This window comes from Rhinoraja longicauda, chromosome 29, assembly GCF_053455715.1.
Source record: "Rhinoraja longicauda isolate Sanriku21f chromosome 29, sRhiLon1.1, whole genome shotgun sequence".
NCBI lineage: Eukaryota > Metazoa > Chordata > Chondrichthyes > Rajiformes > Arhynchobatidae > Rhinoraja > Rhinoraja longicauda.
In genome coordinates this window covers 14729598-14993602 of record NC_135981.1, presented here as the reverse complement: position 1 = coordinate 14993602, position 264005 = coordinate 14729598, and the positions used below count along the sequence as shown (strand labels likewise).

General features: G+C 43.2%; 8 protein-coding genes and 1 pseudogene across 10 annotated transcripts; 3 read left to right on the top strand and 6 right to left on the bottom strand.

The window, feature by feature from the left end:
* The first annotated feature begins 4453 nt into the window (after window positions 1–4453).
* On the top strand, window positions 4454–13121 carry LOC144607592 (glucose-6-phosphatase catalytic subunit 1-like). Its single transcript, XM_078424511.1, has 5 exons — window positions 4454–4732; window positions 5404–5513; window positions 5622–5727; window positions 7450–7565; window positions 10322–13121. The coding sequence occupies exons 1-5, from the start codon at window positions 4500–4502 to the stop codon at window positions 10831–10833; spliced, it is 1077 nt and encodes a 358-aa protein (XP_078280637.1). The 5' UTR covers window positions 4454–4499; the 3' UTR covers window positions 10834–13121.
* A 16704-nt stretch (window positions 13122–29825) lies between these two features.
* aoc2 (amine oxidase copper containing 2) lies at window positions 29826–45258 on the bottom strand. Its single transcript, XM_078424592.1, has 4 exons — window positions 43620–45258; window positions 37518–37806; window positions 34073–34202; window positions 29826–33513 (listed from the first exon to the last, which is right to left on the bottom strand). The coding sequence occupies exons 1-4, from the start codon at window positions 45181–45183 to the stop codon at window positions 33244–33246; spliced, it is 2253 nt and encodes a 750-aa protein (XP_078280718.1). The 5' UTR covers window positions 45184–45258; the 3' UTR covers window positions 29826–33243.
* Window positions 45259–49086: 3828 nt separating this feature from the next.
* Window positions 49087–50764, bottom strand: LOC144607556 (diamine oxidase [copper-containing] pseudogene; annotated as a pseudogene).
* A 17012-nt stretch (window positions 50765–67776) lies between these two features.
* Window positions 67777–91781, bottom strand: psme3 (proteasome activator subunit 3). The gene is made up of 11 exons (XM_078424688.1): window positions 91693–91781; window positions 89006–89038; window positions 88037–88099; window positions 86431–86538; window positions 82619–82667; window positions 74669–74781; window positions 73517–73585; window positions 73109–73176; window positions 72720–72774; window positions 71732–71818; window positions 67777–69212 (listed from the first exon to the last, which is right to left on the bottom strand). The coding sequence occupies exons 1-11, from the start codon at window positions 91732–91734 to the stop codon at window positions 69132–69134; spliced, it is 768 nt and encodes a 255-aa protein (XP_078280814.1). The 5' UTR covers window positions 91735–91781; the 3' UTR covers window positions 67777–69131.
* Window positions 91782–91881: 100 nt separating this feature from the next.
* becn1 (beclin 1, autophagy related) lies at window positions 91882–108485 on the top strand. 2 transcript variants are annotated; one of them, XM_078424369.1, is made up of 12 exons: window positions 91882–92166; window positions 95159–95287; window positions 96222–96289; window positions 98009–98067; window positions 98652–98742; window positions 99264–99400; window positions 99925–100119; window positions 100942–101088; window positions 103551–103700; window positions 104449–104509; window positions 105034–105176; window positions 105994–108485. In XM_078424369.1, the coding sequence occupies exons 2-12, from the start codon at window positions 95161–95163 to the stop codon at window positions 106160–106162; spliced, it is 1347 nt and encodes a 448-aa protein (XP_078280495.1). In that variant the 5' UTR covers window positions 91882–92166; window positions 95159–95160; the 3' UTR covers window positions 106163–108485. The 2 variants fall into 2 exon arrangements, with proteins under 2 accessions (XP_078280495.1, XP_078280496.1); XM_078424370.1 differs by having other exon boundaries at window positions 91882–92065; window positions 105994–108483.
* A 2393-nt stretch (window positions 108486–110878) lies between these two features.
* On the bottom strand, window positions 110879–118744 carry cntd1 (cyclin N-terminal domain containing 1). The gene is made up of 7 exons (XM_078424450.1): window positions 118453–118744; window positions 117305–117380; window positions 115090–115258; window positions 114813–114975; window positions 114138–114282; window positions 111120–111216; window positions 110879–110986 (listed from the first exon to the last, which is right to left on the bottom strand). The coding sequence occupies exons 1-7, from the start codon at window positions 118658–118660 to the stop codon at window positions 110879–110881; spliced, it is 966 nt and encodes a 321-aa protein (XP_078280576.1). The 5' UTR covers window positions 118661–118744.
* A 5114-nt stretch (window positions 118745–123858) lies between these two features.
* coa3a (cytochrome C oxidase assembly factor 3a) lies at window positions 123859–130948 on the top strand. Its single transcript, XM_078424912.1, has 2 exons — window positions 123859–124084; window positions 129366–130948. The coding sequence occupies exons 1-2, from the start codon at window positions 123892–123894 to the stop codon at window positions 129470–129472; spliced, it is 300 nt and encodes a 99-aa protein (XP_078281038.1). The 5' UTR covers window positions 123859–123891; the 3' UTR covers window positions 129473–130948.
* A 320-nt stretch (window positions 130949–131268) lies between these two features.
* Window positions 131269–192500, bottom strand: wnk4a (WNK lysine deficient protein kinase 4a). Of its 2 annotated transcripts, none has more exons than XM_078424910.1 (19): window positions 191843–192500; window positions 169900–170072; window positions 167905–168125; window positions 165194–165351; window positions 160140–160228; window positions 155819–156041; window positions 149209–149560; window positions 147605–147720; window positions 145360–145430; window positions 142904–143045; window positions 141479–141595; window positions 140238–140393; window positions 139790–139847; window positions 139257–139328; window positions 137394–138373; window positions 136826–136922; window positions 135385–135907; window positions 132868–133070; window positions 131269–131827 (listed from the first exon to the last, which is right to left on the bottom strand). In XM_078424910.1, exons 1-19 carry the CDS (start codon window positions 192380–192382, stop codon window positions 131736–131738), a joined length of 4383 nt encoding a protein of 1460 aa, XP_078281036.1. In that variant the 5' UTR covers window positions 192383–192500; the 3' UTR covers window positions 131269–131735. The 2 variants fall into 2 exon arrangements, with proteins under 2 accessions (XP_078281036.1, XP_078281037.1); XM_078424911.1 differs by having other exon boundaries at window positions 155819–156038.
* Window positions 192501–208600: 16100 nt separating this feature from the next.
* Window positions 208601–231860, bottom strand: vps25 (vacuolar protein sorting 25 homolog). Its single transcript, XM_078424731.1, has 6 exons — window positions 231753–231860; window positions 216505–216650; window positions 215192–215245; window positions 214532–214620; window positions 212540–212615; window positions 208601–210483 (listed from the first exon to the last, which is right to left on the bottom strand). Exons 1-6 carry the CDS (start codon window positions 231836–231838, stop codon window positions 210371–210373), a joined length of 564 nt encoding a protein of 187 aa, XP_078280857.1. The 5' UTR covers window positions 231839–231860; the 3' UTR covers window positions 208601–210370.
* Window positions 231861–264005: the final 32145 nt, after the last annotated feature.

The window sequence follows — 264005 nt, the reverse complement described above, 5'->3', positions numbered from 1 at the left end:
TTTATTGTACGTGGGTGGTTTTTATCATAGAGGTCGAGAAATCTGTTTGGTGCTTCAGCAGAACTATTAGCAAAATTCTGCAGTTGCTGGAAATCTGAAATGAAAATCGGAAATGATGGCAACGCTCAGTAGCTGGGGGAATAACTGTGGAGACAGTGAGAGTTATCGCCTCAGGATGATGAAGGATCTCTCCTTGTTGCTGGATTAAAAATCTGACGCCATTTTGTTCTTTGAATAATTTGTTTGTACCATTTTATTGTAATAAATATTTTGAAAGGAACGATGCTGATTTTTGTTTGTTTATTTTGTGATTAAATTGTCTTTCTGTAAAATTCCTGGTTCCGTGTTCATGCCCAGCTCCGAGTAAAGGAGTTTCTAGGAGTTTGCTAATCCATTTTTGCAGTTGTAGTCATAGTCATAGAGTCACACAGCACGGAAACAGGCCCTTCAGCCCAACTCATCCATGCCAACCCAGAGACCAAAACCGCTGGGAGATAATTGCTGGGAAGTCAATGAGAGCCGATGAGGGGAGCCATTTTTCGTGGAATTGTTTTGATATTCCCGTAATAATAATAATAATACACTTAATTTATATAGCGCTTTTCAGGAAACTCAAAGACGCTTTACAAAGCAAACAAGACATAAAAACAAACAAACAAACAAAAGATTTGTCCTGACGGAGCAGCGGCGAACAAACAGCGCCAGCGTCCTCTCACGTCAGGGTCCGACAGTAAACAATAAAGAACACAAGACACACAATTATAATTTAACACAGACAACCATCACAGTGATTCCTCCAGGCACACCCTCACTGTGATGGAAGGCAAAGAAAAGTCTTATCTCCTCCTCATTCTTCTCCCGTGGTCAGGCAGTCAAACTGCTGCCTCGAGGCGATCGAGGCTCCCGACTTTTGAAACCCCCGCCGGGCGATGGAAGGCCCCAGGGCCGAGCCGAGCAGGCCGATGAAGGTCCTAAGCCCCCACCGGGTGATGGAAAGTGTCGCGGCCGAGCCACGCAGGCCGATGAAGGTCCTGCGAGCGGGTCGATCGAGCCTCGCGGATCCCAGCGGATCAGTTGGGAGGTGTTGCGACAGAGTGCCAACAATAATTTTGTTCATTGACAAATTCCACCAGCTCCCGGGATGAAGGGAAGAAGAGTCATAGAGCCTCCAGCGCAATAACAGGCCTTTTGGCCCGCCTGGTCCATGCTAACTACCAAGCACCCATTTACTATAATCACACACTAACCCCGTATTATTTGACCCTTATTCCCATTGACTGCCCCCAGGGTTCATCTCTCACCTTTACCCTGGGTGCAATTTCTTGTCGCCAGTCAGAGTTTACTTTAAATGTAGAACTAATGCAATGAGTCACAGTACTTCTGTTCAGATTGGAGATGTTCATCAGGGGTCTCCAGGGGGCGGTAAGAGCGTGCTGGAGGCTGTGAGGAGGTTCAGGGCCGAAGAAGGTAAGTGCCTGGGAGATGGGAAGGGTCCTTTAGAAAGGGGGGCTCAGCGGCAGTAGTAGCGAGCCAGTGGGGGCACAGCTGACGTATTGGGCCTCCATTTAAGACCTTGAGGCTTCGCTATAGTGGAGGCTCAGTCTATTCAAATAGTCGGGGGTGGAGAACAATTAGTGAAAGAACTTCATTTTCTTGGGGAATTAGGATTTGGGGCTGAATCTCGGGGGCTCTCGTAACAACTTGATTTATGTGTCGTTATATGGGATGGGGTAAAAGGATGAGGGGGAGAGGATAATGGGACGTAGCATCGCTGAAGATGGATAACACTCTAGTCGCAGGTGAAGTTTGGTCCTCCTGTTGTGCCAGGTGTATTTTATGATTCCATTGTACCCCGCGATCACACAACACCACAGGAAAGAGATGGCCAGCAGTAGTTGGCATCGTGAACTCTGGGCTATATTCAACTTTCCGTGAAATGATATAATGAGTAAATGAGATATGAAGTTCTGATCCATTGCCCCTATGCAAACCCACTGCCTGCAATGACAAACATGTCACTAGTGCATATTTAACAACACAAGAAAGAAAATACTTGCTGCACAAGAGAGCTGAACTAAAGCTCTATAACACCTTTCTAGTAGCGATGAATTTGCCTACTGTGCATGTTATCCCTTAGGCAACAATCTTCCATAGACTGGGGAGAATAAGCCATCTACTGTACAATGTTAACATTTTACCGAAAATCCATTTCCCGAATAATGTGGATTCCCTTCAGTTCCTCCCTCCCACTAGATCCTCGGTGAAGGCTTCATTTCTCTCATTTTTTCCAGACTCGTACAACTTCCAGCTTACAGTTAGTTGAACCCAAACTAAATTCTGCAACAGAACCCCATCTCCACTGGGCACAGGAACACGGGTCCCTAAGCCAGACCACGGATTGCATTTCTCCCTCTCTCCATTCCTTTGCCTTGCTTTCCAATTAATGTACGATAGGTTTAGAGGCTTACAGGCCAAACGCAGGCAGGTGGGTCTCGTGTAGATGGGACATGTTAGTCATCATGGGCAGGTTGGGCTGAATGGCCTGCTTCCACTCTGTATGACTCGGCGACTATCTATGCCTCTAAAAATACCAGGTGAGGAAACAGAGATTTTATCAGGGATCGGAGATGCTGGCTTCAGTTTTTATATTTAAATATTCTTTTTTTTTAGGAATGAACGTATAAATAAATATAAAAATATAGAATGTTTATATGTGTGCCTGGGGAGTGAAGTCATGATCATCACCTACTGAGTGGCTTACTAGCCCATTTCAGAAGCCATTCAAAGATTAAACACATAAGGCAGGTCTGGAATCAGGGGTGGGCCAGGGTAAAGGAATGTAATTACCCCCCTGAGGGACATTAGTAAATAAGAAATGTTCTTACAACAATCTGGACTTTTCTCTGGTTATCACAACTACCAATAGTTGTTTTCCACGTTCCAGATTATTGATAATTTATCCTTCAGTTGCCTGGGTGGAATTTGACCTGGTGCTTGTAGGTTGTTGGCTCAGGCCTCTGGATTAAAACTTACTAACATTTAGTTTGAGTAAATCTCAGCTTTTATATCTTTATTTATATGTGGAATCCTGACCTCTGGTGCATCCTGTGTGGAGTTTGCACGTTCTCACTGTGGCCGCGTGGGTCTCCTCCAGGCGCTCCGGTTTCCTCCCACATCCCAAAGCAGTGCGGGTTTGTAGGGTAATTGGCTTCTGTAAATTGCCCCGAATGTGTAGGGAGTAGACGTGAAAGTGGGGTAACATAGAACTAGTGTGAACGGGGGGATTGATGGTCGGTGTGCACTCAGTGAGCCGAGGGGCCCGTTTCTACGCTGCATCTCCAAACTAAACTAAACTAAACTAAAATTTGCTAGTTGTGGATGCTGTTGTACGTTCCTTATTACTAATGAACTGCCTGGAACTACATACAGACCCCTAGAGTAAAGATGGCAGATATGTTTTCGTTGAGGGCATCAGTTTTAACAGTAAACTCTTATTTCCGTGGTTACTGCTTTTGAGATCAGCTTAAATTCTATATTTTTATTTAATGAAGTGAATTTCATTTCCTCTCCATTATGGTGGGATTTCAACTCTTCTCTCTGGATCAGTGGTCGGATGTAGGGAGCCAGGGAAGAAGCATGATAGCTTGACAATATTTTGAGGGGTCGTGAGAGGTCATGGGGAGGTCGAGCTGGACAGAAAGCTGACAAGAGTAGACGATGGACACAAAATGCTGGAGTAACTCAGAGAGACAGGCAGCATCTCTGGAGAGAGGGAATGGGTGACGTTTTGGGTTGAGACCATTCCTTCCCTCCAGAGATGCTGCCTGTCTCGCTGAGTTACTCCAGCATTTTGTGTCTATCTGCAGTTCCTTCCTACACAAGGGTGGGTGGAAAATGATTGAGTTTCGGGATTTCGAGTGCTACTGTCAACAAGGTACAATGAAGCTTTGTTCCTGCAAAACCTGCCGAAATGAAAGAGCCACTTGCCTCATTAGTTTATCTGGATTGAGACTGTACTGCAACAATGGAGATGTAGTAGACAATGGAGATCAAAAAAGTGGTCACTAACATAGTTACCAAGTGTAAATGGTGCAGGCCTTTCATATTTGTAATTAATATTAAAATCAGCCTTCAGTCATTGAAAGTCTGCCAGTGAAGAAAATAGAGCTATGATTGAACAATTGCACTGGATTGAGTGCACTATAGAAGCCTAACCAACAGTTATTGTCCAATTTCAAGGCTTGTTTGATGAATCAATAAACCAGATACCGTAGGCATTTTCAATGCGAATGTTTTTAATCCATTTGCGTCAGTTTGAAATGATGCTACGTTGATTGTTGACTTTGGATCAAATTTGCCAGTCCAAAGATTGCTCATTGTACACGAGTTGTTTTGATGGCGGTTGTATATAACAGGCCCACTGAGTTTGGGACAACAGATTGACTGGCGGTGAACACCAGGGAGAGACTGGCCACTAGTTTGACAGCAACTGAGCCGTGATGATGGACGCTGGCATGGACCTGCTCCACAGCTCTGGGGTGGAACTGGTGCAGTTTCTACAGCTGAACTACAGGGACTCCCAGAGCTGGTTCACCTTTATCTCCATCGCCGCCGACCTGAGAAACACTTTCTTTGTTTTCTTCCCCATCTGGTTCCACCTGTGTGAGGCGGTGGGCGTCAAACTCATCTGGGTGGCCGTCATTGGGGACTGGCTCAACCTCATCTTTAAATGGTAAGTGTTGCACTAAATTATCCTGGGACACCTTCAGGTGAATTCTGGGCATTGCCTGCCAAACAGCACCGAATGAAAGGTCTAGAGGGCTATTGACCAAATGCAGACAAGTGGGACTAGCCCAATATGCCAACTTGGCTGGCATGGATAAGGGGACCTATTTCCATTATACACCAATTTCTTTTGCAATCTCTCCTGAATCACGTATGCCTACCTTTAAGCCTCAATTTAATCCACATCACGGCTATTCAGTTGAGCCAAATAAACCCTCCCCATGGGGTCCAACTGTGGTGCAGTTGGTAGAGCCACTGCCTCACGGAGCCAGCGACCTGAGTCCTGACCTCAGGAGCTGACTGCGTGGAGTTTGCACATTCTCCCTGTGACTGTGTGGATTTACTCCGGGTGCTCCGGTTTCTGCCCGCACGCCAAAGACATGTGGATTGCTAGTTGAATTGGCCGTTGTAAATTGCCCCTAGTGTGTAGGGAGTAGTAGGACATGCGGGGCAATTGATAACTATGGAGAGAATAAAAATAGATTAGATCAGTGTGGGATTAGTGCAAATGGGTGGTGATGATCAGTGTAGACTCAGTGGGCCACCGGGCCTGTTTCCATACTGTATCTCTATGACTTTATCACACCTCTGAAGTGTTATCCCTTTTCTCTTCTGCAGGATATTATTTGGCCAGAGACCTTACTGGTGGGTTCACGAAACTTCCTATTATGGCAACTCATCTGCCCCTGTACTCGAACAGTATCCCATCACCTGCGAAACTGGCCCAGGTATTGAGAGATCTTTGCAGCTGCCAATCATTACATCCTCGTAACTCAGCTCCAGTTCCGTGTGTTCCGCCTGCAGAACATTGACCCCCAAGTCTTGTGTTGTTCCAGGAAGCCCCTCTGGCCACGCCATGGGATCGGCTGGAGTTTGGTACGTGATGGTGTCAGCCTTTTTGGCCTCTGTGCTTCGAAGTAAGCAGCAGGATTCCCGGCAAGGGTAAGTCTCACACTCATGGCTTGTTGACACTTGAGATCAGTTGCAATCCCAGGCACTTCAAAACCACCGGCTGGTTTAGCAAAATGATCATTGTTGTGTTAAATGTGTAAGAAAGTGTAAGAAAATAACTGCAGATGCTGGTACAAATCGAAGGTATTTATTCACAAAATGCTGCAATTACTCCAGCATTTTGTGAATAAATACCTTCGATTTGTACCAGCATCTGCAGTTATTTTCTTACACTTTCTTACACATTTAACACAACAGTGATCATTCTTACACATTTAACACAACAGTGAGAAGGAAGTCTTCTCTCCTGTGATGCTGCCTGACCCGCTGAGTTACTCCAGCATTTTGTGAATAAATACCTACTGTTGTGTTAAAGTTCGATTCTACTAGACAGACAACAGTACCATAAAGTGGTAAAACATTAGAGTCTTTATCATGCCAGCGGGGGTGGGAGAGCTGCAACTAGTATTTTTTTTTAATATCAAAAAAAACTTTATTCCAGTAATAAATATTTACAAAACATTTTTCTTTTCAAAAACTCCATCCGACATTCCCGGAGGTTATACATTCAATACAGATGTTCATTGCCAGATTTACACAGAATCCCTTCCCTTATTTGGAGGGGTGTCTCCACCACACCCTGGCCCCCATGTCCAGCAGTGTATACTTGCATACTAGCAGTCACTCGAGGACCCCACTCACCCACAGAGTGTTTCAGCAGCATTTTTATATAATAGGTTTTTAGAAGTGATAACAGAACCAGACACCCCACACGGGTGGTCTTGCAAGAGGATAGGAATTCAATGAATCATCACCCACTATCACTGGCCATTGTCTGAGGTCATTAATTCAGTCTATTAACATAAACACATCTTCCTGGTGCTCAACGTTATGGTGATTGTAAAGAGGCTCAGTCTATTAACATAAACACAGCTTCCTGGTGCTCAACTTTATGGTGATTGTTAAGAGGCTCATTCTACTCTGTGCTCTTCCTTTGTATCCTTTTCCTGTTCTTTGTAGTTTTACAACACCCCTTTTATAATCTCAAGCCGGCATCTACACAGAGATAGACTTGCAGGCGTTGAGGTGTGCAATCTAATTTAGTAACAGTTCATCTTCATGTAGCATTTATTCACAAAATGACTTGTGGAGACATCCAATGGGCGGCACGGTAGCGCAGCGGTAGAGTTGCTGCTTTACAGCGAATGCAGCGCCGGAGACTCAGGTTCGATCCTGACTACGGGTGCTGTACTGTAAGGAGTTTGTACGTTCTCCCCGTGACCTGCATGGGTTTTCTCCGAGATCTTCGGTTTCCTCCCACTCCAAAGACGTACAGGTATGTAGGTTAATTGGCTGGGTAAATGTAAAAATTGTCCCTAGTGTGTGTAGGATAGTGTTAATAGTGTTAGTGTGCGGGGATCGCTGGGCGGCGCGGACTTGGTGGGCCGAAAAGGCCTGTTTCCGCGCTGTATATATATGATGATATGATATGATGATATGAATGCAGCGGCAACAGTACACAGGCTGAGTGTTGGGTTTGAGGTTAGGCCCAGCTTGAGAGTGCAACATTGAGAGATAAATGGGAGGGAGAGTGGCGCTAGGTTCTAAACTGACCTGCCCCAAGCTGCTCTGGGGTTAAAATAGGACCAAAGCAATAGATTAAGTAAAGCCACTCTGGATTTTGTTGCCCTAAATGATTCCTTTGTGTTACAGATGGGTTCGTGCTGGACTATGGACAATATTCTGGGCGATTCAGTTCTGTGTCTGCTTATCTAGAATATTTATCGCCACACATTTCCCCCATCAAGTCTTCCTCGGAGTGCTGTCAGGTCAGTAGCTCACCGATCACAAAGCTCAATGAAAGATATAATGGTTCTTAAAATTTGAATAAGCAAAAGAATTGGGATCTTTATTTTGATCAACTGGATGCACTAGATCGTGAGTTATATACCGGGACAGGCAGCACCTCTGGAGAGAAGGAATGGGTGACATTTCACATTGAGATCCTTCTTCAGACCCAAAACGTCACCCATTCCTTCTCTCCAGAGATGCTGCCTGTCCTGCTGAGTTACTCCAGCATTTTGTGTCCATCTTCGGTGGACACAATCATCATCATTGGTCCAAAAACGCTCACCAAATCCACCCAAAACTTCATCCTCAACATTGATGGTCTCCCAGTATCCACCTCACCTCACATCCGGAATCTTGGAATCATCCTTGATCAAACCCTCTCCTTCGACAAACACATCAAACACATCACAAAGACAGCCTTCTTCCACCTCAAAAACATTGCCCGTCTCCGTCCATCCCTCTCCTCCACAGCTGCAGAAACCCTCATCCACGCCTTCATCACCTCCCGTCTGGACTACTGCAACAGCCTCCTCTATGGCGCACCCTCAAAAATCATCAATAAACTTCAATACATTCAAAACTCCGCTGCCCGTCTACTCACACACACCTCGATCCGTGACCATATCACCCCCGTCCTTTATAAACTCCACTGGCTCCCCATCCCCCAGAGAATCCAGTACAAAGTCCTCCTCATAACCTACAAAGCCCTCCATAACCTGGCCCCATCCTACCTGACCGACCTCCTCCACAGGCACACTCCCACCTGCACCCTCCGCTCTGCCGCTGCCAATCTCCTATCCCCCCACATCCGGACTAAACTCAGACAGGGCTTTCTCCATCGCTGCTCCCACCCTATGGAACTCACTACCCCAAACCGTTAGAGACTCCCCCACACTCACCACATTCAAAACATCGCTGAAGTCTCACCTGTTCAGTACTGCCTTCAACCACTGAAGGTCACCTCACCTACTGTCTCCTTTCTCTGTTCATTTATTTATTTACTTATTTATCTATTTATTAATTTCTCCTATGTTCTCAAAATCTCTGTAAAGCGTCTTTGAGTATATGAAAAGCGCTATATAAATAAAATGTATTATTATTATTATTATTCGGTGTAAACCAGCATCTGCAGTTCCTTCCTACACATGAATAATATATATATATTACTGTGCCATGCTTGTGCTGATGCTGTTGTTTTAAGTTCACATTGTGTCTTGTGCAGAGTAGAATTATTGGTTGTTGGTGGTGATTAGACATTTTTGATTTTAATTAATGATGGATGCAACTCTCTTGTGTTGTGGCTCAGCTAACTCTGGTCACTAAAACAGCCCCACAAAATGCACTTGTCCAAAGGCATTCAAGGTTTACTCAATCCTATCCCTACACTCCCTATCCCACTCAGCACTACCAATGCCAGCAGACCCTAACAGATGCAACTTTCCTGATATCCTGACTTCTCCAGTCGGTGAGCTGCACTGATTTAGCCTTTCTTAGTTCACCAGCGGGAATTGAGACAAAGTTTGTGGAGGGTATTACTCTGGTCATTTTACAGCCACTTAATATCATAAAAAACAATGGAAATACCATACACAAACACGGTGGATTTGACTCATTCAAACACTGACATTCAAGAAACAATAATGTATCAGAACTTGATTTCCTTTCTTAGCTTAAACAGGAATAGCTAAATATATTTCAAAACCAACAAAGGCAGTTTCTTTAAAAAAAAATTCAAAAGGTGTTCTGATTTATGCCATGCCAAAACAAAACCCTTTTGGGTGAATTAGAGTCATGAAGCCGTACAGCACAGGCACAGGCCCTTCGGCTCAACGTGCCCATGCCAGCAAAGCTGCCCCATCTATACTAGTCGCACCGGTGGTCAGCACGGTGGCGCAGCGGTAGAGTTGCTGCCTCACAGCGAATGCAGCGCCGGAGACCCAGGTTCGATCCCGACAATGGGTGATGTCTGTACGGAGTTTGTACGTTCTCCTGGGGCCTGCGTGGGTTTTCTCCGAGATCTTCGGTTTCCTCCCGCACTCCAAAGACGTACAGGTTTGTAGGTTAATTGGCTTGGCAAATGTAAAAATTGTCCCTAGTGTGTGTATGATAGTGTTAATATGCGGGGATCGCTGGTCGGCGCGGATCCGGTGGGCTGAAGGGCCTGTTTCCATGCTATATCTTTAAACTAAACTAAACTAAACCTGCTTGTGTTTGGTCCATATCCTTCCAAACATTTCCTCCCTATGACCCTGTCTACATGTCTTTTAAATGTTGTTATAGTATCCACCTCAACTATCTCCTCTGGCAGCTGGTTCCATGTACCCTCCACCCTCTGTGCGAAAAAGTTGCCTCTCAGATTCTTATTAAATCATTCCCCTCTCATTTTCAACCTATGTCCCCTGGTTCTTGATTCCCCTTCTCTGGGGAAAAGACTCTGCACATTCACCCTATCTATTCCCCTCATGATCTTATACACCTCTGTAAGATCACCCTTCCTCTCCCGGTGACCCAAGGAATAAAGTCCCAGCCTGCCCAACCGCTCCAATGTAGCTCAGGCCCCCAAGTCCCAGCAACATCCTCATAAATCTTCTCTGCGCTCTTTCCAACGTAACAGCGTCTCTCCTGTAGCAGGGTGACCCTGCCACTTATGAAGGAGACTGTGTTTGCTCTTTGTGTTCATTTGCCGATCTTCGCATATCGGTCTGTGACAGCTTTTGACTTACTTTGTGCACAGGAATGGTTGTGGCGGAGGTGTTTGGCCGGATTAATGCAATCTACAACGCCAGCTTCACCAGGTATCTACAGGTCACCCTCTTCCTCTTCTCCTTCGCTCTGGGCTTCTACCTGCTGCTGAAAGTGCTGGGCGTCGACCTGCTGTGGTCGCTGGAGAAAGCCCAGAGATGGTGCGCCCAGCCTGAGTGGGTCCACATTGACACCACCCCCTTCGCCGGGCTGGTCAGGAACATAGGAGCCTTGTTCGGACTGGGATTGGCTCTGAACTCACCCATTTATGCGGAGAGCTGCAAAGGAAAGAGAGGCCAGCAGTTCAGCTTCAGAATAAGTTGCATTGTGGCCTCCTTGATCGTCCTGCACCTGTTCGACTCGGTGAAGCCCCCGACGCAGAGGGAACTCCTGTTTTATTTCTTGTCCTTCTGCAAAAGTGCCACCGTGCCTCTGGCAGCTGCAGCTTTTGTTCCATTCTGCGTGTCACAGCTTTTGAACAGACAGGACAAGAAGCTTCTGTAGATTTCTGTGGTGAGACACAGTCACTGGTGATAAGGGGACCTTGAGGGATCAGCACACTGTTAACAACTTTGTGTGGAATACACCAGAAATGTGTCAGTTTTCTATTCAAAGCTCACTTTCATAATTTTTTTTTTACTGAGGTAGTCCAAGGAAAAGAATATGAATTGAAGCATGACTGAAGTTTGCAAGGAAATGATTCATGTGTGTTTTTACCTGGAGGTGATAGTTGTTGAACGTGAAGGGGACAAAGGGTTAATCCTTTCTCTCCATTACTGTCTCAGAGACAATGCAGTATTTAGTCTGAAGAAGGGTCTTGACCCGAAACGTCACCCATTCCTTCGCTCCTGAGAAGCTGCTTGACCTGCTGAGTTACTCCAGCATTTTGTGAATAAATCCCTTCGATTTGTACCAGCATCTGCAGTTATTTTCTTACAGTATTTAAAATAATACTTTAACATCTCTCTTGAGCTATCTGACAGACAAATGCTCTGAATATGTTCTGAAATTATTATTGTTTTAAACTGTAAAATGGAAAGTATTTGGATCTTTTTAACCCTCTCTCTGGATTTGAGAGCAAACTACACAGTTTTGTTTCCACACAGTTTATATTAAAGCACTAATTCACCAGTTGTCTCAACCACACATTACTGGGCATCTGATGAAATTATTTTAATGAACCATTTCTTGGCTGGAGACTAGCATGGATTGGGGACGTTGGCATGAGGGGATTGAGGTGTTTGTAGGTTTGTAAGGTTCCCTCTTAACCTTATTACCCTCTATCTTATCCGGACGGAATTCAGGCACAGTCCTTAGCTAATGAACAAAGTTCTCAAACTGATGGTGTTTTTGGATCACACGCTGTATTTTACTTCTCTTCCAGCTTTCTTCCTCCTTTCCCATCACAATCAATGTGAAGAAGGGTCCAGATCCATGTTCTCCAGAGATGCTCCCTAACCCACTGAATTACTCCAGCACTTTGTGTCTTTTTTTTTTGGGACCAGCACCTGCAGTTCTTTGTGCCTCCCCACTTTAACTGCAGGTCCAACCATGGTGTCATACTCAGTGGGAAATGGAGTCCCTGGGCAACAAAGGCCTATTCACTGGAAATAAATAATGTTCTGCATTTCTCGTGACGAGGGGCAGGACTGGTATTTTCTTGGCATCGCCTCCACTGAACCTCCATAGCCCTTCCACTCTCTCTGAGGGTTTTTGTCAGCCAGCACCCCCCCCCCCCCCCCAACCTGCAAAGTTCATGTTCATAAGTGATAGGATAGGGCGGCACGGTAGCGCAGCGGTAGAGTTGCTGCTTTACAGCGAATGCAGCGCTGGAGACTCAGGTTCGATCCTGACTACGGGTGCTGCATTGTAAGGAGTTTGTACGTTCTCCCCGTGACCTGCGTGGGTTTTCTCCGAGATCTTCGGTTTCCTCACACACTCCAAAGACGTACAGGTATGTAGGTTAATTGGCTGGGTAAATGTAAAAATTGTCCCTAGTGGGTGTAGGATAGTGTTAATGTACGGGGATCGCTGGGCGGCACGGACTTGGTGGGCCGAAAAGGCCTATTTCCGGCTGTATATATATGATATATGATATGATAAGTCTACTCCACCATTCAATTATGGCTGATCTATCTTTCCCTCTTGAGCCCTATTCTCCTGGCTTCACCCCATAAACCCTGACACCCTTACTAATCAACAATCTATCTATCTCTGCCTTAAAAATATCCATTGACTTGGCCTCCACAAGCTTCCGTGGCAAAGAATTCCTGTGGCAAAGTTTGACTCCAATCCATGATGGCTGACGTCTGCCTCAATGGGGCCACCGATGGACGTGTGAGTCTCTACTCCAGCAAGCCCTGGCCATAGATTGAATCACAACTCGCATGCCCCACAATGTGGTAGCTGTGCGCCCATTGACACGCACTGCTGATGTGAAAAGTTGAAGATATAGTGTTGTGGCCTTGTCTCTCGGGCGAAGGTAGTTGGCAGGTGAGCAGCACTGTTTTGAAGGACACAACAGAAAATGGTTCCTAACCTTTCCCCAATGACCAGCCCACCACGCGAAATTAGAGAGTGATCTGCATTTTTAAAGGGTAGGAATTCAGACCAACGATCTCTGAGGGTCATTTTCCATGGGAAAAGCATATGGACTGTTATTTACTTATTTTTCTGATTTTGTTTTTATTATGGGACAGGTATGAAATTAATAAAATGTGTTTGAAAGATATTGGTGGTGATTTAGTTCCTTGCTATTGAAAGTTGTACCATTTGGTTATGTTGTTTTACTATGAAAGTTTTCCAATAAAAGATTTAACACTTAAACTTCTGTGGTGGAGTTTGCTTTATTGGTCAATAAAAATCGGGAACACTATTGTGCAATACAAATTAAGTGCATAACTCTTTATCCTGTATCTGTACACTGCTGGCGGCTTGATTGTAATCATGTATAGTCTTTTCTTTGACTGAGTAGCATGCAACAGAAAGCTTTTTACTGTACCTCAGTGCACATGACATGAAAATGTTGTTCCTATTGACATAGTCACAGGTGATAGCGGAGATAGCAAAATGATAAAACATTTTTTTCAAGCGAAATTGCCTTTGTTGTTGACCTGGGACTCACAATTGAACGTGAAAGGTAAGAATGCAGCGTTGTGCCCAAAGATACTAGAGGAGCAAGATGAACCACTACGTCGAAACTGCCTATACTGAAGTGTAGTACGCAAAGGAGCGTAACGTCCGCCATTTTAGTAAGCAAACCCCGCCGTTCGCTATGCCTCTCGTAGTGTAATCAGTGTTTTGGGGAAACAGTATGTGTGATGATACCATGAAAATGCAGAATATATCTCATCTATCAATTCACAGATTTTTGTTATTTTTCTTTTAAAATGTTTCTGCAAGTTTCTGCCTATTAAAATGGCACCATGAGATACTACGGTTTTTAGGGTCGAGTGGTCTATCTTGCTCTGCTCTATTATCTTTGGTTGTGCCCTAGTCCCTCAGGGGAAGGTAGTTGAGAGGGAAAGATAGATCACCCATGATTGAATGTCAGAGTAGACTTGGTGGGCTGAATTCTTCTCCAATAATCTTCTCCAATAATCTTCTCCTATAATCTCCTCTAATTCTTCTCCTATAACTTATGAAGTTATGTACTTATAAATAAACAGAAGTGATGTACTGAGACTCCATTTATACTTTAGTTCAGTGCTTTTTTTGACAGTATGCACTGCAACGGTGAAGCGGCTCCTCTAAAATGTTGAAGGTTAGTTTGAAGTGCTGCAGTTGATAGCGTTGTGTGAGTGTTATACGCGTGTGGGCACATTTTTGCCAACAAATAAAGCACTGCTTTGGTTACAGAATCATTGCAGAGAAAGGATCCATGTCCTGTGCAACATGATTGCTTTGGTCAAGTCTCCAAACCCCAACTAATTGCTTATAGGAAAGAGTTCAATAAAACATTAACCACAAGCTCCGAGATGATGAAAAAGAAATGACTATCTTTTTTAAAAAAAGATGCTTTACCTGTTGGAAAGTTAGACATTTTAATGCCTCCTTTGAAGTGTCACGGACAATAGGTATAAGGGACGTATAAAGTATTTCTGTCCTGCACAGCTCTCCTGTAAGAGAATTATCCTATTATAACTGGACACCCTCCATCACCCCCCCCCCCCCCAGACCATGCCTCGGCCACCGTCCACTCACCTGCCCCACTCTGGCACCAGCCCACACCCTTGTCGTGTCTTCATCATCCCCCACTTTCCCATATGGAACAGTCTGTCCTCAACAGAGGCCTCACCTTTGTTTCCCTCCGCCCCCACCTCAATGAGTTCCGGGTCCGTCACGACGTAGAGCCTTTCCTTGATTCTCATCCCTTTGATTCCTGCTTGGAATTTAGAAGGATGAGAGGGGATTTTATAGAAACACACAACATTCTTAAGGGATTGGACAGGCTAGATGCAGGAAAAATGTTCCCCATGCTGGGACAGCCCAGAACCAGGGGGTCACAGTTTAAGAATAAGGGGTCGGCCATTTAGGACTGAGATGAGGCAAAACTTTTTCAGCCAGAGAATTGTGAATCTGTGGAATTCTCTGCCACAGAAAGCAGTGGAGGCCAATTCACTGGATGGATTCAAGAGAGAGTTAGAAATAACTCTTAGGGCTAACGGAATCAAGGGATATGGGGAGAAAGCAGGAACAGGGTACTGATTCTGGATTGTCAGCCATGATCATATTGAATGGCGGTGCTGCCTCGAAGGGCCAAATGGCCTACTTCTGCACCTATTTTCTATGTTTCTATGTTTTTATGTTTGATGTCTCGTTTTCACACTTTACACTTCTGTGTCTCCCTCTCCCCTGACTCTCAGACTGAAGAAGGGTTTTGACCCGAAACATCACCTATTCCTCCTATCCAGAGATGCTGCCTGTTCCGCTGAGTTACTTCAGCATTTTGTGTCTATCTTCGGTGTAATCCAGCATCTGCAGTTCCTTCCTACACAAACATTTACAATGCTTTCTATCATTCTCTAAACTGCAACATATTAATGCTCCATCATCAGTTGAATACATTGGGGTGGGAGCTGCTTTATGTCCTCATTGTCCAACCCTGGGTAGTTCTACAGAACTGGCAAAATTTGCAGCAAAGCGTCAACTACGGTTCTCTGAAGCACCAATTGCCACTTTTGATTGTTGTAGTTGACATACGAAAGAAAGAAGTTTAATACATTGATTCTCATGGTACTTTATTTAGAATTGTGTCCGTACATCAAACTGTTGAATTCTGGATAAAGGTTTGAGTTGGATTTGAACAAAATGAGCATTCACATTTCTAGATGGTTTCTCATATGGGTCTCTTTAAATTTGGATTAACTTTAGTTGAAGGTTTGTATATTTTGGCTGTGGTTCAGACTGCCTGTGAACAGGAGGTCACCTGTTCTGTAACCTGGGTGTCTTAAAAACTCCCTGTCTGATTGGGTAATATAGATCCTGTGCAGCCAACCTTTTTGTGAATGTTTTGTCGGAGTTTAAAAGTCAGTACTGGTTTCTTTGAATTTTGCAAACAAAAAACTGAAAAGAGCTCATTTCAAGAAGGGTCATTGATTCACCTTCATGAATTGTAGCATTAGTACTATGTTCAGAATATTTGAAAATCAGGAACCAGTTTAAATTGTTAAGTTTGGGACACCAAGTGTCAGCCTTTTACAACCATTGCAGTTGCAGCGGCTCGATGTCCTCCCGGTCAGTGCTCGTGTTTTTTTGTGTATGTGTGCGTGTTGTTTTGTGCCCTGTGTACTTACTGTCGGGCGAACAACGTCTACGGCCGGCAGGATCTTCTTAGGATTGGAGCCGGTCGCGAATGGGGGGTTACCGCCGAGTTTGTCCGCTCATACAAGATCCCGGCGGACATAGCGAGGAGCCCCGACTCTCCGTGGATCACCATCCCCGCGGGGAGGAGGCGAAGGCGGCGCAGAGAGAGAAGGCAAAAGCGAGGCGGCAGGGCCGGCGCTCTGGTCAGGCTACGGAGGCAGCCACTGAAACCACCGCTTCCCAGCCTGTTTCTAACGAACGCCAGATCCCTCGCTAACAAGATGGATGAACTTAGGCTGCAGACTGCAGCTAACAACGCCGTGAAGGACAGCTGTATCCTGTTGATCACGGAGACCTGGCTTCATTCTTTCATTCCGGACTCTGCTATCGAGCTAGCAGGCTACACAGCACAGCGTCATGACAGGACAAGAGACTCTGGTAAGAGCAGAGGTGGAGGGCTCTGTGTGTACGTGAACAACACCTGGTGTACAAACACAGTGATTGTAGACAGTCACTGCTCCCCGGACCTGGAGTATGTGACTGTTAAATGCAGGCCCATTTATCTCCCTAGAGAGTTTACTGTTGTCATGATAACTGCTGTGTACATACCACCGGATGCTAATGCTAACTCGGCTATCGGATATTTGTATGGTAGCACTAGCAGTCAACAGAGCATATATCCTGACGGTGTTCACATCATAGCAGGGGACTTTAACCACGCGGACTTGAAGAAAATGCTCCCCAAATTCTATCAGCATGTTAAATGTGCTACAAGAGGAGCTAACACACTGGACAAGGTCTACTCCAACATCAAGCTGGGCTACAGGGCTAGACAACTACCACACCTGGGTCAGTCGGACCATATGTCCCTGTTTTTAATTCCTGCATATGCCCCCCTCAGGAAAACCGCTCCTACCATCACAAAGACCATCACAACTTGGCCTGATGGTGCATCTCAGCAGCTGCAGGACTGCTTCGACAGGACCAACTGGGATGTGTTTGAACACCGGGACCTGGAGGTGTTCACAGACAGTGTACTATGTTACATTAAAAACTGCATGGACACTGTCACAGTGGACAAACGCATCCGGGTCTACCCCAACCAGAAGCCCTGGATGACCCGGGAGGTCCAGCGGCTGTTAAAAGAGAGGAACACTGCTTTTAGGTCTGGCGATAGGGCTTTATACAGCATGGCCCGAGCTAACCTGAAGAGAGGCATCAGAGAGGCCAAATTAGACTACAGGAGGAAGATAGAGGACCACCTGGACAGTAACAACAGCAGGCAGGTGTGGCAGGGGATCCAGTATCTAACCAACTATAAGACCAACCTTGGAGCTGCTGAAGGTGACGCCTCGTTGGCAGAGGAGCTGAACCTCTTCTTTGCTCGCTTTGAAGTGGAGCCACCCGAGACAGCCATATCACACCACATGGTCCACAGCAGCCTAACCCTCAAGATAGAGGAGCATGAGGTGAGGCGCACGCTGCGGGCCATCAATCCAAGGAAGGCTACTGGACCCGACGGCGTCTCTGGACGCGTGCTGAAGGACTGCGCTGACCAGCTGGCTGGAGTCTGTACGAGGATTTTCAACCAGTCTCTGGCCCAGTCCACTGTTCCATCCTGTCTGAAGTCCGCAATCATAGTCCCCTTGCCCAAAAAACCCCACATTTCCAGCCTCAACGACTACCGGCCAGTCGCACTCACACCAGTGGTGATGAAGTGTTTTGAAAAACTGGTCCGGGGTCATATCACATCACTCCTGCCCCGAAGCTTTGACCCCCACCAGTTTGCGTACAGAGCGAATAGATCCACAGAGGACGCTATAGCCACAGCCCTCCATGCTGCACTGTTCCACCTGGAGCAGCCGGGGAGCTACGTGCGGATGCTCTTTGTGGACTACAGCTCTGCCTTTAATACCATCCTTCCCCATAAACTGGTGGACAAACTGGGGGACTTGGGACTTCCACACTCCACCTGCATGTGGATAAATAGCTTCCTGTCAGCTCGCAGCCAGAGAGTCAGAGTGGGCCATCACACATCTACGGCCCTCAGCCTCAGTACCGGCTCTCCACAGGGCTGCGTGCTGAGCCCCCTGCTCTACACCATCTATACACATGACTGCACCCCCGCCCACCACAGCAACACCATTGTCAAATTTGCGGATGACACTACGGTGGTGGGACTCATCACCGGGGGGGACGAGTACGCCTACCGGGATGAGGCGGAGCAGCTGACAGTGTGGTGTGGAGAAAATAACCTGCTCCTCAACACCTTAAAGACAAAGGAAATAATAATAGACTTCAGAAAGAATAAAACGGACATGGTACCATTAACTATCAGAGGGGACTGTGTGGAGAGGGTGGCGGATTTCCGCTTCCTGGGAATCCATATTGAGGAGGACCTGACGTGGAGCGTGAACACCTCTGCGCTGCTGAAAAAGGTCCAGCAGAGACTGCACTTCCTGAGGGTGCTCAGGAAGAATAACATCACTCAGAGACTGCTGTTGTCCTTTTATCGGTGCTACATTGAGAGCATCCTAACATACTGTGTATGCGTATGGTACACCAGCTGCACAGCGGCTCAGAGGAAAGCGCTCCAGAGGGCCATTGACAACGCCCAGAGGATTGTCGGCTGCCCTCTACTTACCTTGGAGGACTTACACAGTTCCCGCTGCATCAAAAAATCCCAGAGTATTATAAAGGACATTTCCCACCCCGGACACTCCCTGTTTGAACTGTTACCGTCAGGCAGACGGTACAGATCTACAAGGACAAGGACAAACAGACTTAAAAATAGTTTTTACCCCACTGCTATAAAGGCACTAAATGTAGCCGCCAAGGAACGCAGGGGCGATACATAATAAGAGACTGTGAAATCGACAGAAGGATGTAGGGTTGGGTGTTTATGCGTGCTATTTTCATGATATTTATTTTAGTTGTTTATCTTTTTTAAAATATTTTACCTTGTATGTATCGTTAGCTTTTAGAAATGTTTGAATGGTGCACTGACTGGCTGACATTTTACAATTTCGTTGTACATGGCTCATGTTACAATGACAATAAAGGAACTATTCTATTCTATTCTATTCCTGATCTCTTGTTGAATTGCTGATCTTCCAAACTGCCTTATTGTGGCCCTCGCACTTCTTTTCACCTGCACTTTCTTTGTAGCTGTGACACTAAATTCTGCACTCTGTCTCATTCCTCTTTTGCACTACCTGACACACTCATGTGCGGTGAGATTTACAAGATAGCTCATGAAACTCCATTTTTCACTCTATCTCAGATTAGGTAACAAAAATAAAACAATATCAATACCACTCCTTTGAATACTAAGTAAATGCATTGAAAACTTCAGTGAAAATTCCCCTGGCATTCCACCAGACCAGAAATTTGGAATTAACTAGATCCAGGGCAAAAAAATGTCCAAATATTTAGGCTTAGGAAATTGGATATATATCAGCCATTCATAAATAATGACTTGGGAGAATACAGTATTTGTCCTTATTCGTCTGCAGACAGCAACAACTCAGGACTTGTATTAAATGGAATAGGGTGGAAATGTGGATAACAGTTGACCAGTTTGTAACATAATCTCTCTCTCTCTCCCTCTCTCCCTTTTCATATAAATCAAAAGGAATTTACGGGTTCCCACTCAATCGGTCACACACACACACACACACACACAACTTTATTTGCAAAGAGAGGTTAATATTTCAGATCTGAGACCCTTTGTCTGAACTGAAAAGGAGATCTAATGAAAGGTTGTTTTAAGTTGCAGTGATGGTGGCGGGAGGAATGGTCAGGAAAAAGGACGGAACAATCCTTTTGTCCCATCAATTCTTCCCAGTGTCTTTTCAGTAACCTTAATTACCTTTCATTTATCTCTGTTTCCCAGTTCTAATGCAGGATCTCCGACCAGAAATGCCAACTTTGTTTGAGACGGAGTTTCTTCCCACAGGCCATCAGGACTGTCAACTTTTATAACTCCAGAGACTAAATTTTTGTCTACACTATAGTAACTTATTAACTTTATTTATATGCTGTGACTGTAATTCTTTTTTGTGCACAATCCGCAGGCATTGCCACTTTCATTTCACTGCACATCGTGTATGTGTGTGTGACAAATTGACTTGACTTGACTTAGATGCTGCCTGACATGCTGAGTGTTTCTAGCATTTTCTGTTTTAGTTTCAGAATTCCAGCATCTGCAGTTGTTTCAATTTTCACAAATTACTACAGTGGGTGGTCGTAAGGCCATAGGTCATAAGCGATAGGAGCAGAATTAGGCCATTCGGCCCACCAAGTCCACTCCGCCATTCAATCATGGTTGATCTATTTTTCCTGCCTTCTCCCCATAACCCCTGACACCCGTAATAATCTAGAATGCAATATTTTAAAATCCACTGCAAATCTGTTTACAAAATAACTTACTCTCAAGGATTAAATGGACAAATAACTTAAAACATTATTATAAAGATTTACGGAGGCTTTTGAACTTTAGTGCGTTAAACCACAGGAATGATGCAAGTTCTTAATCATGCGTAAACAAACACGCAAACATTTGCGCATCAACCAACAGATTCCAAGCTTCCATTCTCACCGCCGGACAGATATTGCCTCAGTTTAGTTTAGTTTAGTTTAGTTTAGTTTAGTTTACTGCGGTAGTCACACTTCGGCAATTCAAACTGTGATTCACCACTCTCCTGGGGATCATCTCATCCTGGTCATCATCCCAAGATATGTGCATGCGGGCAATAGGTATCTTGATAGTGGCTTGAATAATTGAGGTTCTGAATAATCAAAATACTGGATGTCTCCTTGGAAATGCCCACAATATTTCATGTGTATTCAATGGGCCTTTAATAAATTAGCAATCCAGGATCAGATGGCAGTATTTGCCAGTCTCGCTGCGATACCAGCTGGCAACAATGCGTCAGTCTCAGCATTGAATACAGGAATTGTTGTTAGGGCCACCAGTTCCTTAGAGATCCAGAAGCAAAGGTCTGCTACCTGTTGAAATAAGGAACTGCAGATGCTGGTTTATGCAAAAATACACAAAGTCCTGGAGTAACTCAGCAGGTCACGCAGCATCTCTGGAGACCATGGATAGGGAACATTTTGGGTCGAGATGCTTTCTCAAACTGCTTTGGATTTGAAGAAGGGTCTCGACCCAAAACGTTACCTGTCTATGTTCTCCCGAAATGCTGCCTGACCTGCTGAGTTACTCCAGCACATTGTGTCCTTTAAGGATTTCTGATCTTCAGCTAAAGCAATAAATTTTACATTTTTGGAAAATGTTAGCGAATGGGTAGTGAAGAACAGGGTTAATCTGACAGCCTGAAGATCTATTAATTGGTCTTTTTACTGAGTAGCTGAATTAATCTTGCAACTGAGTCCACGCTGACCATCGGCCATCCATTCACACACTAGCTCTATGCACTAAGGGGAATATACAGACCTACAAACCCGCACATCTTTGGGATGTGGGAGGAAACCGGAGCACCTGGAGGAAACTCACGTGGTCACAAGGAGAAAGCCTCCACACAGGCAAAGTCCACACAGATAGCACCCGAGGTCTGGATTGAACCAGGGTCTCTGGCACTGTGAGGCAGCAGCTCCACAATCTGCACCACTGTGCCACCTACAGTTTGGTTTAGAGACACAGCCCGGAAACAAGCCCTTCGGCCACTGAGTCTGTGCTGACCAGCAATCATGGATGGTGCCCTTCACCTGCACATTTCCAATGATCAGAATAGAAGCGCTAAACAACGTAAGGTTGCAATAAAATTGTAGAAGTGGCCGTCTTGTAAAACCTTAAGTCTTAAATAGACAATGGCACAACAGTAAAGTTGGAAACAGGGAAATCATGCTTGACCAATCTTCTGGAATTTTTTGAGGATGTAACTAGGAAAATTGACAGGGGAGAGCCGGTGGATGTGGTGTACCTTGACTTTCAGAAAGCCTTCGACAAGGTCCCACATAGGAGATTAGTGGGCAAAATTAGAGCACATGGTATTGGGGGTAGGGGACTGACATGGATAGAAAATTGGTTGGCAGACAGAAAGCAAAGAGTGGGGATAAATGGGTCCCTTTCAGAATGGCAAGCAGTGACTAGTGGGGTACCGCAAGGCTCGGTGCTGGGACCGCAGCTATTTACAATACACATTAATGATTTGGATGAAGGGATTAAAAGTACCATTAGCAAATTTGCAGATGTACAAAGGTGGATGGCAGTGTGAACTGTGAGGAAGATGCTATGAGGTTGCAGGGTGACTTGGACAGGTTGTGTGAGTGGGTGGATGCATGGTAGATGCAGTTTAATGTGGATAAGTGTGAGGTTATCCACTTTGGTGGTAAGAATAGGAAGGCAGGTTATTATCTGAATGGTGTCAAGTTAGGAAAAGAGGACGTACAACGAGATCTGGGTGTCCTAGTGCATCGGTCACTGAAAGGAAGCATGCAGGTACAGCAGGCAGTGAAGAAAGCCAATGGAATGTTGGCCTTCATAACGAGGAGTTGAGTATAGAGATCCTTCTGCAGTTGTACAGCAAAGAGGTCCTTCTGCAGTTGTACAGGGCCCTAGTGAGACCGCACCTGGAGTACTATGTGCAGTTTTGGTCTCCAAATTTGAGGAAGGATATTCTTGCTTTTGAGGGCATGCGGCGTAGGTTTACTAGGTTAATTCCTGGAATGGCGGGACTGTCATATGTTGACTAGGCTTGTATACACTGGAATTTAGAAGGATGAGATGGGATCTTATCGAAACATATAAGATTATTAAGGGGTTGGACACGTTAGAGGCAGGAAACATGTTCCCAATGTTAGGGGAGTCCAGAACTAGGGGCTACAGTTTAAGAATAAGGGGTAGGCCATTTAGAATGGAGATGAGGAAAATCTTTTTCAGTCAGAGAGTTGTAAATCTGTGGAATTCTCTGCCTCAGAAGGCAGTGGAGGCCAATTCTCTGAATGCATTCAAGAGAGAGCTAGATAGAGCCCTTAAGGATAGCGGAGTCAGGGGGTATGGGGAGAAGGCAGGAACGGGGTACTGATTGAGAATGATCAGCCATGATCACATTGAATGGTGGTGCTGGCTTGAAGGGCCGAATGGCCTATTCCTACACCTATTGTCTATTGTCTATTGTCACCCATACACTAGTTCTATCCTACATACCAAGGACAATTTACAGAAGCTAATTATCCTGCAAATCTGCATGTCTTTGGAATGTGGGAGGAACAGCTGGAGAAACCCCTACAGTCACAGGGAGATTGGACGTACTCCGTACAGACAGCACCCTTGGTCAGGATCGAACCCGTGTCTCTGGCGCTGTATAGCAGCAACTTTACTGTTGTGCCATTGTCCATTTACGACTTAAGGTTTTACAAGACGGCCACTTCTACAATTTTATTGCAACCTTACGTTGTTTAGCGCTTCTATTCTGAACATTGGAAATGTGCAGGTGAAGGGCACCATCTGAACTGAACAAGAGGGGCTTTGTTTTCATGGTAAACACTCAGATAGTCTGTACCCAACACTGGATCACTGACCTTTACAACATGAACCCTTGACAAACTCTGAACCTCTCAGAGTTTTCATGTTTTGCACTTTTAGTCAGGGCTGGCTGTGTGGTGTGGCAATTGAATTGCTGACAAGGCAAGGCATATATTGCAGAGAAGGAATATTTGCTTTCAATTAAGAGAGGTAATTTGGAAAAGAACATCAGTGCTCTGCTTTCTGCGGGATGAAATTACTTAAATGATTTAAAGGTTTTTAAATACTTTTCAATTGTTCTATTAAACTATGTCCTTGGAGCACTAAATCTTAGCACTGTATAAAGTTTTGTTATCAACACATGTTACATTGCGCTGAAGATAGACTCAAAATGCTGGAGTAACTCAGTGGGTCAAGCAGCATCTATGGAGAAAAGGAATAGGTGACGTTTCAGGCCAAGACAACTTCTTCAGACCCGAGACATCACCATTTCTTTTCTGCAGGGATGCTGCCTGACCCACTGAGTTACTCCAGCATTTTGTGTCTACCTTCGGTGTAAATCAGCATCTGCAGTTCCTTCCTGTACATACTTACTGCACCACTCTGCTCGGCCATCCTGATGTGTTACTATAAGCCTTATATTGTGGTCGGCATGGGCACGTTGGGCCAAAAGGCCTGTTTCCATACTGTGTGACTCTACGATTAAGTTAGGTTTAGTATAAGGATGTGCCTATGCTGCTAGTTTTTCTAAAGCCCACCAAAGGGGTCCTTAGCCCAAGGAGGGGGGCCTCCTTTTAATTCTCCCCATTGAAAATTGATGAGATATTTTTCAGATCTATTAAGGAGGTGCTCAAATTTTGTGCTGATCTCACCCACACACATCTGGGACATCTGAACTATCAAACAAACTGAGGATACTAGGTTTCTGTGGGAGACCAGTCATGATTTCAACCAGTTGGATGAATATATCTGAGAGAAAGCACCAAGTTTAGTGAGATACAATAGAAGTGCCTTGAATACTGTGACGCGGGCTGGTTATGCTTCTGGTGTAACGGGATAATCTTATTGCTCTATTTTTGGCTGAAATTCAAAGACAAAACATGATTGTCCTGGCATTATTGGGCATTGCTTCAACACTTCTGACAGGAGACAACTGCACTAAATTCCTTTACGTTGGAACAATGTGGACTTCAACATGTAACATTGGTCAGGGAATTGCAAAGGGAAACATTCTAAAAGACTGTTAACCAATTGCCTGGGGTGGGGGTGAGTACGAACAAGTTAGAAGAGGTGTTGCAGGATCTGAAACACAACAATAAGTCACCGGGAGATGTTGGTAATTTCACAAGCAGATGAATTCAAAGCATCATATATTTGGGGATATATTCACCAAAAGCACTTGAAACATAATATCAGAGTGGATTTGACACGTGATTCGTCTGCACGTTTGCCTCATATTTATTCTAATCAGGGAAAAGGGTAATTAAACACCAAATCTCAACTTTAGAGATCATTGAGCTGAATTCTGCCGGTGGTGTCTGTGCGAGACTCTGTCTTCATTCACTGTATCACTCACTGCAAACAGGTGAGGCACAGAATTGTTAGAGAACAGTGCCACCTCCTGAAGAGATTAATCGCTGCTGTGACAGTGAATGAGATTGTAGCCAAGGTGCTACTCAAGGTGTCAAATTGAACTGGCTTTTTGAACCACATCCCAGCCCCCTCTCTTCCCCCCCCCCACACACACTTCCTTGGGCCCCATCTGGACTACATTCCATCCCTTTGGCTCCGAATTGACAACTCTTCTATCCTTTTCTCAGACATTTTGTATTTTTATCTCTGGCATTTGTACAGCTATCTTCCTGTCAACCCCCCCCCCCCCCCCTTACCTGTATCCACCTATCACTTGCAAGACTTTGTGCTGTCCCTCCTCTCTTCTGGATTCATTTCCTCCTCACTCATCACAATCAGTCTGATGAAACGTCATGACTAGAAACATCACCTATCCATATTCTCCAGAGATGCCGCCTAGACCGCGAAGTTACTCCAGCGCTTTGTGCCTTTCTTTGTAAACCAGCATCTGCAGTTCCCTTGTGTGTGCTCTGGCGTTTACAATTATTATATGTGTGAACAGTTTATCCCCGTTGTAGCTAATTTAATAGGTGGTAGAACAAAGCAGTCTCACCTTCAAGGACCCAATCTTCATACTTAGCAAACGGCTTCTCAAGCACAAGTCCCAGTATTCTTACTGAATAGTAACCAAAGAACTAGTTTCCTGATATACTTTCTGCAGTCCGAAGAAGGGTCTCTACCCATTCCTTCTATCCAGAGATGCTGCCTTTCTCGCTGAGTTACTCCAGCATTTTGTGTCTATCTTCGGTGTAAATCAGCATCTGCAGTTCCTTCCTACACATACTTCCTGCACTGCTGTGCTCGGTCAATCTGACCTGTTATTACAAGCCTTTCATTGTGATGTGGGCCTTCTTCAGCTGTAACCATAAGCTACAAATACAATGGGTGCTGTTGTGTGGAATTTGCATCTTCTCCTGTTGCATATTTCACTGCACCTCAGAACACGTGACTATAAACTAAACTGAACATCCCAAAGGTTTGTTGGTGAATTGGCCTCTGTAAATCTGCCCCCCAAAGTGGGATAACATAGAACTATTGTGGTGGCTGATCGATGGGCGGTGTGGATCCAGTGGGCCATGCTGGGTCTTTCATCAATCAAAAAGGCAGTTATAGTGAGAATTAAAACATACACAAAAGAACATTCTGGAATAGCAAGAATGCAGAACACCGCAGTTGTTGTGAATCTAAAAGAAAAGAAAAACCTGGAACTGGTTCGAAGAATCTGGATTCTTCTCTTCATGGATGCTGCCTGATCTCCTGGAAATGCCCAGGAGATCAGGCAGCATCTGCGAAGAGAAGAATCTCGATCAGAACTGGTCATTCCAATCTGAACTAGAAAAGCGAAACTGTGACACAACAGTAGAGTTGCTGCCTTACAACGCCAGAGACCCAGGTTCGATCCTGACTAGGGGTACTGGCTGTATGGAGTTTGTACCTTCTCCCTGTGACCACGTGGGTTTTCTCCGGATGCTCCGGTTTCCTCCCACACTCCAAAGACGTACAGGTTTGTAGGTTAATTGGCTTCTGTAAATTGTAAATTGTCCCTAGTGCGTAGGATAGTGCTAGTGGACGGGTGATCACTGGGCAGCATGGACTCGGTGGGCTGAAGGGCCTGTTTCCATGCAGTATCTTTAAAATGTAAACTCTAAAGCGGGTCATCTGGAACTTTTCACGTTGAGACCAGAGGGCCACATCGTATTGTTCCTCAAACCTCACCTGGCCTTGAGTCACTTACTGGGCAGAAAGTGTGAGGATAGGAGGTTTCCTTCTCCAAAATGACATGAATGAACCAGAGGGGTTCTTACAATATCTGGTAGCTTTATGGTGACCAGCTTTTCATTTCTATGTAATTAACTGAAGCTGCCATCGGCGGTCATCATCATCATCATCATATCATCATATATATACAGCCGGAAACAGGCCTTTTCGGCCCTCCAAGTCCGTGCCGCCCAGTGATCCCCGTACATTAACACTATCCTACACCCACTAGGGACAATTTTTTAAAATTTTATTTTTACATTTACCCAGCCAATTAACCTACATACCTGTACGTCTTTGGAGTGTGGGAGGAAACCGAAGATCTCGGAGAAAACCCACGCAGGTCACGGGGAGAACGTACAAACTCCTTACAGTGCAGCACCCGTAGTCAGGATCGAACCTGAGTCTCCGGCGCTGCATTCGCTGTAAAGCAGCAACTCTACCGCTGCGCCACCGTGCCGCCCCTGGTCACTGGTTTGCGTTAGCAAACATTGATAGTATTGTGATCCTTGTTCTATATATATTTGTTTGATGTGTTGTGTTTGAACTCCCAAGCATAGTATCAGGCCGGATCCACAGGTAGACATAATGTGCATACCTCCAAAGGTTTCAGTCACATCAGCATGAAGAATGGGCACCGGAGTCTGAAGAAGGATCTCGACCCGAAATGTCACCCATTCCCTCTCTCCAGAGAGGCTGCCTGTTCCGCCGAGTTACTCCAGCATTTTGTGTCTATCTTCGGTGTAAACCAGCATCTGCAGTTCCTTCCTACACACCCAATCTGAAAATGGTGAATTCATGAATCGCTGTCATCCTCGGTTCCTGTACAATGATAAGGCGGTTTGTGGTGAGCATGTGATCACGCTGCACTGATGCTGCAGTGGTACCACTGGGCATTGGTCTGCAGATTTGAATAGTCTGCACGGTGGCGCAGCGGTAGAGTTGCTGCCTTACAGCGAATGCAGCGCCGGAGACTCAGGTTCGATCCTGACTACGGGCGCCGTCTGTACGGAGTTTGTACGTTCTCCCCGTGACCTGCGTGGGTTTTCTCCGAGATCTTCGGTTTCCTCCCACACTCCAAAGACGTAAAGGTTTGTAGGTTAATTGGCTGGGCAAATGTAAAAAATTGTCCCTAGTGGGTGTAGGATAGTGTTAATGTGCGGGGATCGCTGGGCGGCACGGACCCGGTGGGCCGAAGGGCCTGTTTCTGCGCTGTATCTCTAAATCTAAAAACAAATCTAAAACATACCTTGCTTACATATCTGTGGTGCTGCTGCAAGTTTCATTGTTCCATTTCGGGGCATATGACAATAAAACACTTTTGGTTTTTCAGTTCTGTCTCATTTTTATTAGTTGGCCCATAACAGGTTTAACATCCCGCTGATTTTTTTCCCCTGGACATTGTACTTGTAAACCATTGGAATGGAAAATATGTCATATGACGTTACACCAACATTAATGACAATGACAATGTTCCCATGTTCCTATTTGCTTTGGCATTCTAGGCTGCAAGGCTTGTGCTTTTGGGGACCGCAGGGTCTTGGAAAACTTTGCATGAAATTTGGGCAGCACAGTGGCGCAGGTGGTAGAGCTGCTGCCTCACAGCGCCAGAGACCCAGGTTCGATCCCAACCTCAGGTGCTGCCTGTGTGGAATTTTCCATGTTCTCCATGTGTCTGTGTGGGTTTCTCTGGGTTCCTCTCTAATCCCAGGATGTGCAGGTTTGTAGGTTAATTGTCCCTGGAGAGGAAGGAGTGGATGAGAAAGTGGGGTGACAGAGAACTACTTGAGCAGGTGAGCGATGGTCAGCATGGACTCAGGGGGCTGAAGGGTCGGTTTCCAAGCTGCATTTCTGAACTAAACAAAACCGGTATGTCATTGCTTCCTAATACGACCAAACCAGGGACTTCATGACCGGCTGTTAGAATCAATCTAATGTCCACAGCAAGAAACAACCTGGCATTTCTCAGATTCCCTTCTCATACCACACCTAGGGGGCATGGGTTTAAGGTGAGAGGAGAAAGATTTAATAGGAACCTGAGGGTTAACTTTTTCATTTGGAAGGTGGTGGGTATAAGGAACAAGCTGCCAGAGGAAGTAGTTAACACAAGTATGATACGAACATTTAAAAGACATTTGGACAGATGCATGGACAGGAAAGGTTTAGAAGGATAAGGGCCAAATGTAGGCAAATGGGACTAACTTAGATGGGGCATTTTGGGCAGCATAATGGGCTGTGAGGCCTGTTTCCACGCTAGATGACTCTATGACCACATGGGTGAGAAGCAGTTTCCACGCACAGAAAAGAGAAATTACTTCTCCTGCACTTTTTTGTTTGAAACAAAAGAAAAATGCAGCCTATCTAGTTTTGTTCCTGTTTTTACTCTCATTGGGACAAGTCCTCTCTTTAGGTAAATCACAAGCAGCATAACAGAAAACTGGTTTGGAGAAAGATGGTGTTGCTGTTTCTTTAAGCTGTGTTTCAATTTCCCAAACCGTGTTAACAACAACAAAGACAGTCCGTGAGCGCTGGTCTGTGGAAAGGATCATGTTTTATTGCAGACGCAAGGTCAGTGTATGATGTTACCTCATCGGTGGATATCAATCCCGTCCACAGGGTATTGTTACATAGATTATCTTTCCTGCAGAAAATGGCTGGTATTTATTGTAGTCCTGGCTGAGGCAAGCGCAGGTCCAGGTGAAGACCTGGGTCTCACTACTCAGAAAGCATGGACTTCCGTACACATCGAAGGTAATCACAAAATGCTGGAGTAACTCAGCGGGTCTGGCACAGATGATGTCTGGGCCCGCTGAGTTACTCCAGCATTTTGTGATACCTTCGATTTGCACCAGCATCTGCAGTTATTTTCCTACAAGACTTTCGTACACAGATGCCATTACTGTTAGGATTAACTTCCCTGCTGCAGTAACAGCGGAGGTAACAAACATACTTTGCAACAATGGTCACCGCCCCCACGAGGGACCGTGTCAGTCTCCGACTCTGGAAACGTTCCATCTGCATCACTTAACCTTAGATGCTGAGGGTCATAAGTACATTGTCCAACATGGAAATAAAATATTCAACATCCATATGTACCAAAGTTATCCATTTTTTGTTAAACATACACATTTTAAGGATTACATATATTTCCCCTCCGTTTATATTAACAAATAATCATAATTTTTTAAAGTATTTTTCATGTTGGCGTGCAAGCAATATAAAATATAAAAATATATTTTGAAGTGAAGTTATAAAAAATGTCTTGTAAGTGGAGAGTTAAACCAGTAGTGAGATTGCCCAGAGTCTGGACAAGTAGACGTGGCCACTTCAGAAGTAACAAAAAAAAACGGTAAAATCAGGACAATCTTGCTTTCAGAAATTGTTAGTTTTGTTTCCTCCCTTTGAAGAACATTAAACCCAGGCTTCACAGACCATGGGGTCTTTGTTGGACAGCACTGAGCGTGACATGACCTATGGGACATGGCCCAGTGACATGAGAGATCTCTCCACAGCATCTGCAGCCTGGACCATGAAGTGGCACTGACAGAAAATACATGGGTGTAGATGAGGGTCAAGTAGGCAGTGGGAAGATGGTAGCCGCTTGGTTCTCCCCCTCTACGTATGTCACCCTGCCATTCTAGGTGGTCCCTGGTCTCTGTATTCCGTGCCAACATCTGGCTACAGACCTAGTGGTCTATTTGCTGCAATTACAAGCCCTTTGAATCCATGATCTTAAGAGATAAGAACAGAATTAAGCCATTCAGCCCATCGAGTCTGCTCCACCATTCAGTCAGAGAGTTGTAAATCTGTTGTAAATCTGTGGAATTCTCTGCCTCAGAAGGCAGTGGAGGCCAATTCTCTGAATGCATTCAAGAGAGAGCTAGATAGAGCTCTTAAGGATAGCGGAGTCAGGGGGTATGGGGAGAAGGCAGGAACGGGGTACTGATTGAGAATGATCAGCCATGATCACATTGAATGGCGGTGCTGGCTCAAAGGGCCGAATGGCCTCCTCCTGCACCTATTGTCTGTCTATCATGCTGATCTATTTTTCCCTCTCAACCCCATTCTCCTGCCTACTCCCTGTAACCATAGAGGCCCTTACTAATCAAGAGCCTATCAATGTCCACTTAAAAAATACACAATGACTTGGCCTCCACAATTGTCAGTGACAAAGAATCCCACCAACTCACCACTCTCTGGCTAAAGAACATCCTCCTTGCCTTTCTTACATGCCTTTCCTATCATTTAATATAATTTCTACCCTACATTCTGGCTCCTATTTGGAGGCCTGTATATATCCCCACCAGGGTCTTTGAACCCTTGCAGTTTCCTAACTCCACCCTTAAGGATTCCCCACATCTCTGATCCTATGTTGTGTCTCGCTAAGGATTAGTTTTCATTCCTTACCAACAGAGCAACCCTACCCCCTCTGCCCACCTGCCTGCCTTGTCTATAGATTGTGTATCCTCAGATGTTCAGCTTCCAGCTCCGATCCTCTTTTAGCTACGACAATATCATTCGTGCCAATTTCTAACCATACTATAAGCTCATCCACCTTATTTCACATACCGCATGCATTCAAATATATCACCTTCAGTTCTGTTTTCATTGCTCCTCTTCTCATATTGGTCCTCATGTTGCCTAACATTAGACTCATCCCTTTCTAAACTTTCTGTCCCATTTCTTATTCTGGAGACTTCAGTAACCTCTCCTGTGCTCTCTTTCCCTTTAGCTTCATTCATACTTTTCCAATCTGTTTAACGCACTCCCCCACACCCACCCCTCCCACAGCCCCGCTGTTTACTTTAGACTCCTATCTACCACCCAAGTTATACGACTTGCCAGGACCTTAGTCCCAGCAGGGTTCAGGTGGAGTCTTTAGTCAGAGGGTGGTGAATCTGTAGGATTCTTTGCCACAGAAGGCTATGGAGGCCAAGTCAGTGGATATATTTAAGGCAGAGATAGATAGATTCTTGATTTGTACGTTGCAGAGGTTATGGGGAGAAGGCAGGAGAATGGGGTTAGGAGGGAGAGATAGATCAGCCATGATTGAATGGCGGGGTGGACTTGATGGGCCGAATGGCCTAATTCTATTCCTATTCCTTAGGAAATTGTGAGTCCATGCCATCGAAACAGCTCTTTTACGTAAGGAGTGCTGGCACTTTTTGCTTTCACATAAAAATTTCAGGAGATACTTTTTACAAACAAAATCGATGCTTGGCGGTGGAGATGGATGGATATCATGTTTGGAAAAAGAATGCAAAATGGTCCTGATGCTTTGCAGATAATTTCTATCGTGAAACTTAATGCATACATCTCTTCTGAAGAAAAGTAAATGAACCAAACCATATAATTCAATCTCAAAAACACCAGTAAAATTCTTGGAAAGATTCAAAAATCTCATGCATCAAAAACATAAACTGTTGTTAAAAACCATTGGCCCAGTGAGTTTAGTAAGGCACATCTCAAGGACTGTACCCAACTACCATCTGGGGTGAGAATAAATGTTTAATACAATTTCCTTCAGTGGCAACCTCTCATTTCAACAATTTGTTCGATCAGGCTGGAATAAGTCCTAGTCACAAGTGAATCAGGACACATGAAGCTGTTTTCAACAGGTAGATTTTAAATATATACATTGGTCCTGTAGTCCTAGGAGGATTCCTAGGCAATTAAAATTAAAAATCTTCTGAAGCAACTGGAATTTGTAAAAACTACCCTTTCACTTCCCCTGTCCTTTCATAATGACATGTTCAGATTAATCACTAGCATAAAAACTAAATAACGACAGAGGTTGAGTGGTGACCCGTATAGTAGAGGTATATAAAATCATAGATAAGGTGAATGGTTACAATCTTTTCCCTGGGAATGAGAGTCTAACACTAGAGGCCATACGTTTAAGGAGAGAGGGGAAAGGTTTAGAAGGGCACTGAGGTGCAACGCTTACATAAAAAGGAAGGTGAGTATACGAAGCAGGAGGAAGCTTTAGAGATGGGTGCACTTACAATGCGTAAAAGATATTTAGACAAGTACATGAATAGTAAAGGTTTGGATGATTATGGGCTCTGACGCTATAACTCTATAAATGAGATGTGATATTTATTCTGCCTGGAAAAATTCCACACAGGCCATTAGATCTAATAATAATTATTTTAGAATGCTTAGTTGAAAGTAGCGGTCAGTGATAGGTTGGGACTCACTGCAATGGAGTCATATTGAACGCAATTCAGTTAATGGTCATTGTTTTCCCCGTAGGTAAATTCTGGGAGGTTTGGACTACAGGATGCCACATCAGACATACACGCTATGGGATTATCCTCACATCCTGGATTGGCTGGATCGATGAAAACAGCATCTTGAGAGTAAACGGAGGGGTCGTTGTTAAAATAGTTGAGTGGTTTCAGAATGAAGCCTATTCCATTTCCAGATGTGGCAGTGTTTGGAACATCTTCTGCGTGGGGAATGTGGAGGAACCCAGCTGTTACCCAGGCCACCAGGTCCTGTGTGAAAATAATAGGCATGGCGTTATTGATCGTCTTAAACTTCAATGAAATAAAATCCCATTAGTATTGCTTTTCTTTAGCAAAGTGGAATGATTCCACATGTATGGGAGTATTAAACAAGAAGGGCATTGTGTCCTAATCCAATTGATGGGCATGTTTCAGTGGAGTTCTGCACCACAGCGTGCACAGTCCTGGCTTCCAGCCCTGTCTGTGGGGAATCTGACATTTCCCTCTGTGTTGGCGTGGCTATGCCCCTGGGTGCTCCGGCTTCCTCCCAAGCCTAAAAGAAATGTCCTCTTTAGCCAAAGGCTGGTTGCGACAATTATAACACCGCAGTAGCTACTCTGGCTGACATCAGCCTGTTCAACACAGAGGCCTCTAATCTGTCAGGTGTACCCTGACATGCAACCTTACATGACCCACCTGATTGATGCCTGTCGTTTACACGCCCACCTCTTCTCACTCTCACTGTGGGGAAGCTCGGTTCTAATTCATGTTCCCCAGGCCAAGGACAAATGGGTCTGACAAGCCGTTATATTAAAACGTATGAACAAACCTCATTCTTAATGCTTTCATTGTTAATGAAGTCAGCAAAGTAAACGGGTGGTTTCCACATGCTGTTCTGATTGTAGATGCTGCTGCTCTTTAGCTCGTTCTCTTTGCGCTTTGTCACTGCCAACTGGTACCTATAATAAATGAAACAACATTATTAACCTGCGCTGTTGCTAGAATGTGCTCAAATCTAAGGGCTTTGACTTATTTTTCACCTTATAACTCTCGGTTCGGCAATATATTATATATATACATATAAACATATATACATATATACATATGAACATATATATATATATATATATATACGCGCGCACACACACACACATATATATATATATGTGTGTGTGTGTGTGTGCGCGCGTATATATATATATATATATGTTCATATGTATATATGTTTATATGTATATATATAATATATTTGTTTTTATAAAGATCTATATAGAAATACTGTATATACTGCACTTTTTTGTTGTTTATTTATAGTGTTTACAGAGTACTATGTTTACATATCTGCTGCAAGTAAGAATTTCATTCTTGCGTTTCAGGACATTTGACAACAAAACACTCTTGACTCTCGACTCTTGTCAATAGACAATAGGTGCAGGAGTAGGCCATTTGGCCCTTCGAGCCAGCACCACTCAATTGATCATGGCTGTTCATTCTCAATCAGTACCCCGTTCCTGCCTTCTCCCCATACCCCCTGACTCCGCTATCCTTAAGAGCTCTATCTAGCTCTCTCTTGAAAGCATTCAGAGAACTCGCCTCCACTGCATTCTGAGGCAGAGAATTCCACAGATTTACAACTCTCTGTTCCAAATGGCCTATCCCTTATTCTTAAACAGTGGCCCCTGGTTCTGGACTCCCCCAACATTGGGAACATGTTTCCTGCCTCTAACGTGTCCAAATCCTTAATAATCTTATATGTTTCAATAAGATCCCCTCTCGTCCTTCTAAATTCCAGTGTATATAAGCCTAGTCGCTCCAGTCTTTCAACATGCGACAGTCCCGCCATTCCGGGAATTAACCTAGTAAACCTACGCTGCACGCCCTCAATAGCAAGAATATCCTTCCTCAAATTTGGAGATCAAAACTGCACACAGTACTCCAGGAGCGGTCTCACTAGGGCCCTGTACAACTGTAGATGGACCTCTTTGCTCCTATACTCAACTCCTCTTATTATGAAGGCCAACATTCCATTGGCTTTCTTCACTGCCTGCTGTACCTGCATGCTTCCTTTCAGTGACTGATGCACTAGGACACCCAGATCTCGTTGTACGTCCCCTTTTCCTAACTTAACACCATTCGGATAATAATCTGCCTTCCTATTCTTACCACCAAAGTGGATAACCTCACACTTATCCACATTAAACTGCATCCGCCACGCATCCGCCCACTCACACAGCCTGTCCAAGACACTCTGCAACCTCATAGCATCTTCCTCACAGTTCACACTGCCCCCCAGCTTTGTGTCATCTGCAAATTTGCTAATGTCACTTTTAATTCCTTCATCCAAGTCATTAATGTATACATGCTAGTGGCTCTGACGAAAATGTCACAGCGGGCAGGTATATGCAAAGATAGAACCATCGATCCTCTTCTACTGGATGAGAGGTTATGGAGCTGGGAAACAGAACATTTCCCCACATTCCACTTAAATATCTCCACATCTGCTTTGACAAAGACCAGATGCAAGACTCATTTTTCTCTGGGTTCCTAACACAACTCTAATCCTAGAAGTGGAAATGGAATGGGTCACATCCCTGCCCTTCACCCTCTTTTCAGTTATTGGTTTGTGTGGAGATGCTTGCTTCTCTGTTTATGCAAACCACAGTCATTGAGTGAGAAACTTTGCTTTGCATGCTAACCAGGTACAAATAAAGTAGAAACAAGGAACTGCAGATGCCACTTTACAAAAAAAAAAAGCCACAAAGTGCTGGAGAAACTCAGCAGGCCAGGCAGCATCTCTGCAGAACATGGATAGTGATGTTTTGGACCCTTCTACAGACTGTTGAAAAAAAATCCTTACTTAATGAAAATTAAATACATTAGACGAGTAGAATGTACAAAAAGTAGTGCAGAGGGAAAATAAACAGAATGTAGGTCTGGTCACACTGTTATTGCTACAAAGAAAGTGCAGATAGAAAAAAGTGTAAGGTCCACAAGGGGGCAGATTAGAGGATTGAAGTACCCTTACCTTGTGAGAAGTCCATTCAAGAGTCCGATAACAGCAGGATAGAAGCTATTCTTAATCGGATGGTACATGATTATAAACGTTTCTATTGTCTGCCAACAGGGTGGAGAGAAGAAGGAATGATCGAGATGTGGTTGGTCCTTGGTTATTTTAGGTACTTTCCCAAGGCAGTGTAAAGTGTAGATGGAGTCAATGGGTGGGAGGCTGGTTTACATGATGGACAGGGCTGCGTCCGCAAATCTCTGCTAATTTCTTGCTGCCTTGGGCCTAGCAGTTGCCAAATTAGGCTGTGAGGCATCCAGATAGGATGCTTTCTAAGGTGCATCTGTAGAAATTGGGAAGAGTCATTTGAGACATGTCATATTGCCTTAGTCTTCTGAGGAAGTAAAGGTGTTGATCGTTTTTTTTTGGCTGAAGCATCAATGGATCTATCCCTTGACCAAGTATTACTATGAGTTTTCCATCTGTAAGGCTGCTGTCAGAGGTGGAGATAGTGGTCTCTCCACTGCCCAACACACAACATCAAGGTGATGGGAAAACATTACAACTGCCTGTTACCAGGGAAAAATGTGATAACATCTGAAACTGTCCCAACATCAGGCACAAGGAAAGGTTGGACTGAGCAGGAAAGAGGATAATGATGCAGAGAAATACCTGTTCCCTTTGGAAAGATGCATAAAGATCATTGATGAAATCTACAGAAAAAGTGAAAGAAAATGTGGAGGGAAAATAAGACAAGGTGCAGTGAGAAGAGGAGAAAAGCCAAATCACAACTCACCCAGAGCGGTGGCAGAGCGATGGAAGCAGGTGATAGACGGAGAGGGAGAAAGGGAGGAGAATAAAGATGGGAATCCAAATAAAAGTGAGATTGAAAGTGACAGAGTGGTGGACAAGCGGAGAGATGTAGAAGTCCAAAAATTAACATTTTTCATAATCCCGATGACATAATATTTTCTTTTTTATGTCATGCATGTTCTAATAAACCTTAGATCAAATGGCGATTTGATTTGTAAAATGTCTGCCAATGTGGACGTTTGCATCAGCGCTGCGGTACAAATTGATCACACGTTCTCATATTAAGGCATCTCCAATGTGTGAAGTCTTATCATTATAGATCCAATGAAAATTATGTACAAGATATCAAAACTATAACCAACCCCTGGTAGAGTCTACTATTTAATGACCAGTTGGCATTATCCTTGTAATCTGGCAGGGGATGGAGACATGATGAGCAAGAGGTAAAGATTTGTACCTTTGCCAGGAGATGCCTTTTTCATCCGGGCTATCTTCAGGCACACTGTCAGGGTTGAAGCTCACCACCTGAAGCCTGTAACCTCGATAATGGCCCCACTTATTTTTCTGAGCCAAATTTACAAAGTTCAAGTATTTGGGCAATTTTGTTCCCGTCCTGAAGGCTGCTTCATTCTCCGTCTCCAAGATTCTGCTTTTCACAGTGGGCACATACACCTTCTGGTCGGGTTGCCACGGGACTGATTTAAGTTGATATTCCACATCTTTAGTTTCAAAAGAGTTAGATGTACCTAAAACAGAGAAAGGCAATTTTTAAATGAACAGTTATGCAGAGTGTGGAAGAACGATAATGTACCAGAGGAAAGACACAAAATGCTGGAGTAACTCACCGGACCTACGTTTTCCAGATATTCTAAGCTAAAGCTCGGAATATGCACTCATAATGTCCAGGATGCTATGAATCATTAGTTGCTTTTATATTCAAACCAGTGCAAAGTTGAAATGCAGACTAGTTGCAGTCAGGAGAGAGGGGTAAAGTTTAAAGAAGATGGGCAGGGCACGGCAGGGTTTTTTTTACAGAGTGGTGGATGCCTGGAACACATGTGAACATACCACCAGTTTCTTGCTGAATAGATTTCTTAAGTTCAACACATTTTAAACATGGGATCTGCCTTGGCCAACATTGTTGTCAAACATGTTCATAATAAAGTATTGTTAATTTTCTATTAATTACACATAATAATTGTAAAATCTCTTAAGCCTGTCATTTTTTAATGCAATCTATATAACTCTCGTTTGTTTGTTTGTTTGTTCCTGAACTGCAGCCAAAACGGTACACGATAGCGCGATAATTTTAGGCCCACCTTACTCACCGTCGTCCCTTTGGTGCTAATGGAAGAAGTTTCATTGAAATTGGTGTTATATTTTTAAAGTTATTCACATTTTTAAGTTTAAATCTATCTCCTAGGGAGGGAGGGGGATGGAAGGGGGGGGGGGGGGGAGGGAGGGAGGGGGAGTGGGAAGGGGGCGAGGAGGGAGGGATGGGGAGGGGGAGGGGGGGGGCGAGGGGAGGAGAGGGTGCTGCACCAATGCAGGAGAGGTTTGGGCCCAACGGGTCCACTTGATCTAGTTAGTTTATAAATGACAATTCTTTGCTCAAACCTCATTCACCAGTCAAGAACAATGAAGAACCATTTGACGGCAGTTCATCCCGATAAGGATCGTAATTTTTGCATCGTATCACTTTTCAATGCTCAGAAATCATTCTTTCATGGCAGGCACGCCAGAAAGTGTCTGTAGTGGGATTTATTGCTGTGACCTGCGGGTAATTATCCACAACTAGCTCGCACCAGTTAAATTGTCGAATAGCGAACATCATTTCAACCATAAAAATGAATTGAGTACAAAGAAGTCATTGTATTAATTCTTAAAATGCAGGTATCATCTTACTTCGAACAACTCAAATTCATGCTCTAGAACTCTGGAATCCTTTCCCTAATGCTTAAAAGTACTTTTAGACAATAGACAATGGACAATAGGTGCAGGAGGAGGCCATTCGGCCCTTCGAGCCAGCACCGCCATTCAATGTGATCATGGCTGATCATTCTCAATCAGTACCCCGTTCCTGCCTTCTCCCCATACCCCCTGACTCCGTTATCCTTAAGAGCTCTATCCAGCTCTCTTTTGAATGCATTCAGAGAATTGGCCTCCACTGCCTTCTGAGGCAGAGAATTCCACAGATTCACGACTCTCTGACTAAAAAGGTTTTTCCTCATCTCAGATCTAAATGTCCTACCCCTTATTCTTAAACTGTGGCCCCTTGTTCTGGACTCCCCCAACATTGGGAACATGTTTCCTGCCTCTCACGTGTCCAACCCCTTAATAATCTTATACGTTTCGATAAGATCTAATCTTTCTGAGATTTTCTTTCTGAGATTACTTTGTGTATATCGCCGAGATTATTTTCAGCTCTAATCATTTCCTTTTATTTAACATCGTAGAATATGCCGTAATACTTTGTGGAATGGACTCTCTTGTTTTCATTTGTAGCTCCAAAAATAAACCTGGAGAACATCCTGAGTCACTATAGTGTGGGATTGACGTGTGCCACTGAGGCAAGCTGACCAGTGCTACCTGCTCAATTCCTTTCTCTGCATTCTCCAAAAGGAATATTAGGGTATTCTCAGTGGAAATCGTATTTTGCTTCTCATACACAGGATAAAGATGGACAGCAGTTTCATTGGTTTAGAGTGAAGCATGCGAAAGCATGCTCGATTCATTCCCAGGAAATGGAATGCAAATAAAATTGATATTCAAGGGGTAAAGGCTATTAAAAGGGCTCATAATACTGTCGCATCTATAGCAAAGTGGACTGCTTGTTCTGCTGTATTGGGAACGAGGCAAACCCTTGTACCTCTCAACAGGCCTCCCCCCCCCCCCCCCCCCCCTCCCCCCCATCACCCCCTGTTGCTGCAAGATGCTGTGACCTGCTGCTAAGTCAGTGAATCTATGGTTGCCTTAGTAATTCACTCATTTGGGGGAATGGTGCATGCCTTAACTCACCCCATTGGGACTTGGGAGTGCAGGTGCAGGATTCCCGAAAAGCCAATCTTCAAGTCGAATCGGTAGTAAAGAAAGCAAACTCAATGCTAGCATTTATTTCAAGAGGGCTGGTATACAAAAACAGGTATGTAATGGTGAGGCTCTATAAGGCCACATTTGGAATATTGTGAGCAATTTTGGGCACTATATCTGAGGAAGGACGTGCTGGCTCAGGAGAGAGTCCAGAGGAGGTTTACAAGAATGATCCCAGGAATGAGTAGGTTAACCTTTGATGAGCGTTTGTCGGCACTGGGCCTGTACTCGCTGGAGTTTAGAAGAATGAGGGGGGACCTCATTGAAACATGCAGAATAGTGAAAGGCTTGGACAGAATGTATGTGGAGAGGATGGTTCCACTAGTGGGAGGACTAGAGGACACAGCCACAGAATTAAAGGACGTTCTTTTAGGAAGGAAGTGAAGAGAAATTTCTTTAGTTTAGAGGGTTGTGAATCTGTGGAATTCTTTGCCACAGAAGGCTGTGGAGGCCGTCAGTGGATATTTTTTAGGCAGAGATAGATAGATTCTTGATTAGTGCAGGTGTCAGAGGTTATGGGGAGAAGGCAGGAGAATGGGGTTAGGAGGGAGAGATAGATCAGCCATGATTGACTGGCGGAGTAGACTTGATGGGCCGAATGGCCTAATTCTACTCCTATTCCTTATGACCTTATGATCTTATTGGTTAATAAGGAAAGGCAGCTGAGGATGGCTGGTGTTGGGTGGTCTGAGTGGAGTGGCCTATCTATTGGACTAAAGACAGCACTATGCATGTCCATTGTAGGGGATTAGCCAGATCATTGTAGGGGCTTTTAGTTCAAACTAGACCAAGTGGACCCAAACCTCTCCTACATTGGTGCAGCACCCTCTCCTCCCCCTCCCCCTCCCCCCTCCCCCCTCCCCCTCCCCTTCTCCCCCTCCCTCCCCCTCTCCCCCCTTCCTCCCTCCCTCCCCTCCCCCCTCCCTCTCCCCTCCCTCTCTCCACCCTCCCCCTTCCCCTCTCCTCCCACTCCATCCCCCCTCCCCCTTCCCTCCCCCTCCCTCTCTCCCTCCCTCCCCCCTCCCTCCCGAGGAGATAGATTTAAACTTTAAAATGTGAATAACTTTTAAAATATAACACCGATTTCAATGAAACTTCTTCCATTAGCACCAAAGGGACGACGGTGAGTAAGGTGGGCCTAAAATTGTCACGCTCTCGTGTACCGTTTTGGCTGTATTTCCGGAACAAACAAACGAGAGTTTTAGTATATAGATATCCAGGAAGTGCATTTTTTTTAAAAATCGCTAGAATAGTACAATGTTTTAGATTTAATTTCCCACATGAAGATAAAAATTTGGGAATTTTAGGAAGTTAAACCGGGGCATAACCTTAAAAGTGAATGCCAGGCCCAAGGGGAGAGTTGGAGAACAGAGAGACCTAGGGGTACAGTTACATCGGCTCCTGAGAGTGGCGACACAGGCAGACAAGATAGTGAAGAAGGTGTATGACATGTTGGGCTTTTTCAGATGGGGGCATTGAGTACAAGAGTCGGGACATCATGTTAAAGGCATTGGTGGGATTGGGATTGCTACACAAGGCATTGGTGGAATTGTATCTGGAATATTGTGTGCAATTATGGTCACCATACTAGAGGAAATATATGTGTAGGAGCCATTTTGCATTTATTAGTTATTTTTGCATATTATTATATCACTTTGTATCCTGCAGTATTTTTGGACACTAGGAGGTTAACATCATGCTTACGTATGGACTGGGAGGAGCCAGGTGGGCCAGATCCTTAGTATAACTTGCTTAACATTTACATAACGCTTTAGTGTGTGACAACGAAGAAGCAAGCTGACAATAAGGTCAGCTTACAAATCAAACCTGTTGATAGAAGGTCAGCCAGACGTCATAAGTTATGTAGGAACGACGATTTGGGATTAGATTTTTACCACACAAGTACTACAAGCTAACAACGAGTCATAATACGTGAATGACAAGAGATATGTCAATATGTTATATTGCAACTTCAACTAAACGTCTAACTACTACGTCGTGGAGATCTCTGTTGTTATGTGCATTAGAAAGGTATCGGCTCCTGTTTCTACTTTATATGGTAAGCTGCTTTTATGGATCTTGAAAAGGAAGACGAGAAGCTACCTGCTACAATGTGATTGAGCAAGAGAGGGTGCAGAAAAGATTCACAACGATGTTTTCGGGACTGGAGGGCTTGATTTATTGGTGGAGGCTGGATAGGCTGCAAATGATTTCCTTGGAAGGAAGGAATCTAAGATGTGACATTTTCGAGGCTTGTAAAACCATGATGGGCCTAGCTAGGTCAGGTAGATAGTCACAGTCTTTTCCGTCGGGTAGGGGAGTCAATAGCTAAAGGATTAGTTAGCGATCTTGCTGTGCAAAGCCCCTTGGGCATGTGACCATAATATGGTGGAATTCTGCATTGGGATGGAGAGTGACACGGTTAATTCAGAGACTAGGGTCCTGAACTTAAAGAAAGGAGACTTTGAAGGTATGAGATGGGAATTGGCTAGGATAGACTGGCAAATTATACTTAAAAGGGTTGACGGAGGAGATGCAATGGCAAAGATTTAAAGACCGCATGGATGAACTCCAAAAATTGTTCATCCCTGTCTGACGAAAAAATAAAACAGGGAAGGCGGCTCAACCATGGCTAACGAGGGAAATCAAGGATCGTGATAAATCCAAGGAAGAGGCATAGAAATTGGCCAGAGGAAGCAGCAAACCGGAGAACGGGGAGAAATTTAGAACTCAACAGAGGAGGACAAAGGGGTTATTTAAGAGGGGAGAAAAAGGGCATGAAAGAAAGCTTACGGGGAATATAAAAACAGACTTCTTTAGATATGTAAAATGGAAAAGATTAGTGAAGACAAATGTAGGTCCCTTATAGTCAGAGACAGGTGAATTTATAATGGAGAAACAAGGAAACGGCAGAACAGTTAAACTAGTACTTTGGTTCTGTCATCACGAAGGAAGATACAAACAATCTCCCAGAAATACTAGGGACCGAGGATCTAGTGGGAGGGAGGAACTGAAGGAGATCCACATTAGTCAGGATATGGTGTTAGGTAAACTGTTGGGATTGAAGGCAGATAAATCCCCAGGGCCTGGTGGTCTGCCACCCAGAGTACTCAAGGAGGAGGCCCAAGAAATCGTGGATGCATTAGTGATCATTTTCCAATGTCCTCTCGACTCTGGATCAGGATCAGAGTCCTGAAACTTAATTTCATGGAGGGTGGTGGGTATACGGAACGAGCTGCCAGATGAAGTAGTGGATGGAGGTATAATGACACTGGTTAAAAGATATTTAGAAAGGTACAGGGATAAGAAAGGTTTCGAGGGATGTTGGCCAAACGCTGGCAAATACAACTCGCTCAGCAACATTAGTTCCTATGGAGGAGTTAGGCGGAGGGGCGCGTTTGCGTGCTGTCTGACTCTATGACTCATAAAAATGTCAACACGCTAACGTTTGAAATGCATTGGCACCTACCCAATATATCCAGGTCAGCCTTGAAGTGCAAGAAGTGAGTGTGAATGTTGCCCAAAACGTTCTCCTCCAGTTTTGCTCCGTACTGAGGTGCCCCTTCGGAAGTAAATGAGGTTAGAGGGTAGCCCGTGGGAGACACCTTGGTCTCAACCACGCCATTGTTGTGGAACACGAAATCAAAGATGTAATCATAGTTGCCCACAGTCGCCACTGATCGCAGGACCAGCACGTTGTCGAGTAACGCGCCGTAAGATGGGGGCGCGAACCAGCTGGAGAAGTGGCGTCTCAGAGGAATCTCCCGGTTTTGCTCAAAGACACAAATGGAGTTCCTGATCGTCTGCGGCTGGTCGCTGTCCATGAGATGGAGAGTGTGCAGGAAAGTGGCGCTGTAAGGGCAGTCCACGCCTTTCACCAGCTCGTTGGAACTTTTCCCAATTCCATAATGACTGTCTAAGAACTTGGTCCTCATCAGACCTGGCGCCTCTCCGCCGTAAACGGAGTTCACCTCCTGGACGCTCAGCTCGTAGACCACCCGCTCCTTCCTGAAGCGGACATCAAACAGCTGTAAGCCGCTGGCGGCACTGTGGCGGAACGCGAACTCCCAGTCAAAGTAGCGAACGTGGTTGTTTACAACGTGGTACCTTGGTCCCTGTGGCTCGGACTGGAGGGGCCCGTAGGTTTGAAACCTCTGGCGAGGTCTGAGCGAGGCGTAGTTGGGATCCGAAACCTTCCCCTGGATCTTCCGCACAGTCCCCTTGTTGTACTGGCTCACCAGCTCATCAATGGTGTCAAAGTATTGGCCGTTGTAAAGTACTTTCCTCACCTTCCACTCCGAGATGTTGGTGCTGCTGTGGTCCACCAGCACCTCCAGCCCCAGCGGGTGCATAACGGGACCTGGCAGGTTCTTTAAGAACGGAAGCCAAGTTTCTCTATCTCCCAATTTAAACCCGCGAGGGGATGAGTCGAAATGTCTCGGGGGCATCCCGGCCGAGCCGTGACTTTCCTTCAGAAGTTTCGAAAGTTTTTCCAAATCTATTGTTGTCATGATGGTTTTATATTCAGTGAAGGTGACGGGCCTGGAGTTGAAGTGGAGGCTCGTGTAGGTGCGAGAGGTGACGTCCACATGGTAGGTCGGGTCAGGGAGAGGTCCCACCGTGTACTCGGTTATATTGGGCCGAGTCTGAGCCCCAAAGACCACCACCGCCCTGGCCTCTCTCCTTGGCGGCTCGCCCCCCTGGTCCAAGAACCTCAGGGCGTCGGCTTTGCGGGGGAGTTGTAGCTCGACCATGAAGATGGAGTTGTGGGACGGCAGTGCGTGACTGCAGTTGACCAGGGCCACGGCCAGGGTCTGCTCCAGGTAGCGCACCACCTGCCTCAGCTCCAGGGAACTCAGGTCCGCAAACATCTCCCTCTGCCGCCGCTGCTCCATCATCTCACTGAGCTGCTCGTCGGGGTCTGGGCCCTGACACGCGGCCGACCTCGACATCCCCACCAGCAGGATCCAGTTGAGAGCGATGATCGCTACCAGAGCCACGGCCAAGACGGCGAACAGGACCTTCATGTTCATGGTGGTGGCGGGGCGCCGGCAGCGAGTGGAGCGCTCGCCTGCTTCCTCACCGCGTCTCTGTGGCTCTCTGGAGTAATTCCCCCCTCCCCTCCCTCACCTCCAATTGCGCGGATTCTGGCGACAGCAATACTTTGTGCTTGGAATGTACGTCCCAGAATGCTCAAGGATGGGGGGGGGGGGGGGGTCGTTTGGGAGAATTTAACTGTTTCCAGACATCGGGGCTGGAGTTGAAACGCACACATTTGCAACACAACTTTCGTCAGTGGGATGAAGCTGAACCAGAGCTCGGGCTGGACTGGTCTGAGTAAAGACCGAGTGTGGGCAGCAGGGTGGGGAAGTATTAAAACCCAGACCAGTCCAGTTGTCTGACTCCTCCCCTCCTCTCTCTCCTGTCCTTCGCAGTGCACCGCGTTTCAATTCTCCTTTCAAGGGCCCCACGTCTGGGAACAGCGGAGTGTTAAGAGACACAGAGCCATAGAGCTGTACAGCGCAGGGACAGGCCCTTCGGCCCATCCTGTCTATACCGAGTGAGTTGACACACTGAGCTAGTCCCATTTGCCTGTGTTTGGCCAATCGCTTATTGTGACTGAATAGAAGAAGTGCTTATTTCAGCTGTCTGTCGCGGATATTGACTCGCTATTTCACTCTGTCTCTATCGTGCAGCCTGACCTGACCTGTCCCAAAACATTGTGGTGACCGTTACATAACACAGAGAGCCTTGAACTGCCCCCAATAACTCACCTACACCTGTCGCTCTCTCACACAGACGCTCATTCTGTCCCTCTCCCGGCCTACACTGCAACTTGAGTTTACCTGTAAATGTATTGCCAATTCCAAATTGCTCGCCAATCTCAATTTTCCCGGACCTTGTTAAATTCTTTTTACATCTGTGCTGCTGTTTAAGAAACTACGTTGAACCGAAAACTGAAGACCAAAGTTTCATTTGCATGTTTAGGCTTTTCGTTTGAACAGAAGAATTCTCGGAGGCGGGGATACATTATAGAAGACAAGACATTGAATTGAAGCTTAAAACCGTTTCAATTTGACAATTAAGAAATAGCTTTTGTTCCAAGCAGACGAAATTAAAATAAGACTTATTGTTCAGGATTAATTCTTCCATTCAGTTAAGTGCAATTTATTTCAAGTACCACAACCCAGAACTAGACTTCTGGATTAATCATTTTCCCCACCCACACCGAAGTTTTGTAAAATAAAACAAAAATCAACACAACAGTCAAACAAGCGCTACAAGTTGTAGAATTCCTTCCATCTTATAAGAACGGATACAAAGGGCCTTGACAGCAAAATGTCACCTATTCCTTTTCCCCAGACATGCTGCCTGACACCACTTGGAATAGTGACCAAGCTTTTGTTAACCTATTGTAGAAAAGTGTGGAAGCATTTTTAATGTGACAATTATAGACAATAGACAATAGGTGCAGGAGGAGGCCATTCGGCCCTTCGAGCCAGCACCGCCATTCAATGTGATCATGGCTGATCATTCTCAATCCGTACCCCATTCCTGCCTTCTCCCCATACCCCCTGACTCCTGCTATCCTTAAGAGCTCTATCCAGCTCTCTCTTGAATGCATTCAGAGAATTGGCCTCCACTGCCTTCTGAGGCAGAGAATTCCACAGATTCACAACTCTCTGACTGAAAAAGTGTTTCCTCATCTCAGTTCTAAATGGCCTACCCCTTATTCTTAAACTGTGGCCCCTTGTTCTGGACTCCCCCAAATTCACGTCAGTTGTATTTTAGTTTGTTTTCAGGTACTCGACGAAACCCAAAGACACCTGGAGGCCAGCGTGGTGAAATTTATTTGTGTAAAAATGAAAAAAACCCACTGATGGCGCTGCAAATCGGAACTGACAGCAGCTAATGCTGGAGATACTCATCAGGTCGGGCAGCAACCGGGGGAGGAGAAACCGCGATGACGGTCCAGGTCGAAGCTCTGATCAAAGTTCTGACGAAGCGACGTCGACCTGAAACATTGGGTCGGTTTCCCTTCCCACAGATGCCGACTGACCTACGAAGCATTTCTTAAATTTTCGTTTTTTCGTTGCAACTTACCGGATTTATTTACAGCACATAAAATGCGTTTTTAAATGCTTAATTACGCTTCCAAATTCAATGTAACTTTCAACATTTTATGAATTTGACAGTGATAATTCTATTTTCAGATTAAAAATGTCATTTATAGATCAGCAGTGGAATTCAGGAAATTGTTCAAGATGTAGACTCTCAAACATCGGCGAGACCAAACGCAGACTGGGTGATCGTTTCGCGGAAGACGCAACAACGCCTGTCGCTATATCTCCACCGACTCTGTCCAGGGACCTCGACAGTCCTTTCAGGTTAGGCAGAAGTCCACTTGCACCTCCCCCAAACTCATCCACTGTATCCGTTGTTCAAGATGTGGACTCTTATACATCGGCGAGACCAACGGTGCTGGCTCGGAGGGCCGAATGGCCTCCTCCTGCACCTATTTTCTGTTTCTAAACGCAGCCCGCGTGAACCAACCTGATCTCCCAGTTGCTGGACACTTTAATTCTCCTTCCCTTTCCCACACAGACCTTTCTGCCCTCGGTCTCCATTGTCAGAGTGAGGCTAAACTCAAATTGGAGGAACAGCATTTCATATTTCGCTTGGGCAGCTTACAGCCCAGTGGTATGAATATTGATTTATCTCACTTCAGGTAGCCCCGGCATTCCCTCTCTCTCTATCCTTCCCCCACCCGAGTCGCACCAGCTTCTCATTTTCACCCGACAAACAGCTTACCCGATTCCTTTATCATCGTTACCTTTTTTTTGCATATCTTTCATTCATTGTTCTTTATCTCTCCACATCACCGTCCACATCTCTCATTTCCCTTATCCCTAACCCCAGACCGAAGAAGGGTCTCCACCCGAAACGTCACCCATTCCTGCTCTCCAGAGATGCTGCCTGTCCCGCTGAGTTACTCCAGCTTTTTGTGTCTATGTTCAGGAAAGGTAGACACAAAAAAAGACACAAAGTGCAGGAGTAACTGCAGTGACTGAGTCTGATGAAGGGTCACGTCACCTGTCCGTGTTCTCCAGAGATGTTGCCCGACCCACCGAGTTACTCCAACACTTTGTGCCACTGTTTCCCAAGGGTTAGCTGTTTTTAATCACAAGCTTAGCTTTAACTTTCTGTCATTAACAGACCACCAGAGGGAGTGGGTAGCAAAAAAAACAACAAGATCTCTCGAAAGAATCTCTGCGGATAAGGATTTCCACAGATGGCGAATCATTCTTGTTGGGTGGGGGGGGGGGGGGGGGGGGGTTACGCGAGGTTAGAGATTGAGAACACGTCGGCATCATGTGCAGTTAAACACCCGGTCAAACATGCAAAGTATTTGGGGATAGGGAACGGGGTGAAGGTGACTGGAGAAATAACCGGGTGAGTAGATGTTTAGAAATGTTTCGGAAATGTTTTGTGATGTTGAACAAAATTGCCATTCTTCAGTGGGCGAGCATGAGTATTTCACAACACATTTGCAAGACGGCTGTGATTGGGACATTGTTGTCATCGTTGACTGGGTCGGGAAGCAACGATATTGCTGAGTAGTGAATTGGGTGATACTATTGAAGATATTCGCCACTATTAGCAGGTGCCTTGTTAGATAACACAGATGTTTCTGTGAAGAAGCAATTCCCCAAAGAACCAAGACTCAAGGCGGCCGGTCATTTGGAAATCTGTCCCCAGAACCCCTCAGTTTGTTGAACAAAGACACCAATGTTCTGAGATCAAAGGACCTCGCAGGCTTTAAAAAAAATCACAAACGAAGAAAGATCGGTGCCATTACTGAATATGTACCATTTGTGTCCGTAGACATAATACTTTGCAACGGACGCAAGGTTAATCTATATTTGAAACATACTTCAACGTAGAACGTTTGAAATGCATTGGCACCTACCCAATATATCCAGGTCAGCCTTGAAGTGCAAGAAGTGAGTGTGAATGTTGCCCAAAACGTTCTCCTCCAGTTTTGCTCCGTACTGAGGTGCCCCTTCGGAAGTAAATGAGGTTAGAGGGTAGCCCGTGGGAGACACCTTGGTCTCAACCACGCCATTGTTGTGGAACACGAAATCAAAGATGTAATCATAGTTGCCCACAGTCGCCACTGATCGCAGGACCAGCACGTTGTCGAGTAACGCGCCGTAAGATGGGGGCGCGAACCAGCTGGAGAAGTGGCGTCTCAGAGGAACCTCCCGGTTTTGCTCAAAGACACAAATGGAGTTCCTGATCGTCTGCGGCTGGTCGCTGTCCATGAGATGGAGAGTGTGCAGGAAAGTGGCGCTGTAAGGGCAGTCCACGCCTTTCACCAGCTCGTTGGAACTTTTCCCAATTCCATAATGACTGTCTAAGAACTTGGTCCTCATCAGACCTGGCGCCTCTCCGCCGTAAACGGAGTTCACCTCCTGGACGCTCAGCTCGTAGACCACCCGCTCCTTCCTGAAGCGGACATCAAACAGCTGTAAACCGCTGGCGGCACTGTGGCGGAACGCGAACTCCCAGTCAAAGTAGCGAACGTGGTTGTTTACAACGTGGTACCTTGGTCCCTGTGGCTCGGACTGGAGGGGCCCGTAGGTTTGAAACCTCTGGCGAGGTCTGAGCGAGGCGTAGTTGGGATCCGAAACCTTCCCCTGGATCTTCCGCACAGTCCCCTTGTTGTACTGGCTCACCAGCTCATCAATGGTGTCAAAGTATTGGCCGTTGTAAAGTACTTTCCTCACCTTCCACTCCGAGATGTTGGTGCTGCTGTGGTCCACCAGCACCTCCAGCCCCAGCGGGTGCATAAAGTAATCGCTGTGGTTCCTCAACGAGGAAAACCACGTTTCCCTGTCGCCCAACTTAAACCCGCGAGGGGATGAGTCCAAGTATCTCGGAGGCATCCCTTCCGAGCCGTAACTTTCCGTCAGTAGTTCCAAAACCCTCTCCAAGCCCACAGTTGTCATGATGGTTTTATATTCAGTGAAGGTGACGGGCCTGGAGTTGAAGTGGAGGCTCGTGTAGGTGCGAGAGGTGACGTCCACATGGTAGGTCGGGTCTGGGAGAGGTCCCACCGTGTACTCGGTTATATTGGGCCGAGTCTGAGCCCCAAAGACCACCACCGCCCTGGCCTCTCTCCTTGGCGGCTCGCCCCCCTGGTCCAAGAACCTCAGGGCGTCGGCTTTGCGGGGGAGTTGTAGCTCGACCATGAAGATGGAGTTGTGGGACGGCAGTGCGTGACTGCAGTTGACCAGGGCCACGGCCAGGGTCTGCTCCAGGTAGCGCACCACCTGCCTCAGCTCCAGGGAACTCAGGTCCGCAAACATCTCCCTCTGCCGCCGCTGCTCCATCATCTCATTGAGCTGCTCGTCAGGGTCTGGGCCCTGACACGCGGCCGACCTCGACATCCCCACCAGCAGGATCCAGGTGACAGCGATGAGAGCCAAGCCAAGAGCCACGGCCAAGACGGCGAACAGGACCTTCAGGTTCATGGTGGTGGCGGGGCGCCGGCAGCGAGTGGAGCGCTCGCCTGCTTCCTCACCGCGTCTCTGTGGCTCTCTGGAGTAATTCCCCCCTCCCCTCCAATAGCGCGGATTCTGGCGACAGCAATACTTTGTGCTTGGAATGTACGTCCCAGAATGCTCAAGGATGGGGGGGTCGTTTGGGAGAATTTAACTGTTTCCAGACATCGGGGCTGGAGTTGAAACGCACACATTTGCAACACAACTTTCGTCAGTGGGATGAAGCCGAACCAGAGCTCGGGCTGGGCTGGTCTGAGTAAAGACCGAGTGTGGGCAGCAGGGTGGGAAAGTATTAAAACCCAGACCAGTCCAGTTGTCTGACTCCTCCCCTCCTCTCTCTCCTGTCCTTCGCAGTGCACAGCGTTTCAATTCTCCTTTCAAGGGCCCCACGTCTGGGAACAGCGGAGTGTTAAGAGACACAGAGCCATAGAGCTGTACAGCGCAGGGACAGGCCCTTCGGCCCATCCTGTCTATACCGAGTGAGTTGACACACTGAGCTAGTCCCATTTGCCTGTGTTTGGCCAATCGCTTATTGTGACTGAATAGAATAAGTGCTTATTTCAGCTGTCTGTCGCGGATATTGACTCGCTATTTCACTCTGTCTCTATCGTGCAGCCTGACCTGACCTGTCCCAAAACATTGTGGTGACCGTTACATAACACAGAGAGCCTTGAACTGCCCCCAATAACTCACCTACACCTGTCGCTCTCTCACACAGACGCTCATTCTGTCCCTCTCCCGGCCTACACTGCAACTTGAGTTTACCTGTAAATGTATTGCCAATTCCAAATTGCTCGCCAATCTCAATTTTCCCGGACCTTGTTAAATTCTTTTTACATCTGTGCTGCTGTTTAAGAAACTACGTTGAACCGAAAACTGAAGACCAAAGTTTCATTTGCATGTTTGGGCTTTTCGTTTGAACAGAAGAATTCTTGGAGGTTCTTACATTATAGAAGACAAGACTTTGAATTTAAGCCTAAAACCGTTTCAATTTAACAATTAAGAAATAGCTTTTGTTCCAAGCAGACGAAATTAAAATAAGACTTATTGTTCAGGATTAATTCTTCCAATCAGTTAAGTGCAATTTATTTCAAGTACCACAACCCAGAACTAGAATTCTGGATTCATTATTTTCCCCGCCCACACCGAAGTTTTGTAAAATAAAACATTGAATCAACACAACAGTCAAACAAGCGCTACAAGTTGTAGAATTCCTTCCATCTTATAAGAACGGATACAAAGGGCCTTGACCCAAAAATGTCACCTATTCCTTTTCTCCAGACATGCTGCCGGACACCGCTGCGTTCCTCCAGCTTTTTGTGTCTATCCTTTATAATGTTACTTGGAATAGTGACCAAGCTTTTGTTAAACCTATTGTAAGCATTTGTAATGTGACATTTGTAATGTGACAATTATAGACAATAGACAAAAAGTGCAGGAGGAGGCCATTCGGCCCTTCGAGCCAGCACCGCCATTCAATGTGATCATGGCTGATCATTCTCAATCAGTACCCCGTTCCTGCCTTCTCCCCATACCCCCTGACTCCGCTATCCTTAAGAGCTCTATCTAGCTCTCTCTTGGATGCATTCGGAGAATTGGCCGCCACTGCCTTCTGAGGCAGAGAATTCCACAGATTCACAACTCTGACTGAAAAAGTTTTTCCTCATCTCAGTTCTAAATGGCCTACCCCTTATTCTTAAACTGTGGCCCCCTGTTCTGGACTCCCCCAAATTCACGTCAGTTGTATTTTAGTTTGTTTTCAGGTACTCGACGAAACCCAAAGACACCTGGAGGCCAGCGTGGTGAAATTTATTTGTGTAAAAATGAAAAAAACCCACTGATGGCGCTGCAAATCGGAACTGACAGCAGCTAATGCTGGAGATACTCATCAGGTCGGGCAGCAACCGGGGGAGGAGAAACCGCGATGACGGTCCAGGTCGAAGCTCTGATCAAAGTTCTGACGAAGCGACGTCGACCTGAAACATTGGGTCGGTTTCCCTTCCCACAGATGCCGACTGACCTACGAAGCATTTCTTAAATTTTCGTTTTTTCGTTGCAACTTACCGGATTTATTTACAGCACATAAAATGCGTTTTTAAATGCTTAATTACGCTTCCAAATTCAATGTAACTTTCAACATTTTATGAATTTGACAGTGATAATTCTATTTTCAGATTAAAAATGTCATTTATAGATCAGCAGTGGAATTCAGGAAATTGTTCAAGTTGTAGACTCTCAAACATCGGCGAGACCAAACGCAGACTGGGTGATCGTTTCGCGGAAGACGCAACAACGCCTGTCGCTATATCTCCACCGACTCTGTCCAGGGACCTCGACAGTCCTTTCAGGTTAGGCAGAAGTCCACTTGCACCTCCCCCAAACTCATCCACTGTATCCGTTGTTCAAGATGTGGACTCTTATACATCGGCGAGACCAACGGTGCTGGCTTGGAGAGCCGAATGGCCTCCTCCTGCACCTATTTTCTGTTTCTAAACGCAGCCCGCGTGAACCAACCTGATCTCCCAGTTGCTGGACACTTTAATTCTCCTTCCCTTTCCCACACAGACCTTTCTGCCCTCGGTCTCCATTGTCAGAGTGAGGCTAAACTCAAATTGGAGGAACAGCATTTCATATTTCGCTTGGGCAGCTTACAGCCCAGTGGTATGAATATTGATTTATCTCACTTCAGGTAGCCCCGGCATTCCCTCTCTCTCTATCCTTCCCCCACCCGAGTCGCACCAGCTTCTCATTTTCACCCGACAAACAGCTTACCCGATTCCTTTATCATCGTTACCTTTTTTTTGCATATCTTTCATTCATTGTTCTTTATCTCTCCACATCACCGTCCACATCTCTCATTTCCCTTATCCCTAACCCCAGACCGAAGAAGGGTCTCCACCCGAAACGTCACCCATTCCTGCTCTCCAGAGATGCTGCCTGTCCCGCTGAGTTACTCCAGCTTTTTGTGTCTATGTTCAGGAAAGGTAGACACAAAAAAAGACACAAAGTGCAGGAGTAACTGCAGTGACTGAGTCTGATGAAGGGTCACGTCACCTGTCCGTGTTCTCCAGAGATGTTGCCCGACCCACCGAGTTACTCCAACGTTTCAACTCCAGCCCCGATGTCTGGAAACAGTTAAATTCTCCCAAACGACCCCCCCATCCTTGAGCATTCTGGGACGTACATTCCAAGCACAAAGTATTGCTGTCGCCAGAATCCGCGCTATTGGAGGGGAGGGGGGAATTACTCCAGAGAGCCACAGAGACGCGGTGAGGAAGCAGGCGAGCGCTCCACTCGCTGCCGGCGCCCCGCCACCACCATGAACCTGAAGGTCCTGTTCGCCGTCTTGGCCGTGGCTCTTGGCTTGGCTCTCATCGCTGTCACCTGGATCCTGCTGGTGGGGATGTCGAGGTCGGCCGCGTGTCAGGGCCCAGACCCTGACGAGCAGCTCAATGAGATGATGGAGCAGCGGCGGCAGAGGGAGATGTTTGCGGACCTGAGTTCCCTGGAGCTGAGGCAGGTGGTGCGCTACCTGGAGCAGACCCTGGCCGTGGCCCTGGTCAACTGCAGTCACGCACTGCCGTCCCACAACTCCATCTTCATGGTATGACCCAAAAATGTCACCTATTCCTTTTCTCCGGACATGCTGCCGGACACCGCTGCGTTCCTCCAGCTTTTTGTGTCTATCCTTTATAATGTTACTTGGAATAGTGACCAAGCTTTTGTTAAACCTATTGTAAGCATTTGTAATGTGACATTTGTAATGTGACAATTATAGACAATAGACAAAAGGTGCAGGAGGAGGCCATTCGGCCCTTCGAGCCAGCACCGCCATTCAATGTGATCATGGCTGATCATTCTCAATCAGTACCCCGTTCCTGCCTTCTCCCCATACCCCCTGACTCCGCTATCCTTAAGAGCTCTATCTAGCTCTCTCTTGGATGCATTCGGAGAATTGGCCACCACTGCCTTCTGAGGCAGAGAATTCCACAGATTCACAACTCTGACTGAAAAAGTTTTTCCTCATCTCAGTTCTAAATGGCCTACCCCTTATTCTTAAACTGTGGCCCCCTGTTCTGGACTCCCCCAAATTCACGTCAGTTGTATTTTAGTTTGTTTTCAGGTACTCGACGAAACCCAAAGACACCTGGAGACCAGAGTGGTGAAATTTATTTGTGTAAAAATGAAAAAAACCCACTGATGGCGCTGCAAATCGGAACTGACAGCAGCTAATGCTGGAGATACTCATCAGGTCGGGCAGCAACCGGGGGAGGAGAAACCGCGATGACGGTTCAGGTCGAAGCTCTGATGAAGGTTCTGACGAAGCGACGTCGGCCTGAAACATTGGGTCGGTTTCCCTTCCCACAGATGCCGACTGACCTACGAAGCATTTCTTACATTTTCGTTTTTTCGTTGCAACTTGCTGGATTTGTTTACATCACCAAAAGCGCATAAAACGCGTTTTTAAATGCTTAATTACGCTTCCAAATTCAATGTAACTGTCAACATTTTATGAATTTGACGGCGATAATTCTATTTTCAGAGTTAAAATGTCATTTATAGTTCAGCAGCGGAATTCAGGAAATTGCTAAAGATGTGGACTCTCAAACATCGGCGAGACCAAACGCAGACTGGGTGATCGTTTCGCGGAAGATGCAACAACGCCTGTCGCTATATCTCCACCGACTCTGTCCAGGGACCTCGACAGTCCTTTCAGGTTAGGCAGAAGTTCACTTGCACCTCCCCCAAACTCATCCACTGTATCCGTTGTTCCAGATGTGGACTCTTATACATCGGCGAGACCAACGGTGCTGGCTCGAAGGGCCGAATGGCCTCCTCCTGCACCTATTTTCTGTTTCTAAACTCAGCCCGCGGGAACCAACCTGATCTCCCGGTTGCTGGACTCTTTAATTCTCCTTCTCTTTCCCACACAGACCTTTCTGCCCTCGGTCTCCATTGTCAGAGTGAGGTTAAACGCAAATTGGAGGAACACCATCTCATATTTCGCTTGGGCAGCTTACAGCCCAGTGGTATGAATATTGATTTATCTCACTTCAGGTAGCCCCGGCATTCCCCCTCTCTCTATCCCTCCCCCACCCGAGTCGCACCAGCTTCTAATTTTCACCCGACAAACAGCTTACCCGTTTCCTTTATCGTCGTTACCTTTTTTTTGCATATCTTTCATTCATTGTTCTTTATCTCTCCACATCTCCGTCCACATCTCTCATTTCCCTTATCCCTAACCCCAGACCGAAGAAGGGTCTCCATCCGAAACGTCACCCATTCCTGCTCTCCAGAGATGCTGCCTGTCCCGCTGAGTTACTCCAGCTTTTTGTGTCTATGTTCAGGAAAGGTAGACACAAAAAAAGACACAGAGTGCAGGAGTTACTGCAGTGACTGAGGCCGATGAAGGGTCACGTCACCTGTCCGTGTTCTCTAGAAATGTTGCCCGACCCACCGAGTTACTCCAACACTTTGTGCCACTGTTTCCCAAGGGTTAGCTGTTTTTAATCACAAGCTTAGCTTTAACTTTCTGTCATTAACAGACCACCAGAGGGAATGGGTAGCAAAAAAAGCAACAAGATCTCTCGAAAGAATCTCTGCGGATAAGGATTTCCACAGATGGCGAATCATTCTTGTTGGGGGGGGGGGGGGGGGGGGGGGGGGGTGGGTGACGCAAGGTTAGAGATTGGGAACACGTCGACATCATGTGCAGTTAAACACCCGGTCAAACATGCAAAGTATTTGGGGAGAGGGAACGGGGTGAAGGTGACTGGAGAAATAACCGGGTGAGTAGATGTTTAGAAATGTTTCGGAAATGTTTTATGATGTTGAACAAAATTGCCATTCTTGAGTGGGCTAGCATGAGTATTTTACAACACATTTGCAAGACGGCTGTTATTGGGACAATGTTGCCATAGTTGACTGGGTCGGGAAGCAACGATATTGCTGAGTAATGAATTGGGTGATACTATTGAAGATATTCGCCACTATTAGCAGCTGCCTTGTTAGATAACACAGATGTTTCTGTGAAGAAGCAATTCTCCAAAGAACCAAGACTCAAGGAGGCCGGTCATTTCGAAATCTGTCCCCAGAACCCCTCAGTTTGTTGGACAAAAGCGCCAATGTTCTGAGATCATCGCTCTCAACTGGATCCTGCGGGTGGGGATGTCGAGGTCGACCGCGTGTCAGGGCCCAGACCCCGACGAGCAGCTCAGTGAGATGATGGAGCAGCGGCGGCAGAGGGAGATGTTTGCGGACCTGAGTTCCCTGGAGCTGAGGCAGGTGGTGCGCTACCTGGAGCAGACCCTGGCCGTGGCCCTGGTCAACTGCAGTCACGCACTGCCGTCCCACAACTCCATCTTCATGGTCGAGCTACAACTCCCCCGCAAAGCCGACGCCCTGAGGTTCTTGGACCAGGGGGGCGAGCCGCCAAGGAGAGAGGCCAGGGCGGTGAACGTTTGAAATGCATTGGCACCCACCCAATATATCCAGGTCAGCCTTGAAGTGCAAGAAGTGAGTGTGAATGTTGCCCAAAACGTTCTCCTCAAGTTTTGCTCCGTACTGAGGTGCCCCATCGGAAGTAAATGAGGTTAGAGGGTAGCCCGTGGGAGACATCTTGGTCTCAACCACGCCATTGTTGTGGAACACGAAATCAAAGATGTAATCATAGTTGCCCACAGTCGAACCTCAGGGCGTCGGCTTTGCGGGGGAGTTGTAGCTCGACCATGAAGATGGAGTTGTGGGACGGCAGTGCGTGACTGCAGTTGACCAGGGCCACGGCCAGGGTCTGCTCCAGGTAGCGCACCACCTGCCTCAGCTCCAGGGAACTCAGGTCCGCAAACATCTCCCTCTGCCGCCGCTGCTCCATCATCTCACTGAGCTGCTCGTCGGGGTCTGGGCCCTGACACGCGGCCGACCTCGACATCCCCACCAGCAGGATCCAGTTGAGAGCGATGATCGCTACCAGAGCCACGGCCAAGACGGCGAACAGGACCTTCAGGTTCATGGTGGTGGCGGGGCGCCGGCAGCGTGTGGAGCGCTCGCCTGCTTTGTATCTTTCTGCTTTGCTTGGAGTAAAACGACCCCTCTCCTGCAAATAGCACTGGGCGATCGGTTTGAAGGGCGGTGACGCTATCGAGTGCAAATCCCAAACAGTTGCGTACATCTTAACTATTTATGCGCCTCCTCCGTTTGGCTTTTGAACTTGTTACAAACTCCAATGTAAGTTTGCGCTCTGAGCGGTGGACAGAGGGGTCAGAAGATGTGGGACTACCAACACCGATTGTCATGGTCTTGTCTATTGTCTATTGATCTTCCACTGCCCAGTATGTGCGGAAAACGCATCGGTCAACAATGCTTCCTGGATTTCCCTGTTGCAATGTCACCGACAGGTTTGCCCGTTAGATCATTTACAGAACATCAGTGTGTCGTTACAACAAACGGAGAGAAACATCAACGAAAAGTTGTTGCAAAACTAAGCAGCTAATTAATACTTCAACATTTCAATGGACTGAAATGCTCGTCGGCGGAACATTGCCAAACAGAGGGCCATGGGAAGTTTGAAAATGGAGACACATGGAACTAACTGCAGGTGCTGGAATCCTGATCAAAATACAAAGTACTGGATTAAATGATGCTCCACAGGCAGCATCCGTGGCGGGAATAGATACACGATGTTTCGGGTCTGGGTCGGGATCCTTCTTCAGACTGGTGGAGTAGGGCGAGAAAGCTGGACAAGATGACACTGCGGCCTAACATCGTGGAGCTGGCGGCCTCTTGTTGGGATCGACTTTGGGAGATCGAACCGCAGGAACTTCTATCGCCCCGACGCGGGAGCTTCGATCGCCCCGACTGCGGATGGTTCGACTGCCCCGTCCACGGGAGAATAAAGAGTGAAGAAGTTTAGACTTTATTGCCTTCATCTGCGAGGAATCTGCTGCGGTGGATGTTTATGTTAAGTGTTATGTAGTTGTGTGTTTTGTTGCTTTTTTTTAGTAAGACTGTATGGTAAATCGAGTTTCACTGTACCTTAATTGATACACGTGATAATAAAATACCCTTTGAACCCTTAAACATGTTCCAATCTCTTCATAGATTTGTCCCTTATTGGCTCGATGACCTGGTTCAGTCCTGCAGCGGTCTGGAGTTACACATGCTTCGCAATTTGTAGACACGAGAGTGCTGGAATAATTGAACTGGTTCTCAGGTCCCCGATCGAAATAGCGTTACGCCCAATTCACCCGTGTAATATTAACCTTGCTCCCCAATTCATCAGTTGCGATACGTCCAATTAGCATTATGGAATTTGCATTGTAGAAGAACTAAAAAAAATCCACAAAGTGCTGGAGTAACTCAGTCGGCCAGGCAGCATCTCTGGAGAAAAGGAATAGGTGACGTTTTGGGACGCAGCGAACTGCCGTCCATCCATGTCCTCCAGAGATGCTGCCTGATCCGCTGTTACTCCGGCACTCTGTCTTTCTTTGTAAACCAACATCTGCAGTTCCTTGTTTCCTCGTTTTTCCCAATTTGTACTCCCGTTCTCAGGGGATTTTAATAGCTTTATCATAGATCGCAGGTATTTATTTCACAAAATGCTGGAGTAACTCAGCAGGTCAGGCAGCATCTCAGGAGAGAAGGAATGGGTGACGTTTCGGGTCGAGCCCCTTCTTCAGACTGATGTCAGGGGGCGGGACAAAGGAAGGATATAGGTGGAGACAGGAAGGTAGAGGGAGAACTTGGAAGGGGGAGGGGAAGAGAGGGACGGAGGAACTATCTAAAGTTGGAGAAGTCAATGTTCATACCGCTGGGCTGCAAGCTGCCCAAGCGAAATATGAGGTGCTGTTCCTCCAATTTCCGGTGGGCCTCACTATGGCACAGGAGGAGGCCCATGACAGAAAGGTCAGACTGGGAGTGGGAGTTGAAGTGCTCGGCCACCGGGAGATCAGATTGGTTAAGGCAGACAGAGCGAAGGTGTTGAGCAAAGCGATCGCCGAGCCTGCGTTTAGTTTTGCCGATGTAAAGAAGTTGACATCTAGAGCAGTGGATGCAATAGATGAGGTTGGAGGAGGTGCAGGTGAACCTCTGTCTCACCTGGAAAGACTGTTTGGGCCCTTGGATGGAGTTGAGGGGGGAGGTAAAGGGACTTGTTGCATATCCTGATCGCAGTGTCTTTAGTTACCGAAGCTATGCCAGCCTCTCATTTTGCCCCAATTTTCTTGCTAAAATCTCCCTCATTATTTAGCCTTCGTTACCTGCTCCAACATTAGTTACCTGCTCCTTCGTTACCTGCTCCACCAACTCCACGTATTTCACAGTAAAAATATTTCCCATTTCATGACCGTATAATAAACATTACGATATTTTGGTGAGTTAATGGTGCCAAAGGTGTTGACTTACTATAACCAAAAATTATTAATGACTGAAATATTTAATTAATGCTCAGTCTTCAATTTGAAGTAATTTACTTTTAAAAAACATTTCTATTCAAATCATACCTTGATAATTAGCTGATCACTTGGGAGTGGATAAGACCCTTGAAAGAAGGCATATCCGATGCTAGCGATCAGCAGCCAAGGCACTGAGTATAAGAGTCAGGAAGGCATTTTGCAGTTTTGTAAACGTTTGGCTAGGCTGCATTTGGAGTATTGTTTGCAGCTTTGGTCACCCCTTACAGGAAGGATATGGTGGTTTTGTAGAGGCCAATTAACCTACAAGCACGCATGTCTTTGGGGTGTGGGAGGAAACCCAAGATGGCACTCGATCAGGATAGTACCCAGGTCTCTGGCACTGTGAGGCTTTGAGTTGCCTGCCGTGTGGCGTTTGTACATTCTCCCTGTGAACACACGGGTTTCTTCTGGATACCCTGCTCTCCTGCAATACTCCAGAGACAAGGGAGTGATTGTTTAGACACAAGGAACTGCAGATGCTGGAATCGTCCATAGAACACAAAGTGTTGGAGTAACTCAGTGGTCAGGCAACATCTCTGGAGGACATTTCGGGTTGGAGGAAGTGTTTCGAGCTTCTTCTTCTGCTTCTTCTTGCGTTTGAGGCAGCAGAATTTATGTAACGCCCTCCAGGCGCTGTAGCCAGTGCAATGTGCTGTTGTCGAGGGCCGCGAGGTCTACCCATCCACCAGGGGGACGGAGGACAGTGCAGTCGAAAATAACGTGCTGCGGTTTGCTGGTCTGTTCCACACACGCAGGCTGCTGATGGATGCAACCCCCAACGATGCATGTTGGCATTGAACCGGCCGACCCCTGTGCGGAGCCGGTTCAGGGCGACCCACTCTTTGCGGGGCATGTCCGAGCCGGGTGGGGCTGTGGTGTTCGGTGCGACAGTGAATTGAGGAGGTGGCGATCTCTGTTCCCAGCTGGTTCTCCGTGCTCCTAGTATGTTGAAACCGGAGACACAGAGAGTCGCTGCATGACGGGAGAAAGGGTGACGAGATGACAGGCGTTGAGGTCCCAGTTGCTGTGGATCCTGGGCGAGGTGGTGCAAAGGATGTTTGGCGTCCGATGGGGCCTTGCACACCAGCCTATGAGTGAAGAACTCTCTGCGAAGCTTGGCGGGTGCGATTCCTGCGAGCACCGGCAGGAGATCCGTCGGAGTAGGGCGTAGGCAGCCAGTGATGATCCGCATGGTGTCGTTGAGGGTGGCGTCTAGCTTGCTGGTATGAGCGCTGCGGCACCATGCTGGGGCGGCGTACTCAGCGGCGCTGTACACGAGTGCAAGAGCACTGGTTCGAAGAGTAGATGTCTTGGCGCCCCATGACGATCCGGCCAAGCAACGCAGGAGGTTGTTCCGTGCCGAGACTTTAACACGGAGAGCTTTAAGGTGTTGCTTCTAGGTCAGCTTCCGATCTAGTTTCACCCCGAGGTATGTAGGAAATGGGTTGTAGGGTAGGGGTGACCCGTTGAGGGTGACGGTTAGCTGGCGTTGAGCTTCCTTGTTGTTCAGGTGAAAGGCCGTTGTGGTGATTTTTGCCATACTCAGTTTTAGTCTCCAGGTCTTAAGGTAGCCCGCGACAAGTTCCATATCTGCCGGGAGCACATCCTCAACATTTGACCGTCTTGTCCGAGTGCAGTAGGGCCAAGTCATCTGCGTATCCATACTGGCGCGAGATCGTGCGTGGCAGATCACTGATATATCGACCTCCCCGTGGTGAGCCCCGTCAACTGACCCCAGTCAGGCAAACGACAACAGAAGCAGAAAAAACAGCTGGCAGCCCCAAATGTTTTGTGCTGAAACGGTGCCTACCCCTGTCCTCAAGAGATGTAGCCTGATCTACTGAGTTACTCAAGCACCTTGTGTTCTACGAGTGATTGTTTACCTGGCCACTGTAAATTGTTCCTGTCCAGTGGGTAAATGGATGGAGTTGATGGGAACGTGGGGGAAAAAACAAAGGTGACAGATAAAAGCAGTGGGGTTATGGGATTACTCCCAGCCTGCATGAATTCAAGGGGCCAAAATGTAATCCGTCCACCAGCACAAAGAAATATGTTAATGTGTAAACATTTCCATCTCAGTTATTGTGCTTATTAGCAGTGTTACTAAAACTCTTTGCATTTTGCATTTTGACAAGCAACCAACATTGGATCTGCAACCCAATGTGGCAAGTTTGTTTGTCCAGTAATTAAACTTGTTTAATGAACACTGCACATAACCCTAGCATTAGTTTATGTACCATATCCCTTCTTATTCTGTTTAGCATTTGGCTCTCTTCGTCATCTGTGTAAATACACTCTAAAATGTTTCATAAAATAGGTTTTAAAAATAACAGGATTTGAACTACAAATGAGTGAAGTGGAGAGAAAATTTGAAAACAATTTTTATGGAAATAACATAAACATTTGGAAGTAAATAGGGTTTAAACTAAGAGGCCATAAAGGGTCCACAAACATTCTTCACTAAATATAATTGCTGATGCTCTTTGAGCTTCCAGTCCTCATTCTCTGTTGGTTGAATTTATAGACTTGCTGTGGCAGATGAGAATTGTCAAACACTAATACCAATGTCTGGCAATGCTACAGCAAGGGAGCGTGATCATAAGGGGCAGACTTAGGCCATTCGGTCCATCAAGTCTACTCGGCCCTTCATGGCTGATCTATCCCTCCCTCCTAACGCCATTCTCCTGCCTTCTCCCCATAACCCCCGATACCCGCACTAATCAATAATCTATCTATCTCTGCCTTACAAGGCAGACCCATTGACTTGGCTTCCACAACCTTCTGTGGAAATGAATTCCACAAATTCACCACCTTCTGACTAAAGAAATTCCTTCTCATCTCCTTCCTAAAGGACCATCCTTTAATTCTGAGGCTATGACTTCCCGTCCTAGACTCTCTAATAATGGAAACATCCTCTCCACATCCACTCTATCCAAGCCTTTCACTATTCGGTACGCTTCAATGAGGACCCCCCTCATTCTTCTAGATTCCAGCGAGTACAGGTCCAGTGCCGCCAAACGATCATCATATGTTAATGCACATTCCTGGGATCATTCTTGTAAACCTCCTCTGGACCCTCTCCAGGGACACCACATCCATCCTCAGATATGGTACCCAAAATTGCTCACAATATTCCAAATGCGCCCTGAAAGAGCCTCACCATTACATCCCTATTTTTGTATTCTAGTCCGCTTAAAATAAATGCTAGTATTGTGTTTGCCTTTACTATCTATTCGACTTGCAGATGAACTTTTTGAGAATCCTGCACCATCACTCCCAAGTCCCTTTGCACCGATTTCTGGATTGTTGCCCCATTTAGAAAACGTCTATGCCTTTATTCCTACCAAAATGCATGACTCCACACTTTGTTACACTGTATTCCATCTGTCACTTCTCTGCCCACTCTCCAACCTGTCCAAGTCCTTCTGCAGAGTCACTGCTTTCTCTGCACTACCTGCCCCTCCACCTATTCTCGTATCATCCAAAAAATTGGCCACAAAGCCTCCAATCTCCTCATCCAAATCATTAATATACAACATGAAGAGTAGTGGCCCCAGCACTGACCCCTGTGGAACTCCGCTAGTCACTGGCAGCCAACCAGAAAAAGCCCCCTTTATTGCCACTCTTTGCCTTCTGCCACTCAGCCAAACTGCTATCCATGCTAGTATATTATGCCCTTTGATACCATGGGCTCTCAGCATCCTTAGCAGCTTCACGTGTGGCACCATATCAAAGGCTTTCTGAAAATCTAGGTAAACATCCACTGACTCTCCTCTGTCCTATATCCTTCTTCAAAGAATTCCAGCAGATTCGTCAGGCAAGATCCCCCCCTTCACAAAACCATGCCTATTTTATCATGAGCTTCTAAGTACTACGTTACCTCATCCTTTATAATGGATTTACCAACCACTAATGCTAATGACTTAAGATATTTTAATCAATTGTGACATACTTTCAATTGCTTCATCTGCAGATCCACACAAGGCATAAAAAATCGGCACTGGATCATACTTCTCTACCGTTCCAGTTTATGACATATTGTACCGTTAGTTTGCCACACGTGACCACTCAAATTCTACCAGACAGCAGGATTTACAATATAGGGAGAAGGAAATGTAGCATCATTCAATAGGAATTCCATTAAAGTAACTGAACTGACTTTTTCAGTCAGAGAGTTGTAAATCTGCGGAATTCTATGCCTCAGAAGGCAGTGGAGGCCAATTCTCTGGATGCTTTCAAGAGAGAGCTAGATAGAGCTCTTAAAGATAGCGGTCAGGGGGTATGGGGAGAAGGCAGGAACGGGGTACTGATTGTGAATGATCAGCCATGATCACATTGAATGGCGGTGCAGGCTCGAAGGGCTGAATGGCCTACTCCTGCACCTATTGTCTATAATATATGAAATCAATATAACATTGATTATATTGGTGAAGTGAATGACAAAATAGTCAAGCCCCTGCCACCAATAGATTCTGAAGTTGTCATCCACATCCCACCAGGTGCTGAAATAAAAGATGGGGATGGTGTTTCCTGCTGTAGCCCAGTAATCTCTCCTATCGTTGCTTACTTTGGTTCTATCATCAGAGTAACTTCCCAGAAACGCAGAGGAACAAAAAATCAAATGCAATCGAGGAACAAAAGGAAATATCCAGAAGTCAAAATTAAAATTACTGGTGAAATCAAAGGCAACGGAAGCTGACAACTACAAGGCTTGGTAATATGCATCTTGGACACCAAAAAGGGACCTTTAAAAACAATGGCCTCACTGCTTGGCATCTTCTGATTATACTACAGATTGGCGAGTTGCAGATCTAACCCCGCCCATGGTGTCCATGGGTCAATTATTCACGCTAACACCAGCAATGCAGAACATAGAACAATATAGTACAGGAATAGGATGTTTGGCCCACGCCTGTGACACACATGGCTTGGTATAAATGTAAATCTTCCCTAGTGTGTTTGGAACTACTGTTAGTGTGCGGAGATTGCTGGTCGGTGCGGACTTGGCGGGCCGAAGGGTTTGTTTTCGTGCTGTATCTCCAAACTAAACTTGTAGCAAAGGGTTGGAAGTGTTGTATGAGAAATGATTGGGTGTATTCACAAGGTAAGAATGAGAAGGGATCATGATGAAACAAACAAAGCTGTGACAGAGCTATTCAGAATGGATTAGGAGCGGTCTATTTTCCTGGCCAGTGGTCTGGAAGTCTCACGGTCCAGAGTAGGACGTTCAGGACTGAGCCGAGGAGAAATATCTTCACTCAGCGGGCGGTGAACAGTGCAATCCTCCAATACAAAACACAGCAACGGTCAAGTTACAGAGTACATTAAAAGACGTGGACAATTATATGGACATAAAAGACATCAAGGGATATAATGAAAGAGTGGGGTATAGCATTGAGATAATCGGCCATTATAGTCCTGAATGGTGGGGCTGGTTCAATGGGTTGAATAGACCCCTCGCAGGTCCCCAAATGTAACCACACAACCTTCCCCACCGCCATTGGAACCTGAAACAGCTGCAAAAGCCCAAAGGAAGGTAGTCACTGCAAAATACTTCTGGCTGAACCATTCACAGCTCGATTTGATTGCCTCTGTACATGGAGAATACATATTTGTGGAGGGATGTAAAACTCCAAACAATTGGAACAGCCGCACCAGTGGGACTTGCAGTCCAAAGCTGACAATCCTTTGAATGAATTGTAGGTTTTGCTCCTTCGGGCATGCAAAAGAAAATAAAACCACTCATTACTGGATTGTTTTCTTAGCTCAGCTGGGTCAAAGGAACACAAAGTAATTATTTTGCAGATGTTCTTTCTGGCGCGATACTGGATGTTAGTCTGAGTGGAGCCACGGAGACCTTAGCAAGCATGCAAGAACTAGAGGCCCGTTATCAGCCATCGATGGATAGAATTCCACAGCTCCAGACAGGAACACGCGATTGACTTCAGCTGCTGCGGCATGATGTTATGGCTCGTCCATTTAAGGATTTTAAAAAAAGTTTTAGAGCAAAGATTATTTAGAATCTACAGCGGATTCCTGAGGAAAGTATCCTGTCCGGTGGTGATCTCAAATTAACAATGATTTTAAAATCAGCAAAATGTTGCTATTGTGTAGGAAGGAACTGCAGATGCTGGCCTATACTGTAGATAGACACAAAGTGCTGGAGTAACTCAGCGGGTCAGGCAGCCTCTCTGGAGAAAAAAGGATTGGTGACGTTTCGGACCTGAAATGTCACCCATCCTTTTTCTCAAGATGCTGCCTGACCCTCTGAGTTACTCCAGCACTTTGTGTCTAAAATGTTGTTATTGCTCAATGTAAAACACTGCTGGAGATAAGTTTAACAAAGCCTTTCGCTGCTGTTTGTGGCACCAACTGCACTGTAATGATTTTCAAATGTCAAAATGAAGTCTGTGTAGAACGTGCATGAGTAAAATCCATTTGGCCAGCAAGTCCATGGCTTCTTGAACAAACATGTTCAGATCATCGAGTGCCAGTTACCACAAGCTAATGTAATCCTTGTAATACAGGCTTTGTTCTTTCTTTCAATTTTTACATTTGTTTTCAGAGAAATTAGAGTAAAGTTACTAACAGATTTCATTGCCACTGCCTTACTTCATAGGCATTGGTTACTCAGACACCTAGTTAACGCTGGTGCAAGAAAGGATAGTACAATGAGGAAAGAAAACAACATAGTGAAATGAAACAAAATCAATTGTATGAAACTAATGAGCAGAATGGTGTTTTCAAATATGTTTGAAAATACTCTAAATGTCTGCATGTCACGTTAGTTCTATTGAGAGCGAAACATGTCAGACTAGACGTGTAGGAAGAACTGCAGATGCTGGTTTAAACCAAAGACAGACACAAGAAGCAGGAGTAACAGTGGGTCAGACAGCATCTCTGGAGAAAAGGAATAGGTGACGTTTCGGGTTGAGACCCTTCTTCAGACTGAGAGTCAGGGGAAAGGGAAACGAGAGATATAGACGGTGATTTACAGAGAGGTATAGAACAAATGAATGAAAGATATTTCTAAAGATAACATGAGGCCACTGGTGCAACTGGCAGAGCTGCTGCCTTACATCACTGGAGACCGCGTTCAATCTTGACCTCGGTTACTAATTGCGTGGAGCTTGCATGTTCTCCATGTGACCGAATGGGTTTCATCTGGGTGCTCTGGTTTCCACCGACATCCCAAAGATGTGTGGGCTTGTAGGTCAATTGGCCTCTGTAAATGGCCTTGAGTGTGTTTGGTGCGGATGAAAAAGTGGGATAACATAGAATAAGTGATGAATGGTTGTCTTGGATCCGGTGAGCAGAATGGCCTGTTATTTTTTTTTTTAGATTTAGAGATACAGCGCGGAAACAGGCCCTTCGGCCCACAGAGTCCGTGCCGCCCAGCGATCCCCGCACATTAACACTATCCTACACACTAGGGACAATTTTTTACATTTACCCAGTCAATTAACCTACATACCTGTACGTCTTTGGAGTGTGGGATGAAACCGAAGATCTCGGAGAAAACCCACGCAGGTCACGGGGAGAACGTACAAACTCCGTACGGACGGCGCCCGTAGTCAGGGTCGAACCTGAGTCTCTGGCGCTGCATTCGCTGTAAAGCAGCAACTCTACCGCTGCGCCACCGTGCCACCGTTATAAGGCTGTATCTGTCTCTAAACTAAAAGTCAATTCCCTTTAAACGTGCTGAGTATTTCCATCATTTCCTCTTTGTACCTAGCTTTCCAGAATAGGTAGTAACTTTGATTTAGACTCTTTAAAAAAAAGGTATCTGTTTCATGTTAATTTGCTTCCATAAACACAACATATTAACTGGCACAATAACACCATTACATCAATCTGCATTATAGGACATTTTGTTCTGTAGCCTTTAATATAATTTTCCCGGAACACTGCTTCATGCATGTAAACAGATTTTTTAATCTATATAAAAATGTTATTGGATAGATCATATACAGACCTCAACACAAATTATCTCGGAGGCATGTTTTATTTGTTTTTAAATATAGTTTTATCATTGTCATGTTCTAAAGGTTGGGCTCAATGGACATTTTTAAACGCCTTGCAATATCCCCTCCCTTCTCACCCACCCACCCAAACCTTTGACTAATGAGCAGAAAGTTCACAAAGCTTGCAGGGAAAAAGGTGAACAGACAGTTTTCAGCATAGTGCCGAGTTAAGAGTTTAAAAACTGTGGGTAACTTCACAAGAAAAGGAAAATCGAAAACGTTTAACTGGAGGGACGAAGGCTCTGTATCCTAATTTAGGGCAGTTAGAACAAATCACAGAAATACGTAATTTACGTAGAATTTGTAACTTCATTATGCCTCACCATGGAGGTTTCACACTAAACATACGGCACTACTTTTTATTTTAAAAGAACATTTTCAAATAACTTCCGTCTAAAATAAACAACGTGTGCAGATTAGGAGAGGGAAAAGAAAGGGACAACAAATGTAAAATACGGTGCAATAATTGCTCTTATTTATAACAAGCCGCCTGCAAACAAGCGGCTCGCGTTTGGTGAGTGGTTCCCTGTGTGTAATAGTTGTACATGAATAATCATTCTGAATTTACAGGATATTTTGTACATCCGCTTTCATGAATCACAAAGTTTTTGATGGATGTGAAGATGCTACGTTTTGAAATAAAACCTGCGTCCAAACTAAATTTCTTCCTAAGATCACTAATACTGTACATTACAAAGAGATTCTGCAGAGCAAAATGGGACAGATTTCCTGAGGATTAAAAAAACCTCTTATACATCACAAAAATAAAAGAATGGATATCCTTATTGGTTATTTCACTAAAATGCAACCAACCCTGTGCTTCATTTTCCAACAAACGTCTTTCTCCTGCAGCAAGACCAATCTCACACAATAAGCCAAGGCAATCATGGTCTTATATTTGGGTTACCAAGGTCAGATTCCGTTTCGCGGGGCATGCATGTTAATACAGTGCATCTACATTGCTGTTCCGGGGCCGTTTAATTTTTTCAATGTTTTTGAGGATCATGTCATGTAACGTTACCTGTAGGGGAGGAAAAAAATGTAACGTTGTAAAATTTACAATTCCACTCTTCCTGGGAAAGGCCGTAACAGTCAGTCTCTCTTCAATCACGTGGCCTGGATTCAATTCAAAGCTCAGATAAAAATCAGCCAACATTAGTTTGGGCAATTTATCTTGGCATCATGTCTGGCACAGCAATTGTGGGTCGAAGGGCCTGTTCTTGCGCTATGCTTTTCTATGTTCTTTCCAAGTACAAGCCAGTGGATTTGAAACCAAAAGGGTTCATAGTTTGTCTCTCATACATAACGGTCAATCAGATTCTAGTGCGAGACATCCTCTTAAATCTTCTCTGCACTCTTTCCAACTTAATCCAAACTTAGATGAAAGGAGCTTCTCTCAAATAGAATACAATGAAATAGAACATAAAAACAGGGATGTAATGCTGAGGCTTTATAAGGCACTAGTCAGACCGCATTTGGAGTATTGTGAGCAGTTTTGGGCCCCATATCCGAGGAGGGATGTGCTGGCGTTGGAGAGTGTCCAGAGGAGGTTTATGTGAATGATCCCAGGAGTGATTGTGTTAACATACAATGAGCATTTGAAGGCACTGGGCCTGTATTCATTGGTTTATTAGAAGGAAGAGGGGAGGACCTCATTGAAACTTACTGCATAGTGAAAGGCCTGGATAGAGTGAATGTGGAGGGGATGTTTCCATTAATGGGAGGATCTAGGACCAGAGGCCATATTTCAGGATAAAAGGATGTACCTTTAGAAAGAATATAGGGAGGAATTTAATTTGTCAGAGGGTGGTGAATCTGTGGAATTCATTGTCACAGACGGTTATGGAGGCCAAGTCAATGGATATTTTTTAGTTGGAGATTAACAGTTTCTTGATTTTAAAAGTGTGTCAGAGGTTATGGGGAGGCGGCAGGAGAATGGGGTTGAGAGGGAAAATTGGATCAGCCATGATTGAATGGCGGAGTAAACTTGATGGTCTGAATGGCCCAATTCTGCTCTTAGAACTTATGAAATGGAATGGTTGCAACTCTAAACAATATGTGATAGGACATTAATTTAGGTTCACAGTATGAGGCTGCACTTGGGAGTACTGTGTTCAGCTTTGGTCCTCCTATATGAAAGATGCCATTAAGCTGGAAAAAGTACAGAGAACATTTACGAGGATGTTGTCAGGAATTGAGGGCCTGATCTTTAGTGCGAGGTTGGGCAGGCTAGGACTTTATACCTTGGAGCACAGGAGGCCGAGGGGTGATCTGATTGGAGATGCATAAAATCATGAGGGGAATAGGTAAGGTGAATGCGCAGTCTTTTTCCCAGGATAGGAGAATCAAAAACTAGAAGGCACAGGTTTAGGTGAGGGGGGGGGGGGGGGAATATTTAATCGGAACCTGAGGGGCAACTGTTTCAGAGGATTCTGCGAATATGGAACAACCTGCCAGAGGAGGTTGAGGCAGATACAACAACGATGTTTAAAAAGAACATTTGGACAGGTAAATGTATAGGAAAAATGTTAGAGGAATAAGGTCCAAATGTGGGCAAATGGTACTGGCTTAGAAGGGATATCTTGGTCAGCATGGATGGGTCGGGCTGAAGGACCTATTTCTGTACCGTGTGACTAGGACTCCAATTCGAAAGGTCCATGCTGGGAAATATGCAGAAATTCTCTTTATTCAATTCAGAACTAAAATTTTCCCTGCTGGTATGCAAAGCAATGATTCAAATCCTGGAAGTTTAGTACAAGATGAAATACATCGTTTGGCTCCCTAAAATGAAATGGGATAAATACAAGCATCTTAAAAAGTGCTTGTGCCATCAACAAAAAGAAAACTCCGACGTTTCCTGGTCCTTACTGAGCCAAGATACTTGACTGGATACATCAATGTTTTGTATGACTAACAGAAACTTATTTTGAAGAATCCCAACATTTAAAATCTGCCATTACTGACTACTGATGAGCCAGACTCAATTAATAATTGGTCTTGGATATTGTATTATACATCCCAACATGGCAAACCTTGGAGATTCTGATTCGGCATGGACATTGTGGGCCGAAGTGCCTATTTCTGTGCTTATACTATTCGAATAGAACACCTATCCTACTACACCATTAATATCCACATAAATATAATGGAAAGGAGGGACTTTGGATGTTAATAAAACATACAACAAGCTTACGGTTCCTGACAAACTCTGAGCGCTTCAACATTATTGAATCTTCTTACATAGTTCGCGTGGGAATTAGAATGCTCATGTATATCTCCAAAGATTCACAGGGAAATTTTCCATTCTGCAGTTTTGAAGGGAAACAAGAAGCCCACTTCAATTGCCACTTAGGAAATGCACGAATTAAGAATAAAACTAACGTGCAAGCAGATGTCTTTTCAACAAAAGTGAAGTCACAGGAGGTCCCTTTCCAACTAAAAACAAAAATTCTAAAAGTACAGCCTGAGATCAAAAACCAGAAGTGAGGTTGTTTTTTGTTTGTCTGGATCATTGTTGGTTTGGACTGAATTTATACTTACGTATTGATTTCTCAGCTCAGACACAATTAATCGAAGGCTGATGTATTCCTTTTCATCAATTTCTGATACAGTGCGACGATAATCTTCCTAAAATCAAAAACAGGCAAATTATTGTGCTAGTGATAGTTAAATCATTGGCCAATATTCAAAACTCTGGTTAGTGCTGAATCATTGCCATGTAGGGGAATCGAGAACCAGAGGACATAGGTTTAAGGTGAGGGGTGGAAGATTTAATAGGAACCTGAGGGGTAACTTTTTTTACACAAAGGGTGGTGGATATATGGAACGAACTGCCGGAGGAGATAGTTGAGGCAGGTACTATTGCAACGTTTAAGAAACATTTAGACAGGTACATGGATAGGACAGGTTTAGAGGGATGTTGGCCAAATCGGACTAGTGTAGATGGAACATGTTGGCAGGTGTGGGCAAGTTGGGCCGAATGGACTGTTTCCATGCTGTAAGATTCTATGTCCGTGGAGGGAATGGACAAATGACGTTTCGGGACAGGTCCCTTCTTCAGACTGATGTATATTCATTTTCCTCCACAGTTACTGACTGACCTGTCGAGTTCCTCCATCATTTTGATTTTGCTCAAGGTTCCAGCATCTGCAGTCCCGTTGTATCACCACTGACACTATTCTTAATGTGTAAAGGGAAACTCAGAAATAGTTTTGAGAGCACAAAATTTGAAATATGGATTTCAGGAAACAATTGGCACCTAGTATTTAGATTCAATAATTCGGGTAAATTGTTGTGAGAAATCCAGCAAGAGGGGATGTTTAAGTAGGGAAGCGTTGGATCATTTCAATAGATTTGTATAAAAGAATACTCAACACCATGTATTTTGGTCACATTGTTACAACAAAAAATATTAATATTAATATTCAATGTTCATATTCATTAATTCATTCATTCTACGTCCAACGTGTTCTTGGCACTCGTTGTTAGTTTTGGCGAGTCAAGTTGAAATAGAGCTGATTCCACTTACCACATGGGGATACTTAGCTACTTTGGACACCAGTTTTGCTCTTGTAATGTAATATCTGAAAGAAAGCACCATGCTTTAGAAGTTTAAAGAATCAGAGACTGAGTGTGATTTACTTCCATAAAATTTAAAGGATGGTAATTCTTGTTATACTTAGAACATTAATATTCTCTGTAGTGCTAATGTTTTTTTTTTTAATGTCAGAAATCATTTTTTTTAAACAGCTTTCCATGTATTCAGTTTGAGCTGGTGCTGCTGTTTTTTTAAAAAACAAGTCAGAAATCAAAAAATGTAATCAACTTTCCATTTGAGCTTGTTCTCTGAAATGTTTCAGCTAAAAGAGAAACATGGATGCTTTCAGGTACTGATTTTACATCAAGATTTGTATTTACCTGGAGATTTGGTCCAAATACGAAGCAGCTTCACTTTCAACTGTTCGAAGTTCTGCAACGGTCTCTTCCTGCAATTGTGTGGGAGAATGAAAAATTTAAAAAATGTAGCAACAACCAAGGTACTGTGGCAGAAAAGTTTGTGGGAAGCATCTCGACATCACGTGCCAGGTATCCAACGTTGTTTTGAAGGAGTAGTCGCCATCGATTCCCTGAGAAAATATTCATTTCAAAATGGAAGGTTGACTATAATATTCTGCCCAAGTTCCAAGACCATCCATTCCCAGCTGACAATTCACTGGCCCGACCCAGCAAAAATAATCACCCCGAAAAGCAAAATGCAAACTTAACAAGGCTTCATAAAATAAGTAAATTACAATCTAAAGTACTGGACACATTAAAATTTCTCACCTGAATAGAAACACCAAAATTGTTGCCATCTTCTATCCTCGGTATCAACAGCTGAACCCACATTTTAACCTAAAGTGGTTAATAAAATGAATTTCATTTGTGTAAAATAGAATTATTAAACAGCTGCACAAACATTTACAGGAAGCTCAGATAACAACAGTTAAAAAAACCCACTTCCTGTCTGCTGCCCTGATTATTTTATTCGGTGCAGTTTCACCGTATGACATGTGGAGAATAAAAATAGAACAAAATGTTAACTTGGCGTTGCTGACGTTATTATATGCCAACAGCTGGTCTAGGATTTTTAATTTAGTCAGAACTGAGGAAAGAACAAGATGGTGAGGAGTTTTCTGGTCAGCTTAATAAATTTTATTCATTCGCAGGCTGCTAGAAAGTCAAATAAACAGTAGGTCAAGCCTTTGTTACTTATATTTCTCTAGAGTTTACAGTATTAAACAACCACAAACTCACGAGAGCAGGATTTTCTCAACTGGCGGGAAATTCTCACTAGTGGGACTGTGTTCAGTTTCACCTGAGGCACGAGGGAGCAGGCCAAAGTCACAAACAGATGTTGGATTAAACATTGCCAATTACTAATACCCTTTCCTCTTCCCAAAACACCCCAGTCCCCCAGCTCATTTCCCATCCTCCATTCATTCCTCTTACATCCCCAAGTCCCATATTTCTCATTTATCCCCCCTCTTTCTCCTCTAACACCCCCTCCAGCTTTACACTTCACTCCTTCTCTCTCCACCTGACACCCTTCTATCTCCTTCTCACCTCTACTTACTCCAACCCATCTGCCAATCACCCCTCCCTCAGCTGTATCACTCACCTCACCTCCACATCTCTTTTTTCACTCCATCTGTCTGAAGAAGGGCCCTGACCCAAAATGTGATCTGTCCGTTCCCTCCACAGATACCGAAGAAGGGTCTCGGCTGAAAAGTCATCTAATCCTTTTCTCCAGAGATGCTATCTGACCCGCTGAGTTACTCCAGCTTTTTGTGTCTATCGTCGGTTTAAACAAGCATCTGCAGTTCCTCCTACACATATTGCCTGACCCGCTGCGTTCCTCCAGCACTTTATGTCACGTTGGATTAAAGCTTTTGACCTGGTTGCAACCCACAGGAAGTTTCACAATTTATCACTTACTGTATTGCATTTCTCCATAAGTGTCCTGATTTCTGGTTTTATTTTCTCAATCATCTCCACGAGTTGCTGGTTGCTCTTGAGCATTCCATTCGGCATGATAAACACTTTTGTACCTGTAATTGCAATGTTAATTAGACCATTTGCTCAAGCAGAAAGGGGAAAAAATAAAAAATCAGGGTATAATGCAATGCAATATAGGATGGTCTCAACCCAGAACGTCACCTATCCATGTTCTCCAGAGATGCTGCCTGATCTTGTGAGTTACTCCAGCACTTTGCGTCCTCCAGTTGCAATTTCAACTTTAATTTCAAATTCTAAGCGTGTTTTGTTGAATGCATTAAAAAAATTGCAATACTGCAAATCGATTAACAAAGATGCAGTTTCTTAACAATGGAACCAAAAATCCGGGAATCTAGGGGCAGTTGATGAGAATTCAGGGCGCGGAAAAAAAGAGATTAATGTAGGATGGACTTGGTGGGCCAAAGGACTTATTTTATCTGCTGAAGAATTCTATGACTAACAAGCAGCCATATGAACTTCCAGAAATCATATTTTGGAGCTGGATTTCAAACATTGATCAAAAATAGCCTTAATCAGTGCAGAGGAAACATTCTTTCTTGCATCTCAGGAGTGTGCTGTGTTGTAATTTCTTGACTTACACTAACACTTATACAAATCTGTAGGAACTGAGATGGAGGTCTCAATCAGTTTAATTCTCCAGTCATAAGACAATGTCCCATCTCCATAAATTCTATACAACAACACACCGTTCTCATTTGATCCCAATATGAAAATGAGATAACATGGTGACAACGTCAAACCGTAGAGGCAAGGGTTTAGATAACGTGTAACCTGGACTCGAGAGATAAAACAGTCTTATCTCAAAAGAATTGTACCCAAAGCAAACTGCAATAGAGTTGGTTAGAATTAAAAATAAACAATCACTCAGTCTTTTAACTTGGTATTTAGAATTTATTTTACAACTTGACAATTTTATAGTACAACCCAGTGCTTTCTTTGTGACAAACGGCCTGACGGCACCTCTAACGTGACACATATGTTTATTAATCGTGCTTACCCAATGAAGTGAATGAATTGGAACATTTATTTGTTTAGACTACGAGCTCAGTTATTATACTACAAGTTAAAGTGTTCCCAACATTGGATATGTTGGGGAAAAAACTGTTGATAAACATGGCCTAATTTTTAATTGATGTGCATTCCAGCACCCTTTTGTCCACAAAAAAAAGCACTGATAAGATAAATGATCATTTAGAACAAATCCTGAGGGAGTTATCGATATTACACAATTGTAAAGTTGTGCATGCAAATTAAAACCAGCTCAGTGAAATACTGGGCGAGAGGAGAATTGCAATGAAATTACCGAATGCAGTGTTTTAAAACAAGTGCAAAAGGTGAACATAATAAAATGGAGCAAGCACAACTTCAGCGAGATGTGGATGGATCTGCCCTGGGAACACGTCACAGGTAGCTGTTACAGAACAATTGACTGCCTTTAAGGAAGGCAAGTGGAGAAAATTCCAGAGCTTCCAAGATGACCATAGAGATACAGAGGAAGTTAAACCGACTAAAAGCAACTGCTCATGATAAGTGTAAATACATCCAACAACCCAAAAATAAGTGAAAATTAATATAAGAGAAACAAAGAGAACATAGGAGAAAATATTAGCTGCCAATAGAAACTGAAATACAAAGGTATTTTGAAGGCAAATAAATAGTAAAAGATCAGGTAGTTCATGGGGAAGCAGGTCCTAGTAAGAACAAAATTGTAACATGTTTATCTTTTTAGTTTAGGTTAGAGATATATTGCGCGGAACAGGCTCTTCGGCCCACTGAGTCCGTGCTGACTAGTAACCCCCGCATATTAACACTACACACACCAGGGACAATTTTTACATTTACATCAAGCCAATTAACCTACAAACCTGTACGTCTTTGGAGTGTGAACATCTCGGAGAAAACCCATGCAGGTCATGGGGAGAACGTACAAACTCCGTAGGGACAGCACCCCTAGTCAGGATTGAACCCGGGGTTTCAGGCACTGTAAGGCAGTAGCTCTACTGCTACGCCACCGTGCCACCCCTGTTCATGGATGTGTTTCCTACCTTGTTCATGGATGCTGAGGGCACGATTTAAGGCACTAAATGAATAATTTGCAACTATCTTCACAATCAGAGGAGACTTCCAAAACAATATCGAGGAAGATAGTTGAAATACTAGGTTAAAAACATATTATGGATGGGTTAGAAAACGGGCTAAATTTAAAGTGGATAATCCACCAGGACCGAACAAGGTGCATCTGAGGATTTTTAGCAAAGAATGGGAGGAAATAGGGGAGCAACCAGAGGGCATAGGTTTTGAGGTGAAAGGGGAAAGATTTCATAGGAATCTGAGGGGTAACTTTTTCACACAAAGGGTGGGTGTATGGAATGAGTTGCCGGAGGAGGTAGTTGAGGCCGGGACTATTGCGACGTTTAAGAAGCAGTTAGACAGGTACATGGAAAGGACAGGTTTAGTGGGATATGGGCCAAACACAGGCAAGTGGGACTCGTGTAGAAAGGGCATATTGGTTGGTGTAGGCAAGTTAGGCCGAAGGGCCTGTTTCCACACTGTATGATTCTATTACTCTAAATCAGAGGCACTGGTCCAACCACTCCATGGACTAACTGCGGAAAGCCAGGACAGATTGAGAGTATTTTTTGATGAGGCAACAGGTAAAGTAGATGAGAGTAATGTAGAAAATGCAACGTACATGGACTTGCAGCAGGCTTTCAAGGTCAGTTGTCACATGTACCAATTAAGGTACATTGAAATTTGAATTTCCATACAGCCATACTAAGAAAAAAGCAACAAGCTTCCTCTTCATACAATATATAATAGATTTGTAAGCAAAGCTGATGCACACGGCATATCAGAGACATTGGACATGGACACTAATTTGGCTAACTAACAGAAGCAGAGCGTCATGGAGAATTAATGTTTGTTTTAGACTGGGGAATGGTGAACCGTGATGTTTACATGGCTTGGCCAAATCCTCCCTCTCCCAGCCCCCCCTTCTCCGAAATAGGTAGCGTGGGCCAAGATTTTACAGCAAACATTCATTATGTAATAAATGTATAATTAGTGAATAAACATGTCAAGATCTCCGAATTATTAACTGACATTGCAATATGGTATCACACAAAGCCACCTCCTCCTTTTTATGGAGGGAATGATGAAACCGTTGCTTTAATTGTTAAGATTCTTCAAACTAGAAGAAACTGAGCATTTGGATAGCAGTAACGGGATCATTCCGAGTCAGCATGGATTTACGAAGGGGAAATCATGCTTGACAAATCTACTGGAATTTTTTGAGGATGTAACTAGGAAAATTGACAAGGGAGAGTCAGTGGATGTGGTGTACCTCGACTTTCAGAAAGCCTTCGACAAGGTCCCACATAGGAGATTAGTGGGCAAAATTAGGGCACATGGTATTGGGGGTAGGGTACTGACATGGATAGAAAATTGGTTGACAGACAGAAAGCAAAGAGTGGGGATAAATGGGTCCCTTTCGGAATGGCAGGCAGTGACCAGTGGGGTACCGCAAGGTTCGGTGCTGGGACCCCAGCTATTTACGATATACATTAATGACTTAGACGAAGGGATTAAAAGTACCATTAGCAAATTTGCAGATGATACTAAGTTGGGGGGTAGTGTGAATTGTGAGGAAGATGCAATAAGGCTGCAGGGTGACTTGGACAGGTTGTGTGAGTGGGCGGATACATGGCAGATGCAGTTTAATGTAGATAAGTGTGAGGTTATTCACTTTGGAAGTAAGAATAGAAAGGCAGATTATTATCTGAATGGTGTCAAGTTAGGAGGAGGGGGAGTTCAACGAGATCTGGGTGTCCTAGTGCATCAGTCAATGAAAGGAAGCATGCAGGTACAGCAGGCAGTGAAGAAAGCCAATGGAATGTTGGCCTTCGTAACAAGAGGAGTTGAGTATAGGAGCAAAGAGGTCCTTCTACAGTTGTACCGGGCCCTGGTGAGACCGCACCTGGAGTACTGTGTGCAGTTTTGGTCTCCAAATTTGAGGAAGGATATTCTTGCTATGGAGGGCGTGCAGCGTAGGTTCACTAGGTTAATTCCCGGAATGGCGGGACTGTCGTATGTTGAAAGGCTGGAGCGATTGGGCTTGTATAAACTGGAATTTAGAAGGATGAGGGGGGATCTTATTGAAACATATAAGATAATTAGGGGATTGGACACATTAGAGGCAGATAACATGTTCCCAATGTTGGGGGAGTCCAGAACAAGGGGCCACAGTTTAAGAATAAGGGGTAGGCCATTTAGAACGGAGATGAGGAAGAACTTTTTCAGTCAGAGGGTGGTGAAGGTGTGGAATTCTCTGCCTCAGAAGGCAGTGGAGGCCAGTTCGTTGGATGCTTTCGAGAGCTGGATAGAGCTCTTAAAGATAGCGGAGTGAGGGGGTATGGGGAGAAGGCAGGAACGGGGTACTGATTGAGAGTGATCAGCCATGATCGCATTGAATGGCGGTGCTGGCTCGAAGGGCTGAATGGCCTACTCCTGCACCTATTGTCTATTGTCTATAATTTTCTTGTAAGTTAATAGTCTGCAATCAAGAAAGATATCCATGGAATTTAGAAGAACTGTGTAATCGTTATATTTCAGATGCTGCACCAAGGATAAATAGTATGTGTTCCCGTAGGCTACAAAGCTTAGTTTAGTTTAGAGATACAGCGCGGAAACAGGCCTTTCAGCCCACCGAGTCCGCGCCGACCAGCGATCCCCGCACATTAACACTATCCTACACACAGAAGGGACAATTTACATTTATACCAAGCCAATTAACCTACAAACCTGTACGTCTTTGGAGTGTGGGGGGAAACGGAAGATCTAGGAGAAAATCCAAGCGGTCACGGGGAGAACATACAAACTCCGTACAGGCGGCACCCACAGTTGGGATCGATCCCGGATCTCTGGCGTTGCAAGTGCTGTAAGGCAGCAACTCTACCGCTGTCCATTAGTATTCCAACAAAAGGAAAAGATTGCATACCAAGATTCATTGGCCCAGAATGCCATCAATAGAAGGGCAAGTACTGTCGCACTGGCCAATGCTGGTAACAAAATTTCATACGCAAGTTAAGGTTAGAATGCAGAGATCCTTAAAATATTGACATGCAGGGGCAAATCTCTTCTTTGAATGTGAACTAAATGGGTAATAAGAGAACTCTACGCATGTGGTCTGCACACATCATTACATGACACGCCGTAGAAATGTTGCGATGGAGGTTCAAGGCGAACAACCCGGGACTTTATTTCTGGGCAAGCGCCAGTTTAGGAAACTTGAAATGCTCAGTATCAGGAAGAGTGCCTTCTCTAAAGGAAGATGGAAGCCATTCCAGAAAGATAAACAATATCTTGAGAACTAGCAAAAACGGACATAGAAGAAACTATTTGAACTGAGATGAGGCAGGCAGGAGAGATTAAACTGAGGGAGTGAAAACAGATCCAGTTAAAATTACATTTAAGAATTGAGCAAAAGAATGATTTGTACAGGGAAATGTATGTAAAATTACTTTGATGATGAGAAATTTGCAGGAAAATTCCAATATAATGGGACGGGTGTACAAAATATATGATAATTTGGCATTAAAATATGTGAAATTAGAAACTAATATCTCAACGTGATGTGGTTTAACACTAACTGAATTTCAGTTGCAAGCTAAGCAGGAATAAAAATGAATAAAGCAGTTGTGCTTTTGGGAAGGGCAGGTAGTGCGCGGAGATGTGTTTGATGCATAAAGACCAATGCTGACACGTTAAATAGTGCCTTCTGTTGACGGTTTAAAGATGAAAGATAAAACAATGGATTATTAAATTTAATCCCATGCAAGGAAAACAGATTAAAAAAGGCAGAGAAACTTGCAGGAACAGCAGAATTATTCTGAGAGAATTTAAATAATGTTCTTATTGAATTGGGACAGGTAGAAATAGGTGAAAGGTCATAAGTGATAGGAGCAGAATTAGGCCATTCGGCCCATCAAGTCTACTCCGCCATTCAATCATGGCTGATCTATCTCTCCCTCCTAACCCCATTCTCCTGCCCATAACTCCTGACACACATACTAATGAAATAATCTATCTATCTCTGCCTTAAAAATATCCATTGACTTGGCCTCCACAGCCTGCTGTGGAAAATAATCCCACAGATTAACCATTCTCTGACTAAAGAAATTCCTCTTCATCACCTTCCTAAAGGAACATCCTTTAATTCTGAGGCTATGACCTCTACCCTGAGACTCTCCTACTAGTGAAAACATCCTCTCCACATCCACTCTACCCAAGCCATTCACTATTCTGTACGTTTCAATTAGGTCCGCCCTCATTTTTCTGAACTCCAGCGAGTACAGGCCCAGTGCTGTCAAACCCTCATCATAAGATCGTAAGTGATAGGAGCAGAATTAGGCCATTTGGCGCATCAAGAAATACATAGGACAAAAAAATCAGACAATATTGGCAGCTTCCTCCCTAAACTGATAATTCCTCACATTGCTTCTTCCTCTTTGTTATCAAGCTTCTGAACGATCCTTCCATAAGCCAGGATATTGCCCTACCCCATTGAAGACATTGGACGTTTGTCTATGGAACTGATGCGCTGCGATGCTGAGAACTATATTCTGTACTCTGTATCTTCCCCGTGGCTCTATCTATTGTACTTGAGTTTGACTTGAATGAATTCATGTATGGTATATTTGATCTGTTTGGATAGCATGCAGGACAAAGCTTTTCATTGTACCTTGCTACATGGGACAATAATAAACCTGAACCTTTCTAACCTATCTGCAGATATCTGTGGGGTTAAATATTTTAATAATCCTTTTTACCTTTATCTTTGGACTGTTAACCGATTAATTTTTCAAAAGATTATCAGCATTAATTATCAACAATGGTCCTTATCGTAACATGCATCTCCTCCCTTGCATTAAATATCCTTCCCAAAAATCTATACCCCGGCCTGATTGCAAGCATGTATAGTCTATCCACTGTCTGGATAGCGCGCAACAAAAAGCTTTTCACTGTGCCTCGATACGCACGATGATAATAAACTAAACTGCAACTAAACTTGCTTGTACTCAAGGCATTGTGAGCATTTGAAACGACCTTGTCTACGGTCCCTCACACAACAGCTTCTGCTATTGTAGACCACAGAGCTCAGGGAGATTAGTTGGGGTAGGTAGGGGACAGGGAACGTCAGCCCCCTCCAGAAACACTGAAGCAGCCGTGACCCTCCGGCTAAGGGCTATTTCAGTGTGCGACGCCCACGCTGCTCACACACCTCTGCATCCATTCTGGAGAACCAGGACCTTAGATACGTGCTCCAAGTATTACATCAAAATGGGTTTACAACAAGTCTATTCCAGAGTGCACAAAAATGTCGAACAAAGCGATAGATTCTCCAGCCCAATGCATTTCAACAGGTTGCATTCTTAGCAATAACCAATCCTACCTTAACTTTTCTCAATACAATTTCAATAAGCAATAAAGAAACAATATGTAAACATGCACAAGTGCATACAGGAATTCTACACTATTACGTGGTGGGGGCGACAGAAGTAGAGGTTTGAAGAATGAAAACGAGGTGCTAAAAATATCTGCAAGCCAGACTGTGGAGAGGGCGTTAACAGGCCAGGTTCACAATGAACTTGCATCAAACGTGAGAGATTTCGCTTTTGCAGAGGTCTGAGGAACTCCTGGAAAAAGATGATTTTAGACTCCATCTTTTTCGTGGTTTTCACTACGATCAGCAATATCGTTCTTTAAATTCTGTACTACTGAAACACTTTGGATACTTAAAGATTTAACCATTTGTAAGAACAGCAACAGAAAAATGAAAAAACACGCATTTTACATGCAAGTTTTCAATACCTGGGCAATTGGTTTCACCGTCTTCCAGTTTTCTCTTCTTAATGTTGGGCTGAAATTAAATAAATATTTAAAGTCAAATCACAAGATTAAGGAAGGAGTAAGTGGAAAGTGAAACTAAAAAGTATTCTGGTTAACAAGGCTATGGGATTTGAAACAAATGCTTATGTACCCTAAAAAGTTAGAAATAATAATAATTTTAATACAAGCAAACAAAAAGACAAGTACAGACATAACTGTTTTCACTTAAATAAGAGTAGCAGCAGCCATTCGGATTCTGAAGCCATAGGATTAGCACTAACTTAGTTTAGAGATACAACAACGAAACAGGCCCTTCGGCCCACCGAGTTCACTCTGACCAATGGTCACCCATTCACACTTATTCTTTGTCATCCCACTTTCTCATCCACTTCCTACACACACGGGGCAATTTTACAATAGGCGAATAACCTGCAAACCCACACCTCCTTGGAGTGTGGAAGGAAACTGGAGCACATGGAGGAAACCCACACAGTCGCAGGGAGACCATGCAAACTTCACACAGACAGTACTCGAGGTCAGGATCAAACCCAAGTCCCTGGCGCTGAGGCAGCAGCTCCACTACTTTGCCATCCTTGAAGGTAATCTTGAAGCTCAGCAGCATTTTCCTGCTCCAAACCCGTTGTATTCCAAGAATATCCAGAAATCTGCTGATTTACTTTGAGTACATTCAATTATCAGTTTCCAACACCACTGGGCCAGAAGATTCTGCAGTTTTAATATACTTGGACGCATTTTCCAGTGTCACATTTACAGTCTGCTGCCAATTGGTATTCAGGCCAATATAATAGTGAGTGGCTACTCGAAACTATTTTAAACACTTCTTAAACTAGAACACAAATTGTTTAAACACAATATAATTTATGCTCAGCACCAGATAATCATTTCACAGCTCGCACTATAAAAGGTATTATTAAATTAACCCAAAGACACACCTGTCAGATTAAACCTCATAGATTTAGTAAATCCAATAGTTTTGGCAACGATAGATGGAAACTTGTGTTGGACTTCTAAATTGCTTGTGCATTTTGCCAAGTTTGTGACGAAAATGGTCAGAGATGTTCGACTGTAGACAGGCTCCAAATGTCTCCAAGTCAGTTTCAGTATTTTTCCTCCCTTCTTCATGACCTTTCCCTGTTGTTCTGACACTGGTCTGCTGCCTGTTCCTCACCCCCTCTCTGCAATCCATCACGGACCAATACACTTTCTGTGATCCCATTACTCCTCCCATATCCTTCTGCCTTCAACGTTTTAATCTTTTAATTATTACAGCCTTCTGGATATATATTTTTTCAGTTATTCTTTGTTACCTCCATTTTATTCTATTTGTTCTTTCTTCCCTCTTGACTTAGAAAAGCTTTTCCATTCAGACAGCACGAGAAAGGTTCCCAATGTGATGAACACTGTTTACAACAATTACTTATCATTTATAACACATGGAATCGCAAAGCATACTTCTTAGGAAGATTACTGTATAATTTATGTCCTCAATAGAATTTACATTTCCAAATCCATTTCTGCAAATAGGTTGAGTTTAGTTTATTGCCACATGTACCGAGGTACAGCGACAAACCTTTGTTGCGTGCTAACCAGTCAGCAGAAAGACAGTACATGATTACAATCGAGCCATCAAGTGTACAGATACATGATAAAGGAAATAACGTGAATAACGTTTAGTGCAAGATAAAGTCCAGTAAAGTCTGATCAAATTTCGTCCGAGGGTCTCCAATGAGGTAGATATTAGCTCAGGACTGCTCTCCAGTTGTTAGTAGGATGGTTCAGTTGCCTGATAACAGATGGGAAGAAACTGTCCCTGAATTTGGAGGTGTGGGTTTTCACCCACCTTTTGCCCAGTGGGAGAGGGGAAAAGAGGGAGTGGCCAGGGTGCGACTCATCCTTGATTAGGTTTGTACACTTCCTTAACTTTGCTCTGGAACGGTGTGGAATATCTTGACTTGCATGGTAAGGAATGTAGTCTCCAAGGTAGATAGAAATATACCAAGTACTTGCCTCAAACACAAACAACTGAGGGGTAAAATATATTTTCACTGATGGCTTACAATGTGTAATATTTGGACTGGTCTGAAGCTTGTTGAAACGCCAAATAGTTTTAGTTTCCATTACACCTGGTCCAGAATTATGTTAAAGCAGTTACAACATCCCAAAATGTTTCAAAAGGAACAATGAGTTAACAGAAACTATATTTATTCCTACTCGTCTGAAGACTAGATCAGTTGAAGTCAAGTGTGCTGCATTTGGTGTTCACAGTGTAGTCTCCTCTACATTTGAGAAACCAAACGCAGATTAGGTGATGGATTTACAGAACACCAGTGATCAGTCTGCAGGGTGACCCCGAGCCCCCCTCTGCCCACAGCTTTAATTCCTCGTTCCACCCAGCAGTTTGTTGACATCTTTACTGTTACAACGAGAACCAATACAGGCTTGAGGAAAAGCATCTCATCCTCTGCTTGGGCACATAGCAATCTTCTGGACTTAATATGTAATCCCACAACTTCGTGTAACTAGACGTCTGTCTATCAGCTGTCCACCTGTGATATTGGCTCACCTTGTTTGTTGTGTTCTACTGCCTTCCCCCCTCTGAGAATAGAGGCCATGTTCTGCCCAGCACACCTCCCTGTTCTGCATTTCACAACATCTACATTCTTTAATCTGTTTTCCTTTGTTTATGTTCTCACTCTCTAACTGCCCTCATTCATTCAACGACCAGATAACCTGAAGAAGGGTCTCAACCTGAAACTTTATCCATTCCGTCTCTCCAGAGATGCTGCCTGTCTGAGTTACTCCAGCATTGTGTGGCTGACTTCGGTGTAAACTAGCATCTGCAGTTCCTTCCCAAAGATAACCAAAGATAACTTAGTTTTACCACATCAAAGACAACCTCCTTCTCCACCCTCCCTGCAGTTTAAGATTGCTCTGGTCGCTTTCCCAGTTCTGATGAAGGATCGTCAACCTGAAACATTAGCTCGGTTTCTCTTCCCACAGATGCTGCCTGACCTAATGAGTGTGTCGACCATTTTCTGCTTTTATTTCAGTTGAAAGTTTGCCTGCTACTTTTTCCACTGTTAGAAAACCATGAAAAAAATATGACATTAGTATGGCCCCACGAGAAATCCCAAAGATCATAGTTTAGTTTCTAAATTCCTGCTAATCTCATGTTTATTAAATATAGACCTATGAAGCACAATAAACTCTGGTTGGGTTGACCTCAAAACTAAAATATTAAATACACAAAGAATCTTTGAGTTACAGCATTAATTTGAAAGTTAAGACTGCATCCCAAAAGATAGCTCCATACCAGTTTACCAGCTGTAAAGCAGCCAGATAACTAGAAATTCTATGAGATTTGCAGACAGCACTAATCGAGATTACAAGAAAGCTGCATATGTTGATGTTGATGATTGTCGGTAATTGGTGGTTTGTAACATTTCACGGTTTCCACAAGAAACATTCATTCACTGTGTCAGGCAGCCAACATTTTTATCCCAGGGCAGATAAAACTTTACTATAGTAGATATCCAGCTTAGCTATGCTAGACACAACTTTTTACTAACTACTCACTAAAAAGGTATAAAATCTTCAATCACAAAACTAAAACATCAGGAAGATAAAGTCTTGCTTTTGCTTTGTCAAAGCAAACAACTAGGATATTACATGTTAATTTTGCAAGCTTTGAAGACGGTTTGCTATTTCCTTCAGTACACAGTTATGGTAACAATCCCAAGATAACTCGTGCATTCTCTCACTGAAGTACTCACTGCACTGTCCAAGCCATCATGACTGTTGGAGATTATTATAGGTTCTGGCACCGGCAGGTTGAGCTCTGAGTGAATGGTTGCCAAATCAGAAATGTTCGAGAGAGGTTCCTAGAGAGAATTATCTTACGGTTATTTAAGTGATATTTTATAATACCAGCTACAAATTCAAAGGCTCCACACAAAATCCATGAAAGTAAGGACCACAACTAGTTACACGTCAGCACTTTCATGGATTAGTTATATTGCCCAATTCAAATTATTGCACAATTGGAGCACACAAACAATTGGTGGGAACACAGTTTATTCATTAAGTAACAGAAATTTCAACTGAAAACTACCGGGGAAATAAAGAAGATTGGATTTCTACAGCACACTCACAATTTCGGGAAGCACTTAATAAGTAGTCACAATTGTAAACACTGCAGTCAATTTGCATACTGAAAAGGCACACAGGGTGAGGGAGGAAAGATAATGGAGAGAGGGAAAAGTTTTAATAGGCCGCCTGAACCTACCTGATCTCCCAGTTGCTAAACCCTTTAATTCTGCTTCCCATTCCCACACAGACCTTTCTGTCCTTGGTCTCCTCCATTTAGTGAGGCTAAATGGAAATAGTAGGAACAGCATCTCATATTTCACTTGGGCAGCTTGCAGCCCAGTGGTATTCTGTCTCTCTCTATCCTTCCCCCACCAAAGTCGCACCAACTTCTCGTTTTCACCCAACAGCTACCAATGGCCCGTTTCCTTTATCATTGTTACTTTTTTGCATATCTTTCATCATTCATTGTCCTTTATCTCTCTACATCATCATCCATACCTCTCGTTTCCCTTATTCCTAAGTAGTCTGAAGGAGGGTCTCGAACCGAAACGTCACCATTCCTTCTCTCCAGAGATGCTGCCTGTCCCGCTGAGTTATTTCATCTTTTTGTGTCTATCTAAAGTTTTCATAGGAACCCGAGTTGCAACTTTTTCATGCGGAGAGTGTTGACTACATGAAATGAGCTGCCAGAGGAAGTAGTTGATGCAAGTACAACAACATTAAAAATACATTTTGACAAACGGTTTTGAGTAATATGGGCCAAATGTAGGCAAATGGGACGTATGGTTGGAGTGTCTTGGTCGGCATGAACGAGTTAGGCTGAAAGGCCACCTCGTGATTATGATCTTGACATATATTCGTCAAAATGACAGTGGCTGGAATAGATATTCTCTCCAGTGTCCTGGAGGTAATTTGCCGTGAAATCGTGTCATGGGATCTGTCACACCCAGAGAGCGCGAGCAGATAGAGCCTTGATTTCATTCAACATTGGCACCTTAGGCCTTGCAACACATTCACAATCCAACATTAAAATGTCAGCCTTTGTTGATGTAGGTGTCAGGAGTGGAGTTTATATTGAATGGGCTTAAACAGACACAAATCCGTCATACATGGGAAACAAATGCCACACAAAGCAATAACTTAATCAAGCTCATATTCCCACGGAAATAGTAATACAAAATGAACATGGATCAGCAATTTAGAACAACACCACTGTCGCCCGAATCCCTCTCAACTATCGCCCCACAATTGAAGACGTACACACCCCCAACAAATATTTGTGAATCGTACCTTCAGAAAACTATCTAGTTCCAACAGCTTCTTTGGAAAGAAACTTGCAACTAAGTCTTCGGCCTACAGTGCACATTTAAAATGGAAATAAGTACATTAGTTTACTTTTTAATAAATAGTGTTACATGATCAATGCACCTGCAACTGACAGTAGATATCAGCAATTTATCAGTAAAATCTGATTTTATTCAGTTCATTAATTTGCAGGTACAATAGCTGTAAAAATAGGCCATCATATTCAGGAGGTTAGTATTTAAAACAATACAGGTAATACTGCTATAACGTGATAGTTGCGTTCCTAGGAAATCCTGTGTTATAAAAATTTGATTTATATAGACAATTGTTTCAATGGGTTCAGGGCAAGCGTTTCAGACATGCAATAAGTTGTTTTCCTGAACGATTTCCAAAAATATAGGTCTTTCAATATCAAGTTTATTTTTATTACTGCAAGCTAAAAATACTAAATAATGTACGTGGCATTGTTTATTGCAGAATCATAGCACAAATGTCAATAGAAGTGATTGCTTGTCACCTGCAATCAAACCGACAGACAGTGTTTTTCAGTGTCTGATTACTGCAGGGAGGTTACATGGAAATAAGTTTTTTTTAAATCCCATTTGTTGTTTAGTTCAAAACAGCCTTTTTTCTTCTTGTCAATTTGCAATGTAATTTTTAAATGGTTCGCATGATCCTGATCAAAATCCATGTAATAATCAATACAAATAGTGTTCCTTAATTCATCACTGGCGCTATATCCAATTTTTTATGGAACGCATTACAGCAGAACAAGCTGTAGTTATTGTTCTCCAGGTAGAACAAGAAACCTTAAAGGCCAGAAACTAGCAAATCTATAAATGTAAGTAAAGGAAAATTCATAGTATAAAAACAATAAACAAATAAGTGATGAAACAGCTCTGCAGTTTGTGTTTCCAACTCATCTCCTGATAAACAAAGCGATTGTTTACTTACTTCAGCAGTGACTCGCTCCCTAAAGGCATCAACCTAACCAGAGAAAAAGAAGAGATATTTTATAAAGCTTTAATTTGTAACTTATATCACAATATTGTTCAGATTTTCAAACAGGAGACCAACAATCAGATTACTGACAATCATCTATCAAACTTCTGTCAATCTGGCATCACTTTTTCTTGGATCTGTTGAGGAAAACTACCAGTTTTGCCTGGGGGGGGGGGGGGGGGGGGGGGAGGGGGGGAGGGAGGAAAGCAATACCGCTCAGGACCACAATGAAGGGGTGACTGAAGACTCAAGATCTGCCAGCAGATTAACCAAAGATCTGAAAACACAAGCTCATGTCGAAACTAAAAGCTGTCACCGCTCTACCACAAAATATGCCAAATCTCACAATGTTAAAAACAAACATGCTTCGGAACACAAGATGAAGCTGTTTTGATAGTTTGCTGAAATTACTTCTAAAATATATAAAAGCTGAAATGTTTTATGATTGACAGGCCATTGAAAAAGCATCGATCAGCTAAACAGTTGTTATATTGCTACAGAATACCAAACACATATAAATCTACACAATACAATCCAGTTTCATTACAAATGCTAATGGTGAAGCAACAAAATGACACTACGGGCAGTGTGTATAAATTTAAAAGGGGATACAAGGAACTACAGGTGCTAGTTTACAAAAAAAAGGCACAAAATGCTGGAGTAACTCAGACCGGGCAGCATCTCTAGAGAAAATGGATAGATGATGTTTCGGGACGGGACCCTTCATCAGAATTGAAATGTCAATTCAATAGGTATCACGTACCAATGTTCTCTATAAATTAAATTTGTTTGAAAAGGAAAGATTTCAAACAAGTTAAAAGGTTATAGATTATTTGGGTTAATGATACAGATCCTGCCCTGAGTTCGTCCAGCCGATGTTATTTGCTCCAAATTCCAGCATCTGCAGTCTCTTGTGTCTCCTTTGGGTTTATAATGTCTGATACTGTAAAATGCTAGGGTGTGGTACCAGGAACTTATTGTTTCCCCTAAATTATTGGTGGGGATGACAGGGCCACACGGCATGAGCCAGGCCCTTCAGCCCACCATGTCCATATTGACCATCAGGTTTCTATCAATACTAACCCATTTAACAGCCTAGGCATGGACGTTATAAGAACTTTTCCGGAATGTTTCAAATGTGCCTCCAGCGTCCACTTAGGCAGCACTGCTGCGATACCAAATGCTCAGCGTGTGAAAAAATTCTTCCTTATCCTTTCTGAACCTCTTACTCACTTATCTTTCCCCTTTTGGGATTAAATTCCATTTGCCTTTGCTCTACCCATCTTATCAACTAATCAATTTCATTCCGTAGTCTGCACTGTCTCTATCAACACCTCCACTAACTCTAAATCATCTGCAAATTTACTAAATCATTGAGCTAGGCACATCAATGCTCCTCCCATCATGACTCATATAACTCCATCAGTAGCCTTTGGTCATTTCCCAATGTATTTGTGCCAGAATCCCTGAAATTTATTTTTGCTATTTTTTCCAAAATTCTTTATTGGAATTATTAGTCACATTTTTATATTTATCTTAAATTCAGGCTTTCAACTGCCTTCACTTTTGACAATTCCCAACTTAACCTTTAGCTTATTCATTTCAATACACAGAGCTCCATCACCCCCATCAAGCAATAGAGCAGTTAACTATCACAACAGAATCATCGATTCATTTGCTTCATCATAGATCAATCTTTGTATTCTGATAACAGAAAGGTATTGCTGAAATTAACAAGGAATTTATATTTCTGAAAAATATCAGCTGGTATTAACTCAATAATACCTGTCACCTTTGTTTTTAATTATTCCTGCCTTCATTGTCAGAGGCCCTCACTTTAACTATTTCCTCTATATGTTAAAATTTCTTTAAAGTTTCCAATTCTGATGAAATTTGATCTAACCAAAATTCCCCAGAGATGCTGACTGACCTGCTCAGTATTTTCAGCAATTAGCTTTCGATCCATTGTATGAATGTCTCAGCAAGAAGTCAACACTTCGAGCCTGTAAGATGCAACAACTTAACGTTTATGGAAATGATTTAACAAACTTTACGTGGGGATTGGGTGTTGCAATAAGCAGAAATCATAGTCCGAGGAGGAAATATCTCAGGAGGGAGATCTAATCAGTGAGGTGAAAGAAAAGTGGAAAAAAGTCCTATTCTAATGAGGCTTCCCTGCATTTACGGGGGGGTTGGAACACATTTGATCCCAAGAGCAAGTTGACAGTAGGTTGGCTTAAGTAAGCACAATGGAGAACATTCTGAGATTGTGCCGGGCATTCCCCTGCCAATAGGTTCAGAGCCTCTGATGGTGCAAACCAGAGGCCTCGCTCCTGACAGCACAGCCACATACCGGCTCGCTCAGGTACAGGCCGCTGACGCCGGCTGGTGACCCCAGCCTGGCGGCTGGAGGGGGAGACGGGCCGAGCCTGCAGCTTTCCCCAGCCGAGGCCCGGCCCGGACGCCGGGGGAAGGATGGAGGATCATAATGAGATCAAACCACGCGTGGAGCCGGCCCGGGTCCAAAGCCAGGGGGGGAGAGGAGATGGGGTGAGGGATCCCCCGGCTAGCTCGGCCCAGGAGTGGGTGGGGTGAGGATGGGGTGCAGTGTGATGTGCTGGGGCCGCCCGGGCCGTTACCTTGATCTTAAGCGCATTGTCCAGCTTCAGCATCCCCGACATGTTGCAAACGCCGCGATCCTGCGGCGGGCGCGGGAGGATGACGTCACGTGCGCCACGGGTCGCGAGCCCGGCCTCTCATTGGCTGCGCTCCCATAGCAACAGGGGCATGAATGGCGCCGGAGCTTGCGTCACTTCCGGCCCGAGGAAGCGAGAGGAGAAGCGCGAATCACAGCGCGACGGCGAGGACAGTGGTCGCGGGCCGGGCCTGACTACCCTTCATCAGGGCCGGGCTGGGCCGGGCCTGACTACCCCTCATCAGGGCCTGCTGGTTCCCAACACTAGAGCCGTAATCAACCAGGGGCGGACGGACGGCCGGCAGCAGCTCCTCCAGGTGAGCGGGCACCCTTCATCAGGGCCGGGGCGGACGGTGCTGCTGGCTCCGAGCACTAGGGCCGTAATCAACCAGGGGCGGACGGACGGCAGCAGCTCCAGGTGAGCGGGCACCCTTCACCGGGTCTCAGACGGACGGTCGGTCGGTGCAGCTGACGCCGGCAGCTGCACCTACCCTCCATCACGGCCGGGCGCTGCTGCCATTGCCGGCGGCTCCGGCTCCGGGCGAGCGTGCACTCTTCACCAGGGCCGAACCAGACACTGTTGCTAGGTCCGGGCAAGCGGTTGGCCGAGGCTTGCCTATCCTTCACCAGGCAGGGCCGGAGCGGAGTGGACGCTGGTGCCAGCTCCGGGCGAGGGGCCACAGCTCCGTGCTTGACCACCCTTCACCAGGGCCGGGACCCTGCGGGCACCTGCTCCACCCTCTCCTGTCGTGGCCAGTGCGCGCCGCCTCCGCATCCCATCTGCCCAGTGTGTTTGCTTCCGCAAGACTACGACAGTGAGTTAGGACAGCGGCTTGTAAACAAATATGATGGCAGCGTCCGTACAGATAGACACAGTCGGGGTCTTGGGTCGCTGTTGACAATTTGGGGAAGGAAGAGGTGTTACTTGAAGTTGCAAAATTCAAAGTCCGTAGGCATAGCTTGTAAGCTGCCCAAGTAGAATACAAGGTGTTATAACTCCAGTCATTGACACCTCAAAAGGTACTGACCTGCAACGTTGACTCTCGCCAGGATGTTGCCTGGTCTGTTGAGTACTTTCAAGGTTTTCTGTTTTGTTTAATTTCGGATTTCCAGCCTCTGCAGTTTTTTTAACTTCCTTTTGTAATTGCAGCTGTCCTGTTTATTTCCCCCCAAAGTTCATGTCCAGTTGGTCTGTCAGAATTTGAGGAGACATAAGGAACTGCAGATACTGGAATCCTGAAAAAAAACCAAAGTGCTGGAAGATCTTGGCAGATCTGTGGAGATCAACACAGCATCTATAGGGGAAGTGGACAGGTGATGTTTTGGATCAGGACATTTCTTCAGGCTGTTAGAGTTTGAAAGGTTATTGATTTGAAATGTTGACAATTTATTTCTCAATTCTTAATGAATCGATCAAAATTGGTTTAGTAATGGGAAGAAGATATTGATGAAGGGTGTTTTTATCTGTTGGGCCACAGATGGAATATGAGTGCAGTTCTTTTCACCATCCTGTAGTAAGCATGTGATTGGATGTGGAAGAAATTCGCCATGATGTTGCTTGGGATAGACTATTTAGTGTAGTTTCTTGTCACGTGTACCGAGGTACAGTGAAAAGCTTTTGTTGCTTGCTAACTAGTCAACAGAAAGACAATACATGATTGCAGTCGATCCTCTTACAGTGTTTCGATACATGATAAGGGAATAACGTTTAGTGCAAGGTAAAGCCAGCAAAGTCCGATCAAGAATAGTCCAAGGGCCACCAAAAAGGTAGATAGTAGATCAGCACTACTCTCTGGTTGTAGGATGGTTCAGTTGCCTGATAACAGCTGGGAAGAAACTCCCTGAAGTTGGTGTGAGGGTTTTCACACTTCTATATCTTTTGCCAGAGGGAAGAAGAGGGAGTGGCCAGGGTGCGACTCGTCCTTGATTATGCTGCTGGCCTTGCCGAGGCAGCGTGAGGTATAAATGGAGTCAATAGAAGGGACGTTGCTTTGTGTGATGGTTGGGCTGTGTCTACAATTCGCCGTAATTTCTAGCGTTCTTGCAAGGAGCTGTTCCCAAAGCAAGCTGTGTTGCATCCTGATCAAATGTTTTCTATGATGCATCTGAAGAAGTTGGTGAGAGTGGTAGGGGACTTGCCAAACTTCCTAAGTGTTCTAATGAAGTAGAGGTGTTGTTATTTAGTTTGCCAAGAGAGGTTGGATTTGTTTCCCGTCAAGTAAATAAAGCTCAGGTGAGGTGAACCGAGGTGCACAACATTGGAGGCATAGTAATAAAGAACAGTGAATTTTCCCATGGCAGATGCACCAAAGACCACAAGGCATTTTTGTAAAGGTGAGGAATAAGAGGTTAATAGGGGTTCTGAGGAAGAACATTTTTATCTGTGAGGGTGATTGAAATCTGGAATGCAGCGCTTGAGTAGGCAGTGGGGGCTAGTACTCTCAACATTGAAGAACCATCTGAATGAGCACTTGCATTGTCGAGGCAGGGGACGCTACACGTCAGGTGTGGTTAATGGGATTAGCGTAGATGGCACAGATGTGGTAGTCGAAGTCTGGAATGGAATGCTTAAGTGCCTGGTGGGGCAGCTGGTATAGACCTAGTGGGCTGAAGAGCCTCTTGTGTGGTGTTATTCCATTACCTCAGCAATTGCACTGGTGGCCAAATAGGCTGCTTCTCGTATTTTTTGCTATTTTGTTAAATGTGATGAGTTATTTTGACGTTGACATGTTGATACGGTTATGCATTTCCACTCTCTCATTTCCTTTTATATAAGGAGATTGAAGGATATTGAATGCTATGCCATAGAATCATAGAAAATTTACAGCACAATAAATAGGCTGTCATTCCTCCTCCTCGCTCCCGTCGGGCAGAAGGTACAGAAGCTTGAAAGCACACTCCACCAGACTCTTGAACAGTTTCTAAATGTGATGAGAGTTTCTGCTCACTCATCCGTTCAGGCACTAAATTCAAGAGTTCCATCATCCACAACGTGAAAAGCTATTTTCCTTGCCTTTGGCTAATCTTATTACTCTGAATTTATGCCCTCTAATCTTAATCTCTGGCGCCAATAATCCCTTGGTTCTGACAAAGGGTTCATTTATTTCCTGCCCTTCTTTCTTTCTCCCTCCCCCCCCCCCCCCCCCCCCCCCCCAACACTATGGTACTCTTGCTTCCAATATATTTCCCCAAATATGTATCTTTCCCCTTTCTCTTCTGTATTATGGACGGATAGTTTGATTTCATCCATGTTGCATGTAGTTTTTAAGTGGGAATTTATTTGTATTTTGTCATCAATTTAGTCAATATGAGCTCATGATAGATAAAATGAACATGATCTGTGGAGGGGATTAGAGTGATGGACCAGTAGTATTATCTTATTGCATGTTTTTCCCATCTCTTGTACATAGAAATGGAGGGGTCAAAGACTTCGAGTTCCACCATGCAGGTGAGCTTTGTGTGCCAGCGTTGCAGTCAACCTCTCAAGCTGGATACATCCTTCAATGTCTTGGACAAAGTCACCATTCAGGAACTCACAGGTATGAGGTTGTAATAAATGCAAGCCTTTTTTCACAGGGAGCAGTGGGTGAGACATGGAGAAACCAAAGGGAGATCTGTTATAGTGTGGAGGAAGGGAAACACACAATAAAACAATGGTGATGGAGCCTGGCGATAAGGGTGGGTAAAGAAAGCGACTAATAAGTAACACAAAGTAGGCATAGAAATAGGAGGTAAAGAATTTGCGGGGTGGGGGGGGGGGTTAGAGAATGAAAGCTGGAAATATTCGATGCAACAATTCATAGGCGACAGAGTGGTTCAACTGGTAGAGCTGCTGCCGCACAGCTCCAGAGATGTTGCTGTGTTTGGCACCTGACAACTGTTCATTTGTTAAATATGTTCTGTATTGTAATTTGTGCTACAGTACAGTTTGAATGTATTATAATTAGGAGATGGTAGCATTTATTGATCCAGAAACAGCAGAGCTGTTGATTTACAGTGCCAGAGACCCAGGTTTGATCCTGACCTTGGGTGCTGTCTGTGTGGCGTTTGCACATTCTTCCTGTGACCGCATAGGTTTTTCTCTGGGTACTCCAGTTTGATCCAGCATTCCAAAGACTTATGGGTTTGTAAGTTAATTGGCCTCTATATTTTTTTTAAATGGCTCTTGTGTGTAAGGAGTGGATGAGAAAGTGGGATAACATTGTAGTAGTGTGAACGGGTGATGTATGGTCGGCGTGGACTTAGTAACTACCTGCTTGCATCTTTGGTAGAACTGTCCTGAAGATAATCCATGCTCTAATACTTCTGGATTTATGCCCATTATTTTCCTTATCTTCTCCAAATGTATTTAATCAGGAACTTGTTAAAGTCATGTGATTCATTGCAATTTATTGCTCATTGAAATCAAAATCAGTGTTTGTAAATATTTAAAAATCGGCAAGAAAAAGCTGTTAATTTATATTTTCTTTTCAGCTCCTTTAGTTACAGTTACTCCTGTAACAGCAGAAGAAGGCAGGGTGGAAGATGGCTGCTTCCCAGAGGTAAAACTAAACCACATATCCACAAATTTCACAGTTGCTGTGTTTATTCGGCACCTGACGACTGTTCAATTGTTAAATATGTTCTACATTGTAATTTGTGCTGCAGTACAGTTTGAATGTATTATAATCTAGGAGATGGTAGCATTAATTGAACCAGTAGCAGTAGAACCGTTGATTTACAATTCCAGAGACCGGGGTTTGTTCCTGACCATGCGTGCTATCTGTATGAAGTTTGTATGTTCCCTCTGTGACAATGTGGGTTTTCCCTAGATGCTTCCTTCTAATTTCCAAAAATGTACTTGTTTGTAGGTTAATTGACTTTGGTAAAAATTGTAAATTGTCCCTAGTGTGTAGGATAGCGTTAATGTACACAGTGATCGCTGGTCGGCGCAGAATCGGTGGTCCAAAGGACTTGTTTCCGCACTATCTCTCTAAAATAAACGTGTGAAATAACCAGTGTGGACCTTGTTACGATGGTCTGATACAGTTCTGCAACTTCATGGTGTGGGCAGTGTGGATAGACTCTTCCTATGAACAGTGGGTGTAATTGAGCACATGTATATAGCTATCTTTGGCCCGTAGGAGTTGTTCTGCTGCAATATAGACACAAGGAACTGCAGATGCTGGTTTACAAAAAAAAGACACAAAGTACTTGAGTAACTCGGTGGGTCAGGTAGAATCTCTGGAGAGCATGGCTAAGTGACATTTTGGGTCGGGGCCCTTTTTCAGACATACTCTGAATAAAGGTCTTGTCCCGAAATGTCACCAATCCATGTCCTCCAGAGATGCTGCCTGAACTGCTGAGTTACTCAAGCTCTTTGTTTTGTATGTTAGTTCTGCTACAATGTGTTTCCATAATGCTAATTGGATGTATCACAACATGAATTGGGGAGCAATGTTAGTATTACACGGCTGACTTGGGAGTAATGCTATTTTGATCGTGAACCAGAGAACCAGTTCAAGCAGGGCTGCTGGAAGTGTGCCAGAGCTGGCACAGGCTCAAGGGCTCAAACTGAACTGTTAGTCTGTTCAGTTAATCTGAGGAAGTTGGCTCTGCATTTAACTTCAAGCCCATCGGAGCAGGGAAAAGTTTAGCTGGACTTCAGCCTGTGGTCTGGTGTCCTTTCAATTGGCCCAGTTAGGTGAGTGAAAGCCAACAGACCATGATGGAGTTACCAGGGTTTATTTTACGTTAAGTTTGTGTCACTTTCTGGAGATGCATGGTTTTTATTTCAAGTTACGGAGTATCTGGAAAATACAGAAAAGGCACAAATTTGCTGCTTTTTCAAACAGTGGATGAGCAAGCATTACTTTGATAGAGATGTTATTTAAGATGAAAGTTCAATGTCCAGATCCTTTGGAGAAGATTGGGCATTACTTTCTGCATTATATTTCACCTGCTACTTTTTATCATTGGAGGAGTTTAATAAATTATTCACCCATTGTGTTCAGTGGAATCTCAGTGCAAATGGGTTCATCCACATGATCATGGCTCACCTTTGGGAAGTTATGTTTGCGATCGGTTATTAGGAAATATTGAAGCACAATTCTTCAAATTTCAAGTAATACTGCCCACCACCAGCACAATTTGTCATTTTTGTACCTCCCTCCTACCCATCCTCCAGTGTTTTATATTGGTAATTCTACTAATTTGTTTCACAAATATACAAGTTGATATTAATTTTCATTTGTTTTTACGTAAAATGCTTTGTTTTTCAGGAAACCTGTGTAGAAAACAAACCAGATGGAGTGTCTAGAAAATATATCCCCCCAGCTCGGTAAGGACAAGGTTTCAGTCCTGAACTAAAACTGTTTCAGTCCTAAACTAAAATGATTTAGTTTAGTTTAGAGGTATAGAGTGGAAGCAGGCTCTATGGCCCACTGAGTCTGCGCCGACCAGCGATCCCCACACACTAACACTATCTTACACACGCCAGGGGCAATTTACAATTTTACCAAGCCAATTAGCCTACGAACCTGTACATCTTTGGAGTGTGGGAGGAAACCGGAGCACCCGGAGAAAACCCATGCAGGTCATGGGAAGAACGTAGGAACTCCATACGGACAGCACCCATAGCGCTGTAAGGCAGCAATTCTACTGCTGCACCACCGTGCTGCCGATTTATCAATCAACACTATCAATGCTGATAGAATAAATTGGTTCCAATGGCCATGTGTTGAAAGTTTGGAGAAAAGCCTCTTGTTGCTCTGATCAGTGGGTAGAAACATTGTTATTGTGATTGAAAATAATAAAGATCTATAAATTTTAGCTGAATTACACATCCAATTGTATTGCATAAAAATTTTCTTCAGCTGTCTTACTACATTCAGAACTTGTTAACAGGATTATGATCTTTTGCAGGATGTTGTCCACAGAAAGTGCCAATAGTTTTACACTAATTGGCGAAGCTTCTGATGGTGGGACAATGGAAAATCTGAGTCGCAGGCTCAAGGTACGTTTGTCTTTGTTTAACATTTATTTATAGTGACGATCAGTATTTAAAATTTACTTGTATTTTGCGCACAGAAGTAAATGTTTTACATACAAACGATAAACAGTGATACTACCATTGTCTTGCGGACACTCAATGGATATTTTCTGAAGAGCATAATTTATTAAAACTAATTGAAACATTGGTATTCAGTTAACATCTGCAGTATTGGTTTCATTTCAAATGGGAAGTTGGGTATACCAAGCTCAATAGATTGGACATTGAAGAATGTGGGACCCTTATCTGGAATGTGGTGCAGGGTCTCACTGGGGACTCATTGGCACTTTGATTTAGTTCTGGTCTAGTTAGACATCTTGTTCTGAATGGGTGGAGTGCTCTGTTTGCTTCTGACAATGGGCACTAAATTAGGGTTCCATGTGTTATTGACTCGAGGAGAACAAGCAGATTAAATTCTGATCCTATTCTGGAAAATAAGTACGACAATGAAAATGTTACTGAATTCTGGCCTTGTTTTTAAATAGGTGACCAGTGATCTGTTTGACATAATGTCTGGTCAGACAGATGTGGACCACCCTCTTTGCGAAGAATGTACAGATACATTGCTGGATCAATTGGACCAGCAGCTGAATGTCACAGAAAACGAATGCCAGAATTACAAGTAGGTTAGACTACAGCCAAAAGTTACACGTGGCTTATTGCCTAGGTCAAGGTGGCACAGCGGGTAGAGCTGCTGCCTCACAGCACCAGAGACCCAGGTTCAATCCTGATTGAAGGTCATGAGTGTTTTATTATCATGTGTCCTGAAACGAAACACTGAAATGTCTGTGTGGAGTCTGCACATTCTCATTGTGACAGCATGGGTTTCACCTGGATGCACCAGTTTCCCCTCGCATCCCAAAGCTGTGCGAGTTGGTAGATTCAGCAACTGCTGTAAATTGCCCCTTGTGTGGGTGAGGAGTAAAATTTGGGGAAGAATAAAATGGAATTAATGTTAGATTACTATAAATGTGTGGTTGATGATCAGTGTGGATTTGGTAGGCTGGAGGGCCTGTTTCCATGCCGTATCTCATTCTATTCTCTTAGTATCAGATGGGGTCAGAACTTAGACTGAAAATTTATGATGTTAACCTGCCCAAAACAGTTCTGCTTTGGATTCTCAGTGTTCTCGTCATCTTGGTGCAGGAACTGTTTGGAAATCCTCGAGCAAATGAGTCAAGAAGATGAGGAGCAGCTTCTCGAGGAGCTAAAGATGCTGAACTCTGAGGAAAACCATCTAATCCAGGAACTTGAAAATGTAGAAGAAAAAAGGAGGAAGGTGGCAGATGATTTGTCCAAGGTTAGAGCAGAGACGGACAGACTCAATCAGGAAGAAGCCCAGTGAGTAAACAGTTAACCCTTTCTATCTGGTAATCCATAATATGTATTACTGCTTATTAAAAGCACATGAAAGGTTCTTTCCTCACCTGGAATTTAGAATCTCAAACCTAGCGAGTGGCAGTGAGGAGGCTGATACAGCTGCCTCAGCGCCAGGGTAGAGGTGCGATCTTGGCCGCTGGTGCTATCTATGTGGCATTTGCAAGTTCTCCTCTTGACTGCCTGAGTTTCCTCTGGGTGCTTTGGTTTCCTCCCACATCCCAGACGTGCTGGTTTTCAGATGAATTGGCCTCTGCAGATTGCCCCTAGCGTATAGCTAGTGGATGGGAGAGTGGGATAACATAGAACTAGTGTGAATGCACGGTAGGCATGGACGATGGGCCGAGTGGTCTGTTTCTATGCTCAATCCCTGAACTAAAGTGTTAAAGGGAGAAAATAGGCAAAAACCTGCATTAAGTAGGATGCTTAGACAATGACACCCTCTTTTCCCCACAACCTCTAGGCCACAAATGCTAAATAAATTGATGTGGATTTAAATAAATAGGGGATGTAATGACCGAAGATAGATTTAGGCAAGAAGACGTGCCTCTGGAAAGTTAATGTTTTTTTCACATCGTGTTATATAAATTCTGAAGCAGTTCAGATATTTCTCACTGTTTTTCATGTTCAGGCCAGCAACTTAGCATCGCCATTGCAAAGCAAAAATACTCAAATTAATAATTAAAGATGTAGCTTTTTCATTTAATTCTTGCAAATTGTAAAAAGTATAAGCCATTGCTGAGTGTGACAAGTTCTGAGGTTAACAGCGTTTTGCTCGTGTAAAAGGTACCAGAGAGAATATTCTGAATTCAAAAGACAGCAACTGGAACTTGACGATGAGTTGAAGAGTGTTGACAGCCAAATGCGATATGCTCAGATTCAGCTCGACAAACTGAAGAAAACCAATGTCTTCAATGCTACCTTCCACATCTGGTAAGGATCAGTCACGTGTCTATATTAAACTGTTATTATTGCAGTTATCATCAGTGGATTTTTTGTGTTAATGAACATATTGAGTAATCTGCTAATCTATTAAATACATTTCGTGATGCTGATGAGTCTATGTGATGTGACCTAGAGTAGCATTATCCGAGAAGCAGTTACTAAAACTGATAGGATTGTAAGTTCTCATTGTTACCTCAGTTTACTCACTTTGGTCAAAAACTGTCAAACATACAGATAATATTTTTAATATAGAACTTAATGGATAGAACAGTACAAAAGAAGAACAAGCCCTTTGGCAGCTCATTGTCTGTGCCGAACACGATGTCAAATTAAACAAATCCATTTTGCCTGCATGTGATCCACATCATTGCATTTCCTACATCTCCATGTGTCTATCTAAAAGCCTCTTAACACCACCATGATCGTATCTGCATCCACCACCACCACCACTTGCAGCATGTTTCTGGGACTTCCCTCACTGCAAAAAGAAGATTTGACATGCACATCTCCTTTACAATTTCCCCCCCTCACCTCAAACCTATGCCCTTTAGTATTTAGTAACTTTCATAAAGCTGCAACATGACCTTTTGACTCTGACTAGACCATTGAAGGGAAGCATTCTACTTGCATTGCTACTTTTAGGGTGCTGTGGACTTGGACTCCAGAACCCGTCTATACATTAATGCTATTAAGGGCCCTGCAATTTAACTGTTTAGTTTAAAGAAACAGGCACTCCGGCCCAGAGTCCGCAGCGATCCCTGCACATTAACACTATCCTACACACTAAGGACAATTTACATTTATACAAAGCCAATAAACCTACAAACCTGTACGTCTTTGGAGTGTGGGAAGAAACCGAAGATCTCGGAGAAAACCCATGCAGGTCACGGAGAGAACGTACAAACTTCATACAGACATGTCGTACTGTGCCGCACTTTCCCCTTGCATTTGATCTCTCAAAGTGCAATACCTTGCAACTGCCAGGATTAAATTCCATCTGCCTTAAAAAAAACAAAATGGCGGCACTGCCCTAGCAGCTGCGGCTCACCTGCGGTCCATTTGTCTTTGTGTTTTTGTTGTTTTGGTTTTTTTTGGTCTTAATTGTAGTTGTGATGTGGTGTTTTTGTGTTTGTGTACTAAGTGTGTATGTGGGGGGGAGGGGGGAAACTGTAACATTGTAAATATGTGTCCCTTCCGAACGGAGACCCGACCTTTGTTTTCTGGGTGTTGTCTCCGTTCCTGCTGCGGCCTACCATCGGCCCAACTCCTGGAGCTGTCGGCCTCCAGGGCTCTGGTTCGCAGAGCCCGCGGATCGGACTTACCACCACCGGAGCCGGCCGTCTTCGGAGGCTGCGGGAGCGGCTGCGACTCGCCTTAGGCTCGGGCCGCGTGGATGCCGACATCGGGAGCTCCGGCAGCGGCAGCGGGTTCGCCCGCCCCGGATCGCGGGGCTTGGGTCGCGGACATTTCACCGTCCGGCGCGGCCTAAGATATGCCGCGGGATATTTCTCTGCTGGGCGGGGGCTTCAATGTCGGGAGCCACGACCGCCCCGACGTGCAGCAACAGCGGCATCAGCGTGTTCGCCCGCCCCGGATCGGACTTATCATCGGCGGAGCCGGCCGTCTTCGGAGGCTGCGGGAGCGGCTGCGACGCGACGCGCCTTGGGCTTGGCCCGCTGTGGACCGTCCGGTGCGGCCTGCAACCACAACAACCTGGCTGCGGGCGAGGACAGCGGGAGAAGGGAAAGACATTGTGGCCTTCCATCACAGTGAGGAGAGGCCTGGAGGAGACTCACTGTGATGGATGTTTCTTTGATGGATGTTTCTTTTTTTTTGTTTGTGTGTTTTTGGGGTTGGGTGGTTTGAGTGCCTGTTTGATGCTTTTATTGTTGGACTGTGTTTTTGGGGGTTTTGGGGTTGTATAATTTGAATGCCTGTTTAGCGCTTTTATTGTTGGACTGTGTTTTTGGGGGTTTTGGGGTTGTGTGATTTGAATGCCTATTTAATGCTTTTATTGTTGGACTGTGTTTTGGGGGGTTGGGTAATTTGGGTGCCTGTTTAGTGCTTTTATTGTTGGACTGTGTTTTTGGGGGTGTAATTTTGATGCTTATTTAATGCTTTTGTTGTTGGACTGTGGGTGATTGAATTAACATTTTGTTCAAGATGGCCGCGCCATTGTGTTTGGCTGCCTGCCACTGTATGTTTCTTTTTTTTTTTTTCCTAGTCAGATGTGCAGCACTTTGGTCAACGTGGGTTGTTTTTAAATGTGCTATACAAATAAATTGACTTGACTTGACTTACCTGGGAAAGCATGTTCTGAATCTTAACTACCAAATGTGTACCAATTTAGTTACTAATCTGGTTTATTATAATTCATGTTAGAATCTTGTATTTAATTGTGCATTTTTATTGTGCTTATATTTTTCACTATTGAGCAATTTGAATTGCAGGCACAGTGGCCAGTTTGGCACCATCAATAACTTCAGACTGGGGCGTCTGCCAAGTGTTCCTGTTGAGTGGAATGAAATTAACGCAGCTTGGGGCCAGACTGTGTTACTTCTGCATTCACTGGCCAACAAAATGGAACTGCGATTTCAAAGGTGCTTTTTGAAACTCCATTTGTTTTTTAAAATCATGATTACGAATCTTTATGCTGAACTATCCTAAATAATATGCGCCTTAAAAGCCAAATGAACAATTCACTGTGGAAGAAATTGAGGACAAAACTGGTCCAGGTTTTAATTTCAAGGATGAGGAGAGAAATTTGGGAAAATTTAGTATTTTTCTCACACTTTTAACAAAGTGTATCATCCCCTACAGCATTTGTGCTGTTTTTGCTAAACAGTATTTCATGTAATTTAGAAACTGAGGGGTATTGATTCAGAATTGTAAATAATGCATTAAGCACTTATCAGATTTAGATAGTTAATTCAGCTGTTCCATTTTGGGTTTTTTTGATGGGCCAGACACATTTTCTGACTGCACATAATGCAGTCAAGTGTGAGGTGCTGCACTTGGGGAAGTCAAATCTCAGGGGAAAGTATACGGTTAATGGCAGCACCCTTAATACCATTGATGTACAGAAGGATCTTGGGATGCAAGTCCATAGTCCCCTGAAAGGCAATAATTTAGCCAGTGGCAGAAACTGATCTGACATAGCAGGATCTGTTACACAATGTATGCACCGTGAGAGAGGGAAGACTGGATGACATTTTTAAATATCCAGAGAGATTATTCTGCCAAGATTTTCCCTGCATTCAATAGCGGTTTACTGTAACATTTCTTGAAAACACATTTATTGTAATAAATGCACAAATCTTGTATGATTATAGTATCTCCATTTTACAGGTATCGCCTTGTTCCTTACGGCAATCATTCGTACCTGGAATCACTTGCAGACAGAACCAAGGTCTGCAGCTTGTTAAATAATCTTTTCACCTCTAACGCATTGCGTTGAGCATGCTCTCATTTTCTGTGTTATTTAAACGTAATCTAAATAGAATAGTGTGTCTCAAGCAAAATAGTTTTCAGAAACATAAGTTTTATAAAGGGAGAAATGAAACAGCATTAGAAACCCAGGTAATATAATGGGTCAGATACTTTCTCAAGATTAGTGTTAAAATCCACAGCCAAGATGTTCCACGATTGCAAATCACAAAGTCAATGCAAAGGTCTTGTGGAATGATGGATGCAAGTTTACTTATCCCAGTTTTTCCAAGTTCAGCGGCTTCACTTGGGGAAGGTCACATGCTTCCTTGTGGAAAGTGAAATTATTAGCCTCATTTTGGACTTTCCACATTCTTAATCGACATTAGATCCAGTGATGAGAATGGGGGATATTTATCTTTATTGAAGAAATCGAGCAAAGTGCAGGGGGAGGGGGAAGAGGCAATGTTTTTCAATTTTTAACCTGATGTTTGATTTTCTGTGTAGGAGCTGCCCTTGTATTGTTCTGGGGGACTGCGATTCTTCTGGGATAATAAATTTGATCACGCTATGGTAGCTTTTCTGGACTGCGTTCAACAATTTAAGGAAGAGGTGGAAAGAGGTGACACAGGCTTCTGTTTACCATACAGGTATTTAATACATTGGTTAATCAGTCAAAGCTAATCCTCGTCAAAAATAGTGTAAGATTTACTTTAAAGGAGCTTATGAGTAGCAAGTGTACATTCACCATTTGAGTTTACCCATTTAGAAAAAATAGAAACCAGTGTTTACTGGGTGTGTATTCATTCAGGGTGGAGCACAGCAGAAATGCTACTTGTAGCATAATCAGTCATTTGCTATTTGAAAGAGAATGGAATTTAATAATATTGTGGCACATTGCATTTTCCATAAAACTTTAATCTCCCAAGAAAATAAACTACTGATTCCACGTAAATGTTTTGGTTTCCATAATTATTTATTTTGTAATCATTCGTGCCTCATTGAGTTAGAAAGGTAATTTATTTCATGTGTATTTTAGCAATAAGCATAAAGAATCAGTATGCTATTTTTTCTACATTATATAATCAACAGTCAATTTATTGATTTGCAATACTTGTCAGTTTTGTTTGTACATGCATTGAAATAAACATGTTTGTGTGTCAACATATTAATACAAGTTTAAAATACTAAAAGGATTTGAACAAATACATAGACCAATTTTATGGGTAAAGTTAATCATCATTACGTTGGCCACCAAGAATTTTTTCTTCCTTATCCACACGAGGAGGAAATGTAGTGAATTTGATACAATTATTAATTCAATACATCGCAGAAAGTAACAACTGAAATGAACTAAGTTGACAATTCTATATTTGCAAGTCCAGTGAAGAAATATCAGAAAAGTTGTATAATGACAGGTAATTAGTTAACATGGCTTTTGGCAACTTTGATATTTTTCCAACACAGGATGGATGTGGAGAAAGGAAAGATTGAGGACACGGGAGGAAGTGGAGGATCTTATTCTATTAAAACTCAATTCAACTCTGAAGAGCAGTGGACTAAAGCACTCAAGTTTATGCTTACCAATTTGAAATGGGGGCTGGCTTGGGTTTCTTCTCAATTCTACAATCGATGATTGTACACAGGTTCCTTATTGTATCCAAAATTATTTTGCCGCACTGTTTCTTGATTTAACCCATTACTGTCTGTAGAAAGCTGTACGCTTTCCTGGATGAATTATACACAAAATCATCAATGGGAGAAATTGGAAGACTTGGCTATCAGAGTGGGTTTCTCTTTCATCTCTGGACATTGCTTCAAATCTAATGGTTTAAACTTTCTTCCATCTGTATACTATTTGTATGGAATGGGTCTGGAACATAAAAGTTTAAATACTTCCAGGCCAGTTACATGAACGTGAGGCTGCATCCCAAAGCTGTCTTCAGTTCTTCATTAATTGGCCACAGTGTGGCTGGTGTGGGACATAAGGAATGTCATTTGCAGCAGAAGGGATTTCTGCTCTGATACAGGCATACAATCGGAGTCAAGGTAGCTTTACTGCACCCTCCCAGAGATTACTTAATGCTGAGACCGAGTGCCTGAAATTAAAAAATTCCGTTGCATTAAAATCTTTTGCATTGAGCACAATATTTTCGATTGAAATGCACAGATCTTTAGGACATTATATTACTGAATTAACACGCTGCACTAAGGCAATAGATTTCTAATATGAGGATTGGAGATAAGGCTTGTTTGCTTGAGTTTTAGGGAGAACTATCGTTTTGTGATACCCGAGTGGGATGGTATAAAATTTTGATCGACAAGTGGTCAGATACAGATATTTTATTGTGCCAATCGCAAGTTTTGTGACATGGTTTTTAGATTATGTTGGATTGAATTAAGGCAAATTTTCACAAGTGATGTATGCTTTGGCGTTGAGTCATAATGATAATAAATATTAGGCACTTAAGTTATCGCGCAAACAGGCATATTGTTATACAACCCCGTTATATAAGGGGTTGGAATGATTACAGAGACGAACAGAATTTGAGAAATACCATTGAACAGAAAAGAAATGTTGTCTTCAACACCATATGGAATTACCCCCGTCACAATGTCCCCACATACTTTTCCGAAATTGTGTACATATGGCAGTTTTATTTATAACAATTTAAGTTTGGTGTGTTGTGCTGGATGTAGAACATACACTGGTGTCTTGGCTGATTGCAGGATGCATTATCATTTGAGGCATGTTGATATCCACATTAAAGAATCACATTTACAGTGTAATCATGGCAAGATTTCTGGAATCTTCTGTAGTGGAAAATGTAAAATAGTGTTAATAATCTAATGATGCACTGTACTTATATGAAATAAAGACTTGTCTATGTATCCTTATACACCTGGTCTATTTGAATTGTAAAATGGCTCCATTTTAATGAAGTGTTATTGAAAAACATTTGAACTCTGAAATGGGTTTACAAAATTAACTTGATTTTTTCCACCAAGGTATCAAATTTGTTTTTACTAAAATGTTTGCAATTCTCTAAACATCTTAAATATATTCTAAGCAGTGTTTCATTTCCATGGTATATTTAATTTGGAATTAAATGATTCATCTGTGTGCCAAGTCCAAGCTGACCACTTGTTCACACTAGTTTTGTTATCCTACGTTCTCATTCATTCCCTACATTTTTGGGGCAATTTATAGAGGCTAATTAACTTCCAAACCTGCATGTCTTTGGGATGTGGGAGGAAACTGGAACACCCTTGGGAAACCCCAGTGGGAATAGGGAACTCTCCCAGCGAATGTGTGAACTCCACACAGATAGCATCCTATGTTATGATTGAACCTAGGTCTGGAGCTGTGAGACACCCACTGTGCCACTGTCCAAATTTATATCAGTTGCACAGTGAATAGATTTCCAAATCTGTTAACAGCTCTGCTGTTTCTATCTTCTATCCTTTGTATAAATGAACTGGAATTTTGTGTACTGAGAAGACTTCTATTATTTACACATTTGTGATTAAAGTCTACAGCTACCTACCTAATGAAGGTCTACAGCTACCATCTAATGAAATATTTGAGAAAACAAAGACACCATTTTAATGTAAACTACAATCATTTTCTTTGGTTAAAGGATGTCAACTACAATGAGATGTTTATAATAGCTTGTCCCTTATGGTACAAAATGGGATGAAAACTTCAGGAGCTGAGAACTGATGACTTTGGTGAGCTTATTTGTTAAATGCTGGTAGTTATAGGTACTTTTAACTATCAGTAAGATTACTTCAGTAATCATTAGGTTTGTTGAACAGAATGGAAAAGCAGTTGTTTCATCTCAACGTTTGAACTTTGCAGCCATTATGTTAATGAATCTGCAACTTTGGAGAACATTTTGGTTGAATGGTTTGAATACTCTCAATATAAACAAATATTTGGGTGCAGTATTTTGCTCAACTTAGTACAATAACAATATAATAATGAAAGTATTTTCTGTGCATAATAAAATGTGGATGCAAATTGAAATATTTAATTAATTGATTGAAAGATACAGCCCCACTGAGCCCATGCCATTGATTGCCTGTTCACATTTGCTGTTATCCATCTTCACATCTATTTTAGGGGCAATTTACAGAGACCAATTAATCTACAAACCCATTCATCTTTGGGATATGGAAGGAAGTCGGAGCATGGAACTTAACTGACTTGGTTTGTGGAATTAACATCTGAATTCCTAAATGGTAAAACGGGGGAAAAACAAATGCAGACTATATCTGCAAAAAAATTCTAGGATGGAACCTCGGGCTATTTTCTGTTGTATTAAAAGATTTGACATAAAACATATCTACAATTAATAAGTTAACAGATAACTGCTAAACCTGCTGAATCTTAAGACAAATAATTAACTTTGGACCTTGCACCTTCAGTACCGATGCCAAATTCTCATCAAGATGCACAGAAGGAGATCAAGGCCTAGATTACTAGGAATACGGGAGATGGAGGGATGTTATAGAGGTGTACAAAATCATGGAAGGCTTAGATAGAGTGGCAAGGGAATCAGGAACTAGAGAGCATAGGTTTAATAGGAACCTGAGGGGCAACTTCTTCCACATAGGGCGGTGCATATAAACATAGCACAAAAAGTAAGGAAATTTGTGTTTGGTAGGTAGATTTCTTTGTTGTAACAATGCTTCTTGGCAATAAATCTTATACTGTTGGAAAGCCTGTTTATTTCCCTTTTAAATGGTGCCACATTTGTAAGGAACATGCATTTGTGGGATGAGCAGCAGAGCTGAGTATATGGGTTGTGCCCATGAAAAATGTGCCAAATCTTCTCTGCCAATGGGTAACCATGGGAAGTGGTCAAGGCAGGTACTGTAACAACAAAAACATGGATAAAATGATTTAGAGGGACATGGGTTAAACATGGAAATAGTAGCTTACAATGTACAAGATCTCAACGGTGGACAAAGTTATCTTGAACTCAACGGCTGTGAAGGCCGCAATAAATCTATCAGCTTCAATCATCTTGGTTCCTTGCCATTGGAATTAGTTGATTGATTTGTGAAAGACCATGTGCTTCTTGGAGAGCAACACCAAGTACATGTTAAACAAACACGCACAGGCATCTTCGTTCTGACATCGGAACGTAGACCATCAACCTCTACCTCGAGGGATAGCTACGACGATGACGAGTAGCTTAGATGGGCATCTTGATGTTCTAAGTGGCAGTAGGCAGGAGCAAGATTGGACAATGTTACCAAGATGGAAAATTAACAGTCTTGGTTTGGCATGCAAGTATTGTCCAAAGTCCATTTAGTATAAAGTCAACAACCAAAGATAAACAGTCCAAGTTTTGTCAGTTTCTTGGGAACTTTGTAAATAATAACATTCTAGTTATTAAAATAGGGCAATTAGTTTCTGTTATTTATTCTGCTTTGTTACATCTGCTAATAACGCATGGATTCATTTTTTTGTCAAAAACTGGCTTGTATATCCATAAGTGTACCTTATTTTTAACATACCCTGTCAATTGGCACCAAGGGTCACCATAATTTCAAGTCTAACATTACAAAAAAAATATTGCCTGAATATAATTGGGTTTCAGCAACTACAAAGAAATATCATGTCATGTTCCTTATTACCTTGTTAACCAGATTCACAGCAAACTAATGACTTAAGACATTAGTGGACTATAGCCATTTTTACAATTAATTAAGTACAACATTCTAAAACATTAATTGGTGTTTTACACATTTTGCTTTTTACAAGGACAATGAATCTTTGAATTTAAGGAAATCAATCGTAACAACTTGGATTTCTTTAAAATCTAACATGTATTTGGGTGCTTTAAGAGTAGATTTTGAGGAATTTAAATTCTACTCTGGGAGTATTTCAAGTCAATTTACTTTGATTCTGTGCATGTGAACTCTGTGTTTCAAGCCTTTCAAAGTTAAATTATTTTCTTCTGATTTTATGTTTCAGACAAATGTACAATGTATAATTCAGTGATTGCTTGAGCCAAAAGACTAATAATCATTTCCCTTTATTCAAATAACCATAAAGTTTGTCCTTTAAATTGGATTACTTAATCATGATAAATAACTTGTGTATACTTGTGATCAAATTGTGCGTAAAATGAAACAAATCTCCACTCATGCATTTCCATCTAAATATTTAATTCAGAGTAATTCATAATAATATATTAAGAATTTTCTACATCAATTCATGTAAAATAATCTTAAGAAAAGAATGTTTAATGTAATTGCCTGTCAAATATTGTGAATTATGAATTTATCAAATCACAATTTCTACATTAGCAAAATACAATGTGTGCTAATAGTTTACTTATTTCAAATGGCTTGCTCCTGGAAACATTTGTTTTAATATTATTTGAGTAAATTCAGAGATACTTTCTTCCGTTACACCACTAATCGAGGCGAGTTGCTGCACAACCTTTCAAATAAAAACACAAAGTTGAGATAATTTATTGTTTTTTGTGGTATAAATATTACTGTAAAATATGACTAATGGACAAATTAACTGATTTTCAGCACAACAATATTTTTATATTTGTATTGTTTACTACCTTGCACCATGGTGTATAGTTCAGTATAAAAGCACTTGTTCCAATAACTCCAACGGCTAAAAGCATGCAATCTTCCTTTACGGACAAAAATTTTGCTCTACAATAAAGTTAAAATGTTATGTCTTTTGCATATGATTTTAAAACTATGACATATAAAGATTTCAAACAAATTATGGGAGCATATATTAATTGATTGGTTGCTCTTTCACTTGCTTAGTGAATGAGTGTTCCGCTAAGGAAGCCCCTCTGAGTTGAGGATGAATTACTTTCACTCCAGCATTTGAGTGGTAAATTCCCATGTATAGCTTTTTAAATGTGAGGAGGTCTTTGCATACTATTTACCAATGTGCTTAAAGAGAACAAGATCTTGGTCCAATGTGGAGGAAGTCTAAGGTGATTGGAGACTGCTTGCCCACACAGGTGCAGTCACACACATCTTAGACAAACTAATTATGTGCAGATGGACTGAGCACACATGCAGGTGGATGCAAACTTACATCCCCTTCCTTGGCTTCCTTCTTTCCTTCATCCACTCCAGTCACCTCTTACCATAATTTTATTCCCTTGGTTTCCCCTCCCTCTCGATCCTCTTTCATGCCCCTTCCTTTTTGGCTCTTTTATCTATTTACCGTTCCCTTTCCAGCTCCTACAGTTGCCCACAACTATTTTTCCCCTTCCCGTCTTCTCTTATTCCAGTTGCTCACTCTGGGTGAGGTTGCTCAGAACCACAGTTGTTCTCAAAATGCAAATTCCCCTCCATCCGACTCCGAGAGGCTGTGCTACCCGAGGCCTGCATCTTTCATCTTACACCCATTTACCAAGAAAAGCACCTCAGCTAAGTGTCTGCTTACTCTCAAGCAAATTGTGGAAGGAATACCCTGCAAGTCAGGCTGGCACCATTTCCTTTGTTCAGTATAACTCTCAACCAGGAAATGGATCAAATGCTGGATTCAAGGTTGTTCTGAAAACTTCCTTGATGAAATCTCCACAAACTCCTGCATATAATAATAATAATAATAATAAACATTTATTTTATATAGCGCTTTTCCAAGTGCTCAAAGACGCTTTACAAAAACAGTCATGACATAAAAACAAACAGACGAACTATCCTGACGGAGAAGCGGCGAACAAATAGCGCCAGCGTCCTCTCACGTCAGGGTCCGGCAGTAGACAATAAAGAACACAAGACACACAATTACAATTTTAACACAAACAGCCATCACAGTGATTGCTCCAGGCACACCCTCACTGTGATGGAAGGCAAAGAAAAGTCTTATCTCCTCCTCATTCTTCTCCCGTGGTGCCACGAGGAGATCGAGGCTCCCGACTTTTGAAGCCCCCACCGGGCGATGGAAAGTCCCAGGGCTGAGCCGAGCAGGCCGATAAAGATCCTGAGCCCCCACCGGGTGATGGAAAGTGCCGTGGCCAGGGCGATGAAGGGCCTGTGAGCGGGTCGACCAAGCCTCGCGCTCCGGGGCGGTTGAAGCTGCTACGGCTGGAGCTCCCGAAAGCCAGTCGCCAGCCAGGGACCTGCGAACTCCAGATGTTGCGGTCTGCAGGGCCCACGGCCGAAGCCTCCGAGATGGTAAGTCCAGGCCCTGCGACCGGAGTCTTCAAGGTCGATCCCAGCTGGAGGCCGCCGACTCCACGGTGTTAGGCCGTAGCGCGAACGGAGATACGACACGATAAAGGTCGCATCTCCGTTGAGGAGGATTGGAAAAAAGGTTTCCCCCACCCCCCACATAAACAGAGTTAAAAATAGATTAAAACGTACATTTAAACGATACAATAGACAAAAACAAAAAAAGACAGAGACTGCCGGTGAGCCGCAGCTGCAGAACAGATATGTGTTTCATTACTGCTAAAAGTGGAGATAGAGAATTCAGAATGACAGTGACAACGTCAAGGCAGTGCTTCAGCAGCACAAAATAGGCCTCTGCAAAGGATGGAAGAATGGGCCACCTCAGAAACCACTCAATCATCGTCCCCATGGGTTGCCATCTCTGGAAGAGTTAACAGTTCCCACACTGGCCTGATTAGCCATTTGAGCAGTAAATCAATCTCGATCCTTAAAGGACTCAAAGTAGTAAGATCATTTCAAGGTCGTGGGGCAGGTGGAGGCAGAGTGGGTACCTAATAGCTATTTGTTATTTCAACATGGTATATGCAGAAAGGTGAATTGTTCAAAGTTAATTATTTTTGACAATTTACTTAAAGAAGTTGTGTACAAATAATTAATTGATGTAGAAATAAATGAATATAGTTCTATGTATTTTTAAATTTTTCACACAATAGCCTTTAGATCTTTTCCAGTTTTTACAAGAGAATCCACAGAATTTGAAAATCCATTTTTATCTTCAGACCTGCGGCAATAAAATTTTCCGCATGGAAATACCAGCAGAGACATTCCTCGTATTATTAAATACATTGGGTTTGATTTTGCTTGATTCAGCCCTGCATCTATGCTTTTCCTGCAGGTGCATTTACTACTTGCAGCTCCATGTGTTGACCAGTAGATTTCGATTCCATGGCTGCCATGTAAAGCACAGCAGGCCGTGAACAGTGACTAGTAAAACTAAGAAAACTAATCACTACTTAACTGCATTTACCTTTATTAATCAAGGTTGGTGACCACATTCATGAATAAGATTGTGTTGTCAAAGAGTTAAAGTGAATTGTATCCGACCCCTCAGTTCCATTCCTACATATAGGGAGGAATAATTGAAACTGGAGTGCTAGTTTGAGAAAGAGATGTAAAAGCAATAAACTAACCTAAATTTAACTGAAAACTGTATTAGATTAGTGACTTCTGGTGTATATGACCAAATTAAATTCTCATCTCATTAGGTAACTAGATTTGTTTAATTTTGCTACAAAGCATCGTGTTAACTGTTTATATATTCAATGAGCTGCAATCGTGATGAACACTTTGTTTATGAATGAATAATATTTACCAAATGTCACCAAATGGGTGTAGGCAAAATTACTGATACTAATGTACAAACAAAAAATACTTGCCTCTGGAGGTCAGTCGGTGTAGAATTTTCAATAGCAATTTTTAATAAATTTTCATAGATAGTGTTTCTCATTAGGTAAACAAATGTCAGCACCTTCAGAGAAATACTGTGCAGGTACTTAACTGGAACTGATGGATCATTGTACCCTAAAAATAACATTAAATTATGCTCAAAACAATTAAATGTAAAGAATGTAATAACTGTAAAAACACGTTATTACGAGTGACTTTTCACACATACAATCAAATAATGACACATTATGAAATTCATACTATTTCAAAGTAACACTTTTTAAATTATTTGGTCCTGTACATGTACTGTACTTAATGACCTTACCTACTTAAAGATGAAAAGAACATTTTACATTTGTTTGGCACATTCACTCAGGATATCCTCGAGTACTGCAGCCAAATAAGTGTTTTTCGAAATACAACACCTGTTGTAATATTGAAAATAAGGCCGCTGATTTGGGATCAAAAAATCATAATATGACCATGACCTGATAATTTAATTTTGTGGTATTATTTCAATGATAAATATTAGCCAGGACAAAAGAGAGAAATCCTTCTCTTCCAAACTAAATTTACATTCTTATTGAAATGCTGCCCATAGATTAAAGATTTGATTAAAATACAACTTACTGTCAGTAAATATTAATTATATTTTTTGCACTCACCCATCACTTCTAATAATATTTCAGTGTGAGTAAAAGGGGTAGGAACATTGACTTGAAAGCTCAGAGTTTTGAGAACTAGGAGCTCTGAATCCAGAAGGTCTTCCCTTTTGTATGAATAACCAAGAGACTGAAGAAATTTAAGTGTCATATCATTATTAACAATCTGTAGAAAGATTATTATTTGAAAAAAAAAATTACATTCTAGGTTCTACTTAAACATCAAGTTAGAATTTACTTTGAATATATTGACATGGTACAAAATTTCTCGAAATGTTACCTGATAATGGAATGAGATCTTGCTTGCTATTTGGACACAAGACATGATTCGCAGAACAAAGTGTTCTTGGATTGTAATCTGTGTTAGTGTCCAATCAAACTTTTCTGTGTCTTTGTCAGAACCTGGGCACGCAGATGAATAAAGTTTATCAATGTATTGAATCATAAACCTGCAAAATAAAAGTTGCAAGTGACAATGTAGTTGGCCTCATCAGAGCTTTGGAACAAAATCTTGGTAAAAATCTTATAAATCAGTGTGAAATCTATCTCACTTTTCCCCTTTTCCCTTTCCACATATCATTAATGTATCAGGGTTACTGGAACTACTTTATTGTTGATTTCTAGGCACTGGTATATTTCTTCTCAGTTGCTCCTCCTTCTGACATTCAAATGGTCCTACTTAGTTCAAAAAAGTCTAGAGGAAATTATTTTCCCGCAGGTGAACGTAATCAAGTAGACACGATTTCCTTACAATAATGAATCTTACATTTTTCACTGAAGTTCACTGTTTTGTTCAATAAAAGGACTGTTATTGGATACAAACAGAAACGAATGTTTCAATATAATGTAATGAAATGAAAAAAATCCATAACAATTGAATTTCAAAAAGGCTTTAGAACCAAATGCTGAATCACATACTCAGGTTATTATCACTCACAGGACAGTCCTGGGTTTGGATTTATCAGCAATTACAACACTAACCTATAACTTGAACCACAGAAATTACTCAACAAGGGATTATCTCCATGGTTAGTGTTTGCATCCAAGAACATTTGCTTCTTTATTATTGGCTTTGGGTGTTTGCCCATAATATTGGAATGTCAGCTGTACAATTTGATGCTAGCACTCCAGAATCATCCTGTCTTGACTATGACCATCTCTATTACCTCTCTGACCTTTCTAGTCACTGCGTTAGTCTCAACTTGTTACCTGTGTTTGCAATACTGGCATCTTCTAATCCATCTCCTTTTGTCTTTCTTGCTGGTCTTCAGTTTTCTTCTCTATATCTTTGCAGCTAGTATGTTCCTGGTTTTAGTCTTCAGCTCACTTTTTCACAATCTGTTCTGAAGCCACTTCCAACATCCCCCACAATTACAGTACCAACTACCTTCCTTTTCTCTACACATTCATAATGCTCACTTTTAATCTGCTCTGTCCATATCCCCATCCTATATACCTCCACTACCCAACTGATTAAGACATCCTGTCATTCAGAGCAGCTTATGCTGGTACCTGTAATTTAGAAAATGGTAAAGTAGAAGGGAGAAAGGCCTCTTTAACCCAAATTCTTATGAGCACCTGAATTGCTTCCTTTTATTTTCATAAAGGATCGGAAGGATGTGATTAAGCTAGAGGGTGCAGAAATATTTTGAGGATGTGGCCTGGACTGGAGGGCGTGAGTTATGAAGAGCAATTAGATAGGCTGGGTTGTATTTCTTAGGGTGAAGGAGGCTGAGAGTGACCTTATGGAGGTTTATAAAATTATGAACAGCGTGGATTGCAAAGCGAGTCATTTCCCAGGGGAATCGAAAACTAAAACTACAGGGCATAAATTTAAAGAGAAATGTTTAATGGGGATTCGAGGGACATGTTTTTTCACAGAGAGAGTGGTAGATTTATGGAATGAACTGCCAACAGAGGAAAATGAAATTATTATGTTTAAAAAATATTTGGACAGATACATACATCAGATATGATAGGTAGGATTAGGGAGATATGTGCCAAACACAGGAAAATACAATCAGCTTATGTATGCATCTTGTTCGGTATTGTCAAATTGTGCCAAAGTGTTTGTATGCTTTAAAACTCCATGAATCTATGAAAAAGTCTAATCTGCAACAGCCAGAAATGGGTCTATAGTCCCATCAAAATTAGCTTTTGTGTGGCTTTCAAAATGCACCTTTTATCTAGATTTCCATTTGAAAAGTGAGGGTGCAACCAAATTGAGTTTAACTATGAAATAATGAAGTGTTTTCTATACTACAATTCTGGGTTAGAGATTCGAAGAACTGCAGATGCTGGAATCTTGAGCAAAACAGAAAATGCTCAGGAAACTCAAGGGATCAGGCATCTCTGAAAGGAATGGACAGACTGTGTTTTAGGCCAAGATCCTTAGCACCTGAAATGATCTTTTCCAACCCAATAAAGCAGATTCTCTCAATCTTTAAATTTAAAACACAACTAAGGATTCAGTAGCTGATTATAATTCACATTACCTGTCCAATATTTCCACTGCTTGGTATTTGGTAATATGATGAAGGCCCAATTGCTCACAGAGAAGGAAAATAAATTCTATAATTTGGGACAGAGAGAGAAGGATTACTAACAGGTTTTTATTATTTTAAAATCAAAATAGTGGAAATATTTTGTTACGTTGTATGTTTGTCCTACTAAATTTACATAAGGGACTTGGGAGTGCAAGTTAATCTGCAAGTCGAATCGGTAGTAAAGAAAGCAAACTCAATGCAAGCATTTATTTCAAGACGGCTTGTATACAAAACAGTATGTAATGCTGAGGCTCTATAAGGCGCTGGTTAGACTGCATTTGGAATATTGTGAGCAATTTTGGGCACCATACCTGAGGAAGGATGTGTTGGCTCTGGAGAGGGTCCAGTGGAGGTTTACAAGAATGATCCAGGAATGAGTAAGTTAATGAGCATTTGTCGGCACTGGGCCTAAACTTGCTGGAGTTTAGAAGAATGAGGGTGGACCTTATTGAAACATACAGAATAGTGAAGGCTTGAATAGAGTGGATGTGGAGAGGATGTTTCCACTAGTGGGAGAGACTAGGACTAGAGGTCATAGCCTCAGAATTAAAGGACGTTCTTTTGGGAAGGAGATGAGGAGACATTTCTTTAATCAGACGGTGGTGAATCTGTGGAATTCTTTGCCATCAGAAGCTGTGGAGGCCAAGTCATTGGATATTTTAAGGCAGAGATAGATTCTTGATTAGTACAGGTGTCAGAGGTTATGGGGAGAAGGCAGGGGAATGGGGTAAGGAGGGAGAGATAGATCAGCCATGATTGAATGGCGGAATGGACTTGATAGGCTGAATGGCCTGATTCTATTCCTATCACATGACTTTGTGGCCATATAACTCACTTCCAATCAGTGTGTAGGAAAGAACTGCAGATACTGGTTTACACCGAAGATAGACACAAAATGCTGAGTAACAGCGGGACAGGCATCATCTCTGGAGAAATGGAATGGGTGACTTTTTGGGTCGAGACCCTTCTTTATTGCGAGTTGGGGGCGAGGAATACTAGAGATAAGGAAGGGTAAGGTGTGAAAACGACAAAGCTGACGGTGTACAAAGTAGACGTCATTGGTGAAGTTCACTCGAAGCCGGCAGGTCCAGCCTCACCTATTAATCTTAACTTTTTGAAGCTGCCGGCGTGTTGGGGCAGTGTCAGCAGGTGATTTTCGTTCTCCTTCGCCACGTCCACCAGGAACTCCTCCAGCATCTCGGGGGAGGAGGCGACGAAGGCCAACTCGGGCGTCTGCGACTGCGGCCCACAAGCCCGGCTCTCGTCCACCCTCACAACCACCACCCTCGTCGTCGTCGTCGTCATCTCTTCTTCTTCTTCGTCGTCGTCGTCCTCCTGTGAGCGCAGGGCCACTGCTCGACGCTACTCCCTCAGCGAGCTCCAACCTCTAGGAGGTCTCCACACGGCGTTATGAGGTTTTATTTTCCCGTCCCTGAGCGGCGAGCGAGCGAACGAACGAAATGGCGGCGCAGCGGCCACACGCTGGAGCCACGTGGCCGGCCTCGCCGCGCATGTGCAGTGCGCCCCCTCCCCCCGGGCCAGGCACGCGCGGAGACCGGTAACTTTTGAACCGGCCGCGCGCATTCCCCGGGCCGGCGCCATGTCCACAGTGCAACCCCAACATGTCCACTCAAACTGTCCTGGGATGTATTCAACATCTTGGCAATTACTATTGATCAAATCAGAACTTACTTTCAAGTCAAGAAAGAAGTGCCCGCAGTGGGGAGGGAGCAATACGAAGAAAAGCTAGCATTTGTTTATTGGGCTTCCAGAGGTTTTTGAATGGCAAGGAAGGAACAATATGAACTGAGGAAGAAAAACCTGCATTTATTTATTGGGCTTCTTGGAGTTTTTGAATGGAAGGGTGGGAGCAACATGAACTAAAGAAGAAAAGCTTGGATTTATTTATTAGGCTTCCAAAAGTTTTTGAATGGATGAGAAGTAGCAACGGGAACTGAGGAAGAAAAGCTTGCATTTATTTATTGGTTGTTCAGAAGTTTTTGAATGGAAATGACTTGCATTTACTGGTGCCTTATACATTTTCAGGATTTCCCAGAACGTTTAACGGCTAATGAGGTGTTTTTTTAAATGTCTTTATATATTTTTATGTTTATGTTTTCTACTGTGTTCAGGGATAATGGGATATTGTCAGAGGAAAGGCTGTCTCAGCTATGCTCCCAGGCTGACAGTAACCAGATGTCCAAATGTCACTTCATGCTGGCCTCTTTGTTTCCAATTTTTTTACTTAACTCTTTCTGTCTTTTGACTGTTCTCTAAAATGGGAGATGATGTTTTATTTTCTGAAATTTTGTTTAATGAACCACTTTCACAGAATGCAACTCATTTATAAATAGAAGATTATCTGTATTTAAAAGATCACACAAGAGAATCAGACAATTTTGTACCCCGTGCTCTGAGGTGGAATTATAAAGCCAAATCTGAACTACAGCTGACAGCTGCAAGGCTAAGAACATCCAGTTAAAAGAATACAAACATTTAAGTCTATGCTTCTCACCGGGATTGCATCTGACGCAAGAATGCACCATTTTGCAACCGGGCCATGAGATACTATTTGTAATATTTATAAATTCTAAGTAAAACCTAAAAGAATGTAGCTGCATATGTAACAAAGCCTCTATTTTGCTGATGGGAAATTGGAAATGCCGTGATGATAATGTCGTCTGAAAGTCAGAGACAAATTTTATATATTAATGTTTGTGCTGTTAACTGTTTCTCCTGTTAGTCTTGCCATGGAAGTACTACTGACTGTATACAGTGTTAATATGGTTTGCCAATGTGAAGAGTGTTAGGAATGGTTGGATTCCATTGCTTTGTTTGAGGCCTATTTGATTGCAGTACAGGTTGGGAGTGATTTATTGCAAGACAGGTTGAAGTTTACAATTGTACAGGGCATTATTGAGCCCATTCCTGGGGGGTTAAGCACAGTTTTGGTTCCATTAAGAAAGAATATCCTGCAATGGAGGCAATCGAAAAACCAGCAGATAGAGAAATGATATTCTTTGGCTAATGAAATTATATTCTTTCTATGTTATTGATACAAATAAATTACATTCTTTTTATCAATAAGATTACCTCCATTTAAGATTGTGGGATATTCTCGTTAACACATAGTATATCCTAAGGAAACATGACAGGATAGATGTCAAGATGTTTTCCACTAGATAGATGTCAAGATTGTTTCCACTAACTGGAGAATCTCGAATCATCATATCATATATATACAGCCGGAAACAGGCCTTTTCGGCCCTCCAAGTCCGTGCCGCCCAGCGATCCCCGTACATTAACACTATCCTACACCCACTAGGGACAATTTTTACATTTACCCAGCCAATTAACCTACATACCTGTACGTCTTTGGAGTGTGGGAGGAAACCGAAGATCTCGGAGAAAACCCACGCAGGTCACGGGGAGAACGTACAAACTCCTTACAGTGCAGCACCCGTAGTCAGGATCGAACCTGAGTCTCCGGCGCTGCATTCGCTGTAAAGCAGCAACTCTACCGCTGTGCTACCGTGCCGCAAGAGGTCGTACTTACAAAATTATGGAGTCATCATTTAAAACTGAGATACATAGGAACTCCATCTCACAGAGGTGATGAAACTCTGCAATTACTTACCCTTGGGGCCTGTGGAAGGTAGATCATTGGGTGTATTTAAAGAGCAAGAAGATACCTTTTTAAAAGATCTGAAAACTGAAGACCATGGAGACCTGACATGGAGGAGGTGATGTGGGCTGGGGTGGATGAGCCATGATCATATTGAATGGCATGGAATGCTGAAGATGCTGTGAGGCCTGCTCCTGGTCTTATTTTCTTATGTTCAATGTGTGGGCAGACGTTACTACCCAAATGAGCTGTGGAGACTCACTAAGTATGTTTAAAACAGAAATTAATACATTTGTAGTTATTAAGAAAATCAAGGGATGTATGGTTAGTGCAGGAAAAGGTTACAAAAATCTAAATCTTTAAGTGCAGCCAGTATTTTTTTACTTTCGTTCCACTCGTTGATCTAGTTTAAAAAGGTTAAAAAAAAACCAAATTTGGGTCTTCTGATATCCCAGTTGGAAAACACTATTATGAAGTTAATTTGGGCACTGCTCAATCAAATTCTTAGACATAGAGTCATACAGTGTGGACTCTACAATCATACAGAATCTTTGGCCCAACTTGCCCACACCGACCAACATGTTCCATCTATACTAGACTCACCTGCCTGCGTTTGGCCCATATCCCTCTAAACCTGTCCTATCCATGTACCTGTATAATTGTTTCTTAAACATTGCAATAGTCTCTGCCTTAACTACCTCATCTGACTGCTCTTTCTGTGCACCCACCACCCTTTGTGTGAAAAAAAAGTTACCCCTTAGATTCCTATTAAATCTCCCTTCACCTTAAACCTATGTCCTCGTGTTTTCAATTCCTCTAAGAGGCCTGAGAGACCACTAAGAGGTCTCAAGAGACCTGTCCTTATTTTATATACAAATTAGTCTTATCAAATTAATGTACAGATTCAGCCAGCAGTTATGAAGGCAGTATGGTGGCCTTTATTGCAAGAATTTAAATTCAAGGGTAGAAATATGTCCACCCCTTCCACAGATGCTGCCTGGCACTGAGTTCTTCCAGCACTTTGATTTATGCTCAAGTTTCAGCAACTGCTGTTTCTTGTAGCTCCATTTGGCTCCAATTAAGTGGGTGTCTGGAGATATTGACTTTGGGATATTATATACAGGGCTGGTCTAACATAATGAAGAATATACTTGCAATAGAGGAATGCAGCAAAGATTTGTCAGATTGATCTTGTAATGGCAGTTTGTGGTGTAAGGAGACCGGATCTGATTTCTCTTGATTTTCAAAGAAAAAGAGGTGATCTCATTGAAACATATAAATTTTTAATGGTTGTGATGTCAAATTAATGTTTCTCTTGGCTGTGGTGTTGATAACCAGGGTTTCAAGCTCAAAATAAGGGTTAGTTCTGGGAAATAATATCGAGAAATTTCTTCTCCCAGAGAGTGGTGAATCTTTGGTATTTACTGTCCATGGAGACTCAATTCCTAAGTCTATTCAAAAAAGAGATGAATAAATCTTAAGGAAAGACACAAAATGATGGGGTAACAGCAGACTAGGCAGCATTTCTGGAGAAAATGGATAGATAATAATAATAATAATAATATATTTATTTTATATAGCGCCTTAACACATGCACAAAGCGCTTTACAAATACAATTAACATAGAAACAAACAGACAAACAGACAAACTATCCTGACGGAAAAGCGGCGAATAATCAACGCCAGCGTCCTCTCACGTCAGATGTGGATACCCATCCATTTTCTCCATTTCCAAACCAACATCTGTAGTTCTTTTTGAATAAATTATGTTATTAAAATAATCAAGAGATGTTGGGTTAGTGCAGGTAAATATTTAAGAGACCCAAATGGAACATTAGCTAGAGTTCGACTTTTTTAACCATAGCCCTATACTGCCACCCAGTGTTTGAAAATTATTTGAAAATGAAACTTGCCCAACAACAACTTCTGGTAGAACTAAAATAAAGACATATTTGTGCAGCATCCTCTGTGATTTCAGGATTTCCTAAAGCACTTTATATTAGTGAAATACTTTTGAAGAATAATGGCCGTTATAGTGAAAGAAACATTAATATATAAAAATATTCCAGTTATTTTGCAGAAACCTAATGTGATCGTATTTGGCTAAAGATATCCATTTGATAGGAAACATCAAAGGGAGCTGGAGTTTATCCTTGACAGTATATTCATGACCTTTCTGTACTATGATCCTTATTGCTAATTAATTAAACAGCATGAATATATGATGAAATTTACTTTAATTATGTCTAATTCCAGCCTCCATATTTTGAAACCAGAATGCTTCCAGGGAATGCTGCCCGCTAAGTTACTCCAGCATTTTGTGTCCATCTTTGGAGTCAACTAGCATCTGTAGTTCCTTGTTATTACATTTTGACTCTTAACTATCATTATCTTAACTACCAGAAACACGAACCCTATTTCTCTTCACACAAATTTAAACATAAGGATTGAAAGATATAGTGTGGAAACAGGCCTTTTGGCCCACTGAGTCCACGGCAACCATGATCACCCATTCACATTAGTTCAATGTTATCCCACTTTCTCATCCATTCCCTGCACACTAAAGGCAATTTTACAGAGGCCAATGAATCTACAAATCCACACATTTGGGATGTGGGAGGAAACCCATGGAGAGTGTTCAAACTCCACGCAGACAGCTCATACAGCTGCTGCCTCTCTTTCGCCCTGTTTTTCTTTCATTATATTCTCTTCCACAGTTACAGACATTTGAAAATGTATTTTGCCCGTTCTATGTTTATTTCACGCCCAGAGGTGAATGCATGGTATTGTGCTCGTGAGCTAATTTCGAAGACTAAGCAATGCGAGTAACTCGCATTGTCGGTTTGACACACGCTCTCCAACTTTCCGTAGTTGACCTTCCGCAAAGTAATCACGTTGGTGATCGAGAAACATGGCGGAAAGAAAATCACCGGGAGAAGCGGAGTTTGCTAAACGCATAGACCCGAAGAAGGATAATCTGACCACAGAACAGCTAAATTTTATACGGAGAATAGAGCTGGCTCAGTGGCAAAAAAATTTCCCGAACCGGCGAGGAAGGAACGTGATCACGGGTTTAACAATCGGAGCCATCGTCTTAGGCATTTGTATCCTTGTAATATGTTCATTTCTGGTTTGCAAAGGCAAGAATGCATTTTTGTGTTTAGCTTGGGCTTCATACAGTTGTTGTTGCTACTGTTATTTGCTGATGACCAACATCTTTGTATGGAAGACCGAACCAACTTGTGAGGTTGCCATTTATGTGGGAAAATCAAGTGTACGCAGATGTCTAGTTTATTATTACTCAATCCCGCAGCCAGTTGTGTCATGCAGTGAGGTCAGGGTTGATCTGTTTCTTACTTCCATTCACCCGCCGTCCACCCACTCTATTTTAGCGTTCAGTTTTGCTTCTTTCCTCTTCTGGAATTTGGATTTTCTCTGAGTTACACCCGTTTCCTTCTCCAGGCATACTTTAACCATCTTCTTTCAGCTTCATCACCTTCAAATTCACCTAAGCTTTTGTTTTCCAAACTCTCTCCCTTTCTGAACAATTTAAAACAGATACAAGATTGAAACATTTTTTAAACAAAGCTGTGTACGTTATTTACAGAAATCTACAGAGGTACGTAGCAGCAAGCAATTTTAATTGAATATTGTAAGCGACAAAGAACTAAAGGTGTTCCTATTGTGTCAGGACTGCTTTCTGTTTTTTGTTTACATGGTGATAGTGCAGGGTCTGCTCTCAAAATGTTAAAAATGACAAGAAGCAAAATTAGGATATGGTGATGTTTAGGAATCTGCAACTATACTGTAGATGATCCTGACATTAAACTTGAGAGGTAAATGTGACTTGGGGGAATAAGGCGTGAAAACAATAGGAAAATAATTAATCCAGGTACATTAGAAAGCATGAATTGGAGGCCATAGGCAAATAGGGGAGAATATGCAAGAGGGGAGAATTTTAAATTGGTATCTAGTTGATGCACAGAGCGCTCTTGGGTCCAGGTTAACAGCTCCTTGAGAGTGGCAACACAAGTAGATAGAGTGGTAAAGAAGACATATGATAGACTTGTCTTCATCAGTTGGAGCATTGAGTATGAAAGTCATGATGCAACTTTGCAGCTTTATAAGACTTTGGTTAGGTTGCATTTGGAGTAATGTGTGCAGTTCTGTTCACCTCATTATAGGAAGGATGTGGAGGCTTTGGAGAGGGTGCAGAAGAGGTTTACTAGAATGCTGCCTGGATTATAAGGTATTTGATGTAAGGACGGATTGTTTTCCCTGGAGAACCGTAGATTGAGGGGTGACCTGATAAAAGTGAATAACATTATGTGAAGCATAAATAGGGTAGATAGTCAGAACCTTTTTCCTAAGGTGGAAATGTCAAAGACTGGAGGGCAAAGCTTTAAGATGAGCATTTATCGGCACTGGGCCTGTACTCGCTGGAGTCTAGAAGAATAAGGAGGCCCCTCATTGAAACATACAGAATAGTGAAATGCTTGGATAGAGTGAATGTGAAGAGGATCTTTCCACTGGTGGAAGAATTTACGACTAGAGGTCATAGCCTCAGAATTAAAGGACGTTCTTTTAAGGAGATGAGTAGAAATTTCTTTAGTTAGAGGGTGGTGAATCCGTGGAATTCTTTGCCACAGAAGGCTGTGGAGGCCAAGTCAGTGGATATTTTTAAGGCAGAGATAGATAGATACTTGATTAGTACAGGTGTCAGAGGTTATGGGGAGAAGGCAGGAGAATGGGGTGAGGAGGGAGAGACAGATCAGCCAGGATTGAATGGCGGAGTAGATTTGATGGGCCGAATGGCCTAATTCTATCACTTATGACCTTATGAGAAAGCAAAGTTTAAAGGAGTCGAGCGGGCAAGTATTTTACACAGAGAATGGTGAGTGCCTGGGACGAGCTGCTAGATTTGATGGTGGAGACAGATAAAATAGTTGCATTTAAGGGGGTTTTAGATAGGCACGAATATGCAGCGAATGGACGAATGTGGATTATGTGCAGACAATAACCTCTCTCAATGTTAGCAAAGCAAAGGAGATCGTGATTGATTTCAGGAAACAAAGCAGCTAATATACCCCAGTATACGGTGGCGCAGCGGTAGAGTTGCTGCCTTACAGCGAATGCAGCGCCGGAGACAGGTTCGATCCTGACTACGAGCACCGTCTGTACGGAGTTTGTACGTTCTCCCCGTGACCTGCGTGGGCGTTTTCTGAGATCTTCGGTTTCCTCCCACACTCCAAAGACGTACAGGTATGTAGGTTAATTGACTGGGTAAATGTAAAAATTGTCCCTAGTGTGTGTAGGATAGTGTTAATGTGCGGGGATCGCTGGGCGGCGCGGACTCGGTGGGCCGAAGGGCCTGTTTCCGCGCTGTAAATCTAAAAAAAAAATCTAAATCTGATGGTGCCAAAGTAGAGATGGTTGAAAGCTACAAATTCCAAGGAAGCATCTTATCGGGATGTGTCACAGCCTGTTTTTTTAGAATAGCTCCATCCAAGGCAGCAAGAAATTGCAGTGAGTTGTGGATGTAGTCTAGACCATCTCGCAAACCAATCTTGTGTCCATTGACTCCACCTATACTTCACGTTGCCTCAGCAAGGCCACCCGTATAATCAAGGACCATGCTCAGCCTCGTATCTCCCTCTTCTCCCCTCTCCCATCAGGCAATAGGTACAGATGTTTGAAAACGCATACCTCTAGTTTCAGGGACAGTTTCTTCCCAGTTGTTAACAGGCAACTAAACTGTCCTCTCACCAACTAGAGAAAGGTCCTGACCTTCCATCTGCCTCATTGAAGACCTTTGAACTATCTTCAATTGGACTTTATCTTGCACTATACATTGTATCCTTTATCCTTTATCTGTGTGCTGTGGATGGCTTAATTGTAATCGCATAGTCTGACTGGATAGTCAAGAGCTTTCACTGTACCTCGGTACATGTGACAATAATAAACTAAACTAAAAAATATTAAGAAGCTGAGGAGATTAGTTTAACTTGGCATCATGTTCGCCATGGACATTGCGGGCCAAAGGGCCTGTTCTGCCGCTGTACTCTTCTATGATTAGGGTAAAAGCTAGGCTTATCTCCTAAAGTAATAGGAGAACAGCATATCGGGATGTTTGTAGAAATTAAAGTTAGTGCGTTTAAATCTGGCCGATAATACAAAAGAAAAAATAATATTTAGTGAAAGCAATATTGGACTGAGAGAAGTTGTATATTTCTCTTGCAGCTGGACCCCAATCTTCAAGGTTAATTGTTATTTCATTGCTCTTCATGCTTGCAGTGTGTTACAAATCATTTTGAAATGTATCTGACAAATGCTTGGTGCAAATGCTATGTCTGGCAGGATTCTTGCTGTGGAGTCTCTTTTACAAAACAGCGTCTCTTGGTGAACTTCCATGTGATTTGGTATAGATCATGGGTTTCGTCATTGCCAGAACAAATCAAGTGATGTTCTCCTCGTCCTCGTGCCTTTCATTTTATTTACAGTGTCTACATTGCTCTTGAGTTTGGAATGATTTAAAAAAAAGTCAATCCACTTCATGTTTAGCTGGTTGAAAATCTTATCATTTTGACATTAATAACAAAATTGATCAACTGCAGTATTTACTTTTGTCAATGATTTCTTTTTAATTAATGCAAAACTTCAAAATGTACAGAACTATGAATAGGATGGTAGTAGACTTCAGGGTGAAGCAAAGAGGTTGGTAGATTGAGTGGGCAAGCGGGAGATAAAATTTAAACCAGAAAAATGGAAAATGCTACATTTTGGTCAGAAGAACATGAGAGGCAATGTCAGAGGTGTCAAGGCAGGTTGAAAACACTTTTAAAAAGCTTGTGAGATCCTAGGCCTTTTTATTCCTGAAAAAAGTTTGTGAAGATATAATGGGCTGGATTTTGTTGGTTAATATGAAGATAAGCATATGATATTTGGATGGGTATGTCACTTTCTGATTGTTATTTGAACAATTATTTACATGTTTAAGCTTTTGTATATTTTGAGGGTTTTTTTACAGTAAAGTTGAAATATTTGAATACCAGGAAACATTAAAATGTTGGGTTTTGACCGTTGGCTAAGCTAGGAGGCATAGTCTTAGTCCCTGGCATATATTTTTCCACAAGGGCGGCAGAGTTGCTGTCTTACCGCGCCAGAGACCCAGGCTCGATCCTGACTCTAGGTGCTTGTCTGTAGAGTTAGTATGGTCTCCCCGTGACCTGCATGGGTTTTCTCCGAGAACTTTGGTTTCCTCCCACACTCCAAAGATGTACAGGTTTGTAGGTTAATTGGCTTGGTATAAATGCAGGGATCACTGGTCGTTGCAGACTCGGTGGGCCGAAAGGCCTGTTTCAGCGCTGTATCTCTAGTCTAAACTAAAGTAAAAGTCTCATGGGCATACTCCACCCCACATCACATTTCAGGATTTGTGCGTGGAAGGCCTTGATGCAGAATTGAGATGAAGCCAGCTTTATCACACTGCTGTTGAAAACTTACTTGACATAGGAAATTAGGTAATGTAAGTTATTTAATTATTCGTTTGTTACGTGACTCCATAGGAAACTGGCTGCTAAAATCGAATTACACATTGAGGTGAGGCAGTATGATTAGGAAATTGGTAATAGAACTGTAGAGCATGGTGCTTAATGAAGCTTGTACAAATTGGAAGTATGTACACAGTAGTGTCAACCAGCAACTAGCTTTAAGACTGTTGTTCACATCTGTTTCGGGAGATGTGTAAGGTGGTTCATTTTGAGGAGGATTGGTTGATTTAGGCAACAAATGGTAAAACCATAAAAAGATTGGAAGACTGGTAAGCTTTGGGGATAAGAACAAAACAAAATGCTGGAGAAACTCAATGGGTCAGGTAGCATCTGTGGAGGGGTTTGTGGTTAGTTATACAAATCTTTTATATTGAGGTCATAATAATAAAGCTGTTTTATCTTTTTTTTTTAAACTTGTGGATGGGTGGCGAATTTGGTAAGCTCTATATTAGAAATCTGTAACTTCGATAATTTCCCTTTTGAACAAATAATAGACGCATCTTTAGACTTTAGAGATACTTTGCAGAAACAGGCCCTTCGGCCCACCAAGTCCGTGCTGTCCAGCATTGACCACCGTATCGTTTACCAAAGCCATTTAACCTACAGAAGAACCCTGGTCTCTGGCACTGTAAGGCAGCAACTCCACTGTGCCACCCCTTGCAATAACTTGCGTTTTGTTTTCTATTTCTAGTTAACTAACTAAATAACTGAGAACTAATATTTGAATGTACCATACATTTAACTTTTTTAAGTCGCAGTGGTATTACGACAGTAAAGTTTTAGATTTAGAACAATTCTGTTCATATTTATCTATATTTCCTTAATAATATCTTAGATGGATACACATTTTATTCAGTATCTCAGGAACGATTTTTGGATGATTTAGAAGAAGAAGCAAAAGGTGTTCGAACAAAAGATGGTTCCAAGACCTCAGCAAACTGAAACCGATAATTCATAGAATTTGTGTACAGCATTTCTCTGTTGATTTGTGAATGATCAAACTGACCAAATACGTAGTTAACAAGTGATTAAAAAATTAAATATGGTGAATCAAGAAGAATTTTTTTTTCTAACTGACAGAGGCTGTTATTTTCACTTTTGCCATTTATTTGGCCATGATTTAGGAATAATTTTTTGCATGTGATAGTCTTTTACCTAAGATAACTGAGCTACACATACACATTGAAGAAATAGCTGCTGATTGCTTTGATGGATATTGTTGTTGGATGTCTCCTCGGAAAATGCTCAACTGTCATGTGCATATTATAAATATGTGATTTAAAATTGTAGTTATTTTTGTGTACATCTGTTTGATGTTGGTCAATATGACGGGCCTTTTTAAACACAAACCTATAAAAGATTGGAGGTGACACATTTTCAGATATCAGTCCTTTAATATTAAAAGAAAATGCTGGAACTACTCAGCAAGTCAGGCAACATATTCAGAGAGAAATAGATATAGATTTAGCAATTCATGTCATTTACTTTTAAATCAGAAACGGAAAAAAATGCCATTTAAGTTGCAGAGAAAAGGGAAGTGGTGAAAGGGGGATGGGGAGAAGAGACGACTAGCCTGATGATCATTGTAACCCTTTCTCTACCCCACAGTTAAATTTCACTCTTTATAGTTGCATGTGATCTTACAATGGTGACTCAGCAATACTTTTATTTTTTACAACTATTACCTGGGAGGACTGGACATACCAGACTGCTGAGGCTATTATTTCTGAAACAGAAGGCAAACCTCAAGTTTAAACATTTTATGAAAACCAGCAGCGATATTAAGTCCTTACTATTTCATGTCACTAAGCCACAGAAGTTTGCACAGAGTTTTGCACTCTTGTTTTCAGATTTCCAAACTTTTTCTGATTTCAAGATATTGGTACAAAAACTTGTAATTAACATTTACATTTGTGTGGCTTTCCTAAATTTGAATTGTTAAAATGAGTTTGATTTAAAATAAAGATGTGACTTTAGATCCGAAGAGAAACCAAGTTCAGTATTTTTGCAGTTTTGTAAAAATGGTCCTTATAATCCTGAAGTTGTTAGTACACAATTTATGTAAATTCTATTTCCATCATAAAGTGAAATAATTTATCCAGCTTCTCATTACAAGTGTATACAGTTAATGGTTTGAATCATAAGGATTTATACAAGATCAATTTTCTTAAGATAACCAATAATTGTCTCCAAATATACATTTGCTTTTAGATGCACATTTACACTAAAGTCAGCGTTGCAGTTCAGACAGATAAAATATTTTACAAAAAGAGAAAACTTCTCTGGTGAAATGACACCTTTGTGTTTAATAGAAGCAAATATAAAGTTTATTATAAAGCAAAATAAATCTTCCATTTGGGAAAGTTACTTTTATAGCTTATTTTAAAATTAGGCATCCAATTATCAATATAATCTTTGTATAATTTACTGTTTAAACTTTACACACTATACATATATATACAGAGACAACCAGAATGAATAAATTCAATCCTTACAGTTTGTGACAGCGAAAAAACATTTTAATACAAAAATATAAAAAATGATTTTTATTGGCTGCTTAGCATCCAGTGTTCTTATTTTATGGAGTTGGCTTAACATTGTTTACAGGGTTAACAAACATTCTCTAAAATTAAGGCAAAAATTATTACCTGGTTTATTTTCTTATTTGGTTTAAAATCTGATTTGATCAGATTTCCTTAAAGATTATCAAGAACTATTTTTAATGAAAAAATTCTGTAGTAAGGAAAAATATTTATTATGATAAAAATATTGTTAAAATACTTTCACTTGAGATAAAGTAATCTGATTTAAACAATGCTGTTTCCTTAGTGTTTCTAAAAAATATTAGTGCTTGGAAGAAAAAAATTCAAAAGCAATATCTTTTCAATATGATGACGAGGATCATCATGCTCTCCTCTGGGCTTCAGGTTCCTGTGTTCATATAAAACAAAGTATGTTTTATATCAGAAAGCTGACTGTTCACTACTTGTATCACAGATCAGCCCATGTCCAAACTGATTACAACAGTAATTGCTCAAGAAGCTATCAACAAATGGTGATTTCTTCAGCTGAAGCTCTTGAGGTATCATCGTCCCAGATCCTAGTTGCAGTTAGAAACGGAAATATCTCTGCTCCATTTACTTTAAATTTACCGTGTAAAGCCTTAGCTTCTGAAGGCTAACTGTTTATAACCATTTAGAAGCTATTAGGAAAAGTAACCCCCACCAACAGTGGACTGGGTTTGGCGTTGATCTAGTGAGCTGCAGCTGCCAGTTAAGGAACTCCTTCTGCTGAAGCCTGCAGGAATACAAGATGAACGTAACGTTAGCATTGGAATAAGTACAGTAAACATAGAATAGTATTATCAATAACTACTTCTCTCATCTTAAAAACACTTAAAATGTGAGAAAAGGAAAATATGACAAATCCAATGGAGTATAAGATGCAGCTAAACCAAAAAAAACTATTTAATTAGAAATGAGAAAACATGATCAAAATTCAAGACCGTTTACAAATGCTTTAATACAACATTTGCAAATAAAAAACATTTTGCACTTGATAATAATTATTATCCAATCTATCGGCAACTTCCAGAAACTGGCTTGGACACTTCTGGCTGCAATTGGTTCGGGGAGCAGCTTACTTTTGGCCAGTGTCAGTTAGACACCTATTGACACGCAAGATTGCACAGAGCACATTTCCACCAATGCTGAGAGATATGAGCAGCTGGGAGAAATCTTTGGCCTTCATTATTAACTCAAAAGCCAGAGCAGAAAGTTCAAAATAACAATTATAGCACTGTCATTTTCATGTCCTGCTTACATCTGCCAACTTCACTTGTTAGTGGTTTAAAATTCTGTCAAGTAATTCACTGGACATCCCCTCAATGATGACTTTGTTTTGGAAGTGATATGTGACTGACATATCCACATGTGTTGACTGCCCTTTGATCACCCTGTAGCAATAAATGCTTGAGTCACACCATGACATTTGGGCTCCCAACCATACAGGGTGACATTGCGTTTCCCTCGGCTTTAACAACCTCCATATTTCCCCCAACTGAGCTTGGATGAATTGGGCTGAATGGCCTGTTTCAGTGCTGTAAGCTTCTGTGCTGTGGTTGCCATGAAAGAGTGTACTTCAAGAGCAGACTCACTTCCCAGCAGTTGTATCACATTGTTACAGCACCTGCTGGGTCTAGCTAGCTGCCATATGGGAAGGGACAGGTATAGTTTTTATGGTTCATTCACTGTGAAACCCACCCTAATATTTCAATATAAATTACCAAAGTAATTTAAACTTCCAGTCTGCTCACTGCAGGAGTGTATTATAGCTACCTGCTTGTTGTAAAGGTTCGAGACGTTGCAGGCTGTTACGGCGGGTTTGGTTAAAATTGCCCTTGGACAAACGCCTTTGTCTTCCGCTCAGGATTGCTGCTGGTGAAACTATACCCGCAGGAGGCACTTTGCCCATCTTTTCATACAGCTGCTCAATCTCCTTTTTCTGCATTGCCTGCAATCTCTGAACTTCTGCCATGTGCCTGTTGGATTAACACAGATATTTCAGCCACTGACATAAAAGGAAAATACTGCAAATGCAGGAAACCCCCCGAAATACAAATGGCAAGATTTGCAAATATTCAGCAGGTTATGAAGTATTTGGTACTCATAGGCATTTTTAAAGTAAAAATATTGAAGAAAAAAATAATAAAAAGATTAAACGTTAACTAATGAACTAAAATATGAATAACTTAAAACATTAAAATAAAAGCAAAATAGTTGTATATAAAATCTTTTTCAATGCCTCCTAATCCTTTGCTGTACAATTTCCACGTAAATCGATTTACGGTTTCAGATTTTTGGTGCAGGATCCAACAATCATTTTTTCATTGTAATACTGGAATCCAGTAGCGAAGAGAACTGACAGACTGGGCAAAAAACAAAAGGCTGGAGAAACTCAGTATGTCAGGCAGCATTAATGGAGGGAATGGACAGGTGAAGTTATGGGTTGCAACTCTTCCTCATTCAGCCTGACCTGAAACGACTCTCTATTCCCCTCACAGACTCCTAGTGATTGGTTGAGTTCCTCTAGCCTTTTGTGCTTTGCTCAGGATACCTGTAATTTTGTGTGCCTCCAACTGACAGGCCTTGTGAATCTGTAAATGTATCTTGCACATTCTCCATTATTGGAGGTCTGGATTCTACTCCAGATCCTGCAACTCAATGCTTGTTGTTCTGAACGGAACTGCTGGCAATAGCTCACATCATTGAGTGTTGTTTCAGATCTTTTTTAAAAAAATCATAAACTGGTAGCTCAATTTTGAGAAATGGATCAGTCCATTTCAAGCATTGCGTTCACACATCCAATTAAAATATGAGGAATTTGCATAAGGCTCATTTCAAGTTCAGACAAAAGGTTACAAATCTAAAATGTTAACTATTTCTAAAAATCATATACTATTTTTACCCCACCCACTGATTAGATGTGAGCAATCTCATTATGCAGATTTATACTTGTAATTTTATTGTAAGAAAATAACTGCAGATGCTGGTACAAATCGGAAGGTATTTATTCACAAAATGCTTGAGTAACTCAGTAGGTCAGGCAGCATCTCAGGAGAGAAGGAATGGGCGACGTTTCGGGTCGAGACCCTTCTTCAGACTGATTTCAGGGGGCGGGACAAAGGAAGGATATAGGTAATTTTATTGGTATTTGTCTCTTGTTGCTGAGCCAATAATCAATGGATTATCTGAAATGTAGGAATCTTATTGCTTTGTGTACAATTTTGTGTCAACTGCACAGTTGTCTTGTTAAATAGCATGTGTATGGATATAAAACCAGGTTATATAATTGTGAGTGCATTACTGCATAACGAATGAACCCGTAAATTGATTTTTTTAAATGGATTTTTCATGTTATCTTTGAAAGTTGGAAAGGATATGAAGACAATATTCTAATACTGCTTCTTGACTGACTTTTGGAAATGTATTAAATTTACAAGCATTTTCCAAATTTAAAGTATTTCTTACCAAATATCAATTCAGCTAAAATATTGGACCAATACTCCTGCCATCCTAAGAGAGCATATAATACAACCTCTTATTACAGCCATTGGAGAATAGCAATTGTGGTACAATATGACATTTCTATGTGTAGATCGGACTGGTCTCCACTAATGGTATTTAAGCAAAAATAATAATAATCAAGGCAATTGCAATATTTGATGTAATACCTTTCAACATAGATCTTGACTTATTTTTAACTGAGAAACAGGAAATTTAAAAAATGAAAACATTTAGTATAAAATTGGAAATCGAATAGGAGAAAGTTTTCAAATAAAAAGATCTTTGAAGTATGAATTCAGTTAATCTAATCCATTAAATCACACGTTTCACAAAATAGCTATAAATAAAAACCAAAAAATGCTAGAAACACTCAGCAAGTCAGGTAACATCCGTAGAAATAGATAGAGATGTGAAACATGAATTCTGTTGCTCTGCAGAGATGTTGGCTGACTTGTGGAGTATTTCTAGTGTAAGAAAATAACTGCAGATGCTGGTACAAATCGAAAGTATTTATTCACAAAATGCTGGAGTAACTCAGCAGGTCAGGCAGCATCTCGGGAGAGAAGGAATGGGTGACGTTTCGGCTCGAGACCCTTCTTCCGACTGATGTCCTGACATCTGTCTGAAGAAAGGTCTCGACCCGAAATGTCACCCATTCCTTCCTGCCTGACCTGCTGAGTTACTCCAGCATTTTGTGGAGTACTTCTAGTAGTTTCTGATTTTATTTTTGATATCCAGCATCTCCAGCGTTATCTGATTTCCAAGTTCTGGACGTAAATCCATGCTTACTTTTCCCTCAGAGTTTGCAGCTCTTCAAAGATCTCATCGTCATCAGTTTCAGAGTCATCGCTGCTGACGTAGATTGAGGCCCTTGGATGCTGCATCCGTCCAGGCAATAGTACGGAGTAGCTGTGCTCATCTGATAACTTGCAATCACTGTTTTGTTTTTCATCTCCGGAACTGACCACTATTCTGTTATGCTCTGGAGAGTGACTGATGGCACCAGCATCAGGACCATCTGAAGAAGGCTGTGCCAACTGTATGGGTGAAATTGGCAGAGGGGCGCTGCTGTTGTTGCAGTCTTGATAACCTCCCGATGCAACGCTTGATCCAACCTCCAACAATGAATCCTTGATCGCAATCGTTGAATGCAAAATGGTGTAGTTGCCTGGAACTAATTGGTCTTTTGTTTGAGGGTCCCCTTGTTTTGTTAGCTGAGAATCCTTTCTAGTTAGATCATGAATTTTCAAACCCTCAAAGTGTCCCATTGGAAGGGACTGAAATGGTAAAGATTGTTGAACATTTTTGAATTCTGTAGACATTGAAAATATTTGTTAAAGACTTCCAGAATCAAATAATTTTCATACATCTTATAAGAGAACTGCATAAAGATACAATTTTGTAAGCAATTTATTCATCGATTTTTCTTACTGGAAGACACATTAAATCATAAAATAAGGAAATCCTGATCACAACATTCACAGAAAATGAATCAAAGATATGCACTAAAATGATAAAAGTGAAGTGTCCCCACCCAAAACATTGTCTGTTGATTCCCTCCACAAATGCTGCTTGATCCGAGTTTCTCCAGCACTTTGTATTTTAATGAGAAGACTCAACTTTTAAAGGACATTTGGTCAGAAATATCGATAGAAGAGACCAATCGATAGATGGACCAAATACAGGCAAATGGGTTGTGTTTGTACTCTTAATCAACAACTTCTCAAGCAGCTCCTTCCATATACCCACCACCCTTTGTAAGAAGCAGTTGTCCCTCAGGTTCCCTTTAAATCATTCCCCTCTCACCTTAAACCTATGTCCTCATACTTTAGACTGTGGTTATTCATCTCATCCATGTCCCTCATAAATGGACAAGAAGATTACAAGATATATCACAAGAATGTCCAAATGTTCCACATTCAACAACTTGTACCCTTTATGCCTTGGCTGAAAATGTTATAGAAAATGTGTCTTGTGTGATTATTTGGTTTCAAATAATTGTTTTGAAAATAGATTTCAACATATAGATTAAAATATGCCATATTTTATTATGCTTATTAAATTATGCTTATTAAATGTATAAATGATCACTGGAACAAATATGCAACAGGTTTACACAAACATTAGAAATTACGTTATTTATGAATGGGTGGAAGAATCAAATGGTTACCAGTTGAAATAGTTCAATGCAGCAACTTTGTATAATTCTGCAATTGTAGTTATTACTTACCCTCAGTTATAGAAGGCAGTGATAGTTTTCCCGACTGTGATGTTAAGGCCTCAGCTACATTCAGTGGTGGTATGTTGTTGTTACTTATATCCAATAGCTGTTAAATTTACATCAAAGTTCAGTTAGAAAGGTATTTTTCATTCTTTTTCACCCAATAGTTAAAAGATATTTAAAATAATCCTTGAACATATTGTAATTTGTTTACGTAGAATGTCTGATAATTTCTATTTATTGAAATGTAGTTTTTCAACTTGGTCCCATTAGTGTGTTGTAAATTAATAAAATTGCAAGAAATTACTGATTTAGAGTTAATATTTCAGTTTAATGATTTTTTTAGTCCTGATGAGAGACTAAAATGCTATGAAATTGCTTCAGAAATTCTACTGCTGTTACCCACTCCACAGGTCTGACCTGACTTGCTACTTCTGTTTTCATTTCAGAATTCTGGGAACTGGGATTTTTCAATTTTATGCTGAGAGTACCTGATTTTAATTGTACATTTCAGAAACTTAATTTACAGAAATACAATATTTTAAATCGAGTGTTCTTAACCTACAAGCCAACTTACCGAGAACTGTCTGCTCTCAGGCTCTGTGGTTGAGCTGCCCGTATAATCTGTAACAGAAGTCTGAGGCACAGAAGGTAAATTTGATAATCTTCCATGGAAAATGGAGTTGCCATAATTTCCTAGATCAACATTCTGCTGTGGTGAAAGCGAAGCTGCAAGATCAAATGTAGGACTGGGATACGAATGCATAGGAGAGGTTTCTGGTGAGATACAGTTCCAGTAAGACGTTGGTATTGGAATTGGCATGGTATTTAGAGGAGGAACTACTTTTTGCTGTGGGATATCTAGATAAATTGGACTCAAGCCAGCATTACTATTTGATGATATCAAATGATTGAATGCAGAGGGTGATGTTCCAGGCTGATTGCTGGCGTTTCCAAGTACCGCATGAGATCTATTGCATTCAGAAAATGATCCAAGTTGCTTGTCTAAACTTCTGATGCCATTACTTGGTTGTTGTCCAACACATGGTCCTGGAGATGATAGACGAGGTGAGCCGGGAAGGTTAACAGGTGAGCCCGGGGAAGAGTTGTTCCTGCTGGGTGATCCCAGAGGTGACTGCAAGGAGTGGCTGGGAATGATTGAATGGACCAGATGACTCATGCACATCAAGGACAGCACGTCAGCCAGTACAAACAAGGGCTGGGTAGTTGGTGTCCAGGCTGTAGTCTGCGGCTGCAGAAATGGTGCCATTTGTGGATCAACATTCCCAGTTCCTATTAATGGAGATTCTCTTTGGGCGGAATGCTGCCTATTTCCCTGCTGATTCAGTGCTTGGTTTAGATACGTATTTGAAGTAAATGCAGCAGCAGGGAGAGATGTTGTGGGCATAAACGGGTCCATTTCACTGGGTACATTTTCAGAGAACGATACAGGGTCATGACTGGAGTGTGCCACATTGCTAGATGTTGGCGACGATGTGTGGCTGGTTGAAGTTGGTTGGGTTGTTGCTCTGGCTTGGTAGGTCACACCTGATGAAGCTGTTGAAAAATAATGATAACAAATATTCTGAAAACACTGGGCAGAGAATAGATAGGTGAGTGGTATGGATGGTGCAATAAAAATAGTTAATATGGGAAGTTTTATCTCCATATATATTCACTGCCATTATATTTCTTTGTTTCAGATTCTATAGCCTCTAGTTGAATCTCATCAGCATGCAGTGGAAATCATTTATTTCTGGGACCTGGAACTGAATCCAGGCCAAATTGAGAGGATGCATTTTGCTGTCTTTCTGCAAGTCTGGGACAGCCTTGGGTCTATCCTGAGCCTTGCCTACACAAGCAAGGGCAGATTAACTATTAACAGGCAGACAGAACAAGCCACAGGACCCGCAAATATTGTTCACCACTAAATAATTTAATATTGAAAATGCAAGGTGGTGCATTTTCGGGGGACTAATATTGCTAGGATAAGATCATATTGAATGGCAGTGCTGGTTCGAAGGGCCAAATGGCCGACTCCTGCACCTATTTTCTATATGCACAATGAATAAATTATCCTAGGAAGTACTGTTGTAGAACAACCATAGTTTGTATGTCCATGGATTCCTAAAGTTGGCAGCACAAGTAAATAAGATGGTTAAGGAAGCTAATGGCATATTTACTTTCATTAGCTGGGCACAGAATACAAGAACAGGGGATGATGGCACAAATATCCAAATCATTCATTAGGCTACAAATGGAGTCTAACTGTTCTGGTTGCTGAGTGATTGCACCTGAGAAGATGCAGAGATTTACAGGATATTGGCGGGATGGAGCATTTAGCCATGACAAGAGACTGGGTAGACTGGATTTGTTTTCCTTGGAGGGGGGTCTGACTGAGGTACACAAAATGATGAGGGGCATAGAAAGGCAAACTTACTTTCAGGAACATGGCTGACCAGAAACTTCCTTGTCGGGGACTGTACCACATGGCTATGCGAGGAGCCCACACCTAGCAGGGAACAAACACATCAAGTTATGGACTTGAATTCAATAACATGTACAAAGGCTACTAAGAAAGGCTGCCAGAGTTATCCAAGTAAATTTGTGGATCTGTTTTAGACTAATATTGATCTGCATTTCCTTTATTTTAAGTCCAAGAGAGGAATTACCACATGCTGTTTTGAAGTGAATGAAGCAACGTCTTATTTAATAATAACGAGTCAACATATTTCAACAACTTAATTATTACTCATTTGGATTAGATAAATTAAAAATATGCATGCATTTTCTTTTGTTTTAGTCTGTGAATATGTTTCTAGGAATTCCAGCACTACTGACCTTTAAGCTCAGTGTTCCAATGAATTAAATGTGCTATTTTGCTTGTGCAGATGAAAGGCCATGAATTTTATAACTTTCACAGTAAAAAGATAAAGACTAATTATTTGAAGCAGACATTAATGTATATTTTACCTATTCCAACTGAAGACATTGATGAGTGTTGTGGTGGCTGGTTTGACATCTCTGCCCCCTATGAAACACATTAGTTATTACACATTTACAACACAGGTTAAGAAAGTAGCAATCGCTATTCATTTGTTCAATTTACAGTTTACACATTGTAACACGTGCACAAGTATCAGCCCAATTTTGGTGACGATAATTATTAACTCAATAATTTAGTTACTCAATATTAAACTATCAAATGAACAATCAGTAAAAAATAAACTACCTCAGCAAACTAAAGAGGAACATAGTGACTAGATTCCCACATTCATCTGTTAATAGATTTCAGATCCTGTTATCATTATAGGATCTATGGCCTTTAGATGTCATCCTTTATTGACATCTAAAGGCCATGGAGCATAGGGAGAGGAGTTGTTGCAGTGGTTTATCATTCATGAGACACAGTGACTCTTACTTGCAAATCGTGGCAGCTCACAGTACTTGGCTGCTTGGTCGCTGCATCTGTATTGTGAATATCCTTCTTCAACACGGCCTCTGCCTTGTGTATGATTTCTTGCAGCTTGCTGATGAAACCATCCTGCTCCGACTGTAGAATGAACTCCTGATTGACCTGAACAATTTACAGCATAATCAGACCATGATGATACAGTGAAGTTTTACCATTTATGGAGAATGCTGTATTAATTGGAGTAACAATAAGCTGCATATTCCTGGGGCAACCGTTCTCACTGATAATCTAATTGACAAATATCACAGTTTATGGGATAAGTTGATGCTTCAGTAAAATAGCCAACACATTTTGTCTTTGTTATAAGAGAATGATAGTAGGTTTTGCAGTGCATTTAAAATATTGATTCTTAATTCAGCACATTAATTTAGTTGTGACGATTTAGAACGTCTGCTAATGCAGGTAGTCCAGAGAATATCTTCATTCCCTGGAGTTCCTGATCACAGCCACAATGCTGTGAAGAGACACAATGTGGAGAAAACACAGGCTGATTTCAGCTTAATTGCAATGAAAAACAAAAAATAGGATGGCATGGTGGTGCAGCGGTAGAGTTGCTGCCTTACAGTGCTTGCAGCACCGTAGACCCGGGTTCGATCCCGACCACCGGTCTGTATGGAGTTTGTACGTTCTCCCCGTGACCGCGTGGGTTTTCTCAGAGATCGTATAGGTATGTAGGTAAATTGGCTTGGTAAATGTAAAAATTGTCCCTAGTGTGTGTAGGATAATGTTAATATGTGGGGATCGCTGGTCGGCACGGACTCGGTGGGCCGAAGGGCCGGTTTCCATGCTGTATCTCTAAACTAAACTAAACACGAGAGGAGGTTAAAAATCATATTAAAATACATTAAGGAACAAAAGTAGGACGGGATTTGCCAGGACGGATCTTTCTCATTATGGCCTCCTGTGCATAAATCTTGTATTATAGAGAAAAAATGTTATTTTAGGGAAAGGTGGGAGGGAAGGCAGAAGCAGAAAACTGCAGCTGGTGAAAATCAGAAACGAAGACAAAAAATGCTAGAAACATCCAGAAGGTCAGGCAGCATCTGCAGAGAAATAACAGACTGTGTTTCAGGTCAATGACCCCAGTTAATTCAAAATAGTTAGTAGGTTTTCTATTGTTCATTTGTACTACCGGTAAAGACAGAATTTACCCTTACAGAGGAGGACCTCTCTTAGGTTTTACGCACCATAACTGCAGCAATATCTTCTGCGCAGTCACCTTCCAGGTCAAACTTGAAGGTCACCATCTTGTTGTTGTGCGTCTGCAGTTGGCATTCTACAACTCGATCTCCTTTGTCGGAAACCTGCAGTGAGATTGGAAGACAACACAATCAGCGTTCTTCCACAGTTGACGGTCATAGCTCGCATGATCTGTGCCAACGGTGGGCATTTCCTTATAGAGATGCAGAAGAAATCCAGCTGCCAATGGCCACTGATAGGCCATTAGCCCAAGTTCTTTGGCGGCTAGAGCATGAGGTTCAATTCATCAGATAACATGCAAAGGCCAGAACTGTGCTCCGATCCAACCTCTTGTTGGAGATAGCAAGACACTTAAAGTTCCGACATGATTCCATCCAACAATCTGGACATAATGGAAGCAATACCAAGAGGAGATGCAAACAAGAGTATTTTGTTTGTGCAATGTCAACACCAACAGATAAAGCTTACTTCAACTTTGCATTTAAATCCCAGGTCTGGCAAAGGACTCCATTTTGATCACGCAATTGGCTGCAGTCTACAACCGCAGGGACCCTGGATCAACCAATTGTAATTCTCTACCAGGATGACTAGGACCCTCGTACAAAATGGGCCAATGCCACTTTCAGGTTTTAACCATCACAGTAAACCAAGCCGCACTGAATAGAAATCATCTACACTCACTCTTAGTCCTCACTTGCCAATGTTTGGAAGAAAGGTCCAAAGATTGATGCCAGATAAGTTCCATGGGCCACATTTTAACATCTACTAGATCAAGTGGACCCGTTGGGCCCAAACCTCTCCTGCATTGAAGCAGCACCCTCTCCTTCCCCTCCCCCCTCCCGTTTCCCTCCCCCCCTCCCACTCCCCTCACCCCCTTCCCCTCCCCCATTCCATCCCCCTTATCCCTCCTCCCCCCCTCCCTCCACCCCCCTCCCTCCCCTCCCTCCCTAGGAGATAGATTTAAACTTTAAAATGTGAGTAACTTCAAAAATATAACACCGAGTTCAATGAAACTTCTTCCATTGGCACCAAAGGGACGACGGTGAGTAAGGTGGGCCTAAAATTGTTGCGCTATCGTGTACCATTTTGGCTGTAGTTCAGGAACAAACAAACAAATGAGAGTTTTAGTATATAGGAGATGGTACGCATGATTAATAAACATTCACAATAAAGCACTGCCATAAAATGTCCAGATATTGTGGGGAGAAAATCATCCATGGGTGACAAACAATTCTATGTCAAATGATTCTCGACCATCAGTTAAACTGAGTAAATGGACAGCAATGTTTACTAAATTATGAAAAACCTGCTGAATGACTGTGCAGTGAAGTGAAAGTTGGAGAAAAGGTTGTCACCATCTGTATTTCCATGTAATGCTGGCATGGAACCTGGCTGTATCAAAGGGTGCTTACATTAAGGATCCGTAGCCTGGATCTGCCGCGCTTTCGGACGAGTTTACTCGAGATACGTTTGACTGGCAGATTTGCTGAACCTTCTCCTGCAGATAGGCCTTCATACCCATCACTCATTCCAGAAGCAGCATCCGAGGCATAGCTGCACAAACAACCAAAGGGCACTAATGTCAAGGTGAAATAGTGGGCCAGAATTACATCAACTTGTTCGATCTTTTGATTATATCCAGTTGTAAGAAAATGGGTTACATGGTTCAATTTCTGAGAATCTTATAGATGATAACATACATAAATAATAACTAGACAGAAAATAATGTAAGATTAATGATCAAAGCACAAAGTGCTGGAGGAACTTAGTGGGTGAGGCGGTATCTGTGTAGGAAATGGACTGACAACGTCTTGGGTCAGGACCCTTCTTCAGACTGATCTCAAGATTCCAGCATCTGCAATTATTTGTGTCTCCATTTTACTGTTCAGAAACATCATCTATCCATTTACTTCACAGATGCTGCTTGACCTGCCAAATTTTTCCGGCACTCTGTTTCTGCTTGTTTCTACGTTACAAGCGTAGATCCCAGCTTCTGCTTGTTTCTACGTTACATTAATGATTATACTTTCACTGTGAGCAGATGGATGCCTCCTGATAACACGTTCAATGGTCGACGACCACCATCAGGCTTTGTTACCGTCGAGAAATCTCTGCGCTGCGGAGAGCTGTGTAGCCGAAGGGAGTGAGAAGGACACAGTAGCTTCCATCACCTCCGTGCACAGGTAATGAGGGAAACCATCGGGTCTGGGGGGGGGATCCTCAGCCCCACATCTCAGTTCTAAGCATCCACACCTCTCACCCAGGCCACTCAAACAGCCCCCTTGTGCAGCCAACACTGCAGAAGCCAGCGGGTGTTTCAAAGTTAAGGAAAATCAACAAGGGCAGGTATACATCAAAAATAAATTTTATTCATAATAAAAGTACATACAAAGGAAAGAAAGCTTTCAAAGCTTTTCATGTTACATTAAGTTTTAGTTTTACAATGTATCACATGTAAGGCAGTCATTAGAAATTGGTTTTCATCTTTACATGCTGTAGGTTTTATACCCAGAAGAGTTTGCTTGAGGGGTGCTCCCATTGGACCCAGCCCCTCAATGTCCAGTAGCAGAAAGAACTGGACTTTGTTCCTGCCCGACAGAGCTTTCGCTTTACGCCAGGATTTTTGTTCTGTCACAGCACCAGGTAACAATGGGGAAAGGCAAGGGTTTGGGTCAGGACCCCAGCACTGCAGCACAGTCAGTGATGCACCATTTAGTGCTGACTCCACTGGCATTTTCGTTCATGGGGTGAGGTGCCAATGTAAGCGTTTGAAGCAAGCTTGTATTTTAAAATGATTGGATGTAACCCAAGAGTTGAGGCAGGCATGATAATAGCATCCAAAATTACATTTGGACAGGTGCAGGGATAGGAAAGGTTTCGAGTGATATGGGCCATACGCAGGCAAATGGGACTAGCTGAGATGGGGCATCTTGGGTGGCATGGATGAGTTGGGCCGAAGGGCCTGTATCCATGCCGTGTGACTGCAAGTTGCAGGTTGTTCAGACGATAATCATGGGGGATTTTCCCAGGGATTCTTGTTCCCTGGCAACAGCTATCAGGAATGGAATTAATCTCCCTGATTGCTTGTGAGTGTGCCAGTGGAAAAGAACAATCTCATGCACTCACAATAAACTCAGCACGGGGAACCAATTTCTAATGACTGCCTTACATGTGATACATTGTAAAACTAAAACTTAATGTAACATGTTTTATGGGTCAATTTATGGTCAAGTTGTAAAATGCTTACATTTTTCTATAGATCATGATATTTACCCTTCACGGACAGTAACTGAGTCGTAACCAAGCATGGGTCAGGTCCAAGTAGCTGTGAGTCTTTAGCTTTTACTCTCATTGTAATTCTCAGAACAGTATCTTTTTTGGCAAAACTTTATACTATTTTCAATTTTTCATAATTTCTTTGTCAAATCTGAAATAATCTTTATTGTATAAACCAGCAAGCACAAAGCATTGCATAACATCACGTTATTTGACAAGATTTGACAATAAATTGTTTACGACTGTGCAATAATTTTCTTGTGACACCATCCACAAAATCAACCCTTTGATCAAATGATCCACCCTCCCCGATACAGATTTTTCCTGTCCCTTTCAATAAAAGCATGTTGTTGTCTAGGTAGAATTTGTTAAAATGAAAGATCAAAGCGCATGAATTTAAATGAGACTGAGAGAAAAAACAACTGCAGACTCATGGGTCACCAACACAGTGGGATTCAGTTTTTAACTTATTTGTTTAAATGTGTTAAAGATAGGGGCTTCAGTGTACAAATCTTTGAAAGTGGATTGTCATTTGATTTTAGGTTTAAAAATATCAAGTCGTGAATTACTCGGTTAAGTCAGTGACATTTACCTGTCGCCTGGTGAATTTAGGCCACTGTGAAGAGATGAATGTTGTTTCGAGGGAATGGTTACAGCAATGTTCTGCAATAGAAAGACAAAAAAAGGCAGTAAGAACAGTAGAACTTTAACAACTAACTAAACCATAAACATCAAGGTGAAGGGGAAAAGATTTAATAGGAATCTGAAGGGTAACCTTTTCACACAAAGGGTGGTGGGCGTATGGAACAAACTGCCCGAGGAGGTAGTTGAGGCTGCGACTATCCCAACTTTTAAGAAACAATTAGACAGGATTGTACATGGATAGGACAAGTTTGGAGAGGTATTGACAAAGCGCAGGCAGGCGGGACTAGTCTAGCTGGGACATTTTGGCCGGTGTGGGCAAGTTGGGCCGAAGGGCCTGGTTCCACACTGTATCGCTCTATGACTATCTCAGCGACCAAAACAACTAGCACGTTAGGCAGTAATCTTGTAGTGTGGAGCATATTAGTGGAATGATTAGTTCTCTTTTGCTTCATGGCTTTACAGCCCAGGGGGTAAGGATGTTGAGTTACTTAACAGATGCTACTGGTTTCTTCAATATTACAGTTGACTTGTAAAATATTAAAATCTGATGCTGCAGAGTTCACCCCGATAAGACCATTACTGTATGGAAGTAAGTTATGGAAGTGTGAAGGGAGGAACTGCAGATGCCTGTTTGCAAAAATAGACACAAAAAGCTGGAGAAACTCTACAGGTCAGGCAGCATCTCTGGAGAAAAGGAATACGTGACTTTCAGGCCGAGACCCTTCATCAGACTGAGGATCAGGGGAATGGGGAACGAGAGATATAGACGGTACTCATGAAAAATGAATTGAAGATATGCAAAAAGCAACGAAAATTGAAAAAATGTGGGGCACTGTTGGCAGTGGGATAGGTGACAACGAGTGTACAGACAGAGAAAATCAACAGGACAACAGTAAAACAAGTACTGTTTACTATTCAATTTCTCTTTGCGTGAAAAGTCTTAACCTAAACAATGAAATGCAGAATATGTTCAATCAAAATCTTACAGTTTGGATGTATATTTTCTACTTGAGGACGTTAGCCTTGAGTACTTTACAAAACAATGCACATCACTGTCTTGTACATAGATAGGTGACTGTCCGAAGATGGTACTGAAGTAGGGTCTTGACCTGAAAGATCACCTATCCATGTTCTCCAGGGATTCTGCCTGACCTGCTGAGTTACTCCAGCACTTTGTCTTTTTGTTGTTGTTGTAAATTAGCATCTGCAGTTCCTTGTTTCTACTGTCATATACACGTTCAAAGTGTTTGATAAGGTCTACAATTGTACGCAGCGAAGTTCTGCTCAAATGACTTCCCGCCAACACAATGTTCACAACTGTTCAGACGCCTGCTGTGGTTGTTGTGTTAAATTCTGTTTCTTTGTCCTTCAGCAGAGGTTCCCTGAGATTATACCCTCTCTCCTAAATTCAGCTAACCTCATCGTCATTCAGTTCCAACCACTTTATATTTATTAATTTTCTTCAAACCATAGTCTGTCTTTAAAACTTTCAAAGCCTGCTTGTTTCAAGTGTTTTTTTTTCATTCTTTGTGTTTCTATGTACTCCAATCAATTTTTTGTACTTATCCTGAAAGTATAAAAACAGTAGAATTCCTTATCTTCATTGGTCTCCTTTGCGTGACTTTTAAGCATTTGAAATAATTTAAAACTTGAAATTATTTAAGCACTAACTTTTCCATTTCAATAAATCTGAATAAAAAGTTATTGATGTATTAAAGTTAATGTTTTTTTGGAATTATGTGATTCAAAAACACTACTGTATTATCATCCACTTTAGTAAGTTGTATAATTTATTATCTGTTCTCTAATGAGAAACCAAATGGTAAGATTTTAAATTGTTAACGGATGAAAATTAAGATGTGCAAAATAATAAATATAACTGAAGTTTAAATTCATTTGCTTAGTGAGGATGCTCTTATATTCAACACTGTCTGAACATTTGACTTAGAATTTGAGAATGGGCCTTTTAATATCCCCAAGCCTGGCTAAACGCAACTACACAGATTGATAAAAGAAAACCTTTGGACAGCACTGTTCTTAAATAAGGAGAAGACACAAGGAACCGTAGATGCTGGTTTACCAAAAAAAGACACAAAGTGCCGGAGTAATTGGGCGGGTCGTAAATAACCAGTTTACAACTTGATGTTGACTGAGAAGGTGGAGGGGTTTGTGGCTGCCTGGAATTTACTTACTGCAGGAAACTGGAGTCCAGTTCCAGATTTTGGAGCCAGCCGACCGGCCATGTGCAGATTGTCACTGGAATCCAGGAATCCAGAAGAACTCAGATAACCATCAGTCTCACAATCAGCTGATAAGAAATACAGAGATAACAATGAACCTAATCTGTTCGAAAACCATCCCGATAACATCCATTTTAATCGTCATGTTACATTTTAATCAAGAGCTCAGTAAAACCATGCAACAAATATTCAGGTGAACCTCACCGACCTGCCTGTAAACAAATAACACTGCCAAATCCTTAACATCTAACCAATCAGTTGATTTGGTTGTCATAGCATCAGAAACAAAGTTCTGCAAACACATGAACTTGGATGGGGGAAGCAATTCATCTTTGGACTTTGGCACGAACGGCGTGCAGAAGTACAGAGTCTTCATCACACTTCCTCTCCCATCATTGGCGCTAATATTGAAAGGAGAGTTTGAGCAGTGAATGGCACTCTGACATCCATTGAACTCTAGCAGCCTAAGATGAATGCATGTACACGTAATTATTTGGAAAGTAGATGGGTAATGGACTGAAAATACAATGACAAAAGAATCCATGATACCCCTATTATGATGACATGCCGTGCAATGTTATTAGTTTGAATGCAGTTTATCATCTTTGAATCTGCGATCTATTAGTGATCACCAGATAGATATCAGAAACCTCTGTGAGGAATTTGCTGTCACAGTATCTTTTTTAAATTTCAGATGACTGAATTCTGTTCCAGTTGGTGTTTTAAAAATCAATGTATTTTGCTTTTTCCCCCTGTATTTTACAAGTAATGGGGACAAACTCCACGAATAATTTGTTCTCTTTATGAATATCAAAACAAAATAGAAGAACTCAGCAGGTCAGGCAGCATCTGTGGAGAGAATGGACAAACGATGTTTCAGGTCACGACCTGTCTTCTGCGGAACAGTCCTGACCCAAAACGTTGTGTGTCAACTCCCCCTGCAGATGCTGCCTGACCTGCTGAGCGTTGCCAGCCTTTTGTGTTTTTGCTCAAAATTCTCGCAGTTTCATGCATCTCTTCTATATTAATAGCTTTGTTTGTGATTTCCCTGGCTAATACACCATTCCATTAAACGTATGTATCTTTGTGGCTTGGAGACTATTTACAACGCCACAAAAAAAAATTGAACACAATGATCCTTTGTTTCCTGCAAGAAGATGGAGGAAGAGGGGCAGCAATGAAACAGATTTGCATTCCTTCTTCATTGGGAAATGTTATAATGGCAGTGACATAACAGGAAATGAGGGCTGGTGAGACATCATGCAGTATCTAAAATGATATTAATGCTAGTTGCAAACAACATGTAGACGGGAAAGGTTAGCGAAATGATGTCAATGGGTCACATTATTGGTCAGCAGAGATGATACGGCATGTTCTGTGTCTCAGAAAGAGTGAGCTTCATCCTCCAAATCTTTTCTAGATCGGGCCCATAAACTATTGTCCATTTAGATTCACAAGGCCAACCTCGGAATTAACCACAAACTGAGATTATTCCACTGACATTTCAAGTAAAATCTGGAATTGAAACCTATTGATTCATCGCCATCCAATCTTACATGTGGCTGAAGAATAGTTTGTGTTCCTGTATCGGAACGTCTGATGCTGATCAGCCTCTGGCTCCTCGGGTTCTGGGGGAAAGGGAGAGTTCAGCAGCGCCTCAGTGGGACGTGTGGCGATAAGGGACGGCGCTGGCTGAGTGACTCCAGCTGCACTCTCAGTCGCGTCTTGAGGCAGCTTCAGTTCTTCCAAGAGCTCGCAAATCTTCTGCTTTTTCTCCTGCTCTTTTTTCTTCAGTTCGTCTTGCACGCGTTGGTTGCGTTCACGCTTCCTCTTGACCTCAGTCACACGGTCCCTGACGGCCTTTGCAACTAATTTGTAGTCAGCCTCACAAACAAAACCCAAGGTCACCTAGCAAAGAGACACAAGGCATATTCAACGGTGGGTGAACAACACTTCGCAGCAGAACCTTATTTCACATTTACACTTAGGTCATAAGTCAGGGGTTCCCAACCTTTTTCGTCCCGTTTAACCCTTTGCAACTTTTTGAAAGTAAATTTACCCCCACCCTGTTATGTTCAGTAATTTGAGTTTACACTTCTACCATAATAAAGCAACCGACAAAGGGGAAATTTTAAAATACTGTTTTTAACATTATTATTTTAAGTTCAAATAACAATATTAATAGCACATAACAATGTTATTTCACTTATTTATGAACAACTATTGACGAACAGATACCGGTATACCAGAACCAAACACAGTCAGTCAATTTGTACAAATCCAGAATCAACAAAATTAACCCCTGGGTAGACGAAATTTACCCCAGGTTGGGAACCCTTGTCATAAGTGATAGGAGCAGAATTAGGCCATTCGGCCCATCAAGTCTACTCCGCTATTCAATCATGGCTGATCTATCTCTCCCTCCTAATCCATTCTCCTGCCTTCTCCCCATAATCCGTGACACCCGTACTAATCACTTCCTAATCTTCTCTAACACACCATGAAACAGAAACTCAACTGTAGTTGCATGAACTTAACATGATCCACTTCAATGAACAGATTACAACGTGCATTCACAACTGCGTTTTGTGTTCTGCACAGGTGACTGAGGACTATTCTTTACCCAGGTCACAGTTTATGCAAATATTTAGTTGCTTGATTTAGGTTTGCACCTTTATTGTGTCAAGCGTGGAGGACGAGAAATTTAAAAAAGCCAAAAACAAATTGCCTGGTCCATCATGGATATCGACTTCCACGCCAGTGAAGGGATCTACAGGAGGTGCTGCCTCAGAAAGGCAGTTAATATCAACAAAGAACCACACCACCCAGGCCATGCTCTCATCTCTCTACTACCATTGGGAGAAAAAGTGCAGGGATCTGAAAACCACTACCTCCAGGTTCAAGGATAGCTTCCTCACAGTGACCATCGGGCTCTTGAACTGTGCACAACCCTAGCCACAACCATACCTCAGTAACTGAGACCTACTGTGGACTTTGGCTTTAGTCGCAGTACAGTCTTCAGCTTTGTACTATTGTGGGGGCCTCTGGGGATTAGGCCACTCCCTGGGCCGAACCCCTCGGCATTAGATGGACAGGTCTGGGGGGGATGGCCCTAGGCTATGGGGTTTCTTGGAGGGGCAGAGATCATCCTTTAGTCTGTCTTGTGGCTTGGAGAAGAGTAGTCGTTAGTAAATAGCTTTCCTGAATCTAACCGGCGCCTAGCCTCATTTTGCACCAGAACACCACTACACTATTATACTTACCTAGTATTACAGATATAAATTTATGATATTGATTATTGTATATTTATCTACACTTTTTTGCATTAATGGTCCCGTTAAGCTGCTGACGCTCCCTCTGGAGTATAAATTTCAGGTGGCTTTCATAGAATTCAGGTTCTGCTACACCTACACACAATGATGTGAAGATATGATGATGAACTACAGTTGTGAACAAAGGAAACTAATGCATGGGTGACAGAGCTACGGTAATGAACAGCAGATGTACTGTTGGCACAGTGCTAAAATCAAGGAAACGCGCGGCATGCCTCAATAGACAATAGACAATAGACAATAGACAATAGGTGCAGGAGTAGGCCATTCAGCCCTTCGAGCCAGCACCGCCATTCAATGCGATCATGGCTGATCACTCTCAATCAGTACCCCGTTCCTGCCTTCTCCCCATACCCCCTCACTCCGCTATCCTTAAGAGCTCTGTCCAGCTCTCTCTTGAAAGCATCCAACGAACTGGCCTCCACTGCCTTCTGAGGCAGAGAATTCCACACCTTCACCACCCTCTGACTGAAAAAGTTCTTCCTCATCTCCGTTCTAAATGGCCTACCCCTTATTCTCAAACTGTGGCCCCTTGTTCTGGACTCCCCCAACATTGGGAACATGTTATCTGCCTCTAATGTGTCCAATCCCCTAATTATCTTATATCAATAAGATCCCCCCTCATCCTTCTAAATGCCTCGATGTAAACAAGTAAACTAATTGACCTCACTAGAAGTAAAAGGATACTGCACATGGAGATAGAAACTGGAAACTGGGAATTATCCGCATTCACTGTTCATTTCACATAAGCACACCCAGTGCTTTTTTTGTTGCTAATTAACCCTATAAAATAATTGTTCAGAGTAGTGGTTTGCACGAGCCACTAAAATCAGCAGTAGAGACTCACTCACAACTTTATTTACAATACTAATAGACACAAAATGCTGGATAACTCAGCGGGATAGGCAGCATCTCTGGAGAGAAGGAATATGTGACATCACCCATTTCTTCTCTCCAGAGATGCTGCCTGCCTGAGTTACTCCAGCATTTTGTGTTTTTCTTTGGTGTCAACCAGCATCTGCAGTTCCTTCCAACACTTTATTTACCAACATCTCCAATCAAATAAGACACTGGTTTAGTGACTATTATAAATGTCAGTGTGCTGACACTACTTAGACTATTACCTCAATAATTATGCATGAATCATTACATAATATGCAAGTAATAACTTTGAAATGTTCCAGGAAATACTGTTTAGGAAAACAGCGCGTGCTGTTAGAGAGAAGGTTGGTGAAGGTCATAAGAAATAGGAGTAGAATTAGGCCATTCGGCCCATCAAGTCTACTCCGCCATTTAATCACGGCCGATCTATCTCTCCCTCCGAACCCGATTCTCCTGCCCTCCCCACAACCTCTCACATCTATACTATACTAGTCAATAATCTATCTATCTCTGCCTTAAAAATATCCACTGACTTGGCCTCTACAGTCCTCTGTGGCAAAGAATTCCACAGTTTCACCACCCTCTGACTAAATAAATTTCTCCTCGTCTCCTTCCTAAAAGGACGTCCTTTAATTCTGAGGCTCTGACCTCCAGTCCTAGACTGTCCCACTAGTGGAAACATCCTCTCCACGTCCACTCTATCCGAGACTTTCACTATTCTAAGGTCACTAAGGTCGTTAGAACATCCGCCCAGTAAGCACGTCAAGTACGTACTGACAGTACTCTTGCCCAATGCCCTGACCTCCAGCTTCCCCTGTCATCTTTAGAGGCCCCTTAGGTAATCCCACAGCCTCCCCAGGGAGTGATACTGTCCACTTCGGGAACCCCTGGTTTAGATATTATATTGCAAGTTAAGGTGGTCCCCAATGTTAGATAAATTGATGAAAAGATTGTTGATAAACACAGCTTATTTTTTTAATTGATGAGCGTCCCGGCAGCTTTTTGTTCACCAATAAAAAAACTGTGCGCACCAATTGGAACAATGACAGAGATGCAAGAGAACACCTTCTCTTTCAAGTTCTTTTACACTTCTTAACATTTGTGCATTCTTCATCATTATCAAGACAAAACCTGGCACCCCTGCTCAGTAATACAGGGTGCATTGATCTTACAACCTACAAGTGCATCAAAGAAGCCCGCCATCACTTCCTCAAGGGCAGCCAAGGATGGGTGCTGTTGCCAACATAAAAGATAAATCAGATCTGGCTTGATCCGAAAGTAACCTTTATTTATCTGTATCTGCTGAAACCCAATCAGATTACGCTGGTTTTGAGATTTTTAATTGTTCTGGCGTCCACACCCTTTTGTGAATCAGAGTTCCAAATTTCTAGCAACCTTTGTACAGTAAGAAATTTCTCTGTGATTTCATGCTCAAGTAGGCTAGGTCAACATTTTAAGTCATGCCCTTAGTTTAGTTTAGTTTAAAGATACAGCGCGGAAACATGCCCTTCGGCCGACCGAGTCCGCACCGACCAGCGATCCCCGCACATTTCCAACACACACTAGGGACAATTTACACTTGTACCAAGCCAATTAACCTGCAAACCTGTATGCCTTTGGAGTGTGGGAGAAAACCGAAGAGCTCGGAGAAAACCCACGAGGACACAGGGAGAACGTACAAACTCCGTACAGACAGCACCCGTAGTCAGGATCGAACCCGGGTCTCTGGCGTTGCATGCACTGTAAGACAGCAATTCATCTGCTGCCCTTTTCTTGGATTCACCCGTCAAAGGAAATTTGAAACTGGCTAGTGTTGCAGGGACGTGTACTGGGTTGAGGCAAGATATTTAAAATTACTTAGCAGATATCAACATTTAATTAAAAAAAGAGCAGAGAGAATGGTGGAATGAGTTTTAATATAGAGAGTACTATGGTCTGAAATAATGAGCAGAGGTGGTGCAGCAAGAATTTGATGTCCAGGTGATGGAGGGCCTTTTTGCTTTTATCCTTATCCTTCTGTGATCCCTCCATTGAGAGCACTGACACCTTTCTAGGGAATGGATTCATAGGCACAGATTGCTAGGATCAACTGGAATTTTGTGCGAGCTTTCATGTTGAGAATTTATATGCTCTTTGCCTTCTGGAATCCAAATGATATTGAAGCCAGCTGCAGCAAAGTAGCAGACCAGAGCTAATTAAGCATCTAATCTGGGCCCTTTCTGATCCATATGGTAAGATCAAAAAAGATTGCTTAGCTGACAAGTATTAATAGATTAATAACAAGAAGAGGCAAAACATGGTTTAAATTCCACTAATGAATACCAATCATCGAGAGTTGACTGTGAAGATTACTTTTTTTCTGATTGCCTGTTGAACTATTATAAAAATAAACCAGGTTTCAAAACCAAGTTTTCACAACAGGCAAGATGATTCTCCAGTTACCCCTCAAAGGAAGATCAAGTTGGCTGAATATCAGGAGTGTTGGTGCATATACAGGAGGTGAGATAATCTTGTGCAAGAGACTGTCTGCATAAAACCTGCAAGGAGAAAGTACTGAAGCACCCAACCTGGTGCGTGATCATAGTTTTTCTTGAAACTAAATCCTTGTATTTTCATGGAGGGTTCTGAATGAAACAAAAAAGCGAGAAGCAGTGGATGGGTAGTGGGCAAAAAAATCAGAAAACTGTCATTTTTTGGTATGGAAGCAATGATGAGTGAGAAGCCAAAGGGATCCCAGCTGTTCACAATCTACATCAATGGCTTGCTAAGTAGACCAAATGCAATATACCAGAGTTTGCTGATGATACAAAACTGGGCTGCAGTGTGCCGAGGGTATATAGGTAAACTAAATGAGTAAGGACATGAGAGATGGAATATTATGTGGAAAAATATCAGATCATCCACTTCAATGGGAATTTTTTTTGAAAAGAAGGGTATTTTAAGAGGTTGGAAGTTTGTAAGGTATTGACCCAGATCGTGCCCTTGTTTGTCAATCTCTGCAAATTAACATGCAAGTACAGCAGGAAATAATAAGGAAGGCAAATTGTCTGAAGAAGGGTCTCGACCCAAAATGTCACCCATTCCTTTTCTCCAGAGATGCTGTCTGTCCCGCTGAGCTTTTCGTGTCTATCCACAGAATGGCTACAGCAGTTTTGGAGCTATTTGGCCCACCATGTCGGTACTAGCTCTTTGTAAGATCAAACTAGCTAGATATGAAAATTCATTCTTTCAGAATCTTGCGTCCTCCCTTTAATTGCTCAACTGAATCTCTTTCAATATACCATGTTAATGCATTCCAAACATCGTAAATATATGCAACATATAAACAATTTTCCCCATATCACTGATGGTTTTTAAGCCAAACAGCTTCATTCTGTGCCCCTTGCATCTTGACCCTTCTGCCAATGGGAACAAGTTCTCTCCATTACGATTTTAATGGATCAGATCTCCATGTAAACTCTTGTGTTCCATGGAAAACAATCGAATTTCTCCAGTCCATGTAACCAACGTACCACATCCCTGCCATCACCCTCGTAAATGTCTACTGAGATCGCACTGCTATTCGCGAGTGTAGCCACAGTGCAAACTGGCCCTTTGACCCAACTCATCCATGCTGACCAAGATGAGACAATAATTACTTATGTTGGTCACTTTTAAGCAGAGGCAACCAACGAAATGTCAAATGGTATGTAGGAAGGAACTGCAGATAGTGGTTTATACCGAAAATAGATACAAAATGCTGGAGTAACTCAGCAGGTCAGGCTGGAGAAAAAGAATAGGGAAGAAGGGTTCTGACCCGAAACATCATCTATTCTTTTTCTCGAGAGATTCTAGGTGAACCACTGAGTTACTCCAGCATTTAGTGAAAATCTACAACACTGTCGGTTCAAGGTGTATGGGATATGGGATTGTATTGGAGACATTGCATGGGAGAAAGTAGCAGACATTTTACCATTTCCTGTGCCACCTCTTCTGAAACATCCTTGTATAGTTCAAAGAGGAACTCTATGGCCTTGTTGTCTTTGTATTTGCCATGGAGTTTCTTGGATTCATCCATGCGGAGCCAGAGCTTTAGGGCAGACTTTGCTCCGTCATCCTCCTCAGCAAGCTCCACGTGGACTCCAGTGTCCTCTTGGAAGAATGAATGTTCGAGAAGGTCCTGAATGGTGTACCTGCTCAAAAATGGAATATGGCACTAGGATTAAGCTAATCCGTGGATTTCGTAAGGAATATTCCCCCAAATATCAGACTTTGAAAATCATTTGCTTTCTCAAAGTTTGGAATAAATCTGGTTGCATTCCCACCATCTTCAGATTACACTCGGCAGCCAAGATAAATAGCTAATAAAAACTAAAGTTGGGTAAATATAACTGTGTTTTCTAAAGGTAAATTAATACCTGGCTGCTCCACTGAACAAGTCCTCAACTATAATCTTCTATGGACTGTGTCTTTGGTTGCACGACAGACTTTGATGTTGCACTATTTGGTTACCTAGTGTTATTGTTGTAATTTTATTGTATTATCAAATATCTATCTGTGTTATAGCATTTCAGGTCTGTTAAGCTACAGCAAGCAAGAACCTAATTGTGGTGTTGCAGGTTTATATGACAATCAAACACTTTGGACTCTTGAACAATGGATTCAGGTTGTGTACACTTTTATGGAGGCCTAACTTATCTTGAGAAAACATGATTTAAATAATGCAATGCCCAACTTTAAACTTGCACATTTGATCGTTGAACTGACAGTCCAGTGGGTTACTGGGGGAGTGCTGCAGTGTTGGAGGGCTTTTAGTTGTTTGGGGCATGGTCCTACCTATCCTTTCAGGAGTAATGTAAACGATGCAAAGCAAGTGTTTGAGAAGAATGAGTTATCCCAGGAGCATGGCCAATATTTATCTTATGATGAATATTCACTATCCAGGCCCAAAAGGCTTATTGCTGGCCTCAGATTTCTAGCGCAGCAGCGGAAGCTAATTGGGTTCAAAAGGCTTATTGTGAATTAAGATAAGTTTCTGACCGTGATTTTAACATTATCGAGAGGAACAATACTGACCATGACGACCGTCGGTCGAGTATGACCTTCCGGTTCCAAGATACGATATAAAAAGAACCATCAGGTCAATGGCAACCTTATCCAGATAGTGATAAGGTGCACATTGACTCAGATAAATCACACTATCCACTGGTCAATGGAGATGAAGTGAGCAGGTAGAAAAACAGTATAAATGATAGTATACAGTGAGAGTGATCAGATGCTGCAGAGAAAAAATACAGCATCTGCTCCTCTGCCCCTGTCTTCGAAGGACGACGTGTTTATCTGCAACTCATTGGTATACTTTTCAGATAGTGTAAATGTCGTATTTGTGTCTTTGGAATATCTTTGTGAATTATAACCTCTGTGGAAATTACTCCTCAGGATCAAACGTGCTTTACTTTCAAAATCTAACTGTGTTTAAACTGCTTGGAAGTATCTCCTCCTTGGTCGGGAGGGGAGGAACCAGCTCAAAACAGTGATTGTTGACAGCTAAACCCTTTTAAAAAGTGAGACTATGGTTAAAAAGTAGATCAGACTTTGAAAAATAGGTTGATACAGTCTAAATGTAGAAATGAAGAGTTGCATATGCTGGCTAATACAAAAAAGTACACAAAGTGCTGGAGTAACTCAGCAGGTCAGGCAGCATCCCTGGAGAACATGGATAGGTGACATTTCTGGTCGAGCGTGTAGAGCCTGAAGAGGTGTCTCGACACGAAATGTCACCTATCCATGTTCTCCAGGGATGCTGCCTGACCTTCTGATACATTCTGATACAAAGCCAACACTTTGTGTCCTTCTGATACATTCTAATTTAGTTTAGTTTAGAGATATAGCGCAGAAACAGGGCCTTCAGTCCACCGAGTCCACGCTGACCAAACTAACAGTATTCTACACATGCTAGCAACAAATTTTACAACGTTACCAAGCCAATTAAACCACAAATGCGAATGTCTTCGGAGTGTGGGAAGAAACCCGAGCACAAAGAGAAAACCCATGCGGTCACAGGTAGAACGTACAAACTCCACACAGACAGCACCCATAGTCAGGATCGAACCCAGGTCTCTGGCTCCGTAAAGCAGTAACTCTACCGGTGCGCCACTGTGCCGCCCCTGGAATCTAATCTCCCTAAAGTGAGGGTGCTAGAACAATACTTATAACAGATAGGGCTGAAGGTCAAGACTAAGCCTAGGACTCAACAAGGGGTACACTCAACAACAAGGGGTACACTTAATATCAAGTCAATCCCAAAATCAACGTTGCCTATCTTCAAATAGCTTGCTGCCTGTGCAAGATAGCTGTTGTGTGCTTTCTTAGATTATCCAAGTGACTACACTTCCAATGCATTTTACTGTTGTGAGGAATGTGTAGAGATTGTAAAAGGGACTATATAAATGCTGGAAGGCCCACAATAGGACAATACCTGAAAAAGCTCTGGGGGAAACAGTGAGTGTATGGCACTAAGACAGAGGCTCTGCTGTTTGGTGCAGCAGGTGGAAGCCTGAATGGGTTAATCCAGCTTTGAGTTTTGATGTTAAATGCCACAGAACTACTAAACGCACTAACCATGTCATTATATTGTCTCTTTAGATCCATGATTAGATATCAGCCAAGGTTTACGCAGTTAACATTTTCTAACTGTAATCATGCTATTTATAGATCACCCCACAGGTAATCTTTGGACAATTCGGAGGAGGCTGTTCATACACAAGTGCTTTCAATAAAATAAAGATTGGAGATTCATGATCTATTTTTCATTGACACCAGGAACAGGGGTGCAAATGACTGATGTGTAGGAAGGAACTGCACATGTTGGCGGTGGGCATGACTTTGATTTTTAGATTGCACAATATGAAAGTGCTTTGCACTTTTTTATGCATTGAATTGCTGCCTCAGCCTCCAATGCAGCTGCAGGAAGGGCAAGCTCCTTACAAGGTAGAGGGATCCACTCACAATAATAACGCAAGCTGATCAATAGCTGTCCAAAGTCCTTGGCTTGGACTGGACCTTCCCCTTTACGACAATGGGGTTAACACTTGAGCAAATCTCATGAGCAATGTTATGATGAACAATGCTAGGGACAACATAATGATGGCCTACAAATGCTCCTTTTGAGGGCACAACTGGTGCAGAAGCAGCAGGGACAGGAATGCCCTTCGCACCGCTGATTATATATCTCCTCCGTGCTGCAACATCGTTCCCCTGCAATCCCTTCCACCGACCCCCAACTCCTATCCCTCCATTGCTGCTCCTGTGCATTTGAACAACCCGACAACCTGCTTCCTCTACTGATCTCCACTATCCTCATCAGCTCTCCCCTCACTATCTGTCCACCGACCTCCTGCTCCAATTGCCTTCCCTTCTCCCAAACAAAACTTCCTACCCATTCCTCCCCTAATGGTCTGGCATTCAGACAGCACCTCCTGATTTGGCCTCACTTGTTAGATCATCACATCCGTTTGGCAGATGATACCGATGAGATGCTCACAGCTCAGTCAGACTGAAGCCAAGGGCCCATTATCACAGGCCGTTTAAGCCTATCCATTGAGAGGCGTGTCTGGTCCCCCTTTGCACTCACATTTCCAAAGGCAGTTATCAACTTCATAATGGGGTGGGAGCTACTTTACATCCTCGTCGTCCACCAAGGATAGTTCTACGGAAATGGCAAAATTTGCAGCAAAGCGGCAACTACAGTTCTCTGAAGCACCAATTGCCGCTTTTGATTGTTGTAGTTACATACGAAAGAAGAACTTCATAAAAGATTGACACAAAATGCTGGCGTAACTCAGTGGGACAGGCAGCATCTCTGGAGAGAGGGAATGGGTGACATTTCGGGTCAAGACCCTTCTTCAGACCAACCTCAAACATACCATGTGACTGACCTTTATAGAGTACAAATCAACTGAGAGATCACACATTGCAATCTAACACCCTCCTGAGTGCGTAATAGAGAAAAACTACAAATCCGAACATAGCAAACCTTTGAAAAAACCTTCATATTAAGATCCCAAAATCTGCTTGGCTTTATAAATAGTTTATCCTAGAATGTGTACAGTTAACAAGTTCAATATCTGTGACAGAAACTGGAACTTTGACATCTTTCCACTCAAAAGATGGGAGATTGCCCATATGCTGGCTGCCAGGTGAGAATGACCGGTATGGTGTAAAGAGCAGAGGTGAACACCATCCATTTGTGCCATTAACCCATGCCATTAAACAAACAATGACCAGATCCTTACCTCTCATCTTTATTTTGACGGATGCATCCTTCAATAATCTCTTTGAGTTCTGGGACTTTTACCTTGTTGTAACTGGCTGGTTTAACACCCTACAGATAAACAAAAAAAAAGTACAGGGTAACTATACGAATGCAAGTTTGACTATCATTAACTAATTTAATAATGTCTCAGAATTCCAAGTAGAAAAATCAGGGAATTTTACAAGTGAGTTATGTCCTATAATGGCAATTTTGCATTTCTGACCCCCCAAGGGCGTTAAGTCGATGGCAAACAATTATTCCACACTGTAAGTATTTTGTTGTTTCCTGATGCAAATGACTTGGCCTCAAACACGGAGCCAGCCTGGGCCACTGCCAAGGAATTCATTATAGACCATTCTCCGTGTAGGTTCTGTCATTAATATTGCAATGTTCATTGTTGCTCCTACCCACCCCCTATCTCAACTGCCCCCACCATGTCAAGACCCCCAATCATATCCCACGTTAATAATATCCCAAAGCCCACATCGTCCATGTGAACACACCCAATAATTAATTCATTGGGATCTATCACCACAGATCCCTCAAACTTAATCACCACCTTCTCTCACTGGATCTTCCCCACCTCCCATTCCCCAACTCAACACTCTTCCTCCACCATCTCTGTTATTGTGGAGGAAAGGCTTAGTGTAATTGTGAGGATTAGAGTGATGCCTTGGTCTCACGCAATAGAATACTGGAGCCAGAGGGGCTCACATTCAACTGCTGGGGTCCCCAGCACAGCCCTTGTTCATGTACACTTTGTATGCTGAAGTATCTTTAGGCCTAAGTAATTACTCACACATGCTTTTTTCCATGGGTTTTCGTTATATGGAATTCAGCAGGTTACCATCTATACAGACACCAATCTGATGAAGTTGCCAGGAAAGAAAGTACAACAGGAGTTGATTTTACGAGCTCACAACCTGCAGGTGCACCTACCCTACTGGCAAAGGTTTTGTCAGGTTTTGGACTCTTAATGACGTATAGGTTCTAAATCCTTGAAAATGCCAGGTGTGGACTATGGGCATGTCTTTGCGCAGCCTCTGTTGAAGCAGTTATATGGAAATGAGCTAATTGTATAACCAAAATTTTCCAGCAAAGTATTTAAATCAGGGTGGATTGTGAAATTGAACAACAGTCTTACTGTTTATTGCACTTCAACATCAGTTTATTCTTGAACAGACTCGTGCTGATGGCTTCTCAGAAAATTAAATCAGTCTTAACTACATTTTCTTCAGGCCATATAATACAAATGCAACTTTCACCAAGGTCAAAGACATATAATCAGATTGGCATCTAAACAGTTCAGCATCGTTAACTAAAGTTACTTAGACGTTGGCTGTTCGCCAAGACTTGTGAAATATCACGAAAGCAATATGTCGAACAACAGCGACAAAGATATTGGGGCAAAGCAACACTTCCCTGCTGGGCTAGTCTAAAAACATGTTCAGATTCACATGACCTCCCCTTCCATCAAAGAGCATGCTGTTCTGTTGGGAAAAAAAAGCAGCCAGCAAACTTGAGATAGATTTCGAAGACAAAACAGACTGCAGATGCTGGAATCTGAAACAAAAAAAAATAACACTGTTGGAACTCAGCGGGTCAAGTAGCATCTGCTGAGACAAAAGGGGCAGGATGATTCCTGCATTAGGACCACTACAGATGCTGCTTGACCCATTGTGTTCTTCCAGGGTTCTGTTTTGGACTTCCACTCATTTCCAAACTGACAGCAGATGATACTACCCTCAGCTGAGCTCCCTGGATGTGTGAGAGTTCCAAATTTTTAGTTTAGGTTAGTTTAGAGATACAGTGCGTAAACCGGCCCTTCAGCCAAACGAGTCCGCGCCGACCAGCGATCCCCACACCCTAACACTATCCTACACACTCCAGGGACAATCTATAATTGTACCAAGCCAAATAATCTACAAACCTGAACATCTTTGGAGTGTGGGAGGAAACCGGAGATCCTGTAGAAAACCCATGCAGCTCAAGGGGAGAATGTACAAACTCTATACAGACAAGCACCCTTAGTCAGGATCGAACCTGGGTCCCTGGTGCTGCAAGGCAGCAACTCTACCGCTGCACCACCGTGCCACCCGTGATTGACTTCAACTGATTTTCTTCAGGTGCATCAGTGTTTAGTGTTTTTAAGTTCTTTAAAATTTCTAAAGATACAGGGTTTGGCTTTACACTGATTGCAAGGTTTTAGCACAAGCCACCTGCTCTCACACATGGAGGCATCAGTATCTAAACCTCAGTGATAGGTGAGAAGTCATGTGTACTGAGATGTGTCATCAGCTGCAGCCACCATGTACCATGTACTACCCTTGAAATTGATTTTGGAAATTCAATGGAAATGGAATTTAGGCTGGTGGGATTTGAACCCACGCCATCAGGATCACTTGTCCAGGCCTCTAGATCGCAGTCTGGAAACATAACCACTACACCACCATTTCCTCCCACTGTAAAGCCAGTCACTGCCACACCAATTGCCCACTCACTCATTGTCCCATCCTCCCACTGCTGCTGACCCCCATCCTCCCACTGCCTTTCCCAATCAAAGCTTCCAGATGACTAACTCTGCACTTAGAAACATAGAAACATAGAAAATAGGTGCAGGAGTAGGCCATTTGGCCCTTTGAGCCAGCACTGCCATTCAATACGATCATGGCTGATCATCCAGAATCAGTCCCCGGTTCCGATTTCTCCCCATATCCCTTGATTCCGTTAGCCCTAAGAGCTATATCCAACTCTCTCTTGAATACATCCAATGAATTAATCAACTTAAACACCAATTCACTATTATATTAAATATGCTTATTGTAAGGAAGTATCACCGAGAGTTACACAAACTTGCAAATAATACACCTAGTTAGCAGCAGCTCCAAAGGCTAACTCCGTTGGTTACAATGATCACCAATCTGCTCCAAATCGATCCACATTCACTTTCCGCCTGCAAACTCCATTTACTTCTCAATACAGCACAGGTAAACAATAACACCAGAGGCTTCAAACTTCAGTGGCAAGGCTTTCTAACAGCTTTCCATGAGTATGGGTGCATAAAAGCTGTCAAGATGAGTTCTTCTAACAGATTTGGTGACTCTAGTATAGCACAGGCCCTCTTTAGTGAGTAGCCATGTCTGTCATTCTCTCTAATACGTATACTGTGGGTCCTTTGTATTTGACATGGTCAATGAACCGATGAATCCTTTTTAAAGATGCCTTTTTAAAGATCTTAGATCAAGTGCAAGATAACAATTATAGACATCAGCAAACTATTAACGGTATGAGGCAAGAACTGGCACAAGTCCTATCTTAATGTTCTCATATTAGTGTTTAATTTTCTTCTGACATCAATGGCCACATGGCCCACTGAGTCAATGCCAGGTCCTAGAGCATTCCCATCCTAGAGCATTCCCATCCTAGAGCATTCCCATTCCCCCACCCTGCTTTTCCTGCAACCTCTCTCATCAATCTCCCTAATTCGCTTGCCACATGCCTAAACTAGGGGTAATTTACAGCAGTCGAGCCCACCCACCTTTGGGATGAGAGCAGTAAACAGAAGCAGATGGAGGAAGCCCACGCAATCACAGAGCGACGTGCAAACAGAGACAGAACCTCAAGGTCAGGATAAAATCAATACCAAACAGCTGCACTACAGTGCTGCTCACATCCCTGAAAAACCACACACAACGTCACTTGACAGACTGCCCTCTCTTACTCTTCCTGAAATGCTCCATCTTGTTCCACTTGCCGCAGTCACTTCATCCAGCCTGTTCTTTCAATCAGGATCTCAACGGTTATTCAAACTTAGACAAACGCCTTTCCTTTTCCTGAACACTTCAAAGAGAGCAATTTCCGTTGGTTTAAGAAATGTTTTAATGCTCAACTAATTTGAGAAACATTTAGCTTTAAGGCATTACCATTTTAGCCACGGGGGAAATTTCCACGGTGTTAACATTTAACTCTTGCACAATACAATGAGGCACTCTGACTTTCAGCGGGCAATGAAACATAACTGATTGTTCAGTCCTAATTCCAACCGGGACAATTAGCAATTTTATTGTGCAAGAATGCCCTTGTAAACCCATAGCGTGTTCCAACATTGACATACTGGGTTGGTGATAGCAGAGGGTTTCAGTGACTGGGATGTGGGGTGGGAACAAGACGGTCTGTGGTGGTGGAGAGAGGCAACTGGGAAATTGGCCCCTCATTGAAAAGCAACAAAACGTTCCTGTTGTAAAAAAATTAAATCGCTTCATCGATTCCTGGTGCAAGCCTCAGGTATTAATGTTGTCCATGGGTAAGCGGACAAGGAGTGGACATGGGAACAGGATGGTGAATTCAATCCAGTTTCCGCCAAAATGTGTAGAAGCTGGTTTAAAATGAAGATAGACACAAAATGCTGGAGTAACTCAGCGGGACAGGAGAGAAGGAATGGATGACGTTTCGGGTCGAGACCCTTCTTCAGGCTGATGTGGGCGATTCAGAGATAAAATGTAGTCAGAGACAGTAAGACTGTTCAGAGAACTGGGAAGGGGGAGGGGATGGAGAGGGAAGGAAAGCAAGGGCTACTTGAAGTTAGAGAAGTCAATGTTCATACCGCTGGGGTGTAAGCTACCCAAGCAAAATATGAGATGCTGTACCTCCAATTTGTGCTGGGCCTCACTCTGACAATGGAGGAGGCCCAGGACAGAAAGGTCAGTGTGGGAATGGGAGGGGGAGTTAAAGTGTTGAGGCACCGGGAGATCAGGTTGGTGTAGGCGGAGCACACGCACACGGCTTCCTTGGACCCCTCGATACGAGACTTAATCCGACACTACCTCAATGCCAAAGGCAGTCTCAACTCTGGAATTCACCTCTTTATTTTGAACAAAGCTGTACAATAGGACATTTGTGTTCTGACTCTGCTAATAGTCCCAGGACAGGTTAGCCATCCATTTCTTTTTCGGGTTGTTGGTTCTGACCAGGCTGTGGCTTTAATTCTTAATATAATTCTTAATATCAAGAAAACTTAAATAAATTTCTACTCACACTGGTTACTTTGCGATATATCTGGGCTGCGTTATGGCACTCTGAGTATGGGTATTCTGAGGTGGCCATCTCCAATAGGCACATGCCAAATGCATAAACATCAACAGCTTCATCATACTTTTCCTCATACATCTCAGGGGCCATAAATTCCGGAGTGCCTAAAACAAGGAAGTTTGAGTTACGCTGTTAAATGCGGTCAAGTTTCACGTTTGGGATTTTGATTAAACACAATCATAATGAATTGATTATTCATACACCATTCATACATCAGGAACTCTTGCCTGTTAATTTTCACTAGAGAGATATTCAAGTAAATAGGTAAAAAAAAGTACAGGTGTCAGAGGTTATGGGGAGAAGGCAGGAGAATGGGGTTAGGAGGGAGTGATAGATCAGCCATGATTGAATGGGAGAGTAGACTTGATGGGCCGAATGGCCTAATTCTACTCCTACTCCTTATGACCTTAAAGTGAATGTTACAAATGTTGAATTAAAGCTAAATAAGGGAGCAATGCTGGTATGTGTCCTGTGCTGTATTAACTATTATTTCTTAATCACAAATTCTCTGGCTCTTTCATGACAGTCTGTGTGGCCACAGGCTTATTTTGATGACTTCCACTTTGTCTTCAGTCAAACACTCTCGTTCCTATTTCCAGATATTCGCTATTCTCAGTACATCCATAGATCTCACTGTCCCAGTCGATCTGTGGCCAAAGAAACGTGTCTGTACAGTGCTTCCACCAGACTTTGCTGGTGATTATTCTACAAATACTTCGTCAGAGAGACAGTGTTTCCAGTGTATAACCATATGCATTTGTTGACCTTTTCAGAGCATTGCGTTACATAACCTTGAGCATTTGGCTCAAGTACAAACTATCGCCAGCTGAATGTTTCATTGTCTCCACATCAAATCTGTTCTAGCCTTTGGTCAATAAAGTAGGAGATTACGCATTAATTCTAAGTGGCTTAATTCAATTTTAGAGTGGGGACAGAAAAGACAAAATGCAAAACTTGTGCTCCCCGTGTTCTGCCCCAACATGAGCCTTCATTCCAGCTTGGATAAGCTATTGTTAGCTATGTCACTCTGCTATTGATACGAGAATATTTTCTGTGGGTCGTGCACACTTTTTAAGACATAAATTGGATGTCATGGATTCTAAAGTGAGAGCACAAACCTATTCATTCGGGAACTGTGCCAATTTTGTACAGAGGGAATTTTTTTTCTACATCAATGCAAGATGAATGCGGGTCACAGCCTGGGACCTTATTAGAACATCAAAGCTACTTAGGCAGAAATGGAATCCTATAATGGTTGCACCTTAAATCCATGCCCCAACCCATTAACTCTGGCACTGCTGGCACAGATTCGTAAAGACCGTGTCTCATTGCTGCTGTGTGGGTTGCAATGTTCCGTGCATTTATTTTCACAGTTGCTCCAAGTTAGGTGGTCATTCGGGATAATTATCCTGCGTCATTGATGGGTATAATGGCTGGGGAAGAGAGCCAATCTCAGCTAAACCACCAGTGAGGCAGAAATTGGTGAGGAGCATCTAGATGGCAGATGAACGATCTTGGAAATGTAGCCACAAGGAACTGGAGATGTTGGGACCTAGAGGGCTGGAATAACTCATTGGGCCAGGTAGAATCTCTGGACATGCATTTGTAATGTTTCAGGTCGGGACCCTTCTTCAGACTGAAGGTAGATAAAAAATGCTGGAGTAACTCAGCGGGTCAGGCAGCATCTCAGGAGAGAAGGAACGGGTGACGTTTCGGGTCGAGACCCTTCTTCGGACTGAAGAAGGCTCTTGACCCGAAACATCACCCATTCCTTCTCTCCTGAGATGCTGCCTGACCCGCTGAGTTACTCCAGCATTTTGTGCCTACCTTCGATTTAAACCAGCATCAGCAGTTTTTTTTCCTGCCCTTCTTCAGACTGATTGATCCATGAAATGGGGTTGGAATGAGTGATGGTAATGACTTGGAAGAGAGAGGAAAGCCTAGGGAAAAGTCAACATCATGAAACTTCTTTTTCTAAAAACACATGTTATTCATTACATTTCCAATTACAGGACATTCACCTGTCATCTACCAAGCATATCACTACATTCACTGACAGTATTCACATTATGTCAACATTGCTTCAACTTTCCACCAGCAAAAGATCCGAGAGGCTCCATGTAAATAGATTGCTTGAGGAGGGCCTACCTAAGGCAGGCTCCAATCTCCATGGGGCCAGGAACATGCTCTCAAGCACCAGCAACACCCTTCAAGTCCCATCCCCCTTGGGTCCCCCTCCCCCCTCAAACCTATCCTCCTGGAACCCTTCCCAACAAACCTCCTTCCCCCATAAGCTTCCACCCCGCCCCCCCCTCCCATTCCCCCCCGCCTGGGATCAAAGCCCTAGAATAGCCAACCAAGCAATACACTGCGCTGTCTCGTCCACGGTCCATTTCATATGTTCATTTCAACCGCATGGAGGGAACCAAACAAAAATTGTGGACGTTGCCTAAATCAGAATGGTCTCTTTAAATTTCAACAGAAATTCCTTTGTAATCATATATCATGCCGTGGTATTGCTTGACACGATCTAGTTTCGGAGCAACATTTCAAGGAGCCTGCTTACATGTGAGATAAAGGTAGCCTTCAACTCCTTTCTGCCCGGAGGCCCTGCTAAATTGGATTCACAAAGATGTACAAGATCGTAATGCGTTTACCTATCACACTCTTTGCAAATGAGGCACTTTTGAGAGTTGCAAGACCAAGGTCACCGATCTTTACCGAGCCAGTGGGACCAGTGATGAAGATGTTGTCACATTTCAGGTCCCGGTGGATAATGGGAGGAGATCGGGTGTGGAGGAACTGAAGACCCTTCAGGATCTGTCTGCTCCACCTCTGCAGAACCTTATTCTTCATTGCTCTGAAACGTTTTAGGTACCTGAAATAATTAAAAAGAAAATAATTCCAGCTAACTCTCCGATTGTTGGCAGAGTCGGCTTGTTCGGTGTTAATGTACATTGTACATCAAATAAACGCATTGTTTCACCATATAAAGCTGTCAAGCATTGAGAAAAGCACTTTGAATATTGGACGTTATAGCATGATTACATGCGAGTGAGTGGCTGCATCCAAGGATCTTTTCCCAATTCTGCATCACTGCAATAGGTGTCGGAATATACAGGTTTGGTCTAACATGACTAATGGGAATGCCGATGGCTGGGATTCTTGATAAAATGAAAGCACCTGGAAGAAATATTGTTTCATAAAGATCTAAAACATGAACACATCAAAGAATTCACTGACTGTTATTTTCTTCCTATTTGTATTTGGCAATTTATGCCAGGATTCTGGTGATTTACTTATATTTGACTTGGTCCTTTGTGTGATAGTGTAATACAACTATTGTGAATCCTAAATTTTGTTTCCAATTAATTCAGTTTGAAGAGAAGAAAATTGGGTGTAGCACAGTGACAGAGTTGCTGCCTTACAGTTCCAGATACCTGGGTTCGATCCCGACTACAGGTACTGTCTGTACGGAGTTTGTACATTCTCCCTGTGACTGCAGGGGTTTTCTCCAGGTGCTCTGGTTTCCTCCCACACTCCAAAGACGTACAGGTTTGTAGGTTAATTGGCTTTGGTAAAATTGTAAAATGTCCCTAGTATGTAGGATAGTGCTAGTGTCCAGGGTGAACGCTGGTTGGCATGGACTTTGTGGGCCGAAGGGCCTGTTTCTGTACTGTATCTCCACGGTCTAAAAGCCTAAAGTCTATAGATATGAAGAAAAGGGAAATAGGTCAGGGAGGATGGTGGAGTTGTGGTACAGAATCAGCCATGATCTTATTGAAATCCCAAGGTGGCTTTGGAGTAAGATTTGTGGGACGGGTCGGGTGGTGGGGAGGTATAATGTTTGCAATCTACTCCTGTTCCTGCTTCTTATTCTTTCCATGTACTTCTGATTACTGAATGGATGCGTTTGTTATACAAGTGTGACACAACAACAGGGAGGAGCGAGCTTCATTTTCAGTGGTACGTTGTTAAAAGGTCTCAACTGGTGCATTTCAAATTGATCCGAGAGTTCCCAGCTTTGGGGCTAAAGGTTTGCACACGGATTCAGCCACTGACTCGCAAGAAATCATTCTGGCCTATAATGTCGCTTTGGTTACAAGCCCAGTGAAGTTTCTTACCCATACGCCCAACTAATGAATAAAGACAAAGATAGGCATAAAAAGCTGGAGTAACTCAGTGGGACAGGCAGCATATCTGGAGAGAAGGAATGGGTGATGTTTCGTGTCGAGACCCTTCTTCAGACCGCATAATAAATACAATAAAGACAATAGGAAGCTGCAAATGGAAGAACCCATCAGCTGAGTGGAGTTAATGCTGAAAAGCAAATCTAAAGAAGGAAGCAGTTTGGTACCTTTACTTTGCAATATCCATTTTTGGTGTTTGGTCAGCTGTCATGGTTCGTCCTGCTTTTAGTCAACATATTACTTCCTGCTGATACAACTTATCACAACATCTAGAGAGAAGCATCACTCAGAGCGTTGTGAAGTGTAAACAGAAAATGCCAGAATCAAGGGGCTTGCTTTCTCTTTCCACAGATGCTGCCTGACCGGCTGAATTTTCCAGCATTGTCAGTTGGTATTTTTAATTTCCAGTGTCTGCAGTTCTTTTGATTTTCATGCTCTGAGATTGGATTGGGAATAACTTACGTTTTCAGTGTCCCTGATGTCATGAGCTCAGTCACCAGCACAATACACTTGTGGCCTTTCACAGAAGACTTGAAGGAGTCGTAGAAGCGCACAATGTTGGGATGTTGTAGTCCCTTCAGCATCTCCACCTCCTCGCTGAAGCGCTGCCGCTCTGCCTTCGATAACTTCCGAGTCTAATGACAAGAGGGCAGATCAATGAGGAACGTTCATCAGTGCATGTTCAACTTGCACAGTTAATGAAGACGGTGAATTTAGTACGTCCACATTGGATTACTGTCATCCACCACATCCATCAAATTTGTAGACTTCATTAGTTCAAGGAGCAGAATTAGGCCATTCGGCCCATCAAGTCTGCTCTTCCATTCAATCATGGCTGATCTATCTTCGCCTCTCAACCCCACCTTCTCCCTAACTTCCTTTTTCCAAATCTTGTTGTGGGGCTCCAATGGTTTCTTCCATTTCTCTTGGCAATTAAAGCATCTCTTATTATCGCTTCCAACATTCTCTCCACAATGAATTTGTAGTTTCCCCCACTCTGATCTGTCATTTCTTTTTTGAAACTAGAAACAATGTGAACTGGATGCCAAGTCAAAGGAACTATCTCACTCTTGAATGAACAAGCCACCGAAGATATTGGCTAGATTGTTGTGCAGAGGATACAGTAGCTTGAATGTACGTACCACCACTCAGGAACAGCTTCCTCCCTGCTATTATTAGACAACTGAATGGTCCTCCCATAAACTAGGGTGTAATCCCTGTCTTCCAACCTGCCTCACTGCAGACTGTGAACTTTCCCTGTAACTTTAATGCTGTAACATTTTTCTCTTTGCACTAGCTGTGGTATATATGTATGGCTTGATGGTATTTTTGTATAGTGTGATTTGATCTGACTGGATAACCCACAAACAAAATCTTTTCACTGTATCTCGACACTCATGACAATAATAAACCAATAGCATTTTTTAACATCACGAAGACATTATCTATCCTTAATGCATCTGCAGTTACATTACATATTTTAGCTTTAATTATGTTATTCAATTCCAGACAGTCTGGTTCTTCATCTTTGAAGTAAAAACAATTGGAATTTGCTCTGCCATATTACCTGGCTGCCCTGTATAATCCTTAATGCCTTTGTGACTGGGCAGAAATAGATATGACAATCACTGTTTTTCACCGAAGATACATTTTATTATTCTTCATTGCGAGACATTTTGCTCTGTCCTTAAGCGAGGTGTGAGGTTTAAATGTGCCTGATGCCTGATGTTTGCATTGCAGGGATGTGCTTGTGAACTCTGACACACCACACATGTCAAATATTATTTATTGAACGTTGGTCCATGTGGAAATAATAGGTATGTAGGTTAATTGGCTGGGTAAATGTTTTTAAAAAAAATTGTCCCTAGTGGGTGTAGGATAGTGTTAATGTACGGGGATCACTGGGCGGCACGGACTTGGTGGGCCGAAAAGGCCTGTTTCCGGCTGTATATATATGATATGATATGATATGATATGATAAAGGAACAGCCCAGCTGGTTTCACTTTCAGCTTTCCCCGTCACAGACGGACAGTGCAGCGATCTTGATGATGAGTTTTTTCTTTGATTATGTTTTGTTTAGTTCAGTTTAGTTCATCTTTTTCCATTCTGCAAATGCTCTTCTGAAGTCAGCTACACAGAGAAAATTGGCACTTATTACGCCTAGTGGTAACTGATGGAATATTGGAGCTTGGGCGAGAGAACCTGCATGAATTTACGTCCTCACACAACCAACTCTGGGAATATGTTTTTATTTCAGTGTGAATATCAAATCCTCCACTTGTGGGACTGAACCCAAAGGTTCAGAGGCCGTATGTTTGTTATTAGCACGGTTTCCACAGTGGGATAATTAATTATTTCCCCAAAACTTTCTACACGATTGTAACAAACACAACACAGTGAAAAGCTGACCTCTTAAAACAAGCTGTGGAATGGGATTCTAGCAAGCCACCTGGTCCCATTAAACACGTCAAAATTCTTCAACATGGAGGTGGTGATAAGTTCCTGGACCTTGATTCTCACTCAAACTTGCCCACTCAATATCCATGTTGTGTCAGGAGCTTTATCAGGGCAGGTCTATCCATGCACTAGTGTAGATGGGGCATCTTGGTTGGCATGGAGGGCCTGACTCAATGACTAGAGCACAAAGTTCTAACCTCAGGTGCAAATATCCATGCTGGGCTTTTGGGAGAGTGGGGGAACGCGGTCAAAGATGAAGGAGTTGTTACTGATATCCTTGTTTTAACCTCTCATCAGAAGGACAGCAAATCCCAGAGTGCGGCACACCCTCAGAACTGGAGGGGGGAGGGGAGGGGGGAAGGGGAGGGAGGGGGAGAGGGAGGGGGGGAGAGGGAAGGAAGGGAGGGGTAGGGTGTGGGAGGGGAGATTTCGTCGACAGGCAGCGGAAAGGACATGATAACAATCAAGCTGTCCACAATGTACAGAAATAAAGATTTAAAAGAGTGGAGGGATTGTTGCTGCCATACAGTGCCAATGACCTGGGCTCGATCCTGGCCGTGGGTGCTGTCTGTACAGAGTTTGTACATTCTCCCCTTGACCTGCGTGGGTTTTCTCCAGGTGCTCTGGTTTCCTCCCACACTCCAAACAGGTACAGGTTTGTCGGTTGAACGGCTTCGATAAAAATGGAAAGATTGTCCCTGTTGTGTGAGGAATATAGTGCGCGGGGAACACTGGTCGGCGCGCACTCGGTGGGCCGAAGGGCCTGTTTCCGTGCTGTGCCTCTAAACCAAACTAAAATTGTGCACACTCTAGCCAGCAACGAGAGACATTGACTGAAGTGCACCAAAAGATTCTGCAGATTTGTCAAACTGCCAGATACCTTCAGAATCCCAGCGGTCTGCTCAGTGACGAAACCTAGCAACACTAACCTCACTGTATGTGTGCTCTGTAAATCTCTCACATCTGTTCAGTCCAGGGAAGCAATACCAAGTTACTTCATACTTCAAAACATTAATTAAAGAGGCTAAGCATTAAAACTGACTTTTATGGAAAAAATCTCCTTATCTTGGAAAGGAGTTACACTAATTGCTAAATTTGCAAGCTTTCGTGACCTTGTATGTAGATGTGAGAAAGAGATCAGAGATCGCAGAAAACTGTTTAGAAAGGTAGGGACGAGGAAAAAGATCCCTCAAAAGGCTCCAAAGCAACTTCATCAATCAGTGTTGATAGAATGACCAGACTGTCAGGTATAAATAGCATGGAAGCAGGCAGATGGAAAATTGTAACTTTACTAGGCCAAATGGAACATGGGTCTTTAAGTTAAACTATCAGATTGGGAGAAAACTTTAATGTAACCTATTCCATTGAGGGAATATACCTCCAACAAGCTTAAAATGTTAAATCTGTGGCCTGCCTGATTGTTAAAATAGCAAGGTTTTAATGATTTGCAAAGTTAAATTGATTGTCAATGAATTAACACATGTTTAAAAATATCCTCATCAGTGTGAATTTTTTACCATACTCCCCACTTAAAAATCCAGAAATTAAAAACGTCACACAGTCAACTGTGGTGCAGCGGCAGAGTTGCTGCCTTACAGCAACAGAGACCCAGGTTCAATCCTCACTAGGGGTGATGTCTGTACGGAGTTTGTATGCTCCCCCTGAGACCGTATGGGTTTTCACCAGGCGTTCTGGTTTCCTCCCACATTCCAAAGGTGTGCAGGTTTGGAGGTTAATTGGCTTCTGTGACTTGTCCGTAGTGTGTGGAACGAGCGTGTGGGCGATCGCGGTCAGCGTGGATTTGGCAGGTCGAGGGGCTAGTTTCCACGCTGTATCTCTAAACTAAAAAGCAAACTAAACTAGTCCACTGGGCTGAATTCCTAAATGGGGTAAGTGTCTGAAAAACAAGTGGGAATCCGAACATGTCCATCAGAACCAGTAGTAATTTTGTGATGCTTCAGCGCACTGGCATCTGCAACATTTTAAAAACCAGACTGTTGCACAGCAGCCAAAACATAAAGCTGGTCAGAAGCAATTACAGCCCAAGCTCCCTGCCATTGCCAATGCACATTTGTCATCATTTGGATGGGAACCAAATTGTCATCAATTTCTCCAGCTAATTTGATTGGAAGGGCCCAGCAGTGCTTTCACATCCTGTGGTAAGTTGTAAATAAAATGGCATTTTCTTACATAATATTAGTTTGAGCTATTGGTTCAGATGAATCATTATTTTCAAGACCTGCTGCCTCATAGCGCCAGAGACCCAGGTTTGATCCTGACCCTATGTGGAGTTTGCATGTTCTCCCTCTAACCGAGTGGGTTTCCAGCTTCCTCCCACATCCCAAAGATATGCAGGGTTGTAGGTTAATTGTCATCTGTAAATTGCCCCTGGTGTGTAAGGAGTGGATAAGAAAAAATTGGGATAACAGAAGCAGTGTGAACAGGTTGGTTGGCGTGGACTCGGTGAGTGGAAGGGCCTGTTTCCAAGCCCTAGCTCCAAACTAAACTGAAATGTGAATTAATGCCTGTGAGGAGGGCAAAGGAAAGGAATTGTAAATTTAAGCGTTGAAGACTGGGTGGATCAGCGATCGTGACATTGAATGGTGGAGCAGCCTTGAATGGTCACGTTACCCACAGCTGCTCCCATAGTCTTGAGTCACATGGAGGAACGGTGGGACCTTTGGCCACAGGTAGAGAGATCCCTAGAAGATAACAGGGCAGGTTGGGGCCAATAAAGGGAAGTATTTTGTGCACCCAAACGAGGTGGAGTGCAGGATTTTTGTCTAGCGGCCAGAATAGGAGTGGAGGGTTATTGTGAAACAGTACAAGACACTGGATAGCTCACAGCTAGAGTAGCACAAGTGGATATGTTACCAATAACGCAGTGCCGGGGCTGAAGAAACTCAGCTCTGAACAGACTGGCTACACTTGGAACAAAGGAAGCCAAGGGGAAATTAAATCAGCTTTAAAAAGTCATGAGCGTGAGCAGGAAGAACCCATTTCCCTCAGCAGGGAGGTCAATAACATTCGAGCATAGTTTTAGGTAATAGGATTAGAAGAAAAAGTTGTTTACCAAAGTGTGGTGGAAATCTAGAACTGAAGGGTGCTCGAAGCAGAAATCCAAACTGCATTTACATAGCAACTGGATGGCCAAAAGAGTTCTTTATTTGCCCATCAGGGACATGATGGGATGCAAGGCCTCTTCCTCTGCACAGATATCTTAAGTCTACGATAACAATGATTTTATACGAGCCAATTCTCATGATTCTGTGGCATTTTCTAGCGATTTATAGCTGTACATTACGTCTGGAAGAGATGATGTGTGGAGTCAGCTTCAGTAATTGTAGATTTTAAGTCAGCTTCAGTAATTGTAGATTTTAAGTCAGCTCATGAGTTATTGCATGAAAATAAGTCGCTCACAGTTTACAGTTGTGTCTGGGCAGGTTACAGAAATACCTCTGTAATTGTCTTATTGATTCACAAAATGCTGGAGTAACTCAGCAGGTCAGGCAGCATCTCAAGAGAGAAGGAATGGGCGACGTTTCTCAATTGAAGGGGTTGTTCTAAAAATGTATTCAATATCTGTATTGCACCAGAAATCTATCCATCCCCAACCTCCATCACAATAGAAAGTTCAAAATTGAAATCTACCCCTGAATGCAGAATGTCGGAGAGATCCTTCTCTGGAGTCAACACGAGACTGCAGACACTGGAATATTGAGCAAAAGACAAAGCGTTGGATGAACCCAGTGGTTCAGGCAGCATCTGTGGAAGGAATGGACAAACAACGCCTGGGAAGAAGGGTCCCAACACAAAACATCGTCGGTCCATTCCCTCCACAGGTGCAGCATGACCTGCTGAGTTCCTCCAGCACTTTGTTCTTTGCCCGAGATCCCTCTTTGTTTGGTACAGCTATTTGTATACATTGTGTATGCAAGCAAAGAATTTCATTGTGCCTAGTCACATGTGACAATAAAGTACTCCTATTCCTACTTCCAAATATACAATATAGTAATCACTGCATATTGCCCCCTGATTTTGAAGTTTGGGTTCTGTCGACCTCAAAGGAATTAAACTTGAAAAGGGGTTCACAGCAAAGCTGCCATGATACAGTATCCATGTACAAGACACTGAAAATAGAATTCCAAGTATCACTGCAGAGCAACAACCCCAAGTGGAATTTTCAAGATTTTGCACGTGTTGGTTATGGATTGAGGAGGAGTTCAGTTTGCACTGGTTAAACAAACCAAGCCTCAATTGCACAAGATTCCTTCATTCTCTTGCCCCTCACCCACATGTTCGAGTGCTAGCCCTGAACTTAAGCACATACTCTGTACGGTACACAACACATTAACAATGCCTTCCCTTTAGTGAGATATCAGCCTAGAGGTTGGGCCATTTACAAGCACCTTTTCATGCTGAAATCGTGTATGAAAACAGTTCCACCTGGGGTGGATCATGCTGGGGACGACCTTCAGCTAAATTGGTGCATAATAGGAAATTGGTCCAGACAACCTTTGGGCAAATAACATCTGCCCCGGGAGTGTTGCGGGCACGATGATTCCATGGGGCAGCAGCAAAACATCTCTCCAAGGCCAGCGTAAAAGAACTGTCAGATCCCAACTTTCAACCTCTGATGTTCCTTCACAGAAACATATTGCACCGGACTCAGAAATGGTTTGGCAATTTAAAAGCTTGTGCTGTGACATCGAGGGGTACACAGCCAGAGTTGTCAATAACCAGCATTATGAGAAATGAATCAATGGTGCTCTCTTCACTGACGCTAGTGTGTGTACGATTCAGTGCTGGGCTGTGTGCGGTGATCACTGGCCTCTTGATTAACGTGCACCTTGTCCCATGCTCAGTTCATCAAGAGGACCAATTTCTACGCAAAGAAACGTGATCCGCTGATGCAAATGGGATGTTCTTGTCGTATTAGGTTTAATGGGCTTATGAACAGCATGTTACGCAACAAAGTCTGACAAGCAACTTTTCACTCTGGCCCCAAAAGACTAATTTAATGCATAATTTGATTTTAACAAATGAACTATTTATTACGTTATTTTACGACGCTGCAGCATGTACACAGTATACATTCTGATTTTGTTATTTTTGGAGCTCTGCAACTAGTTTAAAGATTAATTATACATTTCCTCCCCTGACTTCGTTCCAGCAATCAGCTGCCCGAAGCCCCCAGCTCCCAGAGACCCCGCTTAGCCGATGCCTAACAGGGGCGGGCACTGTTTAAGAGAATGCCCAAGCCACGGAAATGTTCTGGGCAACGCTCCAAGCTCAGCTGTGAACACCGATGCTACATTGCCGACCACAAAATCTGGGTCTGCTATGTTTTATATGGAAATAAATATAAAAGATAAACCGCCTGGGACTTTGAGCAAAGACAAATGTTTTCTCGAATATCTGACTGCACTGAGTTAGTTGGTTGATCGGAACCACAGAGTAAACTACAATTGTACCATTTATTGTTCAAATCACAATGGCAACATTCAAACCCATTGGACTCATGACCTCTGTATTTGTTATTCTAACAAATTACATTCCAATTATCTTCATGACTATGGCTGGCTTCAGCACGTTCAAATTCCTTTTTTGGTGGCAGGGCCACATTGTGCTCAGCAGTGGGCACAGACTCTGCAACACCCACTCTGATCTCCCCGGCTTTAGCCTCCAGTACTGTTCCAACAGGGGGCCAATGTGACCCGTGGAGCAACACTCCATCTCCCACCCGCGGCAGCTCACTGCCCTCGGGGCTCAATGGGTGCATTGAATCGTTTCAGATAACCAGCTTTTCCTGTTTATGTCACAACTGGCCAGTGCTGACGCAATGCCGTCTAACCGTGGCATGAACGCAGGGCTGCTTGTTTTCTCCGCAGACGTTACATGATCTGCTGAAAAACGTTCACTGCCTGACTCTTGTTTCCCCCTTGCCAGCAACAATCTCCAACTGTGCAACGGAGGTGGAGTTTCACATTCGACTGTGAAATGCTGCCTCCATTTTACAGTGGAGCATCATTTCCCTCCCCCACCCCAACTTCCTTTTGTCCCCTTCATACTGCCCTTCTTCCAACGACAATGACAGCCACCATGCTACACCGATTTCCACCGCAACTGAAAACACACATTTATTTCGCTTTTCCGGTTCTGTTGATTTGACTCAGACCTGAAACATGAACTCTTTTTCTTTCCCTTCCCGCTGATCTCGCCTGATCTGGTGAGTTTCTCCAGCCTTTTCTGCTTTGATTGCTCCTGACACTTTGCTTCCCCCCTGCCCATGAGCTTGGAGAGTTTTGCAGAGACTGGAATCACAGTGAGCCATAAACCACCAGCCTTGAACCAGGCTTCAAGTTATGATTTTCAAACACTCTTTTCCCCTGGAGCTTTTTGGAGACAAAGTTCAGGGCCAATTCAAGTAATATTGAGCAGCCTTGCATGACGGCCGTCTGCACTGAGACTGGGTCCGTTGTGGACCTCTTGGTTAAGATCGCAGCTTGCATGCCATCGCGTGGCAGACATTCAATGGCGATGAAATTCTGTGCTCAGTCCAAGTTGAGAAAGACGCTTCACAGACCCCCAACACATGAGTCTAGAAGCCTTAGAGGGGCCAAAAATGAGGCTATGGACAACTGTTACCATTGTTCTCTGCATTTCTCTTCAGGTGGACCAGTGTGGTAAAGATTATTGTCTATTGTGTCGCCAGATGGATGGAACCTTCACTGAGGCTGGGGGCAACTTCTCAACCATTGGGGGAAGCAGTTGAGAAGGACCCTGGCGATGATTATCACTGCAAGGTAGTGGGGAACTATCTCTGTACTTACTAGAGTCGGATTTTACAAAGATTGGATCTCCAATACCCCTGGCAGGTCATCCTCATTGTCTTTGTGAGCTGGTCATTTCTTGCCCATTGCATCTCAATCAGACTGATGATATCAATACACAAGTTTCTACATTTTAACAGTGGGGCTACACTCATCCATAGTGTTGGGCTTCTCTCCAAGGTCCCAAAATTTGCATTGAGGTGTGCAATTTGCATCTACGTGACATGGAAAGGCCATTGAGGTCCTGGTCCAGAGAGAGAGGTACAATTCTGCTGCTGGGACATGGGGACAATAACTCAAATCACTGCCAGAAAGGGCCATGTTTTTGCAAATGACTCTCCACCAGCAATTAAGTTCCATTTAATGCAAGAAGTTGCAGGAAATGCATTTGATCCCTTTCAGCAATACATGCGCTTGCATATCCACACCCCCTCACCATGAGCCTGGCTATCAATAGAACTAAATAACCCACAGATTTCAAGCATCTGCAGTTTTATGGGTTTTCGGTGGCATATAACCTAACTCTTTAATGACCACACCAGAGTTTCACTTTTAAAGCAGGAATCTCACACAAAAGAGTCACATACAAAATGTAAATGATGCATTAATTTGGAATAAGTTTCAGTCTGTGGACCTCATTGGAAGCTTTATGTCACAGCTAATCTGCAGTATACTTAAACTAAGTGCTTTTGGCACAGGTGCCACTTATGCAATTGGAAATTGACTAATTCCTCAACTCTGACATTGCTTGCCGTGATGAATGTAAAATGGTCCTCTCAGACCAAGAGGAAGTGAAAATAGAACAGTGTTATTTATTTATCCCAGATTCTTTACTTTCCATTTACGTAAGACCTTACAAAGTATTATTTGAAACGTAAATTACTTTTAACATGAACCATTCCAGAATAGTAAACATCCAGCATGAAAGAGATAGCTGATATTGAACATGCAAATATTATAGTTTAGTTTACGCTGACCATCAATCACCCGTTCATACTAGTTCCATGTTTTCCCACTTTCGCATCCACTCCATGCATACCAGGGGCAATTTCTACAAAGGAAATTAACCTGAAAACCTGCACGTCTTTGGGAAGTGGGTGGAAATCAGCGCACCCGGAGTAAACCCACTCAGTCACAGGCACAACGTGCAAACTCCACACAGACAGCACCCGAGGTCAGGATCAAACCCGGACCTCTGGTGGTGTAAGACTGCAATTCTATCAACTAAGCCACCAATAATTATATTGTACACAATAATTAAAAATTATAGTTATTTTTTGATTAATATCTATCTTATGCAGACCAACACTCATAAACATCGTTATATCCGATTAATCCTCCAGCTGTTGAATGCTGAAAGATAGTTGGCATCTTTAAGACACATTTATATCTTCCAGGTGGGATCTTGTTAAACTTTAAATTGCAGCACACTGTGTAACCTTTGGGAAGGTGCAGAAAGACAAGAACTGCTCCTCAAACTCACCAGGGACCTCCAAAGTGCAGAATAAGTTACCAAATGGATCTTTACCAGAATACGTAATGGAAAATATATAAAAACCTGCTTATATGAGACCCTGGGGCAATTTTAACCTTGCTGGCTTGGCAGGAAACCGAGTTGGAACGCTGGTTCAACGGAGAGTAACATTAGGCAGGTGACCAACTACCTCAACACCATGTCCTACAACATAGAACAGTGCAACACAGGAATGGGCCCTACAGCCAACAATGTTTGTGCCAAACACAAAGCCAAGATAAACTGATCTCATCTGTCTATACATGATCCATATCCCCCTATTCCCTGGACTTCCACGTGGTTCCTGTGGGTCTTCAGCAAATAAGAATTTCTTGTTCCGATTCAGGACATATGACAATAACACACTCTTGACTCTCCCACTCTACAGTTAAAGCCCCAGTTAAAACCATTCCTGTAATTTTCCTTTGCACTGTTTGTACTCCAGTGTTCAGTTTCTCATGTATTCTTCATGGTGGGAGAGCCAGGCAGGGAAAAAAAAAATCCCCAGATTAAGCACAACATAATTAAACACGGAAATTAAAAATTGGCCGCAAGGTGCTACTGTGTGACTTTCCATTCTATAACCTTCTGGCCCTAGAGCATGGTTACAAATTATTGCTGACAAGGTGACTTTATGCAAATTAATGTCGACCAGCGATTAAATTCTATTGCATGCAAGAAGTTTTCCAAGAGGCAAGTAATGTACCAACATGGAAAAGTACCTCACATGAGGCAGCAGAAATGGCAGGACATGTCACTGATTTGTTACATTCCCACTCCTGAGTGGTTGGTATTTAATTTTTAAATACAAAAGTTTGAACACAATAAGAAAGACTTGTATTTATCTAGAAGATAAACATAAAGTTTTCTTGCGTTTATTTAGTGACGTTTTGGGTCGGAACCCTTCTTCGCATTCCCGCACTGACCTCTCTGTCCTGGGCCTCCTTCGCTGTTAAGAGTGAGGCTCAATGCAATTTGGAGGAACACCACCTCATATTTCGCTTGGGCAGCTTACAACCCAGTGGTATGAATATTGATTTCCCTAACTTCAAGTAACCCTTGCTTTCCCTCTCTCCATCCCTCCCCCCATCCTAGTTCTCCGATTAGTTCCACTGTCCTCCTGATTAAATAATACTGATTGGATGTCATGTTGTCACCTTCCCCTCAGTTAACAATGTACCATTCTACATTTCCTTGATCATCGTCCCCTTTGATTTGTATTTTCACACCTTACCCTTCCATATCTTTTAAGTCTCCCTCTCCACTACTCTAACTCTGAAGAAGGGTCTCAACCTGAAATGTAATTATTGCTTCTCTCCAGAGTTGCTGCCTGTCCCATTGAGTTACTCCAGCAGTTTAGACAATAGACAAAAGGTGCAGGAGTAGGCCATTCAGCCCTTCTCATTAAAATCTGAGCTGGTGATTATCAGTGTCCCACTGAAGGAAAGTCAATTGTCTTATTTCCTTGATCGCAGAAGATAGGAACCAATTAAGAAGTACAAAATGATTAAAAAAAGAGAGAACTTTGAGCACAAGTGAAAACTAAGGTACAAGATACCTGTGGAAAAGTGATCAAAGCATTCAAAACAATGGGAGGGGAAAACAACTGCACTGGGAAGAACTTCAACTTGTGTTCATTTCCTGGTGTAGTCTTTTGACATCTCAGCAGATGAAATGCATTTCCAGCTCCGATTTGCAGAGTTGCCTGACTGAACAGAGCATCAGATGTGCCTCCAAGTTTGGACGAGTAGCACCAAATTAAGAGGATACATCAGCCAGGATTTCAGTACATCAAATCCACAGAACATGGTAATAATTGAGGTTTGAACTAGGCTCGGGAGGGATGCCTATCACTTGAAGCCATCCACCTAAAGATAATAAAACCGGAAAGTGCTGGAAATACCCACCAGATCAGGCAGCATCAGAGGAGGAGGAAGCAGTTAAAACAAGGTTATCGAGCTGAAACACAATTTTTCTTTCCAGCTGCGTATTTCCAGCATCTTCTTACGTATGGAATGCACAGCCTAAAGTTGTAGGTCAAGGGTAGACATCCAGGCCAGGGCAGTATCAATTGCTGGGTGGATGGCCTTGATGCCACCAGGGAAAAGCCTCAGTGAGCAGTCATTCACGATGTGTGGGATGGTCTGGTCTGGATATCTGCTGTCACAAGTAGGGCTGTCTGTCATCCTCCACTTGTGCAGATGATGGGCTGTTCTTGCATCGAGGGTGCGGATCCTGTTCAGGGTTAGCCATTGCTTGTGCTGGAGGTCAAATCCCGGTGGTTTCACTGTGGGGTCCGTGATGACCTCTCCGTTGTTGGTGTGGGCATCTTTCCAGGCTCTGCGCCGCTCAGTCTTGGGGTCAAAGTCTTCCAGGGATTTGGCTGAAGACCAGAAGGGTATGCGGGACTTCAGGCGCATGTTGGGCAGATTGTTCAAGTCAGCGTGGATGGGAAGGTCAGGGTTAGCCTCGATGGTGCACCAATCTTTCAACATCCTCTCCCGTATGCTGGGAGGGGCGATGTGAGAGAGAACAGGGAGCCACTGCAAAGGTGTTGACTTAAGCGTCCCTGTGATGACCCGCATTGCAGAGTTAAGGACAGTGTCAACTCGTTTGGTGTGGCAGCTATTAGCCCAAGCTGCTGAGCAAAACTCAGCTATTGAGTAGACCAGGGCTTGCAGTATGGAGGATGTGTGCATTGGATCCCCACCTGTGTTTCCTGATGATGTTGACCCTTGCTTTCAGTTTATCAGCCATCCTCTTCAGGTGTTCTTGATAGGTGAGGGTGCGGTCAAGGGTGACTCCAGCATGCTATAGAGTCATGTTCTCTTTTTATTTCTGATTTTCAGCATCTACAGTATTTTACTTCTGAGTAACCAAAAGGCAATGTTGCAACCCACTTCTGCTTGCCACTGAAGGACAAAAGGAATGAACCCCAAGGGTTTCAGAAGTGGAGAGATGGGAGAGATTGGGCCAGGGTTATTTTTAAACAGAGTTTGTACTTTTTAAAGAATCGCCGCTGGACAATACATTACCACCTTGCAACTGCGTGTTCCATCACCTGCTCTTTCTGATAGCCATCTCTATTTATCTCCATGATAGTTACATATCATAAAAATCAAAACCAATGTTATTTAACCACCACAAGGCAAACATTTGTGGTTTGTGACTTGCAAATACACAAATACACTCTGCACATGTTCAACATAGACGTGTATATCTTTCCAATTTTAGATAGCCTGCTGCTTTAGCATCAATCAAAACGAGCTTCAATTGACACAGACATTTGCATGGCAAGGGAATTTCAAAGTTAAAGGAAAATCACATTTGGATGAGACTGGGGTGGTTCTAAATCCCATCTAAAATTACCTTTGGATGCAATGTCTTTATTGAGGGCGTGCAGCGTAGGTTTACTAGGTTAATTCCCGGAATGGCGGGACTATCATATGTTGAAAGACTGGAGCGACTAGGCTTGTATACACTGGAATTTAGAAGGATGAGAGGAGATCTTATCGAAACGTATAAGATTATTAAGGGGTTGGACACGTTAGAGGCAGGAAACATGTTCCCAATGTTGGGGTAGTCCAGAACAAGGGGCCACACTTTAAGAATAAGGGGTAGGCCATTTAGAACTGAGATGAGGAAAAACTTTTTCAGTCAGAGAGTTGTGAATCTGTGGAATTCTCTGCCTCAGAAGGCAGTGGAGGCCAATTCTCTGAATGCATTCAAGAGAGAGCTGGATAGAGCTCTTAAGGATAGCGGAGTCAGGGGGTATGGGGAGAAAGCAGGAACGGGGTACAGATTGAGAATGATCAGCCATGATCACATTGAATGGCGGTGCTGGCTCGAAGGGCCGAATGGCCTCCTCCTGCACCTATTGCCTATTGTCTATTATTGTCTATTTAAAGGAGTGAACTGGCAAAGTTGGAGATGATTACTCATTGAGGAAATGCTTCTTGCGTTATTTTATTGCTCCTGCCAGCTGATCATAGGTTACACTTTCCAACTCAAAGTATCAGAGGCAATATGGCAGTTGCAAAAATATATTTTTTAAGAGAAGTTTGTGCCTGCATATTTTATTAGTATGAAATGATAATGAGAATGCCATGTTCCAAAGACTGTCTAGTGTGATGTATCAGGTGCAAATCTGACAGGAAAACACGGAGAGCCAAGGAAGAGCACGGCTCCTCTCAAATGTCATCTCTTACAATGACGCAAGGAAGCATTATTTTTTCCTTTAGCGTGCACTAAAAAACTTGCGCGGAACTTCATTTGGTTAACGTGGAGCCGCAAACAATCGAGTGATTTACTGTCAATGACCCAGCAATTACTCTCCTTTTGAGTTGATATCAGCAGGAACATAACTCCAGTCCAACTTGAAAAACAAAGCAACCGGCTCTCAGTTGCATTTCTGGCAACTTCCAAGACTTGGAATGGAATGGTATTTTGATTTTGCTGAGAAGGGCAGAGCACTGCTCGAGCTTGGAAACTCATGCACCCCAGAGTCTGCTCTCGCTGGTCACGTCTGCACATTTTGTGATGGTACATGTTGCTAAAGATTGGCTGAATGAATGCAGCTCGGGTAGCATTCAGGAAGTCTGACAACATTAGGAATCCAGGAATCGAAAGAGCTGCAGATGCTGGAAATCTGAAAGTTTAAAAAATGCTGGAAACACTGGAAGGCCGGATCTGTGACGTTAACATTTTTAGGTCCTAAAAATCCATAGGGAGTTAACATTTTTAGGTCCCAAATCCTTTGTCGAAACAGTTAACACCGTTTCTCTTTCCCCAGCTGCTGTCTGGCCAGCTGAGCGTTTCTAGCCTTTTGTGATGACCATCCAGTACAAAGCAGGTGAGCAAACTGGCATCTCACCCACAACAATGAGCCCTCACCCCTTCACGACCAACACTGAAGAATTGGTCTATCAACCGTCTGCAAGAGACACTGCAGCAGTTCAAAGTTTTTTGACAACGTTTCCTAGACTCTGGATCACCCTGCTCCAAAGCACATTGGGAGCCCCATCATCCAATGGGCTGTAGCAGTTCAAAAAGCAAGCTCCCTGCTTACTTTAGTTTAGTTTAGAGATACAGTGTGGAAACAGGCTCTTTGGCTCATCGAGTCTGTGCCGACCAACGATCAACCCGTACACTAGTCCTATCTCACACACTAGGGACAATTGAAGGAAACCAATTAACCTACAAACCTGAGGTATTTATTCACAAAATGCTGGAGTAACTCAGCAGGTCAGGCAGCATCTCAGGAGAGAAGGAATGGGCGACGTTTCGGGTTGAGACCCTTCTTCAGACTGATGTCAGGGGGGGCGGGACAAAGGAAGGATATAGGTGGAGACAGGAAGATAGAAGGAGATCTGGGAAGGGGAAGAGAGGGACAGAGGAACTATCTAAAGTTGGAGAAGTCAATGTTCATACCACTGGGCTACAAACCTACAAACCTGCACGCCTTAGAAATGTGGAAGGAAACCAGAGCACCCGGAGAAAACCCACACGATCACAGGGAGAACGTACAACCTCCGTACAGACAGCAACCATGTTCAGGATCGAACCCGGGTCTCTGGCGCTGTAAGGCAGAAACTCTGCTTCTGCGCTACTGTGCTGCCCAGTCGAGGGTTAATGGAGATGGGCAATAAATGCTGATCTTGCCATTCCATTGCAGCACCAATACATAACTGACATACCCAAGCAACTTGAAAATGATTTATATTTGCTGGTCTATCATTAGCCTTTAATAACATGTAAACTACCTTAAAAAGTTAAATCATTGCTGCCAATCCGTAATGGAAAATAAGTTGGGAAGTACAATAGGCATTTTAGGTGCTCGATTAACAGAATAGGTTCCACCAGTCAATGGAAAAACAAAATAGACACTGTGCTATTTTACACAAGAAAGCCTTGAACGTCCTTTCCATTCAAATCACAAAAGAGAGCCAAAATTTGATTTGCATTCCATTGTAATCAAAAGCACCTTTGCCATCTTGTTGGTGAGATTATTTGGCACTGAACTGACAGAACTGTTATCTGGTACCTATTGTTGTTTTTCAGGGCAGGAGGAGCAAGTCCAAGTAACCAAATAAAAACCACGTGTGCATTTTATTGGTTCCTGCAATAACATCTCGTCAGCTTTTGTTTACTTCTACAGATCCCTCTACTTCATAGCGCCCAATGATCTAGAAGTTAGTTAGGGGCACAAAAAGGAGCAGCTGTAAGACCTCGAGCCTGCTCCACCACTAGGGTATGATCACTGCCGATCTGATCACTGCTCTCAAATGTGTTTTCATTACCAACGCCTTTAAATCTTGCAGCCTGAATAAATCTTTAGAGCCTTAAGAGAACAGAGCCACAAATAACTTTTAACGATTCAGAATATATACACAAAATGCTGGAGTAACTCAGCGGGACAGGCAGCATCTCTGGAGAGAAGGAATGAGTGACCCGGCGTGTCTGAAGAAGGGTCTCGACCCGAAACGTCACCCATCCCTTCTCTCCAGAGATGCTGCCTGTCCCGCTGAGTTGCTCCAGCATTTTGTGTCCATATTCTGAATTGTTAAAAGTTATTTGTGGCTCTGTTCTCTTAAGGCTCTAAAGATTTCTTCAGGCTGCAAGATTCCTTCCTGCACATTTTAACAATTCAGCATCTATCAATCTCCGAGATGTGAGAATTCCCAAATTCCCAACATTCCCGGGGGAAGATATTCCCTCTCATTGCATTGTTAAATGGGTGACTTTTTAAGGTTAGAAGTTTGGCTGGCAAACTATCTGTCTGTGTGTGTCACAAGGGTGCCTGGTGCCCGGTTATCCCAAAATGTTACAGAAAGTGGAATAATGAGAAAACATAGCGACAGCGAAGTGCAATAATTAACAAAAAGGTCCAATCAATTTTTCTCACAATGAGCAGTACAATGAAGTCTGATTTTGGAAGCATACATGGAGGAAGATTGTAGTGCTTGACTCATACATTAATCTCTCCTAAAACCTCAGTGGCAGATGGTGAAATGCTCCAACGCTTTACACCCCAAACATCCAAGCGCTCCCTTGCACATTAACAGAGGGAGGAAAACAACCTGGCAGGTCAGATGTACTGGGAACGATGCTCGCGTCATTTACAGTGAATTATTTACATGTGATTTCACAATCTAATTAGGCCACTACAGTGATTAAGCTGTTGCAAGGAGACCTTAGAACTGACATATAAATGTACTACTATCCTCCTTAAGATTTGGCACCCGAAGTTGAAAGTAAATCAAATGAACTTTGGGAGCATGTGTTCCATTTACCACCATGTGACCAGTAACCAACTGGCTTTGATATGTCTGGTTTGCTCGCTGGCATGTGGGAGAACAGAGTACACAACACAAGGGATTAAAAACCTGGAAGGGCCTGTTTCCATAATGTCTGACTCTATGACAAACACAATCACGATAGAGAGATGAATTGTCTTGTAAAAATGGCAAGTTAGACAAGGAGCAAGCAAAACAAATTGGAACTTGTCTTGCCGATCGACAGGCAGAATGCTCGACAAATGATTTCACTCTGCGATATGTGCAGTAATGAAACAATCTATTAATTTGTGGGAAACTGTTATTTTTAAGCGACAAAAATTGAACTGAAGTTGCTCATTGTCCTTTTCGGAAAAAATATTTTAAAAAAAGCTAATTGAAATTGTCTCAGTTAAATAACATGGCATGTTTCTGTACAGAGTACAATGTAAATGGTTGATCTGAATAAGACTTGGAGATTTTTTCCACAGATATGTCCTCTATATTTAGAATACAGTAAATGTATGTCTGCATTGTCTGTTTTTCCCTCTATTCTAAAGTGTGGTTGCCGGTATAACACTGAGTACCGAGATGGGCTTTTCATGGATAAATAACACCAAATCTAGTCAACATCTTTAAAAAACACTTCTGATTTGCAATTTGTTCTTTAACTAAATTGGTTGTTTCACGTCCAGAAACTGGAACACCAGCTGATAGCTGCTCCCCGTGCCACAGTTCTCAGACTAAACCAAGGACAGTAAATAATAATTTCATTAAGGTCAAATTTAACAGCTCAGAAAGCTTGTACTGTTTTAGGGCAAACACATTCTTTGGTGTGGAGAATGGAAATAGCCTACATTTTTTAAATCAGGACTGATTTGCTCATATCAGGAGTTTGCTACTTGGATCACAGGAGTTGTTTCAACTGCACATTAGTAAAACACAGAGTGCCGGAGTAACTCAGCAGGCCAGGCAGCACCAGTGGTGTAGATACTGGCGATATAGAACAGTATGGTACAGGAATGGGCCCTTTGGCTCACAATGTTTATGCAAAACACGACGCCAAGTTAAACTGATCTCATCTACCTGTCCATGATCCATTTCCTTCCATTCCATGCACTTCCATATACCTAATTAAAAGCCTCTTAAACACCTCCACACACACGTACCAATGTATTCCAGGCCCCACTACTCTGTGTAAGAAAACTTGCCCCGCTCATCTCCTTTGAGCTCTCTCCCTCTCACCTTATAACTAGGCCTTCTAGTGTTGGACATTTCCATCCTGGACTATCTACCCTACTGATGCCTCTCATCATTTTATATACTTCTATTAAGTCTCCCCTCAACCCTCGACATTCCAGATAGAAGTCCGAGTCTATCCAACCTCGTCCTGCAGCTGAAACCCTTTTTGGGGACTCTTCTTAGTAACGTTGTCTACCCATTTAATCCCAAATACTGATTCGGTCATTTTAATAAATTATTTAATCTCTCTTATTTAACTGAAACCAATTCACCTCAACTTTATGACTATTCCTGTGATAGGGACCAGCCCCACCTTTAACTGGATCATCTCAACCATCACTCTTCCTTCCTGAACAAGTAACCACCTCCCCTTCGAACGCAGCAATTGATTTTGCATTGAAGGCACTTAAGAGTTCTGTGGTTTGGATTCTCAAACTGCTGAAGAAGCACAATGAGAAAATAGGGAACATTAGTTCACTCAGAGTGGAAAAAGTTGAACTGGTTTCTTGTATGCACATAAAATCTTGTGTTGACGATAAAATAATGCATGCTTAATTTATTGCTAATGATCTTTTTTACGTAAAAATCCTGCTTTATGTAAATAAATGTCACTGCTTAACTCTGTCAAGATCACCACGCTCAGTCCACCACATAAATTATTAAAGTTGTTGGTCTGTTTCAACTTTCAGAATTATTTTTACAACTGAGCCACGTGGATATATTTTCCAGGGCCATGTGTACAAGCTTGGACGTGGGCCATGGATAGAATAGACACAGCAAGCCAGAGCGTGGAACAAACAAGCACTAAAGTGACGCCACAACTCGGAGACATTCAATCCCATGCTCCATTTAAACAATAACTAGTGATAGAATAACAAAATAAAGCTTCCTTTCACAGCTACCATATCACTCACACCAAGGCTCCTACCAGTTAAATAACTGCACAAAAAACCCATCATGTCAGTAGAGTTAAACAGTCCAGAGAAGAGAATTGCAAATGTACCGCACATTATATTGTTGCAATTATGTATGTCGTGTTAGCAACTGGAGATGAATGCCCACCCACCTTCTGGAGGGGGTGACACTAATAAAATATCCTAACCCCTACAGGTGTAACATTGTCAGTACACGTCTTGCACCAGCCACAGATTTGCCATATTCACTCTCCCGTGTGTCAGTCAAGGAGTCATACAGTGTGGAAACAGGTCATTTATAAGTTATAGGAGCAGAATTGGGCCATTCGGCCCTTCAAGTCAACACCGCCATTCAATCAATGGCTGATCTACCTTTCCTTCTCAACCCCATTCCCCTGTCTTCTCCCCTTACTAATCAAAAATACGGCCATTCAGCCCACCACATCAGTGGGCATCCATCCATATTAATCCCATCTTCCAGCGCCTGGTCTGGAGCCTTCTATACCCGAGAGATTCAAGAGCACATCTACATGCTTCTTAAATGTTCTCTGCAATTCTGCTGCACTCCTCTCTTGGTCTGTGCAACATCACCAATTGCAGGTTATCTCATCATTGTTGGTGTTTATGGTGGACTGGTGTGGACAGGCAGACTGGGCTCCTGCCTTCATCACAACTGCGGCTTCATGCTTTAAACCCTCAGCTGCCTTTGTAAAACCTTTTTGTTGAAAGATGCATCATGGAAACAGTTCGTTCAGCCCACTGAGCCAGCCATCGACCACCCTTTTGCACTAGTTGTATGTTATCCCACTTTCTCATCCACTCCCTACACACAGGGAGACCATTTACAGAGGCCAACTACCCTTTAGAGCCGCACATCTTTGGGATGTGGGAGGAAACCCAAGCACCCGGGGAAAACCTATGAAGTCACAGGGAGAGCGCACAAACTCCACACAGACAGCACCTGAGGGTCAGGATTAAACCCAGGTCTCTGGCGCTGAGATGCAGAGGGTGAACCAGCTGAGCCACTGTACCAGCCACTCTGGGATCTCATAACATGATGAAAACTTTTGCTTTCAATAGACAATAGACAATAGGTGCAGGAGTTGGCCATTCGGACCTTCGAGCCAGCACCGACATTCAATGTGATCATGGCTGATCATTCTCAATCAGTACCCCGTTCCTGCCTTCTCCCCATACCCCCTGACTCCGCTATCCTTAAGAGCTCTATCTAGCTCTCGCTTGAATGCATTCAGAGAATTGGCCTCCACTGCCTTCTGAGGCAGAGAATTCCACAGATTCACAACTCTCTGAGTGAAAAAGTTTTTCCTCATCTCCGTTCTAAATGGCCTACCCCTTATTCTTAAACTGTGGCCCCTGGTTCTGGACTCCCCCAACATTGGGAACACGTTTCCTGCCTCTAACGTGTACAACCCCTTAATAATCTTATATGTTTCAATAAGATCCCCTCTCATCCTTCTAAATTCCAGTGTATACAAGCCTAGAACGTAGGGAGAATGGAGTGGAATTGAAGTAGCATTAGTGTGGACAAACAGTCGGCAGGAACTCAGTGGGCTCTCCAGCCTGTTCCATGCTGTGATTGTACCAGAGCTTCAAGTGGTCTACATCGACCCCCTGCATGGTCCATCATCTCTGACAATCATCTCACCGAATTCAATGGAAAGATTTTCAGAGAAGAATACAACGCACTTACACAAATAAGTAAGTGAAGGGAATTTCTGAGGCAGAGACGTTTGAATGCGACTACTTAGCATTGTTTAGTGGATTAATTTCTGGAGTCTGTTGGGTCAAACAGCAAACATGAGTCACTCCAGCAGTTCTTTTTAAGCAAAACGACGCTTTCTTTCTCCCTCTCTTTCCAAAACACTCCTGACATCACGCTGAATGAAGATAGCAAGTGAGCTTGCCCGTGGCAGTATTTAGAATCATATAGTCATGGGGCGCATGGACTGGCCCTTCGGCCCAACTGGTCCATGCCCAGATGGCCCATCTAAGCAAGACCCATTTGCCCAGACCCCTCTTGTCCATCTGTCATTGTGTGTGCTGTCTGTGGGAGCCTGCAGCGTATAAATGGACTACAATTCTGACCAAACTTCACGAGTTTGGGGTGTGTGGAAGGGTTGGTAAATCAGCGCAAGTTTTTTCCTGCTCACCTGCAGCTCGCACCAGGCCACCTCCACCGTGGTCTCTGTGTCCAGACCCTTGTAGACCGTCTTGAAGGAGCCTCTGCCCAGCTCAATGTTGAACTTGAGGAACCTGCCGTCGGGAGAGGTGTCGACCGCCTTCATCTCCAGCTCGTTCTCCACGTCCTCGGTGTCCGAGCTGTTGGCCGGGGCTTTGGGCAGTGATGGGGAGCTGGGGCCGGGGACTGGCACGTCCACTGCGACCCCCACCCCCACCCCGACCCCCACAGCCACAGCCACCCCCACCCCCACAGCCACAGCCACAGCCACAGCCGGCTCGGGGGTGGGGGCTGGCGGCTCGTAAAGGTGAGCCCAGGTCGGGTGGCGGAGCAACAAGCCGTCGGCGCCCACCTCGATGTCCAGGGAGCTCTTCCTGTGGGCTCGGTGCGGGGGTCGGCGACCCTCCCTCCCCGACAGCCGCCTCCGCCGCCCGCCCACCCTGTTGAGCAGCGAGTCCAGCGCCCCGAAGCCGCTCAGGTCCACCTCTGCCTGGGACATGGTCCCGGACATGCAGCTCCCTGGACCAGAGCCTCAACCCTCTCTCAACTCCCACTCAACCCTCTCTCAAGTCCCTCTCAACACTCTCCCGGAGCGGGGACACAACAGAGCAGAGCAGAGCGGCTCAGGGGTAGACTCCTCCCTCCTCCCCCACTCCTCCCTCCGTCCCCCACTCCTCCCTCCGTCCCCACACCTCCCTCCCTCCCCCCCAACAACACAACTCCTCCTCGTCTGCAGACAGAGGCCACGGCTCAGGAGCAACGCGCCGCTCACATCGCGCGTAGTGGAACTGGGACCTTGTACAAACTGGGACCCTGCACCCACCTGGGACCCTGCACCCACCGGGACCCTGCACCCACCTGGACACCCTGCACCCACCTACACACCCTGCACCCACCTGGACCCTGCACCCACCTACACACCCTGCACCCACCGGGACCCTACACTTTCGGGCACCCTGTCCCTGCACAAAGGGACCCTGCACCCACCGGGATCTTCACCACTACGAACTGAACGCAAAGCCTTTCTTGTTCCGCACTGTCTCCTGTCGGCCTTTCCCTCTCTCAATCCCTTTGCAAAACTTGTACGCCGCGAGTTTCTCAAGTCGCGCCAGATATTGGTATCAATCAGCCGGCCGGCCGCGCTAGGTCCGCCTCTTGGCTGCGGCCATTGGGAGGTGTGATGGGGACTGGTCTCGCCAACGCCGCCTCCTCGCCAGACCTGCCCAGAGATCTCTGGGGAGGGGGTGGGGGTAGTGGAGGGGGGTAGGGGTAGGTTGACTGCCTGCAGTCAGGGTGCTGGGCAAAGATATGGGTGAGCAGGAGCCGAGCAGCTCCCGACTGCACGGTGTTCCCTTATCTGGCACAACATTCACCAACTCCCACGTCATGTTCTCACACACTGGGCTGGGTGGCTGTTCCTCGGAAGCAGAGTTCACTGGAACCTTGTCCAAGTCACAGTGAGGTGGGGTTCGCCGTGTTCATGTTTCCACGCATGTAAACCATGTACGTTGACGTGACTTCATTCCTCAGAGCGCAAGAAACTCAGGGTTGATCTTATAGACGTGCCTAAAATCATAAGGGGAATAGATTGGGTGAATGCACAGTCCCCCCCCTCCCAAGGTAGGGGAATCAAAAACCAGGGAGATGAGAGAGGAAAGATTTAATAAGAACCCGAGGAGCAACTTTTTCACTCAGATGGTGGTGGATGTATGGAACGAGGAAGTCGTTGAGGCAGGTGCAATAACAACATTAAAGGGCATTTGGACATGTACGTGGATAAGGTTTAGAGGTATAGAAACATAGAAAATAGGTGCAGGAGTAGGCCATTCGGCCATTCGAGCCTGCACCGCCATTCAATATGATCATGGCTGATCATCCAGCTCAGTAACCTGTACCTGCCTTCTCTCCATACCCCCTGATCCCTTTAGCAAAAAGGGCCCCATCGAACTCCCTCTTAAATATAGCCAATGAACTGGCCTCAACTACCTTCTGTGGCAGAGAATTCCACAGACTCACCACTCTCTGTGTGAAGATATGGGACAAGTGCGTGCAAAAAACATATGGCAGGGACAAATTGTGCTGAAGGGGCAATTTCTGTGCTGCATGACTCTAATTGACGATTAACAGACTGATTCTCGGGAAAGTGACATTTGCCTTTCAAGGCAGAACCACCTTAACGGAAAAATACAGCAAGTCACGTGTATAGATAAGCACAAATTTTGTTTCAGATTTCCAGCATCTGCAGTCTTGTTTTGATTCTCAGACCCATTTTTCCGTTTGGTTCGTTCTTCCTTTGGTCTCTTGTTAGCCCAACACTCATACCATTGGAGGCAGATCAATGGCACTAATAAAACTCTGCCTCAGAAGGCAGTGGAGGCCAATTATCTGAATGCATTCAAGAGAGAGCTAGATGGAGCTCTTAAGGATAGCGGAGTCAGGGGGTATGGGGAGAAGGCAGGAACGGGGTACTGATTGAGAATGATCAGCCATGATCACATTGAATGGTGGTGCTGGCTCGAAGGGCCGAATGGCCTCCTCCTGCACCTATTGTCTATTGTCCAAAAGGCCGGGTTTGAGCAAATCACGTTTTGTTGTGAGAAGATATCTGCCGTTTTGTTCTGATGAAAGTATCATGTGGATCACATAGTTTGACTGACTCATTGGATAGAGTTTTGGGCAGAAATCCACTAAAAATGTGAAGCAAAATGAAACCTGATAACAAATCTAATGAAAGTCAACAATGTCATAGATATTCAGCAGACCAGATGGTAGGTATCACGGGATATCAGATTTGGATATCCTGAATTGTAATTCAGCAGACCAGATGGTAGGTATCAGGGGATATCAGATTTGGATATCCTGAATTGTAATTCGAGTACATCTCTAGCTAGTCTCACAACCCCACTTAATTATTGTGACTGATTGGCTGCCAGAGTTCGCAACATCTCACTCTCATTGCCAACTTACAAAGTTACTGTGATCTGTGGTCCCTGAAGCATGCCCTGCCCCAGTAGACCAACATCATTGACATGAATAGCACTTGGGTTGACGTGCCAGTTTAAACTGAGATGGCCAGGACTAAGTTTCATGCATCCAGACTGTGCAGTAATTGTGTGAGGATCACTGCTGGTCGTTCAGAGGGGTATCACAAGAACGGAAGAAAATGAGCAGGAGTAGGCCACTCAACCCCTCAATATTGCTCCGCCATTCAATATGACCATGGCGGAACTGCCCCCTGCTTCATCTCTTCTGTGCCAGTTCCCCATTGCCATCAACTCCCCCCTCCTTCATAAAATGGTTTACTTCCTCTCTTTTAAATACCTCCAACGATCCAGCTGCCACAACCTTACGGGACACAGAACTCCAGAGATTCACCACCCCTCTGTGAGAAAGGCCAACATTTCCTGGCTAATTCCCAGGGTGAGTATGTTGGCCACTAAGAGAGATTAAAAAGTTTGGGCCTACATTCTTTGGAGTTTTGAGGAATAAGGGGCAACCGTATGAATGATTCTAAGGAGGCTTGACAGGGTAGATATCGGGATGTTTCCACTCATGGAAGAGTCCTGAACAAGAAGGCATAACTATAAGATAAAGGGCTGGTCTTTTGAAACTGAAATAAATAGGTATCCCCTCTCACAGAAGGTGTTGAATCTCCAAAATTCTGTGCCCTGATGGAGTGATGAAGGCCAGATCATTAGAAATATTTAATGTGGAGGTGGGTAAATATTTGATAGAATGAGGTACGGAAAGATATGAAGAAATTGGGCAGGTAGTAGTTGAGGCCAGCACAGACCAGCCATGCTTATATTAAACGTCGAGGCAAGCTTGAAGGGTCCTATTTTCATTCCTACCTTCTTGCGTTTTGTCAGCTGTGATCTGTTGGACATACCTGGTATGTTATTTTTAGACTTCTAACATTGTAATGTTTTTCTTCTGTAATAAACTAAAATAAATTCATGCACCTTCTATTGCCCTTAACTATATTTTAATATAGTCATATCATAAAGTAACAATAGTGGATCTAAGCAACACCAAACACATTCCAGAGTCAGCAAAATGCTGGAGTGGTGGAGGAACTCAGTCGATCAGAAAGTATACGGGGAGGGAATATACAGACTACGTTTCAGGTTGGGCTCCTTCTTCAGATTCAAGAAGGGTTCAGACTGAAGAAGGGGCCCAATGCGAAATGTTGTCTGTCCATTTCCTCCACAGATGCTGCCTGATCTGCTGAGTTCCTCCAGCACTTTCCTGAGCATCTGCAGTTTCTCGTGTCTCCAAACTCCATGGTGAAGTTGACAGATAAACCAGGAAGCAGAGTGGGTTTCAACCTCCCCTGTTGCCATTAGAGGATAGTTTCATGCTTGGGCATCAAAATCTTCGAACTGCACAGCACCAAAAACTGCGAAGCACCATTGACTGACTGGGTTTGTCACATTGCACTCCGACAAAAGAGGTCAAACCAAAGAACCTCAAAAACACGTTAATTTGGAAGCAGTGACACTATTATCTAGAGCAGACAGACAGAGCCACTAATTTCAGTCAATAACATGACTCACTTGCTTTTTTTGGTTGGTGGTGTTTCAAGGAGATTAAAGCTTTGGACACAACACAACTCATTGACTCTTTCTAAGGCTTGGATAGAGTGGATGTGGAGAGGATGTTTCCACTAGTGGGAGAGTCTAGGACTAGAGGTCATAGCCTCAAAATTAAAGGATGCTCCTTTAGGAAGGAGATGAGGAATTTCTTTAGTCAAAGGATGGTGAATCTGTGGAGGTTATTTGAGGTTATATGGATTGATAACAGTTAGAAAGCAACAAGTGGGGGATAACATGTGTTTCTCATGATGCCAGGATGCAACTAGTGAAATATCACAGGATCTGTGATCAGACTCCAACTGTTCACCATCTATCTCAACAAATTGGCCAAGGCAACTAATTGTCACATTTCAAAACTTTCTGAAGATACAAAACTCAGTGCAATAGTGAACAGGAAATAAAACGTGAAGAGGTTTCAAGGTGACATAGCAGCAGGGTTCGTGAGTATGCAAGAATATTCCAGATTGATTGTAACGTGGAAAAATGTGGTGTACCCACTTTAGCACAGAACAGAACAGCAGAATATTTTTAAAGGTAACAGGAAATGTGATGTTTAATGAGACCAGATGACCTTAAACACAAGTTACCGAAAGCTAACATGCAGGAGTAATTAGCAAAGCAAAAGATATGTTAGATTTTATTATGGGAAGATATGAGTAGAGGAGTGAAAATGTTCAATGGCAGTCACATAGGATTATGGTGAGATCGCACCTGAAATATTATGTTCAGATTTGGTCTCACTTCAAGAAGGAAGTACAAGCCACAAAGGGAGTGGATAAGGGATTCTGTGTCAGAAGCGATGGAGTAGATTAGGATTTATTCTCAGGAATTTAGAAGACCGAGAGGTGATCATTTAAAGAAATGAGAAAATATACAGAGAACCAGAGAAAATAAAACAATGAAAGGAGAGGTACCATGTCAACCACAGGTAGAATCGGCAATATTTTACCCAATACATTTTCCAAACATTAAACTATATTGATCTAATGGAGAAAAAAGATGCAAAGTGCTGGAGTAACTCAGGCGTATCAGACAGCATCTCTGGAGAACATGGATAGGTGACATTTCGGCTCAAGACCCTTCATTGTGGTGGGGGGAAAGGTGGAAGAGAGAAGGGGCAGGGCAAAGCCTGGCAGATGATGGGCAAACACAGGGGAGGGAGGTTTTTGATGGGCAGATGGTTTGACAAAGGCCAGAGATGAAAAACAAAAGGTGTGAGATAAGGATAGAAGAGGTGAAACTTGTGAAGCCAGGGAAAGGAATATACCCTCTTCCAGCTTTCTCTCCTCCCACCCCCCCCCCCCCCCCCCCCCCCCCCCCACCACCACAATCAGTCTGACGAAGGGTCTGGACACAAAACGTCACCTATATCAGTTAAACCAATGAACTGATTGTGGACTTTGGAAGAGGAAGGATGAGGACCCACAATCCAGTTCATATCAACGGGACGTTGGTGGAGTCAAAAACTTCAAATTCCTGGGCGTGCATATTTCTGAAGATCTTTCCGGGACCCAGCACACTGATGCAATTGTAAATAAAGCACATCAATGCCCCTACTTCATGAGAAGATTAAGGAGTTTCGGTATGTCAAAGAGGATTCTCTTGAACTTCTACAGGTGTACATTAGAGAGCATATTGACTGGTTGCATCATGGCCTGGTCTGGCAACTTGAACGTCCAGGAGCGGAAAAGACTGCAAAAACTTGTGAACACTGCCCAGGCCATCACTGACTCTGACGTCCCCACCATTGAAGGGATTTATCGGTCTCGCTACTTCAAAAAGGCAGCCGGCATCATCAGAGACCCACACCAACCTGGCCACACACTCATTTCACCACTGCCATCGGGAAGAAGGTACAGGAGCCTGAAAACTGTAACGTCCAGGTTCAGAAACAGCTTCTTCCCTACAGCCATCAGGCTATTAAACACTGCAACCTCAAATAAGCTCTGAACTACAATAGACTATTATTATTATTATTATTATTATTGCACCATTGTTTGTTTCTTGAGTATGTGCGTGTGCGTACTTGTGAGTCCAGAACTTTTTTGTTCGCTCTCGTTAATCTTATTTACAGTGTACTATGTTTACATATTCTGTTGTGCTGCAGCAAGTAAGAATTCCATTGTTCTATCTGGAACATATGACAATAAAACACTCTTGACTCTTGAACTATAAATAAATATATTTAAATCTCAGCTATAAAATATACACCATAAATCAACATTTTTGTTTGTCAATTAATCATTCGCGAAGCAATAATTACAAATAATATTCCACATGTTGCTCAGTCTTCAATCTGCCATCTGTAATAATTAAAGATACTCAATGATTTCATATTCCACCCAAAATAGATATGAACTCTTGTTATGAGAGTTGTAGACTTTGTTACACTATTATTATTTCTTGGAGACACAAGAAACTGCAGATGATAGAATTTTGAGCATAACACAAAGTGCTGGAGTAATTCAGCGGGTCAGGCAACTATTATTATTCCTTGGTTTACTTCTGCACAGTAGTTAATTAGAATGTTCACTGCTCCCACTCCCAACAACAAAAGCATGATATATATAGTTTTGTAGTGGGTCTGGACGCCACAGAAATCAGGTCAGACGCCAGGTAAGTAGTAACAATACTTTAATCTGCAACGAACACTCACACCGTACTCATCATGTGAGTCGAAACACTCAAAACCCTTTATAACCCCAGACCACCTGACCCAAGGGGAATGACCCAGGAAGTCACCTAATCCCCCCGTCCACTCAGTGCCGAGGGGAATGACCAAGGGAGTGGCCTAGCCCCCGGGCGCCGCCACAGTTTAATATTTTTATTATCATTGACACTGATGTGCTAAATAGCATCACTGCTCAATAATTTATCAATAATTTCTCTTATGCTTTTAAAAGGATTCCCCACAATCACAATTGTTATCTATATACTAAAACTCTCGTTTGTTTGTTTGTTTGTTTGTTCCTGAACTACAGCCAAAACGGTACACGATAGCGCGATAATTTTAGGCCCACCTTACTCACCGGCGTCCCTTTGGTGCTAATGGAAGAAGTTTCATTGAAATCGGTGTTATAAATTTAAAGTTATTCACATTTTAAAGTTTAAATCTATTTCCTAGGGAAGGAGGGGGGGGGTGGAGGGAGGGGGGTAGGGGAGGGGGAATTGAGGGGGATGGTGTGGGGGGGAGGGGAAGAGAGGGGGAGGGAGAGAAGGGGGAGAGGAGGGGGGGGGGGGGAAGGGAGGAGGGGGAGAGGAGAGGGTGCTGCATCAATGCAGGTTTGGGCCCAACGGGTTCACTTGGCCTCATATGATATAAAACGCACATGAAGACCCGTTAATTGCTGGGGTAAAACCATTCTCCATTACAAAGGCAATATGGGGAGAAAAGATGAGGTACGAAGGTAAGCTGGCCAATAATATAAAGGAGGATAGTAAAAGCTTCTTTAGGTATGTGAAGAGGAAAAATATAGTTAAGGCAAATATGGGTCCCTTGAAGACAGATGCAGGGGAATTTATTACGGAGAACTAGGAAATGGCAGACGAGTTGAACCGGTACTTTGGATCTGTCTTCACTAAGGAAGATACAATCTCCCAGATGTTCTAGTGGCCAGAGATCCTAGGGTGACAGAGGAACTGAAGGAAATTCACATTAGGCAGGAAATGGTGTTGGGTAGACTGATGGGACTGAAGGCTGATAAATCCCCAGGGCCTGATGGTCTGCACCCCACGGAAATTGTAGACATATTGGTGGTCATTTTCCAATGTTCTAAAGATTCAGGATCAGTTCCTGTGGATTGGAGGGTAGCTAATGTTATCCCATTTTTTAAGAAAAGAGGGAGAGAGAGAAAACAGGAAATTATAGACCAGTTAGTCTGACATCAGTGGTGGGGAAGATCCCGGGGTCAATTTTAAATGACGAAATTGCGGAGCATTTGGATAGCAGTAACAGGACTGTTCAGAGTCAGCATGGATTTACGAAGGGGAAATCATGCTTGACTAATCTTCTGGCATTTTTTGAGGATGTAACTAGGAAAACGGACAGGGGAGATTCGGTGGATGTTCTGTACCTTGACTTTCAGAAAGCCTTCGACAAGGTCCCACATAGATTAGTGGGCAAAATTAGAGCACATGGTATTGGGGGTAGGGAACTGACATGGATAGAAAACTGGTTGGCAGACGGAAAGCAAAGAGTGGTGATAAATGGGTCCCTTTCAGAATGGCAGGCAGTGACTAGTGGAGAACCGGTGCTGGGACCGCAGCAATTTACAATATACATTAATGACTTGGATGAAGGGATTAAAAGTACCATTAGCAAATTTGCAGATGATACAAAGCTGGATGGTAGTGTGAACTGTGAGGAAGATGCTATGAGGTTGCAGGGTGACTTGGACAGGTTGTGTGAGTGGGCATATGCATGGCAGATGCAGTTTAATGTGGATAAGTGTGGTAGAGTTGCTGCTTTACAGCGAATGCAGCGCCGGAGACTCAGGTTCGATCCTGACTACGGGTGCTGCACTGTATGGAGTTTGTACGTTCTCCCCGTGACCTGCGTGGGTTTCCTCCGAGATCTTCGGTTTACTCCAAAGACGTACAGGTATGTAGGTTAATTGGCTGGGTAAATGTAAAAATTGTCCCTAGTGGGTGTAGGATAGTGTTAATGTACGGGGATCGCTGGGCGGCACGGACTTGGAGGGCCGAAAAGGCCTGTTTCCGGCTGTATATATATGATATGAAGATAATAGGAAGGCAGATTATTATCTGAATGGTGTCAAGTTAGGAAAAGGGAACGTACAACGAGATCTGGGTGTCCTAGTGCATCAGTCACTGAAAGGAAGCATGCAGGTACAGCAGGCAGTGAAGAAAGCCAATGGAATGTTAGCCTTCATAACAAGAGGAGTTGAGTATAGGAGCAAAGAGGTCCTTCTGCAGTTTTACAGGGCCCTAGTGAGACTGCACCTGGAGTACTGTGTGCAGTTTTGGTCTCCAAATTTGAGGAAGGATATTCTTGCTATTGAGAGCGTACAGCGTAGGTTTACTAGGTTAATTCCCGGAATGGCGGGACTGTCGTATGTTGAAAGGCTGGAGCAACTAGGCTTGCATACACTGGAATTTATGCGAAGGATGAGAGGGGATCTTATTGAAACATATAAGATTATTAAGGGGTTGGACACGTTAGAGGCAGGAAACATGTTTGCAATGTTGGAGGAGTCCAGAACCAGGGGCCACAGTTTAAGAATAAGGGGTAGGCCATTTAGAACAGAGATGAGGAAAAACCTTTTCAGTCAGAGAGTTGTAAATCTGTGGAATTCTCGGCCTCAGAAGGCAGTGGAGGCCAGTTCTCTGAATGCTTTCAAGAGAGAGCTAGCTAGAGCTCTTAAGGATAGCAGAGTCAGGGGGTATGGGGAGAAGGCAGGAACGGGGTACTGATTGAGAATGATCAGCCATGATCACATTGAATGGTGGTGCTGGCTCGAAGGGCCGAATGGCCTACTCCTGCACCTCATCATATCATATCATATATCTACAGCCGGAAACAGGCCTTTTCGGCCCTCCAAGTCCGTGCCGCCCAGTGATCCCCGTACATTAACACTATCCTACACCCACTAGGGACAATTTTTACATTTACCCAGCCAATTAACCTACATACCTGTACATCTTTGGAGTGTGGGAGGAAACCGAAGACCTCGGAGAAAACCCACGCAGGTCACGGGGAGAACGTACAAACTCCTTACAGTGCAGCACCCGTAGTCAGGATCGAACCTGAGTCTCCGGCGCTGCATTCGCTGTAAAGCAGCAACTACCGCTGCGCTACCGTGCCGCCTATTGTCTAATTAAGGGTTATATGTTGAGCATCATCATTCTATCTAATGTGCTTCATTCAATCATAGCAGCAGAATTGCCTCTTAGGTGGGAATCATTTAATAAGTAACTCTGACATCATAAAATCCCCTTTGCAAAATACGTGGACCATAAAAACAACTCAAAGACTAGTTTCTATATCTGTTTCAATATCATCTAAATTGATAATGGGATTGAATTAATCATAATCTCTCATAACATAGATACAAATAATATAACATAGCAATTGGTGAACTTCAGTAGTTCTGCTTCCAGCCTGGCGAAGGAAATGTAGAATTAATGACATCATTGGGGCAAACACTGTTGACACGTGGGAGGGGGAGTACATCAACTTAAAACTCTTGGACTGCACAACCTGTGCTGTAATTGTAGATGCAGTTTTGTCACGTATTGACAATCCCTCACGATCTTGAGATAACAAAGCTATTTAAGAAAAACAACTGATATCATGTTAAATAATTTCACTTCAAGTCTGCATCAAAAATGTTTTAATCGGCGTATGTAACATACTTAGATCCGCTATTTTCACAAATTTATGATCTTTGCACAATATAATTCTAAAGATATCTGGAATACCTGGGTATTGCTTTATTATTGTCATGTGATTCGAGTTACAGTGAAAAGTTTTTGTTTGTGTGCCATCCAATCGAATCAGATACAAATACAATCGAGTCCCACACAGGTACAACAGGCTGAGCGAAGAGCAGAATATAGCATTGTAGCATGACAGTTCCAGAGAAAAAGTCCAATGTCCGCTATGAGGTAGGTTGGTGAATCGGGACTGTACCCCAGGCTGATGGAAGGACTGTTCAGAAGTCTGATAACAGCAGGGAATAAACTGTTCCTGAGTTTGGTGGTACGTGCTGACAAGCGAGTTATTTGCAGCAGGGAAATGGGTGTGGTCTACATCAATTTAAAACATTAACTGAGAGTGCCGCATTCTAATCATTCCAAGTTTTCTGATTAATATAAATTATAGAACATTAATGGCACTGGTTTGGGGAACTGGATGATGTACTGTTTCTTAAAGACACTATGTTAAACCATATGAAACACAATGTACTGTTCTGTTGTACTGCATCTTTTTAAGGGCACAAAATTCAATTTCTGTTAAGCAAATAAAGTTTCCTTAACTATTTGGTGAATGAACTTCACCAATTGGAATGTGCTGGTCAGGTTTAGGTCTAGTTAGAAGCAAGCTGGCTTCTAAAACTATGCAGATTTCCAAAGATGCAGTACAATACATAAATGCACTGGGCTTAAAAAACTGATCAAATTCCTATGCCTTATGGTAAGACAAAAGATTGTATAATTTACAAGGACATTGATATTAGACCATTCTAAACCTGTGAACCTATGAAAATCCAAGTCACCATCTGTATCGAGCCATCAAAAGAGACTGATCTTGAGCTGGAATCTTGAGCAAAACAGAAACTGCTGGAGTAAACTATGGGTCAGGCAGCATCTCTACTGAACAACTGTGCAGTCCACCTTGGCTTATGTGATCTTCCGGATGCCAAACATTTTAACTCCCCTTCAAATTCTGACCTGGACCTCATCCACTGTCAGTGAGGGCACACGCAAATTGGAGGAACAGTAACTCACATTTCGCTTGGGTAGCTTATAACCCAACAGTATTAATGTTGATTTCTCTAATTTTAAGTAATCCCTGCATTCCTTCTCTCTCCCTCTCCCCCCCCCCCCCCCCATCCCCACCCTCACCCTAATGGTCCTGCCAGTTCTACTGTTCACATCCATATTTCATTGAGTCATTGATTGTTTTGGAAGACTTTCTGACGATATCAGGGATTGAAGGATTAGTGCAGGAAAATGACGTTGTCATAAAAGAATAGCAAGATTTAATGAGTGACAAGAAGAAGCAAGAGGGACAAAATGGCCCACTCCTGCTTTTGTTTCCTATGGTTTACTTCTGCAGTTATATGGTTTACCATTTAATATCAAATGAAGATAAAATTGCAAACATTGGTGACCTTTCAATATATCCTTTTGCCCCCTCACCTCTTGATTATGTGGCTGTTAGTATGTGTGTGAATAGCTGGTCAATCTGTAATGAGCACAACTTGACTGTGGCATGACTTTTGCTGATTTTTACACGAGGGGTATTGATTTGTTCTGACATATCTTTAGGTTTATAGACTACATTCAACCTCTTGCAACTTTCTTTTGTCAGTGCAATGCCCATTCTTGCAACACTGAGACTTTGGGTTGGCTTGAACTGTTAGCTAATTTATACCTTAATTAATTAATAATTACATGGAAAGAAACAGAATACCTACCACATGATGGGGACACAGTACAGAATATACAAGTGAAGGTTAACCAAAGCATTTACATGTCGATGGTTGATTCGCTCTGTAGAAATTTTGCGATAATTACATGTGGACAATGATGGGGCACTTCTCTTCTTTGGTCATCAAACAATTGTGATAAGTTAAACAATAAATAAATGCCACCTTTCCTTTACTGACGAAAGGAAAGGCTTCCTCTGGTGTCAACAGTAGTTTAGTTTAATTTATTATTGTCACATGTATCGAAGTACAGTGAAAAGCTTTTGTTTACATGCTATTCAAAGAAAAGACTGTACATGAATACAATAGTGCTGCCCACATTGCACATATAAAGGGTACAGCATTTAGTGCAAGATAGAACATTGAGGTTCAATAACATTTGATTAAAGATAATTCAATGGTCTGCAATGAGGTAGATTGGAGGTCGGGACCGCACTCCAGCTGACGAGAGGAATGTTCAGTTGTCTGATGATAGCTCGGAAGAAACTGTTCCTGAATCTGGAGGTATGTGTTTTCAAACATCTGTACATCTTGCCTGATGGGAGAAGAGGGAGTGACCGGTATGAGACTGGTCCTTGATTATGCTGGCGGCCTTGCCGAGGCAGCTTGAAGTGTAGATGGGGGTCAATGGAAAGGAGGCTGCTTTGTGCGATGGTTTGAGTTACGTCCACAACTCTGCAATTTCTTGCGGTCTTGGATGGAGCTGTTCCCAAACCAGGTTGTGATGCATCCCGATAAGATCGTTTCAACGGCGCATCTGTAGAAGTCGGTGTGGGTTGTTGGGGACATGCAAACTTTCTAAGCCTTTTAAGGAAGTAGTTGGATAGGATAAAATTGGACATTATGCAGGGAAATGGGAAGAGCGTACACAGGCATTACGGACAAGGACCTGTTTCACTGCCGTGTGTTTCTACGGTCACCCTCACTCAGTACATGGTTGAGGATTGGTTTCCTTTAACACTTCTGCTGAAATTATTTGTGCGGTTAAGAATTTTGATTGTGCTTGACATAGGAAACAGAGAAATCAAGTAGATTGGAGGCACGGATCTGCAGAGGCTGGAATCTTGTGCAAAAAGAAACTGTTGGAGGAACTCAGTGGGACAGGTAGCAATTAGATTTATTGACATAAAACTATTCAAATCAATGTAACAAATTTACACATGTTAAAAAATTAAAAAGCAATAAATTTAATTATTTCTTGTGCAGTCCCTTAGGACCCACTTCTGAAGAGACATAAGAGTGATTTCTTAACATTGCACACGCCAGCTATCACGTGCACATGGTGAAGTCTTCATTCAATGGAAGAGGGCTCCAGGACAGTTGAACATCCATATGTGGACATATGCACCCACACTGCAAACAGGGTTCAATGAAGTCTGACCATATACACACACACGTCTGTTCTTGTCTGCACTTGCTGACTAATTAATGGATCTGTGAGCATCCTATTGGAAGAATGAGGTCTTCGACATCAAAGTTATATTCTGTGAGGGAGGAAGGTTGCAGCAACAATGCCATGTTTGAAGTTTCAATTGAACTTTAAACACTTTGAAGTAATTTAAAACATTAAAAAAGAGTTAAGCAACTAAAGTGGTTACCTGGACTTAACCTCCTTTATTTAGGATTAGCAAAGCCATTCAAATGATTGGGGCAGCAGTTTTCCCATTCACCTTCACTGGTGTAAAGCTGAGGAGCTGGATGCAATTCACACCTGGCCCTGTTCTTCAGCAGCAATTTTACCGAACATACCGAATAGTGAAAGGGCTGGATAGGATGAATGTGGAGAGGATGTTTCCACTAGTGGGAGAGGCAAGGACCAGAGACTCAGAATAGGACGTACCTTTAGAAAGGGAGATGATGAATTTCTTTAGTCAGAGGGTGGTGAATCTGTGGAATTAATTGCCACAGACAGCTGTGGAGGCCGTCAATGGATAGTTTTAAGGTGGAGATTGACAGATTCTTGATCAGTAAGGGCGTCAGGGGTTATGGGGAGATGTAGGAGAATGGGGTTGAGAGGGAAAGATAGATCAGCCATGATTCAATGGCGGAGTAGACGATGGGCCAAATGGCCTAATTCTGCTCCTAGAACGTACGAATTTATGAACAATTCCCATCTGGCCCAGCTCTTCAGCAGCAGTTCACATCTGGCCCAGTTCTTCAGCACCTCTCTGCTCTGCCAGAATTACATTATTCAGAAATTGGCAGCACTAAAACATGGAACAGTACAGCACAGGAACAGACCCTTCAGTCCAGTGTCTACGCTGAATATGACACCAAATTAATCTAATCTCCCCTGCCTGCACATAACCCTTATCCCTCCATATCGTATCTGCCTCCACTACTAGTTTGCAGCACTAGTAAAGATGCATTAAATAGTTGATGCAAAAAGGAGGATGTACATCCTGTTTGAGGAACCCATGCTGCAGGGTGAATAACAGAACACTTTGCCAAGTAGGAACTGATACAAAGCAATGTTCTCCCGGGATGCTGCCTGATCCACTGACTTTTGTCTTTCCTACATCTTTCTACGCCTGTTTCCGTTTGGAAGGCTTGTGTCTTGCTGTGCTGTAATCTGCACGGCTCCCCAACCAGGAGCTGAAATGAGATAGCTCTGCTTTGTTGGCAATGTGCCGAATAGCCTATCCTTCCTTGATCCTCCGCTGGCAACAATATGCCAACTGATGTCAATGTAACAGCAAAGCACTTTGTCAAGTAGGAACTGATGCAAACCAATCCTGGAATAACCACTTATCATCATACACCGAGTCATTTTTCTAAATAAGGATACTGATGGGTATCTGGAAAGATTCTTAAAAAGACAGGTGACGACTTTAGTCTAACATTTGGGTGATGGTGCTATTGAAACAAAATCTTTAAGCCTAAGTAGTGTCCTTTGCATGTGCAGATTAGATATTTGTGTTCCAATGAGAATTCTAACTCCAACCTGTCCTGAGAACTCGCACTTGTCTTTCCTGCCATGTTCACGTGAAAACTAGGGGCTGTAAAGATTCTTTATGCCATCCGTCAATTTGAGGGCATACAAAACTCTCCTAGTTCTGTTCTAACTTCCACTATATCCCAGTCCCCTGTTGCCCCTGCACTTGAAGATTTAAATTGGCTCTTGGTTAGACAAAGTTTTAAGGTTCTGACATGTACTTTCAATTATTCCATGGGTCAGCCCCTCTCATTATCACTACCATCCTCCAACCCTGATCTTTGCACTTCTATTGTAACTCTATTAGACCCTGAATTCCCCAAACACTGCCATTCCCTTCCTAAATCAACCTTCCTCTCTTTCCTTTCCTCGTTCAAGTCCCTTCTTAAGCCAAGTTTTTGATGACCTGCAGTCATGTGCGTTTTTGCTTTCAAATTTTGTTACAAATGCCCTGCCGAAACCCTTGGAATGTTTTGCTTTGTTAAAGACAATGTAAAGACAGGTTGTGCTGATATCGAGACCCTGAAAGGCAAGTTTGTCACTTTTTTTAATGGGATCACGTGGAATTGGAGTGCTCCTCTTGGGCCCGCATTTAAGCCTCTCTCTCACCCATCTCTCTTGTAAGAGAAGCCTCGGGATCTCTCTTTCCCACACTGACCGATTGCCATGAGCTTCCCAAATTCTGCTCTCAGGCAGTCCACAAGCACATCAATCAGGCTGATGAGTTGAAAGCATTCTTGGTTTTTTACTATAAAACTTGCTTCAACATCTGAAAAAAAAGTCATCCTATTATATAGCTCTCATTCCTGTTTGCTGCAAGATCTCCGTCATTCCATTTTCAGGAGTGGTTGTAAACTAACAGAATATAATGAGTTTATAAGTGACTGACAATGAACCTGTGAAACAGGTTCATTGATGTTCCTTCCTGCATGCCTTTCCCTGCTTTATTCTTGCTGTTCCTCCCCAATTTTTTATTTAACTCACCAACATTGACAAACCATCCAATCTGACTCAATGCAGCACAGTTAGAGGAACAAATGGTTTTATTTCAAAATATCTTTAAAATAATGAAACCCGAAGTGCAATATAACAAAGTCCATACCAGGTAGAAGGAGTTTACAGGAAAAAAAGTACTTGAAACAAAATTCCAATATTTTTTAAACATTTTGAATTATTCAGAATTGCTGATTCTTTTCTGCGAACTATAACAAACTGATATATACTTTCTATTGAGCTCTAATTATTACATATTTCTAACTCTTTGTCATCATGTCAAAAAGCTTTCAATGAAATAAAATCTAAAGTTTCACTGACAGCACCTTCCCAAGCCTGGACTACTGTCACCCAGAAAGATATCACCACCTGTGAGCTCAACCCGTGGGCACCCTCCACCCTCACTTGCAAATGTATCTCCATTCCTCTTCGCCACGGGGTCAAAATCCTGAAACTCCATCGACAACAGCAACGTATCAGGGCTTTTACTCACAAGGACTCCAAAGATTCAGAAAGGTAACTCACCAGCAACTTCACAAGGGCAATGAATGCTGGCCTCGTCAGCCAGATCTATATTCCAAGACCAAATAAACCAATCTCCCCAACCATAAGAGGTGAAACTCTGTCTGACCTACTAAAAGTACAAACAAATGCAAAATATTTTTACTGTAACTTTAACTGACAGCAGGATAAGGAAAAGATCAACTGGTACTCAGTAATTATCTCAGTTCTGATTTTAAATGAAAACAAAGATTAAAGTTTATTGATTCTAAAAGATGGTGCGGCAACTCTGATATTAGAAACAGCTATCACAGTGCGCCTTGTCATAAAATAGCTGAGAATTCAAATTGATTTCCGAGGACAATGGTCTGAAGAAGGATCTCAATCTTTTCTCCAGAGATGCTGCCTGACCCACTGAGTTACTCCAGCTTTTTGTGTCTATCTTCGACAATAGTCATAATCTATTTTGATATTTGTAGTATTCTAGCGACCTGAAAAATTCTAGCTCTATTGAATTTGAGTAGGAACTGGACCCAAGATGGAAACTAAAAATCCTAGCACTATCAATTTTAACTTTACACTGAGTATTTTCACGAGGTTTGTGTTCCCTTGCCAGAGGTGTTGATATTTCACATTCATAGAATGTTTGCCCTTTATTCTGACTAATGAACTCTTTAATGTCACAACAGCAAATAGAATTCCCAGTATTGGCAGCAGGGTTCTCTACTGTCTAAAGCTTTAAGACACCTGTAGAAAATAAGAACAATGCATTCAGAAGAAAGATCTGAGGACTGATGGAGAAATTGTCAAACTAATCTCTGAACATGCTGACAGGCATTTTGGAGTTAACCCAAGAGCGTCCTCTCCCCACATGTTATCAATTTAATTTGTAAGCCAACAGAATCATAATTAAAAGGAAGTAAATAACATTATTGTGGATATGCAATATGCTGTAGACTCTTTTCTAACCACTTTGAGCCTGTACCGGCTGGCTATGTGCAAACCTTCTGCCTTTTGAGTCTTTCTCTCTCTGCAATACAGAGTAACAGCACAAACAATTGGTAATGTTATATTCAGTACTCGAAGCAATAATTGCTTTAAGCTGAGATGAAGAATAAGAAGGAGACTGCAGTTGCAGGCAGCCAGACTGTGCGTTACAATCAAGTCAATAGTGTAACAGTGATAGCTGGAGATCTGAAGTTCAGAATACTTTCCTTCAGGGACTTGAATTCATTTTCATTAATAATGCTTTTGATTTTCGTACGAGTCTCCAGCAGCTGCTCAGGCCAGCGTGGATGGCATCAGAAGAACTTGACCCCTTTACTGTCAGCAAGGGTGATAATCTCTGCCTTTCGGTCAGACTGTAGAGTCTGCAGTGCCCGCAGTAGAAGCCATTCTTCCAAACCATGGAACTCTAGTAAGGACAGAACACAGTCACTGCTTTCAGCACCACACCATTGCTTTGCAAATAATCAGGCATGTGAGTAAGGTAAAAAAAAAAAGAGGAAACGATCTGAGCGCTTGCACGAGGCGAGGCGTACAATGGGGGTCAACAAATTAAACACAAAATTACCAGTTTCAAGCCTCTTTTAGTGCATTTCAATGTAAAAACAGACATTACAAAATAATGTGAATATCTTACTGTACACTAATAACATTTTGAAGTAAATTCACACATTAATTGATAATCAGCCGAAAAAGGTGGTAATTGGCTTTTCTGCTGTGTTTTATATTTTAACCCTGTCTTAATTAATTTAGTTATATAATCTTGCACTTAAATTTAATATTTACTCATTACAGTTCCACCACTGATTTTCTGGCACTCTTGGTTCCAGAGCTTTGCTGATTTATCCAGCAGGCCAAGGAAGTCGGCTATGGGGATAGATGTGCTGGCTCCAGCTGGGCTGGAGTTCCAGAGCCCCGGCCGCAGGTTGCAAATTCAACCCGTGGAAGTCCCGATGAGGTCGAGATTGGCTGCCTTGCCCAGCCTAGGTGCCACATTTTCGGGTAGACTTCCAGGTGCGGGGGATTTCTCACGGAACCCCTAGCGACCAAATTGATAAATTGGCCATGGAAGTCCTGATGAGGTCGAGATTGGCTGCCTTGCCCAGCCTAGGTGCCACATTTTTGGGCAGACTTCCAGGGCGTGGGGGGATTTCTCGCGGAACCCCTAGCGACCTCTAGCGGAACCCAGTGTTCATTACAAGTCTATACATTGTTTATTTTTCTTTCTTTTTTTTCGATCCGATTTTTCCGTTTATTTGGCAAAAAGTAAAAACGCGGAAACCATGCAAAAAGCGCGGAAAATGGATTTTAAAAATGCGGAAATCCGCGAAAAATTCACATGCCTGAATAATACAATCCTATGGGAATTTAACGGCTGTTCTGAGCATACATCGGGAAGACAATGCAACAGGAATTCCATGGAAAGTGGATCAAATCTTCGATATTTGATGGAAAATGGTGGGAGACTTTTCCTCATCGTACTGCCCATCATTGTGGCACTCTTCAGAGCATACATAGAATAATTAACCAATCTCAGTCACTAAATAAGCTGTTGTGTTTATTCTTTATCTCCATCAGATTCCATTCATCACCATGATCTGAAAACTATCGTACATTTTGCTTAACAAAACCTAATTCTATTTTGCAGTACAATAGACTCAAACATTAACTTTAATGGATAGAGAAAGCTGATCGCATGCTGGTGGATTGTTTTTGAGATGTACTGGTGAAAGTTCACTCAGCTAGATGAATTGATAAGGAAGTGGAGGTGTTGGGTACGGTACAAAAAGCTTCCTCACAGAATGGGTTGACAGGATATGCAAAGTTCAACCACGTTATGCAAACCAACGTCATTTACAAAGCACAATAGAGAATTGTGTGGAGAAAGATACAAGGTTAGGGAGAAAAATGAAGGACTAGCCAACTCTAGTCAATGTTGGCACAGATATAATGGGCCAAAGTCTCCTCTTGCACTGCATATTTTAGATGGCACTAAATTAGGTACTGATTGAAGAATGGCAAGAAGCAATCTTTCGATTTCATTGTACCAGGGGTTAGGAATTAAGGCATGGGTTAAGAGTTGAACATAATAGTATGTATGTATGTATGTATGTATGTGTGTGCATGTATATAGAGTGAGTGTGTGAATGAGTGCGCGAGTATGCAAGTGTGCGAGTAAAATCTGAATTCTATATTCAGAAGGAGCTGGTTCTTTGACCAGCATAATAGGAAGTTAGGTGTTTCCAAGATTGTCTTATCAAACCAGTTTGTCAGTCACACATAACTAATTCCTTGTTATCTCTGTAAAGGCCTTCCCAGTAAAGTGATAACGTTTAACACTGAAACTACATGAATGTACAAGTGTATAAACAGAGATTAAAAATAAGAATAAACAAATGAACATGACAATAAGTCTCTTGTTTCTGTTGCCAATTTTATAGGAGGTAGGTACAAATCTGCCTTACCTTCACCTTCAGTGTCATCGCCATTGGAGAGTTCATAAAATGTAAATACGGAGTTTGTCAAGCCACTCTTTGAAACCTGCAAGATATCAATCAGACACTGACGCACAATATAGGAAACTTCTAAATGAATGGTGCAAAGCACCAATTTAGTCACAGCAAATTCAGATAATTAATTCTAACTTTATAACCCCATTACTGTTGGACTTCCATGAAATGTCAAGGTAAATGAAAGACTGATGAAGTCAGCACCTTAACAAAATATATTAATACTCATTATCATCCAGTTATCAATGAGTATATGTTTGGTAAAGCAGCACAAACATTTAGTCACATCATCAGCTTCAGGTGACATCAGTGACCCGTGAAAGACAAATATCCTAATTCTAGGAAATGGAGGGATCATGTTTAGCACAAACATTGTGGGCCGAAGGGCCCGTTTCTGTGCTGTACTGTTCTGTTCCATTGTTCATATGTTCTATATGAAAAGTTCTTCTAATTGCAGATTGCAAAATTGTGCCGTGCATCCCCTGCTTCCTTTAACAGAATCAGTGGGATTTCATTGAATTTTGGAACATCTACAAGGGGCCAAACTTCTTCCATTCTCATAGGACAATGGTTCACTTCAATGAAGTAATACTGGACCATGCAAAGTCTAAGTGATGTTAGATATTTTGGACAGGACACTGCATAAATGCCATAATAATAGCTAAATCCTAACGCCCACCTGAATCAAGATATATTGCTCTTTTAATTGAATTATCAAAAACTGCAAAGTTCAATTGTTTTCAACTATACAAAATAATTCTCGTGTCAGAGTTTTGGTAAGTATTAAAATTCTGAAGTAATTTTAGCAGAAAATGAACTGTTGAAAGAACTCAGTGGGTCAGGCAGCATCTGCGGAGGGAAATGGACAGACGACGTTTTAGTTTGAAGAAGGCTCCCAAACTGAAAAGTCTTCTGACCATTTCCCTCCACAAATGCTGCCTGATCCGCTAAATTCCTCCAGTAGCTTTTGTTTTTGCTTGACTTAAAAAATATATACTTTTTGTCCCTCCTCAAATTTTGCAATGTGTTTTTATAAACAAGAATGCACTGGAATCAGACGTCAACTGAAGATAGAATAAATCTCTATCTCACTGCACCACAATGGCACTTCTATTGAACATCCATCTTTGTAACCTCTTTACCAAGTGTGCAGTAAAGGCAATTTGACCACTGTTCAGTGATCAGTTTACAGGTGATCTAATTACAGTTAGGCTCTTATGTCCTAAATCATGGACTCTTTAATTGCATCATTCACACTTATCCAACTGAAAGATGAAGAAATAAGCCGCTTCCAAGATCTTTGAAATTAGTACAAACCACAATTTTTGATATACCAATTGCTTTTTAAGGTACAAAATTTGTATTACTATTATCATATCATATATATACAGCCGGAAACAGGCCTTTTCGGCCCTCCAAGTCCGTGCCGCCCAGCGATCCCCGTACATTAACACTATCCTACACCCACTAGGGACAATTTTTACATTTACCCAGCCAATTAACCTACAAACCTGTACGTCTTTGGAGTGTGGGAGGAAACCGAAGATCTCGGAGAAAACCCACGCAGGTCACGGGAAGAACGTACAAACTCCTTACAGTGCAGCACCCGTAGTCAGGATCGAACCTGAGTCTCCGGCGCTGCATTCGCTGTAAAGCAGCAACTCTACCGCTGCGCTACCGTGCCGCGTTTGTTCCGTGTTTGTTTTCCAATACAGCCTCAAGAACAAAAAGGAAAATCTGTTGAGCTTGTCTTTATTCTTAGAGATTGCTGCCTGGGAAAGACCTAACCTTACCAGGCTGCCAAAATAAAAGATGCAATTAAAACAAAAGGTCAATGTGATGAATTAATTTTACAACCCTCCAGAAGTTTACCAAGATTTTTACTGCACTGACTGGAAATTGTTACAAGGGCATTCGTGGAAAGTAGATAGCAAAGCTCCCTCTTACCCACTGATACACCAGTTTGCCCCACTCTTCTGGTCTCCTCCACATTATGAGGCAGCGAGTTTTATTTTTATCAATCCATTCTAAGTTTCCTAAAAGTCAAAACAAATGGAGATAAATTCCTAAAACTTCAACCCACATATTCCCTAACGACAAATTCAGTATCTAAGCAGGAAAAACACAAGCATGTACACAAAGTGTCCTGGTCTTTCATCCATCTATCACTCATCAAATGGAAGTTTGAACATTCAGCATCAGACTATTTTGTCATGAACGCTTACTTAACCAAAACAACCCAAGAGGAATCTGAAAATTTAAAATAACTGCAGACGTTGGATATCTGCAAGAGAAATAGAAAATGCTAGGAAAAAAACTCAGGTCAGGGGGATTCTGCCCCACGGCACTGAGATTGTGATATCTTATTTCCATCTTTACCGAGATCAGCTGTCATTATATAAGCCTTTACTTGTATGATCCAGTAACGCAACACGTGATCGGTATACCTCCTAAACCAGTAAGAAGGCCAGTAGGCAACTAAGTAGGAAATTTATACATAAAGATTGCAAAATAATGCAAAAAGAAACATTTAATCTGGCTCTCTTTAAATGTTTTGGAGAAAATATAGTCTGAATTTCTGTGAAGACTGAGATGTTGTCTACTAACCTTTCTTCCGGAGTTCTTCTAACACAACTTGAATAGCTTCTATGGGAAACTTTCCTTTCAATCGAAGTTAGGGAAAATGCTTTGCTTTGCAATTCTTCTTGACTACACCCCATCTACTAAGGCATTTGTTAAACAATGAAGTCCTTTTGAAGTGTGATCAGTCTTAGAATATGGAAAGTATGGCAACCAGAGAAATGTAGAAGGGAACAATGACCAGATGTACTGATTAAAGGATGACCATGGGCTACTTCACCAGGGTTAATATTGCAACTCTTCCTTAAAAGAGTCAATGGGACCTTTTACATCCTATGCACAACAAATCAATGCCCTCATTTCCATAGGCCTTTTTTGGACAGCATCTCCAGAGTGTAGCAGTACCACAACACAGAGTTAGTATAGATTTTTGTGCTTGAGCCACTAGAAGGGAATTTGGATCCACAACCTTCTGACTCAGAAGAAAAGGTGCGACTGACTGAGCCAAGGCTGCATAACAAGACACAAAGTACCACAGCAGGTCAGACAGCATCTCTGCAAGGCAAGGATAGGCAATGATTCAGGTAGGGGGCTCTTCTTCAAACCAATTGTAGTAGGGGGGGAGGGGGGATGAGAAAGCTGGGGCGAGACAAACTCTGATAAGTGATAGATGGATATAGGTCAGGGGGGTTTTGATTCTCAGATGGGTTGACAAGGCCAGAGATGAAAAGAAGACAAAAGGCTGTGATGCAAGGCGTGAAGTGAAATGTGAAGCCAAAGCAAGGGATAAAGATGGAAAGGGACAGAGAGAAAGGGGGTGTGACGGTGGACTAGTGGGAGATATCTGGGTTGGGTACAGGGAAGAAGTGTAAAATGTGAGGGTGGGGGTTGTATTGTAATCTAAATTGGAGAATTCAATCTCATACTGTTGGGTTTGCTTCCCAGGAATATGAGGTATCGTTTCTGCAGGTTGCATTTGGCCGCACTCCGGCAATGGAGGAGGTCCAAGAAATAAAGATCAGTATGGGAATAGGAAAAATTAAAATGGCTGGCAACTGGGAGATCCAGCAGGCCTACCTAGGAGGGCCGAATGCAAATGTTTGGCGAAACGATCGCCTAATCTACGACTGGTTTTGCTGAGTACTCCAGCGCTGTATGTCTTTTTTGTAAACTAGCACCTGCAATTTCTTGTGTCTACGGATGATGCATAGTTTTTTCAGAAAGATATCACAATGTGGTGACCAAGTAAGTTTCTGCAATATTATAAAATTCCAAACATTTAATGTTGATTGCAGGTGAAATGCAATAATGCAGATTTACAAACTCAGGCAAAAGGATACTTTGAATCTTCTTATTGTTGAACAGTGGGCTGTCCTGGGCCTCCAATACATCGATGGTATAAAGCTTGTGATAGCGTAGATAGGAGAGCACCAGTGAACACCATGCTGCCAGCTGCCTGCGCTGGGTGTTTACATTTGGCTGTAGCCTGGTAATAAAGAAAAAAGTACAACGTATTTTAGTTTAGCTTGTCATGTGTGTCAAGGTACAGTGAAAAGCTTTTGTTGTATGCTAATCAGTCAGCGGAAAGACTATACACGATTACAATTAAGCCATCCACAGGAAGGCTGGCTCTGTCCTGAGGACGGAGTTGGATTCTTGGGAGGTGGTCTTGGAGGGGAGGATTCTCCTCAAACTGCGGAGCATCCTGGACAATATAGCTCACCTCCTTCATGAACACACTGGTCAACCTGAGGAGTACCTTCAACAACAGACTAGTTCCACCAAGATGCAGGACAGAACCTTCTTCCCATGTGGCTATCAAACTTTACAACCCCTCCCCCTTCTGTCGTGGGGTAGACTGAGACTGAGACTGACCCTCCCCCCACCTCCTCAATCTTTGCACACCCCCAAAGCCTTACCACTCGGCACTTTATTTTCATGTTGCATGTATTTTGTGTTTTTTATTACTGCTGGCAAATTAATTTCCCTACTGCGATAAATAAAGTTCTATTGTACCGTATCGTGTAAAGATACATGATAAAGGGAATAACGTTTAGTATGGGTAACATTTAGTTTTGTATGGGTGGGAAAATGTTTTTGCTTGATACGTCATTTGAAAACCAGGCATTTTACGGCTTCTTAACGATACATGTATCATAGAACCAAAACACTTGCTTGAAGCTCTCTTTGACACTTTGTCAATGTGATAAAATAATTGCAAATTCTCATACAGGTTGACTTCTCAGTGTAAGAATTAATCAATATTGGTGTGATTGCAATGCTGAAACATGTGCATAAGTGGGTACGATTCAGGTTAATCCTTATCCCTTAAATTTAACCCAGGTTTATGTTGAGACGGATAGTTATCAGATTAATAGTCTTTATTCATCAACACACTGTTCAGTCAATAACTGCACTGCTTATTAAATTAATGTTAGTTAGCTCATCAGGATTTCCGTAGCTTCAATAAAATTAGTTATGAGTTTATTAGGTATGTTGTACCTATAGAAGCTTATTTTGAAAGGCCAGAATGATGTTAGTGATACACATGCATTTAACAAACAAGTATTGGATGAATGCACAGGGTCAAATAGATAACCAGGCTAATGTCTGCACAAGCTCTCTACTCTCTTCATCACAGGTTCTCAGTAATAAAATAGTGTTAGAAAGAGATCATGTCTGACCTACTTGACAAAATGTATTGATAAGGGTTGTGTGGTTGATGTAACCTAAATGGGCTTCAGATGACAAAATTCTACATAGAACACTGATCCCACTATAGCCTATGAGATTCAGGGCAAGTTTGCAAATTACATCCAGTATTGATTTAAGCATAGGATGCAGACTGTGTTGAGAGGTTTCTTCCTGTGATTGGAAGTCTGTAACCTGATGAAGTATGAGGTGAGGTACTTTGGGAGGCCATACCCATTAAAAGGTAGGGCCATAGGAAGTATTGAGGAACCTTGGTGTACAAGTACCCGGATCCCTGGTATTTAAGGCAAATAGGGTGCTGGCCTTCAACAACCAGAGCAAAGAATGCAAGAGCAGGGTGGTTATGGTATACTTTATAAAACATTGGGTAGGCCATGACCGGCATACTAGTCACTACTCTGGTTGCCACACTTTAGGAAGGACACGACTGCATTGAGTGGATGAAGAGGAGAATCACTAGGACTTTGCATGGAGCACGTCAGTGGCAAGAAAAGGCTGGATGGGCAGGATTTGTTTTGCTTGGAACGGAGAAGGCTGAGAGGGGACATGATATAATACATGCCATTAAAAGGGGCTCAGAGAACCTGGATAATTGAAAACTTTTGTTTTACAATGGAAGTATCTAAAATTAGAGGATAGAGGTTTAAGATGAAGGTGCAAGGTTTAGAGGGAACTTGAAAAAATGTTTACATCCATAGATTGTTGAAGTTTGCCTGAAAGGATGCTGTAAGCAGGCACACTCACAACATTTAAGTAGACAAGTGTTTGAACATCAAGGCACAGAAGGCTCAGACCAAATGCAGGGTTGATCGTCGGCATGAACTCACTGTATGGCCATAATGGCCTATTTCTGTGCTTTATGAGAATCTTTGTATTGTTCCTCAGTTATTTTCCACACAGAAGCCCTTACTATGATTTGCCCATAGAATCTTTGCTTCTGTGCTTTCTGGATATTGGTTACTAGAGGACCTACTCTGCATTCACATGCCTGCACCTCTTCACGCAGTCTGACAACTGAAATTTTATTCTCGATTCATCCTAGTGATAGCTTCATGGGCCCTGTCCTTGTGCATACAATGTGTAATTAAATCCAATTTACCCGCATAATCCTTTACATCAGAATTAATTGTTTGAATCCCAGTACCTTTCCTACCTCATCAAATAATCTTGCCTCGGAGAATTGATTCAAGGGAAAAAGACTGAACAACTCTTTTAATGGTATTTTTTATTTGGACATAGTAGGTAAAATGTAATTACAATCTTGTGGATGAATTGATGCAATCGTTTTTGCAAGACCCTGCCTCTCACTAGTCTGGATCACTGTGAAGGAGTGTCAACACCATTGATCTGTTCCTTGCAGCAAGCACCCTGATAAACACACTGAAACAGGCCCTACAGCCCAACTTGCCCATGCCGACCAAAATGCCCCATCTACACTAGTCCCACATGCCCGCATTTGGCCCTTATTCCTCTAAATCTTTTGTATCCATTTATCTGTCCAAATGTCTTTGTACCAGCCTCAACTACCCCCTCTGGCAGCTTGTTCCATATACCCACCACCCTGTGTGGAGGTTGCCTCTCAGGTTCCTATTAAATCTATCCTCTCACCTTAAACCTGTGTCCTCTGATTCTTGATTCCGCTCTTCTGGGTCAAAAACTCTGTGCATCTACCTTATCCATTTTTCTTCATGATCTCTACACCTCTATACAATCACCCCTCATCCTTCTGCGCTCCAAGCCATAAAGTCCTAGCTTGCTCAACTGCTCCCTATAGCTCAGACCCTCAAGTCCTGGCAACACACTCAGAAATTTTCTCTGCACCCTCTCCAGCTTAACAACATCCATCCTATGGCAGGGTGACCTGGAGGTGCATTAATCTCACCATTTACGTTGTCACCAAGAGACTGTTTACAAATAAATTCACAAAAAAGATCAAAAATATAATTTAAAAGATATTATTGTAAAACCTCTCGGTTATTGAAAAAATGCCTGGCTCGGCATTACTTTGACTCGAATGCTGCATCAGCTTTAATGAATCGGACAATGTGGTGACATTTTCTGCTAATTTTTGACAGTATTGGTGAAATTATGTGCAATATCCACACAGGGGATGTATTTTTTGTTGTAATTGAGCTATATTTAGTAGCCCTACCCTAAGCAGCCGTCATTACTGATGACAGCAAATGGCAAAATTAACATCCATTGACGTTTGTGGTTAACCTTTGGATTTTTGTTTCTTTTAGTCTTTTTGGTTAAGCCATAAAGTTTTATTTCCCAATAACCGAGAGACAAACAGCAGGTGGGACTTTGTTATTCACATCGCTCCCCACAGCTCCCATCCTGTCCCGTTCGAAGAGACTTGCCAAGTCTCAGTGTGGTTAACCAAACACGAGCTGCCTGGTACAATGCATTATTGATGGGTGTCTGCAGAGTTCTCCGTACGTCTTTCGTTTTGCCTCATTTCTTATTTAAAAGATGGAGGAAAATACAAAGGGAAAGCACAGACCAGTGAAAAAGTTTCTATCACTCTACCCTGCTGCCTTTGTGGTTTTATTTTTTTTCTGTAGGACAGTTCTAAGTGAGAGGTTAAACTACAATGGCAGGCCATTTGTCTGCATAAATGCCTGATTCTGTGCTCATAGTCTTATAAGCAGCATGGATATTAGATGGAAAGAACGGATTTTCTCCTCTTTAACCAACCAATCCGAAGGTCATCAAGTCACACTACAGCTGCTTTGGCTGAATTTAGCCAATTCCTACTAAGAATCATGCACTCTTTTTGAGGCTTAATTGTTTATCGTGTTGAATGACTATTAGGGAAAGATGATGTGGGGCTTTGTGGAGTCAGGAGGCGAGTCGATGTCCCATTGACATTGTCAACCCCATGTCCTACAAATATCAGGTATTTCTCCAAATTTCTCCCAGTTGTGTCTTTTTTTAACTTCTACAAAGATACCTTAGGATACTATCCTACAAGACAAATACCCTAGAGAAACACAAACTCTTCCAGGTTGCTGGTAGGGTGCATCATCGGGTTTGATGACAAGTACAACTATATGTGCTGTCGCATCCTCTGATTGCCCCTTGCATTGTCTCCAGGTTAGAATTACCCTTTCCCTCACACAAAAAAAACATTAAGACTTCTTTTAAAAACATTATATTGGCTTCACGCATGGCGGTCATACCTTCAGCTGGGTCAGCTCTAAGTTCTGAATTCTCTTACCAAATCCTTTTGTCTCACTCTCTTTCCTCTTCTGACATACTTCTCAAAACGTCACATTGACCACAATTTTATTAATTTGACCCAATTTTGCCTAGGTGTGTCATTGTTTTTTAACCTCTGTGTGGCACCTTGGGATACTTTCATGCAATATAAATGCTCTAAATGAACACAAACTCCTTTAACCATCGTACAAGTCTGCTTTGAACCGTCCTTTTCAAATCTTTGTACCCTTCCCTCTCGTTTCCCTCTCCCCTGACTCTCAGTCTGAAGAAGGGTCTCGACCCGAAATGTCACCCATTCCTTCTCTCCAGAGACGCTGTCTGACCTGTTGAGTTAATCCAGCATTTTGAGTCTGTCTTCGGTATAAACCAGCATCTGCAGTTCCTTGAGGGTCTCGACCCGAAACGTCACCCATTCCTTCTCTCCATAGATGCTGCCTGTGTCTATCTGCAGTTCCTTCCTACACAAGCTCCTCCATGGCAAAACTTGAGAAGCTGACAGCAGGATCAATCATTATTTGCTCTCCAGCTCCAAGAAATGTTATTGACGGGCAACTATACTTAATCCAGCAATCAGTTTCAGGCTTGTATTCATATAGTACCTTTCACAACCGTAGTATGATGGCAACAGCCCCACACCCAGTAAGTGCCTTTTCAATTGTAATCACTTGTCATGCAAGAAGCATGGCCTGCAGTTTTGACATCTTCCAAAAGTCAATAGATCATGATTTGATAATTCTTATTATCTAATTGATTGAGGGATAAATACTAACCAGGAAACTACCTATAACTACACTTGAGAGAGTGGGTTTGGGGTGTCAGCTCAGACCTTTGGGCTTAAGGTCTTGAGTTGTCCTGGAATCCACAAATCTCAGACTCAAAGGTGAGAGTTAAAAACCACAGAAGGTAATGAGGTTTGATTTCAGTGAGAAGTACAACAAAGAACAATGTGACACGTAAGGTACAGCTTAGAGGCCCTTCCAGAATGAAGGATAGTCAATGAGATGGCGTTGTTTTGGCTTGATGTTCTCTTATCTGGTGTACCATGGAGAAAAGGCAAGTGCATACAGTTCAGGATAGTGAATGGCAAGTCGAGGGCAGAAATACTGCTTTCTTAACACATTGCAATAATGGATTGCCAGCAAGTGAAGCTGATGACCTATACACTCAACTCAATGCTGCAAGTCAACTCAACTCAACTCAATGTCTGCAAGGAGAAAGTTATGCAAGGAAAAAATTAAGGTTTTTTTGTTTCATAAATATCAGTGTGCCCACCTCTGTGCTGTACGTGCCAAACTGTTCAATGTAGGATTAATGATTTCCAATACTAACGTCAGCTTCTGTTAAAGGGCTTATGTATCCTGCCTTTAACCAAGGTTATGACATCTTTACAAGCTTCTGCAACCTCTTAAAAACATACAATTTGATTAATCAACATCTCCATCCATCTGCTAACCCAGCCAGAGTGATTGATGAGTGGAGAGAAACCTGTTCAAAATACCAACCCGCTAATTCAGGGTCACAGTAAATCATCTGGCCCCCTGAGCCTGATCTATACTTTAATACGTTGGTGGCAGATTTGAATGTAAACTCAACTCATTCCCCGTAACCTTGCACCTTCTTGCTCATCAATAATTTATCCAACTTCGCCCTAATAATATTCAAAGACTGCATCAACTGTCCTTTCAGGAAAAGAATGCCAAATTATCAGAAAAAAATTGCCTCTTCTTTTTAAATAGTGACTCCTCCCCGCACCCCCTTCCCCATTGTAGATTCCTGTAAAACAGAGAACGTCTCTCTACATCCACCTGTCAAGACTCAATTAAGCCATTTTCATTCTTCTAAAGCAAATACAAGCCTGTTCATTAAGGTATTCTGATCAGTCTGCTAAACCTTCCCTGAACTGCTTACAAAATATTTATTCCCATCCTGAAAGAACTGCAATGCAGTACAAAATACTCCTTATATAATCTCACCATTGCCTATAACTGGAGCTTAATCTCCGTGCTTTTGTATTCAGTTCTTATTGCAATAACATTTTGTTAGATTTCCAGCTTACTTGCTATTCCTGTTTGCTAGTTTTTCTTCCCCCAAATCATTCACAAATCCCTTTGAATGGTGTTCCGTGCCAGAGATTACAAATTTTGTTAAAAAAAAAGCAATGGAACAAATGTAGGAAAGAAAATCATGTTCTATCAAATTCATTTGCAGCTCCTCAGATAATAAGACAATCCAGGTCTTACCGGATCGAAAACCTTCACAGTATTCAGGTTGATTAAGTGAGAAGTAACATTATATTCACACAAAGTCGTGGCCACTGATTACTTTAAACACTGTCCGAGGCACCTCCTCTCCCTGACCCCCACTCATCCTATGACTTTTAACATCATTGCCATGAGTGAAATTCTGCAATCAGCAACCTAGGGATCTCACCTGCACCAATCATGTAACTAGTCTGTGTGACACCCTAAAAACGTTCTTATGACAGGACAGGAACATAGACACACAATGCTGATGTAACTCAGCGGGTCAGGCAGCATCTCTAGAGAAAAAGGATAGGTGACCTTTCAGGTCAGAATCTATCCACAGACTGGAAAATGTCAGAAACATGATGGAGTAACTCTTCATTCATCTCAGTATAGCTACAAGAGTCAAGAAGCGCAACACCATACAGATCAATGTAGAAACAAGGTACTGTAGAAGAAGTCTGAAGAAGGGTCCCAACCCAAGACATCACCACGTTCTCCAGAGATGCTGCCTGACCCGCTGAGTTACTCCAGCACTTTGTGTCCTCCACACAGATCAAAAGAACATGAGTGATCGTTTCTTTCTGACATTCACGCTTAGAAACTAAATTACCACTACTCAGGAGATACGTGGAACTGCACAACAAAAGACACAAAGTGCTGGAGTAACTCAATGGATCAAGCAGTATCTCTGGAGAACATGGAAAAGTGATGTTTCGGTTCAGGACCCTTCATCAGAAGAGATGCTGCCTGACCCACTGAGTTACACCATCTCTTTGTGTCTTGTTTTCAACCAGTACCCATGTTTTCCTACTGCTATGTGATCCAATTTCTGTAAGAAGTACACTGTGAAGTTTAACATTTTGTCCCTCCGTTGACTAATGAAGGGCATGCCCAGTGACATCTACGGACCTTATTCTCGTCGCAATGGTCCCTGCTGCTTGCATGTCAAGGTCAGAAGCAGGCTTCCAACACACCTGTGTTTCCACCTGCAAGTGGGATCGCCCCATGCAAGGTCCACCTGGGCATTGGGAACCCCACTCAAGCGAGATCTCGATTAAGTTATGTACTTATTGGTTTTCAATTCAGGCACCTGCTCCTCAGTTAAATGATCACATGAATCACCACCTTCATCAACCCACCAATCACCCAATTTCCAACTTTCAATCCACAAATCAGACAAGATCCATCTCACTAATCAAATAGCCCGACGATCACCACTTTGACAATAGACAATAGGTGCAGGAGGAGGCCATTCGGCCCTTCGAGCCAGCACCGCCATTCAATGTGATCATGGCTGATCATTCTCAATCAGTACCCCGTTCCTGCCTTCTCCCCATACCCCCTGACTCCGCTATCCTTAAGAGCTCTATCTAGCCCTCTCTTGAATGCATTCAGAGAATTTGCCTCCACTGCCTTCTGAGGCAGAGAATTCCACAGATTCACAACTTTCTGACTGAAAAAGTTCTTCCTCATCTCAGTTCTAAATGGCCTACCCCTTATTCTTAAACTGTGGCCCCTTGTACTGGACTCCCCCAACATTGGGAACATGTTTCCTGCCTCTAACGTGTCCAACCCCTTAATAATCTTATACGTTTCGATAAGATCTCCTCTCATCCTTCTAAATTCCAGTGTATACAAGCCTAGTCGCTCCAGTCTTTCAACATATGACAGTCCCGCCATTCCGGGAATTAACCTAGTAAACCTACGTTGCACGCCCTCAATAGCAAGAATATCCTTCCTCAAATTTGGAGATCAAAACTGCACACAGTACTCCAAGTGCAGTCTCACTAGGGCCCTGTACAACTGCAGAAGGACCTCTTTGCTCCTATACTCAACTCCTCTTGTTATGAAGGCCAACATTCCATTGGCTTTCTTCACTGCCTGCTGTACCTGCCTGCTGTTCCTTTCAGTGACTGATGCACTAGGACACCCAGATCTCGTTGTACGTCCCCTGTTCCTAACTTGACACCATTCAGATAATACTCTGCCTTCCTATTCTTACCACCAAAGCGGATAACCTCACACTTATCCCACATTAAACTGCATCTGCCATGCATCCACCCACTCACACAACCTGTCCAAGTCATCCTGCAACCTCATAACCTCATCTTCCTCACAGTTCACACTACCACCCAGCTTTGTATCATCTGCAAATTTGCTAATGGTACTTTTAATCCCATCATCCAAGTCATTAATGTATATTGTAAATAGCTGCGGTCCCAGCACCGAGCCTTGCGGTACCCCACTAGTTACTGCCTGCCATTCTGAAAGGGACCCATTTATCCCCACTCTTTGCTTTCTGTCTGTCAACCAATTTTCTATCCATGTCAGTACCCTACCTCCAATATCATGTGCTCTAATTTTGCCCACCAATCTCCTATGTGGAACCTTGTCAAAGGCTTTCTGAAAGTCAAGGTACACCACATCCACCGGCTCTCCCCTGTCAATTTTCCTAGTTACATCCTCAAAGAATTCCAGAAGATTAGTCAAGCATGATTTCCCCTTCGTAAATCCATGCTGACTCGGAACAATCCAGTTACTACTATCCAAATGCTCCGCAATTTCGTCTTTTATAATTGACTCCAGCATCTTCCCCACCACTGATGTCAGACTAACTGGTCTATAATTTCCCGTTTTCTCTCTCCCTCCTTTCTTAAAAAGTGGGACAACATTAGCTACTCTCCAATCCACAGGAACTGATCCTGAATCTATAGAACATTGGAAAATGATCACCAATGCGTCCACAATTTCTAGCGCCACCTCCTTAAGTACTCTGGGATGCAGACCATCAGGCCCTGGGGATTTATCAGCCTTCAGTCCCTTCAGTCTACCCAACACCATTTCCTGCCTAATGTGGATTTCCTTCAGTTCCTCCATCATCCGTTTGAAAACAGGTTCTGAACATCATCCATTCCCACCCAACCCTACTTCAAGTGGCTCTCTCTGTACCACCCCACAATCACTGACCTACCTGACTTTGGTTGGACACTTGGAAGGAATGTCCTTAACTTATTTAAAGCCAATTCAGTAGCACCCAAAGGTTTTGATGTCTGAAGATAGACACAAAATGTTGGAGTAACTCAGCAGGACAGGCAGCATAGAGTTCCTACCTGTCCCGCTGAGTTATTCCAGCATTTTGTGTCTACCTTCAGTGTGGAGAAACATAGAAAATAGGTGCAGGAGTAGGCCATTCAGCCCTTTGAGCCAGCACCGCCATTCAATATGATCATGGCTGATCATCTAAAATCAGTACCCCGTTCTGGCTTTTCCCCATATCCCTTGATTCCCTTAGCCCGAAGAGCTAAATCTAACTCGCTCCTGAAAGCATCCAGTGAATTGGCTTCATTGCCTTCCGTGGCAGAGAATTCCACAGATTCACAACTCTCTTGGTGAAAAAGGTTTTTCCTCATCTCAGCCCTAAATGGCCTACCCCTTTTTCTTAAATTGTGACTCCCCCAACATCGGGCACATTTTTCCTGCATCTACCCTGTCCAATTCTCCAAGAATTTCTTATGTTTCTAAAAGATCCCCTCTCATCCTTCTAAATTCCAGCGAATACTAGCCCAGTCGACCCATTCTTTCATCATACGGTAGTCCCGCCATCCCGGGAATTAACCTGGTGAACCTACACTGCATTCCCTCAATAGCAATGTCCTTCCTCAAATTAGGAGACCAAAATTGCACATACTCCAGGTGCGGTCTCACCAGGGCCCTTTACAACTGCAGGACCTCCTTGCTCCTAAACTCAAATCCTCACGCAATGAAGGCCAACATGCGATTGGCTTTCTTCACTGCGTGCTGTACCTGCATGCTTACTTTCAGTGACTGATGTACAAGCACACCCAGGTCTCGTTGCACCTCCCCTTCTCCTAAACTTACACCATTCAGATACTAATCTGCCTTCCCGTTCTTGCTACCAAAGTGGATAACCTCACATTTATCCACATTATACTGCATCTGCCAGGCTTCTGCCCACTCACCCAACCTATCCAAGTCACCCTGCAGCCTCACAGCATCCTCCTCACAGCTCACACTGCCACCTAGCTTTGTGTCATCCACAAACTTAGAGATGTTACATTTAATTCCCTTGTCTAAATCATTAATATATATTGTAAACAACTGGGGTCCCAGCACCGAGCCTTGCGGCACCCCACTAGTCACTGCCTGCCATTCTGAAAAGGACCCGTTAATTCCCACTCTTTGCTTCCTGTCTGCCAACCAGTTCTCTATCCATGTCAATACCCTACCCCCACCCCCACCCCAATACCATGTGCTCTAATTTTTCACACTAATCTCTTGGGTGGGACCTTGTCAAAAGCTTTTTGAAAGTCCAGATACACCACATCCGCTGCATCTCCCTTATCCATTCTACTTGTTACATCCTCACAAAATTCCAATAGATTAGTCAAGCATGATTTCCCCTTTGACCGATCCCGTCACTGCTTCCCAAATGCGTTGCTATAACATAATCGACTCCAGCATCTTCCCCACTACCGATGCAAGGCTAACTGGTCTATAATTCCCCATTTTCACTCTCCCTCCTTTCTTAAAACGTGGAGTTACATTGGCTACCCTCCAGTCCACAGGAACTGATCCAGAGTGGAGAGAACATTGGAAAATGATCACCAATGCATCCACGATTTCTAGGGCCACCTCCTTGAGTACCCTGGGATGCAGACCATCAGGCCCTGGGGATTTATCTGCCTTCAGATCCAACAGTTTATGAAACACCATTTTCTGACTAATGTGGATTCCCTTCAGTTCCTCCCTCCCACTAGATCCTTGGTCCCCTAGTATTTCCGGGAGATTGTTTGTGTCTTCCTTAGTGAAGACAGAACCAAAGTACTCGTTTAACTGTTCTGCCATTTCCTTGTTTCCTATTATAAATTCACCTGTCTTTGACTGTAAGGGACCTACATTCGTCTTCACTAATATTTTCCTTTTTACATACCTATAGAAACTTTTAGTCAGTTTTTATATTCCCCGCAAGCTTTCTTTCATGCTCTTTGTCCCCCCCCTCCTAATTGACCCCCTTGTCCTCCTCTGTAGAGTTCTAAATTTCTCCCAGCCCTCTGGTTTGCCACTTCTTCTGGCCAATTTTATATGCCTCCTCCTTGGCTTTAACACTATCCGTGACTTCCCTCGTCAGCCACGGTTGAGCCACCTTCCCAGTTTTTCTTTATGCCACAATTGGAACAATTTCTGGAGTTCATCCACGCGGTCTTTAAATCTTCGCCATTGCATCTTCACTGTCAACCCTTTAAGTATAATTTGCCAGCCTATCCTAGCCAATTTCCATCTCATACCTTCAAAGTCTCCTTTATTCAAGTTCAGGACCCTGGACTCTGAATTAACCGTGTCACTCTCCATCCTAATGCAGAATTCCACCATATTATGGTCACTGTAGCACAAGGGGCCTTGCACAATAAGATCGCTAACTAATCCTTCCTCATTACACAATACCCGGTCTAGGATGGCCTGCCCTCTAGTCGGTTCCTCCACATATTGGTTTAAAACCCATCCCGTATATATTCCAGGAAATCCTTCTCCTCAGCACTGTTACCAATTTGGTTAGCCCAATTTATATGTAGATTAAAGTCACCTGTGATAACAACTGTACCTTTGCTACACGCCTCCCTAATTTCCTGCTTGATGCTATCTCCCAACCTCCCTACTGCTGTTTGGTGGTCTGTATACCACTCCAACAAGTGTTTTATGCCCTTGCTTATTTCGCAGTTCTACCCATACCAATTCTACAGCATCCAAGCTAATGTCTCTCCTTGCTGTTGCATGAATCTCCTCTTTAACCAGCAGTGCCACCCCACCCCCTCTTCCTTTCTGTCTATCCTTCCTGAATATCGAATATCCCTGCATGTTTAGCTCCCTCCCTTGGTCACCCTGGAGCCATATCTCCGCAATTCTAACTATATCATATCCATTAACTACTAACTGCACATTCAATTTATCCACCTTATTTTGAATGCTCCTTGCATTAAGGCACAATGCTTTCAGGTTAGTTTCTCTTGTCTCCCTTCTACCTTTTGCTTCTGTCCTCCTTTTATGGCCCTCTGTCTCCTTGCATTGGGTCCCATCCACCTGTCCTGTTAGTTTAAACGTGACTTTTCCTACATTCTCTTTCCTGTTAGCTGCACGAATATGCATCCACGTTGTTGACTCCACCCCCCCCATTTTCTAATTTAAACCCACTCGTGTAGCACTAGCAAAACTGCCTGCCAGAATGTCAGTCCCCTTCCAATTAAGGTGCAACCCGTCCCTTTTGTACAGGTCACCCCTGCCCCAGGGTGTAAACCAGCATCTGCAGTTCCTTCCTACTGGTTTGAATGTCTGATATGATTTAATTTCCAAGGAGATCAAAATGGAAGTTTGTGGATGGATGAATGCTGAATGCATCTGTGGAGGAAAGCATGGGGTACACATCACTAATCATGGTGGCAGTGTACGTCAAACATAAAATGTGCGTCAGCAGCACCTGGAGGGTTCTTCTTCCTCATCTGGACAGACAACTGGCATGCAGAACACACAAAATACAATTGTCCCTTGAAAGCTTGCAATTTTCCAACTCAGAAATAAATCACCATTCTTGGTTTTAAATAGTGTCGTAGAAACATACAGCAGACAGGCCCTTCGTCTCAACTTGTCCATGCCGACCAAGATGCCATATCTAAGCTAGTCCCATTCACCCATGTTTGACTCATATCCTTCTAAACCATTCTTATCCATGAACATATCCAAATGTCCTTCAAATGTTGTTATTGTACCTGCCTCAACTACTTCCTCTGGCAGCTTGTTCGGTAGTTTTCTGTAATAGGAAAGAAATTACTTTCTCCATTACAGATTGCGGATTCAGGACATTGGATGGGTGGGATTTGTGGTCCAGGGATCTGGGAATGCCCATGTTTCAAAGGAGGAAACTGCTGACCCCCTCTCGTTTGGGTTTGAGGAACGTGAGGGGGTTGGATTTTGGAGAGATAGAGGCAAGTTGGTTACAGGAGTTGAAACTTTGTGTAGGGACACAGTGATACTGAGTATCATATGATACTGAGGGGGTGGGGCTATAGATTGGGGGGGGTGGGTATAGGGGGAGAAAGAGAGGAACTAGGGAGGCGGGGTGAGAGAGGGGAAGGAGGAGAGACGAGGGGTGAGGAGGAAGGGTAAGTTGCGGGAGGTGGGTGGGAGAGGGGATAGAGAGTTGGAGGAGAGGGGAGGGTGGGAGGAGTCCGGTGGGGGGGGGGGAGGGGGGGGCAGGGAGGGAGAAGGGGGATGGAAGGAGAGAGAAGGGGGAATGGAAGGAGAGAGAAGGGGATGGAAGGAGAGAGAAGGGGGATGGAGGGAGAAGGGGATGGAAGGAGAGAGAAGGGGGGATGGAAGGAGAGAGAAGGGGGATGGAGGGAGAAGGGGATGGAAGGAGAGAGAAGGGGGGATGGAAGGAGAGAGAAGGGGGATGGAAGGAGAGAGAAGGGGGAATGGAAGGAGAGAGAAGGGGGAATGGAAGGAGAGAGAAGGGGGATGGAAGGAGAGAGAAGGGGGATGGAGGGAGAGAGAAGGGGGATGGAAGGAGAGAGAAGGGGATGGAAGGAGAGAGAAGGGGGATGGAAGGAGAGAGAAGGGGGATGGAGGGAGAGAGAAGGGGGATGGAAGGAGAGAGAAGGGGATGGAAGGAGAGAGAAGGGGGATGGAAGGAGAGAGAAGGGGGATGGAGGGAGAGAGAAGGGGGATGGAAGGAGAGAGAAGGGGGAATGGAAGGAGAAAGAAGGGGATGGAAGGAGAGAGAAGGGGGATGGAAGGAGAGAGAAGGGGGATGGAAGGAGAGAGAAGGGGATGGAAGGAGAGAGAAGGGGATGGAGGGAGAGAGAAGGGGATGGAGGGAGAGAGAAGGGGGAATGGAAGGAGAAAGAAGGGGGATGGAAGGAGAAAGAAGGGGGAATGGAAGGAGAAAGAAGGGGATGGAAGGAGAGAGAAGGGGGATGGAAGGAGAGAGAAGGGGATGGAAGGAGAGAGAAGGGGGAATGGAAGGAGAAAGAAGGGGATGGAAGGAGAAAGAAGGGGGAATGGAAGGAGAGAGAAGGGGATGGAGGGAGAGAGAAGGGGATGGAGGGAGAGAGAAGGGGGAATGGAAGGAGAGAGAAGGGGGATGGAAGGAGAGAGAAGGGGGATGGGAGGAGAGAGAAGGGGATGGAAGGAGAGAGAAGGGGGATGGAAGGAGAGAGAAGGGGGATGGGAGGAGAGAGAAGGGGATGGAAGGAGAGAGAAGGGGGATGGGAGGAGAGGCGGAAAGATGGGGGTGTTAGAAGGAGGGGAAGGGTGCGAGTTGAAGGGAAGGGGGGGGTGGGGCAGAGAGGAGGTGGAGGTCACACTCTTTCCCCTTGGGGACCGCCACCACTCACGTGTAGAACGGCGGGAAGTTGTACTGCCAGGGCCACTCGAAGCTCATGGCGGCGGCGGCGGCCGACGGTGCTGCTGCCTTCCCCATCCCCCCTGCACCCGCGCACCTCTCACACGGTCCCACGCCCAAAGGTTCCTACCCCGCTCCCACCAGCATGTTGCAGGGGGAATCAACACCGGGGAATGTCCCTCACAGCTGATTCAAACACATGGACTTTTGATCTGCTGCATTTATGCAATAATTTTTAATATTGGCCTTACTGCATTCACAATTTTTGATTTTTAAAAATTAATTGTATATTTTACTTCTGGAATAAAGTACTTGCCAATCCACTTACAGATTTTGTTCAGAGTATTATGTCTGACAAGATGTATAAACTAACATTATGTTTATAATGTCTTGAATAGTCATGCTTTTTTAAAACAAAATTATCCTTGTCGCATTCTGTCAATTCTTGGCGAGTCACAGCTTGGGACTATGGATGAGGAGCTTACAAACTTGCGATGTTTTTGTCCTCAATCTTGGACATATCTGCCACTTGGAAATGCTTGCTGCTTAAACTTGTCCCTACATTGCAATGAACATCTCGCATATGGCTGCTCATAAATCCAATGAAGAAATTCAAAGAGCAGTTACAATATCGATTCCACGACCCCATTAATGGGGAAGTAGCAAAGGTGCATTTGCCTTCAGTGTGGAAATTGAGGGAGGAAGGAGTAGTAGAACCATGTGCTAATAGACAAATGGAGTGTGGGAGCAAGTTTGTGTGGGGAGTAAATGTCAGTAGCAATCAATTGGGAAGAAAGGCATGTTTCTGTGCTGCAAATACTTTGTTATTTAAGGAAGGAGCTGAAACATGTTTTGGACAGGACTGTCCGAAAAGAGAACTATCAAGGTGAAGTTGAATTTGAAACATGCATGGAATAACTGAGAGATTGGAATAAAAATTAAAGAATAATCTACAAATGGCTTCTTCTCATTTTGAACTCAGCAGAAATGATATACGATCGAGCTACCTATTTTTTATTGCATTAACTTTCAAAATGTGAACAGCTTCATGAATTTAAAGAATGTCTTATTTGACTTTATTATGATCACATTATGATAAATGTCTCATTGTGCTCGCTGTCTCTTCACAGAAGGATTGTGAGGTGGATTAGGCCCCTGGCAGCTCATTTCAGGTACTCACCACACCCTGTGTAATAAAGTTGTCCCGCACATCTTCATTAAACTTTGCTCCTCTCACCTTAAAGCTACGGCCTCTAGTATTTGAATTTTCCATCCTGGGAGAAAGGTTCTGTCTACCGTATCTCTGCCTCACAATTTTTTTTAATACTTCTATCAAGTCTCCCTGCAACCTCCGGTATTCCTGAGAAATCAATCCAAGTCTATCCAACCTCTCCTTGTAGCTAATAATACCTAATCCAGGCATCATTCTAGTAAGCCTCCTCTGCATCCTTTCAAAAGCCTCCACATCCTTCCTGTAATAGGGCAACCAGAACAGCATGCAATGTTCTAAATGTGTCCTAACCAAAGTTCTACAAAACTGCATCATGAAATCCTGAAGCTTATACTCAATGCCCCCAACCGATGAAGGCAAGCATATGATGGCAAAGGAGACGTACAGTTTACTTATTTTTATTGTCTGAGGCACAGAAGACCGAAGGCAGGGAGATCTGTCAGAAGAAGGGTCCTGACCAAAAATGTGGCCCATCCATTCCCTCCACAGATGCTGTCTGACCCACTGAGTTCCTCCAGCACTTTGTGTTTTGCTCAAGACCAGCATCTACAGTTCCTTGTGTCTTGCAGAGAGATCATGAGATTGCAGAGGAAATTAATGAGGCTATTCCTAGAGCTGGGGGATTAGGTAAAGTTTCTGGGGCTGTGATTGTTTTCTTTAAAATAGGGGAGATTAAGGGAAATTTAATTGAGTTGTTTATAATTAGGAAAGGCATAAACTGCGACAATTTATTTCCCATGGTGAAATCTCTGGAACTCTCTGCCCTTGAGAATTGTGGAGGCGGGATCACTGGAGGTATTCAACGAAGGTGAGAAAGATCAGGGAATCAAGGGTACTGAGAAACAGCACAGAGGACTGAGCAAGAACACTCATGGTCACAGTGAATGGTGAGACTGGTTGGAGCAGTCTGGTTGTCTCATTCTTCCCCTAATTTATTTTGTACTATTTTTGTTCTTAACAGAGAAGTCACAAACCAAATTTAAATAGTTGGTAAAAAGGGTTAGCGATGAATTAAGAAAAAAATATTTCACGCAATGGGCAGTGGGTGTCTGGAACTCACTGACTTAAAAATATTCTGCTGAACACGCGAAAAGTCACAAACCTGCAAGACAACAAACTATGATGTGCAAAATGGAATTAATCTAAAGACCATCAAATGGCCCCCTTCTCTGCCAAAAATGTTTACACACCTGGGATATGGTTTTGTTTAAGTTTTATTTTACAACATAATAAAATTTCAGAGATCAGTCAATCAAGAATTGTGAAAGATAGTCTGGGATATTTACGATTGACCACTGGCTAAATAATTTAAGAGGTATGTAGAAGAGGTACAGCTATTTATAATATCCAAGTTGCACATATGGAAAATACCAAATAATGTAAAACTCCACAGAGGTGTACGCGCGATCAGACCCGATGCTCCTTGTAGGTAGATCTGGGACAGGTTTTCATTATAATCCAGGAGGTGTAAGTCGACTTCATGTGGGCTTTAAACCAGAAGAAAGGAAGCAGGTGCAGGCCATTCTGTCCATCACTGCTACTCCAGCATTGGAAAGGATTATGGGTGATTACCTCATCACCACCCTCCTATACTAACCCCATACTGAAGATGGGTCCTGACCCAAAACGTTGCCTCTCCATGTCCTCCAAAGATTCTGGCTGACCCGCTGAGTTACTCCAGCACTTTGTGTTCTACACCAGGTACCAGCATCTGCAGTTCCTTGTGTCTAACGCCATACTCCTTGATTATGTGAGAAAGTTTATCTGATCATTTAGGTAGAAATGAAAGCAAGGGGCTGTCGTGGGCACTGGAGGAAAATGGTTTCTGTCAAGAGTTCTCTACTACTGATCTGAGCACATGAGTTCAACCTCCACTGTGCCAACGGGGGCATTTAAATTCAAGTAAGTAAATCGGCAATAAAAGAAACACCAGATTATTATAAGGAAAAGTCTGGTGCACGAATATCTTTAAGGGAGGGATATGCCCCATCCTTATCTAGTGTGGACCATATTCATCTCTTGGCCCACTGTAACATTGTTCACTCAGAATTCCCTAGAAAGGGATTCAGTCCAGTAAGAGATCGGGGGCAGACAAGCAAATACTAGCCCTGTCAATAATGGTTTAGTCCCGTGAATGAATATAATGAGTGTTCCTTTGCTCTCCCATCCCAGGTCGTAAAAAACAGCAAAGGGCCCTTATGAGGGAGGAACCAAGCAGTAGGATGCACGCTGAACGGTGGCAACCTGACTGTTTGTACCCCCCCCACAGGATCCTTATCTTGGCTTACAGAGAACATAGACAGTACAGCACAGGAACAGTCCCTGTGGCTCACAGAGTCTGTACTGAATGTGATGCCAAATTGAACTCATTTCTTCTGGCTGCACATGATCCATATCCCTCCATTCTCTCCATATGCCAATCTCAAAGCCTCTGAAATGCCACTATCTTCTCTGCCTCCACCACCCACTCATTTAGAGTTTTTAGTCTAAACCACTTGTTCATTCAAATATCTGCTTGCCTCCATTTTAAATCCTTGTTGCTTATTAACCAGGAGTTCCGCCCATCTTTCCTGTTTGATCCTCTGTGCCTGGTGACTCCGGTCTTTGGGATCCATATAAAGCCACTCGCTGAAATACACTGTCTTCCAAGAGGTTTGCAATAAACAGTGTTATAACCGGGGCCTTGATATTTTCTACCCATTTCACCAACTATCCCACCTCCCCTTTCCCCTTCGTTCCTCCCCCTTCCACCTATATCCCTTCCCCTGGCCTCACATTTCACGCCTCTTCTCTTCTTATCTCACAGCCTTTTGCTCATTCTCATCTCTGGCCTTTGTCCACCCATCTGCCAACCATACTCCCCCTCACCTGAATCCACCTATCACTTACCATGCTTTGAGCCATACCACCTCTCTCTCTCTTCCCATTTTCTTCCCCCCCCTACTATAATCAGTCTGAAGAAGGGTCCCGATCCAAAACATTTCCTGTTCATGTCCTCCAGAGATGTTGCCTAACCTGCTGAGTTACTCCAGCACTTTGTGCCTTTTTTTTGTTTAAATCAGCATCTGCAGTTCCTTGTGTCTCCATTATATTTTGTAAGGGCAGCGCATTTGTTCTTAACCATGGATGTGGAATGACATTGGCTTAAATCCAATCCACCTCAACTCACCTGCTTCAGAAACAAAATTATTTGAAAACCTCCTTGAAAATATAAAGTTAGAAAAGTTTTGAAATAAATGATATCAGCCACTAGAGGGAGCATGGACACTGGAGATGAAGAACGCTGATTTGTTAAGGTAACAAAACCAAAGTAGAAATCAAAGATACAAGAAGAACAAGATAGACCACTCGACCCTAAAAGCCGTAGTACGTCATGGCGCCATTTTAGTAGGCAGAAACTTGCAGAAACGTTTAAAAACAAAAATAACAAAAATCTGTGAATTGGTAGATGAGATATATTCAGCACTTTAATGGTATCATCACGCATATTGTTCCCCCAAAACACTGACTACACTGCGAGAGGCATAGCGAACGGCGGGTTTTGCCTACTAAAATGGCTCCTTTGTGTACTACACTTCAGTATAGGCGATTTCAACGGAGTGGTCCAGCTTGTTCCTCTTGTATCTTTGGCAGAAATCCTTGTTGAAAATGAAAGAGTTTGACCATTTTAATAAGTGGGAGTCTTATTAACAAATGGTCATAATTTGATTCTGTGAGATTAATAACAAATGAAATCATGCACAATTAAACAATAATTTCCTGTGCTTTGACAGAATTAGCGCACACAGTTGCTTGACTTGGGTGGGTTGGTATAGCAATTTATTTCAACCGGATGTGTGAAAGTATTGACATAGATTCCTGTTTATAGAAAGTAGACAATGGACAATAGGTGCAGGAGTAGGCCATTCGGCCCTTCGAGCCAGCACCACCATTCAATGTGATCATGGCTGATCATACTCAATCAGTACCCCGTTCCTGCCTTCTCCCCATACCCCCTGACTCCACTATCCTTACGAGCTCTATCATGGAGAACATGACAGGAACACAAAATTTATCTTCCATTGCTAAACCTCCAAGAATCGCTTGTAATTAAAATCCAATGAGTTATTTAAACGCCATTGGCCAAAGGCCCTGAATAGCACCCAGCACATTTTAAAAACATTTTTGTTCCATCCAAGGATTTCAACAGGAAATATGGAACTCTGCCCTTCAGCGCTCTGTGTGTTGAATGATGAGTTCAGAATTGTATCCACCGACACCAAATGTCTTTTATTTTAATTGAGGGATTTGAGCAGATAAATAGTTTGATTCTGGATGCAAACTCAATAATGTAATCTTAATGTTAAATAAAGACGCAAAGTGCTGGATTAAATCAACAGGCAAGGCAGCATTTCTGGAGAATATGAGTGGGTAATGTTTCCAGTCGGGACAATTCTTCAGGCTAATTGTGGGGAGGGGGGGTGGAGAAAGCTGAAAGACAGTGTGTAGTGCAGTAGATGCAGTGCAGATGACAGTGCAGATGATGGTTTAAACCGAAGGTAGACACAAAATGCTGGAGTCTCAGCGGGTCAGGCAGCATCTCTGGAGAGAAGGAATGGGTGACGTTTCGGGTCGAGACCCTAGGGTCTCGACCCGAAACGTCTCCCATTCCTTTTCTCCAGAGATGCTAAATGATAGGTGGATGTGGATGAGGGGGCTTGTTGATAGGCAGCTAGTTAGACAAAGGGCAGAGATAAAAAGACAAAAAGTGTGAGGCAAGGATAGAAGAGGTAAGAATTATGAAGCCCGAGAAAGGAATACAGGTGGAAGGGAAGTGGAGAGGGGAAAAATGGTGCATTTTGAGAATAGGTGCTCAGAAACTCTGAGGAATCTCTTAATTGCCGTCTTCTCTGTTTATAAATGAAGCATTTTCACCCTTCCCCCTGTCCCCGTCAAACGATATCCCTTCTGGCTTCACATTTCATGCCTCTTCCCTCCTTATCTCCTTATTTCACAGCCTTTTGTCTTTTCATCTCTGGGCTTTGTCTAACCATCTGCCAATTAACCCCCCCACCCTCACCTGTATCCACCTATCACTCACCAGGCTTTGTCCCCATCCCCACTTCCATTCCAGCATTCTTCCCCCCCTCCCACTACATTCAGTCTGAAGAATGGCCCTGACCCGAAACGTCACCGATCCATGGCCTCCAGAGCTGCTCCTGAACCACTGAGTTACCACGGCACTTTTTGTCTTTTTTTGTATTCATCCGAAATCAGTACCCTATTCCTGCTTTCTCCCCAGATCCCTTGATTCTGTTAGCTCCAAGACCTATATCTAACCCTCTCTTGAAAACATCCAGTGAATTCAGATGGACTTCATTGCTTTTATTTCTTCTGTCCTCATTTCCACGTGTTATGCAATAGTGCCCACCATTTTTCCAGGCATTTTGTTCAACGATTCAGTGATGTTTTATTGTCACATGTACCTGGGTACGGTGAAACTCTTTGTTTTGCATACAATACACAAAGTACAGAAAGAGTCGCCATGTTTCCGGTGCCGGCAAAGTTACAAAGTAATCATGAGAGTCATGTTGGCCCCTCTTCCTTCTCGGACCCCCCACACCTCGCTGGGTCCCTCTTTGTTCTCGGCGGCCCTCCCCCTCACCACCTCCGCGCCGGGTCCCTCTTTGTTATTGGCCCGACCCTCTCACCGTATCCATTCCCCAGCCCGACCCCCTCTCCTCGGTTCTTGTGACAACCTTGACCCCTAAGAGTTTAAAAAAGGAAACTTTCAAACTCAAGCATGGGCTTTAGACAATAGACAAAAGAGAATAGGTGCAGGAGTAGGCCATTCGGCCCTTCGAGCCAGCACCGCCATTCAATGTGATCATGGCTGATCATCCACAATCAGTACCCCATTCCTGCCCTCTCCCCATACTCCCTGACTCCGCTATCATTAAGAGCTCTATCTAACTCTCTCTTGAAAGCATCCAAAGAATTGGCCTCCACTGCCTTATGAGGCAGAGAATTCCACAGATTTAGAACTCTCTGAGTGAAAAAGTTTTTCCTCATTTCCGTTCTAAAAGTCCTACCCCTTATTCTTAAACTGGGGCCCCTGGTTCTGGATTCCCCCAACATTGGGAACATGTTTCCTCTTTGTTCTCGACGGTCCCCTCCCCTCCCCTCCTCCACATCGGACCCCTCTTTGTTATCGGACCGACCCTCTCATCGTATCCCTTCCCCAGCCCGACCCCCTCTCCTCGGTTCTCGTGACAACCTTGCCCTTTAAGAATTTTAAAAAGGAAACTTTCAAACCAAAGCATGGGCTTTTGCCATGGTCTTCTTGCAGCGAGGTTAATGTTCAATTAACGGTGTGCATTTATGCAAGCACACTGCTGCTCGCTGGCTTAAAGTCGAGCTGTGGCCTCGTGGAGGACACCCATGAACATGCTGAGCAAGGAACAGCGGTTCCAGTAGTCGTATGTGACTCCATCAAGACAAGCTTGTCAATCATTACCAGCAGCGGAACGACGTGCTCAATAATAAATTCAAACTATTGAGAAGTGCTGCTGTTGCAATAGTAGTTAATCTGAGATTAAATATAAATGATTTGTAGTTAATTTTGCAGAACCCATTGCAAATTGCATTATACCGTTAATATTTAACAATGCATTCTGTGAAATGGTTTAATTTTCATGGTTTCACTGCTAGATATTAGATTTATTGTCAAAGCTTCATTTCTATTTAGCAGCGCAAAAATACCTACACAGGATCATAGAGTCACAGAACTGTACAGCACTAAAACAGGCCCTTCTGCCCCCCTCGTCCATGCCGACCAAGTTGGCAAACTCGGCTAGTCCCATTTCCTTGCATTTAGCCCATAGCCCTCTGAACCATTCCCAGCCTATCTGTTTAAAGGTCTAAAGTTTCTAGAATGCATCTTATAAAAGCACAGTTTTCATGACATTTGTTTTTTAAAATTTTTCGAAAGGAAAGAATGAGATGAACAGGTGAAATGTGGTGCCATTTTCCCCTCCCTTACTCTCTCTCTCTCTCTCTCTCTCTCTCGAGGGGGGAAGGTGAGGTGTCTCAGGTCACTCCTCCTTCTTGATCATTAAACATGTTTTTATATAGCATGCATCTGTTTGAAACGCTTCACCAAATGTGATCGTGTCTCAACTCTGCCTCTTCTTGGCTTGGCCTTGCTCACACTCCAGGGGGTCATAGGTCAGATTAGCACTGCCGCTGCTGTCAGTGGGTCTCTGTGCTCATCCTTCCAGCGTCGGAGCCCCCCCGCCCTCACATGTCCCTCCAAGGGACAATCCCGGACATGGCTGACACAGGCCAATCAAAATTCACTGGATGTTTTCAAGAGAGTTAGATTTAGCTTTTCGGGCTAAAGGAATGAAGGGATATGGGGGAAAAAACAGGAAAGGGTACTGATTTTAGATGTTCAGCCATAATTATATTGAATGGCGGTTCTGGCTCGAAGGGCCGAATGGCCTACTACTCCTGCACCTATTGTCTATGTTTCTGTTTCTATCTAACCGTGGCAGTGAGGTGGCTGAGGACTTTGCCTGCATTGGCACCTCTTGTGTTGGTGGACGTCTGCCACATTTTCTAACATGTCGAAGCTCACATTTCATAAATGGCCAAAGAGCAAAGGTACAGGCAAACAAGGCAAACTCTGGATTGTGATCTGAATATGATGCATCACATCACATCACATCCTGCCCTTGGCAAATCTTCAATTGAGATAGCTCTGAGGTAAGCTTGGGGATCATTTATAAATGCTGCTCCAGGCATCTCCTGCAGTTATTCAACTCTCCATCCGAGGGAGTGCCAGGACCATTTTGCAAAGTTTAACTTCATGTCACAGTACATTAACCGAAGGTCACAAGGGTCTACACTGTTTGCTCCGTGTACTTATTTCATTTATCTGGAGTAAATGGGAGATGTGCAATGGAACATTTAACAGGGTTAATGAGATTTCTTTAACCACCTTTACAGAACATTTCCAGCGGTGGCTTTTATACGTGGGAGAAACACAAGGCGCTGGAGGAACACTGCGGGTCAGGCAGCATCTGTGGAGGGGACAAAATGTGTAGGGCAAAAGACTATGAGGTAAGGGGATGAGGAAGGAAGAGCATGAAATGTGAAGCCAGAGGATGGGATGTAGGTGGAAGGGGATGGGGCAGGGGAAAGGGTAGCAGAATGATGGGAGAAATGGTCGTGCATCCTGGAGGGAAATTACTCACTTCTTGCAAAAGAGATGAATCTCGATTCCTACTGCTCTCCGGCCATCTGAAGAAAGTTTCCGACCCGAAACGGCACATATTCCTTTTCTCCAGAGAAGCTGCCTGACCCGCTGAGTTACTCCAGCATTTTGTGTCCATCTCTTTCCACACTGCTTGGTGGGCTTGTTCAAATGGTCCAGGCAAAAGGAAACATATTTCAGGTTCCTCACGACCTTCTCCCTGTGTAAAACGCCTTGTCCCAGGCTCCCACCGATCCAGGCGACAGGTCAGGGACATCGGAACTCAAGGTACGAGGAGGGCCAGAAACCTGGGACCGAGGGTGGAGTATCCAAATGCAAAGGTAGATTTTACAAATTCTTGCTCCAGTTTACCGCTATATCGGAATCTCCACAATGTGCCCCCAGCAATCTATAAAATCATCCCCATATTTGAATCTAGGACACTGGAGGTAAATCATTGCAATACCACGAAGCATGCTTTTCACCAAAGGAGTTCCAGCAGTAATAAATATCCCGTTTACTGGACAAAATCATCCTTGCGTTCCGACAATGAATTTAGCATTGGAGTACGGGAGTTACCTCTGGCATTGTAGTCAAGGTGCTGGAGTAACTCAGTGGGTCAGGCAGCACCTCTGGAGAAAAGGGATAGGTGACAGTTTGGGTTGAGACCCTTCATCTAACTAAGAATCAGGGAGGTAGATGAACCCTCCCTGACTCTGACCAATGTTTGCCCCTCAATCAATATTTCTGCAAACTAACCCGGTCGTTGTCTCATTGTGGTGTGTGGAGATTTGTTGAGCAAGGTTTGGCTGTCATGGTTACTACAATGCAGCGTGACCACAGGATCACTTCATTCTGTCTGAAAAAGGGTCTCGACCCGAAACGTCATCTATTTCCTTTTCTCCGGAGATGCTGCCCGACCCGCTGAGTTACTCCGGAATTTTGTGTCTATCTTCAGTGTAAACCAGCATCTGCAGTTCCTTCCGACGAAGCAACAAAGGAGGACCCAGCTTGGGGAGACCGCCATGAGGGAGGGGGAGGGACAATGGACAATGGAGGACACAGCGTGGGGAGACCGCCATGAGGGAGGGGGAAGAACAAAGGGGGACGTGGTGCGGGAGTACTTAGTAACTTTGTAAGCGCCCTTTATGGGCGACAATTTGCATACCTTGGATATGCAAGCAAAGAATTTTCTCTGATTTGTCACATCTGACAATAAAGTATTCATAAAGTATTCATTCATTCATTCAAATACCTAATGACCTGCCATGTGTGTGTGTAATCATTCTGAAAGGCATATGAGACATGCTGTGTCAATGTAATACTTTTAAGACATTTTAGAGGGACATGTTGATCAGTGAACCGTCCACAAAATGTTTGAGCCCGTTCCTTAGTTTGTGCTCCTGCCACCCTCCACCCCCAGCTCCACATGTCATGAATACAAGTGTTCCTTTGAATACAACCTTTGAATCCTATAGTGTTTCGAGTGAGTCAACCCTTCCTCATCTCCAAACGCAGCAATGTGGAGCATATTGTCAAGAGCAACGGGTGGGGTTCATTGTCACATGTACCAGCAATAGAACAATGATATTCTTGAGCAAATAACAAAGCACTGGAGGAACTCTGGGGGTCAGGCAGCATCTGTGGAAGGAATGGACAGGCGACGTTTTGGATCGGGACCCTTCTTCCTGAATGCACCTCTACAGGCTCATTGATGTTAAACATGCAAATAAATATACCTTGATCAATAATATATTTTTAAAATGTCGCCGGTGTGTTGTGACATTTTGCCATCAGCAGATGAGCTCAGGATTAGAGAGAGCATACTGACAAAAACAAGGAACTGTACAACAGGTTAATTCATCTCACCAATTCCACCACGTCTGGCTGCATCATACTCATACATCATTATGTACATAATATACATGTATGTATATTAGTTTTAATTTTAGAGATACAGCACGAAAGCAGGCTCTTCGGCCCACCGAGTCCGAACTGACCAGCGATCCCTGCACACTAGCACTATCCTACAAACACTAGGGACAATTTACAATTTTACCGAAGCTAATTAAGCTACAAACCTGTGCGTCTTAGGAGTGTAGGAGGAAACTGGAGCACCCGGAGAAAACTCACACAGTCACAGGGAGAGTGTACAAACTCTGTACAGACACCGCCTGTAGTCACGATCAAACCTATGTCTCTGGCGCTGTAAGGCAGCAACTCTATCGCCGCCACCCCAAATATGAACTTACTTTCCCCTCTTTAGGAAGAGTGACTCATACCCTCCCATTATTCACGGATTTCCTGAATCACGTTGATCTTCCCAAAGGAAGACGTGGCATTGATGGAGTCCTTGACTTGAAGAAAGCGATATCTCCTGACTCAGCATTGTTCCTTCTGTAGACAGCACAGTGTTGTGACTGTGACTAAGTCTCTGGAGTCTGTAAGCTGATAGATGCAAAACGTCTTTATTCATTGCCACAAGTTGTCATCCTCTTGGAGACCATCTCGGTAGAATCTTCCCAAAGTAAAAATACATCGGGACTTTACACTCTTATGAATCTTATACTCTTCTCCGGGTTATCTCCGGGTGCTCCGGTTTGCTCCCACACTCCAAACCTGTGCAGGTTTGCAGGGCCATTGGCTTCAGTGAATTGTCCCGAGTGTGCAGGATTGAACTATGTATGGGTGATCGCTGGTCGGCATGGACTCGGTGGGATGAGAGGCCTGTTTCCATGCTGTGTCTCTAAACTAAAACCCCTGAATGTTCCAACACCTCTGCTGGTACAAAGTAATTCACAAGGATGGCCTAAAAGCTTCTGAGCACAGGGAACTCCGACACCCAAAATTCGTGTTTTGTGGTCCGACTCTCTCAGTGCAAAGATATATCACCACAGTGGTGCAGCTGGTAATACCTCTGCCTCACAGCACCGGAGACGTGGGTTCGATCCTCACCTCGGGTACTGTCTGTATGAGGTTTGCACGTTTTCCTTGCGACCGCGAGAGTTTTTCCTCCGGGTGCTCTGGTTTCCTCCCATGTCCCAAAGACAGACAGATTGGTAGGTTAATTGGCCTCTGTAAATTGCCCCGTGTGTGTAGTGAGTAGAAATAGAAAGAAGGGGATAACACGTTCACGTGTGAACGGGTACCTGATAGTCAGAATGGACTCCGTGGGCCAAAGGGCCTGTTTCCATGCTTTGTCTCTAAACTAAACTAACATTCCAAAATTAATCGGCAGACAAGTATGCCTATGACCATGTTTACTGTAATAAAGTAAGTCAAAGTCTGGAATCTTCCTTGATCTCTGTCGCAACGGTGCAAAAAGCTTCGCTGAAGGGTCTGGTGCCCAACAGCAAAGTGGTGGATGAACTCAGCGGGTCAGGCAGCATCTGTGGAGGGAATACCTCCTGTAGATCCGTTTGATGGTGGGGAGGTCGTTACCTGTGATTGACCAGGCAATGTCTACCACTGTCTGCAGCCCTCTTTGTACCTGGGCATTTGAATTACTGAATGAGACCAGATGCACCCAGCCAGAATGCTCTCTCCCCAACACCTGGAGAGGTTCGGTAGATTACCTGGTGACATGCCAAATCTCCTCAAAATTATAAGGAAGTAGAGGCGTTTTATCTTTAATTGAAATGTTCATACCAGTTTAGATTTAGAGATATGGCGTGGATACAGGCTCTTCGGCCCACCAAGTCCGCACCGACCCGCGATCCCCACACATTAACACTATCCTACACACAGTAGGGACAATTTTACAATTATACCAAGCCAATTAACCTACAAACCTGTACATCTTTGGAGTGTAGGAGGAAACTGAAGATCTCAGAGAAAACCCACGCAGTCACGAGGAGAACATACAAACTCCGTACAGACAGCACCCGCAGTCGGGATCAAACCCGGGTGTCTGGTGACGCTGTTAGCGCTGTAAGGCAGCAACTCCTCTACCACTGCGCCACTGTGCCACCCGCTCAATCATCACCCCAACATCTCATTCTGGAACGTCAAATTCTTCAGGTGGTGTTAATGCACAAATTCAATCAAGTCATTTCAATTTTTTCTCTCCGTATCTCAAATCAGTATTTAGTTTCTGTCCCAACTGGCTCTCTTCCACGATCCCCTAAACGTCTGTCTGAACTAAGCTCAGTCATGTTCTGTGCCTTCGATGCATTAACAACTCAACTGGAGTGTGATCGTGGAATGTGTTGCCTTGCGGTTCAGCAAAAGTTTGTTAATCAATGCTTCATTGTTAAATATGAGCTGCCCAGTAATCCTCTAATAATTCTCAATAATCTCCCTGTTGTACTACTTGACACCAGATAATATGATGCAATAAGTGTGTACTTAATGTCATTTTGTTCTGCAAAGCACTCAAATGGAAATTAACCAAACTGGGGATCATGTTCAAGACCAGTACTTCCCGTAAGCCATGGTAAGAGAAAATGGATATCAGTTCTTCAATGGGACATATTTCAATTTGATCCAATTTGAGCGATTATTTGTGAGGACTATCAATTCCCATCTCACGATAATCAAGGTTTCATTGTCAGTCTACTGAACTTCTCTGGCTTGGCTCCAACTTCGTGACAGCTAGTAGACGTCTTTATGAGTTCTTCAAGATATTTATCGAGAATTAAGGTGGGAACAGTGCCCGCAGAGAATCAAACAATTAGGCTGCAGATAAGATTATTACCTCAAATGATGAGGAAGGAGTTCAGGTAAGGGAACATTTACAAAAGCAAAGAGAAAAGATAAAGGTGGCAGTGCAGGATATCAAACTGGATAATGATCATCAGTCAGTCAGAAACATTCTACATTTCAAGTCACATCAAGGAAAAATAGTAAAAGTATAGAACTGAAGGCTCTTTATCTGAATGTGTACTGAATTTGTATTGAGATCAATATATCATAGTCAGAAATATGATCTAACAGCCTTAAAGGAGTCATGTTTGCAAAAAACAAAGTTTCAAAGTTAAAGATTTCAGGATACAATTATTAGGTTTTGGAGACATTTGGACAGTCATTTAAGTAGGCATGGAAGGATACAGTCCCAATGCGGGCAAATGGATTAGTGTGGATGGGCACAAAAGTTGGCATGCATGTGATGGGCTGAAGGGCCATGCCTCTCACTGTGGTTCTCTCTTGACTCTGAATACCTAGCATTTAAGGAGAAATAACACAGTGGCACAACGTTAGAGTTGCTGCCTTACAGCGCCAGAGTCCCGGGTTCGATCCTGACTATTGGCGCTGTCTGTACGGAGTTTGTATCATGCCCCTGTGACCACGTGGGTTTACTCTGGGTGCTCCTGTTTCCTCCCACACTCCAAAGATGTACAATTTGCTTCTGTACATTATCAATTATCCGTAGTGTGTAGGATAGTGCTAGCGTACGGAGTAATCACTGATTGGTGCAGACTTGATGGGCTGAAGGGCCTGTTTCCATGCGGTATTTCTAAAATCTGAAGTCTAAGTGGAAAACGAGAGGAAGCAGCACTGATAAAAGAGGCAGTGAGAGAATCATGGCTCAGGAGAGAAAGAAGTGGAATCAGCTGGGTGGAGCTAAACAGTAGCAAGGGACAAAAGTATTGGTGGAAATTGTCTCCAGACCACCGAACGATGAAAATAAGGTTATGATAAACTTTATGAGATAAGAACACGTGATACAGTTATTATGAAGTAGAACACAAAGTTGCTGGAGTAACCCAGTGGGTCAGGCAGCATCTCTGGAGGACAACATTTCGGATCAGGAGCCTTCTTCAGACTCTTTGTGTCCACAGTCATTATGGAGTTCTTTCCAAACCCTTGCACATACCACTTCTTTAGCAAGTATTTGCCCTCGTACTGATGTCATTCTAATGGGCCTCTGGCTCCTGTTTACTACCTTCTAATGTATGGAAACCATTTCAGGACCATTTAGAATTTTATTATGGAACTTTTACAAGATAATAAGCAATGCATTGCCTATCTCTGCAACACCTCTTGCAAAACTGTGGGATGCAGCTAATCTGGCTTTGGAGCCTTATCGCCTGTCAATCCCATAAAATTTTCCAATACTATTTATTTTACTAATGATGATTTCTTTCCAGTTCCTCCAGTCCTCATCCTCTACTTGTTTCCAGAGGTTTATCTTCTTACAGGAAGACAGACCCAAGATACTAATCATGTATTCACAAAATGCTGGAGTAACTCAGCAGGTCAGGCAGCATCTCGGGAGAGAAGGAATGGGTGACGTTTCGGGTCGAGACCCTTCTTCGTCTGAAGAAGGGTCTCGACCCGAAACGTCACCCATTCCTTCTCTCCCGAGATGCTGCCTGACCTGCTGAGTTACTCCAGCATTTTGTGAATAAATCGATTTGTACCAGCATCTGCAGTTATTTTCTTATAATACTAATCATGTATTTGTGCAATTGTCTTTTAACTGTTGTTATTGTACCTGCGTCATTTAGATTTAGATTTAGAGATACAGCGCGGAAACAGGCCCTTCGGCCCACCGAGTCCGCACCGCCCAGCGATCCCCGCACATTAACACTATCCTACACACACTAGGGACAATTTTTTTTAAACATTTACCCAGTCAATTAACCTACATACCTGTACGTCTTTGGAGTGTGGGAGGAAACCGAAGATCTCGGAGAAAACCCACGCAGGTCACGGGGAGAACGTACAAACTCCGTACAGACGGCGCCCGTAGTCAGGATTGAACCTGAGTCTCCGGCGCTGCATTCGCTGTAAGGCAGCAACTCTACCGCTGCGCCACCGTGCCGTCAACGATCTCCTCTGGCAGTTCGTTCCACAGTAAGTGGCTATAAATTCAGTCCCACCTGCTGCATTTGGCCCATATCACTCTAATCCTTTCCTATCCATGTACCTGTCCAAATGTCTTTTAGATGCGAGGATGCAGCTAGTTCAGTACATTACTAGAAACGGGACCTACTTGAGGTGGGTTTATTGTGCTGGATTCGATGGCCTGCGATCTGTTGAGGAGGGACCCCAGCGAGGAAAGCAGAATTAAAATGTAGAAGGACCATGAAGACTTCCTTCTGCATGTGCACGGATGACACTTCTCCGGTGAAGATGCTGGAAGCAGCGTCCAGCCCTGCACCACGTGGCCAAGGCTCTTGCACAGGTTAGTGTGTCTGATACACAGCCAACCCAGGTATGAACATTTCTCACACGTTTTATGCAAAATCCCCATTTTATGTTACATTTCTCAATGAAATTGAATGACAGAGCATACAAAACCTGGCACCACATGATCACATTTCTGGGTAACACATTCTTAGAAATATTCTAAGGAAGACAATGTGTGGCCATCAAACAATGGCAGGGATAACATCCATGTTATTCTTGTAGTTGTTGCCATGGGAACTATTAAATCCAGGTAGGAGGGCAGACACCAGGTCTTGGCTTAATCACTTTATTTGAAAGATGCCAACTTCAACTGTGTCATTTTAGGAATAAAATTGCCTTAGGTGTCCAGAGTGGATCAAAATGACACAACTTCATCTTAATGGAATCTAGACAGCAGAGAAAGGAGGCCTCCTTCCTCCGAGTCTGAGCTACATTTAAATTCAGGCAGCTGAGTTGAATATGTGGTATCCTAACTCAAAGAGCAGGTGGCAACTATTGTGCCTCCTTTATTCCTTCAAAGACTGACAGGGATAGAATTCCATGAGATACCTGAAATGTGTGGACAAATGGGACTATTAGGGTGGGACATCTTGGTCGGCATGGGCGAGTTCTGCCGAAGGGCCTTTTGCCATGCTGCATGACTCTTCTGGTTAATGTTGACTGAATGCTTTGCAGAGTTGCCCCAATACAGAAAGGATTGAGAGGTTTTGGAAAGGGTGCAGCGGAGGTTCACCAGAATGATGTCTGGATAAGAAGGTATTACCTGCACGGAGAGTTTGGACAGGCTTGGATTGTTTTCTCTGGAAGGCCAAAGGAAAGGGTGGGACCTGATAGAAGTATATAAAATAATGAGAGGCATGGATATTTCTAGAGTAATGTTAACATTTGGCAATAGGTGAACTTTAAAGAAATGGAAGGTAGACACAAAATGCTGGAGTAACTCAGCGGGTCAGGCAGCATCTCAGGAGAGAAGGAATGGGTGACGTTTTGGGTCGAGACCCTTCTTCAGACTGATCAGTCTGAAGAAGGGTCTCGACCCGAAACGTCACCCATTCCTTCTCTCCTGAGATGCTGCCTGACCCGCTGAGTTACTCCAGCAGTTTGTGTCTACCTTCGTTTTGAGCCAGCATCTGCAGTTTTTTTCCTTTAAAGAAATGGAAATGGAAATTAACTAAATTAAAGTGAACAGAATAATCATTGGCAACGCAGTGTTAGCCAATGAGTTGAATGTACAACTGGGTGTAACGACTCACAACAAGTGTCCATTTTACACTAAATAAGGGCAATTGACTCAGAAAACATTCAGTATATTCAAAGAATGGAGGGGCCAGAAAATGGAGCAGGTTCTTCCATTAAAAGCAGATCATCTCATCAAGAAAAATGCAGTAAATCATTTGCTTATAAATTGTACACTGAAAATCAATCTGAAATACTTGCAGCAGTGCACTCATTGAGTTTGATTGATGGGGGAATTACTCAATCAACTCCACTCCAGAATGTTGCCCATTAATTGCATAGTCGAAACCTTGAAATACGTTACAAGTCCAAGTTCTGGGTGAGTTATTGACTCCTAATATTGTTTTATTATTTTATGCTGTTATTTTAGAAAAACTAATAATTATATGTTTACTGTTACACTTCACTGGAAATTAATCTGTTCACTTCAGGCCTGATCATTAATGCCATGGGAACCCAAAATGCATGAAGTTCAAATGGATTGAATTCTCTGAATAACTTCCTTGAGAGATTTTCTAAAAAAGCAGTAAGAAAACTTTGGTAACCTATTGAGCAAAAGGTAACCAAGGGGCAGCTTTCTTTTCCTGGAATCTATGAATCATTATACTTGTAAAAACAAGTATTATACCTTGAAAAACTTAACTATTAAATGGGAAGCCTTGTTCAATCTATTTGTGTAGCTGGATTCCACCAGATCATAAACACCCTGGTTAATATATATAAACCATCTAATTACACTTTGACCCTTTACTACACAGAGTTTAGTTTAGTTTGAGGTACAGTATGGAAACAGGTCCTTCGGTCCACCAAGTCCGTGCCGACCAGCGATCTCAACACACTAGCACTATCCCACACACACCAGCTAAACATTTACAATTCTTACCAAAGCCAATTAACCTACAAACCTGTACGTCTTTGGAGAGTGGGAGGAAACCAGAGCACCTGGAGAAAACCCATGCGGTCATGGGGAGAATGTACAAACTCCATACAGACAGCACCCGGAGTCAGTATCGAACCCAGGTCTCTGGCGCAGTAAGGCAGCAACTCTACTGCTGTGCCACCGTTCCTCCAGCACTTTGTATTTTTTGGATCTATATGTAGATGGTGGATTAGTAGGTTTGTTGGGGTTGTGGAGTGTGAGGAAGGCTATCAAAGTTTACAGCGAGATAGAGATCAACTACGGAAACTTGCGTGGAAATAGTAGATGGAGTTTAATCCGAACACGTGTGAGGTGTTGCATATAAGGTGAGAGGCAAGACCCCAAGTTATCAGCCATGATGTGCAGAGGGATCTTGGGGCCTGAGTCCAACAACTCCATGGTAAGCTTCCCTTCATTGGTCAAGGCATTGAGTATAAGAGTCAGGAAGTCATGATGTAGCTTTATAGGACTTTGGTTACACAGCATTTGGAGTATCATGTGCAGTTCTGGTTTCCCTAATACAGAAAGGATTCTAGAGGCTTTGGAATGGGTGCAGAGGAGGTTTACCAGAACAATGGCTGGATCAGAAGGTATTAGGTACAAGGAGTGGTTGGACAGACTTGGTTTTTTTCCTCTGGAATGCCAAAGGCTGAGGTGAGACCTTATAGAAGTAAGTAAAATGACGGGAGGCATAGATAGAGGAGACAGTCAGAACCTTTTCCACATGATGGAAATATCAATCCTAGAAGGCATAGCATTGTGAAAGGGACGACGTTTTTCACACAGATGGTGGTGGGTGCCTGGAACCTGCTTTTCATTAAGTGTACAGATACATAGGGAATGAAGAGATAAGGAGTACGCGCAGGCAGACAAGAAAATGTCTTGGCATCATGTTTGGCACAGACTTTTGTAGACCGAAGGGCCAGTTCCTGTGCTGTACAGTTTTATGTCTCAAAAGCATAAATTGCACATAAATGACAACAACAAAAAAACCCTGTGCAAACAGAAAACAACAGTGGTGCAAAACACAATTAAGGTAAAATAAGCCGCGGCCACCCGCTGTGCCAGGCTCATCCTGCCCCATCAATGGAAGAGATTGCGGCTCCCACACTGGTCTCATAACTCACTCCGATCCCAATGAACCAAGCAGTAACAATTTCCCCTCAACCCCAAGTGATGCCAAGAGAGAAGAAAGGCGATTTGTCCTTACTTGCATCCATGTGCAAACTGGGATTTCAATGGCAAATTCCATTCATCATTCATCGAGCTGATGCACATTATGGTATTACATAATCATAAATGAAATATAGCATGTACACTTCCAAGGTCCTTTGTTGATGAAAAGATGCAGAAAAAGAGCAAAGAGCACATCATTATTTTGTCAAATCTGAACTGAACCTCATTAATCAAGTCCGAGTCCTGATGCACGCAGTGAGTGTCTCGACACGTTACTGGCCTCGGGACTCGGTAGTGAGCACAACCCTGTCAAACAATCCGACCTTTGCATCGGGAGGATGTCTCCACTAGTGGGAGAGTCTAGAACCAGAGGGCACAGCCTCAGAATAAAAGGACGTACCTTTAGAAAGGAGATGAGGAGGAATTTCTTTAGTCAGAGGTTGGCGAATCTGTGGAATTCATTGCCGCAGACAGCTGTGAAGGTCAAGTCATTGGGTAGTTTTAAGACGCAGATTGACAGATATTTTATTAGTACGTGTGTCAGGGGTGGTTATGGGGAGAAGGCAGGAAATGGGGTTGAGAGGGAAAGGTAGATCAGCTATGATTGAATGGCGAAGTAGACTTGATGGGCCAAATAGCCTAATTCTGCCCATATAACCTATGATCTTATGAACTTAGTGCTGGAGCTGGCCAGCTCTGATGTCAAGTCATTCACATCGATTTAGATTTTCTCTCCTCAAAAATGCTATCTTACCTGCTGAATATTTCTAGCAATCCCATTTATTTTAGCTTTTCAGCAATTGCATCTCTCAATTCTAGCACTGTTTTTATTCCCACTACACTCCTCATTCATCTCCTGCTATTCACCCCCTCTAATGTGGAGGGAGTGGATAAAAAATGGGATAACGTAGAACTGTTGTGAACAGTTGATCGATGGTGAGCATGGACTCTGGGTCGAAAGGCCTGTTTCCATGCTAAACTAAGCTAAACACCGGCAACAGTTGTGTCACTAAACAGTTTTGGTCTCTAGACATTACAAACAGTCTCTTTGTTTTTCTGCCGATTTTTATTCTTAAAACGCCTTTTACTCACTTCTCCGGTTCTGATGAAAGGTCATTGACCTGATGTGTTAATCATGTTCCTCTCTCCACGGATGCTGCCTGACCTGAAGAGTATCTCCTGCATTTGTGGTTCTTTGCTTTTTGGATACTTTGGAATACCTGAGATAATGGAAGCTGCCGTAGAAATGTAAGCTGGTTCTTTCTTCCCAAGTGCACAACTTAGTACTGAATCAGTGGAGAGTTGCATGCCACAGACAAATCTTTACTTAAAGTGATTCAATGTGATCAAATATTCCTGTTGGAATATTTAAGGCTAGAAAAGGGATTTTCAATCCCTTGGGTCTAGTTTGGAGCCATTCTCAAATTTCATTCACTTTCTCATCTGCTGAATAGCAAGCTGGTCACATCAACTGTACGTTGAGTTGTGGATACATAGTACAACACAGTTAAGTGCCCAGCCAGTTATGTAAATAAAGACCAAGTTATTTATAAGTTGGGAAGGCAGGGAGTGATTGCCTGTTAAAGCTCAAATATGCCAAGATTTTTTAAAGGAAATTAAACTTGGTTTCTGCAAGGATGCTGTCTTTACTTTTCGCCTCACATTCTTCATTTAGTTTAGGTTAGAGATACATCGTGGAAACAGGCCTTTCGGCCCAACGAGTCCGCATAGACCAATGATCCACGCACATTAACACACACTAGGGACAATTTACTTATACCAAGCCAATTAACCTACAAACCTGTACGTCTTTGGAATGTGGGAGAAATTCTCAGAGAATACAATACAATACAATATATCTTTATTGTCATTGTACAGGGGTACAACGAGATTGGGAAAATGTACAAAACTCCGTACAGACAGCACCCGCAGTCAGGATCAAACCCAAGTCTCTGGCGCGGGAAGCGCTGTAAGGCAGCAACTCTGCCACTGCACCACAGTGCCGCCCTTTCCTTCGATTGACATCGTAAAAATAGATGATTGATTTATTTTATTTGCTCTTGGCAGGTTCGCCACCATGTTGCCCGATTTTACATTCTTGGCTGCAAGTCTAGGATTCTGTGTGGATTGTTAAGCTGAGATGCGAATGCATATTCCCTCCCCCATTGTTCCTTGTTGGGAAGTCAGTATCTAAGGACCTCGGAATTGGATCCACTTGCACCTGGTGCAGATCAAACCTGTGGTGCACACATTTTAACGCGACTGTTTGAGTTTGAGTTTTGTTTATTGTCACGTGTAATACAGTGAATATTCCATAATATTCCAAGAGCTAATAACATGCAATATCTGCTAAACTCTAAGTACAGGAATAAAAATAAGTGTGCAGATCTTGTTTGCTAGCTACTCTTATGATTCTGTGGGGAGTTACCTCTGCCAGGTGCAGTTTAATGGTTTGGTAAAATTTAAACACAATTTTCTTTGCCTCCATCAAATGAATGAGTTTGAGTTCAGTTTATTGTCACGTTTTATCGAGGTACAGTGAAAAGCTTTTGTTGCATGCTAACCAGTCAGCCGAAAGACAATACATGATTACATTCGAGCCATCCACAGTGTACAGATGATACAGGATAAAGGGAATAACATGAATAACATTTAGTGCAAGATAAAGCCAATAAAATCTGATCAAAAATTGTCCGAGGGCCTCCAATGAGGTAGATAGTAGTTCAGGACTGCTCTCTGGTTGTGGTAGGATGGTTCAGTTGCCTGATAATAGCTGGGTAGAAACTGTCCCTGAATCTGGAGGTGTGCGTTTTCATACTTATATATCTTTTGCCCAATGGGAGGGGGGAGAAGAGGGAGTGGCCAGAGTGCGACTTGTCCTTGATTATGCTGCTGGCCTTGCCGAGGCAGTGTGAGGTATAGATGGAGTCAATGGAAGGGAGGTTGGTTTGTGTGATGGTCTGAGCTGCGTCCACAATTCTCTGCAACTTTTTGCGGTCTTGGATGGAGCTGTCCCCAAACCATGCTTTGACGCATCCCGACAAAATGCTTTCGATGGTGCATCTGTAGAAGTTGGTGAAGGTTATTGGGGACAAGCCGAACTTTGTAAGCCTTCTGAGGGAGTAGAAGCGTCGGTGTGCTTTCTTGGCCACTGCTTCAACACGGGTGGTGCAGACGTTGTTTGTGTTATTTACTCCTAGGACTCTTGTTTTTTCCACCTCGGCGCCATCAATGCGAACCGGGGCATGTACAACGGTGACTATTTCCAGTGGAGGAGCCACCACCACCACCGAGATGATGGGATCGCATAACCCTGGGTGGGTTTTACCTAGATGTGGCCAGCCATCCCCTACTTCACTCAGGGCTGTTTTTACAGCATTATGGGCCCCCGGGCAAAGCAGTGTACTGGGGCCCCTACCGTTACTCTCCCCCACCCCCCTTTCCCTACCAGCCCCCCCCTGTCGTGCCGGCGAAAAGCACTTACCGAAAAGCACTTAGCGATGGACTTAGGGTGCTACATTGTTGCGAAAAGCACTTACAGATCGCTGTGAGAAGCACTTAGGGATGGAAAAGCAAAGCACTTAGGGAGCTAATTGTTGCGAAACAGATCGCTGTGAGAAGCACTTAGGGACCGAAAATTTTGGGAAAAAAACACTTATTGAACCTACATTTTTAAAGTAGTATTTATTTATTGCAAGTCACTTAACATACACAGATCAGCATGGGGCCCCTACGCTCGTGGGCCCCTGGGCAAGTGCCCATCAGGCCCATGCGTTAAGACGGCCCTGACTTCACTTGCGACTTTTTAACGACTGACGTAAATTGGAGCAATGCCGTGCATTTGCATCCTTCATTTAGAAACACTGAACTGCAGATGCTGGTTTACAAAAAAGGAACAAAGAAGAGAACATCTCTGGAGAACATGGATAGGTGACGTAACGGGTCAGGACATCTCTTCAGACTTCTTCTTTGGGTCCTTTTTCTACATCCTTCATTTAAAACCTTGAGTAAAGCAAGAAGAAAACTGCAGGGCCACGCAAAATGCTGGAGTAACTCAGCGGGACAGGCAGCATCTCTGGAGAGAAGGGATGGGTGACGTTTCGGGTTGAGACCCTTCTTCAGACTGATGTCGGGGGAGTGGGGAACAAGAAGAAAACTGCAGCAGGTCTTAATGGGCTTGAAAGCAAGTGCAAATATTGAATCTTTTATGCGCGGACATCACTCGCTGGAGGTGAAATTGTAAGCCACAATAAAATTGTTGCATTTTATTCCTTTAAATCAGGTGAAACACTAACTTTGACTCAGTCTGAAGAAGGGTCTCGAACCAAAACGTCACCCATTGCCACTCTCCTAGATGCTGCCTGACCTGCTGAGTTACTCCAGCATTTTGTGATACCTTCGATTTGTACCAGCATCTGCAGTTATTTTCCTACACTAACTTTGACTCCCACTATTTGAGTCAAAATATAATTAGAAAGGCACTTTCCAGCTTTTTTAAAATTGTGTTTGTTCTTATAGCCTCCAACTGAAACTTGAGCTGACTTTAACAACCGAAAGCAGATTGATTGCCATGTTGGTTCCAAGTCAATAAATATGGAATAAGTATATGACAATGGTCGTTACACTCTCAGAATTCAACCGAACCGTTTTGGGACATTGTAAATTTCAGAAGAGCTGTAGTAGTTTTTTGAATGTCTGCAGAGTGCTAAGGTTGAATCACAATCTTAAAGCAATGTAGTTGGGGATAAAGTTTCATAATGGCCTTGCCCCACACTTGTCATGACAGTTTTATCGTCTCATATCAAGTTCTGCATTTACTTAACCAGTTGGAACTTGACCAAAATTCCACTCTTCACTAATCTTAACAAAACAAATGGTTAAAATGTCTTTGGATGCTTTTGTTCATAACTTCTTTTTCAGTAAAATTAATCCAAAACTCAGGAGAATATTTCACTCATTGAAGACAACAGTCTTTTTAAAAAATGGAGACAAACTACACCATGTGTGGGACTAACTCAGCAGGTCAGACTCCATCTCTGGGAGACATGGCTAGGTGACATTTTGGGTCGGTGGTCTGAAGAAGGGTCCCCACTTGAAACACCACCTGCCCATGTCCTTGAGATATACTGCATTACTCCAACATTTAGGGCTTTTAAAAATATTTTTTTACTCTTCTGGTGGTTGACATGTTTAGTGTGAAGTTGGATTTGATGCGGCTTGTAGAGCAGCTGTCTCACAGCTCCAGTGACCCGGGTTCAATCCTAATCTCCCATGATGTGTGTGTGTGGTGTTTGCATGCGCTCCCTGTGACTACTGAGGTTTCCAGTATCCTCACACACCCCCCAAAATAGTCTAACAGACTGTAATAGTGCCATCCAAAAATGCATGGTGCAACCAAAGTTCAGAGAAAATCATAGTTACTGAGGTTAGTGTTGTGCAGTGTTCTGATACAGGGAATGTTTTCTGCAGTCTACCCTATCTTTGCCCTATCTTTCTCCTTCATACTTTTATATACCTCAATCATCCCCTCTTAACCTTTGCCTGCCCAAGGAAAGCCCTCTGATCTCTTGGTAATGTTTTCTATCATAATTCCTCATCAAATGTTACCCTTTTGATCATTTGGATTGCACTCAGGTCACTCACTGTAACAATTGGAATTACACAAGTTCTCAAGTTCACAAGTTATAGGAGAAGAACTAGGCCATTTGGCCCATCGACTCTACTCCGCCATTCAATCATGGCCGATCTCTGCCTCCTAACCACATTTTCCTGCCAACTCCCCATTGCACTTGACACCCGTTCTGATCAAGAATTTGTCTATCTTTGCTTTTAAAATATCCACTGACTTGGCCTCCACAGCCCTTTGGGACAATGAGTTCCACAGATTAACTATCCTCTGACGAAAGAAGTTTCTCCTCACCTTTCTAAAAGAGCGCCCTTTAATTCTGAGGCTGTGGCCTCTGGTTCTAGACTCTCCTACCAGTCCCCATCCACATTCACTCTGTCGATGCCTTTCATTATTCTGTAAGTTTCAATGAGGTTCAACCACAACCTTCTAAACTCCAGTGAGCACAGGCCCAGTGCTGTCATATGCTCTAGCAAGCTCTGGCAATTACTGGCAAGCAGACGTGAGAGGAGGGGAGTTGAGGAACGTGTGGGTGTAGAATAGTTCAGCCACAAAGGATGTATTGCTGGCTAGTGCACCTCGGCCAGGCCAGTCACGTGGGCTTTGTGTAGAAAAGAACCAGTCACCACAGCTCCCGCTCTTGTTCACTGCACAATGGCCCATGGTGCAAGTGTCCATGGGTTATGAATGCTGGCTCCCCTGTGGTGAGTCTAGATGAGATACTCGACCATGCGGATCACAATCCAGTGGGAATTATTGAGAGGTTCAAACATGAGGTACCTGTGCCAAGAAATGTTCGGATTCATCATTGACTGTTTGAGGACTGCTCTAAACATCACATCACTTGCCCGGGGCCTTGAGTGGAAAGAACTGCCCATTGAGATTGTGTCACCCAGTGCTCCCTCTGGAGGTCGAGCTGTGGAGGCAGGTCTGATCAGGTTGGAGGCATTGGAATCGAACCACTGGTGAGGGAGTTAGTTCAGCACTTGGTGCCGGTAATTTAAGATGGTGTTGAGGAGTGAGAGCAGTAACACAGGGCGGCACGGTGGCATGATGGTAGAGCTACTGTCTTACAGCGCCCGAGACCCGGGTTCGATCCTGACGACGGGTGCCTTTTGTACGGAGTTTGCACGTTCTCTACGTGACCTGCGTGGGTTTTCTCAGAGATCTTCGGTTTCCTCCCACACTCCAAAGACGTACAGATTTGTAGGTTAACTGGCTTGGTATAAATGTAAAATGGTTCCTAGTGCGTGTAGGGTAATGTTAATGTGTGGGGTATCGCAGGTCGGCACGGATTCAGTGGGCCGAAGGGCCTGTTTCTGTACTGCATCTTTAAACTAAACTAAAAACGAAACATCAGTAGGTGGAGAGGAAATGGGAATAGCATTCTCAGCGAGGGGCAGAATTTTGCTGGGCTGCAGGGAAATGATGGGTCAGGACGTGAAAGGGGTATAGGTTCAGGCAACATTGGGGTCTCCAATGATAGCGCTGAGTAATTCCCCTACCAGTCATGCACTAAGCTACATAGAATTAGTTGTCACAGAATGCACGTAACAGGTAGCCCTGGGATAATGCAATCCGAATATGTTCTACTGTCTCTGAAAGGCATTATCCCACTGATCCATCCCGGATATAGAAACTTTGTTGGGTGACAGAGGGACCAGAGTGATGCAAAATGTCCTGGACATGGTCAACTTCAAGTTTCACTCTGAAACTAGTCGACTCTCGCTTGCAGAATGCTGGCAACGACGGTTGAATTCTAGACACGAGGGAAGTCGGGGAACTGAACTGTAGTGCCATTGTACGGGTACTTCAACATTCAGAAAATTCCTCACATTTGTCACATCGCCAAGCAAGAGCACGCAACAGGGATTCCCCTCCCCAGTCCAGCAAACCTCCCAGAATGAGAGGTGGAAGGGCCACGCTGACGGCTCCAGACATTTGACAAAGCTCGACACTGTGAAAACAAGTCTTCCGTTGTGATTCTCTGCAAGAGCGTCGCACTTTGAGGAATCCACAACATTACAGTGTTATCTGGGAATATTAACAACGCAGCGTTGGACTATGGTGGATGGGCAGATAAGTAAATGCAAAATGGACCTTCAGGCAGATAGATACCCAGATATATGATAGAAAGCAAATAATGATATCATCTTAATTAAAAAAATTCCTTTTATTGATCTTGGAAACCCCAAAGCATTCGGTAGCCATTTTACACTGAATTGTGGTCATTGTCTTAACGTGATAGACACAAAAAGCTGGAGTAACTCAGCGGGTCAGGCAGCATCCCTGGAGAGAAGGAATGGATGACGTTTCGGGTCGAGACCCTTCTTCAGACTGAAAGTCACGGGGACATTGAAACAAGAGATGTAGAAGATGATGTAGAGAGATAAATGTGATAAATTGCAGTGCTGACTTGGACACACCTAGATTCCACAAACAATCAGAACAGGCAGTCATAAGATCATAAGATATTCGATCATGGCTGATCTATTTTTCTGTCTTAACCCCATTCTCCTTCTTTACTTGTAACCCATAACCTTTGATACCCTTACTAATCAAGAACCTATCAATTTCCACTTTTAAAATATCCATTAGGAACCTGAAGGGCAACTTTATCACACAGAGGATGGTGGGTATATTGAACAAGCTGCCGGTGGAAGGCGTGGAGGCAGATACTATAACAACCTTTAAAAGACATTGTGACAGGTACATGGATTCAAAAGGTTTAGCGGGATATGGGGTAAATGCAGGCAAATGATACGAGCTTTGATGGGGAATACTGGTCGGCAAGGAGATGTTGGGCCGAAGGGCCTGTCTCTGTGCTGTATGACTCTATAACATGGTCTAGAAATTCACTCCTGATTGTTAACATTAAGCATGATGCATACTTGCTTTTTATGAATTAGAAGGAGACCATTCAGCCCATTGTTCAGACTATCTCCCTGTTGTCCCGGAGCTTATTTCCTCTCCCTCAAATGCCCAGAACACCATTTAGACCTGTGTGCAACTTACCTACACTACAAGTGACAATGGCCAATTAACCCAGCAGCAGCACATCTTTGGAACGAGGAAGGAAACGGGAACACCCGATGGAAGCTCACGAGATCACGTGGTCACGGGGGATAAGAGGCAAAAGCCATCTGGCCACATCCAAGGTCAGGATCGGACCCAGATCCCTGGAACAGCGACCGCACCAACGCCCAACGTCTGGACCAACGTCTGGCAGCACATGGAATTCTGTCTCCTCTAGAACGCAGCCATGCTTTGATTGATGTGCAGGAGGCATTCCTGAGAAACATTTAGTGAAGAGAACATTTGCAAAGGCTGGGCAAAGTGCTTTATGGGAATTTTGGTGTGGTGTCGCTACTTGTTATAGAGGGAAGTATCGCAGTTAATCAAAGACATGCACCCCAAAGTGTTAATGGCATTCAGTGAAAATTCATAATGGCATGTAGTTACGTTGAGAACCACACGTAAAGTATTTGACCCAGGATGGGAGGTGGGAGTGTCACTGAGTGAAGAACAGCTGGCAACAAAGCACGGTGAGCCAAAGGTTTGGAGCCTTCTCTTTAGTGTTATTGGGTGGATCTGTTTATAGGTAGGAACATCAATGTTGCAGAATCTATGCCTGAAAATGTGCTTCCAAAAATCTTGTGCCAATGATAATCCTCCTTTTCAACTATATTTGTACAAAACACTTCACGTGGATCAAAAGCTTAAGCATTTTCCACATGAAGGTAGCGTAGCCTCCTGACCTCCCGGCCCTCTGGGAAATAAAGTCCCAGGAAGAAAAATGTTGAGGCGTAAATGAAGCCCAGACCCAAAGAATCTTTGTTTCTCTTCTGGCCGAAACTATTCTTCCAAGTAACACCACACCCCCTCCATTGCAACCCTCCAATGTTTTGAAGCAGTGCCAAGGAAGCATAGAGACATTTCCTGTTTTAGTTTACGTTCAGCTTTCATGACAAACGTGCAGACTTCAGACTTCAGGCATTTTTTGCATAGCTGCCGGCGGCCCACGTCGCAGCACCAGAATGCCGTGCCACCGCTCCATGGCCCCCCCCCGCCCACATGTTACCAATCTGAGCAACCGTGCCAGCTGAATCCCCACATAACGCACAGCTCATAACGTACAAAAAGTACCAACTCAGTAACGTAAAAATGAAAATAGTGAGTGTTGGAAATACGGAATGGGACAGAGCAACCCCATCAGCATCTGAATGAGGAAGGACTTGTCAATGATAATAGACAATAGACAATAGACAATAGGTGCAGGAGTAGGCCATTCAGCCCTTCGAGCCAGCACCGCCATTCAATGCGATCATGGCTGATCACTCTCAATCAGTACCCCGTTCCTGCCTTCTCCCCATACCCCCTCACTCCGCTATCCTTAAGAGCTCTATGTGGTCTGTCTCCGTGTCTGTGGGGCCTATCTCCATGTCATGGGGTTTGTCTACGTGTCCATGGACCTGTCTTTGTGTCACGGGGTCTGTGTGTCCATGGACCTTATTCCATGTCCTTCTCCTTTAAGGATCTTAAAGACTCTGGCACGTTCATTGTTGTTTAGTTTAGTTTAGAGATACAGCGTGGAAACAGGCCCTTCGGCCCACCAAGTCCGCACAGACCAGAGATCCCCACACACTAACGCTATCCTACACGAACTAGGGACAATTTATACTTAACTTACAAACCTGTACGTTTTTGGAGTGTGGGAGGAAACCGGAGATCTTGGAGAAAACCCACGCAGGTCATGAAGAGAATGTATAGACTCCGTACAGACAAGCACTCATGATCAGGATTGAACCTGGGTCTCTGGTGCTGTGAGGCAGTAACTATCGCTGCGCCACCATGCTGCCCCTTGCCTGCCCTTGTGCCTCAAGAACGTGGGATGAGCTGCCTTCTTGAAGATTTGCAGGCCTCCTGGTGAAGGCATCCCCTAGCGATGTTGGGGAGGTGGGTTCCTACACTAATGTCTTGCGACTGGATAATTGATCTCCACCCTGCTACCTTTATATAAGATGTCACTCCAGCTCTTACAGTGCCGGCGGGGGCTTCAATGTCGGGAGCCCCGACCGCCCTGACGTGCAGAGAAGATGGCAGGGGAAGAGAAAAGACATTCTGGCCTTCCATCACAGTGAGGAGGGGACTGGAGGAGACTCATTGTGATGGATGTTTCTTTTGTTTCTTTTGTTTGGTGTTGGTTATGATTGTATGTGTTATTGCATTTTTATTGATTATTCTTATTGGTCTTATTGTTGAACTGCGGGTAATTTTTCATTTCACTGCACATTTATGTGTATGTGACAAATAACTGACTATTGACTATTGACTATTGTTAACCCTTTGATACCTCTTGACCTGCTTTTACCAGCACTCCTTGATGCCTCACGCTGTCAACTGTGGCCTTTGTGTCAAAGGCAGTCACTCTCAACCTACCTCTGCAATACAGCTCTGTGGTCTATGTGTGGACCAAAGTTGCAATGCATTCTGTGGTCAAGTGCTCTGAGTAAAGCCCAAACTGGGCAATAGTGAGCAGGTTACTGGTGAGCAGGTTACTGGTGAGCGAGCTGGTTACTGGTGAGCTGGTTACTGGTGAGCAGGTTACTGGTGAGCTGGTTACTGGTGAGCTGGTTACTGGTGAGCAGGTTACTGGTGAGCTGGTTACTAGTGAGCAGGTTACTGGTGAGCAAGTTACTGGTGAGCAGGTTACTGGTGAGCAGGTTACTGGTGAGCTGGGTACTGGTGAGCTGGTTAAAGGTGAGCTGGTTACTATTGAGCTGGTCACTGGTGAGCAGGTTACTGGTGAGCTGGTTACTGGTGAGCAGACTACTGGTGAGCTGGTTACTGGTGAGCTGGGTACTGGTGGGTGAGTGTCATTTGACAGCACAATCGATGATGCCTTCCATTACGTTACATGATTGAAGGTAGATTATTTGGTTATTAACTAACTAGGTCAGATTTGTTCTGCATTTTGTAAATATGGGCAGATTTTCATACAGCTGGATAAATGCCAATGTAGTTACTGTATTGGAGCAACTCGTCTAGAAGCGCAGCTATCTGGAGTGCAGACATTCAGGACCACAGCTGCATTGTCAGCTGGCTCTCCACCATATCTATATCCAGCCATCTCAGCTGTTTCTTCACATCACATGGAGCGTATCCAATTGGCTCAAGCCGAGCTTCTGAGATGGCATAGATCTCAGAAGGAAGCTGAGATGGATTATCTGCTCGGCTGTTCTGGCTGAATGTGTTTGCAAGTCTCCATGCCTTGTCTTGGGTCCATGTGCTGCTTTCCACCCTTGCTGAGGAGGGGAACGTCCTCGGAGCCTTGTCTTCTCTTTAACCGTTTGATCATCCTCCACCATTCATGACTAGCAATGGGGCCGCAGCCTCAGTATGTCTCCTTGGTGGCGAGGTTGCTTAGCTCTGCCGATTGCTGATTATTTATGCAGCTTAGCATGCATGAGGTCCAGCATTGCAGCTTCACCAAGCTGACACTTGTCTTTTAGGTATGCCCGATACTGCTCCCACTATGACCTCCTGCAATCTTCACTGAACCACAGTTGATCCGCTGGCTTGATGACAATAGGAGAGCGAGGGAGTGAGGAGTCAGAAGTTGTGGATTGTGATGGTCCGGCAACTGAACCATCCTCTCACCAGCCGGAGAGTGGTCCTGACCTCCCA

What these genes read in the sequence shown, in the direction of transcription:
- LOC144607592 (XM_078424511.1), top strand. Translation starts at nt 4,500, where the DNA reads ATGATGGACGCTGGCATGGACCTGCTCCACAGCTCTGGGGTGGAACTG. An exon ending in CACCTGCGAAACTGGCCCAG is followed by an intron (nt 5,514 to 5,621) that starts GTATTGAGAGAT and finishes GTGTTGTTCCAG; the next exon opens with GAAGCCCCTCTGGCCACGCC. An exon ending in CTTCCTCGGAGTGCTGTCAG is followed by an intron (nt 7,566 to 10,321) that starts GTCAGTAGCTCA and finishes CTTTGTGCACAG; the next exon opens with GAATGGTTGTGGCGGAGGTG.
- aoc2 (XM_078424592.1), bottom strand. Translation starts at nt 45,183, where the DNA reads ATGAACATGAAGGTCCTGTTCGCCGTCTTGGCCGTGGCTCTGGTAGCG. An exon ending in AAAGGCATCTCCTGGCAAAG is followed by an intron (nt 34,203 to 37,517) that starts GTACAAATCTTT and finishes CATTTATTATAG; the next exon opens with GTACCAGTTGGCAGTGACAA. An exon ending in ATGAAAGCATTAAGAATGAG is followed by an intron (nt 33,514 to 34,072) that starts GTTTGTTCATAC and finishes ATTTTCACACAG; the next exon opens with GACCTGGTGGCCTGGGTAAC.
- psme3 (XM_078424688.1), bottom strand. Translation starts at nt 91,734, where the DNA reads ATGTCGGGGATGCTGAAGCTGGACAATGCGCTTAAGATCAAG. An exon ending in ATGATGGCTTGGACAGTGCA is followed by an intron (nt 82,668 to 86,430) that starts GTGAGTACTTCA and finishes ATTTAATTTCAG; the next exon opens with CCCAACATTAAGAAGAGAAA. An exon ending in CTGAGCTGAGAAATCAATAC is followed by an intron (nt 69,213 to 71,731) that starts GTAAGTATAAAT and finishes CCTCCCCTACAG; the next exon opens with GTAACGTTACATGACATGAT.
- becn1 (XM_078424369.1), top strand. Translation starts at nt 95,161, where the DNA reads ATGGAGGGGTCAAAGACTTCGAGTTCCACCATGCAGGTGAGCTTTGTG. An exon ending in CTCAATCAGGAAGAAGCCCA is followed by an intron (nt 100,120 to 100,941) that starts GTGAGTAAACAG and finishes CTCGTGTAAAAG; the next exon opens with GTACCAGAGAGAATATTCTG. An exon ending in CACTTGCAGACAGAACCAAG is followed by an intron (nt 104,510 to 105,033) that starts GTCTGCAGCTTG and finishes TTTTCTGTGTAG; the next exon opens with GAGCTGCCCTTGTATTGTTC.
- cntd1 (XM_078424450.1), bottom strand. Translation starts at nt 118,660, where the DNA reads ATGACGACGACGACGACGAGGGTGGTGGTTGTGAGGGTGGACGAGAGC. An exon ending in AATATTATTAGAAGTGATGG is followed by an intron (nt 114,283 to 114,812) that starts GTGAGTGCAAAA and finishes TGTTATTTTTAG; the next exon opens with GGTACAATGATCCATCAGTT. An exon ending in ACTATACACCATGGTGCAAG is followed by an intron (nt 110,987 to 111,119) that starts GTAGTAAACAAT and finishes TTTATTTGAAAG; the next exon opens with GTTGTGCAGCAACTCGCCTC.
- coa3a (XM_078424912.1), top strand. Translation starts at nt 123,892, where the DNA reads ATGGCGGAAAGAAAATCACCGGGAGAAGCGGAGTTTGCTAAACGCATA. An exon ending in AGCCATCGTCTTAGGCATTT is followed by an intron (nt 124,085 to 129,365) that starts GTATCCTTGTAA and finishes ATAATATCTTAG; the next exon opens with ATGGATACACATTTTATTCA.
- wnk4a (XM_078424910.1), bottom strand. Translation starts at nt 192,382, where the DNA reads ATGTCCGGGACCATGTCCCAGGCAGAGGTGGACCTGAGCGGCTTCGGG. An exon ending in CTGGACTCCAGTTTCCTGCA is followed by an intron (nt 145,431 to 147,604) that starts GTAAGTAAATTC and finishes TTTCTATTGCAG; the next exon opens with AACATTGCTGTAACCATTCC. An exon ending in AATGTCTTCAGTTGGAATAG is followed by an intron (nt 139,329 to 139,789) that starts GTAAAATATACA and finishes GTTCCCTGCTAG; the next exon opens with GTGTGGGCTCCTCGCATAGC.
- vps25 (XM_078424731.1), bottom strand. Translation starts at nt 231,838, where the DNA reads ATGGGGAAGGCAGCAGCACCGTCGGCCGCCGCCGCCGCCATGAGCTTC. An exon ending in AACTTCCCGCCGTTCTACAC is followed by an intron (nt 216,651 to 231,752) that starts GTGAGTGGTGGC and finishes CTTTATTACCAG; the next exon opens with GCTACAGCCAAATGTAAACA. An exon ending in CAACAATAAGAAGATTCAAA is followed by an intron (nt 215,246 to 216,504) that starts GTATCCTTTTGC and finishes TTCGATTGAAAG; the next exon opens with GAAAGTTTCCCATAGAAGCT.